The following is a 288,358-nucleotide window of genomic DNA, read 5'->3' on the forward strand; positions in this document are numbered from 1 at the left end:
CGGCCAAAAAGGTGTGCGGTACAGCTATACCTACAAGACTCGTAATAGCAGCGGTAGGGAAAAAGAGCCATAACCCTGCTTTTTCACTCGTAACGCACTACTCGTAATCTAGCCGATTGGTGGTTTATTGTAGGCTAAGGGGGTTTTTTTTATTTTGGGTGAGCTTTTTTATTTTGATATGGCTAATAGATTAGGTGTAATTCTTTTTTATTTTATTTTTAATTTTGTTTTCTATTTTTTGTAATATAGTATTTGTAATATAGTATTTTATACTACAGGAGATTGGTCAAGAAACGCGTTACAAAATAAAGCATTATATTCTTTTAAGCAAAGATCGGAAGTTGCCCTTGTTTTTAATCAACGGTATTGGTGATTTGAATAGAGACTGAATACCTCCTGCAGTTGTGCAGATTCGAAGAAGCAGCGGTGATTACCACAAGCAGAACCGGGTCCAGTGTACTAGCCACTGCTAAGTGCTAGCCTGCTGATCTGCACTGGCCATAGTACAGTGCCACTCCATCTGGTAAGCGCATTTCTTAACAGCACACTTTTGCTTGTCAAACAGAATTACGCTATGAGGCGCCCTCTTCTTGTTTATTTCTTCTAACAGCATACTCTACACTCCAGGATAAAGAGGAGCAGCCTTGTTCTCACAATTACCACAAACCTTACCATCTTATGGTTAAAAACATCTATTAACAGAGACTCTATATATATTTTATTCATGAACTGAATGGACTTTATTATATCATATAAATCTATTGTTTAGCACGCCTTTCTTCCCCTTCTGGGATTCTCTTTTTAAAAATAAAAGAACCTAGTTTTGCTTTATTCTGCAAAGCTACTATCTGTAATATTTATAATTCTCCAACTATGATCTTAATAGTCAGCAATCTCGTCTGATATAAACACTACTAGTTTACTAATTATTTTATGCAACCTAAATTCTCTCACACTCCTGTATGAGGAAAGAATACAATCATAACATCATTTAAACTACAAAATCTTTTAAAGGTAAACACATATTTATGGTAAGATAATTCCTTTCATTGACAAACATCTGGAATTACCAAATTCAAATTGCAGGTACCATACCAATTAATAAAAGGGAAAAATACATTTGCTTTCCTAACACAGCTCCAATAAGAGTCATGGTAGGTAGAAAATATACCATCAATATAACTATAATTATGCTACTCCCTAAACAAATATTTCTCTGTAAAATTAATATAACTTTCTAGCTGAGACGTGTCCTCACTATGTTCCATAGGGTGAAGGGTCTAAAATATTCTGATATATTGCAGCATTTTCTTTAAACTATAAAAGTGCAAACATATTTTCTATACTCAGTGGGCCATTCAATAGGTTACAATACTGCAAGGTTTAGAGTTACACTTAACTAGAGGGTTAATTTGTTAAGTACATAAACTACAATGTTGTACAAATAAGGCATACTTTTCTGCAGACAAAGCTATATGACTTCTTAAAACTAATATGATCAACAAAAAAATAACACAAATACAAGAGAATACAAAACAAGCAATATAAGTAAACAAGTTAAAACAATACTCCCCTAATTTAATTGTGTTTTACTCTGTAACAGCATAACAGGTCCTCAATATCAACAGGCAAGGCACAGTCCAAAGAAGGAAAGTCTTTATGTTCTGAAGGCACACATAATAGGAAACAGTCATAGATTATCGAGAGTCCAGTTCTGGGGCTGGTACCAGCATGCAAAGCAAAGAATGAATCCAAAGATAGTTCAGCAACTTTTACTGCAGTATGATGGTTAAAACAAGCTTGACAAACGGTCTTTTATCTTCATTGTTTCTTTCTTTAAAAGGTTTACTTGCATTCAATCTTCAATCTTTTGGAGAGTGCACTATGGAATTTTATCTGTACAGATTTTACCTAAATATGAAAAACTCAAAAATAATTCAGTTAGTGTCTTTAATCTCTGGATACAACTTCATGATCTCCTCCTGCAAATACAAATATTGTGTTAAGAACAAAATAGAAAAATAAAAACCTTTTAGGTTCATTTACTTACTTAAAATAATCACCCAAATCACTTAAAGATACTCAGCAATACTCATCAATACTTCCCCTTTTGTTTGCGTGAAACACCCTATGTGTCACGCAAACACAAGATAACAGCAAACTAAAAGACAATTCATGCACTCTGTAGTATACTATTCTTAACATCAGGCAAAATCAAATACACCTCACTATTCAATATTCCATTCATACAGCACCCTACCACATGCATTCACTAAAAATAAAAACACAATATTCTCTTAGAAAACACTTAAAACCAACTGTCCATGCCACAAAGCAAAACATTAACAGCCGACACAAACTTTTAACAACCAGAATTAACCTGAAATTCAACACATATACTTACATTCACTGAAACACAGCACTCGCGAAACACTACAAATAATTAAAATCCTATATCAACCGTCTATACCCTGGTTCTGCAAATTCTACCATGCACAATACTATGAGATCATACTAATAATGCAATCACTTCAGAAGATCAATAAACTCCAGTTGCATATTTACAAATAAAATCCCTAACCATAAATTTACAAAGGAACACACAAACTGTCATATATCCAGCTCTTCTATTAGTACATCTAAGGTATTATCTGTCCCTTTAAGGTTCTTGTATTAGAATACAGCAACTCCTATTTAAGGAGGGACTCAAGCAATCTCAGGTTGCTTGTTAATTGCAAATGTAGGGTGTATGATTTACTGCTGTGATCGTTACCTTACACCTAATATAACCTCTCTCTAACTTACCTAAACAAACAAACCTATTATCAAAGGGGAAGTTTTAGGAATAAACCTATTGCATTCCTTCTATAGAAAAATACTTGAATCACTCTCTCTCTTATTTTTTCATCCCAAAACAACCTGCCGTAGCAACGAACACTCTCTCACATTATCTGCTGACATCAGCAGACAAGCCGTTTGCAGGACCGGAAGTTGGATAACGCTCCACGCTGTAACACAGCTCCCAGCAGCGCTTCACTGTACACCTCTCACCGGGTCTGAACAGCGTTCCTCTGAACACAACACACTGGGTCTGAATACCGCAGCTTCACTGGCTCAGCCCGAGCGTTCTCCGGATTGACTTCTCACGCAAGTACCTGTTTATTGAAAATCTGTATATGATAAAACAGACTGCCTACAGAGACTGATAAAGTTATAAGGAATTTCTGTATTTATGAACTGCTTACATATCCTTATATCTGTTTAACCTCTGGAGTAGCCTAATATTACATCGCATACTTACTGGCATATTATAAGAACTGGAAACTTTAGCTCATTACTAACCATTCATCTAACAACTACCTCATTCATACTGCTTACTAAGATCTATTTCAATATAAACTAACAAACTGAAACTAATATTGGAATCTTGTATTGAGCTTGTTCATTGAGAGAAAGTTATTAAGCAAACTTATCTATAGTTCAAGTTAGTGAGTCATTTTTGTCCAAGTATATTCTATCCTGAATACCTGTGACAATACACTCACTCATACCTTTAATATCACATATGTTATTCCTAAGAGGTATCAGTTTACATTACCCATTGCAAACTGCATAAATAGGAATAACTACACATATAAACTTACAGTTCTTTTATACAAGCATTAGGGATATTGCACAAACACCTAGGTACCATATTTTGGGAAAAATCAGATAAAAATGGTACAGCCACTGTTCTATATAACCCCTGCTCGCATGCACAGTGCAAATCCACTGTTAAATAAATCATGTGGGGCACAAATAATTTGTGAAAAGCTCTGGAATCCACTCTATACTTTTACATAACCAAGATTTTAATAAGTACACAATTATTTGATTTACCTTTTCTATAATTTGATATTCACCATTTTGCAGCTCTCTAGCTAAATATAACAATGGTATACAACAAAATGAGCTTTCTAAAAGAATAATAATAATTTACACTAATAGATTAAAAGGAAAAATTTCCCCTTTAAATTGTTCTCAATGATTCATCGTCCTTACTTATAATAAAAATGTATACTGACGTCCATTGGATAGCCTAAGCAGACACAGCAAGCATAAAAAAAACACACTCAAAGTGGGGTGCAGGATAGTTAAAGGGACATTTTACCCAAATTAAAAAAAATATCTTTAATTGAAACTGCTGACACAGTTAAACATACTAGTGTTTGGCTTACAATAAACCTCATCTTCTTTCTCTGTAAATAATTCTTTAAAATCTCAGATTTTATATCAGTTTGCCTTTACCCCTTAAAATATTTTCTCTTCTTTCTTTCCCCTTTTCCGCTAGTCTCACAGATCGCAACACAAAGATTGCAGGCAATGGATCAGTTCAGTTTGCATTACAAAGGGAATTGATTTACACTGCATAACTGTCTGCTATCTAAACAGCAGATTTAAAAAAAATATATTTTGCAAACTACTACATTTATGTTTTATCTCCTTTACTTGTTAATACAGTGTTATTGCTGCTCATGAACTTCTTTCACATGAGTGAACTGGTCCTTTAAGTAAAAAAATGACAATTTTCCATTGCTCTGTCTAAGCCCTGAGCTCTGGTTTTACAGACAAATATAAGTTAAGGAACACAATGAGATATGTTTATTATCCAAAATTCAACCCATTGCAATAAACTGTGTTTTGAAAGCCCAAAACCAGCTACTTCATATATACAAATAAACTCGCAAATGCAATTTCTCCTATATTTTATACTATTCAGCTTGTATAACAAGTAATTGAAAATACATTAATATAAAAACAATTTTACAGTGTACTGTCCCTTTTAAGGACTAACCATTTATCATGTAAATTACATATGTATACCCTAGCCATGATTAGGAAACTTGTATTATTTACCATAAAAATTTTACTTCTTTACTGTACCATTACCTGCATATTTAAATGAGAGCCATCATCGCCTAAATAATACCCATTTATATTAAAACTTCTACTGAATTAATTTACTTGCAACAGAAACAGACCCAAATACTTTTAGATAAATTTAATAATATACAGCTTATAACCATATTTTATCTTTTCCACTCCTTGCACAAATCTTGCAAATACAACATACTTGAATCAACCTGTATCTTTTTTCATTTACCAGAACGTGACCGAAAGTCACACAATCATCCGCACATTCACAAATCCCTTAATTAGTTCACTTGCAAAAACAATATATTTATATGCCGGAAAAGGTGGACAGTCTTTATTTACATACAACAAATATCACTTAAAACTAAAAAATGCTATTAATAACACACATAATTAAAAACATACATATGACTTTAAAATAAAGTTACAACAATAACAAGCAAATCATTAGTGTCAGATTTCTTAGCTAAGAATCCCTGAAACACACACACAGCTCTAGCCTGCATCAAACATGAAGGCCAGCTTTCTTTTGCAGCACACAAAAATCATATCAACTCGCATACCTCAAATATTTCACTCCCATCATTTATTCTAAAGCAATTTCAACATACATCAAACTCTTAGTGACACAAAAAAACACATTAACAGTCTCTTTCTTTTCAGGAAAACATATATTTCATAACATACCAAAGACATTTAAGAATACAATAAGATTAACTTTCCACCAAATTTAAAATGTACTTGAAAGTGTATGAATCTGCAAGGAATGGCCATTTTCCCAACAGATTGTGACAAACAAATTTCAAACAAAATAATACATTCTCAGATATTTTGGTTTAGAGTAAATCTTTTACACGTCATACAAGACACAGTGAGAACCGACAGACCAACACTCATTACACAGCACTGCCCCCCCTTTCTCTACTCATAACTCCTCTGAATGTAGGAGAAAACTTCAGCATGCACCGCTTCCTGCCTTGAAACGAAACTGTTAACCCCTTTGTAGACATTAAAAAAATGCAATAACATTCTCCTTTTCTCTATGCATTATTATCAATATTTTGCTATGAGCAGACCCCATTTTTTAACAACACAATAATAGCAGCAAAATAACAGCAACAATGATAAAATGCACAGTCACTTAATATTTTCTAAGCAGAGCACAGCACAATCATATAGCATTAAAAGCAAGCAAGCAAAAAGCACCAAATACCAGTTCAAATCCAGTGATAGGTAACAAAAACTCTACTATAGGAATGTATAGGGAAAACTTCAACACAGATGAGACTCAAACTCACCATAACAAAGCAATGACAACTTACCCGGGGGACTTAAACCTCCCGTCAAATGCATGCTTACATTTTATCTCTTGCACGCTTCACCAGACAGGACTGCACACCTGTCTAAACTAGCACAGGACTGTAAACCTGTCTAGAGGGGGTTATATGCCGGCTTCTTTACTGCAGGAACCCCTTAACCCTTTATCATATATAACCAACACCTATTAACAAAAATACATTTAGGTTCAGATTCACAGAGGGAAAAGTAGAGTAAAAAACACTCATCTACTTACCCAGTGTGAATCCCACAAGCTGACACCAGAAACTGTTGTTGTTTTCAGGGGGGGAGCGTGTCAGTCACGGCTGGGCCTGGACCACACCTTATCAGCTGGAAATGAAGGGGTTATTTGATTTGGATATCCACAAGAACAGACTTCAGACCACGCAGCAATTAGTCTAAAACTATTCTCCTTTATTGAAAGATGAACAACACGTCTTATAGGCAGTCATGACAGCATATAGGGTTAACATGATGACACTTCATGACCGCGTCATATCATACCATATTTCATGAACAAAAGAAGCTTATTGAAATAATTGAGTGAAAGAGTAGCAGTAGCAAAAATACATCTGTGCACATAGCTCAGCCCAAAGCAAGGCCGTTTGGGCCTCTTACCTAGATAACGGACTTCCAGGCACTTTGCCAGGAACATTTGCAAGGCCATGCTAGCTCTAAGAAACTAATAACAAATGCATCTATTCCCACTACAGAATTATTGCTATAATAAATGTTATTCAGACAAGATGGATGTCAAAGACAAAATGGCAGCTAAGAACAAGATGGCGCTGGTCACGCTAACAATTATTCCTAACAGCTGGCTACCTGAGAGAGCATCTAAGTGTATGGCTGGATAATGTTTTACAACCTTTAGTATGACAATTAACATAGGGCGACCAAATTAAAGAGAAAAATAGGACACTTCAATCAACATGAAAAAACACTCAAAACCAAAGGATGAATACTTGGTTTTGTTTGTAGCATCTGAAACCATTTATTTTAAATTTAATAATGGATGAAAATAATAGCTGCCACTATTATCACTGTAATTAAAGGGACAGACTACTTGAACATTTTTATTGTTTTAAAATATAGATATTCCCTTTATTACCCATTCCCCAGTTTTGCATAACCAACACTGTTATATAAATATACTTTTTACCTCTGTGATTACTTTTATCTAAGCCTCTGCAGACTGCCCCCTTATCTCAGTGCATTTGACAGACTTGCATTTTAGCCAATCAGTGCTGACTCATAAATAACTCCACGTGAGTGAGCATAGCGTTTTTCATTTATTTGTATATATATATATATAACAGGAAACAGCACTCTCTGAACTTAAATACAAATAGTTAATTTATTTGGTAACGTTTCGGGGAATGCTCCCCTTCATCAGTCTGATGAAGGGGAGCATTCCCCGAAACGTTACCAAATAAATTAACTATTTGTATTTAAGTCCAGAGAGTGCTGTTTCCTGTTCTATATATTTAACCTACTCTAGCACCCTGGCCCTTGGAGATCTATTTGTGACAGTGCACTTGCCTCAATCTTTATATATATATATATATATATATATATATATATATATATATATATATATATATATATATATATATATATATATAGGAAAAAGTGGGAGGGCCACTCACATGTCTTATCCAAAAATATTTCTTTTTATTTATGTATTTCACAACGTAACAAAGTCGATGTTTCGGCTGTTCAGGATACAAGTGACACTTGTATCCTGAATCATGGCGTTTTCAGCCATTATGTTCTAAATAGTAAGATTGTCTTGAAAAAGGCTGTCTAGAACAGCCAAAACGTTGACTTTGTTATGTTGTGAAATACATAAATAAAAATAAATATTTTGGATAAGACCTTTGAGTGAGTGCCCTCCCACTTATTCCACTGCATATCCTGATTTGAGGAGTCACCTGGGCAATTCATTAATGAAAGGGGAGTGAGTGCATGTCTCTTTTGGATGATATATATATATATATATATATATATATATATATATATATATATATATATATATATTGGTGGTTCAAAGAATATTATTTAATATTTTGAGTGCACCCCGTAATTTTTTATCTATTTTTGCGAGTGCTGGTAATTTTGGACTTTATATATATATATATATATATATATATATACATACATACATACATATACAGCATATATATACAGTATATATATATATTTATATATATATATATATATATATAAACACACATGAACTAGAACTATTTAACTGTGAAAAACTGTCAAATGCACTGAGATAAAAGGCAGCCTTCAAGGACTTAGACGAGAACAAAGCAAATTTGATGATAAAGGTAAATTGGAAAGGTCTAAAAATTTATAAAAAAGGGAATTATAAAGGGAATTAAATTTTAAAAACAGCACAAAGGCAAAATGGCTATAAAACAAGTTAAGTCAATAACTAAGTCTGATTATGTAAAATGTACTGTATGGGATATGAAAAACCTTGTGGACACTTACAGAGGCTGCCCTCAGGGAAATCATTTTAAAAAAGGGCTTTCCCTAATAGTTGTGAGATGCCGCCTGCTATAGGAAGCAATGAAGATCACTGGAAAGGGAAGCTCTGCTGGGGAGAGGATGCAATTTTGCATGCCCTATCCTGTGAAGGATCTCGTACCACTGACAGATCCATTTTAAGGCATCTAACCTGAGAGGCAAGCTTTAGCTATTACCTAAGTTTCTGGGCTTGTAGGAGTCACTAAGACACTTATTAACTAATAGAAAAATAAATGGATACAAAAATAGAGGTGACTGTCAGATAATACACACTAAAAGCAGGGGGATCTGATTTGTATTGGCTGCCATATTTACTTTGTAATGTCTGCCCCTTTTCCCTGCTAAATTCTCTCTCCCCAGCAGAGTTTCCCTTTCCAATGATCTTCATTGCTTGCTATAGCAGACGGCATCTCACAACTATTAGGGAAAGCCCTTTTTTTAACGATTTCCCTGAGGGCAGCATCTGTAAGTGTCCACAAGGTTTTTCATATCCCATACAGTACATTTTACATAATCAGGCTTTAGTCATTGGCTTAACTTGTTTTATAGCCGTTTTGCCTTTGTATTGTTTTTAAGATTTAATTCCCTTTATAATTCCATTTTTTTTATCCATTTTTAGATAATTTAATAATTGCATAAATCCCTGTTTAAATGTTCATTTCCATGTCTAAAAAGGTACGAAAACATATTTCTAACCAAAAATAAAAAATGATATCACAGTTAACAACTATATATACTGTATATATATATATATATATATATATATATATATATATATATATATATATATATATATATATATATATATGTGTGTGTGTGTGTGCCATTAAACCTTATATTATCAGACTTGGATGGTTGATCAACCAGAGAGTCTATTTATAGACTTTTTGACATAACTTCTCCATAGAATAATACAAAAAATATCAATATTATATCTTAAAGGGATAGAAATGGCAAAATTAAACTTGCATGATTCAGATAGAGCATGCAATTTTATGACACTTTTTAAATTAATTTCTATTTTCAAGTGCGCTTCGTTCTCTTGTTATCTCTTGTTGTAAAATAAAACACACATATCCTACACCAGTGGGAGTTGCTGCTAATTGGTGCCTGCACACATTTGTCTCTTGTGATTGGCTAACTAGATGTGTTCAGCTAGCTGCCAGTATTGCAATGCTATTCCTTCAGCAAAGGATAACAAAATAATAAAGCAAATTTGATAACAGAACTAAATTGAAAATTTGTTTAAAATGATATGTTCTATCCACATCATGAAAGAAAAATTTGGGGTTTCCTGTCTCTTTAATTCGTAAATCTATAGTTTTGTTGTATCTGTGTGAAATTATAGCATTATGTTATGTGATTTAACATTTATTATTCCATGGTTTGTGAAAGATTACTAAAATAACAAAAATCATATTAAATGCCTGGCTACTTGATTGTGTTATGTCCGAGAGTTGAACAATCTGTTAAAGAACAGAAATGGCTGTCAGTCAGTGCATAATAGATACACAATGTCCTTTAAGAACTGTAGCATTAAGATTGCAGTATCTACCATAAATTAAGTAGAATATCAAATAAGATCTACAATTCATAACTATGTAATTGTAAATAATTACCAGTTCTATCATTTGTGCATTTAGCAAAACAACAAGCCTTGATTATTTATAGTCAGGCTTTTTTCTTAGATAGTTCATTTTAGCAGAGTGATAATAGGGTTCATGGAGTCACTCTAATTACTCATTTCAGTATCACAAACTGTGTCATCACCACCTGTATCAAATCCAGAGTTCTTATGGGCTCCTTCTACCTCTGGTTCACTTTTTGAGAGTTTCATTACAGTCTTGCACTTTTTGAGGCCTTTGATTAACTTATAGCGCAATTCCTTGCTTCTCAGTGCATAAATGATTGGGTTAACCATAGAGTTGACCAAACAAAGAGTACTACAGAAGGCAAATATAGTCTTGATACTTCTGCTTAGTGAGTAAAGTAGGCTGTGTATCATAATGATGAGTGCAGGAGACCAGCAAACTATAAGGATAATTAGCACCAGAGCCAGAGTTTTAGCCAGTGTGATGTCTATTCTCATGTGGCCTTGTCCTTTTGCAGCTTGCTTGTTATACTTTTCCATATCATTTGCATGACTATGTGCCTTCCATAGGATATGTGCATAAAAGCAGATGATTGAGCTTAGGAGAATCCCCACCAGTGTAATCCATATTGCCAAATATCTGTTGTCAACCAGAGGAAACAATTCTGAACAGACACTGAGAAGGGAGCAACAATTCCAACCCATCAAAGGTAAGTAGGATATAAATATTGTGCTGATCCACATGCCAAATAAAACCAGCACAGCTCTCTTCCTGGTTACTAAAGACTTATATGCTAATGGTTTATGAATACAAATATATCTGTCAAACGCCAAAATCAGCAAGCTACCTAGTGAACCTGTAAATGATGTGGTGACAACACCAAGCTTGAACAAAAAGGCAGTAGGTGACCCGGCTTCATGGAATACATGAAAGTCAACAAAGCTGTAGGAGAATATAAGGCTTGCAAAGAGATCAGCCAGGGCAAGGCTACTGAGAAACAAGTAAGAAGCTTTTCTCCGTAGTCGAGCTGAGGTCCATATCATACACAGAACCAAGATATTCTCCAAGATGCAGAAGGCTCCTGCCCCAATGCAGAGTACAGCTATCAAAACTTTCTGGAATCTGCTGTTCAGGATGAGGTAGCACTGGATGTCTATGACATGAGTGCCACAACTTGTTGTATTCTCTGTTGTGCTAGGGCTGCATTCACTCATTGTTCCAACAAAGATTTGTCCAAAATTCAGAAGTCAGCTTCTCCACTGGAAATAAAAATAGAAATGATATATTTTAAAGGTACAGTCATAGTTACTTAAAATGTTCATGTTATGTTAAAGTTTCATTAAACATTCCTCAATTAACCACCAATTATTAAATCAACTATCGAGCTAATGTGACTCTAAGCACAAAAAAAGAGCCTTACTAAGTTTTTTTTTAAAAGGAATAAGTAGTTGGTCATGAGGTAATCTGTCAGGCACAAGCAACGTGTCCTATTTACCTCATATTCACTTGAATGAAAAACTATCTCTAGCAAGATAAACTTCTACAATTGTTATGTAGTTATATGACATAAGGCTGTGAATAGATCTTACATAATTTAGTAAATTAACTTAAAGGGATATGGGACCCAAAAAAAAATCTTTAATAATTCAAATATAGCATACAATTTAAAAATAAAATAAAAAAAACTTTGCAAATAAATTCTATTATCTAATTTGTTTTATTTGTATCATTTGTTGAAAAGCATACATAGGTATGCTGAGGAGCAGCAATGCATTACTCTGAGCTAGCTGCTGATTGGTGGCTGCACATATATAGATCTTGTCATTGGCTCACTCACAGCCTGATGATCTAAATCTCTCTGCTCAGGCGAGATGATCTAAGAAGGGTTTTCTCTATGGTGAGGTCCCTCAAACATTTTTAGAAACACAAACTTTACCTTTAGAGATGTTAATCTCACTATGAAGGGTTCTGTATGTAAAGGAGAGACTCATATTTTACAATATAAGGCCTTAAAAAATCCCAAAGTGTTTGTGTAATTTCTCTCCATGGTGGCAAGTTTTTTATCATCAGGCCATCAATGTTTTCAGCTAGCTCCTAGTAGTGCATTGCTGCTATTTTAACAAAGGGTACCAAGAGAGTGCAGAAAATGTGATAATAGAAGTAAATTAGAAAGTTGTTTTGAATTCAATGCTCTATCTGAATCGTAAAAAAAATGTGGATTTCATGTTCATTTAATAAAATAAAATAGAAATGAGTTAGACTGAGGTTTTATTTATGCAGTGCAATTATGTGTCTAAGATAGCTGAATTCTCAAAGAGAACTGTTTATTATAAATTAAAATCTGAATGCAGACATAACTCTTTTAAAAAAAAAATATTATTTATTAAGGTAAAGTACAATACAAAATATATATCTTCAATCCAGTCTCACATAAAGTACAATCAGAAGATGATACACTGCAGTGATACATTATAACTAGCTCATGGTCTGCTAGTCAGTGAATCCATCTCAGTCCAATATCTTGCGAGGGCCCTAGCCTGTAGTAGATGGAGTCCATTTAAAGCAAAATATGTGAATAGACTCGAGTATCAGTTCATTATACTAACAATCTTGCAAAACCAGATTTAATAACAAACAGTAGCTATTTATTACAAATATCCCTTATTTAGTAGTGTACTATTCTGGTCTTGAGAGGAATAATATCAATACTACCATTGATATCAGCATTATTACTGTTATTATTGTTAAGGGGTCTAGAGAAGGAGGGGAAAAAAGCAGAAAAAAAAACAAATGAATAACTGGATATCTCTCTTCCATCCCCCCCCCCACCCCAGAAATATATAACACCTGGGAATCTCGTCTGTTCCGTTCCAATTTTAAATTTTCTTATATAATCGATTTGAGAAGTAGTTCATTCTCTTTTTCCCCTGTACCAGTATTTTTGGTAGATGAGTACACCATCTAGTCAATAATATTACAAGCGTTAAAAAATTCTGTTTTTTAGAATAGGTTTCATCCCAAGTTAAGAAAAGTACAGTTTGCATGGTTATGGTAACATTTATTTGCATAGCTTACGGAGCCAAAATTGTATTTTACCCCAGTTGTTCCTTATTTTTGGGCAGTCATAAAGATAGTGATAAAAATCAGGGGCCTCCAATGAACATTTGATACATCTATTGACAACTGTGTGTTTCCAGTATGCTAGTCGTTTAGGAGTAATAAAGTCCTGATGTATCATGCGCATTTGTGATTCCTTAAAGGAGATAGAGTTGGGAACCGCTCTTACTTTTGCTAAGCTACTTTTAATATTGTGAAATTCTAAGTGGTCTAGCCATCCCCTCCATTTATTCAGCACTTTGGGTTGTATAGAGAAGTGTATTCTGTGTAATAAAATGTGATATATATGAGACATTGAGAAATTTCCCATTTTAAAAGATGTATAAGGGATAGAAAAATGGGAAATGTTCCAAAACTGCTGATTAAGGTATCTATTTACTGACGGCTAGATTTAGAGTTTTGTCGGTAACGACCCGAAAAGCTAACGCCGGCTTTTTTCTGGCCGCACCATAAAAATAACTCTGGTATTGAGAGTCCACATAAAGGCTGCGTTAGGCTCCAAAAAAGGAGCGTAGAGCATATTTAACGCAGCTTCAACTCTCGATACCAGAGTTGCTTACGCAAGCGGCCAGCCTCAAAAACGTGCTCGTGCACGATTCCCCCATAGAAAACAATGGGGCTGTTTGAGCTGAAAAAAAACCTAACACCTGCAAAAAAGCTGCGTTCAGCTCCTAACGCAGCCCCATTGTTTGCTATGCGGAAACACTTCCTACGTCTGCACCTAACACTCTAACATGTACCCCGAGTCTAAACACCCCTAACCTTACACTTATTAACCCCTAATCTGCCGCTCCCGCTATCGCTGACCCCTGCATATTATTATTAACCCCTAATCTGCCGCTCCGTAAACCGCCGCTACTTACATTATCCCTATGTACCCCTAATCTGCTGCCCCTAACACCGCCGACCCCTATATTATATTTATTAACCCCTAATCTGCCCCCCACAACGTCGCCTCCACCTGCCTACACTTATTAACCCCTAATCTGCCGAGCGGACCTGAGCGCTACTATAATAAAGTTATTAACCCCTAATCCGCCTCACTAACCCTATAATAAATAGTATTAACCCCTAATCTGCCCTCCCTAACATCGCCGACACCTAACTTCAATTATTAACCCCTAATCTGCCGACTGGAGCTCACCGCTATTCTAATAAATGTATTAACCCCTAAAGCTAAGTCTAACCCTAACCCTAACACCCCCCTAAGTTAAATATAATTTACATCTAACGAAATTAATTATCTCTTATTAAATAAATTATTCCTATTTAAAGCTAAATACTTACCTGTAAAATAAATCCTAATATAGCTACAATATAAATTATAATTATATTATAGCTATTTTAGGATTAATATTTATTTTACAGGCAACTTTGTAATTATTTTAACCATGTACAATAGCTATTAAATAGTTAAGAACTATTTAATAGTTACCTAGTTAAAATAATTACAAAATTACCTGTAAAATAAATCCTAATCTAAGTTACAATTAAACCTAACACTATACTATCATTAAATTAATTAAATAAAATACCTACAATTACCTACAATTAAACCTAACACTACACTATCAATAAATAAATTAAATACAATTCCTACAAATAACTACAATGAAATAAACTAACTAAAGTACAAAAAATAAAAAAGAACTAAGTTACAAAAAATAAAAAAATATTTACAAACATAAGAAAAATATTACAACAATTTTAAACTAATTACACCTACTCTAAGCCCCCTAATAAAATAACAAAGACCCCCAAAATAAAAAATGCCCTACCCTATTCTAAATTACTAAAGTTCAAAGCTCTTTTACCTTACCAGCCCTGAACAGGGCCCTTTGCGGGGCATGCCCCAAGAAGTTCAGCTCTTTCCTGTAAAAAAAAACATACAATACCCCCCCCCAACATTACAACCCACCACCCACACCTGTAAAAAAAAACATACAATACCCCCCCCCAACATTACAACCCACCACCCACATACCCCTAATCTAACCCAAACCCCCCTTAAATAAACCTAACACTAAGCCCCTGAAGATCATCCTACCTTGTCTTCACCTCACCAGGTATCACCGATCCGTTCTGGCTCCAAAATCTTCATCCAACCCAAGCGGGGGCTGGCGATCCATCATCCGGTGGCTGAAGAGGTCCAGAAGAGGCTCCAAAGTCTTCATCCTATCCGGGAAGAAGAGGCGATCCGGACCGGCAACCATCTTGATCCAAGCGGCATCTTCTATCTTCATCCGATGATGACCGGCTCCATCCTGAAGACCTCCACCGCGGACCCATCTTCTTCCGGCGACGTCCAACTGAAGAATGACGGTTCCTTTAAGGGACGTCATCCAAGATGGCGTCCCTCGAATTCCGATTGGTTGATAGGATTCTATCAGCCAATTGGAATTAAGGTAGGAATATTCTGATTGGCTGATGGAATCAGCCAATCAGAATCAAGTTCAATCCGATTGGCTGATCCAATCAGCCAATCAGATTGAGCTCACATTCTATTGGCTGTTCCGATCAGCCAATAGAATGCGAGCTCAATCTGATTGGCTGAATCCTATCAGCCAATCGGAATTCGAGGGACGCCATCTTGGATGACGTCCCTTAAAGGAACCATCATTCTTCAGTTGGACGTCGCCGGAAGAAGATGGGTCCGCGGTGGAGGTCTTCAGGATGGAGCCGGTCGTCATCGGATGAAGATAGAAGATGCCGCTTGGATCAAGATGGTTGCTGGTCCGGATCGCCTCTTCTTCCCGGATAGGATGAAGACTTTGGAGCCTCTTCTGGACCTCTTCAGCTACCGGATGATGGATCACCAGCCCCCGCTTGGGTTGGATGAAGATTTTGGAGCCAGGACGGATCGGTGATACCTGGTGAGGTGAAGACAAGATAGGATGATCTTCAGGGGCTTAGTGTTAGGTTTATTTAAGGGGGGTTTGGGTTAGATTAGGGGTATGTGGGTGGTGGGTTGTAATGTTGGGGGGGGTATTGTATGTGTTTTTTTTTACAGGCAAAAGAGCTGAACTTCTTGGGGCATGCCCCGCAAAGGGCCCTGTTCAGGGCTGGTAAGGTAAAAGAGCTTTGAACTTTAGTAATTTAGAATAGGGTAGTGCATTTTTTATTTTGGGGGTCTTTGTTATTTTATTAGGGGGCTTAGAGTAGGTATAATTAGTTTAAAATTGTTGTAATATTTTTCTTATGTTTGTAAATATTTTTTTATTTTTTGTAACTTAGTACTTTTTTATTTTTTGTACTTTAGTTAGTTTATTTCATTGTAGTTATTTGTAGATATTGTATTTAATTAATGTATTGATAGTGTAGTGTTAGGTTTAATTGTAGGTAATTATAGTTATTTTATTTAATTAATTTAATGATAGTATAGTGTTAGGTTTAATTGTAACTTAGGTTAGGATTTATTTTACAGGTAATTTTGTAATTATATTAACTAGGTAGCTATTAAATAGTTCTTAACTATTTAATAGCTATTGTACCTGGTTAAAATAATTACAAAGTTGCCTGTAAAATAAATATTAATCCTAAAATAGCTACAATGTAATTATAATTTATATTGTAGCTATATTAGGATTTATTTTACAGGTAAGTATTTAGCTTTAAATAGGAATAATTTATTTAATAAGAGTTAATTAATTTCGTTAGATTTAAATTATATTTAACTTAGGGGGGTGTTGGTGTTAGGGTTAGACTTAGCTTTAGGGGTTAATACATTTATTAGAATAGCGGTGAGCTCCGGTCGGTAGATTAGGGGTTAATAATTGAAGTTAGGTGTCGGTGATGTTAGGGAGGGCAGATTAGGGGTTAATAATATTTATTATAGGGTTAGTGAGGCGGATTAGGGGTTAATAACTTTATTATAGTAGCGGTGCGGTCCGCTCGGCAGATTAGGGGTTAATAAGTGTAGGCAGGTGGAGGCGACGTTGAGGGGGGCAGATTAGGGGTTAATAAATATAATATAGGGGTCGGCGGTGTTAGGGGCAGCAGATTAGGGGTACATAGCTATAACGTAGGTGGCGGCGCTTTGCGGTCGGCAGATTAGGGGTTAATAAGTGTAGGTAGCTGGCGGCCACATTGTGGGGGGCAGATTAGTGGTTAATAAATATAATATAGGGGTCGGCGGTGTTAGGGGCAGCAGATTAGGGGTACATAAGGATAACGTAGGTGGCGGTCGGCAGATTAGGGGTTAAAAAAATGTAATCGAGTGGCGGCGATGTGGGGGGACCTCGGTTTAGGGGTACATAGGTAGTTTATGGGTGTTAGTGTACTTTAGAGTACAGTAGTTAAGAGCTTTATAAACCGACGTTAGCCCAGAAAGCTCTTAAATACTGAATTTTTTCCTGCGGCTGGAGTTTTGTCGTTAGATTTCTAACGCTCACTTCAGACACGACTCTAAATACCGGAGTTAGAAAAATCCCATTGAAAAGATAGGATACGCAATTGACGTAAGGGGATCTGCGGTATGGAAAAGTCGCGGCTGAAAAGTGAGCATTAGACCCTTTTTTGAGTGACTCCAAATACCGGAGGTAGCCTAAAACCAGCGTTAGGAGCCTCTAACGCTGGTTTTCACGGCTAACGCCAAACTCTAAATCTAGGCCTCAGGAACCTGAAGATATGCAAAGAAATGTTGTGGAGTGTGATAGTGATTACATACCTCTGAAAAAGTCATTGTTGTATGAGACATATGGTCCACTCAAGGAAATGCATGGTATCAGAACCCGCTGGGAAATCTGTGTTACAAAGGAATATACATCCAAAAATGTACTATCATATGTAAAACCCATCTTAGATTAACTGTGGAAGTTCTATGATGAACAAAGCCTGTTTGATTAGGATGCAGAAGGATGGGCAATATTAGTTTTAATCTATTAGCCAATAATTTCATATATATTTTATAATCATAGTTTAAGAGAGATATTGGGCGATAAGATTCCGGCAAGGAAGGATTCTTGTCAGGTTTTGGAATTAAGGTGATGTGAGTAGCTTTAAAAAGAGGATGAGTGTCTTCAGCTTTACCCAAAGCTAAGGAGGATTTTGTAAGAGCAAGTTCTTATGTGGTTATTTCTGCATTCCAGGTGTTTAAGTCATCTGAAGTAAGTTGAGGCAACTTAAGAGACTCCCAGAAGGAAAAACTAATGTTCTCCGATCCAGGCTGCTGTTTAGTATACAAATGGGTATAATATTTAGCAAAACTGCTTGCAATGTATTCAGCTGAATTGTGATTCTTCCCCTTAAATTTAAGAGATGCCACAAATCTTTTGGAACTGCGTAGATGTGTCAGTGAGGCTAACATACTCACAGTTTTGTTACCATATCTATAATATCTACTATCCGTTTTGATCAAAGCAGCTGCTGATTGATGCTTAATAAAAGCTTCTAGTTCCCCTTTGGCAGAAATATAGTGTTCATAATGAGTTCTCAAAGAGGACTCACAGTAGGTTTGAACGGACAGTCCGGTATTACAACCAGCTGTCCGGTAAAATATGCAGAGAAAAACAGGTCAGGTCTTTGCACTAACATCCACTTCCCTTTGATGCAGTGAAAATGGATATCAGAAAATGCCAACTTGAGCTGTCTGGGGTCAACAGCAGGGAGCTCCAATCTGCCTCCCCTCCCCTTTCAGAGACCTGTTAGAGTTCACAGGTCTCCGGCTGCTGTGGAGGTGGCGCGTCATCTACAGATCACAGAAGAGGAGTCCATGTGGGCGAGTGCTTTTCAGCAGACTTTCCCTACACTCGGACAGAGGAAAGATAACGATCACCTCCATGCCCTGCTTATGTGAGCTGTCCAATATATCCTTTGTGCTCTCACTTTGTCTAAAACAAACTGTTTAACTCCTTCACTGCTTGAGATGGCTATAGCAGATTTACATCCCTCGCTGGCAGTTAAAGGGACAGTTTACTCAAAAATTTTCTCCCCTTTAATTTGTTCCCAATGATCCACTTTACCTGCTGGAGTGTATTAAATTGTTTACAAGTAGCTCCTTTACCCTTATATTGGCATTTGAAATTGTTAATTTAGCATGTAGTATCCCCACCTATTCTGAAAGTTTGTGGCCGCGTGTACCAGCTATAGATGAGCTTTGTAAACACAGCCAGCAGAAGAAATTACACTCCCAGCCGGATATAGCAGAGATAAGGTAATACAATGTAGATTTTCCATTGTTCTCTCAAAGTACTGGTGATTGTTTTAAGGACAGATATAAGATAAAGAAGCAGGTATATGTGCACAATGTGATACAGTAATGAGATCGGATTATACCTACAAGCTCAACCCATTTTATTAGGTTGTGGCTTCAAAACACAAAATCAGAGCTTTAATATACACAAATAAGCCTTAAAAAGCTAATTTTCATACATTTTTTACTCTGCAGTTGGTAAAAAAAGCAATTGTAAACACATTAAGGGAAAAACTATTTTACAGTATACTGTCCCTTTAAAGGGCTTAACAGTGTATTTTATGCCCTGTTTTTTTTTATTGTGTTCACTTTGTTTTATATATATATATATATATATATATATATATATATATGTGTGTGTGTGTGTGTGTGTGTGTGTGTGTGTGAATTAATATCACTTTACTACAACTTTTGATAAGCATTTCTAAAGCATTAAAATAAACCACAATGTGCTGTGTAATAATGCAGAGTATGAACACATTCATAATAAAGAAATCACCTTCTGAGAGTATATATACACTTTTAATGAACATAATACAGTGCATAATGTTGACAAGTTTTCATATACTGGTACTGAAACACTGTTTAAAGGGACACTAAAGTTAAATATATATACTGTATATATTTTTTAAGTTTTAATATTTTTATTGAAGTTGTGAGAAAATGCAACATAAAAGATTTGTCCATAAACAATAATAACATAGAAGTAAAGTATACATTGTTATCCCACAGATGTTACTAAAAAGAACATAGGTTGTGGCTCCATATATTAATTATAATTATTGAGCTAGGAGAGTGGTGGAGCTATAAGCATAGTGTATAGAGCTATGTCTTGTATTTTAAATATTTGTGAAAAGATATTGAAGTCTACAATGTGAGAAAAAAGATAAAGAAGTGATATTGCAGAACATGCTTGATTACCGTGTCATAAAGAGATTTGGACTGAGTAAGGTGGAACTTTTTATATTATATCATATAACAAATGTTCCCCACAATGCCAGAGGAGACACTTTCGGACCTAATTGATCTTATGAAATTAGGACGTGGGGAGGTGACCTTTGTCTTGGCCACTCATGGGCCATAGTATATAGAGGGGGAAGTGGGTTCAGCGGACAGGAGCCGCTCTAAGTAGTAAGGAGAAGGGGAGGAGGGGCGGAGCCTTCCAATATGACAGAGCGAAGCAGTGAGGGAAGTGAGAGGAGGACATGTAGTAGTGATAGAGGGGTGTATATCTCTGAGGGTAGGTATCTGTGGAGAGGTAGAGACACAGCGGGTCATTTACACTAGATCTCCATAATGTGTTATCTGGGCCATAGACTCAATCAGAGCAAGAACATTGCAAGCTATTATATGCTCTAGTAGTATAGATCTCAAGAGTAGAAATCATAAAGTTAGTTATGGTGACGTTTAGAACATGGTGCATATCTACAAAGAGTTCAGTTTAACAAAATCTATAGACACACGCTAAGTCAACACAATGAGTTATAATAGATAGATATCTAGGACCTCCATTTTATATAATAGTCTGCAGTAATTTCCTCAAATGACAGAGGAGGTCTCACTTTGACCTTACAAAGATTACATAATCTAAAGGAGGAGAATTAGCATTTGAAGTGGTCATTCTTGCACCTAGTTACTTATACAAAAGTAGCAACTGATATTGTATATGAGAATAACAATTAATAATGAGAATATATAATACAATGCTATAATTTCTGAAGAGTAAAATATATAAAAATAGAAGAACCAAAGTTGAACCTTAACACAGTGCTTGATGGGGGATATTCAATGTATCTGTGTTTAGTGTGTTGTTAGTCAGCAAGTAATGTCAATCTCTTACTTATATGGATAGATCAAGATAAAAAAAAGCAAACAAGTCTTAAATTCTAATGTAATACCTTGAGTGGAAAACCTTAGGATGAACATATAACACATATTATAGGAACTATTTCAGTATACAGGTAAGCCTGTGGTAATATAATTAACTCAGGGCCATGTGCTGCTGGAGTAAATAATAGCCCAAGTGGTCAAAAGTATGACAGGCAAAAACTACATATTACAATCAATTATGTGAGGAAAAACGCTGATAATGAATGTATCATGGATTTTGACAGTATAATTTACTCACACATTCAGGCCTCTGCATTCTGTGGGCCTATTAAATAAGTAAAAAGAATTTATGTTATAGAAGAGATCCAGTTGGCGTTTTTGATTGGAAGTCACCCTGTAAGACTTAGAGAAGGAGGATATGTATGCTGGGAGCTAATGCCTATTGCATATTAATTCAGCAAATGTAATAACACTACATGTATATAAAGGAGAGCATACTATCTTCTGACAGCTGATACTTAAACATCTGTGGATATTCAGATATATTAGATACCCTCAAAGTTGGAAACATAGCATAATATATCCATCAGGTCTTACTTATTTAACATATTATTATATATGAGAACCTGCAGGTGATATGACTGTCACAGGGCATTGTGTTGAGTAAGGAACAATAACAGAAATAGTTCAGAGAATAGTAGATAACAGGTGCATAATACATAAGAGTATGTGAGGTAGATGGTTATAATATATACTCTGAACTGTGTATTACTGCTTATAAAATTTGCAGTAAGAGGGAATACATGTCAGGGACTAAAGAAGTGATCTCTAAATATATAAAAAGAACCTCTTCTGCAAACTATTAGTACATGTTCAGATATTAAGGTGTAGTAAGAGATAGAAATCATGCAGGGTAACAGTGGAAAAACATTTCTAAAGTGAATCATACAATGTTTAGGATGTAGATAGTCCCGTTATTTCAGATCCTGAGATCATCACCCGGGAGATCAGTTATCTGCAAGTCGGTGTCCTAGAATGGTACAGACACCACTTTAATGATAGTAACAAATTAACCAAACAAGAGATCTAACTATGGATGTAGAGTAAGCTGGGGGAAAGTATCTCTCAGGTCCTATATAGAAAAAACATAATTTATGCTTACCTGATAAATTCCTTTCTTCTGTTGTGTGATCAGTCCACGGGTCATCATTACTTCTGGGATATAACTCCTCCCCAACAGGAAATGCAAGAGGATTCACCCAGCAGAGCTGCATATAGCTCCTCCCCTCTACGTCAGTCCCAGTCATTCGACCAAGAATCAACGAGAAAGGAGTAACCAAGGGTGAAGTGGTGACTGGAGTATAATTTAAAAGATATTTACCTGCCTTAAAACAGGGCGGGCCGTGGACTGATCACACAACAGAAGAAAGGAATTTATCAGGTAAGCATAAATTATGTTTTCTTCTGTTATGTGTGATCAGTCCACGGGTCATCATTACTTCTGGGATACCAATACCAAAGCAAAAGTACACGGATGACGGGAGGGATAGGCAGGCTCATTATATAGAAGGAACCACTGCCTGAAGAACCTTTCTCCCAAAAATAGCCTCCGAAGAAGCAAAAGTGTCAAATTTATAAAATTTGGAAAAAGTATGAAGCGAAGACCAAGTTGCAGCCTTGCAAATCTGTTCAACAGAGGCCTCATTCTTAAAGGCCCAAGTGGAAGCCACAGCTCTAGTGGAGTGAGCTGTAATTCTTTCAGGAGGCTGCTGACCAGCAGTCTCATAGGCTAAACGTATTATGCTACGAAGCCAAAAAGAGAGAGAGGTAGCAGAAGCTTTTTGACCTCTCCTCTGTCCAGAATAAACGACAAACAGGGAAGAAGTTTGGCGAAAATCTTTAGTTGCCTGCAAGTAGAACTTGAGGGCACGAACTACATCCAGATTGTGTAGAAGACGTTCCTTCTTTGAAGAAGGATTTGGACACAAGGATGGAACAACAATCTCTTGATTGATATTCCTGTTAGTGACCACCTTAGGTAAGAACCCAGGTTTAGTACGCAGAACTACCTTGTCTGAGTGAAAAATCAGATAAGGAGAATCACAATGTAAGGCTGATAACTCAGAGACTCTTCGAGCCGAGGAAATAGCCATTAAAAACAGAACTTTCCAAGATAACAATTTTATATCAATGGAATGAAGGGGTTCAAAAGGAACACCCTGTAAAACGTTAAGAACTAAGTTTAAACTCCATGGCGGAGCAACAGCTTTAAACACAGGCTTGATCCTAGCTAAAGCCTGACAAAAAGCCTGGACGTCTGGATTTTCTGACAGACGCCTGTGTAACAAGATGGACAGAGCTGAAATCTGTCCCTTTAATGAACTAGCTGATAAACCCTTTTCTAACCCTTCTTGTAGAAAAGACAATATCCTAGAGATCCTAACCTTACTCCAGGAGTAATGTTGGGATTCGCACCAGTATAGGTATTTACGCCATATTTTATGGTAAATCTTTCTGGTAACAGGCTTCCTAGCCTGTATCAGGGTATCAATAACCGACTCAGAAAAACCACGTTTTGATAAAATCAAACGTTCAATTTCCAAGCAGTCAGCTTCAGAGAAGTTAGATTTTGATGTTTGAATGGACCCTGTATCAGAAGGTCCTGTCTTAGAGGTAGAGACCAAGGCGGACAGGATGACATGTCCACTAGATCTGCATACCAAGTCCTGCGTGGCCATGCAGGCGCTATTAGAATCACTGATGCTCTCTCCTGTTTGATTTTGGCAATCAATCGAGGAAGCAGCGGAAAGGGTGGAAACACATAAGCCATCCCGAAGTTCCAAGGTGCTGTCAAAGCATCTATCAGAACCGCTCCCGGATCCCTGGATCTGGACCCGTAGCGAGGAAGTTTGGCGTTCTGGCGAGACGCCATGAGATCTATCTCTGGTTTGCCCCAACGTCGAAGTATTTGGGCAAAGACCTCCGGATGAAGTTCCCACTCCCCCGGATGAAAAGTCTGGCGACTCAAGAAATCCGCCTCCCAGTTCTCCACTCCCGGGATGTGGATTGCTGACAGGTGGCAAGAGTGAGACTCTGCCCAGCGAATTATCTTTGATACTTCCACCATTGCTAGGGAGCTTCTTGTCCCTCCCTGATGGTTGATGTAAGCTACAGTCGTGATGTTGTCCGACTGAAACCTGATGAACCCCCGAGTTGTTAATTGGGGCCAAGCTAGAAGGGCATTGAGAACTGCTCTCAATTCCAGAATGTTTATTGGAAGGAGACTCTCCTCCTGATTCCATAGTCCCTGAGCCTTCAGAGAATTCCAGACAGCGCCCCAACCTAGTAGGCTGGCGTCTGTTGTTACAATTGTCCAGTCTGGCCTGCTGAATGGCATCCCCCTGGACAGGTGTGGCCGATGAAGCCACCATAGAAGAGAATTTCTGGTCTCTTGATTCAGAGTCAGAGTAGGGGACAAATCTGAGTAATCCCCATTCCACTGACTTAGCATGCATAATTGCAGAGGTCTGAGGTGTAGGCGTGCAAAAGGTACTATGTCCATTGCCGCTACCATTAATCCGATCACCTCCATGCATTGAGCTACTGACGGGTGTTGAATGGAATGAAGGACACGGCATGCATTTTGAAGCTTTGTTAACCTGTCCTCTGTCAGGTAAATCTTCATTTCTACAGAATCTATAAGAGTCCCCAAGAATGGAACTCTTGTGAGAGGAAAAAGAGAACTCTTCTTTTCGTTTACTTTCCATCCATGCGACCTTAGAAATGCCAGAACTAACTCTGTATGAGACTTGGCAGTTTGAAAGCTTGAAGCTTGTATTAGAATGTCGTCTAGGTATGGAGCTACCGAAATCCCTCGCGGTCTTAGTACCGCCAGAAGGGCACCCAGAACCTTTGTGAAGATTCTTGGAGCCGTAGCCAATCCGAATGGAAGAGCTACAAACTGGTAGTGCCTGTCTAAGAAGGCAAACCTTAGATACCGGTGATGATCTTTGTGGATCGGTATGTGAAGGTAAGCATCCTTTAAATCCACTGTGGTCATGTACTGACCCTCTTGGATCATGGGTAAGATTGTCCGAATAGTTTCCATTTTGAACGATGGAACTCTTAGGAATTTGTTTAGAGTCTTTAAATCTAAGATTGGCCTGAAAGTTCCCTCTTTTTTGGGAACCACAAACAGGTTTGAGTAGAACCCTTGTCCTTGTTCCGACCGCGGAACCGGATGGATCACTCCCATTATTAACAGATCTTGTACGCAGCGTAGAAACGCTTCTTTCTTTATCTGGTTTGTTGACAACCTTGACAGATGAAATCTCCCTCTTGGGGGAGATAATTTGAAGTCTAGAAGGTATCCCTGAGATATGATCTCTAGTGCCCAGGGATCCTGAACATCTCTTTCCCAGGCCTGGGCGAAGAGAGAGAGTCTGCCCCCCACTAGATCCGGTCCCGGATCGGGGGCTCTCGGTTCATGCTGTCTTTGGGGCAGCAGCAGGTTTCCTGGCCTGCTTGCTCTTGTTCCAGGACTGGTTAGGCTTCCAGCCTTGCCTGTAACGAGCAACAGCTCCTTCCTGTTTTGGTGCAGTGGAGGTTGATGCTGCTCCTGTTTTGAAGTTCCGAAAGGGACGAAAATTAGACTGTCTAGCCTTAGCTTTGGCTTTGTCTTGAGGTAGGGCGTGGCCCTTACCTCCTGTAATGTCAGCGATAATCTCTTTCAAACCGGGCCCAAATAAAGACTGCCCCTTGAAAGGTATATTAAGTAATTTGGACTTAGAAGTAACATCAGCTGACCAGGATTTTAGCCACAGCGCCCTACGTGCCTGTATGGCGAATCCTGAGTTCTTAGCCGTAAGTTTGGTTAAATGTACTACGGCCTCCGAAATGAAGGAATTAGCTAGTTTAAGGACTCTAAGCCTGTCCGTAATGTCGTCTAGCGTAGATGAACTAAGGTTCTCTTCAAGCGACTCAATCCAAAATGCTGACGCAGCCGTAATCGGCGCGATACATGCAAGGGGTTGTAATATAAAACCTTGTTGAACAAACATTTTCTTAAGGTAACCCTCTAATTTTTTATCCATTGGATCTGAGAAAGCACAGCTATCCTCCACCGGGATAGTGGTACGCTTAGCTAAAGTAGAAACTGCTCCCTCCACCTTGGGGACCGTTTGCCATAAGTCCCGAGTGGTGGCGTCTATTGGAAACATCTTTCTAAATATTGGAGGGGGTGAGAACGGCACACCGGGTCTATCCCACTCCTTAGTAACAATTTCAGTTAGTCTCTTAGGTATAGGAAAAACGTCAGTACTCGCCGGTACCGCAAAGTATTTATCCAACCTACACAGTTTCTCTGGTATTGCAACGGTGTTACAATCGTTGAGAGCTGCTAAGACCTCCCCTAGTAATACACAGAGGTTCTCCAATTTAAATTTAAAATTTGAAATATCTGAGTCCAATCTGTTTGGATCAGAACCGTCACCCACAGAATGAAGCTCTCCGTCCTCATGCTCTGCGAGCTGTGACGCAGTATCAGACATGGCCCTAGCATTGTCAGCGCACTCTGTTCTCACCCCAGAGTGATCACGCTTGCCTCTTAGTTCTGGTAATTTAGACAAAACTTCAGTCATAACAGTAGCCATATCTTGTAATGTTATCTGTAATGGCCGCCCAGATGTACTAGGCGCCAAAATATCACGCACCTCCCGGGCGGGAGATGCAGGTACTGCCGCGTGAGGCGAGTTAGTCGGCATAACTCTCCCCTCGCTGTTTGGTGAAATTTGTTCACATTGTACAGATTGACTTTTATTTAAAGTAGCATCAATACAGTTAGTACATAAATTTCTATTGGGCTCCACCTTGGCATTGGAACAAATGACACAGATATCTTCCTCTGAGTCAGACATGTTTAACACACTAGCAAAAAAACTTACAACTTGGTTATAATCTTTTTTAGCAAAAAACGTACTGTGCCTCAAAGAGGTACTAACGATTAAATGACAGTTGAAATAATGAACTGAAAAAAAAAACAGTTATAGCATCAAACTTTAAAACAACAAAACTTTTAGCAAAGGTTTGTTCCCATTAGTAAAATAACAATAATTAAATTTGACATAAAAAATACAAAGCAACGTTTTTATTCACAGTCACTATAAGAATTCTCACAGCTCTGCTGAGAGAATTTACCTCCCTTCAAAGAAGTTTGAAGACCCCTGAGATCTATCAGAGATGAACCGGATCATGCAGGAAATATAAAAGTAACTGACTGGTATTTTTTGATGCGTAGCAAAGAGCGCCAAAAACGGCCCCTCCCTCTCCCACACAGCAGTGAAGAGAAACGAAACTGTCACAAATAAAAGCAAAAAAAACTGCCAAGTGGAAAATAATGCCCAAATATTTATTCACACAGTACCTCAGCAATGTAAACGATTCTACATTCCAGCAAAAACGTTTAACATGATAAATAGTTATTAAAAAGGATTAGTGACCTTTAACAGAGTAGTTCCGGTGAAATACCATCCCCAGAATACTGAAGTGTATACATACATGTCATTTTAACGGTATGGCAGGATTTTCTCATCAATTCCATTCAGAAAATAAAAACTGCTACATACCTCAATGCAGATTCATCTGCCCGCTGTCCCCTGATCTGAAGCCTTTACCTCCCTCAGATGGCCGAGAACAGCAATATGATCTTAACTACTCCGGTTAAAATCATAGTAAAAAACTCTGACAGATTCTTCCTCAAACTCTGCCAGAGAAGTAATAACACGCTCCGGTGCTATTTTAAAATAACAAACTTTTGATTGAAGTCATAAAAACTAAGTATAATCACCATAGTCCTCTCACACATCCTATCTAGTCGTTGGGTGCAAGAGAATGACTGGGACTGACGTAGAGGGGAGGAGCTATATGCAGCTCTGCTGGGTGAATCCTCTTGCATTTCCTGTTGGGGAGGAGTTATATCCCAGAAGTAATGATGACCCGTGGACTGATCACACATAACAGAAGAAAGATAGGTCTGCAGAGGACCGCGGCCGTCCGGGACTAAAATCGCCTTCAATCTGGGTTATAGAGATATGATTGTCGTAGGACTGTGCAAACAGTCTGAGTGGTTTGTTTGGTTGATCCGGTAGATGTGTGTCCCCAAGCACTTGAGTTGCTTCTTTGTCCATTAGCACCTCCACAATGCTGAAAGAATAATAGATCTCTGCGGCCACCACCGTCTCCTCTTTGTGAGCTTCGGTAGGTTCAGGCTCCCTCCATTGTGCGCTTTGAGAATTCAGGATGCCTTTTGCCAGGGAATAACACCGGGGGCCCCACCGCATTGCCCCGGGAAGCAAAGGCATCAATGTTGGAAGTGTTTGAATCTACAGCAGGGATAGTATCCAACGGTGAGCTGGCTCTGTTTTGTAGTGCGTCTATGCAAGCCGCATGGTGTCGGTCTAAACGGATAGACAGTTCTTCTGAAAGCAGAGTGATGAGCTCCATCTATGTTGTGGCTCTCAATGTGATCTAGTACTCTAGAGTAGGCCTCCTTCTTCCACAGAGCTCGTAACGTCACTTATAACAATTAAGCTTTTTGCGTCGTTTGTTCTTTTACCTTCCGAGTGAATTACGGATCCGGCGCTAACGCGGCTCTATCCCCCAATGTCACTCCTTCTGTGAGTAGTTATTTGTAGGTCTGTGGGATCCTTGGAGCGTATGGAGGTCAGGTTAGAGCTTTAGCACTTTCTGTTCACCGTCTTTGGCATGCCCTCCCTGCAGGATGCGATCTAGCGTTAGGAAGGTGGTAGGAGGATCGTAATCAAGAGAGATCTTACTTAATGTTCCAGTTTATTTTTGTAACTGCCTACTTCCTTGACAACTGTTTTTTAGCTCCTGAATTATATAATATGTGGGAGCTCTGCAGAGTTGCGTCTATTCTCTTTCTTAGTTGGCTCCGTCCCTCAAGTTAAATATTTTAAAACACTGCATGATAATAATATTATTATAATATTATATATATATTCATAAAAGAATCATTTATTAGTTCAATTAAAATCCAGACATAACGTTTCTGCACATTACTGTGCCTTTGTCAAATATTGTCACCTATCACAGAGCTCATTGTGCGCTTGCGCATCACGTCCGTATGTATCCATCAGTTACCTGCGATCATGTTACGCGCCTCACTGCATTGTTTATAGACGTTGCTATGACGTCGGCACTTACGTCATGACGCTTGGTACGTTGGCGCGCCATTTTGACGTCAACGAAGCGTGTTTGATAGTGACACGAGTGCTTAGATGGAGGTAACTATACATGTATATAAGGAGTGTGTTTTTAATTGTTTGTCATTAGTTTTAGGTGCTTTGGTGTACTTGTTATTTTGACATTTGACAAAGGCAATTATGTCTGGATTTTAATTGAACTAATAAATGATTCTTTTATAAAAAAAAGCCCAGTGAGTGCCTGTATCTCTGGATTGTTTGGACATTTTTTCAGCAGTGAACCGTAGTATTATTGCTTGTGGGTAAGATTGTGCTGTCCCTTTTGGACTCTATATACCTGTATATATATATATATACACACACAGAGAGAGAAGCACACTCACAGGAACGAACAACTGGCTCAATACCATTGTTAGCCACAACCATATTCCTCTAAGCACACTGACATAGGAGTCCACGTCTGGTTTCCCCTTTTTCCCATAGGGGGACTAAATACACAGAGGGAGAAGCACACTCACAAGAATGAATAACCGGCTCAATACCATTGTTAGCCTGATCTATTTCAATTTACCACCTGGGTGCAGCTTTTTTTAGCCCAGTAATGCCTTTCACAGAGTAGAACTTTCCTTTAGCATATCAGTCTGATCCCGCCTATTACGGTCAGTCCAGCGCCAGAATACCAGGCAATTTCTCTCTGAACAAGGAACACAGCAACCCCAGACGATCGTTTCGGCCTTCATTAGGCCTTGTTAATGAGGTGTAGCCATAGTCCTCTAAGCACACTGACCAAGGAGCCCATGTTTGGTTTCCCCTTTTTTCCATAGGGAGACAAAATACACAGAGAGAGAAGCACACTCACAGAAACGAACAACAAACAATGGTATTGAGCTGGTTGTTCATTCCTGTGAGTGTGCTTCTCTCTGTATGTATGTAGTCTCCCTAAGGGAAAAAGGGGCAACCAGAAGTGGACTCCTTGCTCAGTGTGCTTAGAGGAATATGGCTACACCTGACTGACGAGACCCAATGAAGGCCGAAACGATCATCTGGGGTAGCTGTGTTCTTTGTTGAGAGAGAGAGGAATTGCCTGGTATTTTGGCGCTGGACTGACCGTAATAGGCGGGATCAGACTGATATACTAAAGGAAAGTTCTACTCTGTGAAAAGCATTACTGGGCTAAAAAGAAGCTGCACCCAGGTGGTAAATCACCAGAGAACAGGCTAACAATAGTATTGAGCCGGTTGTACGTTCTTGTGAGTGTGCTTCTCTCTGTATGTATGTAGTCTCCCTAAGGGAAAAAGGGGCAACCAGACATGGACTCCTTGCTCAGTGTGCTTAGAGGAATATGGCTACACCTCACTGACAAGGCCTAATGAAGGTCGAAACAATCATCTGGGGTTGCTGTGTTCCTTGTTCAGAGAGGAATTTCCTGGTATTTTGGTGCTGGACTGACCGTAATAGGCGGGATCAGACTGATATACTACAGGAAAGTTCTACTCCATAAAAAGCATTACTGGGCTAAAAAGAAGCTGCACCCAGCTGCATTGAGCCAGTTGTTCATTCCTGTGAGTGTGCTTCTCTCTGTATGTGTGTATATATATATATATATATATATATATGCACATATATATATACACACACACATTTATTTGTTGGGTGTCCAGTATTTTTGTGGAGGACACCTGGCAACTCTACCGGCCCCCCACCTCGGTACTAATAAACTAAACCGATTAACCCCTAAACCGCCAGCCCCCCACCTCGGTACTAATATACTAAACCTATTAATCCCTAAACCGCCGGCCCCCCACATCGGTACTAATAAACTAAACATATTAACCCCTAAACCACTGGCCCCCCACATCGGTACTAATAAACTAAACCTATTAACCCCTAAATCACCTGCCCCCCACATCGCAACACACAAAATTAAACTATTAACCCCTAAACCTACACCCCCCTAACTTTAAATAAAATTTGCAATATAACTATCTTTAAATAAATAAAAACTTACCTGTGAAATTAAAAAAAACTAAGTTTAAATTATAAAGTAAACTAACATTACTATTTTAAATAAATGAAAGAAATGAAAAAGAAAAAAACTAACATTACAAAATTATTAAATCCTAACATTACGATTAAAAATAAAAAAAACTAACATTACAAAAAATAATAAACAAAATTATCCAAAATAATAAAAATTACGCCTAATCTAATAGCCCTATTAAAACAAAAAGCCCCCCCCCCCAATAAAAACACCCCCTAACCTAACAATAAACTATTTTGTAGGGCATTGCCCTAAGTTAAACAGCAAATAGTAAAAATGTGTCTGATGTATGCACTGCTCTACGGCTCCTTTCTCAGTAGAATGTATAAGGCTCCGTGGCAAAAGAATGTACAGTGCTATTATATTTCACACTTTTGGTAACAAATTATTTCCAAATGCTGATATTGTAACACTTTGTATAGTATATTTATTCAAGTAGATTAATATCGCACCTGTATCTGCACCAAGCTGTGTTGTAACAAAGTGATAGTTTTTTCAGTGTAGTTAATGCAGTTGTAATATCACTATGATTAACGCACTGTACATATGGCATGCAGTCAATATTCACTCACCCGGTTGTGTCGGTAAATGTGCTTCGCAGGCTGATCCCCGGTTCACGCAGCCTAATCCAAGCTGGGCTCTTAGTGCAATTGGTAAGCACGCCTTGGGAACCTAAGGATTTGCAGGGGTTGCAGCCGCTCCTTCTCAATATAGAAACCAGGTGAGCAAGATTAACGGCCAATATGGCGGATAAGCCAGTTCCGCTTAAAAATTCTCAATATAGACATAGGATTTCACCTCCAACTATGAAATAAATCAGCCGTCCAATGTGCCAAAATAAACGGTATAAAATATAACTTTTATTTGCTCATGCAGGTAAAACAAGTAGTACATGTTTCAATATCACAGCTAGTAAACCAGTTAGCTCTTATTCACCGCTCCAACATGTTTCGTGCCTGAATCGGCACTTTGTCAGGGATAGGGGTTACCTGTGATTGGTGTAATTTAAAAATGTACAACCACCTATCAGAAGTAGCCTAGCTCTATACGTCTATCAGGGCATGTGTCATTCCACACGTCACAAAATTTCTTTCAGCAATATAGGGCTATATTCAGACAGGTGATCATACATACTCTAAAAATTTAACATTTAACTCCTATACAAATCGGTGAATGTAGAAAAAGTCATCTGGAAATAGAGAGTAGCACTGTGTGTAAATTTTAAATTCATTTCATTATTGTTTATATAATTCATGAAATCTTGTAGCTGAAGAATGTATAGTGGGAACAAGGATAAAGAACAAGGGATGGCAGAATAGAGGGTGGAACATGGAAGGCTAAAAACCAAGAGACAACAAAAAATAATAAATAAAAAATAAAAATAAATAGAAAAAATAAAAATTAAAAATTAAAATAAGAAAACAAAATAATAATAAAACAATAAAAAATAAAAATACAGATAAAGACAATAACAAAATAAAAATTATTCACTTATAACTCACTCCACATCCATTAATATTAATATTAACAAGTATCGTTTTGAAAATTAAACTTTATTTATGTACCACCCTGCACCCAATTTTTAAAGTTTTTTATTAAAGTTGCTTACATATGTATATCCTACCCCCTAAGTTAATTCTGAGCCAATAGATATTCTAGCTTTATCAAACAATAAATAACGATCTTATGAGATACCCCTTAGCTTATTACAAACCATATATATCCAACAATAATAATCCAGCGTTTTGCTCCTTATGAATGTAGGTAATAATGAGACAGCTCATACCTTTATAATCTTAGAGCATAACGTATAATCTAAGATGTACATTGCTAATGAATATATAAAAGCTCCTATTTTGCTACAATTTCTGTAAACTGTGCAAATATATTCCAAAATAAATATTTGTTACATGTCTTTTAACACAGCAACGGATTTGTAGCAACATAACAAAGACCTATAGCGGGATTTACTGCCAATAAACAGTGCCGCCAGTGCTACTCTCTATTTCCAGATGACTTTTTCTACATTCACCGATTTGTATAGGAGTTAAATGTTAAATTTTTAGAGTATGTATGATCACCTGTCTGAATATAGCCCTATATTGCTGAAAGAAATTTTGTGACGTGTGGAATGACACATGCCCTGATAGACGTATAGAGCTAGGCTACTTCTGATAGGTGATTGTACATTTTTAAATTACACCAATCACAGGTAACCCCTATCCCTGACGAAGTGCCGATTCAGGCACGAAACATGTTGGAGCGGTGAATAAGAGCTAACTGGTTTACTAGCTGTGATATTGAAACATGTACTACTTGTTTTACCTGCATGAGCAAATAAAAGTTATATTTTATACCGTTTATTTTGGCACATTGGACGGCTGATTTATTTCATCGTTGGAGGTGAAATCCTATGTCTATACTAAGTTAAACAGCTCTTTTACATACAAAAACTGACAAAGTCCCCCCAACAGTAAAACCCCCCACATAACCAACCCCTCAAAATAAAAAACCTGTCTAAAAAAAACCCTAAGCTACCCATTGCCCCTAAAGGGGCATTTGTATGGGCATTGTCCTTAAAAGGGCATTCAGCTCTTTTACTGCCCATCCCTAATCTTAAAAAAAATAATAAAAAAACCCTAAAACTAACCCCAGGAAATCTACACACAGTTCCTGAAATCCGGACATCCATCATCATCCAGGCGGAGAGAAGTCTTCATCCAGGCGGCGACATATTGATCCATTGCAGGGGCATCTTCTATCTTCATCATACTGTGTGTGTGTGTGTGTGTGTATGTATGTATGTATGTATGTATGTATGTATGTATGTATATATATATATATATATATATATATATATATATATATATATATATATATATATACATTGAACATAAGGAGGCACTCTCTGGTCTTTTCAATAAGTGAAGTTTAATGTATCAAGTGTGACATTTCAGGGACACACTCCCCTTCCTCAGAGTGTGACCCGAAACACTGACATAGTGGCTCCCTGACACCCACAAATTAAACACAATATCCCAGAAAGAACAGTGCAAGAGAAAATCAAATTTGTGCCTGCACTTTTCATTTCTACCTGTAGGTGTCACTGTTCCGTTATAGCTCAATGTAAGCAGTTACTGTGTTCCTCTCTGGACTTTTCTCTCCTTCCTGAACTCTAGTGCGGTGCGAGACATAGCAGACCTGATAAAGGTGAGTTGTGCAGACTCCCAAACTTTATATTGTGCAGACTCCTATACTTTATATTGTGCAGACTCCTATACTTTATATTGTGCAGACTCCCATACTGTATATTGTACAGACTCCTATACTTTATATTGTGCAGACTCCCATACTTTATATTGTGCAGACTCCCATACTTTATATTGTGCAGACTTCTATACTTTATGTTGTGCAGACTCCCATACTTTATATTGTGCAGACTCCTATACTTTATATTGTGCAGACTCCCATATTTTATATTGTGCAGACTCACAATATATGCAAAGTAGAAAACCAGATTAGTAAACATTCTTATATAAGTATAAACTACAATATGAATTGCAATATGAATTGCAACTGCAGATATGATGAACTGAGCCAGCTCACATTAACCCTCTCTAAATGCTGGGGCAAACCTGTCAATATAAAAGCACGGCATATACACACAATGATCATTTTTATCCCACAGTACACATATATAGAAGAATGGCTTGTTTTCAACTATGAATGTATTTGAAAATGTCAGAGGATCCGACACATTATGTTTTATTGTTCTGTAGAGGTAAGTCTATTGAGATTCGATCTGTAACAATGTTCTTTATTGTTTGGGGAATAGACCGGGTATTCATAGGAATTTGATAGATAGCCCAGGGGGGGGGGGGGGGTTGTTTCCTTAATAATGAGTCGCTGCTCTAGGCCTTCTACCGATCCGTGGCACCAGTGTCATTAAAACAACAAGGAAGAGCTAAAATATGGCTGCACTGAGTGGAGTAATATTAATCTGAAAGAATATGATGTTGATGCTGTTGCTAAGATACAATAATAGGCGGATTATAGGGTAATCCTCTGGAGCTCTTAGGAAATGTGTCCTGTTAAGAATGCTGCACGGACACACACCCGTAACTGTGCTTTATAATGTTTTTTTATGTTTTTGTTCTTTTTGTCGAGCATAACGATTAACCAGAGCTCTGAGGTTGCGCTAACCCGACGTGTGTTAAATTCAATTGCGCTCAAGTGAACGCGTTTACTTAAAACTTGTAATATGCGCGCCACTTCCATCGTGTGCAAACACCTGCAATAAACCCGATATCGCTCACAGGCAACTGCTAGCATTGCACTCGTAATCTAGTCCTAAGTATTTCGTAACGCCAATGGAAACTACATACGTTAAAGAGTAGATTATTCTGGTTACAGAATAGTGATTAGTGTTTGATAATCTTAGTGAGTTATACTTAAACACATTGGCCTCTAGTTATGAAGGTCTGGCGGACCTGATCTGACACTGCGGATCAGGTCCGCCAGACCTCGCTGAATACGGCGAGCAATACGCTCGCCGTATTCAGCATTGCACCAGCAGCTCACAAGAGCTGCTGGTGCAACGCTGCCCCCTGCAGACTCACGGCCAATAGGCTGCCAGCAGGGGGGTGTCAATCAACCCGATCGTACTAGATCGGGTTGTATTGTGGCCATGTCTGTCCGCCTGCTCAGAGCAATCGTACAGGTTATGGAGCAGCGGTCTTTGTGACCGCTGCTTCATAACTGCTGTTTCTGGCGAGCCTGCAGGCTCGCCAGAAAGATGGGGCATCAAGCTCTATACGGAGCTTGATACATATGCCCCATTCTGTAAACATGTGCCACTTTTAAGTAGCTGCAAGAACACTAAGGGCCAGATTACAAGTGGAGAACTAAATATAGCTTTCATAAAAGCAATATTTGCGATCCACTTTGTAATACTAGCGCAGGTGAATATGCGCTGGTATTATAAGTTGACAGCTGGGCAGCATTGCACTCACGAGAGTGCGCTTCCATAGGCTTCTATGGAAGCCTTGTTCTGATGCCATCAGAGACGGCATTAGAACTTCAGCGCAGTGAAGGGGGTAAGAAGTGCAGTGATGGCAGCATGTTTAAATATATATTTATATGATTATATTATATACATACATATTTATGTGTTAATATGTGTATTTGTGTATATACACATATTAACACATAAATATATATGTATATAAGCATATACATATATATTTACGGGAACACACAGTTCCCATAGACCGCAATGTAAAGGCACTTTACAGTGCCATTTTTTTTTTTCTTACACCCCACTCCCACCAACTTTAACCCCAAAATAATGCTTAGTGCAGTAATTTTATTAAAAAATAAAGATTCTGCCATCATTTTTTTATATATATAAAATACACTACACTGTATTTTGGGGCCAATTGTGGCAGATTTATAAAATTAACTAGAGATCTGATCTCTGGTTAATTTTATAAGTGCCAATTGCTACCGCAAGCTCGCAGTAGCAATAAGCAGCTACTTGTAATGGCTGATTAATTATTGCACGTCCAACAAACAGACAAATCGCAAAGAGCAGTGGTTATGCCAGAAATACAGCTATACATTTAACAATGATTAACCACTTTCTTTCAGTCAAACGTAGAGCAATGATTAACTTCTTTATGGCATTAATAAAAGACTATGAGCTAAATTACAAGTGGTTTAGGTTTTTGTGATTATTTGCGCGCTGGTAAAATTGCACTCATATTACAAGTTGAGGGCAATTGCGTGAGCACAATTGCGATATATGCTAGAATGATTACCGCGATCACAGAGCTGTGGTTAACTGTTTCACAAAAATAAAAAGTGTCACAAGACACATCAAAAATACATTACAAAGCACAGTTACACTCATAATAACACACAGGGCTGCCATCATGGGGTGACAGGGGTGACTCCTGTCAGGGGCCCAATGGGCCAGAGGGGCCCCATGAGGCAAAAACTAAAAAAAATAATATATTTTTTTAAAAAAAAAATTGGCAGCCACCAGTGGGTACTACAGCAGAGTGCTAATTGAGCATGGGAAATGTTATTACAAGGAGTAAAAAGTATTAGCATTTGAGAGGATTTCTGAGTGTGCACTAAACCACTATGCACAGTGTGAGACAGACTTGGCACTTTGTTTGCACAGTGTGTACCTGAGTCAGACAGCAGATCACTTTCATTTGCAGAGGAGGTAGGACTTACTTAGCAAATGTTTTTTATTTCTTTGTGCAATTTCGGATTGTAACTTCAGTGTTGTAGTAGTTGTATGGTGGGGCCAGGGGTCCATAAAAACACTTTTTTTTTAGCAGCAGTGTATTTATGATTATTTGACAATGCAGAAATGTTTCCTCCTCAATACACAAATGGTAGGTGCCCTTTTGGCAGATATGCATTATATATATATATATTACATTCCGGTTTACTGCCCCTTTATGCAAGGACTTTCCAGAAGCAAGGAGGCATTTTATCTAAGATTTTTACATCTGCATAAAATGTTATACTCTCAGACTAAGATTTCTCAGTGTTTGAAATGAGACAGGTTAACTTAAAACAGTTCAGTTTACACTACAGCTGGTTTAATTTTGAAATACATACAAACAATCCTGCATTTAACCAGATCTAATGGTATGAGTACCACAGCTTATGGTTCTACCAAGACCATATAGAGTACAGCATTATCAAAATCCATAAGTACAGCTGACAGATGGGAACATTTGTACACTATATTTGAAGTGGTGCTCTTGGTTGGGGAAAATGGGGAAAAAAACAAACAAACATGTCAACCTTTTAAAAGTACTTTTCTTTATCTAGTCATCTACCCAGATCACTAATGTACAATTTTGAATTCACAGAATTATTTTTGTTTGCACATTTACAAATATGATTCTTTAAAAAGTGATCTCTTAATTTCTGCAATTTTTTTTTTATTATGCATGTCACACACTGTTGAAACATAAATGTTTCCTCCTGTGAGTGTTTCTGTGGGTGTCTGTGTTTATGTCTTTGTGCTTTTGCTTGTGTCTCTATGATTGTGTATGTAATTTTTTTTCTGTGGGTCTCTCTGTGAGGGTGGGTGTGTATGTCTTTGTGCATTTTCTGTGGATGTCTGTGAGGGTGTGTGCATATGTCTTTGAGCTTTTTCTATGGGTGTCTCTGTGAGGATGTGTGTATGTTTGTCTATGTGTATTTTCTCTGGATGCCTCTGTGATGGTTGGTGTGTATGTCTGTTTTCTGTGGATGTCTCTGTGAGTGTGTGTGTGTGTATGTATGTATGTATGTCTGTGTTTTCTGTGGATGTCTCTATGTGGGTGTGTGTTTTCTGTAGGTGTCTCTGTGAGGGTGTGTGTATGTCTTTGTGTGTTTTCTGTGGATGTCTCAGTGAGGGTGTGTGTATGTAGGTCTTTCTGTGTTTTCTGTGGGTGTCTCTGTCGGTGTTTCCTTGGGTGTATTTGCAAGTTTGAGTTTGTGTGTGTGTCCATTGTCTGTTCCTTTTTAGGACATTTTGACCTTACTACTGATTATTCACATCTTTCGACAGACTTTGAGACTAACAAGACTTTTCCGGAAGTCACCTATCCACCATTTAACCTTTAAATTATTGTTTAGGCAGTTCAGGGCCCTTCCTTTCAGCCACTGCATGCTGTTGTCATCTTCCTTTACAAAAAGATAATCAGAACACCCTATTTTGTTTTCTAAATCTCCTTTTTTACAAAACTGTAGTTTACCTCATTACTTGTCAGGTCAATGTAAACAAGTGCTGAGTGTCTGTTTGGGTTTCTGTTTCTGAGTGTGTTTCTTTGCGTGTCTGCTAGAGTGTCTATATATGAATCCTTATGTGTGAGCGTTTCAGTGTATGAGTGTGTCTGTGTGTATGTTACTACCTTTACATCATTTCCAAGTTTAAATAGACACTCAAGAATAAAGTGCATATACGTTTTAGTCACTTGGTCAAAAATTGCACATTTCAAAGGAGGGGGGGGCCTGATCAATGGTTAATTCAGGGACCCCAAAATTTCTAGTGGCGGCCCTGATAACACTATCTAATTAAAATGATTCCAAAAAAATATTGCACACAAAAGTTATAAGGGCTCAAAAATTTGAGATGTCAGGTGTTAGAAAAAAAAAAAGACAGGTAAAGGAATCTACAAATTTATATGTATATATATATATACATGTAAACGCATAAATACATATTTAGACATATATATATATAAGTGTATTGGAGCCCTTTGCCATTAAGTAGAAGAAAGCATGTAAAAGCATATGTATGCAATATTCATATTTTCATGTCGGGCTTGTGCATATTATAATATGTGATCGGTATGAGCATATAAAATATGTGATCGTATTTGTGCATGAGTCGGGTTGACTTCTATTGGGGAATAGGTTATTGTTTGCACAACAGTTTTATCATATGTATTATGTTATCACTACTATACTTCTGTTTTAACCAGAGGAAAATAAAATATTTGATTTGGAGAAGTTGTGTTGAGTTTGTCTTTTGTTCTCCTTTACTTAGATATATCATTTTATAATTCCAATGAATATTCACCAATAAAACTGCTGAAGGGACATGAAACCCCATTTTTTATGATTCAGATAGAGAATACAATTTTTAAAAAGTTCCCAATTTACTTCTTTTATCAAATTTGCTTCATTCTCGTGTTATTCCTTGTTGAAGAGATATCTCGATAGGTAGTGTGCACATGTATGGAGCACCACATGACAGGAAATAGTGCTGCCATCTAGTGTTCTTGCTAATGTATAACATTCTTGCAAAACTACTGCCATAAAGTACTACAGAAACGTGCACACTCCTGAGATTACCTTCCTGCTTTTTAAAAAAGAATAACAAGAAAACAAAAAAATAACAGAAGTAAATTGGAAAGTTGTTTAATATTGTATGTTCTATCTGAATCATGAAAGAAAAATGTTGGGTTTTACGTCCCTTTAATAATTTGAGCATAATTCCTTGTGGGAAGCATCACATTCTCCAGTTCCTAAACTGTATGCACAAAGTTAGACGTCATTATAAAGCATCACAACATTAGAGGGATTTAAACATAACAGAGATGTGATATATTATTGTTATTAACCCCTTAATGACCGAGGACGTGCAGGGTACGTCCTCAAAAAAAAGGCAGTTAACGCCTGAGGACGTACCCTGCACGTCCTCGGTGTGGAAAGCAGCTGGAAGCGATCCTGCTCGCTTCCAGCTGCTTTCCGGTTATTGCAGTGATGCCTCGATATGGAGGCATCCTGCAATAACCTCACATGGCCATCCGATGCAGAGAGAGCCACTCTGTGGCCCTCTCTGCACCGGACATCGATGGCCGGTATCGTTGGTGGGTGGGAGCCGAATTGGGAGGCGGGTGGGCGGCCATCGGTGTGCCGCGTGATGTCACGGGGGGCGGGATCGGGTGGCGGGCGGGCGCGTGCACGGGGCGGGAGCGGGTGGGAACCGCTACACTACGGAAAATCATTTCATAAAACCTGCCTAATCTTGTTTGTGCAAAAGCACAAAAAGCGATCGTGGAGGGGTGGGGGGGTTGGTTTGTGTGTGGGGAAGCTACACTACAGAAAATTTCAACAAATTAAAAAAACAAACCATTTTTTTCTTCTAAACTGGGTACTGGCAGACAGATGGCGCCCATTAAGTTAGAGTGGGAGGGGATAGAGCTGTTTGGGGGGGGGATCAGTGAGGTTGGGGGCTAAGGGGGGATAGTACACAGCAGCATATGTAAATATGCTTAAAAAAAATCATTAAAAAAAAATATATATAGCTTTTATTTTAGTACTGGCAGACTTTCGGCCAGTACTTAAGATGGCGGGGACAATTGTGGGGTGGGGGAGGGAAGAGAGCTGTTTGGGAGGGATCAGGGGGTCTGATGTTTTAGGTGGGAGGCTGAGCTCTACACTAAATCTAATATTAACCCTGCAAGCTCCCTACAAGCTACCTAATTAACCCCTTCACTGCTAGCCATAATACACGTGTGATGCGCAGCGGCATTTAGCGGCCTTCTAAATACCAAAAAGCAACGCCAAAGCCATATATGTCTGCTATTTCTGAACAAAGGGGATCCCAGAGAAGCATTTACAACCATTTGTGCCATAACTGCACAAGCTGTTTGTAAATGATTTCAGTGAGAAACCTAAAATTGTGAAAAATTTTACGTTTTTTTTAATTTGATCGCATTTGGCGGTGAAATGGTGGCATGAAATATACCAAAATGGGCCTAGATCAATACTTGGGGTTGTCTACTACACTACACTAAAGCTAAAATTAACCCTACAAGCTCCCTACATGCTCCCTAATTAACCCCTTCACTGCTGGGCATAATACACGTGTGGTGCGCAGTGGCATTTAGTGGCATTCTAATTACCAAAAAGCAACACCAAAGCCATATAAGTCTGCTATTTCTGAACAAAGGGGATCACAGAGAAGAATTTACAACCATTTGTGCCATAATTGCACAAACTATTTGTAAATAATTTCAGTGAGAAACCTAAAGTTTGTGAAAAAAATTGTGAAAAAGTGAACGATTTTTTTTATTTGATCGCATTTGGCGGTGAAATGGTGGCATGAAATATACCAAAATTGGCCTAGATCAATACTTTGGGTTGTCTACTAAAAAAAAATATATACATGTCAATGGATATTCAGGGATTCCTGAAAGATATTAGTGTTCTAATGTAACTAGCGCTAATTTTGAAAAAAAAAGTGGTTTGCAAATAGCAAAGTGCTACTTGTATTTATGGCCCTATAACTTACAAAAAAAGCAAAGAAGATGTAAACATTGGGTATTTCTAAACTCAGGACAAAATTTAGAAACTATTTAGCATAGGTGTTTTTTGGTGGTTGTAGATGTGTAACAGATTTTGGGGGTCAAAGTTAAAAAAAGTGTTTTTTTTTCAATTTTTCCTCATATTTTATAATTTTTTTATAGTAAATTATAAGATATGATGAAAATAATGGTATCTTTTGAAAGTCCATTTAATGGCGAGAAAAACGGTATATAATATGTGTGGGTACAGTAAATGAGTAAGAGGAAAATTACAGCTAAACACAAACACCGCAAAAATGTAAAAATAGCCTTGGTCCCAAACGGACAGAAAATGGAAAAGTGCTGCGGTCATTAAGGGGTTAAAGGGACACTGAACCCAAATTTTGTCTTTCGTGATTCAGATAGAGCATGCAATTTTAAGCAACTTTCTAATTTACTCCTATTATCAAATTGTCTTCATTCTCTTGGTATCTTTATTTGAAAGGCAAGAATGTAAGTTTAGATGCCGGCCCATTTCTGGTGAACAACCTGGGTTGTTCTAGCTGATTAGTGGATTCATTTAACCGACCAATAAACAAGTGCTTTCCATGGTTCTGAACCAAAAAAATAACTTAGATGCAAATAAAGATAGCAAGAGAACGAAGAAAAATTGATAATAGGAGTAAAATAGAAAGTTGCTTAAAATTGCATGCTCTATCTGAATAACAAAACAAAAAAAATTGGGTTCAGTGTCCCTTTAACATTTTGTAGGATATCTACAATTTAAAGATATTTTCTAAAAGTTTGTGGTTTGATGGAAATAAATGACAAATTAATAGTTTGTTTAAATAAAGATACACAGTGAAAATTGTGTTTATAAAATACAAACGGCATAAAGTACAGGGGAAAAAGATTTCACTCTAAATGCTACTAAGCCACAGGTATCGTGCACAAACAAATATGCCTATTAAAACATAACTAGAATTCATAGCCAATTTCTAATATTATCATTACCTAAAGGATAACACCACAAGTATAAAGTAGTAGCCATTGTAACTTTTGTTCAGAATATATATTCTATAAATTGAACATACCTCGTTTTACTGTCAATCTTCTCATTAGCTCTCGAATCTTGTAATTGTTTTCTACAAGAAAATGTTCAGTTAGGTATTTTCTTTGATCCTTTATCTTCTGTGTCTCAGTCTTCCTGAGATGAATAATCACAAATTGTGAGTAACAGGTGAAGAAACCCTATGCTATCAAATAACCAGACTCAACAGGAAGTAGGATTTCCTGAGCTTTTATACAAAATAAAAACAACCACAAGCGTCATGGTAATGTATTATTATTAATGCAATGTGTAATTTCTTAAGTAGACATGTGCACAGGCAAACATTTCATTTCATCCAAAAGATTTTGTTCAGATTTTTCATTTGATTTGGATAATCAGAATTTTGGACATGGCACTGTTCAGTTCATCAGAATATTCGGGAAATAGTTTAATTCGTTCAATTGCATTACGGCCAATGAGAAGCCCAAAAAATATTAATTTTAACCACATTAAAATTGCACTAGTATGAATGCCAACAATTAAATGATTCAATTCTAATTCTGACACGGGAATATAGAAGAACTAAAACAATTTTTACAAAGAGATTATTACAGTAATATCAAGTAATCATTCACTACCTTTTTCCAGCACCCTATTGTCTCCCCTTCTAACCTTTTGAACTCACTAACAGTAAACTACCCATATTCCTCTCTTTGCCACACACCTGCTCCATAACAAGTTTGTAGTTAATAGTTATCCTTGGAGACTCAAGTGAAGGGCAGGAATATGAGAGACAGCAGCAGAGCTACTGAACTAGGCTTCTGAGGTACATAAACCTCACAAATACACTAAAGAAGTTCCTAGATTCCCTTGGACACAGCGATTAGCAAATCCCTAAAATTCCTGGGATTAACAGATGTTGACCACCCCAAAGCAGAATGGGCAGGAGAGGCTGCAGTATCAGGCAACAAAGTTACTGACCTAGGTAGGCCTCTGGTACACAAACCTCAAAAATACAACTTCAAGGAAGAAGAACAAACAATAGAGTCCCTTTGACACAGCCGCCAGCAGTTCCCTAAGGATTTGGCATTGACGGATGATGACCGCTACAGGGCAGGAAAGGCAGGAAAAGGAGAGGGAGCAACAGGCAGCAAAGTTACTGAACTAGTCCTCTGATAATAATAGTATACAAACCTCAAAAATACACCTCCAAGGGAGGAGGACAAAAACATGCCTAGAGTCCCTTGGACGCACAGGCCAGCAGTTCCCTAAGGATTTGGCATTGATGAAAGATAATTACCACCAAAGATTAAGGGCAGGACCAGGAGACGCAGCAGCAGGCATCACAGTTACTAAATTAGGCCTCTGATAATTATATTACAGAAAATTCAAAAATACATTTCCAAGGAAGTAGGGCAAAGACGTGCCTAGAGTCCATTGGATACAGTGTCTAGCAGTTCCCTAATGACTTGGCATTGGCTGATGACAACCACAGAGCAGGGAGGGCAGGAGCAGCAGCAGGCAGCAGAATTACATTATATAGTACAACTCCAAGGAAGGCAAACATACATGTGCCTAGAGAGTCCCTTGAACACAGCAGCTAGCAGGTCATTAAGGATTTGACAGTGACCGGTGACCACCACAGAGAAGGAATGAAAGGAGGAGCAGCAGAAGGCAGCAGAGTTTCTGAAGTTGACCTCTGGATTATACACCAACCCCATAAATACACCTCTAAGGAAGAAGATGACAAGTGGAGTGAAAGTAGTATGAGTAAAAGGAAATAAAGTTCTCACATTTGAAGTTATCCTTGTACGCTCATTTCAGAGATCTGTTTACAAAGACTTTTTGAAATTCCTTTAACGTGAGCAATCTCACGTAGGATCTCTCAGAAGCACAACTTAAACAGAAGGGAGAGATCTACTTTGAAAATAATGCTTCGGTGAAGGGAGGGAACTTTAAAAACATGTGGTGTGCAATCTGTATCAGTACTGCAGTGTCCACAGTCTTGTCTGCTCATTTTTCCTAACTTATGTGTACTCCACATATTTATCTGACTTCCATGCCAGCCTCCAGCCAAGACATTGGTATGGCCTGAAACAAATGGAAGAATCCAAGACCATGTGAACAAAGATATGTGCCAAAACTCTGTTGCACTGCACCTACATATTCCCTAAGGATTTGTCATTGACTGCTGACCACCACAGAGCAGGCACTGCAGGAGGTAGCAGCATTTCTGAAGTAGGCCTCTAGATTTTAGTTCACCAACCCCATAAATACACCTTCATGGAAGGTGAACAAAGACATGCCAAAACTTGGAAGCCTTAAACCATCCTCATTATCTATCCAGTATTCACAATCAAAACTATTTACATTTGGATGTTTCTGTTTTATCAAGTTGGTCCCTATTCCTTGGTTTGCTTGTACCAAACTGCATTTCAGTTAAACACAAAATATAACATTGCAGTGCAGGAGGATTCCAGACCACCTCCAACGCAGTGTAAAAGACAGTCAGCTTCTTAGACAGCAACTGGAGAAAGCAGGGCTTCCCCAGCACTGTCCTAAGTAAGACTTAGTGGAAATCGTCTTTGCAGCTGGCGGAATGTTGGAGCAGCAGAGGGTTATTCATGCTATTTTTTTTATCACTAAAAGCTTGCATCCATAGGTAAAATGGTTTGAAAAGGGTAATTCTATTATCATGAATATAAAATTAAGGTAAGTAGCTGATCATGTGTGTTTTTTTAAGGCAGATTTGTATTTAGTTATCACTCAAGAGGAAAGTACTTAGCAGACTTAGAACCCTGTCATGAAATTATAAAAGATAAATGCAAATGTACAGGGAGCAGTGAGGAACTTATTTTTGGGACATGTATTCAAGCTGTCTACTGATCATAGACCCTTAACAAATTTACTACCTACAATTGGACTTGGTCAAGCAGGAAACCACATTGCTAGATAGTCAGCTAGAATACTCTCTTTAACGTATGAGTACAGACCACAAACTAAAAAATGTGACAGATGGTTGCCTGTCTCCCTTTTGCTTTTGCCATCACCAGATACTAAACGGGGGGATGATGTAGAAGTTGTTTTACTTCTTACAAACACTCTCACTGCAGTAACACAAGAACAATTTTAAGCTTCCTGTTTAGCTTGTTCAATTCAACAAGAATTATAGGGATTTCTATTGAATAGATGGCACAGCACTTAAGTTCTAAAAGACTTGATACAGCATTGTTGCCTTATTTGCTTGATGAACTTCTCTTACAAAATGGTTGTGCTGTGAGGCACACGCTGGCTACGTTTGCCAAAAGAATTACAGCCTACATTCATAGGTGTTGCTCTTGATACCCTACTAGTGGAGGTGGCAATTGGCAAGTGGGTAGTGGGTGACACTGATGTACTAACTGGCTGCTCTACAACTGGAGATGATTGTGGCTACGGAGAGAATCAATGTAGGTAGAGAATACTAGCTTAAAACCGGGGATGAACTTGTGTTGCTGCCCACAATGCATAGCCTTTGTAGTGGAATCTCTTCCACTATCTCATCAGGCTCATAATCAAATTAATACTGGTTAAGAGTAAAGGACGGCTATAGCAGGCATGCTGGGAGTCCGAATAATATATCCTCATCTGCCAAAACAGGGAAATCTGCTCAATAATTATCTCTTTTTTCCTGACTGCTTTGCACAATGGGATCATCTACTAATCCTGCAACATCTGTCATGCTGCTGCTGAGAGACAACCTTCTTATTCTGCTAAACCCACCTGGCGGAACTGGCAGTAGTAGAACTGATGGTGGCACTGGAGTGAACACTGGTGCAGGTGGTTCTGGGAGTAAACTAAAGAAGTGACATGTACACAGAGGCTGCTTGATAATGTAGGTCCCCCTCCCAATCATACTAGTAGGCTTGGTGCGAAACAATGTTAATCCTGCTACTACTAGGTCTGGTACTGGTGGGCCCTGCATATATTCTACATGAGATTGTCTGCTACAGCAGATGCTGCAGATCATCCTGCTGTTGCTGCTCCTCTAAATATTTGAGCCAGAGCAGCAGACAATAGCCTTGAAAATTACAGGAATTATTGCAGCAGGACTATATATTAGCTATATGCATGCAGTGTGTACAATAGCCAGTCACTGAGAAATCATTGTTATTGTTATTATATATTTTACACCCTTATGAAAAAGAACTGTACTAAAGTGCAAGGCAACAAAGCTAGATAACAAAGCAAAGCCTATAGAGCAAACTGCCAGGAGCCCACGGTACCCCACTGTAAGCCAGATTACAAGTGGAGCGGTATTTAACACTCCCGCTCGTATTACAAGTTTAAAGTAAACTGTTTTTGCATTAACGTATTCCCCCATAGAAGTCAATGGAGCAAAAAAAGTGGAAAACACCCTACTCACACGCAAATCCCGATCGCATATTCTCAAGTGCGCTAACCCCACATGAAAATATGAATATTTCACATTCCAATGTTCTTCACATAGCTGAATATGTTCTATTTATTCATAAATAGATATTTCTATATACAGTATATCTGATGGTATTTTGGTACAATATATATATCTATAACTATATATGTACATGATTATATATAGGCATAGATATATACAGATATATATAGAAATAGCTATTTAAAAATACATAGAATATATTCTGCTATGTGCAAAACATTGGAATGTCAATTATTTACAGTAAATACACACTATAACACTTTATTAAATATGAATATTGCATACATATGATTTTACATGTTGTCATCTACTTAAAGGGACAGTCTACACCAGAATTTTTATTCTTTTAAAAGATAGATAATCCCTTTATTACCCATTCCCCAGTTTTGCATAACCAACACAGTTATAATAATATCCTTTTAACCTCTGTGATTATCTTGTATCTAAGCCTCTGCAAACTGCCCCTTTATTTCAGTTCTTTTGACAGACTTGCAGTCTAGCCAATCAGTGCCTGCTCCCAGATAACTACACGTGCACGAGCACAGTGTTATCTATATGAAATATGTGAGCTAACACCATCTAGTGGTGAAAAACTGTTAAAATGCATTCTGAAAAGAGGTGACCTTCAAGGTCTAAGAAATTAGCATATGAACCTCCTAGGTTAAGCTTTCAACTAAGAATACCAAGAGAACAAAGCAAAATTGGTGATAAAAGTAAATTGGAAAATTGTTTAAAATTACATGCTCTATCTGAATCACGAAAGTTTATTTTGGCCTAGACTGTCCCTTTAACTGCAAAGGGCTCCAATGCACATACATAGCACATATATATGTATATATATATATATATATATATATATATATATATATATATATATACATGTGTATTTATGTGTTAATATGCGTATATATGTCTGTAAATAAATATATCCACATATAATTACATATGTACACATATATATATATATACACACACATAAATATACATATTTAGACATGTATGTATCTCAATGTTAAAGCCTTTTGCCTGCCTTTGTTTTCTATCATATCTTTGAGCCCTTATAACTTTTTTGTGCAATATTTTATCAAAATAATAAATCAGGTAGTGTTATTATGAGTGTAACTGTACTTTTGAATGCATTTTTGATGTTGTTTGTGACATTTTTTTGTTTTGCAAAACAGTTAACCAGAGCTTTGAGGAAATGCTAACCTGAAGCAATCGCATTTACTTTCAACTCGTAACACACGTGATAAAACCCTTAAAGCACATTAACTTCAATTGTGCTCAAGCTATCGCGTTTTAAGTGTTAAAACCGACGCACGCAAACACCCGCAATAAACTCCTTTTCACTTGCGTGTAACTGTTAGCGCTCCACTCATATTCTGGCCTTGTGATAACAAATATTATTTCAATCATATGAGGGGTATTACTAATATATGATATATATATAAACATATTATATATATATATATATATATATATACACACACACACACACATTACATAGAGCTAGACAACAAAGCAGAGCCTATAGAGCAAACTGCCAGGAGCTTGTGGTGCCCCCACTGCTGTAACAAATATTATTTCTATTATATGAGGGTACTACTAATATAGGTATATAGATAGTAGGGATGTGCATTCAACGTGTATTACAACGAATTGCTGAATATGGCTGCCGCCAGTGGAATTAGGCTCTTTTTTCTGGTACTGGATTTCTTTGTGTGAAAGTGCAACACACATAGATCTGTGAAAAGTCAGATCCTTGTGTGTAGCACTTTCCCAAGATGAAATATCTGAATGTCGATGCCGGCAGCAATATTCAGCATTCGTTGCAACACGAAAACAACAAATGCACATCCCTAAAAGATAGTAAACTACTAACAGTATAGTCAACAAGTACGCACTGTGTGCAATAAGCCAACCACTGAGAAATTGTATGGGGTACTACCAATATATGTATATGTAGTAAGTATATTACTAAGAGTATAGTGAACAGACATGCCAGCCACTGAGAAATTATTGTTATAGTATATTTTACACCCAAATAATAGTTACACTATTACAGTGCTAGCAAAACCTATAGAACAAAGTGCCAGGAGCCCACGGTGCCCCCACTGCAATAAAATAAAAAAATCAATTGTATGAGCTGTACTGATATTTATAATATATATCTAATAATATAATTTATCTAATATAATATTTACTAACTAATTATAGTACAGGTGGCCCTCGGTTTACAACGGTTCAATTTGCACCGTTTCAGAATAACAACCTTTTTTTCCCAGTCATGTGACTGCTATTGAAAAGCATTGAGAAGCAGTGCATTGATTAAAATAGCCAGTAGGTGGAGCTGTCCACTTGTGTTGCATCAAAGATATGCAAGCCAAGCAAGCTGAAATTAATCAGTTTAACCAGACCTGAGCTATCGAGCAGCTTGGAAAGGAACAAAATCGTCCTGTCTATAAATCAGTCCAGATTGGAATGCATAGAAAGAACTGTTTGCAGAAAATTGCAAGTAAAGTCTGTGTTGTGTGATTATTTTATTAGGTTTATAATGCTGTTTAGCAAATGTTTTTGTTCATTTAACTTAGTTTAATTATATATTCTGTGTTGTGTGATTATTTTATTAGGTTTATAATGCTGTTTAGCATTTAAAGTCTTCAGTTTAAAGCTTTAAAAATAATGTATTATGTGTTACTTATGCCAATTTTGAGAGGGGCCTGGAACCTAACTCCCTCACTTCCCATTGACTTACATTATAAACTGGGTTTCAATTTACAACGGTTTCGATTTACAACCATTCCTTCTGGAACCTAACCCTGGCGTAAACTGAGGGCTACCTGTATAGTATAGTAGGCAGGTAATAGGCATGCACTGTGCGCAATAGACAGTCACTAAAAATTATTATTATTATAGATTTATTTATAAAACAAAAATTGAAAGCTATAATGCTAGGTGACTAAGTCTTTATATGAAACCTAAAGGCAGGGCTCAGGCATTAACATTCCTAACAGTCCTGCAATGCAATGCTCCCAGTGCAACATCATAATACAATGCTACAACTCTTCACAGCACTAAACAATTCTAGACAAATACATACCTGCTCCACAAAGAAAAATAATGCATTACTGTGCATTCTGAACAAAAAAGTTTTTTTCCCCAAAAAACAACAACAAAATAGCACACACAATGAGAAATAGCTAACAGAGGCAGACACAACTTCACTGTCCGTCCAAAAGCTGAAATGAAAGTGACTATAGATTGGACAGGGGAAGTAGTACAAATTAATTGTCAGACCCCTGTACATCACTGCAAACAAATGAGCTGATTAGACAAAGGATCTTAGCCCCCCCCCCCTTTTCTCTGTTTTCTGCCCTTTTTTTAGCAGGTATGCTATCATGGAATATACTTGTGTTTCAACAAAGGCTACTGAAATAAAGTAAATTAACTAATAATAATTGGTAAATATAGTAAAATAAGTTTGCAATTTATTTTCATTATTTATTTTGCCCCTTTTCCTATAATTTAGGTCTGAAAATTGTGGGCTTTCTAGTTCTAAAAACTTGAAGTACACAATGCAGGCTTCAAAAGCCTAACCTTGCCATATATCAACCTCCTTATTAGCCTCATAATCATTTATGAGAAGAGGAGCTTTGGATCTTTGAACATGCCAAGAAAATGTGAGTGTGTTAACATGAAAATGTTGTATTACAAAACTGTGAATAGTTTATATGGCTATGTTGTGAATATGGGATTGAAGCTCTCTAACACTACCATGATTGAAATATGGGGGTCCATTTATCAAGCTCCGAATGGAGCTTGAGGGCCCGTGTTTATGGTGAGCCTGCAGGCTCACCAGAAACACCAGTTATGAAGCAGCGGTCTGAGCAGGCGGACAGACATCGCCGGAATTCAACCCAATCGAGTACGATCGGGTTGATTGACACCCCCCTGCTGGCGGCCGATTGGCCGGGAGTCTACAGGAGGCGGCGTTGCACCAGCAGCTCACAAGAGCTGCTGGTGCAATGCTGAATCCGGAGAGCGTATTGCTCTCCACATTCAGCGATGTCTATCAGACCTGATCAGCACATTCGGATCAGGTCCAACAGACATTTCATAAATAGGCCTAATGGATTGCATTGATTTTATTTAATGTGTACGTGGAACATTGTTTGTTTTGGTACAAAAAAAAAATCAAGGCATTGAGATACAGCTGCAAAAATGAATCCATAGCTATGGACATCTACAGAAATGTTGAGGTGGCACCATGCATTATAATGCCAACGTGTGCAGCAGAAGGGTTGCAGTAGAGAGTGGGTGCTTATACTTATAAGTAGCAAACCTAAAAAAAACAACAACTAAGTTTAGCTTTCAACTAAGAATACCAAGAGAACAAAGCAAATTTGAGAATAAAAGTGAATTGGAACGTTGATTAAAATTGCATACAATGGGGGCTATCTATCAAGCTCCGAATGGAGCTTGATGCCCCGTGTTTCTGGCGAGCCTGCAGGCTCCATAACCTGTCCGTCTGCTCTGAGCAGGCGGACAGACATCGCCGGAAATCAACCCGATCGAGTACGATCGGGTTGATTGACACCCCCCTGCTGGCGGCCCATTGGCCGCGAGTCTGCAGGGGGCGACGTTACACCAGCAGCTCTTGTGAGCAGCTCTTGTGAGCTGCTGGTGCAATGCTGAATATGGCGAGCGTATTGCTCGCCGTATTCAGCGAGGTCTGGCGGACCTGATCCGCACTGTCGGATCAGGTCCGTCAGACTTTCTTAAATAGGGGCCCCTATCTGAAAGTTTAATTTTGACTTGACTGCCCCTTTAATTTACAGAGGGTATTTTCAGGAGGAGCTTGGTGAACAGAGTTATTGATAAACAATTCATTTTTGTTTACAATGTCCCTTTAAAATGAAAATACAATTTAAGTCTTTGTTGCTTGTATTTAATTAATATGTGACACATAACTTCTCATATTATATATGTATATACCATGTATGTGTGTTTATATATATATATATACAGGTATATATATACTTATATATATGTGTGTGTGTGTGTGTATATATATATATATATATATACAGGTATATATATACTTATATATATGTGTGTGTGTGTGTGTGTATATATATATATATATATATATATATATATATATAAATACATTTTTTTTATTTTTTTTTATTCAAGAGGTCAATCATACCCCTAATGGTTGTTCTATAGCTCTAATTTGCAGGAAATCTATAGCATTTTGCTTTATATTAGTGCTTCAAAGAGGTTGAATCTTGGCAATTCAATAAACATACCTAGAAAATGGGGGGGGGGGTGATACAGAGGGTTGTCTGTTAATGTTATCTATTATAATAGTTCATGTGTTTTGTGCAGATAGCGGTTTTCCACTAGGTAAGATGTAAATGTCTTAATGTTTGCAGGCAAAAAAAACTGCTACGCAACATATTCAAGCATTTCATGTATTTTCAGATTATATGACTGAGGCACTTCACTAATTTTGAGAAAGGAGGTTGTGCTTAACTAGCAATGAGGAGGGTGTTGTGAGCTGGGGGAGATTGGCAGAATATACTGCAATATGTAGGAGACACTTCCTGTATACAAGGTTTTGTTTTGTTTTTTTACTTTCTATAATTTCAGTGGGATTTTTACCCTCCTGCCACATGGCTCTAGACCATTTTAATGGGCACTGGGAATGCAGAGGTTAAAACTATGTTGCTTGCCAGGACTCCCCCCTTCTCAGTTCCTCATAGATATTTTCCTTCATTTTGCATAAATTGCCTATACCCTGTGTGTGGTAAAAAAAAAAATAAGCTGCTGGGGACTTACCTCTCTGGCAAAGTTGCCAACAGTCCCGAATCTCCCGGGAAAATCCTGGGATTTTGCTTTTTGTCTCAAGACTTTATTGTCCCAAGAATTGTCACTGGGACTTGGCTGTGTGGCAACTATGCACTGGCTACAGCTCTGAGTAATACCTCAAGCTTTTCCCAGCCCCTACATCCCCCGGACCCCTCTAGTGTCATAGCCCTTGCAGAACTTCCGACTGCCACTGCAGCGTTACCCATTGATCGGCAGCATAAGAGTGACAAACAGATGTGCACACCTCTTTTCTATTTCCCCCGAAGCTTAGGGTGTACTAGAAGATTGCATAACTTACCAGAAGATGACAAAATCACTAATGTCATATTGCTACCACAATGTTATCCATACGTGTAGTATACACTCACGGCTAGATTTGCGTTATGAGTGAAAAAGCAGCGTTATGGCTCTTTTTCACTACTGCTGCTATTACGAGTCTTGTAGGTATAGCTGTACCGCACACTTTTTTGACTGTCACGCAATGTAACTACCGCACTTTTTAAAAAGTCCTTTTTCAATGGAACTTCCACAGCGCCGGTATTACGAGTTTCCCTGTCCAGCCAAAAAGTGAGCGGTACAGCCCATAACTACAAGATCCGTACCGTAAACTGAAAGTCAGTAGTTATGGGTTTTACGCTACAAAGCTGTAACATAAAACTCATAACTAAAGTTCTACAAAGTACACTAACAACCATAAACTACCTATTAACCCCTAAACCGAGGCCCTCCCGCATCGCAAACACTAAAATAAAATTATTAACCCCTAATCTGCCGCTCCGGACAAAGCCACCACTATAATAAACATATTAACCCCTAAACTGCTGTACTCCCGCATCGTAAACACTAGTTAAATATTAAAGTTATTAACCCCTAAACCTCTGACCTCCCACATCACTAACACTAAATAAATATATTAACCCCTAAGTCTAACCCTAACCCTAACACCCCTAACTTTAATATAATTAAAATAAATCTAAATAAAACCTACTAATCACCTAGATTACGAGTTTTGCGTTAGAGGCTGTGCGGTGCTAACGAGCAGTTTTCCCTCACCGCTCACTTACCTACAGCACTGGTATTACAGGTTTTTACAAACCCGTCGTTAAAAGACAAGAAGTGAGCGTTGAGCAAAATTTTGATCATTACCGCACTCCAATACCAGCGCTGCTTAAGTCAGCGGTGAGCTGGTGTAACGTGCTCGCTGAAAAAAAGCACCTGCCAAAAAGCAGCGTAAAACTCAGTAACGCAGCCCCATTGATTCCTATGGGGAAATAAAATTTATGTTTACACCTAACACCCTAACATGAACCCCGAGTCTAAACACCCCAAATCTTACAGTTATTAACCCCTAATCTGCCGCCCCCGACATTGCTGCCACCTGCATTATATTATTAATCCCTAATCTGCCGCTCCGGACACCGCCACCACCTACATTATACTTATGAACCCCTAATCTACTGCCCCCAACATCGCCAACACCTACATTATATTTATTAACCCCTAATCTGCCGCCCCCAAAGTCGCCGCCACCTACCTACACTTATTAACCCCTAATCTGCCGCCCCCAACGTCGCCGCCACTATACTAAAGTTTTTAACCCCTAAACCTAAGGCTAACCCTAACCCTAACACTCCCTAACTTAAATATAATTTAAATAAATCTAAATAAAATTCCTATCATTAACTAAATTATTCTTATTCAAAACTAAATACTTACCTGTAAAATAAACCCTAAGCTAGCTACAATATAACTAATAGTTACATTGTATCTAGCTTAGGGTTTATTTTTATTTTACAGGCAAGTTTGTATTTATTTTAACTAGGTAGAATAGTTACTAAATAGTTATTAACTATTTAATAACTACCTAGCTAAAATATATACAAAAGTACCTGTAAAATAAAACCCAACCTAAGTTACACTAACACCTAACACTACACTATAATTAAATAAATTACCTAAATTAAATACAATTAAATAAATTACATACAATTACTTAAAGGGACACTCAAGTCAAAATTAAACTTCATGATTCAGATACAGCATGCCATTTTAAACAACTTTCCAATTTACTTCCATTAACAAAAATGTGCACAGTCTTTTTATATTTACACTTTTTGAGTCACCAACTCCTACTGAGCATGTGCAAGAATTCACAGCATATACGTATATGCATTTGTGATTGGCTGATGGCTGTCACATGGTACAGAGGGCGTGGAAATAGACATAACTTTGCAATTTATTTAACAAAAATCTACTACTCATTTAAAGTTCAGACTAAGTGCTATTGCATTGTCTTCTTATCATGCATTTGTTGCTTATGCAAATCTACTGTATTAATGGGTCCTTTAAATTAAATTAGCTATAGTACAAAAAAAAACACTAAATTACAGAAAATAATAAACAAATTACAGATTTTTAAACTAATTACACCTAATCTAATAGCCCTATCAAAATAAAAAAGAGCCCCCAAAATAAAAAAAACCCTAGCCTAAACTAAACTACCAATAGCCCTTAAAAGGGCCTTTTGCGGGGCATTGCCCCAAAGTAATCAGCTCTTTTACCTGTAAAAAAAAATACAAACAACCCCCCCAACAGTAAAACCCACTACCCACACAACCAACCCCCCAAATAAAAACCTATCTAAAAAAACCTAAGCTCCCCATTGCCCTGAAAAGGGCATTTGAATGGGCATTGCCCTTAAAAGGGCAGTTAGCAATTTTGCCGCCCAAAGTCCCTAACCTAAAAATAAAACCCACCCAATAAACCCTTAAAAAAAACCTTACACTAACCCCCTCAAGATCACAGAATGAAGGTACCTTTAAGTGACATCATCCAAGATGGAGTCCCTTAGATTCCGATTGGCTGATAGAAATCAGCCAAACGGAATTAAGGTAGAAAAAATCCTATTGGCTGATGCAATCAACCAATAGGATTGAAGTTCAATCCATTTGGCTGATCCAATCAGCCAATAGGATTGAGCTTGCATTCTTTTGGCTGTTCCAATCAGCCAATAGAATGCGAGCTCAATCCTATTGGCTGATTGGGGGGTTGGTTGTGTGGGTGGTGGGTTTTACTGTTGGGGGGTTGTTTGTATTTTTTTTTACAGGTAAAAGAGCTGATTACTTTGGGGCAATGCCCCGCAAAAGGCCATTTTAAGGGCTATTGGTAGTTTAGTTTAGGCTAGGGTTTTTTTTTATTTTGGGGGGGCTTTTTTTATTTTAATAGGGCTATTAGATTAGGTGTAATTAGTTTAAATTTCTGTAATTTGTTTATTATTTTCTGTAATTTAGTGTTTGTTTTTTTGTACTTTAGCTAATTTAATTTAATTTAGGTAATTGTATGTAATTTATTTAATTTAGTTAATTTATTTAATTATAGTGTAGTGTTAGGTGTAATTGTAACTTAGGTTAGGTTTTATTTTACAGGTAATTTTGTAGTTATTTTAGCTAGGTAGTTATTAAATAGTTAATAACTATTTAGTAACTATTCTACCTAGTTTAAATAAATACAAACTTGCCTGTAAAATAAAAATAAATCCTAAGCAAGCTACAATGTAACTATTAGTTATATTGTAGCTAGCTTAGGGTTTATTTTACAGGTAAGTATTTAGTTTTAAATAGGAATAACTAGATTTCTTTTAGACTTAGGGTTAGACTTAGATTTAGGGGTTAATAACTTTAATATAGTGGCGGCGACGTTGAGGGCGGCAGATTATGGGTTAATAAATATAGGTAGGTGGCGGCGATGTTAGGGACGGCAGATTAGGGGTTAATAATATTTAACTAGTGTTTGCGAGGCGGGAGTGCAGCGGTTTAGGGGTTAATATATTTATTATAGTGGCGGCGATGTCCGGTTCGGCAGATTAGGGGTTTAAAATTTTCTTTTAGTGTTTGCAATGTGGGAGGGCCTCGGTTTAGGGGTTAATAGGAAGTTTATGGGTGTTAGTGTACTTTTTAGCACTTTAGTTAAGAGTTTTATGCTACGGCGTTGTAGTGTAAAACTCTTAACTACTGACTTTAAAATGCGGTACCAGTCTTGACAGGAGAGGGTCTACCACTCACTTTTTGGTAGCCTTGTAATACCGGCGCTATGCAAGTCCCAGTGAAAAAAGAGGATACGCAATTCACGTAAGTGGATTTGCATTATTTCCAAGTCTGGCCAAAAAAGTGAGCGGTACACCTGTACTTGCAAGATTCTTAATACCAGCGGGCGTTAAAAAGCAGCGTTAGGACCGGCTAAACCTGCTTTTTAAACATAACACAAAACTCGTAATCTAGCCGAATATTACCTAAATAATACCTATTTAAGACTAAATACTTACTTGTAAAATAAACCCTAAGCTAGCTACAATATAACTAATAGTTATATTGGCCTCTATTTATCAAGATCTGGTGGACCTGATCCGACAGTGTGGATCAGGTCCGCCAGACCTCGCTGAATAGGGAGAGCAATACGCTCTTCGTATTAAGCATTGCACCAGCAGCTCACAAGAGCTGCTGGTGCAACGCCGCCCCCTGCAGACTCGCGGCGGGTTGATTTCCGGCGATGTTTGTCCACCTGCTCAGAGCAGGCGGACAGGTTATGGAGCAGCGGTCTTTGTGATGACTCGCCAGAAACACGGGGCAACAAGCTCCTTTTGGAGTTTGATAGATAGGCCCCACTGTATTTAGCTTAGGTTTTATTTTTATTTCACAGCTAAGTTTGTATTTATTTTAACTAGGTAGAATAGTTAGTAAATAGTTATTAACTATTTACTAGCTACCTAGTTTAAATAAATACAAATTTACCTGTAAAATAAAACCTAACCTAAGTTACACTAACACCTAACATTACACTAAAATTAAATAAATGACATTAATTAAATAAAATTAACCAAATTACAAAAAAAAAAAAACACTAAATTACACAAAATAAAAAAGAAATGATCAAATATTTAAACTAATTACACCTAATCTAATAGCCCTATCAAAATAAAAAAGCCCCCCCCCCCCCCAAAATAAAAAACCTCTAGCCTACACTAAACTGCCAATAGCCCTGAAAAGGGCCTTTTGCAGGACATTGCCCCAAAGAAATCAGCTCTTTTACCTGTTAAAAGAAATACAAACAACCCCCCAACAGTAAAACCCACCATCCACACAACCAACCCAGCCCTGAAAAGGACATTTGGTTGGGCATTGCCCTTAAAAGGGCATTTAGCTCTTTTACATTGCCCAAAGTCCCTAATCTAAAAATAAAACCCACCCAATAAACCATTAATAATACCCCCGAAGATCCACTTACAGTTTTTGAAGACCGGACATCCATCCTAAACGAAGCCGGGAGAAGTCTTCATCCAAGAAGCAAGAAGTCGTCCTCCAGGCAGGCAGAAGTCTTCATCCAGATGGCATCTTCTGTCTCCATCCTTCCGATGCGTAGCGGCTCCATTTTCAAGACATCCGGCGCAGAGCATCCTCTTCTTTTGAATCCTCTTGAAGAATGAAGGTTCCTTTAAATGACGTCATCCAAGATGGCGTCCCTTGAATTCCGATTGGCTGATAGATTTCTATCAGCCAATCGGAATTAAAGGGTAAAAAATTCTATTGGCTGATGCATTCAGTCAATAGGATTGAGCTTCAATCCTATTGGCTGATCCAATCAGCCAATAGGATTGAGCTTGCATTCTATTGGCTGACTGAAACAGTAATTTTATGATGCCTTAAAAATACAAACGTAAGTTTGAAAACTATTTACCCCATAAAAGTAGTAGTTGTGTATAATAACTTTACATAAGCAGATCTGTGTGTGTCCATTGGCCTCTGGTGGTCTCTTCTGTAATATGTATATAACATACGCAGGTTACACAGTAAATATAGAATTGTGCATTAAAAGAGCCACACACTGTACCGTGTCCCTGGCTCCCTAAGGAGGCATGTGCTCTTTTCTGGTTCCTGGGCACCGTTGCCTCTATTATTTTATTACGTTATGGACCCACGATTACTAGGAAGTTTTCAGGCAGCCAGTGGCATAAGGGGCGAGCCCGAACAGGTGCAGTGTAAGTAAACCTTAATGTAAAGGGATTGTAAAAAATAAGGCTGTATTTATGGGGCTACTGTGCAATAAGGGAGCAAAGGCTCTTTCATAGGAGTAGCAAAAACTGCACTTTTTCTAGCTATTTGTTCTACCTCCTTCTGTTGCCCCCTTGTACTCTTTACCCCTCTGTTCCCTCTTTCCTATGTTCCCTCTCCTCCCCTTCTGTTCTATCACCCCCATCTGTACTCCCTCCTCTGTTATCTCCCCCTCTCTTTCCCCCCACTGTTTATCCAACCCTCTGTTATCTCTCCAACCCTCTGTTATCTCTCTCCTCTCTGTTATCTCTCCCCCCTCTGTTGTTATCTCTCCCCCCTCTGTTATCACTCCCCCCTCTGTTATCTCTCCAACCCTCTGTTATCTCTCCAACCCTCTGTTATCTCTCCCCCCTCTGTTATCTCTCCCCCCTCTGTTATCTCTCCAACCCACTGTTATCTCTCCAACCCTCTGTTATCTCTCCAACCCTCTGTTATCTCTCCAACCCTCTGTTATCTCTCCAACCCTCTGTTATCTCTCCCCCCCTCTGTTATCTCTCCCCCCTCTGTTATCTCACCCCCTCTGTTATCTCACCCCCTTCTGTTATCTCACCCCCCTCTGTTATCTCTCCCCCCTCTGTTATCTCTCCAACCCTCTGTTATCTCTCCAACCCTCTGTTATCCCTCCTCCCTCTGTTATCTCTCCAACCCTCTGTTATCTCCCCCCTCTGTTATCTCCTCCCCCTCTGTCACCCCCCCTCTGTTAGCTCTCCCTCCCTTTCTCTGTAATCTTTCCTTCCCTACCTCTGTAATCTTTTTCTCCCTCCCTCTGGAGTATAGAGTGCAAGCTAATGCCTTAACGGAATGATTACAACACAGGGGCTATCAAAAAGGCCCTTCCTACAATTGCAGAATTAAGTAGTGAGAATGGAAAGGCAGAGCCTGTTCACAGGGAAGAACAGATTCAAGACATCTCCTAATATGGATGATACACTGATATTTTCCACCCAGTACAGTAGAAAATACCATAAGATTTGCAACATAATACAGAAATATTTACCACTTCTTTATGCAGATGTACAACTTAAAAGTATTACAAAAAAGGCATTAAAGGGTCAGTATACACCAATTTTCATATAACTGCATGTAATAGTACTACTACTATAAAGAATAATATGCACAGATACTGATATAAAAATTCAATGTAAAACCATTAAAAAATATATAAACACAGCGCTAAGCCTAAAAGTTACAACCTGCCACTCCCTGACCACTTTCCTAAAAGTGGACACAGTGTAAACGATAAAACAAGAAAATAAGGCCTAGATTTAGAGTTTGGCGGTAGCCGTGAAAACCAGCGTTAGAGGCTCCTAACGCTGGTTTTAGGCTACCGCCGGTATTTGGAGTCAGTCAGGAAAGGGTCTAACGCTCACTATTCAGCCGAGACTTTTCCATACCGCAGATCCCCTTACGTCAATTGCGTATCCTATCTTTTCAATGGGATCTTTCTAACTCCGGTATTTAGAGTCGTGGCTGAAGTGAGCGTTAGAAATCTAACGACAAAACTCCAGCCGCAGAAAAAAGTCAGTAGTTAAGAGCTTTCTGGGCTAACGCCGGTTTATAAAGCTCTTAACTACTGTGCTCTAAAGTACACTAACACCCATAAACTACCTATGTACCCCTAAACCGAGGTCCCCCCACATCGCCGCCACTTGATTCAATTTTTTTAACCCCTAATCTGCCGACCGCCACCTACGTTATACTTATGTACCCCTAATCTGCTGCCCCTAACACCGCCGACCCCTATATTATATTTATTAACCCCTAATCTGCCGCCCCCGCTATCGCTGACCCCTGCATATTATTATTAACCCCTAATCTGCCGTCGGCACGCCGCCACCAGCTACATTATAGCTATGTACCCCTAATCTGCTGCCCCTAACACCGCCGACCCCTATATTATATTTATTAACCCCTAATCTGCCCCCCTCAACGTCGCCTCCACCTGCCTACACTTATTAACCCCTAATCTGCCGAGCGGATCTCACCGCTACTATAATAAAGTTATTAACCCCTAATCCGCCTCACTCCCGCCTCAATAACCCTATAATAAATAGTATTAACCCCTAATCTGCCCTCCCTAACATCGCCGACACCTAACTTCAATTATTAACCCCTAATCTGCCGACCGAATCTCGCCGCTATTCTAATAAATGGATTAACCCCTAAAGCTAAGTCTAACCCTAACACTAACACCCCCCTAAGTTAAATATAATTTTTATCTAACAAAATAAATTAAGTCTTATTAAATAAATTATTCCTATTTAAAGCTAAATACTTACCTGTAAAATAAATCCTAATATAGCTACAATATAAATTATAATTATATCTTAGCTATTTTAGGATTTATATTTATTTTACAGGTAACTTTGTATTTATTTTAACCAGGTACAATAGCTATTAAATAGTTAAGAACTATTTAATAGCTAAAATAGTTAAAATAATTACAAAATTACCTGTAAAATAAATCCTAACCTAAGTTACAATTAAACCTAACACTACACTATCAATAAATTAATTAAATAAAATACCTACAATTACCTACAATTAAACCTAACACTACACTATCAATAAATTAATTAAATACAATATCTACAAATAAATACAATGAAATAAACTAACTAAAGTACAAAAAATAAAAAAGAACTAAGTTACAAAAAAATAAAAAAATATTTACAAACATCAGAAAAATATTACAACAATTTTAAACTAATTACACCTACTCTAAGCCCCCTAATAAAATAACAAAGACCCCCAAAATAAAAAAATGCCCTACCCTATTCTAAATTACTAAAGTTTAAAGCTCTTTTACCTTACCAGCCCTGAACAGGGCCCTTTGCGGGGCATGCCCCAAAGAATTCAGCTCTTTTGCCTGTAAAAAAAACACATACAATACCCCCCCCCAACATTACAACCCACCACCCACATACCCCTAATCTAACCCAAACCCCCCTTAAATAAACCTAACACTAAGCCCCTGAAGATCTTCCTACCTTATCTTCACCATGCCAGGTATCACCGATCAGATTAGGGGTACATAGGGATAATGTAAGTAGCGGCAGATTAGGGGTTAAAAAAAATATGCAGGGGTCAGCGATAGCGGGGGCGGCAGATTAGGGGTTAATAAGTGTAAGGTCAGGGGTGTTTAGACTCGGGGTACATGTTAGAGTGTTAGGTGCAGACGTAGGAAGTGTTTCCCCATAGCAAACAATGGGGCTGCGTTAGGAGCTGAACGCGGCTTTTTTGCAGGTGTTAGGTTTTTTTTCAGCTCAAACAGCCCCATTGTTTTCTATGGGGGAATCGTGCACGAGCACGTTTTTGAAGCTGGCCGCGTCCGTAAGCAACTCTGGTATCGAGAGTTGAAGTTGCGTTAAATATGCTCTACGCTCCTTTTTTGGAGCCTAACGCAGCCATTCTGTGAACTCTCAATACCAGAGTTATTTAAAAGGTGCGGCCAGAAAAAAGCCAGCGTTAGCTACGCGGGTCGTTACCGCCAAAACTCTAAATCTAGCCGTAAGAGAGGGTGCTAAAAAGCTGGAAGTAACAAACACATTTATTCTGTGGACATCTAGTCAAATACCTATAGTAATAATAATAGAGGATAAAGAAATCCTCATATGGAAATAGCTAAACAGATAATATAAAAAATAATATAAAAAAACAAGGAACGTCTCCCTAAAAACCCATACAAATGTAGTACAATATAATTGCTAAAATAAACGATGCTTGCAAATAAATGCAATAAATTTACTATATACCACCTTATAAAAATTCTATTAAAAAATTATATTGTATACTGCACTGGTAACGGAGATGGTAGAACAATGTTCTTAGCTTCAGATATGAGAGTCCGTGTCTTTGACACAATTTTGACAATACAATACAGGGAGTGCAGAATTATTAGGCAAGTTGTATTTTTGAGGATTAATTTTAATATTGAACAACAACCATGTTCTCAATGAACCCAAAAAACTCATTAATATCAAAGCTGAATAGTTTTGGAAGTAGTTTTTAGTTTGTTTTTAGTTATAGCTATTTTAGGGGGATATCTGTGTGTGCAGGTGACTATGACTGTGCATAATTATTAGGCAACTTAACAAAAAACAAATATATATACCCATTTCAATTATTTATTTTTACCAGTGAAACCAATATAACATCTCAACATTCACAAATATACATTTCTGACATTCAAAAACAAAACAAAAACAAATCAGTGACCAACATAGCCACCTTTCTTTGCAAGGACACTCAAAAGCCTGCCATCCATGGATTCTGTCAGTGTTTTGATCTGTTCACCATCAACATTGCGTGCAGCAGCAACCACAGCCTCCCAGACACTGTTCAGAGAGGTGTACTGTTTTCCCTCCTTGTAAATCTCACATTTGATGATGGACCACAGGTTCTCAATGGGGTTCAGATCAGGTGAACAAGGAGGCCATGTCATTAGATTTTCTTCTTTTATACCCTTTCTTGCCAGCCACGCTGTGGAGTACTTGGACGCGTGTGATGGAGCATTGTCCTGCATGAAAATCATGTTTTTCTTGAAGGATGCAGACTTCTTCCTGTACCACTGCTTGAAGAAGGTGTCTTCCAGAAACTGGCAGTAGGACTGGGAGTTGAGCTTGACTCCATCCTCAACCCGAAAAGGCCCCACAAGCTCATCTTTGATGATACCAGCCCAAACCAGTACTCCACCTCCACCTTGCTGGCGTCTGAGTCGGACTGGAGCTCTCTGCCCTTTACCAATCCAGCCACGGGCCCATCCATCTGGCCCATCAAGACTCACTCTCATTTCATCAGTCCATAAAACCTTAGAAAAATCAGTCTTGAGATATTTCTTGGCCCAGTCTTGACGTTTCAGCTTGTGTGTCTTGTTCAGTGGTGGTCGTCTTTCAGCCTTTCTTACCTTGGCCATGTCTCTGAGTATTGCACACCTTGTGCTTTTGGGCACTCCAGTGATGTTGCAGCTCTGAAATATGGCCAAACTGGTGGCAAGTGGCATCTTGGCAGCTGCACGCTTGACTTTTCTCAGTTCATTGGCAGTTATTTTGCGCCTTGGTTTTTCCACACGCTTCTTAAGACCCTGTTGACTATTTTGAATGAAACGCTTGATTGTTCGATGATCATGCTTCAGAAGCTTTGCAATTTTAAGAGTGCTGCATCCCTCTGCAAGATATCTCACTATTTTTTACTTTTCTGAGCCTGTCAAGTCCTTCTTTTGACCCATTTTGCCAAAGGAAAGGAAGTTTCCTAATAATTATGCACACCTGATATAGGGTGTTGATGTCATTAGACCACACCCCTTCTCATTACAGAGATGCACATCACCTAATATGCTTAATTGGTAGTAGGCTTTCGAGCCTATACAGCTTGGAGTAAGACAACATGCATAAAGAGGATGATGTGGTCAAAATACTCATTTGCCTAATAATTCTGCACTCCCTGTAGTCACCAAAGTGTTACTGTGGCCACATAGTAACAGTGATAAACTGTGTAAGAATGTGTCAATTCCTCCTAATAGTAATAAGTTACTCAGGCAATATGATCATGTCCTTTAAGACAAATTGTAAACAGCCCACGTGATCAGGTTTCTCTCAGAGTCTGCACCTGCTGTAATAGAAAACAATGCTCGTCTTCAGGGGACAATAGGAGCAGTCTCACTCACCCCTCTTCTTACAAAGTGATGGCTTCTGTTTCTAAATTGAGACTCACAGTTCTGGTGCGTGGAGCCTGCCAAAAAGGATCCGGTAATTGCAGTGTTCGTATCCAAAGTTGTAATGTTCTTATCCAAAGTGTGTGACACCCCGCACTTAGCGTGTATCACGCGTGGGTTACTAAGTACCTAGTAAAGTAAAAGATAGTATACTTGCAGGACAAACAGCTTAGCTTCAACACGTTTCACCTGTGTTACCAGGCTTTTTTTCTGGCATGTGTATGTATGCATACCCAGTACTAGTCACCCCGTTCATCTCCTCAGCTTAAACATAGTATAGTTCAGTTTGTTAACACTGGAACAGTGGTTCTCCAGTAGTTTTTGAGTAACACATAATCAATACATATGTGATACTTATTGTTAATTTTATTTATTTTTATCTCTCTGGTTAGATTTTATTTTTAATTTCATTATTTCTCTTACTTTTTTATTTTATGCTATCCAGTATTTGACTTACCCTTATGTTTTGCCCTTTTAAAATCGACATTGTTACTATAGTATCTAAGTAAGTACTGTAACAATGATTATATAATTGTTAACAAACAATCGTGTATAAGGTATAATTATTGTTGGAGGATCCTTTTTAAGGGCCTCACTGGGGGACAGCTGTGATCTCTGATGAAGAACAACTGAGCATGCGCGAAAGTATGTGCATGCGCGAAAGTATGTGAATTATGAAAATGATATTTTTGTTGGTAAAGCAATGACAATGTGACCAGACTTTCTACTAAAGTAAAATGGATCTTCCAACACAAGCAGTGGCAATAGCCGAGTGGCTGTTTGTCGTGCAGGGTCGAATAAACAGGGTTCCATAAACCCCCCCCCCCCTTTTGTGATAGAAAATCCCACGCATGCTTGTGTTGGAAGATCCATTTAACTTTAGTAGAAAGTCTGGTCACGTTGTCATTGCTTTACCAACAAAAATATAATTTTCATAATTCACATATATTGTTGAATAAACAGCGTTCCATAAACCCCCCCCCCCCATTTGTGATAGAAAATCCCACGCATGCGCTACAGAAAGGCTTCTAAATTTCACAAGTCTAAATAGTTTCACAGTGACGTATGCGGCCAGGTATGTGATGATGCTGGCACGCCTGCGCATTAGGGGCAAAATGTCTACAACAGCTGATGTAACGTCACAGGAAGTGACATGGTTCGTTCTTTTCAAAAGTTTGGTCCCTTAACAGAACACCGGATTCATTTCACCTTTTACACTTTGAAACCTCACAGCTATCTATACAGCACAACATCTGAACACATTAACCCCTGTTTTTGGCTACTTTGACTACCCATAACCCCCCATGGGTAGGAGGGAGTGGCTACCAGCAGCAAATGATACGTGGAGACCCAGTAGGATACCAGAGGTACTACCTGACCCGAACGGTTACTGACGGAACAGCATGTGACACACAGCGGCCCGACGACTTGGGGAGGTTGACTGCCACTTCATCACTGGACCCAGAAGACTTCATACACCACTCTAAGGTTAGCCACTCAAGCCCATTTGAGACCAAACTATCAACGTAATACATTAACAGGTTGGGGTTTGTTACGTATAGAAGCTGCACCAAGTTTGAGACTGATGCTTTTTCCCGTTACCTGCTTTCCCAATGGACAGAACTTTGGCCATTCATACACTTTATAACACCATTATTTGGGACATTTCTTTTCACCTTACTACTCTGGTGATACTAGGGGATGGACAATATTTGGCTACAAACAAACAATTTTCCCAGGCACCAAATCTCTTTTAAAAAGACCTTTATTTTCTTAGGCAGGGTCCTCAAGTACAAACAAACCAACAATGTTTAAAACCTGCAATAGGTTCCTAGACATGACTAAGAACCTATTGCATTTTTGAATAGTTGTTGGTTTGTTTGTTCTTGAGGACCCTGCCTAAGAAAATAAAGGTCTTTTAAAAAGAGATTTGGTGGCTGGAAAAATGTTTGTTCATTGTACAGTGGAGACCTAGCTAGTCTCTTTCCTTGCCCCACTCTGGAGAGTGCGCTGTCTTCCCCCGTGGACATAATTTGGCTATGCCAGAGACTATACGAACTTAATCATATATGACACTATGGGGGCAATTTATCAAGTGTCGGGTGGACATGATCTGCTGTATCATTGCACAAGCATTTCGTGTGAAATGCTTGTGCAATGCCGTCCTCTGCACATTCGCGGCCAATCAGCCGCTAGCAGGGGGTGTTAATCATCCCGATCATATCTGATATATGATTGCTATCCGCCACCTCAGAGGTGGCGGATGAATTAAGGAGCAGTGGTCTTGAGACCGCTGCTTCTTAAAGGGACAGTAAACCTTAAAAATAATGTTATATAATTCTGCACATAGTGCAGAATTATATAACATTATTTAGGTGCTATAGCTATAAATGACTTTTTTACCTTTTAATTTGTTAAAAATATGGCGCTTTTACAGACCAGCTCTCTGCTCTCTGCTGAGCGGGTCTGTTATATTTAGTCAGCGCATCGGGCCAGCTGTATAGTCACAGCCCGGCCCGACCGCGCCATAAGACTAAGTGCAGCTCGCTCCTGTCTGAAAGCTCACACGGAAATTGCTGCATTTGCAGCATGGTAAATCGGCCCCATTATCTGATATTATACTCAATATGAGTTATTAGGTTTCTTATTACTGTTTAGATTTATAGGATTGCCATTTTTTCCAGTTGTGCAATAAGGAAAACAACAGTTTTATCTTACTAATAGTTTTTACTAGGGTCATAACTACAGTGGTCTCAGGGTCTCCACTGCTACAGGGCACGTCATTTTAGGGGATTCGCCCGCTGCTCCTCAAGCAGAATTGGATTTCAGAGCAGCTTGTTTCCCAGGCTGCAGATTTTCTAATCACCATTCAAGGCCACTAAAATAGTGATGACTAAAAAATAACTAAGAAAAAGAAAGAAAGCTCTAAACAGAAAGCAGGCTGTTTTCTGTGGTGTTTTTATTAATGATGTAGTGTTTGTTTGGGGGGTTTTTTGTGCATCAAATCCCTTCTGTGTATGTGTGTGTGCATGTTTTTGTTTGTGTGTATGTGTGTGAGCGCATGTCTTTGTGTGTATGTGTGTGTGCATGTTTTTGTTTGTGTGTATGTGTGTGAGCGCATGTCTTTGTGTGTATGTGTGTGTGCATGTTTTTGTTTGTGTGTATGTGTGTGAGCGCATGTCTTTGTGTGTATGTGTGTGTGCATGTTTTTGTTTGTGTGTATGTGTGTGAGCGCATGTCTTTGTGTGTATGTGTGTGTGCATGTTTTTGTTTGTGTGTATGTGTGTGAGCGCATGTCTGTTTGTGTGTGTGAATATATGTGTATGTATGTGATATATGTCTACATGTGTCTGTGTGTGTGTTTGTGTATATACTGTCTTCCATCAGGCTAACAGGAAGTAATAAAAAAAGCTGCATGGGTGAGAAAAGAGTTTCTCAGCTCAGTCTAGTCATGCTGCAATGTGAACTTCCAGGGAGTCCTGTTGGTTCCTGTTTAATTTAATATGTGCTGTTAGGATGGCCGTGCTGTATATTAGTAAGGCTTACAGCTATGGTGTTCTCCTCCTCCCTAAGGTCAAAGTTAAGTAGGATGGTGAAGTGTTTATGGAAGCCGAATTAAAGAAATAAAAAACAATCTGCAATATAGTGCACCCCCTGCCTCTGCACTCTACAGCAACCTGTTTCTCCTTCACTGAGCCTTAGATGTCCATGTCTATAGCATAGTGTTGAAGTAATTCCCCTCTTCCTTCTAGTTGTGTTGAAATCTTGTTTTGAATGCATTCCAGTGCTGATTTGTTTGCACTTGTGCAACAGTTCTCCTTCAGAAACCTGCAGTGAAATCTAAGTTCCAAAATGGTGGCACACATAACTAGAAGCAGGTGCATAAAGTCTTTAGTGTTCCTTTAAATACTTTGGCCAAAAAATGGTACTAAAAATTCACCTTTTCATAAAAGTTTGGAGATAGTGTGCAGGCTATTGTTTTTTTTTTTTTTCTCGTTTGTAAAGTATGACTGAATTCTGTCCTTGCTACAGCTCATCAAAATTCCAATTTGCAGCTGAATCAGTAATAACGTTTACTAGAAACATTTTTGCTAATGGAAGTATATTGCAAAATTCTTCTATTTCAAACTGAAATGCATTTATTATCATTTCAGTTTTGACCTTTCTATCCCGTTATTCCCTTAACCACTGAGCCATTTCCACCCCTTTGCTTAGTAGCTTTAGAGTTTTTAGGTGCTACTCTTTAGATGGTCCTACTGAAGGCCACTTTTCACTGAGAAACACACACATATTATATACTATGCGTAAAACAGAGCCAGCAGATACGAACTATACCATTATTTTTTGTATATATCATGGGAGAACTCATGTCACATGTGAGAACATTAAGTTGTCTAGAATCCCCGGCACTATCTCATCAATGTATACAGATGTTGTATGAGGCTGACTTTACCCGTTTCCTTTTTTGGTGCGCCCATAAACGGGGGAATTTCCCCATTTATGGGTGCACATTAAATTGGCGCTCCACTTGTAATCTAGCCCATAGTATATAATATATATATATACTATATATGTATATATATATATATATATATATATATATATAAATATATATATACTATGGGGCCTATTTATTATGTGTCTGTCCGACATGATCCGATCAGCGGATCATGTCTGACAGACATAGCTGAATGTGGAGAGCAATACGCTCTCCGCATTCAGCATTGCACCAGCAGCTCTTGTGAACTGCTGGTGCAACGCCACCCCCTGCAGATTCGCGGCCAATCCTGTCACAGGAGGAACCAGAGAGACTTCATACTTACAAAGCTTCTGCTAAATGAACAAGTCTTACCTTCACGGAAGTAGTTCTTTTTTCAAAGTCCACAACAATCTGTATCCTGCATACTGCCAACAGCACAGTGTTTGTTTTCTGGATGCAAACCAACCTGAGATCTGAGAACAACCCATACCCTGATACGGAATTAGTATCCAGTTAGCTGACTACTGCAAGTGTCAGCCTGCCTATCTGCACTGAATTAAGTGCCATCAAAAATTGTTATATTCTTTATCTTCCTTTGCACATCACATACAGATTTCACTATGAGGCGCCCATTTTCTTTTTAATCTAGATCATCGAGGTGAAGAGAGATCATTCCCCCAAGTGGAGCTGCCTCATATTTTCCAGAATTGGATTCTTATTTTTTTAACTTTGGCTTCACAAATATGGACACCATTTACTAAGGTTATTTAACCATTAACATTACAGGGAGTGCAGAATTATTAGGCAAGTTGTATTTTTGAGGATTAATTTTATTATTGAACAACAACCATGTTCTCAATGAACCAAAAAAACTAATTAATATCAAAGCTGAATAGTTTTGGAAGTAGTTTTTAGTTTGTTTTTAGTTATAGCTATTTTAGGGGGATATCTGTGTGTGCAGGTGACTATTACTGTGCATAATTATTAGGCAACTTAACAAAAAACAAATTTATACCCATTTCAATTATTTATTTTTACCAGTGAAACCAATATAACATCTCAACATTCACAAATATACATTTCTGACATTCAAAAACAAAACAAAAACAAATCAGTGACCAATATAGCCACCTTTCTTTGCAAGGACACTCAAAAGCCTGCCATCCATGGATTCTGTCAGTGTTTTGATCTGTTCACCATCAACATTGTGTGCAGCAGCAACCACAGCCTCCCAGACACTGTTCAGAGAGGTGTACTGTTTTCCCTCCTTGTAAATCTCACATTTGATGATGGACCACAGGTTCTCAATGGGGTTCAGATCAGGTGAACAAGGAGGCCATGTCATTAGATTTTCTTCTTTTATACCCTTTCTTGCCAGCCACGCTGTGGAGTACTTGGACGCGTGTGATGGAGCATTGTCCTGCATGAAAATCATGTTTTTCTTGAAGGATGCAGACTTCTTCCTGTACCACTGCTTGAAGAAGGTGTCTTCCAGAAACTGGCAGTAGGACTGGGAGTTGAGCTTGACTCCATCCTCAACCCGAAAAGGCCCCACAAGCTCATCTTTGATGATACCAGCCCAAACCAGTACTCCACCTCCACCTTGCTGGCGTCTGAGTCGGACTGGAGCTCTCTGCCATTTACCAATCCAGCCACGGGCCCATCCATCTGGCCCATCAAGACTCACTCTCATTTCATCAGTCCATAAAACCTTAGAAAAATCAGTCTTGAGATATTTCTTGGCCTAGTCTTGACGTTTCAGCTTGTGTGTCTTGTTCAGTGGTGGTCGTCTTTCAGCCTTTCTTACCTTGGCCATGTCTCTGAGTATTGCACACCTTGTGCTTTTGGGCACTCCAGTGATGTTGCAGCTCTGAAATATGGCCAAACTGGTGGCAAGTGGCATCTTGGCAGCTGCACGCTTGACTTTTCTCAGTTCATGGGCAGTTATTTTGCGCCTTGGTTTTTCCACACGCTTTTTGCGACCCTGTTGACTATTTTGAATGAAACGCTTGATTGTTCGATGATCACGCTTCAGAAGCTTTGCAATTTTAAGAGTGCTGCATCCCTCTGCAAGATATCTCACTATTTTTGACTTTTCTGAGCCTGTCAAGTCCTTCTTTTGACCCATTTTGCCAAAGGAAAGGAAGTTGCCTAATAATTATGCACACCTGATATAGGGTGTTGATGTCATTAGACCACACCCCTTCTCATTACAGAGATGCACATCACCTAATATGCTTAATTGGTAGTAGGCTTTCAAGCCTATATAGCTTGGAGTAAGATAACATGCATAAAGAGGATGATGTGGTCAAAATACTCATTTGCCTAATAATTCTGCACTCCCTGTAGTCACTAGCCAATATTTATTTACCTTATAAATTATTTAAAAATATGTATTGATTATTTTAATAATTTTTCACTCACCATGCATACACTTTTTGTTGTTTTTATATTCTCACCATTCATAATTTTTTGAGAGTTCACTCACCATTCATATACTTTTTTGTTTTTTATATTATCACAATTTTTTACCTTTTTTTTTATATCATCACATTTTTTGGTATATTTTACATTTATCAGTGCGCCACCTTCCTAGGTGTTTATCACTTAGTATTTGCATTACTAGTATACTAGATAATCCCTTTATTACCCATTCCCCAGTTTTGCATAACCAACATTGTTATATTAATATACTTTTTACCTCTGTGATTACCTTGTATCTAAGCCTCTGCAGACTGATCCCTTATGTCAGTTAATTTGACAGACTTGCATTTTAGCCCATCAGTGCCCTCTCATAAGTAACTTCACAGGAATGAGCCCAATTTTATCTATATGGCACACATAAACGAACGCCCTCTAGCTGGGAAAAAACTGTCACATTAATTCAGATAAGAAGCAGCCTATAAGAGCTTAGAAATTAGCATATGAGCCTACCTAGGTTTACTTTCAATTAAGAATACCAAGCATTCAAAGCAAATTTGATTAAAAAAGTAAATTGGAACGTTTCTTTAAAATTACATGCCCTATCTGAATCATGAAAGTTTAATTTTGTCTAGACTGTCCCTTTAAATGATATATATTTTATTTAAAAGTGTATATATTAGTGTAATTGTTAATTTAATATGTTTTAGATGTGTTTTGTGAAAAATTCAACCCTTACAGTTTACTTCAGGTCTTAAGTCGAACTAAATATTCTAGAGCAGTTTCGGATTTCACTCGAGCACAACCAAAAACTTTAAACTTTTAATATGAGCGCTATTTAGCGCATTTGTGAGATCTGTTGAAAGTATAGGTCACTTTAGAGCGATGTCGGCCGCCCTAATCCTTCTCTGGTAAATGGCATTGTATTATCAAGTTGCAAGCTAATGTTAGCACGTTACACACTACCATCAGTGTGCCACTTATAAACTAGCCCATATTGTGGATGACGACCATATGTCATAATAACGTTAAAAAGGGTTAAGAGACATAGCAGTGAAAAAATATATATTTTCTAATTCTTTAGAGAATCTCATTTTTCAACTGTTTGTTGTGGAACTCTGTGTCTAAAGGGACAGTAAACATCTTATAATTACAACCCCAATTCTGAAAAAGTTGGGACAGTATGGAAAATGCAAAAAACAAACAAAAATAGTTATTTGAAATTTCACTTCTCCCTGTACTATATTGAAAACACATTATTAACACAATATTTTATGTTTTACTTTGTGATTTTAATGTATTTTTGAAAATATACACCCATTTTAAAAAATCTTTTTTACTAATGTGTAACATCACCTTTTCTTTTAATACCACTTATTAAGCATTTGGACACTGAAGACACCAGTTGATTAAGTTTAGCAAACAGAATTTTTCCACATTCATTCATTATGCATGTCTTCAGCTGCACGGGGCCTTCGTTGCCTAATTTTGCACTTCATAATGCGCCACACATTCTTAATCGGAGACAGGTCAGGACTGCAGGCAGGTCATGCTAGCACTTGCACTCTCTGCTTACGCAACCATCCGATTGTAATCCGGGCAGAATATGGTCTGGCGTTGTCCTGCTGCAAAATGCAGGGATGTCCCTGGAAAAGATGACGTCTGGATAGCAGAATATGTTACTCCAAAATGTATACATATATTTCTGCATTAATGGTGCCCTCACAAATGTTCAAGTTACCCATGCTATGGGCACTGACACACTCCCATACCATGACAGGCACTTGCTTTTGGACCTGACGCTGATAACAGCTTGGATGGTCCTTTTCCTCTTTAGCCTGGAGAACACTGTTTGGAATGTTGACTCGTCGGACCACAAAACACGATTCCACTGTGGTACTGTCCATCTCAGATGAGACCGAGCACAGAGAAGTCGGCGGCGCTTCTGGATAGTGTTGATGTATGGCTTTTGCTTTGCATAGTAAAGCTTTAACTTGCATCTGTGGATGCAGCGGCGAATGGTATTGACTGACAAAGGTTTACTAAAGTATTCCCGAGCCCATGTCAGGATATCCATTACAGACTCATGACAGTTTTTTAAACAGTGAGGTCTGAGGGATCGGGATCGTGTATTCTGAAGTGGTTTTCGGCTTTGCCCTTTAACCACCGAGATTTGATTGGATTCCTTGAATCTTTGAATCATATTGTGCATAGTAAAAGGTGAAATGCCCAAAATCCTACCGATTTGTGCTGTTCTCAAACAATGTTCCCTCTAATTTTTTTTCTTTGTGTGCAATTATTTTTTTCTGTGTGCGGACTTGATACTGTGTACTCGGTAGTAAGTAACTCCACGGGCGTGACCACAATCTTATCTATATGGCACACATGAACTAATGCCCCCTAGCTGTGAGAAACCATCAGATGCATTGAGATAAAAGGCAGCCTTTAAGGGTTTAGAAATCAGTTTATCAGAATATTTGGGTTTATCTTTCAACAAAGAATACCAAGAAAACAAAGCTAATTTGATGATAAAAGTAAATTGGTAAGTTGTTAAAAAACTACATGCCCTATCTGATTCTGAACCATGAAAGTCTAATTTGGATTAGGCTGTCCCTTTAAACCTTGTCCACCTGAGCCAACCTAGATTTAATCTTTAGCAAAGGATTCCAAAAGAACAAAGCACAATTTGATAATAGGAGGTAATTGTAACGAATTGCATTCTTAATCTGAATCACAAAAGTTCAATTCTCTTTCACACACACAGTGGCCTAACAAATGGATTTAAAATCTGTTTCTAAAGATCCGATACAAAGACACACATACATACTGTACATATATATCTTGCTTAAAATTATATAATATATATATATATATATAAAATATATATAATATATATATCATATATATATATCAATATATATATATATATATATATATATATATATACTCTCCAAAAAGCAGGCAGCTCACTGGTCTTTGCAGTAAAACTAGAATTTATTACATCAGTTTAAAAAACAAACGTTTCGGCACTGCATTGTGCCTTTGTCAATGTTACACAACAAAAAGTACAAGGACAGAGTGCACCCAAGCACCCAGGATCAGTGGGTGCTTGGGTGCACTCTGTCCTTGTACTTTTTGTTGTGTAACATTGACAAAGGCACAATGCAGTGCCGAAACGTTTGTTTTTTAAACTGATGTAATAAATTCTAGTTTTACTGCAAAGACCAGTGAGCTGCCTGCTTTTTGGAGAGTATAGTTATGGTATTAGCAGTGCACTGTGGCATTATTTAAAGTATGATTGTGCAATCCTATCCATGACATTGTATATATATATATATATATATATATATATATATATATATATATAATATATCATATCTATATCATATGTGTATATATATATTACACTTTCAGGTTTCATTCTTGATGGACTGCTTTACTATTGCAGCACTTTACATACTGAGTATTTGCTGCAGGACTATACAGTGGTGACAATCTGACCATTGCATACCTTTATAGGAACTACATACTGACCAGTCCACTATAATATATATGTGTATGTAAGTAAAAAGGAAGTCCTCCTGACAGAAGAGCTTAAAGCAAAATAAGACCATTTATTCCACCAATTATAAAATAGGTCAGTAAAATACAGCAAAGGCAACTGAAATGGCTATGATGGGAGGCTGGTGGGGAGGCTGTGGGGGCACATATATATATATATATATATATATATATATATATATATATATATATATATATAGTTATCTTCCATCATTGAAGCGCTTCATTTTTATTTCTAGATTAAAAACATTTTGAACATTGTATATCAATTGTGAAATAAATATATAGGAACATCTAACAAACTGCACAGCATAACATTTTTGAATTAGGAACCTGTCACTAAAAAAAATATTCTTTTGTTCAAGAATGTGTTTCACCTCATAATATGAGGTGAAACACATTCTTGAACAAAATAATATTTTTTTAGTAGTATTAAAAAACGAACTTGTTATGAAGAGGCACCATAACTCACCTCACAATTTGACACAATTTGACAGCTGGTGTCAGAAAGCACTAAGCCGTGGTAGGTGCACTAATATGAGCCTGTCATTCACCATGGGGATTGACATTGAATTAATATAGCTCTGATACTACGGAGAGATAAACAAGGCACTACTCCAATTAAAGAAGAGTCATTACAGAGCACAGTATGTGAGATGATCGGACAGCACTGCAAAGTTTTATCTCTCTAGAATAGAATATAGCATAGAGTGAGAGACTATAATTTAATTCAACGGATCCCATGAGATGCTTAACACAGATGCCCCATGCAACACATCACAGTATATCGCAAAACCAATAAGAGTAATACATAAATAACAGCGTACTCGCATACAATGTCATATATTGTATCACACACAAAGTCACAAAACTGAGAGTGCAGTCATATTTAACAGAATTAAACAGAAGACGTTGTGACATAAGTTTTGCACAAGAAAACACACATCAGCTTGTTAGCCAAACACACGGTTACACTATTAGATTGTGTTGATTCACTCACAGTTCTCTTGCAGAGTTTCCAGCCGCTCTGATCTTTGCTGTACGATAACAATTTCTCAGCTGCAGACCTGGCTAACTCTGTATACTCCATCACTGCGCAGGTATCTCAGGGCAGAAGGAATTAGAAATAACAATAACCCTCACAGATGTGCACAGCCAGAGGCAGAACTTTTTTTCACTTTCTGCGATGAGATTTTTTTAATGAATATTTTTCTGCAAGTAATTTTGAAATGAAATTCGATTTTAAATTAGGCAGGTGCACTAATGCACCAACTATATTGCAATGTGTTGATTAACTGGAGAGTAAAGCAGTTTTAAAAGTTTTATAATATATTGCATTGCAAATTAGCTGCAGAAAAAAATAAAATTGTGTTATGTTTTTAAAATGTCTCAATTTTTTTTCTTTGCTTTAGGTCTAACATTACATAATTAGAAGGTTAAATGTAATAAAAAGGTGCATTGCTCGCATTAACTTCTTAAATTCGCGACTAAGAGCTTTGCAAACCATGAAGGACTAGGAGACGAGGTTAAATAAATACATACAAATAATATACAATATATATATATATATATATATATATATACACACACACACTTTATATATATATATATATATATATATATATATATACATATATATATATATATATATATATATATATATATATATATATACATATATACATGTGTGTGTGTGTGTAACTAATGCAGGGACATGGCAGATTTTATAATTTTACTACTAAAAATTGCCATGTTATGTGCCTGCATCATTTGCTGCATTAAAAATATGGCATGTGTCTGCAGGAATATGATTTTTTTTTTTTTTTTTTTACAAATAAAAGGAATAGGCTTTCTATCATCTTAGACACTTAGAACCTAGTTTATGGCTTCATTTATTAATATACACCAGTAATTCACACCAAAGGTCATCTGCTAGGGTAATATAAAGTAATAAAATAAATTAGGGCTGATGTTCCTAATAATTTGTGAAAACAGTTTAAATCTGTGCTCCATAAGAAGCTCCTAAATGAACAAACAAAAGTTTGTTATATGGTAAATGTTAGATACAGAAACACTTGTAAGTAATCTTGTTAAGTTTACAGTTATTGGGGTATGACAAACATATATAAATAATTATTTCACAAAAGGAAAACTGAACTGAAAACCACTGCTGTCAATATGTGACCGATGTATAATGTGTTACACACACTAGTCACTAAACAGTACAAGCGGCATCACATTTTCAAAAAGCAAGTTTTTAACATTTGTAGCCTTTCTTAAAGACTGACATAACAGCAAAAAAATCCCCTCTCCAGTCTCCACACGGTAACAAACATCTCATAGAAGCTCAATATAACCCTTAGCCTCACCGTTCATTCAATGGACACTGTTTATTTATAGCGAGGGCTGTTAAGCTGTAAATCAAGCCTCGGCAGGCTTGTAGGAAGTAGTCACTCTGATATTCCCTCCCGCACTGGAAAGGCTAAGCAGTACGGTGGTGCCGCGTGAGTGGAGCAGCCCTCCTACACAGCTACTAAACAAAAACAAAGGATGTTAACCCCATGGCTTCCAAAATAGCTGCAGTGTATTACACAGAAATACATTGCAGCAATCTTTGTTAGCCATAGGATGGGGGTTAAAGGGGTAAGCAGTGCAGCCACTGTGATCAGATATGCACTGTGAGTCACGCAGAGGTAAGGAGGAGGAACTGACACTCAGTTGTTGTAAAGTAATTTCACAGCGCGCCGCGCAAAGAGGAAAGCTCAGCTCTATGCTCTGCACCTGTAATGTTAGGGCTCAATCTTTCTGCAGACAGGCTGCATTTTCTGCGATGATATCGCAGATCGCAGTATGTTCTGCCTGCCCTCCAGTATTATTAAACGTGATGTCACCGACTGAGAGAAGCACATAAGTAGAGTGGAGACAGTCACAGCAGGAGTCAGTGTCTTAGCCTCCGGTGTTGCGCGGCCTGATGTGCTGGCTGCACTACACCGAGAGGGAAGGTGCGCGGCCGCCCTACCGCGCACCTTAAAGGGAACAGTGTTCTCAAAGTATTGGCTTATTTGCTGACGCATCTGTTGGCAGATTGGCAAGCCTCGACCCATTCTTGCTCTTGAAGGACTGGTCCTTTTTTGGCGGCTCCTTATATACTATGATTACACAATTACCTCACCTGTTTCACATCACCTTCTTATTTCAACTTGTAACATCGCTATTAGTCCTAAATTGCCCCTGTCCCAAGTTTTTTGGAAGGTGTTGCAGTCATCAAATTTTTTAAATGCGTGTATATTTTAATAAAATATATTAAAATCACAAAGTAAAACATCAAATAATGTGTTAATAATGTGTTTTCAATATTGTACAGGGTGAATTGGATTTTCAAATTACTCTTTTTCTTTTTTCTTTTTGAATTTTCCATACTGTCCCAACTTTTTCGGAATTGGGGTTGTACATGACAAGTCTAACAATTCAGAATCTTAACACAAATTGACATGTTTGCAGTAATTGTTTTTCATAGACAAACTTCACCCAACATTTGTCTCATTTGGGGAGAGACAATCTGGTTTTTAACTGACAAGTCTAGTAGCCATGATCATTATGTTAGTATAAAGTGCATTGTTTTGCTGTTCTTTTCTTTTAAACCTAATTAAGGGAAAATATTACCAGAGTTACCCTTGAGAAGTATGCAGTTTGCATTTTCAGTTCAGAGAAATAGAAAAGCTACAATTTTCTGAGCTACATTACATGAAAAAGAGACAAAATAAATAATAAAATAATATTGCATACTTTGCATAACTAATTACAATGTGTTTACTGTCTCTTTAACTCCCATAAATGGGTAAAACAAATATAAAGTCCCACTCAGGAGCTGTAAAGAACTGCTACCGAGTAGAAAACCACCAATGAGCAAATTGGCAGCGGAGGTCGTACAGTCCTGCCAGTCATGGGTTCTGTTCTGCTTGGGGACTGCAAGTGAGTAGTGGCATGTAGGTATTTTCCTCTACAATGTGCCTACCGCAAACTCTTAAATTGCCAAGTGTGCCCTTGGAGTCAAACAGGTTGAGGATAGCTGATCCAATTAATTTTGCCTATTTTGGTCTTTTTGGAGCATGCAGATGTTACTATGTCTTTGTTTTTAAGCAAACCAACTGTATTATTATGAAGAAATATATTTTAGCAATGTAATATAAGGAAAGGAAGTTCTCACAAAAAGTGATGAAAGTTTGTGGTTCATTTTAGTAAAAAAATAGGTGCAATTTTTTAAAACATTTTTGAGAGTAATATTTTTATATACGGAAGCTACTCAGGAAATGAGGGTGATGGGTAAAGACTAAGCAAATTAGGTAATTACGTGGCAACAGACTTAGTGCTAGTGTTTAAGTACCCAATCAAACATTAGAAAGCATCAAACTTCTGAAGTTAAACTCCTCACCAAAATGTATATTATCACACTTTCTGGGCTAACGCCGGTTCATAAAGCTCTTAACTACTGTGCTCTAAAGTACACTAACACCCATAAACTACCTATGTACCCCTAAACCGAGGCCCCCCCCACATCGCCGCCACTCGATTTAATTTTTTTAACCCCTAATCTGCCGACCGCCACCTACGTTATCCTTATGTACCCCTAATCTGCTGCCCCTAACACCGCCGACCCCTATATTATATTTATTAACCCCTAACCTGCCCCCCACAACGTCGCAGCCAGCTACCTACAATAATTAACCCCTAATCTGCCGACCGCAAAGAGCCGCCACCTACATTATAGCTATGTACCCCTAATCTGCTGCCCCTAACACCGCCGACCCCTATATTATATTTATTAACCCCTAATCTGCCCCCCTCAACGTCGCCTCCACCTGCCTACACTTATTAACCCCTAATCTGCCTAGCGGACCTGAGCGCTACTATAATAAAGTTATTAACCCCTAATCCGCCTCACTAACCCTATAATAAATAGTATTAACCCCTAATCTGCCCTCCCTAACATCGCCGACACCTAACTTCAATTATTAACCCCTAATCTGCCGACTGGAGCTCACCGCTATTCTAATAAATGTATTAACCCCTAAAGCTAAGTCTAACCCTAACACTAACACCCCCCTAAATTAAATATAATTTTAATCTAACGAAATAAATTAAATCTTATTTAATAAATTATTCCTATTTAAAGATAAATACCTGTAAAATAAACCCTAATATAGCTACAATATAAATTATATTTATATTATAGCTATTTTAGGATTAATATTTATTTTACAGGTAACTTTGTAATTATTTTAACCAGGTACAATAGCTATTAAATAGTTAAGAACTATTTAATAGCTAAAATAGTTAAAATAATTAAAAATTTACCTGTAAAATAAATCCTAACCTAAGTTACAATTAAACCTAACACTACACTATCAATAAATTAATTAAATACAATTCCTACAAATAAATACAATGAATTAAACTAACTAAAGTACAAAAAATAAAAAAGAACTAAGTTACAAAAAATAAAAAAATATTTACAAACATTAGAAATATATTACAACAATTTTAAACTAATTACACCTACTCTAAGCCCCCTAATAAAATAACAAAGCCCCCCAAAATAAAAAAAATGCCCTACCCTATTCTAAATTACTAAAGTTCAAAGCTCTTTTACCTTACCAGCCCTGAACAGGGCCCTTTGCGGGGCATGCCCCAAGAAGTTCAGCTCTTTTGCCTTTAAAAAAAAACATACAATACCCCCCCCCAACATTACAACCCACCACCCACATACCCCTAATCTAACCCAAACCCCCCTTAAATAAACCTAACACTAAGCCCCTGAAGATCTCCCTACCTTGAGTCGTCTTCACCCAGCCGAGCCAAATTCTTCATCCAAGCGGAGCAAGAAGAGGTCCTCCATCCGGTAGAAGTCTTCATCCAAGCGGGGCAGAAGAGGTCTTCCATCCGATTGAAGTCTTCATCCAAGAGACATCTTCTATCGTCATCCATCCGGAGTGGAGCGGCAGCATCCTGAAGACCTCCGACGCGGAACATCCATCCTGGCCGACGACTGAACGACGAATGACGGTTCCTTTAAATGACATCATCCAAGATGGCGTCCCTCGAATTCCGATTGGCTGATAGGATTCTATCAGCCAATCAGAATTAAGGTAGGAATATTCTGATTGGCTGATGGAATCAGCCAATCAGAATCAAGTTCAATCCGATTGGCTGATCCAATCAGCCAATCAGATTGAGCTCGCATTCTATTGGCTGTTCCGATCAGCCAATAGAATGCAAGCTCAATCTGATTGGCTGATTCAATCAGCCAATCAGATTTTTCCTACCTTAATTCCGATTGGCTGATAGAATCCTATCAGCCAATCGGAATTCGAGGGACGCCATCTTGGATGACGTCATTTAAAGAGCTGAACTTCTTGGGGCATGCCCCGCAAAGGGCTGGTAAGGTAAAAGAGCTTTGAACTTTAGTAATTTAGAATAGGGTAGGGCATTTTTTTATTTTGGGGGGCTTTGTTATTTTATTAGGGGGCTTAGAGTAGGTGTAATTAGTTTAAAATTGTTGTAATATATTTCTAATGTTTGTAAATATTTTTTTATTTTTTGTAACTTAGTTCTTTTTTATTTTTTGTACTTTAGTTAGTTTAATTCATTGTATTTATTTGTAGGAATTGTATTTAATTTATTTATTGATAGTGGTGTGTTAGGTTTAATTGTAGATAATTATAGGTATTTTATTTAATTAATTTATTGATAGTGTAGTGTTAGGTTTAATTGTAACTTAGGTTAGGATTTATTTTACAGGTAAATGTTTAATTATTTTAACTATTTTAGCTATTAAATAGTTCTTAACTATTTAATAGCTATTGTACCTGGTTAAAATAATTACAAAGTTACCTGTAAAATAAATATTAATCCTAAAATAGCTATAATATAATTATAATTTATATTGTAGCTATATTAGGATTTATTTTACATGTAAGTATTTATCTTTAAATAGGAATAATTTATTTAATAAGAGTTAATTAATTTCGTTAGATTAAAATTATATTTAATTTAGGGGGGTGTTAGTGTTAGGGTTAGACTTAGCTTTAGGGGTTAATACATTTATTAGAATAGCGGTGAGCTCCAGTCGGCAGATTAGGGGTTAATAATTGAAGTTAGGTGTCGGCGATGTTAGGGAGGGCAGATTAGGGGTTAATACTATTTATTATAGGGTTAGTGAGGCGGATTAGGGGTTAATAACTTTATTATAGTAGCGCTCAGGTCCGGTCGGCAGATTAGGGGTTAATAAGTGTAGGCAGGTACAATATAGGGGTCGGCGGTGTTAGGGGCAGCAGATTAGGGGTACATAGGGATAATGTAAGTAGCGGCGGTTTACGGAGCGGCAGATTAGGGGTTAATAATAATATGCAGGGGTCAGCGATAGCGGGGGCGGCAGATTAGGGTTTAATAAGTGTAAGGCTAGGGGTACATGTTAGAGTGTTAGGTGCAGACGTAGGAAGTGTTTCCCCATAGCAAACAATGGGGCTGCGTTAGGAGCTGAACGCGGCTTTTTTGCAGGTGTTAGGTTTTTTTCAGCTCAAACAGCCCCATTGTTTCCTATGGGGGAATCGTGCACAAGCACGTTTTTGAGGCTGGCCGCGTCCATAAGCAACTCTGGTATCGAGAGTTGCAGTGGCGTTAAATATGCTGTACGCTCCTTTTTTGGAGCCTAACGCAGCCATTCTGTGGACTCTCAATACCAGAGTTATTTTAAAGGTGCGGCCAGAAAAAAGCCAGTGTTAGCTACGCGGGTCCTTACCGTCAAAACTCTAAATCTAGCCGTATATTAATAAATTATATGGGTTATGTGTAGGTATAATCATATTTTTTTATCATTTAATTAGAAAATGAACACTGTCAATGTATTTTTGACATTTAATATTCTAGGTTTTTATTTAAAAACAAATGTCTGTAGTTTGTGTATAGTATAGGTGTGTATAGTGTTTGTGTATGGATGCAATTTATGTGTGTAGTTTGTATATAGTGTGTGTGTGTGTAGTGTTCTTTATTCTAACAGAAAAACTTTTATACAAGTAAAAAAATGTATTATAATCCTCAGATTTATTTTTATTAAGACACATTTGTAGCAATACTAAGTGATATTTACATTTTCTTACCTGGGAAAAAGACTTGATTGCTTTATAGACTATCTCTGTTACAGAACGGCTTAGTGGTTGCTCCTATTACCTAATTTCCCCCCCCCCCCCCCTCACAAAAAGGGGAGGTCGGAGCTCCTGCAGATATTATCATACGATGACTGTTCCCTCCTCATTTTCTAAAATGGAGGTTTACCACTCTGATTTTTAAATATGTCATCTGCCACCCATGAGCAACAAAAGTCCAATTACAGCTCAGTGAGGGCTTGCTGCATTACTTTCTCTGTGTTAATTAAGTTTCTCTGTTTAAGTATAGAGTTATAGAACCAAGGGAGTTTTAAATTGTTTGTTGTCTATGGTGCACAGTTTAAATCTTATACGTAACTATTATCTATTTATCTAAAAACATCGCATTTCTCAGCCTCTATATGGTTGTTTCCTCAACCTGAGGAAACAGCTCTATAGAGGCTGAGAAATGTGTTGTTTTTAATAAAGAAATTGTTTTTATTATATACACTTGCTGCTATGTGGATTTTATCACCCTATTCCTGGGAACTTAGAGTATAACCAGTTTGGCAGTGGGGTGCAGTCTGCTAGGTGGCTGTAAAGTCCTAGTCTGCCTGTATTGCACTTGGAAGTGCTTTCCATCTTGTAAGTGCAACTGAATCTTACAACTCTGCCTTATTAGACTGTACTGGGCCATGGTGGCTTGCTTTTCATCCCTATATAGGTGCTGGTGGTGACCTTTCTGGAACCTTCTCGCTCTGGACCACAGTTTGTTTCATTCAGTGAGCTGGACTACTGCAAAGTTCCAGCCTGTCTCAAAAGCACCATTGGGTGCCTCATGTTAGTGAGTAATTATTTGTCTTATTTTTATTATCATCTGGTTCGGTGGTACTAGGCCATTGTGGCACATCTGTTTGCTTCCTTTTTCAGATCATCGTTCACCAGAATCCAACCATCCTGTGCTGCCTCTATTTTGGATTTTATGGACTTTTGTTTGTTTTGCATTAGTTTTTTTTATATATATTGTGTATACCTGATTGTTGTAGTATTGGTTATGAAGCGCCCCTATGGGAGATTTTGCACTGATGCAATTTTCTCATTTTTCATCAAGGATGAATATAAATCTTTTATAGTTTTAAGATAAAGCTTTTAAGTAAGAATGTGTGAGAATCTCACTCAGTGTACGGTTTGCCTTATTTTTGCATCACTGGAGCAGCCACTTCAGGGATTATATGTTTGTGACAAGTGTGAGCATATTGTCTTTTTAGAAGCTTGTATTAAAGTTCTGGAGGAACGAATTGCAACACTGCGTGAAATTCAGACACTGGAAAGGGATATGACTGAGCAGGCTGTTCATGGTTCTAGCAGTAGGAATGGAGAGGATTCAGATGGGGAGACTCCAGGATGCAGCTGGGTCTCAGTTAGAAAGGGAAGTAAAAGTAATCGGAAGTGATAGGCCAGTTCTGAGCTGGTACACCCCAACAGATTTGTCAGATTGAGTAAAGATGTTGGGGATATTAGTTCAGGGTTGGCAATGACAGAGAGAGCTGTACTACCTAGTATAGTGAACAGTCCTTCAGTCATGGAAGAGGAGCATACTATAGTGAGCAGTCCTTCAGTCATGAAAGCGGGCATACTATAGTTAACAGTCCTTCAGTCATGGAAGAGGGGCCTGAGGCAGATGTTGGTTGTAGGAAACGCTATTATTAGGAAGGTTGATAGGGTAATTTTTCATCCAGATCACTTAAATAGAACAGTTTGCTGTCTTACAGTGGCTCATGTTAGGCATATTTTGGAGCATATTGATAGATTGTTAGAGGGATCTGGGTCTGATCCTGCAGTCATGGTGCATATGGACACTAATGAAGGAATCAGCGGGAGATGGAGTGTACTAAAAAATGACTTCAGGGAGTAAGGTAGCAAGCTTAAAGCAAGGACCTCCAATGTAATATTTTCAGAGATATTACCAGTGCCGTGTGCTAACCCAGTAAGGCAGAAGAAGCTAAGATCAGTTAATTCCTGGTTAAAAACATGGTGTCAAAATGAGGGGTTTGACTTTTTAGAGCACTGGGCTGACTTTTCACTTGGGTACAATTTGTAAAGGATGGTTTGCACCTGAATGACATGGGTGAAGGTGTGTTGGGGGAAAGGATGGTAGTACGCTTAGACAATCTTTTAAAATAGGAAAAGGTAGGGAGGATTAGTCCAAGCATAAAATAACAAATGTGAACATGTCACACCTAGAATATCTCAAGGAAGAGAGGAAAGAAGGGTACACTTAGGAAGTGTCACATTAGAAAGTTTAGAGGAAAGCACACCAAGTAGTAGCAGAAAGCGCAGGAAAATTAAATGTATGCCAGCAAATGCTAGAAGCATGATGGGTAAAATGCGGAAGCTGGAGCTTTTAGTTGCAGAAGAGGACTATGATATTTTTATCAGTATAACTGAAACTTGGTGGGATGATTCACATAACTGGGCAGTTAACTTAGAGGGTTATACTTTATTTAGGAGGGACAGTAGTAATAAAAGGAGTAGAGGAATTTGCATGTATATTAAACCTGACATTAAACCTAGAATAAGGGAAGATATTTATGATGATACAGGTGATAATGTAGAGACTCTGTGGGTTGAAATAAGGATAGGGGGAAACATTCTAAACAAATATTGCTAGGAACATGCTATAAGCCCCCAAACATTAGTGACATGAAGGAAACTCAACTACTAATGCAAATAGGAAAGTCTGCTAATAATAACAGTGCTGTAATTATGGGAGATTTTTACTACCCAACATAAACTGGGCCAATGAAACTAGTAATACACCTAAGGGCGATTGATTTTTAAATGTTTTTTAGGGATAACTTCTTGTCAGAATTAATAGAGGAGCCAACTAGAAATAAAGCTATATTGGATTTAGTGCTATCAAATGATACAGATATAATATCAAACATTGAAGTCAAAGAATATTTGGGTAACAGTTATCATAACATGGTCACATTTGAAATAATTTTCAATAAGCAGTGTCTTAAGGGTTCAACTAAGACTTTTAATTTTAAGAAAGCAAAATTCAATGATTTAAGGAAATCGTTAAATAACATAAATTGGGACAAAGTATTCTTTAATAAAGACACAGAGGGTAAATGGATAACATTTAAAACTTTGTTAAATAAATATACATATCAACACATACCACATAGTTATAAAAATAAAATAAATAATTCAAAGCCAATGTGATGAAATAAAAATGTGTTAGGAGACATTAGGAAAAAACTTAGGGCATTTAAATTATTCAAAGAAAATAGTACAGACTCAGCATACCAAATATATAAGGAATGTAACAAAGCATGCAAAAAAAAAGCAATCAAATCAGCCAAATTTGAAAATGAAAGATTAATTGCAAAGGATTCTAACCCAGTCGAACCCTATGGTTTTTAAGTACATAAATGGCTAAAAATCTAAGAAGGACAAAATAGGTACATTAAAATATGGGGAGTGTAGCATGATTAACAGTGACAGGGAGAAGGCTGAGGTACACATGGTGGTCTTCACTTTAGCTATACCAATAGGCCAGGTGAGAAACGTGGCGGCGGTGTTGGGATCCTGCTCTCCACCTCCTGCACTTATCAGTACCTACCTCCAATCCCATCTCTCTCCTTCTCCTCTTTTTAAATCCACTGTATTCACCTGTTCTCCCCCCTCTCCCTCAAAGTGGCAGTCATCTATCGCCATCATGGACCAACCTCCCAATTCCTTGACAACTTTGCCACCTGGCTTCCTAACTTTCTCTCTACAAATATACCAACCCTAATTCTTGGGAACTTCAACATTCCCATTGACAAGCCGTCTGCCCCTGCTGCCTCTAAACTTCTTTCACTCACATCCTCCTTCGGTCTCTCACAATCCACCCTATTCCCTACTCATCGGGATGGACACTACATCGACCTGGTATTTTCCTACCTCTGTTCTATATCTTACCTCACCTGTCGCCCTTTTCCCATTTCAGACCATCACCTGGTCACCTATAACATTAATGCAACAGCTAAACCCACTTCTCCATCCCGCCCCGCACCTGTAGAAATCTACATGCTGTGGATCTGCTCCAATTTTCAAAAATCATTCAAGATCTCCTCCCTTACACTTCCACTATAATCTGCCCTGTTCTTACTACAGCCCACTATAACAAAACTCTCTCCTCTGCACTAGACACACTTGCCCCTCCCCGACTCCGCAAAATATCACGCTGTCAGTTGCAGCCCTGGCACTCTCAGCAAACACGCTATTTGCAAAAATGCTCTCGTACTGCTAAGCGTGTCTGGAGGAAAACTCACTCTGAACCTGATTTCATACACTATGGCATCTATTTATCAAGCCGTCAACCGCAAATACGCTGGAATTGTGCAGCATATTTGTGACAAGCCTGATTCCCCTTAGTTATCAAACCCTACAGACCAGCAAAAGTAGAATTTTTTGACATAACATACGATCAGTCCGACACAGATCGATGAGTACGTCATTACAGATGTTACGAATGCAAATTCGGCACAATCTGACTACTTTTGCTAGTTAAAAGAAGAGCAGGCAGGTGACAGCAAATATTGTTACAATTTATTGTGGAGGTAAAAAGGAAGGCAACGTTTCGGGATCAGTCTCCCTTATTCATGCCATACCTGCTACAAAGACATGTGCACCGCTAAAAAATTCGGTTCGTTTTCGGTTCGGATCGATTCGGACTTTTAGAATTTCGTTTCGGATCGAATCTGATTCGGCAAAATTTGAATAAATTCGTTTCGGATTTATTCGGATTCGGCTGAATTCGGTTCTATTCCGTTCCGAAATTCGGTATGTTTTTACTACACTAACACCCATTTAGTACACTAAGTCACTAACACCCATAAACTACCTATGAACCACTAAACCGAGGCCCCCCCACATCGCAAACCCTATAATAACATTATTTAACCCCTAATCTGCCGATCGGATATCGCCGCCGCCTACATTATAGCTATTAACCCCTAATCTGCTGTCCCTAACACCGCCGACCCGTACATTATAGTTATTAACCCCTAATCTGCCCCCCCCAACGTCGCCGCAATCTAACTATAAGTATTAACCCCTAATCTGCCGACCCGATATCGCCGCCGCCTACATTATAGCTATTAACCCCTAATCTGCTGTCCCTAACACCGCCGACCCCTACATTATAGTTATTAACCCCTAATCTGCCTCCCCCAACGTCGCCGCAATCTAACTATAAGTATTAACCCCTAATCTGCCGACCCGATATCGCCGCCGCCTACATTATAGCTATTAACCCCTAATCTGCTGTCCCTAACACCGCCGACCCCTACATTATAGTTATTAACCCCTAATCTGCCTCCCCCCAACGTCGCCGCAATCTAACTACAAGTATTAACCCCTAATCTGCCGACCCGATATCGCCGCCGCCTACATTATAGCTATTAACCCCTAACCTGCTGTCCCTAACACCGCCGACCCCTACATTATAGTTATTAACCCCTAATCTGCCTCCCCCCAACGTCGCCGCAATCTAACTACAAGTATTAACCCCTAATCTGCCGACCGCAAATCGCCGCCACTATAATAAATGTATTAACCCCTAAACCGCCGCACTCCCGCCTCGCAAACACTATAATACATTTTATTAACCCCTAATCTGCCCTCCCTAACATCGCCGCCACCTACCTACAATTATTAACCCCTAATCTCCCGCCCCCATCGTCGCCGCTACTATAATAAGGTTATTAACCCCTAAACCTAAGTCTAACCCTAACCCTAACACCCCCTAACTTAAATATAATTTAAATAAAACGAAATAAGTTTACTATAGTTAAATAAATGAATCCTATTTAAAACTAAAGACTTACCTGTAAAATAAACCCTAAGATAGCTGCAATATAACTAATAGTTACATTGTAGCTATCTTAGCATTTATATTTATTTTACAGGCAACTTTGTATTTATTTTAACTAGGTACAATAGTTATTAAATAGTTAATAACTATTTAATAACTACCTAGCTAAAATAAATACAAATTTACCTGTAAAATAAATCCTAACCTAAGTTACACTAACACCTAACACTACACTATCATTAAATTAACTAAATAAATGAATCCTATTTAAAACAAAATACTTACCTGTAAAATAAACCCTAATATAGCTGCAATATAACTAATAGTTACATTGTAGCTATTTTAGCATTTATATTTATTTTACAGGCAACTTTGTATTTATTTTAACTAGGTACAAAAGCTATTAAATAGTTATTGACTAATTAATAGCTACCTAGTTAAAATAATTACAAAATTACCTGTAAAATAAATCCTAACCTAAGTTACAATTAAACCTAATTAACTACAAGTACCTACAATTATCTACAATTAAATAAACTAAAGTACAAAACCCCCCCACTAAATTACAAAAAAAAAAAAACACTAAATTACAAAAAATAAAAAAATATTACAAGAATTTTAAACTAATTACACCTAATCTAAGCCCCCTAATAAAATAACAAAGCCCCCCAAAATAAAAAAAATGCCCTACCCTATACTAAATTACAAAAGTTAACAGCTATATTACCTTACCAGCCCTGAACAGGGCCCTTTGCGGGGCATGCCCCAAAGAAAACAGCTCTTTTGCCTGTAAAAAAAAAAACACAATCCCCCCCCCACATTACAACCCACCACCCACATACCCCTACTCTAACCCAAACCCCCCTTAAATAAACCTAACACTACCCCCCTGAAGATCTCCCTACCTTGAGTCGTGTTCACCCAGCCGGGCCAAAGTCTTCATCCGATGGGGCAGAAGAGGACATCCAGACCGGCAGAAGTCTTCATCCAAGCGGGGCAAGAAGAGGTCTTCCATCCATCATACAAGTACCAAAATACAAACAAACACTAAATTACAAAAAATAATAAAATATTACAATAATTTTAAACTAATTACACCTAATCTAAGCCCCCTACTAGCTATTAATATAGCTTCAATATAACTAATAGTTACATTGTAGCTATTTTAGGATTTATATTTATTTTACAGGCAACTTTGTATTTATTTTAACTAGGTACAATAGCTATTAAATAGTTAATAACTATTTAATAACTACCTAGCTAAAATAAATACAAATTTACCTGTAAAATAAATCATAACCTAAGTTACAATTACACCTAACACTACACTATCATTAAATTAACTAAATAAATGAATCCTATATAAAACTAAAGACTTACCTGTAAAATAAACCCTAATATAGCTGCAATATAACTAATAGTTACATTGTAGCTATTTTAGCATTTATATTTATTGTACAGGCAACTTTGTATTTATTTTAACTAGGTACAATAGCTATTAAATAGATATTTACTGTTTAATAGCTACCTAGTTAAAATAATTACAAAATTACCTGTAAAATAAATCCTAACCTAAGTTACAATTAAACCTAACACTACACTATCATTAAATAAATTAACTACAAGTACCTACAATTAAATACAATTAAAAAACTAAACTAAAGTACAACCCCCCCCCCCACTAAATTACAAAAAATAAAAAAATATTACAAGAATTTTAAACTAATTACACCTAATCTAAGCCCCCTAATAAAATAACAAAGCCCCCCAAAATAAAAAAAATGCCCTACCCTATACTAAATTACAAAAGTTAACAGCTCTATTACCTTACCAGCCCTGAACAGGGCCTTTTGCGGGGCATGCCCCAAAGAAAACAGCTCTTTTGCCTGTAAAAAAAAACACAACCCCCCCCCCACATTACAACCCACCACCCACATACCCCTACTCTAACCCAAACCCCCCTTAAATAAACCTAACACTACCCCCCTGAAGATCTCCCTACCTTGAGTCGTGTTCACCCAGCCGGGCCGAAGTCTTCATCCGATGGGGCAGAAGAGGACATCCAGACTGGCAGAAGTCTTCATCCAAGCGGGGCAAGAAGAGATCTTCCATCCATCAGAAAAGTACAAAAAAACAAACAAACACTAAATTAGCAAAAATAATAAAATATTGCAATAATTTTAAACTAATTACACCTAATCTAAGCCCCCTACTAGCTATTAATATAGCTACAATATAACTAATAGTTACATTGTAGCTATTTTAGGATTTATATTTATTTTACAGGCAACTTTGTATTTATTTTAACTAGGTACAATAGCTATTAAATAGTTAATAACTACCTAGCTAAAATAAATACAAATTTACCTGTAAAATAAACCCTAACCTAAGTTACAATTACACCTAACACTACACTGTCATTAAATTAACTAAATAAATTAATCCTATATAAAACTAAATACTTACCTGTAAAATAAACTCTAATATAGCTACAATATAACTAATAGTTACATTGTAGCTATTTTAGCATTTATATTTATTTTACAGGCAACTTTGTATTTATTTTAACTAGGTACAAAAGCTATTAAATAGTTATTGACTAATTAATAGCTACCTAGTTAAAATAATTACAAAATTACCTGTAAAATAAAATAACCTAAGTTACTATTAAACCTAACTCTACACTATCATTAAATAAATTAACTACAAGTACCTACAATTAAATACAATGAAATAAACTAAACTAAAGTACAAAAAAAACAAACACTAAATTACAAAAAATAAAAAAAATTACAAGAATTTTAAACTAATTACACCTAATCTAAGCCCCCTAATAAAATAACAAAGCCCCCCAAAATAAAAAAATGCCCTACCCTATACTAAATTACAAAAGTAATCAGCTCTATTACCTTACCAGCCCTGAACAGGGCCTTTTGCGGGGGCATGCCCCATAGAAAACAGCTCTTTTGCCTGTAAAAAAAAACACAATACCCCCCCCCCCACATTACAACCCACCACCCACATACCCCTACTCTAACCCAAACCCCCCTTAAATAAACCTAACACTACCCCCCTGAAGATCTCTCTACCGTGTCTTCACCCAGCGGGCCGAAGTCTTCATCCGATCGGGCAGAAGAGGACATCCAGACCGGCAGAAGTCTTCATCCAAGCGGGGCAAGAAGAGGTCTTCCATCCATCAGAAGTCTTGATCCAGGCGGCATCTTCTCTGTTCATCCATCCGGAGCGGAGCGGCAGCATCCTGAAGACATCCCACGCAGAGCATCCTCTTCTTTCTTGATCCGACGACTAGGTGACTGTACCTTTAAGTGACGTCATCCAAGATGGCGTCCCTTGAATTCCGATTGGCTGATAGGATTCTATCAGCCAATCGGAATTAAGGTATGAAAAATCTGATTGGCTGATTCAATCAGCCAATCAGATTCAAGTTCAATCCGATTGGCTGATCCAATCAGCCAATCAGATTGAGCTCGCATTCTATTGGCTGATCGGAACAGCCAATAGAATGCGAGGTCAATCTGATTGGCTGATTCCATCAGCCAATCGGATTGAACTTGAATCTGATTGGCTGATTAAATCAGCCAATCAGATTTTTCCTACCTTAATTCCGATTGGCTGATAGAATCCTATCAGCCAATCGGAATTCAAGGGACGCCATCTTGGATGACGTCACTTAAAGGTACAGTCACCTAGTCGTCGGATCAAGAAAGAAGAGGATGCTCTGCGTGGGATGTCTTCAGGATGCTGCCGCTCCGCTCCGGATGGATGAACAGAGAAGATGCCGCCTGGATCAAGACTTCTGATGGATGGAAGACCTCTTCTTGCCCCGCTTGGATGAAGACTTCTGCCGGTCTGGATGTCCTCTTCTGCCCGATCGGATGAAGACTTCGGCCCGCTGGGTGAAGATACGGTAGAGAGATCTTCAGGGGGGTAGTGTTAGGTTTATTTAAGGGGGGTTTGGGTTAGAGTAGGGGTATGTGGGTGGTGGGTTGTAATGTGGGGGGGGGGGTATTGTGTTTTTTTTTACAGGCAAAAGAGCTGTTTTCTATGGGGCATGCCCCGCAAAAGGCCCTGTTCAGGGCTGGTAAGGTAATAGAGCTGATTACTTTTGTAATTTAGTATAGGGTAGGGCATTTTTTTATTTTGGGGGCTTTGTTATTTTATTAGGGGGCTTAGATTAGGTGTAATTAGTTTAAAATTCTTGTAATATTTTTTTATTTTTTGTAATTTAGTGTTTGTTTTTTTTGTACTTTAGTTTAGTTTATTTCATTGTATTTAATTGTAGGTACTTGTAGTTAATTTATTTAATGATAGTGTAGAGTTAGGTTTAATAGTAACTTAGGTTAGGATTTATTTTACAGGTAATTTTGTAATTATTTTAACTAGGTAGCTATTAAACAGTAAATATCTATTTAATAGCTATTGTACCTAGTTAAAATAAATACAAAGTTGCCTGTAAAATAAATATAAATGCTAAAATAGCTACAATATAACCATTAGTTAAATTGTAGCTATATTAGGGTTTATTTTACAGGTAAGTATTTAGTTTTATATAGGATTAATTTATTTAGTTAATTTAATGATAGTGTAGTGTTAGGTGTAATTGTAACTTAGGTTAGGGTTTATTTTACAGGTAAATTTGTATTTATTTTAGCTAGGTAGTTATTAACTATTTAATAGCTATTGTACCTAGTTAAAATAAATACAAAGTTGCCTGTAAAATAAATATAAATCCTAAAATAGCTACAATGTAACTATTAGTTATATTGTAGCTATATTAATAGCTAGTAGGGGGCTTAGATTAGGTGTAATTAGTTTAAAATTATTGTAATATTTTATTATTTTTGCTAATTTAGTGTTTGTTTGTTTTTTTGTACTTTTCTGATGGATGGAAGACCTCTTCTTGCCCCGCTTGGATGAAGACTTCTGCCAGTCTGGATGTCCTCTTCTGCCCCATCGGATGAAGACTTCGGCCCGGCTGGGTGAACACGACTCAAGGTAGGGAGATCTTCAGGGGGGTAGTGTTAGGTTTATTTAAGGGGGGTTTGGGTTAGAGTAGGGGTATGTGGGTGGTGGGTTGTAATGTGGGGGGAGGGATTGTGTTTTTTTTTTACAGGCAAAAGAGCTGTTTTCTTTGGGGCATGCCCCGCAAAGGGCCCTGTTCAGGGCTGGTAAGGTAATAGAGCTGTTAACTTTTGTAATTTAGTATAGGTTAGGGCATTTTTTTTATTTTGGGGGGCTTTGTTATTTTATTAGGGGGCTTAGATTAGGTGTAATTAGTTTAAAATTCTTGTAATATTTTTTTATTTTTTGTAATTTAGTGGGGGGGGGTTTGTACTTTAGTTTAGTTTTTTTAATTGCATTTAATTGTAGGTACTTGTAGTTAATTTATTTAATGATAGTGTAGTGTTAGGTTTAATTGTAACTTAGGTTAGGATTTATTTTACAGGTAATTTTGTAATTATTTTAACTAGGTAGCTATTAAATAGTCAATATCTATTTAATAGCTATTGAACCTAGTTAAAATGAATACAAAGTTGCCTGTACAATAAATATAAATGCTAAAATAGCTACAATGTAACTATTAGTTATATTGCAGCTATATTAGGGTTTATTTTACAGGTAAGTCTTTAGTTTTATATAGGATTCATTTATTTAGTTAATTTAATGATAGTGTAGTGTTAGGTGTAATTGTAACTTAGGTTATGATTTATTTTACAGGTAAATTTGTATTTATTTTAGCTAGGTAGTTATTAAATAGTTATTAACTATTTAATAACTATTGTACCTAGTTAAAATAAATACAAAGTTGCCTGTAAAATACATATAAATCCTAAAATAGCTACAATGTAACTATTAGTTATATTGAAGCTATATTAATAGCTAGTAGGGGGCTTAGATTAGGTGTAATTAGTTTAAAATTATTGTAATATTTTATTATTTTTTGTAATTTAGTGTTTGTTTGTATTTTGGTACTTGTATGATGGATGGAAGACCTCTTCTTGCCCCACTTGGATGAAGACTTCTGCCGGTCTGGATGTCCTCTTCTGCCCCATCGGATGAAGACTTCGGCCCGGCTGGGTGAACACGACTCAAGGTAGGGAGATCTTCAGGGGGGTAGTGTTAGGTTTATTTAAGGGGGGTTTGGGTTAGAGTAGGGGTATGTGGGTGGTGGGTTGTAATGTGGGGGGGGGATTGTGTTTTTTTTTTACAGGCAAAAGAGCTGTTTTCTTTGGGGCATGCCCCGCAAAGGGCCCTGTTCAGGGCTGGTAAGGTAATAGAGCTGTTAACTTTTGTAATTTAGTATAGGGTAGGGCATTTTTTTTATTTTGGGGGGCTTTGTTATTTTATTAGGGGGCTTAGATTAGGTGTAATTAGTTTAAAATTCTTGTAATATTTTTTTATTTTTTGTAATTTAGTGTTTGTTTTTTTTTGTAATTTAGTGGGGGGGTTTTGTACTTTAGTTTATTTAATTGTAGATAATTGTAGGTACTTGTAGTTAATTAGGTTTAATTGTAACTTAGGTTAGGATTTATTTTACAGGTAATTTTGTAATTATTTTAACTAGGTAGCTATTAATTAGTCAATAACTATGTAATAGCTATTGTACCTAGTTAAAATAAATACAAAGTTGTCTGTAAAATAAATATAAATGCTAAAATAGCTACAATGTAACTATTAGTTATATTGCAGCTATATTAGGGTTTATTTTACAGGTAAGTATTTTGTTTTAAATAGGATTCATTTATTTAGTTAATTTAATGATAGTGTAGTGTTAGGTGTTAGTGTAACTTAGGTTAGGATTTATTTTACAGGTAAATTTGTATTTATTTTAGCTAGGTAGTTATTAAATAGTTATTAACTATTTAATAACTATTGTACCTAGTTAAAATAAATACAAAGTTGCCTGTAAAATAAATATAAATGCTAAGATAGCTACAATGTAACTATTAGTTATATTGCAGCTATATTAGGGTTTATTTTACAGGTAAGTATTTAGTTTTAAATAGGATTCATTTATTTAACTATAGTAAACTTATTTCGTTTTATTTAAATTATATTTAAGTTAGGGGGTGTTAGGGTTAGGGTTAGACTTAGGTTTAGGGGTTAATAACCTTATTATAGTAGCGGCGACGATGGGGGCGGGAGATTAGGGGTTAATAATTGTAGGTAGGTGGCGGCGATGTTAGGGAGGGCAGATTAGGGGTTAATAAAATGTATTATAGTGTTTGCGAGGCGGGAGTGCGGCGGTTTAGGGGTTAATACATTTATTATAGTGGCGGCGATTTGCGGTCGGCAGATTAGGGGTTAATACTTGTAGTTAGATTGCGGCGACGTTGGGGGGAGGCAGATTAGGGGTTAATAACTATAATGTAGGGGTCGGCGGTGTTAGGGACAGCAGATTAGGGGTTAATAGCTATAATGTAGGCGGCGGCGATATCGGGTCGGCAGATTAGGGGTTAATACTTATAGTTAGATTGCGGCGACGTTGGGGGAGGCAGATTAGGGGTTAATAACTATAATGTAGGGGTCGGCGGTGTTAGGGACAGCAGATTAGGGGTTAATAGCTATAATGTAGGCGGCGGTGATATCGGGTCGGCAGATTAGGGGTTAATACTTGTAGTTAGATTGCGGCGACATTGGGGGGGGGCAGATTAGGGGTTAATAACTATAATGTAGGGGTCGGCGGTGTTAGGGACAGCAGATTAGGGGTTAATAGCTATAATGTAGGCGGCGGCGATATCGGGTCGGCAGATTAGGGGTTAATACTTATAGTTAGATTGCGGCGACGTTGGGGGAGGCAGATTAGGGGTTAATAACTATAATGTAGGGGTCGGCGGTGTTAGGGACAGCAGATTAGTGGTTAATAGCTATAATGTAGGTGGCGGCGATATTCGGTAGGCAAATTAGGGGTTAATAAAATAATGCAGGTGTCAGCGATAGCGGGGGCGGCAGATTAGGGGTTAATAAGTGTCAGATTAGGGGTGTTTAGAGACTCAGGGTACATGTTAGGGTGTTAGGTGCAGACTTAGTGTTTCCCCATAGGAAACAATGGGGCTGCGGTGTTAGGTTTTTTTTCAGCCGAAACTCCCATTGTTTCCTATGGGGAAATGCCGAATTTTACCGAGCTAATTCGGATTTATTCGGAGATACGGCAGCTATTTCGGATTCATTCGGTAGATTCGGAAGTATTTTAATTCGGAAATCCGAATCGATCCGAATCTCCGAATTTACCGAATTTACCGAATTTCCGAATTAATCCGAAACGAACCGCACATGTCTAGGGTACAAACCATCAAGTGACTTATATACATGTATACCACTAGGTGGCGCGCAAGTGTAATTAACCCATTCCTATTTTACACATTAACTTATTCATTAATTTAACTCACAATTGTACATTTCTTATTATGTATACATAGCAGAAGAATAACTATTTTATAATTAATTCAAATTCTAAATTTTAAACCATCATTAAATTTATCATAGAAAAACATCATTTTATAGATTAAATTTTTCATCACAACAATATTTATCACAGAAATACAGTGAGGTCCCAGTCCCTATTTAACCCCTTGGGTTTTAGACATTCTAATTCATATATCCAATATGCTTCTTTCTGTTTTAACAGAACTTCTCTATCTCCTCCTCTACGTGGAATATCAATGTTATCAATTATTTGAAATTTCAACTGACTTATAGAGTGGTTAGCTTTCACAAAGTGGGCTGCCCCCCTAGCAGCCCACTTTGTGAAAGCTAACCACTCTATAAGTCAGTTGAAATTTATTAAATTAATTTTTAGCCACTCTCTGGTCTCCCATAACTTATACCTTAGCCTCCTTAGGGTAGGCGCCTGGGTTCTCTTACTTTCTTACAATATTCTTTTCTGGGTAACAGCTAGGAGTCACCCGCCCCCAGGCTCAAAGGTTCTTATCAGGCGCTTAGGCCAACCTATAGAGTTAATAAATATAATGTAGGTGGCGGGGGGGTAGGGGGGCAGATTTGGGGTTAATAACTTTATGTAGGTGGCCGGCGGTGTAGGGGGGGCAGAGTAGGGGTTAATAAGTATAATGTAAGTGGCAGTGGGCTCCAGGAGCAGCAGTTTAGGGGTTAAACACTTTATTTAGTTGCGGCGGGGTCTGACGGTTTAGGAGTTAATACATTTATTAGAGTTGCGGCGGGGTCCGGGAGCGGCGGTATAGGGGGTAAACAGTATAGTATAGTGTGGGTGTTTAGTGACAGGGTATCAATAAAGCTGTGAATTTAAAAGTCGAAGAACAGCGAGATCGATGACTGTTAGTTAACAACAGTCCGCTGCTCATCTCCCCGTACTTGGTGCACGGCTTTCTGACAGCTTTTTTGGTAATTTTGGAGAACGTATTCAGGTCCGCAGCAGCGATGTTAGGCGATCTTAGGCGAGCGTATTGGTGCCTTCGAATGCAAGTAAGTTGACGGCTTGATAAATAGATGCCTATAGGTTTATTCTTCATTCATACACTTCTGCCCTTCACTTAGCCAAGCAAACCTACTTCTCTTCTCTCATATCTACTCTTTCCTCAAACTCTTCTCCACCTTTAACTCTCTCCTCTACCTACCTGCTCCATCCCCCCGTCTGTCTTTAGTGCTGAAGACCTATCAGACTACTTTTTAAAGAAAACACATACTATCCGAAGCAACATCCCAACACCAACCTGCAATATTCCAACAACAGGCCCAGTTACTCCCTCTGCCACTCTCTGTATTTTCTATCCAGCCACTGAGAATAAAGTTTCTTCCTTACTATCTTACTCACGCCTCACTACCTGCCCGCTCGACCCTATCCCTTCCCATCTAATACCCTTACTCCTGCTCTTACTCGCATCTTCAAACTATCTCTCTCTACCGGCTCATTCCCATCTTCTTTCAAACACTCCAATACTCAAAAAACCCTCCCTCAACCCTAATTCTCCTGAAAGCTAACGCCCCATATCACTGCTTCCACTAACATCAAAACTCCTTGAAAAACTAGTTTGCAATCGCTTAACCCACTTCCTGTCCACCAACTCCTTGCTTGTAATCTGGATTCCACCCCAAACACTCAACTGAGACTGCCCTTACCAAGGTTACTAACGATCTTCTCTCTGCTAAAAATATTGGACACTACTCTATACTCATCTTACTTGACCTCTCAGCTGCCTTCGACACAGTTGACCACCCCCTCCTCCTACAGACCCTTAGCTCTTTTGGCCTCTGTGACACTGCTCTTTCCTGGATTCACTCCTATCTTTCTCACAGGTCTTTTTCTGTGTCATTTGCCGGTGACTCCTCCTCTCTAATGCCTCTGTCTGTTGGAGTACCTCAAGGATCTGTTCTGGGTCCTCTACTTTTCTCCATTTATACTTCTTCACTGTGTTAACTTATCAACAGTTATGGCTTCAAATATCACCTCTGTGCTGATGACACCCAGATCTACTTCTCCACCCCTGCTCTCTCTCCCTCTGTCCTTTCTCATGTCAGCGACTTCTTATTTGGTATTTCTTCCTGGATGGCCTCTCACTACCTAAAGATTAACATGTCCAAGACTGAGCTCCTTCTTATCCCCCTTTAAGCTCTACGCCGACTTCTGATTTCTATATCCCTGTTGACGGCATCACCATTTCCCAACTGCCCCAAGTCTGCTGCCTCGGAGTTACACTCAACTCAAATCTATCCTTCGTCCCCCACATCCAATCACTTTCTACATCCTGCCGCAACCATCTATGCAATATTTCAAAGCTTCACCCTTTTCTAAACACTAAAACCACAAAGCAAATAGTCCACTCCCTTTTTATTTCCCGACTTGACTACTGCAATAAGCTACTTACTGGTCTTCCTCTTTCCCACCTCTCCCCCCTTCAATCCATCCTAAATGCCTCTGCCAGGCTAATCCATCTTTCCCGTCACTCTGTATCTGCTGCACCTCTCTGCGAGTCCGTTCATTGGCTCCCCATTCACAGCAGAATTAAATTCAAAATTATCACCCTTGCATACAAAGCTCTCACCAACGCCGCTCCCCTCTACCTATCCTCTCTAATAAACAAGTATACTCCAGCCCGCCCACTAAGATCCAACAATGACTTGCTCCTTGCATCCGCGACTATCACCTCTTCTCATGCTAGACTGTAGAACTTCTGTCATGCAGCACCTACCCTCTGGAACACTCTCCCTCGTGCTGTCAGGCTTTGGCCTAATCTTTCTTCCTTTAAATGCTCCCTGAATACTTTTCTGTTCAGAGAAGCCTACCACCCAACTCAATAATAAATTACTTCACTTACCTAACAACATTTCCCTCATCTAACTTTTCATTAACATATTTCTCAATCTTTCAGTCCTCACCTCCTGTTTCTCAACCTCCTACCCTTCTAGATTGTAAGTTCCCATGGGAATAGGGCCCTCCATTCCTCCTGTATGTATTTGTAAATTTTGTCCTGTCTCTGACAAGTCTTGTATTGTTTTATTTAAATGAATTGTATCCATGGACAACGCTGCAGAATATGTTGGCGCTTCATAAATAAAGTATAATAATAATAATCTGGGGTTTGATCCTTCCTGTTTCATACTGTTAATTTTATTCCAATCTATAGCTTAGGTAAACGTCTCTGCAATACACTTCTATGTGTGTGTATGACACAATTTAGTCTCATCCCTCTCATCAGCTATAGCATCCCAAGCAGTAACACGCCTGTTTCAGTTCCACAATTATAGAGTGCCCTGTTATAAGCTATAATGATTTGTACTTTTTCTGAGGGAGTAAATACAGACTCAAATAACTACCACATGACTGGGGGGGGTGCAAGAAGAGCATACTATTCAATGCTGCTTCTGTAATCCCTGTGGGTCTTTGGCCACAGAGGGGAATGAACTTTGCATTGACATTATATCTTGTGGTGTCCAGGAAATCTAAATTCTATGGATTGCTCCACTTGCATCTGGTGCCACTATCACTTTCCCCCTCTAAATCAGCCTCTGAATAATCGCTGACGCCAGTAAGAGCCTTTGTGAATGTATTCACAAGGGCTTTGGGTGTCACAAACCCAGCTAACCTACTAGAGACTTCTCTATGTCTGTTGGATCAGCGCGGCACCGGAGTTGCTGTTGGGGCGGTGGTCATTACTGCTTGTGCTTGCTCTATGGGAGCTTGTGGTGATAGGGCAGGGTATAGGGCATGGGGTGGTACTATTTCTTGCTCCAGTACTGGGTCTTGCTCACTATAAAGCGGTGGACTATTTTTGTCTTTCCCTTTCATTTCTCCCTTACTCAGCAACAGGAGGTTATAAGTGGGATCCTGTAGTTTTGCCTTTTCCCCTTCTATCTGTTTTCAGAAATTATCCTCTAATCAGATTTTCAGAAAGGCAAACTGACTTTTTCAGCTTCTACACACCATTTCAGATAGGCATTTTATTCAGGGAGCTTGGGCTTATTCTTTCTCTAGGTGTTAAGCAGTCTGTCCTACAATGTGTGTAAATAATATAAATTCCATGTACACTTAGGTGGCCAGTGGTGTGTCTTAGGCTCTGTTAATTTCACCGATTTGTCATTATAGGAATTAGTGGATGGGCCATAATGTCCCTCCATATAGGCTGCAGGGGACCCTGAAGGCCACTTGGCTCCCTCCTCTGTTGCGGGACCAGCCTTAGCAGATTTTTGTCCCATGTTAATTGTCACTATAGTTTTATGGACCAGAAGACCTCATATCTTCAGCTAGCAACTGTTATATCAGTAATTACTAATACATATACAGTGACTCTTCCTTTGTGTTTTCCTTAGGATGTCAACCAGGTCACAATTTAAGTAAAGGGTTTCGCCTCAGTCTCTATCCCAACTTCTCTCCCAAGCCCCCCGTGGGCTATTTGAGACTGAGGACCCAGTACCACTCTCACTTGCCTGTGGACTGACCACCTCCTGGTCACACAAATTAGTCACAAGAGTTAAATTATTTTAATAATTAAATTTACAATAAAACTATAAAATCAGTGAAATCACAATAAAATCAATATCAAATCAAAAAGTCAATAAACAAAACCTCTAGGAATCATTTCACCCAGAATGTTCAAGCATATTCCCCTTTCCTAGAGACACTCAACCAATTAAGCTAAAGCCATTAAAGGTGGCTTATCTGTTATGACCAGTCTTTGTTGAGTGTCCCCAGGGTCCAGTGATGTCTGCCTGAAGAGGATTCCAAGATATTGCGATTCCTGACGAACGCACCAAAACTGTTGTTGTTTTCCCTGACACAAATATCCACAGACAAAGAATACACCAGGTTCTTTGTTAAGATTGTGTTTATTGATCACATACCAAATTGCTCAATATGGGAAAATTATGTAGACAGCAAATTCTGAAGCTGGGCAGTCCAGCATTCAGTTTTAACAGAGTACAACAGGTTACGTAATCAACGTGTGCCCACCAGTAATATTTGACTTAAAGATTCCTTCATCTGGTTACTAAGCTAATAGCTATTATAATACATTTTATTCTATACTTGTAACAGTTTAAAAGAATAAGGAACAATTCAGTGAGTTAATTTCCAGTGGAGGCTCCTACATTGGGACGGAATGGGCAGCGCCCCCGATAGAAATTTTGGGCAAAAAATAAAAATAAAATACCATTCAGGTAGATTACAAGTTAAGCGCACTATAGGGAATTTAACGAACGCAACAAAAGTTGCGTTATTTAACACTCTATAGTGCAGCCATTACAGGTTTTGATACGGCCGCCTTGTGCGTGCGATATGGTTGCGTTGAGCTCCATACTGCACAAAATACAAGCACTGTTTTGACGTGCTCGTGCACGCTTTCCCCATAGACATCAATGGGGAGAGCGGGTCAGAAAAAAACCTAACACCTGCGATCGCGGAATGAAGAGCTCCGTAATGCAGCCCTATTGATGTCTATGGCGAAAATAAAGTAACGATTAAACCTAACACCCTACCATAAAAACCACGTCTAAACATGAACCCTGAGTCTAAACACCCCTAATCTTACTATACTAAAGTTATTAACCCCTAAACCTCACTACCACTAAATAAACCTATTAACCGCTAAACCGCCAGACCCCCACATTGCAACAACCTAAATTAAACTATATTAACCCCTAAACCTAACCCTAACACCCTCTAACTTTAAGATATTTAAAATAGAGCTAAATTAAAGTTACAATTATTAACTTAATAATACCTATTTAAAACTAAATACAAACTTACCTGTGAAATAAGACCTAAGCTAGCTACAATATAACTAATAGTAATTTTAGTGTTTTTTTATTTTTTGTAATGGTATGTTTTAGTGTATGGCAGCTTAGGTTTTATTTCACAGGTAAGTTTGTATTTATTTTAATTAGGTAGACTAGTTAGTAAATAGTTATTAACTATTTAATAACTACCTAGTTAAAATAAAACCTAAGCTGCCATACACTAAAACATACCATTACAAAAACTAAAAAACACTAAAATTTAAAAAAAAAAAAAAACTACCATTACAAAAAATAACAAACAATATGATCCAAAATAATAAAAATTATTCCTATTCTAAAACCCCAAAATAAAAAAACACCCCAAAATAAAAAACCCTAATCTATAATAAACTACCAAGGGCCCTTAAAAGGGCCTTTTTGTGGGCCCTTAAAAGGGCCTTTTGTAGGGCATTACCCTAAAGATAACAGCTCTTTTCCTACAAAAGAAAAACAAACACCCCCTAACAGTATACAAACCCCCACCCCCCAAACCCACAAAATAAAAATCAAGTCAAACCTAATCTACCCATTGCCATGAAAAGGGCATTTGTATGGGCATTGCCCTTAAAAGGGCATTCAGCTCTTTTGCTGTCCATAAAAAATAAAAAATGGCTATTCTAAAAAAATAAAAACAGTCCAAAACGAAAAAAAAAATGTTTACACAAAATAACAAACGAATTATCAAAAATAATAAAAATATTCCTATTCTAACAACCATTTTAAAAAAAAAAAAAACACCCCAAAATGAAAGAATGAATCTATAATAAACTACCAATAGCCCTTAAAAGAGCCTTTTGTAGGGCATTGCCCTAAATTAAACAGCTGTTTTACGTTTAAAAAAATGTAAAGACCCCCTAACATTACAAACCCCCACCCCCCAACCCACAAAATAAAAAAGCTATCTAAAAAAAAAACTAAGCTACCCATTGCCCTGAAAAGGGCATATGTATGGGCATTGCCCATAAAAGGGCATTTAGCTCTTTTGCATTGCCCTGAAAAGGGCATTTAGTTCTTTTACGAAAAGCCCAAACCCCAATAAAAATATTACTATTTTGAATAAGTAACTTATATTTTCAAAGGGTTAATGACCATTGGGCCACTGATTTCACTATGAATATATACAGGCTAGATCACCCTCCATGACATGCAATTGTTTTTAGCCTGGCCCAATGGTGTTTTGGGCACAGAAATTGATGCCAACCCTGGCATAGGTGCTCTAATTCCCATTTTGTAATAAGTAACTGATATTTTCAAAGGGTTAATGACCATTGGGCCACTGATTGTATATATGTATAATATATCTAGGGTAGATCCCCCTCCATGGCATGCAATTGTTTTTAGCCTGGCCCTGTGGTGTTTTGGGCACAGCAATTGATGCCAACCCTGGCATAGGTGCTACAATTCCCATTTTTGAATAAGTAACTGTTATTTTCAAAGGGTTAATAACGATTGGGCCACTGATTTCACTATGAATATATACATAAATTGATGCCAACACTGGCATTTTTGCTGTGATTACCATTTTTTAATAAGTAACTGATATTGTCAAAGGTTAATGACCATTGGGCCACTGATTTTACTGTTAATATATGTAGGATAGATCCTCATCCATGACATGCAATTGTTTTTAGCCTGGCCCAATGGTGTTTTGGGCACAGAAATTGATGCCAACCCTGGCATAGGTGCTCTTATTCTTATTCTTATTTTTTAATAAGTAACTGGTATATTCAAAGGGTTAATGACCATTGGGCCACTGATTTCACTATGAATATATACAGGGTAGATCCCCCTCCGTGACATGCAATTGTTTTTAACCTGGCCGTTTTGTTAATCGGTCCCCATATCTGAGCAGCCACATCTCTTAAAAGGACCCCTTACTGGAAAAAGAGGGTCTATCATTTCAGATTAGGGCTTTTATGTCCCTCTAGGATGAAGGTTATTAAACAGACAAGGCATCAGTTGTCCTCCTATGATATGGATAATCACCATGAGAAATAATGAACACTTCCCCGAATGACTACCATTGAGTTTGCTATGAAACTCTAGGAAGGCTACTATACAGCTCAGAGCTCTAAAGTAAAACACCATTGGGCCAGGCTAAAAACAAATGCATGTCATGGAGGTGGATCTACCCTACATATATGAACAGTAAAATCAGTGGCCCAATGGTCATTAACCCTTTGGAAATATCAGTGTCAGGATTTTATTCATTCAACCACTATACCTTTAAATTTCGTCATCACTTTGACCTCATCATTAGTTCTCCTCCTTTAAAAGCCGACCCAACCTTTAATCAGTGCTTAGTATTTTCTGAAGTGGTTTTAGTAACTGCTCTGGCCCTGAGCTTCAATTAAAACTTTACAAGGTTTTAAGTTAAAGGGACACTGAACCCAATTTTTTTCTATTGTGATTCAGATAGAGCATGCAATTTTAAGCAGCTTTCTAATTTACTCCTATTATCAAATTCTTTTCATTCTCTTGGTATCTTTATTTGAAATGCAAGAATGTAAGTTTAGATGCCAGCCCATTTTTGGTGAACACACTGTGTTGTTCTTGGTGATTAAATTCACCCACCGCCACCAATAAACAAGTGCTTTCCATGGTTCTGAACCAAAAAATAGCTTAGATGCCTTCTTTTTAAAAAAAAAAAAAAAGCAAGAGAACGAAGAAAAATTGATAATAGGAGTAAATTAGAAAGTTGCTTAAAATTGCATGCTCTATCTGAATCATAAAATAAAAAATTTGGGTTCAGTGTTCCTTTAAGCTGATTATCTGCTCAGGTTCTTCAACAAACTATCAACTTTGAAAAAATCTCTGAACATTCCTGTACTTGCTGCAATACTACTTTGTAACAACTCATTTGGATACATAAGGTAACGAGTGAATCCGCTCAGACAAGCTGCACCTGTTTCTGCAAAGAAGACTCAGCCGCAAGCCTATTCACTCACAACTAAGTAACCAAGTTAAGTATAAGTTTGTTACTGGACTTACCAAGCTTTAGCCGTTGCAATATAACTTAACTATAAGAACTGCTGTAAGAATTTCTTGTTTTATTTTTGTGACATCACTGAAGCTGTTAGCTGAACAGAACGACTTCGCTCTGCTTGTCTCCTCCCCCAACCATCATCCGGTAGCTACCGCATCGCAGAGTTTGGAAGAATCACGATAGAGGTAAAACATCCACTTGCAAGTTGAAAACAGGATTGTCCACAAAATTAAAGGTACATAGCCTTCTTATGGAATACTGTGTTTTTGACTACAGCTGGGTTTCCATAAAGGGGATAACAACAGATACTGAAGTAAAATAATATATAAGAGAAGTCACAGCTAAAAATAGAAGCTGTGATAAAGAATGACAAGGCAGCACACAAATTGCATAAATAACAAGTGGTTTATTTGCTAAACCTACATATGTCAAAAACAAAATTACCCCAAACCCATTGTGTAGGTAAAAAGGAGTGACATATATAAACCAGGCCTGGTTGTACCTATTATCTAGCACAAAACCGTGTAACTACGGTTCTAATAAACAATTATATTGTAACAAATCATGTCAAAATATTCCGCTTGCTACAAACGAACATGTGAAAGATAAATTGTTGCAACAATTATTCCAATAAGACACAGATTACTAAATGTCCATAAGTATCAGAGCACTTAGTGTGAATCACACGCTCTGTATATGAAATTGTTACAAAGAAGCAGTTCCAGCGTACTGATTGGAAAAACAACTTGATTACTGAGCAAGCAGCCTCACCACATTCACGGTACAAAGTTCCAGTGTATCATCCAAAACCAGCTTATATAGTTACCACTTGATCCACTTCAAACCTTGCATATACCACATGCCGGATCCCTGGTAATTCTCCAAACAAAGTGGTTTGTATAAAGGCTCCTATGCGGTTAATGCCTCCTTGTATTCACAGGACCGGAACTTCAATTCAAGACTGCTGTATGCTTGTCAGTTGTTAGAACCACATCAGAGTAACTCGGTGTGCTTACAACCAGCTGCCAGGAAATTAGCACTCCACTTCAAACAGTTGCCGCTTCACGAACGTCAGCATGACGCGTTTCGCCCCTACCCTTTAGTGGGCTGACTTTAGGGCTTCATCGCATGCTTGTGTGTGGTAATGACACCACTTATATAGCTCAATGGCTAATTTAAATATTTAATTGATGACGGTTTTAACACCGTGCTGCAACCATATACAAAGTTAGACAACAGCTTTTATTTGCACATACATCATATTTGTGAATAATTACATGTTATGCAATATATTTGGGTATCTTTTTCATTCCGGGATGGCAAAAATAAAAAACCACACAAATGTTCAAAAATTGCAATTTTCACATCTCCCAACTTTTCTTATATTTTGGGCAAGACTAATGACTACTATATATGCAACTGGATTAATATAGAGATAGAAATACCAAGGGTTACTATTTGTCCCCTACAAAGAAAGTGTTCTACAGAAAACATGAGAAATCAATTTTTTCATTAAAGCCATTTGGAGCCAGTGTATTTAAACGATAAATCCATCGGGATTCATTCCTTAATAGCATATTATCAACATCACCCCCACGGCGGTGCTGTTTTATATGCTGAATGCCAGTCACTTTCATAATAGTAAAATCAGAATTATGATATAATTCAAAGTGTCTGTCCTGATCTTTGTTCTTAATGTCATCCCTATGCTCTCTGACTCGATCTTTCAGGTCACGTTTAGTTTTTCCTATATAAAATAGGGGACATGAACAGTGCAGGAGGTAAATGACACCTGTAGTGTTACAGGTGATCGATTGTTTTATATTATATTGTCTACCTGTTGAGGTTTCAAATTTGCATGTTTTTTGTATGAACCTGCAATACACACAATGCCCACAAGGGCTACAGCCTTGCCATTTTCCTCTTGCACTTAACCAATTGGTTGTTGGTTTTCTTATGTATTCACTTCTGACAATCTTATCTTTGAGACTATCAGCTCTATGTGCTGTCAACAAAGGGAAGTCTCCTACATAATCTCTCAGTTCAATGTCAATAGTCAGCATGTGCCAATATTTTTTCATTATATCTCTAAGTTTGCCCCAGTGTGAATTAAACTTAGTTATAAGGCGTACCTTATCTCCATTACTTTTAACTGCATTCTGTCTATAGAGCAGATCATTTCTTGTACTGTTCCTAGCCCTAGCCCAGGCCCTTTTGACCTGTCTCTTAGAATATCCTCTTTCAAGGAACCTTAAAGACATCTCTTTAGCCTGTAGTTCAAATTCCTCTAAATTGGAACAATTCCTTCTCAACCGAAGGAATTGGCCAACTGGAATGCCAGTTTTTAAGCATTCAGGATGATGACTAGTAGCATGTAGAAGACTATTGGTGGCCGTTGATTTACGATAAACCTTAGTGGTTAGGTGTCTACCTTCTTTTCTTATTGATAAATCTAGGAATGTTGCTTCCTCTTTACTCATTTCACATGTAAGAAAGATATTATACCCATTGTCAGTATTGTTTATTATAACCATAGTTACACGGTTTTGTGCTAGATAATAGGTACAACCAGGCCTGGTTTATATATGTCACTCCTTTATACCTACACAATGGGTTTGGGGTAATTTTGTTTTTGACATATGTAGGTTTAGCAAATAAACCACTTGTTATTTATGCAATTTGTGTGCTGCCTTGTCATTCTTTATCACAGCTTCTATTTTTAGCTGTGACTTCTCTTATATATTATTTTAATAATTATATTATGACTGCTAGGACCATATTTGTACATGTTTGTAACCAAGATAGAGTGCACACATTAACTCATTTGTAAATTTGGATATATGCAGCTTATTATATGCTGCTTCAGTTGAGCACCTATCTTTGATTGCAAACCAAGTGGAGTTTAATTATATTTTGCTTTCCTCCATATTGTTAAGAACATTGCTATAATTTTTATTCTGGGGTGGCAATATGGCATTTAAAATTACAGATGAAAGATGGCAAAGTGATGTGAGTGAAGCTTTTAAAGCCACAATTATCATTGATGAGCAAAACATTGATGAAAAAAGTGAGGATGTGTTTACAGCATTTAAATTATATAAAGCCAAAGCCATTAAAGAATTGAAACTTAAATGGGAGATTGCTAGCCTTGAGAACTATGTTAGAAAAAAACTAATACCAAGAGGTCTAAGGATTAAACTGGACCCTGGCATTAGTTTAAGGGGACCTAACGCCGATAATGAATTTATTGCAAAATGGAATGCAATTCTAACTAAGTGTACAATCAAACTGATGGAATTAATGATATCAGAGGATAAAATTAAGTTAGAAGAAAGTAAGATGGAGGTTGAAAAGGCATATGTAGCTGTAAATATTTTTTCTGTAGATCCAGCTTTTGAAAAACTAAATAAAAAAATTCAAAGGAACTTGGATAAATTACAAAATGAAGTGAAATTTAGAAAGAGAAAAAAATTAATGAGAGATCAGGATGATGAGAGGAAAAATAAGATCTATATCTACAGAAATAGTAATAACAGCAGGAACTCATATGACTCAGGGACTGACAACTCAGATAATGAGCAAAATGAAATTGTGGCTTGCTCCTCATTAGAACTACCCCCTTTAGGTGGAAAACAAGGAGGGGGGGTAGGCGAAAGAGAGGGAGGTGGACGCTCTTCAAACAGGAGAAGAGGTGGTGGGAGATACAGGAACAACAGAGGCACACGGATGCTAACCAGAAATCAGAAGGTGTGACCTCTATTCTGGGTTCACATCTTTCTGGGGGTGTAGATACCCTCAGAGTTGTTAACCTATCTTCCGTTCCCCTTTCCCTCACACAAATGTCAATGCTAAGTAAAGGGTTGTCTAAGTAAAGGGTTGTCTTTCTGTCCATCGGCACATCTGAAATCCACACAGAAATCCAGAGGCAGCTATCTAACACTACACAGCTCCTCATTAGAACTACCCCCTTTAGGTGGAAAACAAGGAGGGGGGGGTAGGCGAAAGAGAGGGAGGTGGACGCTCTTCAAACAGGAGAAGAGGTGGTGGGAGATACAGGAACAACAGAGGCACACGGATGCTAACCAGAAATCAGAAGGTGTGACCTCTATTCTGGGTTCACATCTTTCTGGGGGTGTAGATACCCTCAGAGTTGTTAACCTATCTTCCGTTCCCCTTTCCCTCACACAAATGTCAATGCTAAGTAAAGGGTTGTCTTTCTGTCCATCGGCACATCTGGACAAATTTGAATTCATAAAAGATCTTAACTTGTTTACTAGAAAGTTGGTACTTAAAAAAGTTATGAATAGGAGAATTGGTCCGGATGTGCCTCTGGACAGTAGTGACAAACTGGACGATTTACTGTCACTTTTAGAGGATCAAAATGAAGATGTTGACAAAATTCAACACCCTAAAAAATCCAATTTTAGACCAACTTCTAAGTATATGCCTCCACTCTCAACAGCTCCAGAGATTCAAAACTTTGTAAGATGCGTTGAAAGAGAGATTGGGGAATTACAAGGTTGTGAAGTTGTTCAGGATAATTTGAGTATAAATGATGAAGGTCTCTTAAGGAATTACTCAACAGTAAGGGACTCATTTTTAAATCATCCGATAAGGGTGGTAACCTGGTGGTCATGAATGATCATGACTATGTGACAGAAATCCAGAGGCAGCTATCTAACACTACACAGTATGAATTAACAGACAGAGTTGCATTGGACACATCTTGTAATTAACTTTTGTTTATTCTTAATGATGCATTGAGAGATGGGCTAATAACAACCAAAGAACATGCATTCATGTTCAAAAAGTTTCCAATTGTGCCAACCTTTTACTGCATCCCTAAGCTGCACAAAAGTATGAGCAAACCGCCGGGACGACCGATTATCTCGGGATTAGGGGGGCCAATGGAAGGGGCGAGTAAATACATAGACTACTTTATGAGACCCTTCCTAAGTTCATTGCCCTCCTATGTCCAAGATACTTCGGATGTCCTTAGGAAATTGGATGGCATTGACGTTGATGAAGATACATGGTTGGTGACCCTTGATGTCGAGTCGCTATACTCCTCGATCCCCCATCCTGTAGGGATCAGAGCGACTAGATTTTTTCTTGAACAAAGAGGACATGATTTTCAGAAACACACTGATTTTGTAATTTCTTTGTTACACTTAATACTAAACAATAACATATTCCAATTTGATGGAAAATATTACAGACAGCTCCAAGGCACGGCCATGAGTGCTACATGTGCCCCCACCTATGCCTGTTTACATCTAGGCTTATGGGAGGCACAGGAAGTTTTTTCGTGTTTTAATCCCTGGTGGAGGCACATGTGGCACTCTGGCTCCGCTATGTGGATGATATTCTACTCCTATGGAGGGGTAGTAAAGAACTATTAGAAAATTTCTTGAGTATTTTAAACACTGACAATGGGTATAATATCTTTCTTACATGTGAAATGAGTAAAGAGGAAGCAACATTCCTAGATTTATCAATAAGAAAAGAAGGTAGACACCTAACCACTAAGGTTTATCGTAAATCAACGGCCACCAATAGTCTTCTACATGCTACTAGTCATCATCCTGAATGCTTAAAAACTGGCATTCCAGTTGGCCAATTCCTTCGGTTGAGAAGGAATTGTTCCAATTTAGAGGAATTTGAACTACAGGCTAAAGAGATGTCTTTAAGGTTCCTTGAAAGAGGATATTCTAAGAGACAGGTCAAAAGGGCCTGGGCTAGGGCTAGGAACAGTACAAGAAATGATCTGCTCTATAGACGGAATGCAGTTAAAAGTAATGGAGATAAGGTATGCCTTATAACTAAGTTTAATTCACACTGGGGCAAACTTAGAGATATAATGAAAAAATATTTTTTTTATGTAGGAGACTTCCCTTTGTTGACAGCACATAGAGCTGATAGTCTCAAAGATAAGCTTGTCAGAAGTGAATACATAAGAAAACCAACAACCAATTGGTTAAGTGCAAGAGGAAAATGGCAAGGCTGTAGCCCTTGTGGGCATTGTGTGTATTGCAGGTTCATACAAAAAACATGCAAATTTGAAACCTCAACAGGTAGACAATATAATATAAAACAATCGATCACCTGTAACACTACAGGTGTCATTTACCTCCTGCACTGTTCATGTCCCCTATTTTATATAGGAAAAACTAAACGTGACCTGAAAGATCGAGTCAGAGAGCATAGGGATGACATTAAGAACAAAGATCAGGATAGTCCGGTGGCCAGACACTTTGAATTATATCATAATTCTGATTTTACTATTATGAAAGTGACTGGCATTCAGCATATAAAACAGCACCGCCGTGGGGGTGATGTTGATAATATGCTATTAAGGAATGAATCCCAATGGATTTATCGTTTAAATACACTGGCTCCAAATGGCCTTAATGAAAAAATTGATTTCTCATGTTTTCTGTAGAACACTTTCTTTGTAGGGGACAAATAGTAACCCTTGGTATTTCTATCTCTATATTAATAAAGTTGCATATATAGTAGTCATTAGTCTTGCCCAAAATATAAGAAAAGTTGGGAGATGTGAAAATTGCAATTTTTGAACATTTGTGTGGTTTTTTATTTTTGCCATCCCGGAATGAAAAAGATACCCAAATATATTGCATAACATGTAATTATTCACAAATATGATGTATGTGCAAATAAAAGCTGTTGTCTAACTTTGTATATGGTTGCAGCATGGTGTTAAAACCGTCATCAATTAAATATTTAAATTAGCCATTGAGCTATATAAGTGGTGTCATTACCACACACAAGCATCCGATGAAGCCCTAAAGTCAGCCCACTAAAGGGGAGGGGCGAAACGCGTCATGCTGACGTTCGTGAAGCGGCAACTGTTTGAAGTGGAGTGCTAATTTCCTGGCAGCTGGTTCTAAGCGCACCGAGTTACTCTGATGTTGTGAGGTCTGGAAATAAATTGCCTTGTGAAAAGGTATAAGGACCACAACTGCAGACTTACTAGTGAGTGCTTGTATCACCTTGTAAAACAGGCTATTAATTTGCATAGACTGTATGTATAAAAGGTGAAAAATAATTTTAAATTAAATTACTCTTAGTTATAAAGATTATCTCCAAAAGCAAAATCAACATAGGAGAGTTAATTAGGAACATAGAGTTCATATATAACATTGGATACAGGGTTGCAGTTCATGCATCAGAGTGTAGATTATTGTATGCGAAAGACTCCCAATGCAGCACAGGAAGTGAAGAGATGAGACAAGGAGCTGTGTCTGCAGACAGCAATAGAGTGGAGCTGTGTTCAGGAAGGTGGGAGGAGTGGAACACTTGAGTGACAGCGGCAGACGCTGCGAATGAAACAGAATACTTGTAGAGTAACAGGCTGTACAAACTTAACGTAAATCTTATAGAAGATTGTAGTACAGACCTGGGTAAGTAATCCTTTATAGGAGAGACTCTAGGAATGGTAAGCTGGGTGTTGCAGTGAGGCTTTATGATCCGCTGCAGCAGAGCAGAAAACACAGCAGGTCACTTGCAAAAGACTGCCATAAAAAGATACGTTAGAGTTGTAAACGTTGACAAAAGTTCATCAAAGAAATCCATAGAGATGGGAATGCTGTAGTGGATCCTTGGAGATTTTGTAAAAGATTTGAAATGCAAAACTTGGCTTGAATGAGAACACAATAGCGCAGGTATGCAGAGTTGCAGGTAGCTGCTACAAGTGCAATAACTAAGCACCTGTTTGCAGTCAGGTGATGCCTTAAATACAGACAAGAAGAGAACAGGTGATAAGGAGAGCTGGAAAAGGTGAACTGGAATCCTTACATACGCCCCCCATCAAGGAAGCCGATCCTCGGCTTGATGCTTCGGACGTTGAGGGTAACGTCTATGAAATCTGGAAAGAAGATGAGGAGCATCAATGTGAGTATAGGGTTCCCAGGTGTCATCATCAGGGGTGAAACCTTTCCAGCGAACAAGATATTGCAATTGCCCATTACAGATTCTAGAATCAAGAAGATCCTGGATTTCAAAGGAATCAGAGTCCAATGGTGAGGCCGCAGGAGGCAGGATACTGCTGGTAGGAGTTGAATCAGTGGCCGGTTTCAACAATGACACATGAAAGGTCGAATGTATAGGCAAGGGGAGGGAAGTTCCAAGGTAACTGCATTCTGGTTAACAACTCGGGTAATAAGGAATGGACCAATGTATAAACCGGAAAGTTTCTTAGAAGGAACTGGTATTTTAATGTTTTTGGTGGAGAGCCAAACCCTATCTCCAACCACATAAGTGGGAGCGGGTCTTCTGCGTAAGTCGTAGTACTTTTTCTGTGAAGCTTGAGCGGTTTGTATATTCTTTTTTAGGAAATGGAAATTCTCCGCTATGGTTTGCAAGAGGTCATCAACCTGGCTCACAATCTTGTATCGTGAAGTTGGGGTGAAATGCATAATTTGCAAAAAATGGTGACAAGTTAGTGGAACTGTGGTTGGAATTGTTGTAAGCAAACTCAGCCATGTATAGGTAGTGTGCCCAGTTGGTTTGGTGGTATGAGCAGTAACAGCGGACATACTGCTCAAGCCATTGGTTCAGTTTCTCAGTTTGCCCATTAGTTTGTGGATGAAAAGCCGTACTTAGGCGATCGTCAATTTGAAGATGTTGGGAAAGATGTTTCCAAAATTTAGAAGTGAACTGAGTACCCCGGTCAGTTGTTATAATAGTTGGAAGACCGTGGTACCTAACAACAGAACTCAGAAACAGTTCAGCTGTTTCACTGGAGGTTGGTAATTTATGAAATGGAATGAAAATCGCCATTTTAGTCAGAATGTCTGTGACAACTAGAATGGTAGTTCCACTAGGAAGTCCATTCCGATATGAAGCCAAGGTCTGTTGGGTATTTCAATAGGTAAAAGGTGACTGTAAGGTTTGTTCCTTTCTTTTTTAGAAGTAATACAGATGGTGCAGTCTTGTATATTGGATTTAACTGTAGAAACCATATCTGGCCACCAATATAAACGGTCAAGAAGGGATTTAGTTTTCTTTATACCAGGATGTCCAATAAGAGGAGGATTATGGTGTTGTCTTATTACATCATTCCTATGATCTTTTGGTATATATAGTTTCTCACCATGGAAGTACAAGTTATCCGGGTGGATAAGTTGTTGGAAAGGAATCTCTGTGTCGAAGAGAAGAGAATGTTGTACCTGTGATTCAAAAGAGGGTAGGAGACCAATGAATCTTTCAGCTGGGATAATTGAGGTAGGCTCTTGGGTGTTAATTGGTCTTGGATCCCTTCTGGAAAGCGCATCAGCCTTACCATTCCTAGATCCAGGTCTGTAAATGATTTGGTAATTGAACCTGCTGAAATATAAACTCCAGCGAACTTGTCTGCCTGAAAGTGTTTTGTTTTTTTGTAAAAATTCAAGATTGCGATGATCGGTATATATGAGAATAGGAAGAGACGTGCCCTCTAGCAAATGTCTCCAGTTCTCGAAAGCCCTCTTGATGGCAAGTAACTCCTTTTCACCGATAGAGTAGTTCATCTCTGCAGAAGAGAGTATCTTTGAGTAGAAAGCCAGGGGATGAAGTGGTTTTTGAAGGTCATTTCGTTGTGATAAAACTGCACCAACAGCATAGTCCGAAGAATCCACCTCAAGAGTGAACTGCAGAGAAGGATCAGGAAACTGCAGAATACTAGCGGAGGTGAAAGAATCCTTGAGTGATTGAAAAGCTTTAGTTGTGGCATCGTTCCAATGGAAAGGAACACAAACACTAGTGAGTGAGGTTAAAGGCTTAACTTTATGAGAGAAATTCCTAATAAATTTCCTGTAATAATTGCTGAATCCAAGGAAGCGTTGCAGATCTTTCCTATTTGTGGGTTGAGGCCAGGATTTGACGGATTCAACTTTATTATCTTGCATTTGTATGCCCTGGGGTCCAATGGTATAACCCAGAAAATCAATTTCAGTGGTATGAAAGACACATTTCTCCAACTTTGCATAAAGTCGATGAACTTGAAGACGGGAGAGTATCCAGCTGACATGTTTTATGTGTTCTTCAAGGTTATTGGAATAGATCAAAATGTCGTCCAGGTACACTATAACACAAACATCAAGTAGATTGTGGAAGATATTGTTCACAAAGAACTGGAAGGTAGCAGGCGCATTGGTGAGTCCGAATGGCATGACCAGGTATTCAAAAAGGCCGTACCGAGTTCTAAAAGCGGTCAGCCACTCATCGCCTTTCCTTATCCTGACAAGATTATAAGCTCCTCTCAAGTCCAGTTTAGTAAATACTTTAGCATGCTGAAGCCTTTCAATTAATTCCGGTATAAGTGGCAACGGATAGCGGTTTTGATCGTTATTTTGTTTAGTTCTCTGAAGTCGATAATGGGGCGTAGAGAGTTATCCTTATTCCTAACGAAGAAAAACCCAGAAGCAGCTGAAGAAACAGAGGGACGAATAAAACCCTTTTTTAAGTTGTCATCCAGATAGCACTTAAGATGATCCAATTCTGGTTGTGAAAGTGGGTAGAGATGACCAAACGGTGGGGAGGTGCCTGGTTTTAGATCAATGGGGCAGTCATTGGAGCGATGAGGCGGGAGAGTTTCCGCTTCTTTTTTACTGAAGACATCAGAAAACTTCAAATAAACACTTGGAATATGTGTGGTTTCTGACAGGTGTAGTAAGGAACGGTGTTGGTAACAGGTCTGCTTGCAGTAGGATGAGTTAAAATCGAGTTGTAGGGAGTTCCAAGTGATATCTGGTTCATGTAGCTGCAACAAGCATATTCCTAAAACAATGGGAAACAGAGGCGAAGTAATAACATCAAAGGTGATGTATTCTTGGTGTAAACCAACAGTAGTTACCAGAATGGGAATAGTGTGGTGAGTGATAGGACCAGAAGATATTTCAGAACCATCAACAACTTTAATAGAGATAGGAGATAGTTTTCTGCTTAGAGGTATTTTATTACTCATTACAAGGGAAGCATCAATATAATTGCCTTGAGCTCCAGTGTCAATTATTGCCTCTGTCTTCATATGCCTGTTGTCCCACTGCAATGAGAGAGGTAACATACAATGAGCTGGCTGATCATGCACAATTAAGGAAGTCAGAGAAGAATGAGACTTACTGTTTTTATTCTTGTGCAGGGAGGTGCACTCACGGATTGAGTGAGAAGAGGAGCCACAGTACATACATAAGCCTCTAGACTTTCTTCTGAATCTCTCTTCAGAAGAGAGGGGTCCTCTGAAGACAATAATCTCCATAGGCTCAGGGTTGGTTGAAGTTGAGGGATGAGATGTATGTGTCGGCATGACAGGTCTTCTATGAGTGGTATCACTGTAATGTCGTTCTGACTTTCTTTCTCTCAGCCGCCGATCAATCTGCATTGACAGTCTAATGAGACCTTCCAAAGACTCAGGGAGCTCAGTGTGGGCAAGTTCGTCTTTCACTAGATCGGACAGGCCTAAGCAAAATTGATTTTTCAATGCTATGGTGTTCCATTGGCTGTCGGTAGCATACTGTTTAAAGTCCGTTATGTAAGATTCAACAGGGCGGTTGCCTTGTTCAAGTTTCCTAAGCTTGGTCTCAGCTGTGAGCTGGACATTTGAATCAGAATACAGCTCATCCATAACAGCCAAAAAAGATTGCAGTGAAGAGAGAATCGGACTATTAGTTTCGAAGAGGGTATCAGCCCAAACACGGGGTTCCCCTCGTAGGTAGGAATTCATAGTCAGTACTTTCACTCTGTCATTAGGGTAGGTCAGAGGTTTTAAATCGAATGTTAAAAGGCAAGCATTTCTGTATTGACGATAGAATGCTCGGTCCCCATTAAAGGGATCTGGAGGGGAGATACGTGGTTCAAGTGTTGAATCAGTAGGCTGTGACTTAGGGGATGATATCTCCTTCATAGCTTTCTTTAGACTGTCGTTTTCAGCCTTTAACTCCCTCAAACCTTGAGTGAGTTCATCCACTCTATGAGATAGGTTATACACTATGTTAGGCAGGTCTGCTGGATCCATAGTGGCTTAGTTATTCTGTGAGGTCTGGAAATAAATTGCCTTGTGAAAAGGTATAAGGACCACAACTGCAGACTTACTAGTGAGTGCTTGTATCACCTTGTAAAACAGGCTATTAATTTGCATAGACTGTATGTATAAAAGGTGAAAAATAATTTTAAATTAAATTACTCTTAGTTATAAAGATTATCTCCAAAAGCAAAATCAACATAGGAGAGTTAATCAGGAACATAGAGTTCATATATAACATTGGATACAGGGTTGCAGTTCATGCATCAGACTGTAGATTATTGTATGCGAAAGACTCCCAATGCAGCACAGGAAGTGAAGAGATGAGACAAGGAGCCACAAATGAAACAGAATACTTGTAGAGTAACAGGCTGTACAAACAATAAAAATCTTATAGAAGATTGTAGTACAGACCTGGGTAAGTCATCCTTTATAGGAGAGACTCTAGGAATGGTAAGCTGGGTGTTGCAGTGAGGCTTTATGATTCGCTGCAGCAGAGCAGAAAACACAGCAGGTCACTTGCAAAAGACTGCCATAAAAAGATACGTTAGAGTTGTAAACGTTGACAAAAGTTCATCAAAGAAATCCACAGAGATGGGAATGCTGTAGTGGATCCTTGGAGATTTTGTAAAAGATTTGAAATGCAAAACTTGGCTTGAATGAGAACACAATAGCGCAGGTATGCAGAGTTGCAGGTAGCTGCTACAAGTGCAATAACTAAGCACCTGTTTGCAGTCAGGTGATGCCTTAAATACAGGCAAGAAGAGAACAGGTGATAAGGAGAGCTGGAAAAGGTGAACTGGAATCCTTACAGATGTGGTTCTAACAACTGACAAGCATACAGCAGTCTTGAATTGAAGTTCCGGTCCTGTGAATACAAGGAGGCATTAACCGCATAGGAGCCTTTATACAAACCGCTTTGTTTGGAGAATTACCAGGGATCCGGCATGTGGTATATGCAAGGTTTGAAGTGGATCAAGTGGTAACTATATAAGCTGGTTTTGGATGATACACTGGAACTTTGTACCGCAAATGTGGTGAGGCTGCTTGCTCAGTAATCAAGTTGTTTTTCCAATCAGTACGCTGGAACTGCTTCTTTGTAACAATTTCATATACAGAGCGTGTGATTCACACTAAGTGCTCTGATACTTATGGACATTTGGTAATCTGTGTCTTATTGGAATAATTGTTGCAACAATTTATCTATCACATGTTCGTTTGTAGCAAGCGGAATATTTTGACATGATTTGTTACAATATAATTGTTTATTGGAACCGTAGTTACACGGTTTTGTGCTAGATAATAGGTACAACCAGGCCTGGTTTATATATGTCACTCCTTTTTACCTACACAATGGGTTTGGGGTAATTTTGTTTTTGACATATGTAGGTTTAGCAAATAAACCACTTGTTATTTATGCAATTTGTGTGCTGCCTTGTCATTCTTTATCACAGCTTCTACTTTTAGCTGTGACTTCTCTTATATATTATTTTAATAATTATATTATGACTGCTAGCACCATATTTGTACATGTTTGTAACCAAGATAGAGTGCACACATTAACTCATTTGTAGATACTGAAGTAAAGTTAATAGAAGTAAACTACCTGTAATACGAAATACATTTATTGGGAATTTAGTGACTGATCAAATCAAAGGAATCTGGGTCATTCTAAAACTCTGATATACAGTAACTAGTCTGCAGCAAACAACCAAAAATGAATTATACATTTCGTTGAAGGAACAATATCTATACATTTAATTGCAGTAAGATTTATATAAAATTGAAACTGCACTATTTACACTATCCTGAAAAGGGATTTTCTGAATAAAGAGAATCCTTCACTATATTAACAGATATTCATTCACTCATAGTGAATATCTCAACAAAAGTGAAACAAACAATATTTAAACTTTAACTGTGAACAATATCACAAAACAAAGAAGCCTCCTAGTGTGATACAGTTGATGTAAAATGGACTAAATAAATGCCAAATAGATACTCACAAGTGGAGCAGCACCAAATTGTGCTAAATAGGGTAGACTGGGAACTTGCAGTGTCCCAGCTCACTGTCACAGCGTTAATACCGGTGTCCCCGGTGTCCTCAGTGTCCTCAGTAGATAAAATAGGCACAGACTCTCAGAAGAAGTATAAAAATCCACAATTTAATGGTATATAAAATTCAGATGTCAACCATATGACTCTGACATTAAAAATACAGAATGCAACGCGTTTCTCAGACTGCTGTCTGTTTCATCAGGCTTCTATTCACATAATGAGAGTTCTGGCTTAAATATAACAAATAACCAATCCCTATCATCTATTAGCTGACACACCTCTCAGGTGTATGGGTGCTTAATTAATCCCATTCAAGGTACTGGGGGTGTAGTCAGCCTATTTCTAAAATTTTGACATCATGTCAAACTCTGATACACAATCGTTACAAGTACATAAATACATAGCATTCAATCACAACTTTAAAAATACCTAAATGGGAGTGTCATGTCAACACAATATAATTTATGTATAACCCATCATAAATACTTCTGTTTAGATCCCAATTATATTCTTATGTTAGTCCTAAAATATCCTATTGTTGTGGACTATTGTGCATATGTCCAATCACATTTTATTGCATTTTGATTGTGAAATTCACTACCCGTCCATTGTTGCTGGAATTTAAGGGTACCAAATATCAATATAAATTAACTTGCTGTTTGGTCCCTGTTGTGTTATGTAATGATGTGAGAAAATTTCCTTACCAATGAGTTCATTAATATACTCCTTATTAAAACAAGTAATGGGCATATCCAATTTTTATGGATTTATAAGTTACAGTGTATAAATTTTAATGCTTCAGGCTATGTCCATTGTTATATATTTAAAACTTGTAACAGGATTTCATTAATCCTGTGATAACCTGTGCTTGTAAATGTAATTTTTAGTTAACAATGCATATCTTTGCAAATAAACTTTGTTTATAGCATGCTTGTCTCAATAAAAGCTGCTATGTAAATGTTATTTTGCATATTAACATTGCTATAAAATGTTTGATTAAAAACTATACCAACAGTAAGAAATACATTCTTTCAGAAAGACACTTATAACTTACTATAAATGAAAGATATCTTTTAAATCTTTCATATACAACTCCTATACATAAAGGAGTATAACCTTACATATATATCATGTTTATAAAGGATGAATATAAATCTTTCATATGCTTATCCTGCAATATTCAAATATATGTTTTAATAAAGTTCTTTTACAATATATAAGATTTATAACTATGTTTAGTGGAATTAAAACAGTAACAAATGATGTTATATGATTTTCTGTACTGAAACTAAAATGGAGGATTGTTTAACTTTGTATTAGAAAATCCTAAGATGGATGCTCATTGCAATAATTACAAGTGCGTATGTCTAAACTCTTGTATAACAGATTTTCAAGGCCACGTTGTTGACATACAAAACTGTTGATCGGAAAAGCTAGACAAGTTTTGTTGATGTTATAATGATGCTAAAAATACATATAAAAAGAAAACAATAAATGATGACGTCATCCAAATAAAAAACTATAAATACACCTTGTTGTAAACATGAGGCAGGTGACACTGACAGGATATTATAGAGCATCTCTAAGGATAAGATTTGGTTGCAAAGAAGTCATTTCGAGTGGTATGTAAACAATTGTTATTGAAAGCAAGTTTAACTGATAGTCTTTTAACTCTGTGTGTATTTTGGATTTAAATGAATTTAATTTTATATTACTTCTGTAAGCTGATTTTTCTGTATAATAAAAATTTATTTTTAAACAATTGTTATCTTCTCAAATACCATTTCTTATCATTGTACTCAGAAACTTTCTTTGTAAGAAATGAGACCTATTTCATTGGTATAATATTAAAGGTCAGTGCTTGGAATTCATATTTCAATATAACTGTGCTTTAAGACCTTATAATTGAATAAGGTGTGAACCACTACAATTGGTGGAAAAATGCTGAGGTAAAACGATTGTTAACCAAGTTACTAACTAACCGCCCAAAACAGTGGTATCCCCTGTTAACTTATGTACAAGTTAGTTTAAATAATATACCTTCTGTTATTTCTGGGAAAACACCTTATGAATTGTTATATGGTATACCTATGAATACAATGTTTAATACTGAGTACCTTTCTGCACAGGGAGATTAGAGCAATTATCTATTTTACCAAGAAAATACGTGATTGTTTTGCACAACCTGCTTTTACACCTAACCTTTTATGAGCTTGGACACCACAGGTTGGTCAGTTTGTCCAGGAAAGAGTTCAAGCAGCGAAACCTTTATGGTCAAGATGGAAACCTCCTATAAAAGTAAAACATGTCATTAACCTAAGGACTTTGGTTATAGAAGACAAACAAGGCAAAGACAGAATGTCAGCATTGATAACTTAAAACTGCTTCTAAATTTGAGTTAGAAGATGGACAAACCCCTCTGACTTACTCTCAGTGGGTGACTCTGAATGAAGCAAACCAGATAAATAATCAATTTCAAATGATGCCATTTTCTTCAAATCCAGAGACACCTTTTTTATTATGAGGTTGAAGTAGGTGATCAAATAAATGAAGTAGATTCATTTGATACACCAACATCGATTTTCATACATCTACATCACATATATACAGTAATATATGTAATGCAGATGTATGAAAATAAAATATTGCATAGAACAAATCTCCAGTAAAAAGTATTTCCAGCATGAGTTATTTAGTCTATTTTCTTCACGGAGTCTCTCTGCTCTCTCTTCCCCCTCGGCCCCTCCCTCTCCAGACCGGAGCTTGTCAGACTCAGAGAAGAGAATGATTTACATTTATAACCCTGCCGAGTGCTATGTACAGTCACACACATTAGGAATTCAATTCAGTGGTAACGTTTGAAAAAGTAAGCTTTGTTTGCATACAAAAACATAATAATAAAATCTTTTTTTCCTGTAACAGATTTATAACATAAACTGCAGGACAGGCTCTGTCTGCATAACATTGAGTGCTGCTGCTGCTGTGTTTTTCATCTGCACAAGTCACATGACTGCTGTGACCCAGTGTAACGTGCGTTCTAACATGGCACCTTACATGGGAGAATAATGCACCCGATTAGCATTCATCTTCAAATCGATTTTTTTCAACACTTTAGGGGTAAGGTGAACAAATAAACTAGACAGTAGTGATTACTTGATTTTAATTCATAATAAAACATACTTTTTAATGATTTTTATCAGGTGTTTAGTGTCCCTTTAAGGAATCAAGGACATATTTTTGTTTTTAACCTAAAGACATTGATAAGGGATTCCTACATTATGTAGGCATACCTGAGTTTTGGTGCGTGACAAAACATCACATTATTAACAAAAATTATGTAATATATTCCCTGTTTCAGAAATGTCTCGCAGAATAGCCTTACAATATCCAGTAAATGTAGTAATTGCAAGTATGAAACTATGAATGGATGTAAATATATCAGTTGATGACATACCATGTAAATATGCTAAATGTTATAAGCAAAATGTGGCAGATAAGACTTATGATGAAGCTGTTTGGGGAACAAATAATACATTTGATAATGTAACATATATTACAATAGAGAATATAATTCCAGATTATTGTAATACAGAAGAAAAAACAAATAAAAGGCAGTTAATGTCTAATGCTGAAGTTCAGGTATTGAAAGGGCATTTATTAAGTGAATGCAGTATTAAGTTGTCAGTGAATTTTCAGATATTAGATGATGAAGATTTAAAGAGAGGGGTTAATGATTTTAAGAGATGACATGGTACTCTACTGACTGCAGCTATGTCAGATTTTACAATGGTAGATGAGAGAAATGAGAGCAAATAACAATACTTAATTTTTTAACAGCTATGAGATTAATTTTGGCAAGAAGGGACACATTGATATTACACTGTTAAATGTTACAGAAATTTCTACACAATTAAGTCTAACGGTAAAACAAACAGAAATTATGCTGCGATATTTAAAAATCAATGATTTATAATATAAGTGGATTGAAGCATAGAATAACAAATAACCCAGAAGATTGGTGTATGGGAAATATATATATTATGAGATGATAATACCTTTATTATTTATTATTATCGGTTATTTGTAGAGCGCCAACAGATTCCGCAGCGCTATAATACCTGGAAATGTATACACAACAAATTGGGAGATTGTTAATTTTGGACATTTAATTAATTCTCCTGATCATATGGCATTGTTAACAAATTCAACAACCATATCAATATGTTTCACAGTATTGTGATAGCTGGGAATATATTGAAACAGAAAACTGTATTGATCTAGGATATTTAGTATGTGAAAATGTCTACAAACGAAAACCAAGTGGTGTTGATTAAACAAGACTCTGATTGTACTGTTAAAGTTACACCTGTAAAATCACCATACACTCGCATAGAACCAATTCCTAATGGGTCATATGTTGTGATTACTGTCAAAATGATTGTAATATCCCAATGTTGAAAGCTACAATGGTAACAGTTAATGAATCTGTGAGTGTTATAATACAATTTTAACACCACCTGTGACTAAGAATATACATGCTAGGTCACATTTAACAATGCAGGTACCCCATATTACATTTGCAAATTCCATACATGACAGCATTCTGGGCTCATTTACATAACATGCAAGTGAGATTAGGGCTCCTCCCATGAAAGCAATTGAGAATTTGGTTAAAAGGGCACATGCAGACCTCTTAAGAATTGACTTGCATGAAGGGGACTTTCCTACCTGGATTAGAACTTTAGGTAAATCATTGATTCAATAATGCCAGCATTGGGTAATGTTATTTCAAAAATTGGAGAAGGTTTTAGCAACAGTGGGGGAATGGTATCTTTGGAGACATACTGGGAATATGAACCTATGTATTAAAGCCATAGTATTGTGTATCATTTTATTTAGGATTTTGTCCTTTCTTCCTAGGAGAAAATCTAAGTAAAGAATATAAGCAATTATTTGTCAACCCTGTTTTCTTTGAATGAAATACCAGAAGAGAAACGGCAAGCTTATTATCATGTTATGCTATAATTCATATATGTTATATGTATATATTTTGTAAGCTATAATTTATATGCCCAATAACATCTGTAGAAGTAAAGATTTATTATTTTTATTATAAAGTATTTTTATTGTAAATATAACCAGTATAAACTTATTGGCTAGAAACATTTATAATCCTTCTTTATTTTCAATTGAAGAAAACCTGTGGATTACATAGAAACATAGGAAACAATAGATATTGACGGCAGATAAGAGGCCATAGGCCCAGCTAGTCTGCCCAACCTTACCTAACAGTATAAACTTATCTAGTTCGTAGGATAGCCCTATGCTTGTCCCATGCATTTTTAAAGTCCCCCACACGTGTTTGTTGCTACTACCGTCTTGAGGAAGTTTATTCCATAAATCAATCACTCTTTCTGTAAAGAAGGTGCTTCCTCAAATTACTCCTGAATCTACTACCCTTTAGCTTGAGCTCATGACCCCTTGTTCTTGAATTTTCCATTTTATGTAAAATACCCACAGCCTCAGTTTTACTAAACCCTTTAATGTACTTGAAAGTTGCTATCATATCACCTCTTTCCTTCTCTCCTCTTAGCTATACATATTTAGGTCATTGAGCCTATCCTGGTAAGTTTTATTTTTAGACCATGTACCTTATTTTGGTAGCCCATCCTTTCCACAGATTCAAGTTTGTTAAATATCCTTCTGAAGATATGGCCTCCAGAACTGCACACAATACTCAAGATGAGGCCTACCACTAATGATCTATAAAGTGGCATAAGAAACCTTACTATTTCTGCTGCAAATACCTCTACCAATACATCCAAGCATTCTGCTAGCCTTACTCGCTGCATTACTACATTGTTTACTAAGTTTTAAATCATCTGAAATTAATAATTCCCAAGGTCCTGGAACCTCGTCTGTAACAGTCAGTAAAGTGTCATTGAGTCTTGTAATTAACATTTGGATTTTCTTTCCCTAAATGCAATTATTTTACACTGTGCTGTGTTAAACTTTAGATCCCAGTCGTTTGTCCAATCCTCCAATTGTTGTATATCACTTCTCATTTTGTCTACCCCCCCCTGGGAGCATCCACTCTGTTGCAAATTTTTGTATCATCTGCAAAGAGACATACTTTCTCCCTGTAGCCCTTGCTGATATCGCAGATAAATATGTTAAACAAAACAGGCCCCAGAACTGACCCCTGAGGAACCACCACTAGTAAACAGCCCCCTCTGCTGAATGAACTCCATTTACTAAGACACTTTGTTTTCTGTCCTTAAGCCAGCAATTCCACCCAGTTCACAATTTTTGAATCTAGACCAAGGAGATATAGTTTGTGAATAAGTTTATTGTGTGGGACGGTGTCAAATGCTTTGCTGAAATCTAGATATGCTACATCAACTGCTCCTCCCTTGTCTAATACTTTTGTTACATAATCAAAGAAGTCAATTAGATTAGTCTGACATGATCTCCCTGAAGTAAAACCATGCTGATTTTGGTCCTCTAAATTGTTTGTCTTTATGTAAGTCATAATTCTTTCTTTTAAGAGGCTTTCCATTAATTTCCCTACTACTGAAGTTAAACTAACTGGCCTGTAGTTGCCAGATTCTTCTCTACTGCCCTTTTTATGAAGAGGTATTACATTTGCTATTCTCCAATCATCTGGGACAGCTCCTGTTAATAGTGACTGATTAAACAGATCAGTTAATGGGACAGTTAGCACTGATCGAAGTTCTTTTAAAACCCTTGGATGAATATTATCAGGACCCACTGCCTTTGTAACATTTATTTTTGATAATGCTAACAAAACCTCATCCTCTGTAAAAAGATTACTGTTAAGCTTGTTTCTATTTTGCGTAGCATCCCTTAATTTATCCCTTACAATTTATTATCAACCTTTTTATTTTATTTTTAAGTTTTTTTGCAAGCTTTTTAACTTAAAAGCTGCTTGACTTAAAAAACCTTGGATTACAAATTGTTATCAGCGTCTCTGCATTAAAGCAGAATCAAGAATGAGGAATGTGCAAACTTCTTGTTTTTTGTTTCTTTTCCTCATTGTTAAAGAAAGTAATAAATTTACTCCTACGACACACATTTTTATGAGGATATTTCTCCAAGCAAGAAATACCAAGCTAACTGGACATCTATAACTCATCCACTCATGAATCATACACCAATTAACCAGTTTCTATCAAATGGGTATTTTGGAGAATTTATTTACGACGTATTCCTAACTGGCAAGTCATCTTCCAATGAGGAGGATTTAACCTTTGTTACCTTGGGATTTACAGTTATTTAACGTTACAATCTTGTAACTTATAAAATAAATACTAATATGCTTCAACAAAGCTTTATGAAGATTTTTATTTGTATGAATCCTTCATATACTTACATTGGCTGGGATCCAACTGTTTTTCTTTCTGGCGCAGGAGTAAAACGTTTCTGTTTAACTAACAGTTTGCTTCAAACTTCTCATAATGGATTACAAACAAAATCCTGATTCTCCAATCCAGAGAAAAATTTGCTTCAAGACTCCCATAACGGAATTTTCTTTCTAACTTGATGCTTCTTGGATAATTCTTATTGTACTTTTCCATGCTTAGTACAGAATACAAATTGGATCACAAATTTGCTTGCTACAACTAATTGATAATTACGACTTTATCCTATTACTAACTGATATGCAAGCTTCAGATCATAGCCCATGATCATGGATAAAATTTATGACGCAGCACCCGGATGTACACTTGTGATGCGTGAAGAGCTGAGAACGTTCTAATCTTTTCCTCAAGAATGTATTGGAGGGGCTGTAAAAGGATTTCATTAACCCTGTGATAACCTGTGCTTGTAAATGTAAATTTTAGTTAACAATTGTTATGTCTCAATTTAAAGACCTTGTTAATAAGATTCTTTAACTTGATATAAAATAAAGGTAGTGTTGCTCTATTATGATCTAAGCAGATAATAAAGATTTAAATTAACTGCATAGGCAAAGTGAGCTAATTATTATAAAATCTTATTACAGACCATAGAGAGAAGTTCAGATTGGAGTATGAATCTGAATAGGTAGATTGCAGTTCAGTATAACATATACTAATATCAGAAACCAGAGTCAAAGTTTAAAGTATTCCACTTCCTGTCTTCACGCACACACACACTCACTCTAAAATATATACAGATCCCAGTCAAAACACTCAATCCAAATAATGCAGTATAAGTAAGGCGAGTCTTTCAGTAAGGGTTTATAGCAGGCTGAGATATGATACTGAGTTTGGTAACTGGTACTGGTGTTTTAGAGATTATGAAAGTTCAAGGCAGTTCCGGTCTTTATGAAATAAGTAAGCGTATTGACAAAGGTAAGTACGACAAGCATAAATATATATTCCCAGTTGTTAACTTGTATTGTATACGATACCCAGTAACATTGAAGAGGAGCCCTGAGAGATCACAGCCGTTTGCGGTCAGAAGCTGTGTGTGTGCGGCTTAGTTCCGGGACGCGGAGAAAGAAGATCCGGCTGCGTAGTAATTTAGGTTCGATAAAGAGTTCAGAAAGAACTGTAGTTGTATCCAGAAAATCCTGTGAGTAACAAGTTAAGAACTTGTCAAGGTATGACCTGAAGGGATAGAAATAAAATACTAACATGTGTTAGCAACCAAGTCACTTCAATTTTCAGGCAAGGACTCATTGTAAAAGCAGCCTTATAAAGGGAGGAGAATGAGCTGGGAGGGGATAGCTCTTAAAGGGATATCACAACAATGCATAACTTTGCAAATAAACTTTGTTTATAGCATGCTTGTCTCAATAAAAGCTGCTATGTAAATGTTAGCTTGCATATTAACATTGCTATAAAATGTTTGATTAAAAACTATACCAACAGTAAGAAATACATTCTTTCAGAAAGACACTTATAACTTACTATAAATGAAAGATATCTTTTAAATCTTTCATATATCAAATATATGTTTTAATAAAGTTCTTTTACAATATATAAGATTTATAACTATGTTTAGTGGAATTAAAACAGTAACAAATGATGTTATATGATTTTCTGTACTGAAACTAAAATGGAGGATTGTTTAACTTTGTATTAGAAAATCCTAAGATGGATGCTCATTGCAATAATTACAAGTGCGTATGTCTAAACTCTTGTATAACAGATTTTCAAGGCCACGTTGTTGACATACAAAACTGATGATCGGAAAAGCTAGACAAGTTTTGTTGATGTTATAATGATGCTAAAAATACATATAAAAAGAAAACAATAAATGATGACGTCATCCAAATAAAAAACTATAAATACACCTTGTTGTAAACATGAGGCAGGTGACTCTGACAGGATATTATAGAGCATCTCTAAGGATAAGATTTGGTTGCAAAGAAGTCATTTTGAGTGGTATGTAAACAATTGTTATTGAAAGCATGTTTAACTGATAGTCTTTTAACTCTGTGTGTATTTTGGATTTAAATGAATTTAATTTTATATTACTTCTGTAAGCTGATTTTTCTGTATAATAAAAATTTATTTTTAAACAATGTTATCTTCTCAAATACCATTTCTTATCATTGTACTCAGAAACTTTCTTTGTAAGAAATGAGACCTATTTCATTGGTATAATATTAAAGGTCAGTGCTTGGAATTCATATTTCAATATAACTGTGCTTTAAGACCTTATAAGTGAATTAGGTGTGAACCACTACAAACTGGATATTGGTAAAGATTGACAATTTAAATACCTTGATGTTCTATGAGCGGTTTTAATAATGCCAGCTCCGGGTTGTCTCTAATAGCAAACGGAAGGGAATTCCGTATACGTCACATGTATGTACTTGTAACGATTGTGTATCAGAGTTTGACATGATGTCAAAGTTTTAGAAATAGGCTGACTACATCCCCAGTAGCCTTGACCAGGCTAAAAACAATTGCATGCGATGGAGGGGGATCTACCCTGTATATATTCATAGTGAAATCAGTGGCCCAATGGTTATTAACCCTTTGAAAATATCAGTTGCTTATTCAAAAATAAGAATTAGAGCACCTATGCCAGGGTTGGCATCAATTTCTGTGCCCAAAACACCATTGGGCCAGGCTAAAAACAATTGCATGTCATGGAGTGAGATCTACCATGTATATATTCATATATAAAGTAAAAAATAACGGCACCACTTTGATAATATTGTAATCACAGAAAAATATTGCAATGAGTTGTATCAAATATTCATACCAAAGAGCGTTACAGTGTCGCCACAAATACTTTCATAAATATATCAAATATTACTCAGTATCAATTGTAATATTTGATATATGTATATATTCATAGTGAAATCAGTGGCCCAATGGTTATTAACCCTTTGAAAATAGTTACTTATTCAAAAATGAGAATGAGAGCACCTATGCCAGGGTTGGCATACATTTCTGTGCCCGAAACAACATTGGGCCAGGCTAAAAACAAATGCATGTCATGGAGGGGGATATACCCTGTATATATTCATATTGAAATCAGTGGCCCAATGGTCATTAACCCTTTGAAAATATCAGTTACTTATTCAAAAATGAGAATTAAGAGCACCTATGCCAGGGTTGGCATCAATTTCTGTGCCCAAAACACCATTGGGCCAGGCTAAAAACAAATGCATGTCATGGAGGGGGATATACCCTGTATATATTCGTAGTGAAATCAGTGACCCAATGGTCATTAACCCTTTGAAAATATCAGTTGCTTATAGTAATATTTGTATTGGTGCCAACGTATGCCCTTTTTTTCCAGTTTGTATATCCAATTTTTGTATAAAAGGGATTCCACCTCTGTGTAACTACATTATATGAATCATATTGTTATTTAAATAAAACATATATTTTTATTTTAAAGTCAATTTATAGCAGTCAGACAAAAAATTTGAATAAGAAACCAACTTCCATGAATAAGAAACAGATTTTCACGAATAAGAAACAGCTTGAATAAGAAACCAACTTCCTTGACGTCTGATAGTGTAATAATGTATAGGGGCAGGAGCCAGGTACAGAAAGACTGCGCTGGCCATGGGGGACTTACAACCAGGGAAAGCAGCAAGCAGGCAGGGACTAGGAGGGTAGAGGCTTAGGCTGCCGGTCTGAGAGTCCCTAGTTCCTGTAATGGACTTACACACTGTGCTGCACTGACACCTGAGCTGACTGTGACACAGTCACTAAGAACTTAGAAGACTATAACTATAAGTTCTATAAGACTATAAGTGAAATTTGCGGTACTCAGGGTGACCGGGTGGGAGGAGGTGCTCTTGCTTTACCAGCTGAGTTGAAAGTTCACCCACCGGCATCCTCCTTGACTGAGTCAGCATTGGCAATAATCTAGTTCAGGAGCTGACTGTGTTGCTGTGTAGCAGTGAGCCAGGTAAGAACTAGTACAGCAGCCAGTTTTGTTTATATTTCTCACTGTGTTGTTTGGTATTTAGCAGGAGCTGCTGCACTCTCTCCCCCTGTTCCCTTCTGTTCATTGTATTGGCTGCTTGAATGACTTAGCAGGAAAGGAAGCACCTTATCTGTAGCAGTTTTGTTCTCCCCAGAACACAGCACTTACAGGTCAGCAGTGACACTGGGCTGACATACCAAAAATGCATTTTATCATTTATCCTAGTTGCAGGCACACAATGCTAAGCACAGTTGATACAATGCCTGAAACCAAATAACAGACGGCGGTAGTGTTGGGGTGTCCCTCTTTACAATTTGGAAATGTTGGGAGGTATGGTCAGGGCCGGTGCAAGGATTTTTTTCTACACAGGCGAAGGTGCATTTTGACACCCCCACCCCCAATCCCCACCACAACACCATAAAATCCCCCCCGACAATACCACCAACCTCCCTGACCTCCTCCAGACCACCCCCATGCCAAATACATTTTTATTACTGTATTAGCCACCATATACTTATATTAGCCACCATATGTGTGTATATTAGCTAAGCTGACATATATGAGTAGTAGTAAGTATTAGCTTATATATATATATATATATATATATATAGTATGTCCTGAGTCCACAAAACATTGTACAATAGAATACAAAAACAATATTAATACATAATATATGCAAAATTTAACATAGAACAGGAAGGAAATATATAATCAACCATGACAGGTGCATTCTGTTTTGAGATATGTAGAGAGGGATCTCTTAAAGGATTTTAGGCTTGGGGAAGGTTTGAAAGTGTGCGGGAGGTCGTTCCATAATTGTGGTGCTCTGTAGGAAAAGGAGGATCGAACTGCTTTCTTTTTGTATGGAGGCAGATTAAATAATGTGCTGGTACTGGAACGGAGGTTATAGGCGGTGGGAACAGCCGGGGAGAGCATTCTGCTCAGATAGGGTGGGAGCTTCCCAGAAAAGCTCTTAAACACAAGGCTGGAAAGATGGAGGGTATGTCTGGATTCCAGTGACAGACAGTTTAGTTCTTTTAGCATGTCACAGTGGTGGGTTCTGTAGTTACATTGTAGCACAAAGCAGCAGAACAAGTTATACAAATTTTATTAAGTTGAGTTTGTGGTGCAGGTGCATATACTACATCCCCATAATCAATTATTGGCATCAGCATTTGCTGTACAATACTTTCCTTTACTGTAGGGCTTAGGCAGGATTTTTTTCTGTACAGGGCACCTAGTTTTGGATAGAGTTTAGATGCAGATTTTTCTATTTGGAAGCCAAAAGATAGATTGGGGTCTAACAACATACCCAAGTATTTGAAAGAGTGGACTGTGGTCAGTGTGCAATTTGATTTTGTTTTGATGCGTAGATGGGAATTTTGTAGTTTGTGTAATTTAGATACCGTTCCAAAGATCATTGTGACAGTTTTGTCAGTGTTTATGAAGAGTTTGTTTTTTGAGATCCACTTTTCTAACTTCTGTGAACTGGTCTTGGAGCACTGCCTCAAGCTGCGGTACATCGGATTTGCTTGCATAGATTACTGTGTCGTCTGCGTACAGGTGTACAGTTGAGGATTTGCAGACATTTGGCAGATCATTTATAAATAATGTGAATAGTAGGGGGCCAAGAATGGAACCTTGGGGGACACCACACGTGACTGGGAGAGGGAGGGAGTCGCTGTCAGAAATAATGGAGACATATTGTGATCGATCCGATACATATGATCGAAACCAGGTTAGCGGACGATCACCAATACCTGAGGTTTTTAGTTTGAGCAGTAGCATGTCGTGGTCTACTGTATCAAAGGCCTTTGCAAAATCAAGGGAAATTGCTCCAGTTAGGTCTCCTTGTTCCATGCCAGTTTGGATGTCGTTACAAACTTTTAGGAGGGCAGTTGTAGTGGAGTGATTCGGGTGAAAACCTGATTGATCAGGGGTCAGATAGTTAGATTGTTGGTAATACTCACATAGTTGTGTATGGATGCATTTTTCTAAGATTTTTGACAATACTGGGAGCAATGATATAATAACCAAGGTTAACTCACCACTTTTATAGATGGGCACTACTCTTGCAGTCTTCCAAAGTTTGGGTCTGTATCCAGACACCAAGGATTCGTTAATTAAGGTTGTGACAGGTTTAGCAATTGCCGGCACACTGAGCTTCAACAGCATTGTGGGATTTGATCAGGTCCAGACTGGTTTTTCATTTTTAGATTATTAAGGTGTTTTTTAATGACATTGATGGGTACAGGTCTAAAATTGAACTTCTCTATATTGGGTCTTTGCAGATTTAGTGGGGCCTGATCCACATTTATAGTTTCAGGATGTGTGACATTTATTAGTTTGTCAATCAGGGTGGTAGAGCATCTGACAAAATAATTGTTAAAGGCATTTGCTACTTCTAAGGGAAGTTGCAGGGTTTGGTTGTCCACTTTGACAGTGGAGGGTTGGGAGTGGATTGGGGGAGTGTGTGAGTTATTTATGAATTTCCAAAACTTTCTAGGGTTTGATATGTTATTGTTCAGATTTTCACAGAAATATTGGGCCTTGGCCAATTTTGTTTGTTTAGTGCATATATTTCGCCATTGTCTATATACACAGTGATCGTTCATAGAGCCAGTATGCTTGGACTTTGATCACAATGAATCCCGAAACTGGTACATTTGAATGAGGTCAGCTGTGATCCAATTCATATGCGCTCCTTTTACTCTCACCTTACGCAGCGAGGCATGCAAATTCCAAACTTGTAGGAGTTCGAACTGAAAGAATTCAACTGGAATTAGGTTTAATCTTTGTCAGGGGAGGTTCTTAATGTCATTTAGAAATGAATGAAGATTCAATTTTTTGAAGGACCTGGTGATTTTAACCTTGGAAGAGGATTTAGTAGCCTTTATTTTGCGCACGCAGTACACTAAGCAGTGGTCACCTGCCTCCTGGATTCATTCTGGAGAAGTGGAGAGAATCCAATCAAGCAGGGTGTGGTTATGGCTTTTAATGTTTATGCGAGTTTGAGAGGAAATTAATTGCGTTAGCTTGAAAGTCTTAAACGGTGAGCAAGAACTATTGTTTTTAGGATTCAGCCAATCAATATTAAAATCTCCAAAGGCCAAAATTTCACTTTTTGGGTTTTGAGCTATGGTTTCACTAAGGAGATGGGCTATGTCAGAAAGAGAATGCACAGGGGAGCTAGGTGGGCGGTAGATTCCTGCAACAATGATTGATTTATTGCACGTGATCTCAATTGTGCCAGAAAGGAAATTGAAGGTGGCAGGAGAGCTAAATTTTTGTAAGGGGGTGCAGAGGCGTAACTAGAAACACCAGGGCCCAGGTGCAAGAATCTAAGAAGGGCCCCCCCACCACCCCTCCCCCCTCCAAAAAAGGTGAATTTAATACTTTTTTTTTACATTTAACACAGAAAAAAATGTGAATCAGATTACATGTCTGCAAAAGGAGGTACCCTGTGCCCACAGTCTGTGAGACGGTCTGACCCCCTATTACTGTATATATATAGTGACACTATTTAACCCCCCAGTACTGTATATAGTAAGTTAGTGACACAGACTGTAATCTGCCGGTGAGATGGCTGGCCTGACCCTACCTGCCCAGTACTTTATAAAGTGACCACAGCAGTCAGTGACATGGTCCACCCCCCCATACTGTATATAGTGGTACTGAATAGTGACACTGTTTACCCCCTGCCCCCCCATGCTGTAGTAACAAGGTCTGTAATTTGCTGGTTCCACAAACATACACAAACACACATACACACACATACATGCATAAATACACACACAGTCACATACATAAACACACACACATAAACACCAATGGGTAAAACAGAAATACTAACCCCTGTAGTCATGTCACACTCGCATGATATCAGTGCAGGCAGTGGTAGGTCAACATTTTTTATTTAATTTTTTTTTTATAAAAATGTATTTATTTTTTTTATTTTTTATTTTTATTATTATTATTTTTTTTGCTGGGCCCCCACCCTCAGGGGCCCAGTCACACCTGCGACCTCTGCACCCCCTGTAGTTTCGCCCCTGAGGGGGTGTACTTTATGCTCCTTGTGAGTGTGTCCTCAATAAGTCAATACAAGGTGTTTATGTGGTGTAAGGTGAAGGGATATCCGGTAAACACTGGGCTCAATCCCTTAATAAACCCTGTAAAAGATATATGACAGTGCAATAATGCTAACAAATAAACAAGTTGATAAGAAAAGTGCTCACCAATTTCTGCCAATGCGTTTCGGCCCTACTCTGGGCCTTTTTCAAGACTATAGATAGTCTTGTAAAAGGCCCAGAGTAGGGCCGAAACGCGTTGGCAGAAATTGGTGGGCACTTTTCTTATCAACTTGTTTATTTGTTAGCATTATTGCACTATGTCATATTTCTTTTACAGGTTTTATTAAGGGATTGAGCCCAGTGTTTACCGGATATCCCTTCACCTTACACCACATAAACACCTTGTATTGACTTATTGAGGACACAATCACAAGGAGGATTAATTAACAGATACAAGTTTTTTTCTAAATTGGGTTATTTTATTCACAAATTTTTCCATGTTTCACCTGCTTTTTCTTTTTCTTTTTGATCACTTATTTTGATCACTGTTTTTTGATCACTGTTACTACGATTTGATTTTTATGGATTTCTAATATTTTTTTACAACAAATTTGATTTTTTATTATTATTTTTTCTCACTGACTCTTTGGACACTTCACATTGTTCTCAGGAATTACCATTTCCCCAACCAGATGAACTATTAGCCATTATATTGTTTTTTTATTTTATTGTACCATGGATCCATGATTTTAACATAGTCTGTCATTTATTAAATTTGTGTTAACCCTGTTTAAGCAAATAGAGCCTTTTTTTCTATTATGTACTTCACAGAGTGACTTTTCATATCTATCATTTACCATATATTCATGATTCAAGGTTTTTTTTTTACTCAGCTATATTTTGTTTACTTTATTTCCTCGGCCTCTGTTAGGCGCTCCTAGGTTTTTTAACATAGCAATTACTCATATCTAAGGGCTAGCTAGGTACCCTTTTACCCAGGAGCCAGTAGGAACATTGTTTGAGCGCTGTGAGATATAACATTAGCATTACAAGGATCTAAATAAATAACTGTTATTTTCTAAAAGCTGCAAACTTGCTAACAATATAGCATTTAAAATCAGTAATGTTTAAAAGGAATAAATATTTTGGTTAAATAAGCCATCCTATTCGATTTACCGAAGTCTCTAAATTAATTAAAATTATTTTAAATGAAGGGTCAGGGTAAAGATTATTTAATTGCCATTTGATATTTAAAAGTATGGGAATTATTTTGTTTTACTTTAGCAACAGGAAACCAGTAATTAGTGTCACAAAATAACATATTGCTTGCCTTAACCCCTTAACGATCGAGGACTTGCATGGTACGTCCTAAAAAAAATCAGTTAACGACCACGTACCCTGCACGTCCTCGGTCTGGAAAGCAGCTGGAAGCGATCCTGCTCGCTTCCAGCTGCTTTCCGGTTATTGCAGTGATGCCTAGATATCGAGGCATCCTGCAATAACCTTTTATAGCCATCCGGTGCAGATAGAGCCACTCTGTGGCCCTCTCTGCACCGGACATCGGCGGCTATATCCGTTGGTGGATGGGAGCAGGTGTGGGAGGCGGGTGGCGGCCATCGATGGCCCTGGTGATATGGAGGGGGGCGGGATCGTGGGCGGGGATGGCCAGGGGCGCGCACGGACACGCGCGTGCACGGGAGGGCAGGGGCAGATGCGTGCACGGTGAGGGAGCGGGTGGGAACCGCTACACTACAGAAACATATATATTCAAAGTGTGAAAAAGTGGGGGATATAAGTGCATAAAAAACATCAGTCAGGGGGTGGGGTTGGTCTGTGGGGGAAGCTACACTACACTACACTACACTACACTACACTACAGAAAAAGCACAAAAAAAATAAAAATAAACATTTTTTTTGCCAACTGGGTACTGGCAGACAGCCCCCAATAAGGCAGAGGGGGAGGGTTAGAGAGCTGTTTTGGGGGGATCAGGGAGGTTGGGGGCTAAGAGGGATCCTACACAGTAGCATATGTAAATATGCTAAACAAAATATTTTTTTAAAAAAAACTTTTATTTTAGTACTGGCAGACTTTCTGCCAGTACTTAAGATGGCGGGTACAACTGTGGGGTGGGGGAGGGAAGGGAGCTGTTTGGGAGGGATCAGGGGGTGGGATGTGTCAGGTGGGAGGCTGATCTCTACACTAAAGCTAAAATTAACCCTGCAAGCTCCCTACAAACTACCTAATTAACCCACTTCACTGCTAGCCATAATACATGTGTGATGCACAGCAGCATTTAGTGGCCTTCTAATTACCATAAAGCAACGCCAAAGTCATATAAGTCTGCTATTTCTGAACAAAGGGGATCCCAGAGAAGCATTTACAACCATTTGTGCCATAATTGCACAAGCTGTTTGTAAATAATTTCAGTGAGAAACCTAAAATTGTGAAAAATTTAGCGTTTTTTTTAATTTGATCGTATTTGGCGGTGAAATGGTGGCATGAAATATACCAAAATGGGCCTAAATCAATACTTGGGGTTGTCTAATACACTACACTAAAGCTAAAATTAACCCTAGAAGCTCCCTACATGCTCCCTAATTAACCCCTTCACTGCTGGGCATAATACATGTGTGGTGCGCAGTGGCATTTAGCAGCCTTCTAATTACCAAAAAGCAAAGCCAAAGCCATATATGTCTGCTATTTATGAACAAAGGGGATCCCAGAGAAGCATTTACAGCCATTTATGCTATAATTGCATAAGTTGCTTGTAAATAATTTCATTGAGAAACCTAAAGTTTGTGAAAAAAATTGGGAAAAAGTGAACAATTATTTTTATTTGATCGCATTTGGCGGTGAAATGGTGGCATGAAATATACCAAACAGGGCCTAGATCAATACTTTGGGATGTCTTCTAAAAAAAAATATATACATGGCAATGGATATTCAGGGATTCCTGAAAGATATTAGTGTTCCAATGTAACTAGCACTAATTTTGAAAAAAAATTGGTTTGGAAATAGCAAAGTGCTACTTGTATTTATGGCCCTATAACTTGCAAAAAAAGCAAAGAACATGTAAACATTGGGTATTTCTAAACTCAGGACAAAATTTAGAAACTATTTAGCATGGGTGTTTTTTGGTGGTTGTAGATGTGTAACAGATTTTGGGGGTCAAATTTAGAAAAAGTGTGTTTTTTTCCATTTTTTCCTCATATTTTATACAAATTTTTATAGTAAATTATAAGATATAATGAAAATAATGGTATCTTTTGAAAGTCCATTTAATGGCGAGAAAAACGGTATATAATATGTGTGGGTACAGTAAATGAGTAAGAGGAAAATTACAGCTAAACACAAACACCGCAAAAATGTAAAAATAGCCTTGGTCCCAAACAGACAGAAAATGGAAAAGTGCTGTGGTCATTAAGGGGATATACAGACTCACTGTGTGCTAAATGTAACCTGATCTGCAGACTGAAGCTTAATCACAGCAGTGTGCTGTTACTATGTGACAGCCAGACAGCAGCACCATGCAGGAGAGTAGGGGAGAGGATGTTAAAGAGAGCCGTGTTTTTTTTGTTTTGTTTTGTTTTTTGTACCAGAAACAGAGAAGCCAACATTTGAGAGGGAGTGATTTACCTTAGAGCAGACCAAACTTTTTTTTTTGTAACTACAGATAGATACAGCTGTGTAGTTCTCCTCATCTAAGCTAGCTGGGCGCTGTCCCTGCATACTTCACTCATTCGCCTAGATTTAGAGTTCTGCGTTAGCCGTCAAAACCAGCGTTAGGGGCTCCTAACGCTGGTTTTGGCCGCCCGCTGGTATTTAGAGTCAGTCAGGAAAGGGTCTAACGCTCACTTTGCAGCCGCGACTTTTCCATACCGCAGATCCCCCTACGCCAATTGCGTAGCCTATCTTTTCAATGGGATCTTTCTAACGCCGGTATTTAGAGTCTTGGCTGAAGTGAGCGTTAGAAATCTAACGACAAGACTCCAGCCGCAGCAAAAAGCCAGGAGTTAAGAGCTTTCTGGGCTAACGCCGGTTCATAAAGCTCTTAACTACTGTGCTCTAAAGTACACTAACACCCATAAACTACCTATGTACACCTAAACCGAGGTCCCCCCACATCGCCGCCACTCTATTTAATTTTTTTAACCCCTAATCTGCCGACCGCACACCGCCGCAACCTACCTTATCCCTATGTACCCCTAATCTGCTGCCCCTAACACCGCCAACCCCTATATTTATTAACCCCTAATCTGCCGCCCCCAACGTCGCCGCCCCCTACCTACAATTATTAACCCCTAATCTGCCGACCGGACCTCACCGCTACTATAATAAAGTTATTAACCCCTAATCCGCCTCACTCCCACCACAATAACCCTATAATAAATAGTATTAACCCCTAATCTGCCCTCCCTAACATCACCGACACCTAACTTCAAGTATTAACCCCTAATCTGCCGACCGGACCTCACCGCTACTCTAATAAATTTATTAACCCCTAAAGCTAAGTCTAACCCTAACATTAACACCCCCCTAAGTTAAATATAATTTTTATCTAACAAATAAATTAACTCTTATTAAATAAATTATTCCTATTTAAAGCTAAATACTTACCTGTAAAATAAACTCTAATATAGCTACAATATAAATTATAATTATATTGTAGCTATTTTAGGATTAATATTTATTTTACAGGTAACTTTGTATTTATTTTAACCAGGTACAATAGCTATTAAATAGTTAATAACTATTTAATAGCTACCTAGTTAAAATAATTACAAAATTACCTGTAAAATAAATCCTAACCTAAGTTACAATTAAACCTAACACTACACTATCAATAAATTAATTAAATAAAATACCTACAAATAACTACAATTATCTACAATTAAACCTAACACTACACTATCAATAAATTAATTACATACAAATACCTACAAATAAATACAATTAAATAAACTAACTAAAGTACAAAAAATAAAAAAGAACTAAGTTACAAAAAATAAAAAAATAATTTACAAACATTATAAAAATATTACAACAATTTTAAACTAATTACACCTACTCTAAGCCCCCTAATAAAATAACAAAGCCCCCCAAAATAAAAAAATGCCCTACCCTATTCTAAAATAAAAATAGAAAAGCTCTTTTACCTTACCAGCCCTTAAAAGGGCCTTTTGCGGGGCATGCCCCAAAGAATTCTGCTCTTTTGCCTGTAAAAAAAAACCATACAATACCCCCCTAACATTACAACCCACCACCCACATACCCCTAATCTAACCCAAACCCCCCTTAAATAAACCTAACACTAAGCCCCTGAAGATCTCCCTACCTTATCTTCACCACGCCGGGTATCACCAATCCGTCCAGAAGAGGCTCCGAAATCCAAGCCCAAGCGGGGGCTGAAGAGGTCCATCATCGGGCTGAAGAGGTCCATCATCGGGCTGAAGAGGTCCATCATCCAGCTGAAGTCTTGATCCAAACGGGGGCTGAAGAGATTTAAGGGACGTCATCCAAGATGGCGTTCCTTGAATTCCGAATGGCTGATAGGATTCTATCAGCCAATCGGAATTAAGGTAGGAAAATTCTGATTGGCTGATGTAATCAGCCAATCAGATTCAAGTTCAATCCGATTGGCTGATCCAATCAGCCAATCAGATTGAGCTTGCATTCTATTGGCTAATCGGAACAGCCAATAGAATGCGAGCTCAATCTGATTGGCTGATTGGATCCCCCGCTTGGATCAAGACTTCAGCCGGATGATGGATCTCTTCAGCCCCCGCTTGGATCAAGACTTCAGCCGGATGATGGACCTCTTCAGCCCGATGATGGACCTCTTCAGCCCCCGCTTGGGCTTGGATTTCGGAGCCTCTTCTGGATGGATCGTGATACCCGGCATGGTGAAGATAAGGTAGGGAAATCTTCAGGGGCTTAGTGTTAGGTTTATTTAAGGGGGTTTTGGGTTAGATTAGGGGTATGTGGGTGGTGGTTTGTAATGTTGGGGGGGGTATTGTATGGGTTTTTTTACAGGCAAAAGAGCAGAATTCTTTGGGGCATGCCCCGCAAAAGGCCCTTTTAAGGGCTGGTAAGGTAAAAGAGCTTTTCTATTTTTATTTTAGAATAGGGTAGGGCATTTTTTTATTTTGGGGAGCTTTGTTATTTTATTAGGGGGCTTAGAGTAGGTGTAATTAGCTTAAATTGTTGTAATATTTTTATAATGTTTGTAAATTATTTTTTTATTTTTTGTACTTTAGTTAGTTTATTTAATTGTATTTATTTGTAGGTATTTGTATGTAATTAATTTATTGATAGTGTAGTGTTAGGTTTAATTGTAGATAATTGTAGGTATTTTATTTAATTAATTTATTGATAGTGTAGTGTTAGGTTTAATTGTAACTTAGGTTAGGATTTATTTTACAGGTAATTTTGTAATTATTTTAACTAGGTAGCTATTAAATAGTTATTAACTATTTAATAGCTATTGTACCTGGTTAAAATAAATACAAAGTTACCTGTAAAATAAATATTAATCCTAAAATAGCTACAATATAATTATTATTTATATTGTAGCTATATTATGGTTTATTTTACAGGTAAGTATTTAGCTTTAAATAGGAATAATTTATTTAATAAGAGTTAATTTATTTCGTTAGATTTAAATAATATTTAATTTAGGGGGGTGTTAGTGTTAGGGTTAGACTTAGCTTTAGGGGTTAATAAATTTATTAGAGTAGCGGTGAGGTCCGGTCGGCAGATTAGGGGTTAATACTTGAAGTTAGGTGTCGGTGATGTTAGGGAGGGCAGATTAGGGGTTAATACTATTTATTATAGGGTTATTGAGGCAGGAGTGAGGCGGATTAGGGGTTAATAACTTTATTATAGTAGCGGTGAGGTCCGGTCGGCAGATTAGGGGTTAATAATTGTAGGTAGGGGGCGGCGACTTTGGGGGCGGCAGATTAGGGGTTAATAAATATAATATAGGGGTCGGCGGTGTTAGGGGCAGCAGATTAGGGGTACATAGGGATAACGTAGGTTGCGGCGGTGTATGTAGCGGCAGATTAGGGGTTAATAATAATATGCAGGGGTCAGCGATAGTGGGGACGGCAGATTAGGGGTTAATAAGTGTAAGGTTAGGGGTGTTTAGACTCGGGGTACATGTTAGGGTGTTAGGTGCAGACTTAGGAAGTAGATTCAATGTTTTCTTACAGCGCTGAAAGTTTGGACCTATAGCTCCTGTCTATAGTGGGTCCCCAGGTGCCCACTTTTAGAAAATCTGTGTAAAAAACGTGGTTTAGAAAGGAGCGCCAAATCTTGGCGAGGTCTGGTGCAGTATAGGTTTGAAAGTATGGTATTCTGTCTGATAAATTGTATAGCGCTATAGCTCAGCTACAATTATGGTAGTTGTGCTGTATAGATGTGTAGGTTTTGATATCTAGATATAAGATCTGAGAGTAGCACAGTTGATACATAAAAGCATTTAATACATATTAAACATATAAAACAAGGGTGTCGTTTAAAATATGTTCTAACAGAACGGCAAAAAATAATGTATAAAAACACATAGACACATAAATATCTATAAAAATCTATAAAAACATGCGTGTTTTGCTTTTTAGCTGTATGTATAAATCTAAAGATAATAAACAATAAATCTGAAAATAATATACAATAAAAATATATTTGAAAACAATAATGTCCAATAATCCCTTCTCAAGGTTTAAGAGATATATAAAAAAGTTAAATAGTGTCCGAGAATCCCTTCTCAGAGTAAAGAGATATAAGTAGATTTTCACATGTGTATCCAAAAAATAAACCGTCCAAATTTGAGTGTTATCCAAAAACGTGGTATGAATGGATAGTGCAAATCCAGCAGATTCAAAAGTTCTATTAAAAAAGCTTTGTAAAAAACATTTCAAAAAAACATTTGAAAAACATCAAAATAAAAGTAGATAAAGTCTATCAAAATATGGTGACAAATGATAATCCGTGAAGTCAATCAAAAATAGTGATAAAAATAAATCCAAAAAAGATGTAAAATATCCAAAAAATAAAAAACAAAAAATAAATGATTAGTATGTGCACAAACTAGTGAGATTGATCCCAAAAAAGGGGCTTATGTGGAGGGGTTATGTTTCCATGTAGAAAAAAATATTTGCTGTATAAAATACAAGATAAGGGATATAAAAGTAAGCAAAAAATACAAAAATATAAATAAAAATAATCCTAGGGAATCTTCAAACCCTGAAAATAAAAGATAATAACAATAGTGTAATACTGTATTATAATTCAACAATCAAGGAATAAATAGCTCACCATAGCTCTGTCAACGCGTTTTGGCCCACAAGAGAGGCCTTTATCAAGACTATAGTTTTGATAAAGGCCTCTCTTGTGGGCCGAAACGCGTTGACAGAGCTATGGTGAGTTATTTTTATCACTATTTTTGATTGACTTCACAGATTATCATTTGTCACCATATTTTGATAGACTTTATCTACTTTTATTTTGATGTTTTTCAAATGTTTTTTTGAAATGTTTTTTACAAAGCTTTTTTAATAGAACTTTTGAATCTGCTGGATTTGCACTATCCATTCATACCACGTTTTTGGATAACACTCAAATTTGGACGGTTTATTTTTTGGATACACATGTGAAAATCTACTTATATCTCTTTACTCTGAGAAGGGATTCTCGGACACTATTTAACTTTTTTATATATCTCTTAAACCTTGAGAAGGGATTATTGGACATTATTGTTTTCAAATATATTTTTATTGTATATTATTTTCAGATTTATTGTTTATTATCTTTAGATTTATACATACAGCTAAAAAGCAAAACACGCGTGTTTTTATAGATTTTTATAGATATTTATGTGTCTATGTGTTTTTATACATTATTTTTTGCCGTTCTGTTAGAACATATTTTAAACGACACCCTTGTTTTATATGTTTAATATGTATTAAATGCTTTTATGTATCAACTGTGCTACTCTCAGATCTTATATCTAGATATCAAAACCTACACATCTATACAGCACAACTACCATAATTGTAGCTGAGCTATAGCGCTATACAATTTATCAGACAGAATACCATACTTTCAAACCTATACTGCACCAGACCTCGCCAAGATTTGGCGCTCCTTTCTAAACCACGTTTTTTACGCAGACTTAGGAAGTGTTTCCCCATAGGAAACAATGGGGCTGCGTTAGGAGCTGAACGTTGCTTTTTTGCAGGTGTTAGATTTTTTTCAAGCTCAAACGGCCCCATTGTTTCCTATGGGGGAGTCGTGCACAAGCACGTTTTTGAAGCTGGCCGCGTCCGTAAGCACCGCTGGTATTTAGAGTTGCAGTGGCGGTAAATAATGCTATACGCTCCCTTTTTGGAGCCTAACGCAGCCCTTCTGTGAACTCTAAATACCAGCGGTATTTAAAAGGTGCGGGGGGAAAAAAACATGCATAGCTAACGCACCCCTTTGGCCGCAGAACTCTAAATCTAGCGGATTGTTTTTATTCTCACCATCAAACATCCTCTTTCCACAATCTGCTACCACTATCGATCCTGTCACACCAAGTAATAAAAATCCTGTGTGAGCCTAAACTCTGCAGTACCCGCCGCTAACACTGTCATGAAGGCATGTTTATTGCCCCGCATCCAGCTGCTTAGTTCCTGAGCCCACTCCAATGATGACTATTCTAGTTTAAATATAAAAATATAAACATTGCCGACTTACTTGACAAACATTTTAAGGTCTTGGAGGCTTCATTCCCTTCCAAGGTAACCAATAACCCTTGTACCTTAAATACCTTCTATATTCTTATAACCACAGGGACACAGGTCACATCTTTAATTAAATTTTGCCATTTCTGGTTTAGAATTGGCGAGCAAAATTCAGCCATATCATAAACTTTACCATCAACATAAACAATGCACCAGCATTAACCAACATGAATTTGGGTCCCACGTATCGGGGCGGACCATGAACCCCCCGTGGCAGGGCAGGAGGGGGAAGCAGAACCTGAGGCATAGCCTGTCCAATAGATAGACCACTGGATCACCCCTCTGGGCTGAGTATGCCACAGGATCCTCCCATCCCCTCTCTGACCTGCTAATGTGCCGGACCCAAACTTCCCCGACACAAAAGAGACTCTCTTTCAGCCACCTAACCCCATCCTTTGTGACCTTTCCTTACCTTTACAAATTCTTGTAACATCATCCTGATGTCGAGCAGGAATTGGTCGTTTCCTTCATCAGTAAGGTGCACCCCGTCCTGATGAAAAAACTCCTCCCTTTTTGCCACGATCAGTGGGTGCTCTATCACTAGTTCCCTCATTGTCTTTGCTGCTATCTGATTTACTTTCCTCCTCGATCTATACCCTGCTTTACAAGTATCTGAATTCCTCCAATACATTCTTGATATGATATTAGATCAGGCTATTCTCATCGACGGCCATGCTACCCTCAACCACTTCATAACCTCCTTGATTTTCTCCTCTAATTCCATTAGCGGATACGCCCTTATTTCATTCCCCCCAAATGTATAACTAGGACGTCCGGACAACCCCATCTTTGTCTTGCCTGTTGTATTGTGGGCAAAAGCTCATCCCACCTCATGCCTCTCTTTCCTATCCACCTAATGCTAGCCTCTTTATGTGAAAAGCCTAGATGCACTTGCTCCGATACTGCCGCTCTTGCTTGAACCCAAAACACGTAGGAATGACCTACGATCCAAACCCTTAAAGCTCTTCCTGAAATAAAAACAATTCAAACCATTATCAATAAGTAAAACACTGCACCACTCAACCTTACAAACCATATATAACTTTTTTATTTTATATATATATATATATATATATATATAACTTAATTTCCCTTTTTTAACCTAATGTAAGATTTATACGCTGCCGATTTCGACCGACCTAACTTCTTAATTTGTTCACTTGAACACCCTTTGTCCGCTGACGTAGTCGCAGCACCTATTCTAAATGAACGCGGAGCAAAGTATGACTTCCCCCACCCTAGCTTTGACACTACCATCTGCAACACTCTTCTGAACTGAAAAATTGTCACCTCGGTTCTATTCTTATGTCTCAAAAATGTGCGACCCTTACCCCTGGGTACTACCACGAATTCCTTCATGTATGCCACCGGGCATAATACACCTTATGTTGCCCTTATATTTATTCATGACCCTTTACTGTCCACATTTGTTTGATCTCCTAATTAAACCAGCATTGCCTCCTCACCCACTCTTACGTCCCCTACTTCCAAACCACCTTTTCCTTCCCTCCTATTCTTGGGCAAGAGCTCCCCTATCCTCATATCCCAGTGAAAAGCCATGATAAAAGCAGTCTTAAAAATTAATGCCTCGTCGTGGTTAAAACAAACTTCTAACAATGCTTCTACCATCCTCTATAACCTATCCTCTGTTATGGGTTCTCTTTTATCCGCATTTTTCATTTCCTCTCTACCCCATGCCTTTGCTATTTTCCTTACTATAAACCTCTTTGACCAATCCACTTCTCCAAACAATTGTGCAAAATAAGATACCCCTGCTAGCACTGTACCCAATTGCCCTTTTTTGAGACCTTGATTCTTTAGAGCCATTAACCACTCTAAAAACCTCCCTTGCTCTCCTGTCACTACCTCCTGTCTGAACTCGCACCACTGCCCCCAATGTTTCTTGTACGTTGCCCATGTCCAAGGCACCAAGGATTTCTCCACCAGTTCTTTGATTCCATCTATTCGTTGCCAATCTGCCAAAGAATGATAGGGCAGCATTCACCTTCCTGTCTAGCATTTGGGGCAAGAGCCCTAAACCTATTCCATTTAAAACGAGACAACAAATCGGCAATTACATTTCTATACCTTGGTTTATGCTTGGCCTTAAAACAGATGTTATGCCTTAAACACTTTAACACAGAATACCTTAGGTATCTTATCACAGGTAAAGAAGATGCCGATAACAGATTGATCACATCCACCACCCCTTTGTTGTCAGACCAGCAAATTATCCTTCTATTAGCCAACAGCTCACCCCAGAGTTCTATTGCAACCACTATTGGGATCAACTCTAATAGCACTCAGTTCTTAACCCAATCCATCTCTTTCCATTTTACTGGCCATTTTCCCGAGCACCATCATCTACCAAAGACACCACCTCCCATATTCTCACGCCATTAAAATTCCCAAACATTAAGGTCCTCCCTCATCTCCTCTGATATCCTGATAATATGCTCCGGTTTTTTAGCCCCTCTGGTGCCCAACTGCAAATGTCTTTTAAAAATCCTGACCTTGCATGCGAAATTTAATACTCCCAACAGCTTCTGCATTTCCTTCAGGGTTACCTTCCTCCTCTTAACTATTCCTGCTATTAGCAGCCTCACTTTCTCATCCTTGTCAGGAGGGAGCTCACACTGTTCTTTCACTGAGTCTATGATAATGTCAGAGTTTTTCCCTGTTGTGTTTGCCATGTGCTGCTGGCAGCCATTTTACTCACCTCTCTTCCTGACTTGGTGCATTGTGGGGGATACTGCTCACTTCCTGCACTTCCTTTTATGGCCAGACTGTTGTGCATCATCCATGTGAGACAGGATGCAGTCTCAGAATTGTGATGTCATCATTTATTATTTAAAGGGCCTCTGTTCAGTATGCTTTGCCTTTGCATTGTCTAAGACCTGTTTGTGAGAGTTCCTGTGTATTACCTGGTTGCCTGACGTGGTTCCTGATCCCTGGCCTGTTCCTGACTCTGCTGTTCTCCTTGTTCCTGACTCGTCTAACTACCAGCTCTGGGTTTGACTCCTGGCTTGTTATTTGACTTGTGGACATTTTATAATTTTTTGCTATTAATAAAGGTGTGATTATTTTTGCATTTCTCGTGTCAGTATGATTCCTGGCACCCTGACATTACGCAAAGGCCATGAATCCTGATGCTGCTAATTATCCATCTTTACCTGCCATCATTTCCAGGATGGATGAACAGGATCACCGCTTGGATCAATTTGCACTAGCCCTGCAAACCCTGCTGATTCGCACTGCATATTTGGACCAAAGTGTCCCGCATGTTATGGCTGCTCCTGTTTCCGCTGCTGCACCTTTGCCTACCAGGAGCATGTCCGGTTCTGCACCCCTACCTCAGCGATATGGAGGCAATCCTATTCAGTGCAAAGGGTTTTTGAACCAGGTGGGAATTTACTTTGAGATGTTACCTCAGGCATTTCCCTCTGACAGAGCTAAAGTGGGATTTCTCATCTCGTTACTCTCTGACACAGCTCTTGCCTGGGCTAATCCCTTGTGGGAGACCAATAAACCTGTGATTTCAAATTACCCTGAATTTGTGGCCTCCTTTCGAAGGGTATTTGATGTTCCGGCTCGCTCCTCCTCTGCTGCTAAACGACTCATGTCCATTCAGCAAGGTACAAGATCTGTTGCTCAGTATGCTATTGAGTTCCGTACGCTTGTCGCAGAGGTAGGTTGGAACAATGAAGCCCTTGTTGCCGCCTTCTTTCATGGGCTCTCTGATGCGATTAAAAACTAAGTTGCTGCCAGAGATTTACCAGAGGATCTCGAGGCATTGGTGTCTTTTTTGATCCTAATTGACATCAGACTCAGAGAGAGGCCCTCTTTCAAGGAGCGCTTGCGGAAGCCTCCTGTTCCGTTGTCTCCTACATGTTCGTTCCCACCCATGCCTCCCTCTCCTCCCATGCCTCCTGGTCCCGAGTCACCAGGTACTGCTGAGCCGATGCAGTTGGGATTCACGCGTCTCTCTGCGGCAGAGAGGGCCTTTAGGAGGAGGGAGGGGCTCTACCTCTATTGTGGGTTACAGGGCCACCTTTTGAAGTCTTGTGCTACACGGCCGAGAAACGCTCACACCTAAGGTCCTGTCGGGGGCAGACCTTGGGTGGTTTATCCTTGTCCCCGGAACCGCTTAAGAAGAAACCTTTGGTCACGGTTGTCCTTACCTGGGTGGACTCCTCCATAGTCAATCAGGCTCTTGATGACTCCGGTGCTGCTGGCTATTTCATTGACAGTGCTTTTGTTTTAAAGCACTTCATTCCTGTTTTGCCTCGGTCCATTACGCTTGCTATTGAGGCTATTGATGACAGGCCCCTTCAGCCTGCACTCGTTACTCACGAAACTGCTCCGTTGTCCATGGCTTTTGGGGCTCTCCATTTTGAAACCCTCCAGTTCCAGGTGATAAACTCTCCGCATTTTTCAGTTGTTCTGGGTTATCCCTGGCTCCAAAAGCACAATCCCAGTCTCGACTGGCGCAGGTCCGAAATTTTGTTGTGGTCCCCGCAATGTATTTCCACTTGTCTTCGGAAACCAGTTAAAGTCTTGTGCACTTTTTCGGTATCTCAATTGCCAGAGGAGTACCGAGAGTTCTGAGACGTGTTTGACAAGGTGCGTGCTGGTACGTTGCCTCCTCACCGGTTTTACGATTGTGCCATAGACCTGCAACCCGGAGCCATTCCTCCTCGGGGCCGGGTGTACCCTCTGTCTGTTGCAGAGAATTGTGCTATGGAGGAGTATGTTGCTGATGCACTGTCGCGGGGGATCATCCGCAAATCCTGCTCTCCTGCAGGGGCTGGCTTCTTCTTTGTGAAGAAAAAGGGTGGCAAGTTAAGACCATGTATCGATTATAGGGGTCTTAATCGTCTTACCATTAAGAATGCTTACCCTATTCCGCTCATTACGGAACTCTTTGACTGCCTCAAGGGAGCTACGGTCTTTACTAAACTTGATTTGAGAGGAGCGTACAATCTCGTTAGGATTAAGGAGGGTCACGAATGGAAAACAGCATTTAACACCAGGAGCGGTCATTATGAGTATCTTGTAATGCCCTTTGGCCTATGTAATGCTCCTGCTGTTTATCAGGAATTTATTAATGATGTCCTTGAGATATGTTGCAACAGTGTGTTGTGGTGTACTTAGACGACATCCTTATACACTCACCCACACTTGAGGCTCATCGTTCTGATGTTACACGGGTTCTTCAGAGACTACGTGAGAACGGCCTGTTTTGTAAACTTGAGAAATGTGAGTTCCATCAGACTCAAGTAACCTTCCTAGGTTATGTTATCTCCGTTGCAGGGTTCTCCATGGATCCTGACAAGTTATCTGCAGTTCTGCAGTGGCCTCACCCAGTTGGTCTTCGGTCTATTCAATTTTTTTGGGGGTTCGCCAATTACTATAGAAAGTTTATTAAAAACTTTTCTTCCTTGGTCAAACCTCATCACAGACTGACCCGTTAAAGAGAATGATCCACTCCATTGGTCACCTCACTGCCATTGAGGCCTTTGATAGTCTTAAGAATGTCCTTTGCCTGCCGCTCCATGTTCTGGCTCATCCTAACCCTGTCCTGCCTCTTACGTTCTTGTGGTTGATGCGTCTGAGACAGGAGTAGGTGCCCTCTTGTCTCAACGTCCTACGCCTGATGGTTCCTTGCATCCATGTGGTTTCTTCTCTAAGACATTGTCTCAGCAGAGTGCACTTATGAAATTGGTGACAGGGAATTACTGGCCATATTTTGGCACTCAAGGAATGGAGGCATCTTCTCGAGGGTACTAGTGTGCCAGTGCTCATTTTTACTGACCACAAGAATTTAACTTATCTATCTGAAGCAAACGTTTGTCGCCCCGACAGGCCAGAAGATGGGCGCTATTTTTGTCTCGATTTAATTATGTGGTCTACTACCTGCATGGTAGTTAGAATGTAGGGCTGTGAGCCCTCTTTCGACCCCAATTTTCGCCTACTGTCCAAGGAGGATCGTCTGTACCTACTCCTGTTATAACTCCTGACCCATATTTTTGCTACAATACGTACTAATTTGACTTCTCCCCTTGGGGGAGGAGATCCTGGCTGCACAACCAATGCACCGCCTGAGAAACCTAGTGGTAAGTGTTTTGTATCCTGAGAATCTTCGAACTAAACTTTTGCACACTTACCACTATCCTAAAGCCGAGGTTACCCAGGCAAGAACCAAATGATTTGGTCTGTCACTGTCACTCGACAATTCTGGTGGCCAGGTCTTCATTCTGATGTTACTGGGTATGTTGCCTCATGCTCAGCTTTGTGCACAGAAAAGACTCCTCGACGTTCTTTCCTGTGGGTCTTCTTCAACCTATTGCTAATGGTGAGCGTCCTCCGGGACACTTCTTTCATGGACTTCATTGTCGAGCTCCCTGTTTCCAATGGCAATACTGTTATCCTTATGGTGGTTGACCGTTTTTCTAAAATGTCACATTGCATTCCCTTGATGAAGCTGCCCTACCGCTCAGAAGCTTGCTTAATTTTGCCCGGGAGGTCTTCCATTTACATGGGTTACCCAAGGAGATAGTGTCGGACTGGGGTAGCCAGTTTGTCTCCAGATTTTGGTGTCCTTTTGTGCTCAAATGGGGATCCAGCTTTCCTTCTCCTCAGCATATCACCCTCAATCCAATGGGGCTGCGGACTGGTTAATCAAGCTCTGGAACAGTTCCTCCGTTGCTATGTCTCAGATCACACAATAATTGGTCCTGAACTGTTACCTTGGGCAGAGTTTGCCTCATAATAGTGCTATTAATGTTTCCTCCAAGTTATCCCCGTTCATGGCGAATTATGGGTTTCAACCATCCTTGTTGCTCAGATTCATTCATGTCTCAGGGTATTCACGCTCTTGGAGGAGCATCCTCCGGCAACTCCGTTCCACGTGGGTGCAGATTCAGGATTGCCTTCATCATTCTATGCAGCGCCAAAAGTTCCAGGCTGATCGTAGGCGTCTGCCCGCACCTTCCTACCAGGTTGGTGAGAGAGTTTGGCTGTCCTCCCGCAACTTGAACCTTCATGTGCCTTCCAATAAATTGGCTCCCCGTTATGTTGGTCCTTTTCGAATACTCCGACGGGTTAATCCTGTGGCCTACGCTCTTGACCTTCCTCCTGCTATGCGCATCTCCAATGTTTTTCATGTCTCCCTCTTGAAACCGTTGGCTTGTAATCGGTTTACCACTGTGCTGCCTCGTCCCCATCCTATATTTGTTGATAACCATGAGGAGTATGAGGTCAGCAGCATTATTGACTCTCGTATGTCCAGGGGCCGTGTACAGTATTTGGTTCACTGTAGGGGCTACGGTCCGGAGGAGCGTTCTTGGGTTGCCTCCTCTGATGTTCATGCTCCCACCCTCCTCCGTGCCTTCCATGCCCGTTTCCCCAATAAGCCTTTTGTCCTCCCGCGGGGGAGGGGGTCGTTGAGGGAGGGTACTGTCAGGGTTTTTCCATGTGCTGCTGGCAGCCATTTTTACTCACCTCTCTTCCTGACTTGGTGCATTAGTGGGGATGCTGCTCACTTCCTGCACTTCCTTTTATGGCCAGACTGTTGTGCATCATCCATGTGAGACAGAATGCAGTCTCAGAATTGTGATGTCATTATTTAAAGGGCCTTTGTTCAGTATGCTTTGCCTTTGCGTTGTCTAAAACCTGTTTGTGAGAGTTCCTGTGTATTACCTGGCTGCCTGACGTGGTTCCTGATCCCTGGCTTGTTCCTGACTCTGCTGTTCTCCTTGTTCCTGATTCCGGGCTCGTCTGACTATTCGCTTTGGCTCCTGACTCGGCTCGTCTGACTACCAGCTCTGGTTTTGACTCCTGGCTTGTTATTTGACTTGTGGACATTTTATAATTTTTTGCTATTAATAAAGGTGTGATTATTTTTGCACTTCTAGTCTGATTCCTGGCACCCTGACAGATAATTCCCAAGAATGTTAGCCTAACACTAGGACCTTCTGTTTTCTCTTTTGCAACCGGTAGCTCTTCCAACATCCCTATTAAACCCTCCTTCATTTGCTTGCAGGTCCCAGACCCCGCCTTTCCTGCCACCATAAAGTTGTCCAAATAATGGATTACCGACTCCTTCCTTTGCCTTACTACTAGAAGCCAATGCAAAAATGAGCTAAATTTTTCAAAGATCAAACAAAAAATAGAACAGCCCATTGGCAAGCACTTGTCAACATAGTAGAGACCCCCAAATTTACACCCCATTAATTTAAAACTCACAGAGTTCAATGGTAACAACCTAAACGCTGACTCGATATCTATCTTTGCCATCACGGCCCCTTTTCCAGCCTCTCTAACCAGCTTCACTGCACTATTGAATGATTGATATTGGACCGTGGCCTCCTATTTATCAATTGCATCATTCACTGATCTACCCTTTGGGTAAGATAAATGATGAATCATTCAATATTTCCCCACTTCCTTCTTGGGGACCACCCCTAATGAAGAAACAACTTTGTCAGCAAATGGCTTTAACAAGAAAGGGACCCGCCATCCTACTCAAGGCTATCTCTTTTTCCAATTTTTCTTTCGAATTTCTCAGGAATTTCTGCTGCCGATTTTAAATTCCTAGCTTTAACTGCCCCAATTACCTCCCCTTTCACCGGTACTATGAAACCGTTATTTAGCCCTTCAATCAGTAACTCTCTATCATCATCATTAGGGTACCCCTGCAATTCCTTAGTCACTCTATATATTTTAAGCGGTGTTGCTGTTAGCGCCCACTGCCTGTCCCCCTCCTGTGCTTCCTTGGTTCTGAAATTCCTCCCCAACCCGTTATTGCCATTATTCTTTCTGTAATCTACCCCTGCATGGCCTGCTCCACATTATCTGCAGACGTGCTTGAATTTGCATGCGCTCCCTCTGTCACACCTTTTATCTTTATACGCCCAGTATTCTTTTGCTTCAGGCTTACTGTTCTTGGTAAAACTCGTACTCTTGCTACCCTGATTATCTGCCACTTAGTCTGGTATACATATCTAAGATTTTTACACCAAACTCCTTTCTCCCTTTATCCCTCAGTTGTAGGTTGCCCTTTCTAAATTCTGCATCGTAATCCTTCCATGCAAACCCCCTGTATGTGGTGTAGCATTCTGCAATTAAATGAATGTATCTCAACATTCCCTTTACCTTCTCTGGGTTAGCTGTAATAAAGCATTCAACATAACTTAGCACGCCCTTAACCCATTCTGTAAATGATTGCTTAATCTTTGTTCCTTTTAATTCATCCCCTCTAGATTTCAAGGCTACTCCTTCCCTAGTAATTTCAAAAACATCCACATACTATTTCCTTTTTGAGCCCTAAGAATCACTTTTGCTTTTAAATGCGTTTGTTAATGGTAACAATAGCGTTCCAGTTACTTCATCATGAGCGTTAAATTCCCCTTCCCCATTACCCCCCATATCTATAATAACCTCCCCACGATCATCCCCCCTGCCTTGTTTGGCATAAATTTTCCTCACTATCTTCAAAAATTTCTTGTTACACTCCCCTTTAGTTTTCTCGTCAGAATCTAATTCCTATGAACTATCCGATATACAGCTATTTCTACCCACAATTCTCTTACCTTGCTTTGATGCTTGACACCGTCCTGCTTTTGATGCTGATTGACCCGGTTTGTCCAGTGATCCAACCTCTGTCCCCTGTTTGTGCTGTGCTGCATTTGGCTCTGTTGCTCCATCCTCTGCAGCTCCTCTCACCCTGCCTGGGACTGCCGTCACTGCCATATGATCCTCCTGTGCCATAGTGACACCCCCTTATCCCTCTACAAACACATTAAAATACTGTTATTTGGTGCCTCCCCCCCCCCTTTGTATGACCTGGATACCCCCCTCCTTCTGCCCCACAGACACAGACTCCCCCTTTTTGCCACCACAGCGCCACTTAAACTACCTCCTGCCTCCACTTCCTTATCTACATGCTCCATCAGCATATACATGTTTTCTTCCTTATCCCTAATCACCCTAGACGTATCACCCTTCTCCCCCACTGCCCTAGCCCTTTTCACAGGCCTGCTAACTTCTGCTGCGCCCCTCTCATATATTTCCGTGTATTCCGGTTCTCTGTACCTATCCCTACCAAGATCCCTATAGCCTGCTTCCTCTCTATCCCTCCATGACCCCTGTCCCCTTTCCCTCCTCCCCTCACCAAGCCAGCGACTCAGACCACCAGGCTCACAGTGTTCCCTGTCTACCTCCTTCTCCTTGCATCCACAATGACATCATCAAATCTCACTTGAGAAGATGGAGGCCAGATGCGGCCCATCCCATCCGCCATATTGGGCTCTACCCATACTAACTCCTCACCCAGCTGCAACCTAACCCTCTCCATCTGACCAGGGGGAATTACCGGACTAGGTGAGTGTGCCATAGAAGCAGGCCTAGATTAAAATAAACAGGCAAAGAAAGAGGTACGCTTGCTCACTGTGGGAATGCTGGAAATCATAAATTTATTTGAAGACCAAACAGATACAGGTATTATTAAAATAATACAGGGGACCCTATGCTACTACCAGCGTCCAGATCGGATACCCCATCTCCACCCACTACCAAAATGTTACCTGGAGCCTGGCCTTCTATAGCGGGGGACCCAACTAAGGAAAAACTACTTACCACCACATCTTGCCTGGGACAGCAGCTGCCGCAGGAGCCTCAACAACTGGGTGATCAGTTACCAGGACTCCCTGCAAGGATTGGGGACCCTTCCTAGTTTTCTCAAGCCGCTTGAGTTTCCTTTGTGCTTGCAATGCCCTTGTCTTCCAGACCATCTCACCATCATCCAAGAATTGTTTGGGAATTTTCCTGTTCCTGGAAGCCATCTTCAACTTTCGCAGCTGCTATGATACATCCTGCAAAACAAAAAAAGGTTAGTCTGACCACTTCCTGTCAGTCCCTTCTATAAGTACACTTTACATTAAGCTCCTCCCACATGCCCACCTCCAATAGCCACACAGGTAGCAAACTCCTTTGTCCATGCCCAAACTAGCTTCCCCCACAGCACCTACAACTTAATCCTTTATATTCCAGAAGCCCATCCCTTATGACGCTCCGTTCGTATTCACTCACTACACTTGTTCGATGATGGAGCCTTTGCTGCATATGTTCATGAAAAAAGCAGCTGTTAAACTGGGAGTCCTGCTATCCTGTATCGTCTTCACACGTTACTTCAAAACCTTCAGCTCTCTTCATATCTGCCCTTTCTTTTTAGTAAAAGCCTGTGTGCTGTAGCACTCACTGAACTGTGCACAGGCTTTTAGAGAGAGGATAGGGCAGGAAGGAGTAAATGTAAAACTATAAATAAATGTTGTACACCAGTTCAAGGCCTGCAGCAGCACCATTCAGTCACTGTGCTTGCTTTCAGCACACCTGCCCCCCCCCCCTTCTCCGGACGCCCATGGATGCCATTCATATGCTGAGTCTAATTTTGGACAAGGAGAAAAAAAATACAGCAATTAACTGTTATTCTACAGATAGTTGGCTGGACCAATGTTACATGCAGAGAGGCAACATATTCACATAACAGAAGTTTTTAAGCAAGACAGAAAAACAAGACATTTAGACACAGATAAAGCATAAGCAAAAATATCAACTGTGGCCTATCTGACTAAAAATCCCCTTAAAAATAATGGCAGCGATCTCCATTATTTTACAAGACATATACCTGTGTATATATATATATATATATATATATATATATATATATATATATACATATACCTATATGTAATGATAGATAGATAGATAGATAGATAGATAGATAGATAGATAGATAGATAGATAGATATTAAACTAAAATACCACTTTTTTTGCTCTATTGACTCCTATATGGGAATACGTTATTGTTAATTTTTAACTGTGTGGAAATATTTATGCTTTATGTGCACTTTTAAGATCAATGAATTCATAAACTTTGATACTTGTTTATAATGAAATAGTGCTGAATTCCCTATCTGTCTTTGATGAAATCTAGTTGTTTGTTTTTTTGTTGCACCACAAAAAGTAAATAAATTAATCAACCTGGAGGTATAATCAATCATTTGAAATATATCTATAAAGGCAAAGTATTGTAGTTTTGGACCAGTCAACAATGTGACAGTTTGTAATGGCACTGAGGGAAGATTATAAATGGCTTTTATTTTAGTCTGAAGCAGCCAGAGACTTATTCATGATATCAATCACTAATTGGAGTGTCAAGGCTGAAGACTGCAGATTGTACTTTCAAATTGCCATCATCGTTAATGTTATCTAGTGTTATATACTAATCAGGTAAAACATGCCTTGCTGAATTGGTGGGATGAATGAATGCCAGTGGCTTAGGTTGAATCCTGATAAAAGTCATGTGTTGGACGTTGACGTTGTTATTGAATAACTAGACTTTATCAAAGTCAGCAACTTGCCAATATCCCAGTATGTTTAGCAAGCTTTTGGTTATGGCTATCTTTAGAAAATAAGCTCCCAATTTATACAGCATACGTCTTATACCCCTAATTTATATCTTGGTGCTGAAAACTTCATGACACTAAATACAGATAAAGTATAACAATAATGTCACTTTAGCCTCAATCACAATTTATAGGGAGCCATGCTTTCAGCTGTTTCTCGGCCTGCAAGGGCTACTTTTCAATTTGGCACAATCACTATAGTGCAATTTTGTCTCTTTCTCGCACTCAGAGTCATAAATGGGTTTTGGGACTCTCAAAAAGAGCCCTATTTATGGAGTCAAAAACTACTTGTCAAATACCATACATTTTCAGCTCACTTTCCCACTACTTTTTCAGCATCTATAGGCACTTCATAAGTCCTCAGAAGGGCTTTTTGGCCACCAGTTAGACTTTTTCACGGCTATTTCCAAACAGTCTTTTACATAGCACCTATGTTAAACTCTCTAAAATGGCCACTGGAGACATTCTAGAGGTTTGTTAATATACATGGTATTGATTCATTTGAGCTTCATTCATCCCTATTGGAGAGGATGTATACAGTTAACAGGGTAAACATATAGGCACATATACATATTTTAATGTGATGACTACGTGATATTATGTACAGCTATAGGGATCTACAGGAAAACTCACTTCATGACACCTACATCCACCCACAAATGGCTTAATTTTATATTTTATATGTGAATGAAAGGATTGTTTTTAAACAAGATTTTTTCTTGTGTTTGTTAAAGGCCTGGTTCCATTTTGTTGTGAACTGTACACAAAATGGCGACAGTAAGTTTATACGTAAAACACTTAAAATATATATTTTTTACAGAATTTTCACTTCTTTAAAACTGTAAAATCTTGACCCAGCTTCATTACTGCTTAGTATCTTTCTAAGAGATCCTTAAATGAGATTGCACAGTCGTGGCTCATTCATGACATCTATTATTGAACTCACGGTCACAAATGCTAGTTCCAGACCTCTTTGTTATTGGCCCAGACTACACATTTTTCAGAAAAAGAAATTATAGCTAAGCATATAAAAAAATACAGTTAATAAACCGTATACCGCATCCTCTCAGTTTCATAATGACTGCATAACCCACAGCAGTGTCTGTTAGTATATCTCAGAAGCAGATTTCTACAATTTACCTAACACAGATGCTTATCACATGCAGTCAGCCTAATTTATAGGTGCTGATTACATTTCCTTTAAGTAACCACATTTTCTTGAGCACTGATCAGTGCACTGATTTATACAAAACAAAATCTAACACTCTTAACTTATTTTGAATTAAATATAAGGTGTCATCAGATTCAGCTAACTGAGGTTTGGCATTAAGATTAATCTGATTTTGGGGATATAAAAAAGGCATTATAATGGTTTGGTGGAGATCAATAGGCAAGATTAGACAACAGACAAGAAATATCAAGGCTAAATGCAATAGCTTGAGGGAGATTTCATTGTTGAGGCAACAAGATGAGAACGAAGGAAGACAGATATCTGTATAAAAATGCAAAATGTCACAGTCTTATTCAAAACTAACGGCTAGATTACGAGTTTTGCGTTATGCGAGTGAAAAAGCCTCATAACGCTGCTTTTTCACTACCGCTGCTATTACGAGTTTTGCAGCTATAGCTGTACCGCACACTTTTTTGACCGTTAACGCAAAGTAACTACGCGCCTTTCAAAAGTCCTTTTTCAATGGGACTTCCATAGTGCCGGTATTATGAGTTTTGCCTGGGAGGCCACAGCCAATAGAATGCAAGCTCAATCCTATTGGCTGATTGGATCAGCCAATAGGATTGAAGCTCAATCCTATTGGCTGATGCATCAGCCAATAGGATATTTTCACCTTTAATTCCGATTGGCTGATAGAATTCTATCAGCCAATCGGAATTCAAGGGACGCCATCTTGGATGACGTCCCTTAAAAGAACCTTCATTCTTCCTTAGCCGTCAACAGAAGAGGATGCTCCGTGCCGGATGTCTTGAAGATGGAGCCACTCCGCGTCGGAAGGATGAAGATAGAAGATTCCATCTGGATGAAGACTTATGCCCGCCTGGAGGACCACTTCTTGCCGCTTGGATGAAGACTTCTCCCGGCTTCGTTGAGGACTTCTGCCCGCTTGGATGAAGACTTCTCCCGGCTTGATGAGGATGGATGTCCGGTCTTCAGAAACTGTAAGTGGATCTTCTGGGGTTAGTGTTAGGTTTTGTTAAGGGTTTATTGGGTGGGATTTATTTTTAGATTAGGGTTTGGGCAAAGAAAAAGAGATAAATGCCCTTTTAAGGGCAATGCCCATCCAAATACCCTTTTCAGGTCAATGGGGAGCTTAGTTTTTTTTAAATAAGATTTTATTTGGGGGGTTTGGTTGTGTGGGTGGTGGGTTTTACTGTTGTGGGGTTGTTTGTATTTTTTTTTACAGGTAAAAGAGCTGATTTCTTTGGGGCAATGCCCCGCAAAAGGCTATTAAGGGCTATTGGCAGTTTAGTTTAGACTAGGGTTTTTTTTATTTTGGGGGGGCTTTTTTATTTTGATAGGGCTATTAGATTAGGTGTAATTAGTTTAAATATTTGATAATTTCTTTTTTATTTTGTGTAATTTAGTTAATTGTATTTAATTAATGTAATTGATTTAATTGTAGTGTAATGTTAGGTGTTAGTGTAAGACAGGTTAGGTTTTATTTTACAGGTAAATTTGTATTTATTTTAACTAGGTAGCTAGTAAATAGTTAATAACTATTTACTAACTAGTCTACCTAGTTAAAATAAATACAAACTTAGCTGTGAAATAAAAATAAAACCTAAGATAGCTACAATATAACTATTAGTTACCTGTAAAATAAAACCTAACCTAGCTACAATATAACTAATAATCATATTGTAGCTAGGTTAGGTTTTATTTTACAGGTAACTATCGGCTAGATTACGAGTTTTGCGTTAAGAGGGGTGCGGTGCTAACTTGCACGTTATTGTCACCGCTCACTTACCTACAGCGCTGGTATTACAGGTTTTCCTAAACCCGGCATTATTAGGCAAGAAGTGAGCATAGAGCAAAATTGTGCTCCATATCGCACTCCAATACCAGCGCTGCTTAAGTCAGCGGTGAGCTGGTTGTACGTGCTAGTGCACGATTTCCCCATAGACATCAATGGGGAGAGCCGGCTGAAAAAAAGCCTAACACCTGCAATAAAGCAGCATAAAGCTCCGTAACGCAGCCCCATTGATTCCTATGGGGAAACTAAATTTATGTTTACACCTAACACCCTAACATGAACCCCGAGTCTAAAAACCCCATATCTTACACTTATTAACCCCTAATCTGCTGCTCCGGACATCGCTGACACCTTCATTATACTTATTAACCCCTAATCTGCTGCCACCAACATCGCCGACACCTACATTATATTTATTAACCCCTAATCTCCCGCCCCCAATGTCGCCTCAACCTACCTACACTTATTAACTCCTAATCTGCTGCTCCAGACATCGCCGCCACTATAATAAACATATTAACCCCTAAACCGCCGAACTTCCGCATCGCAAACACTAGTTAAATATTATTAACCCTTAATCTGCCGCCCCTAACATCGCCGTCACCTACCTACATTTATTAACCCCTAATCTGCCGGCCCCAACGTCGCCGCCACTCTACTAAATTTATTAACCCCTAAACCTAAGTCTAACCCTAACCCTAACACCCCCTAACTTAAATATAATTCAAATAAATCTAAATAAAAATTCCTATCATTACCTAAATAATTCCTATTTAAAACTAAATACTTACCTGTAAAATAAACCCTAAGCTAGCTACAATATAACTAATAGTTACATTGTAGCTAGCTTAGGGTTTATTTTTATTTTACAGGCAAGTTTGTATTTATTTTAACTAGGTAGACTAGTTAGTAAATAGTTATTAACTATTTACTATCTACCTAGCTAAAATAAATTCAAATTTACCTGTAAAATAAAACCTAACCTGAGATACACTAACACCTAACATTACACAACAATTAAATAAATTACATAAATTTAATACAATTACCTAAATTACAAAAAAAAAACAGACACTAAATTACACAAAGTAAAAAACAAATTATCAGATATTTAAACTAATTACACCAAATCTAATAGCCCTATCAAAATAACCCCCCCCAAAAAAAAAAAAAAACCTAGCCTAAACTAAACTACCAATAGCCCTTAAAAGGGCCTTTTGAGGGGAATTGCCCCAAAGAAATTAGCTCTTTTACCTGTAAAAAAGTACAAACAACCCCCCAACAGTAAAACCCACCACCCACACAACCAACCCCCCAAATAAAATCCTAACTAAAAAACCTAAGCTCCTCATTGCCCTGAAAAAGGCATTTGGATGGGCATTGCCCTTAAAAGGGCATTTAGCTCTTTTTCAGCCCAAACCCTAATCTAAAACTAAAACCCACCCAATAAACCCTTAAAAAACCTAACACTAACCCCTGAAGATCCACTTACAGTTTTGAAGAGCCAACATCCATCCTCAACGAAGCCGGGAGAAGTCCTCAGCGAAGCGGCAAGAAGTCCTCAACGAAGCCGGGAGAAGTCTTCATCCAAGCCGGCAGAAGTGGTCCTCCAGACAGGCAGAAGTCTTCATCCAGACGGCATCTTCTATCTTCATCCGCATCTTCTATCTTCATCCATCCGGCGTGAAGCGGCTCCATCTTCAAGACATCCGGCGCGGAGCATCCTCTTCTTTCGACGTCTTCTTCCCGAATGAATGTTCCTTTAAATGACGTCATCCAAGATGGCGTCCCTTGAATTCCGATTGGCTGATAGAATTCTATCAGCCAATCGGAATTAAAGGTGAAAAAATCCCTATTGGCTGATGCAATCAGCCAATAGGATTGAGCTTCAATCCTATTGGCTGATCCAATCAGCCAATAGGAATGAGCTTGCATTCTATTGGCTGTTCCAATAAGGATTTTTTCACCTTTAATTCGTATTGGCTGATAGAATTCTATCAGCCAATCGCAATTCAAGGGATGCCATCTTGGATGACGTCATTTAAAGGAACCTTCATTCGTCTTTAGTCATTGGAAGAAGCGGATGCTCCGTGCCGGATGTCTTGAAGATGGAGCCGCTCCGCGCCGGATGGATCAAGATAGAAGATGCCGTCTGGATGAAGACTTCTGCCTGTCTGGAGAACCACTTCTGCCGGCTTTGATGAAGACTTCTCTCGGCTTCGTTGAGGATTTCTTGTTGCTTTGCTGAGGACTTCTCCCGGCTTTGTTGAGGATGGATGTCGGCTCTTCAAAACTGTAAGTGGATCTTCAGGGGTTAGTGTTAGGTTTTTTTAAGGATTTATTGGGTGGGTTTTAGTTTTAGATTAGGGTTTAGGCAGCAATAGAGCTAAATGCCTTTTCAGAGCAATGGGGAGATTAGGTTTTTTAGTTAGAATTTTATTTGGGGGGTTGTTTGTGTGGGTGGTGGGTTTTACTGTTGGGGGGGTTGTTTGTATTTTTTTTTTACAGGTAAAACAGCTGATTTCTTTGGATCAATGCCCTGCAAAAGGCCCTTTTAAGGGCTATTGGTAGTTTATTGTAGGCTAGTGTTTTTTTTTTATTTTGGGGGGGCTTTTTTATTTTGATAGGGCTATTAGATTAGGTGTAACTAGTTTAAATATCTGATAATGTCTTTTTTTATTTTGTGTAATTTTTTTTGTAATTTAGGTAATTGTATTTAATTTAGGTAATTTATTTAATTGTAGTGTAAGGTTAGGTGTTAGTGTAACTCAGGTTAGGTTTTATTTTACAGGTAAATTTGTATTTATTTTAGCTAGGTAGTAAATAGTTAATAACTATTTAGCCACTATTCTACCTAGTTAAAATAAATACAAACTTGCCTGTAAAATAAAAATAAACCCTAAGGCCTAGATTACGAGTTTTGCGGTAGCTGAAAAAGCAGCGTTAACAGGTGCTAACGCTGCTTTTTTACTACCACTGGTATTACGAGTCAGACTCATAATTTATTTAATTATAGTGTAGTGTTAGGTGTTAGTGTAACTTAGGTTAGGTTTTATTTTACAGGTACTTTTGTATTTATTTTAGCTAGGTAGTTATTAAATAGTTAATAACTATTTAATAACTATTCTATCTAGTTAAATTAAATACAAACTTGATTGTAAAATAAAAATAAATCCTAAAATAGATACAATGTAACTATTAGTTATATTGTAGCTAGCATAGGGTTTATTTTACAGGTAAGTATTTAGTTTCAAATAGGAATTATTTAGTTAATGATAGGAATATTTAGTTAGATTTATTTAAATTATATTTGTTAGGGGGTGTTAGGGTTAGACTTAGGTTTAGGGGTTAATAACTTTAGGCGAAGTTGGGGGCGGCAGATTAGGGGTTAATAAATGTAGGTAGGTGGCAGCGATGTTAGGGACGGCAAATTAGGGGTTAATAATATTTAACTAATGTTTGCAAGGTGGGAGTGCAGCGGTTTAGGGATTAATATGTTTATTATAGTGGTAGCGACGTTGGGGGCGGGAGATTAGGGGTTAATAGATATAATGTAGGTGTCAGCGATGTTGGGGGCAGCAGATTAGGGGTTAATAAGTGTAAGATTAGGGGTGTTTAGACTCAGGGTTCATGTTAGGGTGTTAGGTGTAAACATAAAATGTGTTTCCCCATAGGAATCAATGGGGCTGCGTTACTGAGCTAAACGCTGCTTTATTGCAGGTGTTAGACTTTTTTTCAGCCGGCTCTCCCTGTTGATTCCTATGGGGAAATCGTGCACAAGCACGTTACACCAGCTCACCGCTGACTTAAGCAGCGCTGGTATTGAAGTGAGATTTGGAGCAAAATTTTGCTCTACGCTCACTTTTTGTCTTTTAACGCCGGGTTTGTAAAAACTCGTAATACCAGCGCTGCAGGAAAGTGAGCGGTGAGAATAACGTGCAAGTTAGCACTGCACCCCTGTTACCGCAAAACTTGTAATCTAGGCGTAAGATAGCTACAATGTAACTATTAGTTATATTGTAGCTAGCTTAGGGTTTATTATACAGGTAAGTATTTAGTTTTAAATAGGAATTATTTAGGTAATGATAGGAATTTTTATTTAGATTTATTTTAATTATATTTAAGTTAGGGGGTGTTAGGGTTAGGATTAATAACTTTAGTATAGTGGCGGCGATGTTGGGGGCGGCAGATTAGGGGTTAATAACTGTAATGTAGGTTGCGGCGATGTTAGGGGCGGCAGATTAGGGGTTTATAAATTTTATTTTAGTGTTTGCGATGCGGGAGGGCCTCAGTTTAGGGGTTAATAGGTAGTTTATGGGTGTTAGTTTACTTTTTAACACTTTAGTTATGAGTTTTATGCTACGGCTTTGTAGAGTTAAAACTCATAACTACTGATTTAAGAATGCGTTACGAATCTTGCGGGATAGGCTGTACCGCTCACTTTTTGGCCTAAAAAAAAAAGCTTGTAATACCGACGCTATGGAAGTCCCATTGAAAAAAGACATTACGCATATTGGGTAAGTTAATTTGCGGTATGGCCAAAAAAGTGTGCGGGACAGCTGTACCTACAAGACTTTTTTACTCATAAAGCAAAACTCGTAATCTAGCCGTAAGTAATTAGTTTTAAATAGGAATTATTTAGGTATTAAGTATTAATTATAGGTGTAGTGTTAGGTGTTGGTGTAACTTAGGTTAGGTTTTATTTTACAGGTACTTTTGTATTTATTTTAGCTAGGTAGTTATTAAATAGTTAATAACTATTTAATAACTATTCTATCTAGTTAAATTAAATACAAACTTGATTGTAAAATAAAAATAAATCCTAAAATAGCTACAATGTAACTATTAGTTATATTGTAGCTAGCATAGGGTTTATTTTACATGTAAGTATTTAGTTTCAAATAGGAATTATTTAGTTAATGATAGGAATATTTAGTTAGATTTATTTAAATTATATTTGTTAGGGGGTGTTAGGGTTAGACTTAGGTTTAGGGGTTAATAACTTTAATATAGTGGAGGCGACGTTGGGGGCGGCAGATTAGGGGTTAATAAATGTAGGTAGGTGGCGGCGATGTTAGGGACGGCAGATTAGGGGTTAATAATATTTAACTAATGTTTGCAAGGCGGGAGTGCAGCGGTTTAGGGGTTAATATGTTTATTATAGTGGTGGCGACATTGGGGGCGGCAGATTAGGGGTTAATAAATATAATGTAGGTGTCAGCGATGTTGGGGGCAGCAGATTAGGGGTTAATAAATATAATGTAGGTGTCAGCTATATTGGGAGCGGCAGATTAGGAGTTAATAAGTGTAAGATTAGGGGTGTTTAGACTCAGGGTTCATGTTAGGGTGTTAGGTGTAGGAATCAATGGGGCTGCGTTACTGAGCTAAACGCTGCTTTATTGCAGGTGTTAGACTTTTTTTCAGCCGGCTCTCCCTGTTGATTCCTATGGGGAAATCGTGCACAAGCACGTTACACCAGCTCACCGCTGACTTAAGCAGCGCTGGTATTGAAGTGAGATTTGGAGCAAAATTTTACTCTACGCTCACTTTTTGTCTTTTAACGCTGGGTTTGTAAAAACTTGTAATACCAGCGCTGCAGGAAAGTGAGCGGTGAGAATAACGTGCAAGTTAGCACCGCACCCCTGTTACCGTAAAACTTGTAATCTAGGTGTAAGATAGCTACAATGTAACTATTAGTTATATTGTAGCTAGCTTAGGGTTTATTATACAGGTAAGTATTTAGTTTTAAATAGGAATTATTTAGGTAATCATAGGAATTTTTATTTAGATTTATTTTAATTATATTTAAGTTAGGGGGTGTTAGGGTTAGGGTTAGACTTAGGTTTAGGGGTTAATAACTTTAGTATAATGGCGGCGACGTTGGGGGCGGCAGATTAGGGGTTAATAACTGTAATGTAGGTTGTGGCGATGTTAGGGGCGGCAGATTAGGGGTTTATACATTTTATTTTAGTGTTTGAGATGCGGGAGGGCCTCAGTTTAGGGGTTAATAGGTAGTTTATGGGTGTTAGTTTACTTTTTAACACTTTAGTTATGAGTTTTATGCTACGGCTTTGTAGCGTTAAAACTCATAACTACTGATTTAAGAATGCGTTACCAATCTTGCGGGATAGGCTGTACCGCTCACTTTTTGGCCTAAAAAAAAAGCTTGTAATACCGACGCTATGGAAGTCCCATTGAAAAAAGACTTTACGCAAATTGGGTAAGTTAATTTGCGGTATGGCCAAAAAAGTGTGCGGGACAGCTGTACCTACAAGACTTTTTTATTCATAACGCAAAACTTGTAATCTAGCCGTAAGTATTTAGTTTTAAATAGGAATTATTTAGGTATTAATTGTAATTTTTATTTAGATTTATTTTCATTATGTTAAAGTTAGTGGTGTTAGGGTTAGGGTTACGTTAGGGTTAGGTTTAGGGGTTAATAACTTTAGTATAGTGGCGGCGACGTTAGGGGCGGCAGATTAGGGGTTAATAAGTGTAGGCAGGTAGCGACGACATTGGGGGCGGCAGATTAGGGGTTAATAAGTGTAATGTAGGTAGCAACGACATTGGGGGCAGCAGATTAGGGGTTAATAAGTGTAGGTAGGTGGTGGCAACATTGGGGCGGCAGATTAGGGGTTAATAAGTGTAATGTAGGTGTCGGAGATGTCAGGGCAGCAGATTAGGGGTGTTGAAACTCAGGGTTTATGTTACGGTGTTGGGTGTAAACATAACTTTTCTTTCCCCATAGGAATCAATGGGGCTGCGTTACAGAGCTTTACACTCCTTATTGCAAGGTGTTAGGCTTTTTTTTAGCCAGCTCTCCCTATTTATGTCTATGGGGAAATCATGCACGAGCACGTAAAACCAGCTCAAAGCAGCGCTGGTATTTGTGTGCGGTACAAACAACCCCCCCAACAGTAAAACCCACCACCCACACAAACAACCTCCCAAATAAAATACTATCTAAAAAAACCTAAGCTCCTCATTGCCCTGAAAAGGGCATTTGGATGGGCATTGCCCTTTAAAGGGATGAAGTCCTCAACGAAACCGGGAGAAGTCTTCATCCAAGCCGGGCGAAATGGTCCTCCAGACGGGCAGAAGTCTTCATCCAGACGGCCTCTTCTATATTCATGCATCTGGAGCGGAGCAGGTCCATCTTCAAGACATCCAATGCGGAGCATCCTCTTCATCCGGCGACTAAAGATGAATGAAGGTACCTTTCAGTGACGTAATTTAAGATGGCGTCCCTTAGATTCCGATTGGCTGATAGAATTTTATCAGCCAATCGGAATTAAGGTAGAAAAAATCCTATTGGCTGATGCAATCAGCCAATAAGATTGAAGTTCAATCCTATTGGCTGATCCAATCAGCCAATAGGATTGAGCTTGCATTCTATTGGCTATTCCAATCAGCAACGCCCATCCAAATGCCCTTTTCAGGGCAATGGGGAGCTTAGGTTTTTTTAGATAGTATTTTATTTGGGGGGTTGTTTGTGTGGGTGGTGGGTTTTACTGTTGGGGGGTGTTTGTATTTTTTTTCCAGGTAAAAGAGCTGATTACTTTGGGGCAATGCCCCGCAAAAGGCCCTTTTAAGGGCTATTGGTAGTTTAGTTTAGGCTTGGGGTTTTTGTTATTTTGGGGGGGGGGCTTTTTTATTTTGATTGGGCTATTAGATTAGGTGTAATTAGTTTAAATATCTGTAATTTGTTTTTTATTTTCTGTAATTTAGTGGGGGGTTTTGTACTTTAGCTAATTTAATTTAATTGATTTAATTGTTGTTAATTTAGTTAATTTATTTAATTATAGTGTAGTGTTAGGTGTTAGTGTAACTTAGGTTAGGTTTTATTTTACAGGTACTTTTGTATTTATTTTAGCTAGGTAGTTATTAAATAGTTAATAACTATTTAATAACTATTCTATCTAGTTAAAATAAATACAAACTTGATTGTAAAATAAAAATAAACCCTAAGCTAGATACAATGTAACTATTAGTTATATTGTAGCTAGCATAGGGTTTATTTTACAGGTAAGTATTTAGTTTCAAATAGGAATTATTTAGTTAATGATAGGAATATTTAGTTAGATTTATTTAAATTATATTTGTTAGGGGGTGTTAGGGTTAGACTTAGGTTTTGGGGTTAATAACTTTAATATAGTGGAGACAACTTTAGGGGCGGCAGATTAGGGGTTAATAAATGTAGGTAGGTGGCGGCGATGTTAGGGACGGCAGATTAGGGGTTAATAATATTTAACTAATGTTTGCAAGGTGGGAGTGCGGCGTTTTAGGGGTTAATATGTTTATTATAGTGTCCGCGACGTTGGGGGCGGCAGATTAGGGGTTAATAGATATAATGTAGGTGTCAGCGATGTTGGGGGCAGCAGATTAGGGGTTAATAAGTGTAAGATTAGGGGTGTTTAGACTCAGGGTTCATGTTAGGGTGTTAGGTGTAAACATAAAATGTGTTTCCCCATAGGAATCAATGGGGCTGCGTTACTGAGCTAAACGCTGCTTTATTGCAGGTGTTAGACTTTTTTTCAGCCGGCTCTCCCTGTTGATTCCTATGGGGAAATCGTGCACAAGCACGTTACACCAGCTCACCGCTGACTTAAGCAGCGCTGGTATTGAAGTGAGATTTGGAGCAAAATTTTGCTCTACGCTCACTTTTTGTCTTTTAACGCCGGGTTTGTAAAAACTCGTAATACCAGCGCTGCAGGAAAGTGAGCGGTGAGAATAACGTGCAAGTTAGCACTGCACCCCTGTTACCGCAAAACTTGTAATCTAGGCGTAAGATAGCTACAATGTAACTATTAGTTATATTGTAGCTAGCTTAGGGTTTATTATACAGGTAAGTATTTAGTTTTAAATAGGAATTATTTAGGTAATGATAGGAATTTTTATTTAGATTTATTTTAATTATATTTAAGTTAGGGGGTGTTAGGGTTAGGGTTAATAACTTTAGTATAGTGGCGGCGACGTTGGGGGCGGCAGATTAGGGGTTAATAACTGTAATGTAGGTTGCGGTGATGTTAGGGGCGGCAGATTAGGGGTTTATAAATTTTATTTTAGTGTTTGCGATGCGGGAGGGCCTCAGTTTAGGGGTTAATAGGTAGTTTATGGGTGTTAGTTTACTTTTTAACACTTTAGTTATGAGTTTTATGCTACGGCTTTGTAGCGTTAAAACTCATAACTATTGATTTAAGAATGCGTTACGAATCTTGCGGGATAGGCTGTACCGCTCACTTTTTGGCCTAAAAAAAAAAAGCTTGTAATACCGACGCTATGGAAGTCCCATTGAAAAAAGACTTTACGCAAATTGGGTAAGTTAATTTGCGGTATGGCCAAAAAAGTGTGCGGGACAGCTGTACCTACAAGACTTTTTTACTCATAAAGCAAAACTCGTAATCTAGCCGTAAGTAATTAGTTTTAAATAGGAATTATTTAGGTATTAAGTATTAATTATAGGTGTAGTGTTAGGTGTTGGTGTAACTTAGGTTAGGTTTTATTTTACAGGTACTTTTGTATTTATTTTAGCTAGGTAGTTATTAAATAGTTAATAACTATTTAATAACTATTCTATCTAGTTAAATTAAATACAAACTTGATTGTAAAATAAAAATAAATCCTAAAATAGCTACAATGTAACTATTAGTTATATTGTAGCTAGCATAGGGTTTATTTTACATGTAAGTATTTAGTTTCAAATAGGAATTATTTAGTTAATGATAGGAATATTTAGTTAGATTTATTTAAATTATATTTGTTAGGGGGTGTTAGGGTTAGACTTAGGTTTAGGGGTTAATAACTTTAATATAGTGGAGGCGACGTTGGGGGCGGCAGATTAGGGGTTAATAAATGTAGGTAGGTGGCGGCGATGTTAGGGACGGCAGATTAGGGGTTAATAATATTTAACTAATGTTTGCAAGGCGGGAGTGCAGCGGTTTAGGGGTTAATATGTTTATTATAGTGGTGGCGACGTTGGGGGCGGCAGATTAGGGGTTAATAAATATAATGTAGGTGTCAGCGATGTTGGGGGCAGCAGATTAGGGGTTAATAAATATAATGTAGGTGTCAGCGATGTTGGGAGCGGCAGATTAGGAGTTAATAAGTGTAAGATTAGGGGTGTTTAGACTCAGGGTTCATGTTAGGGTGTTAGGTGTAGGAATCAATGGGGCTGCGTTACTGAGCTAAACGCTGCTTTATTGCAGGTGTTAGACTTTTTTTCAGCCGGCTCTCCCTGTTGATTCCTATGGGGAAATCGTGCACAAGCACGTTACACCAGCTCACCGCTGACTTAAGCAGCGCTGGTATTGAAGTGAGATTTGGAGCAAAATTTTACTCTACGCTCACTTTTTGTCTTTTAACGCTGGGTTTGTAAAAACTTGTAATACCAGCGCTGCAGGAAAGTGAGCGGTGAGAATAACGTGCAAGTTAGCACTGCACCCCTGTTACCGCAAAACTTGTAATCTAGGTGTAAGATAGCTACAATGTAACTATTAGTTATATTGTAGCTAGCTTAGGGTTTATTATACAGGTAAGTATTTAGTTTTAAATAGGAATTATTTAGGTAATCATAGGAATTTTTATTTAGATTTATTTTAATTATATTTAAGTTAGGGGGTGTTAGGGTTAGGGTTAGACTTAGGTTTAGGGGTTAATAACTTTAGTATAATGGCGGCGACGTTGGGGGCGGCAGATTAGGGGTTAATAACTGTAATGTAGGTTGTGGCGATGTTAGGGGCGGCAGATTAGGGGTTTATACGTTTTATTTTAGTGTTTGAGATGCGGGAGGGCCTCAGTTTAGGGGTTAATAGGTAGTTTATGGGTGTTAGTTTACTTTTTAACACTTTAGTTATGAGTTTTATGCTACGGCTTTGTAGCGTTAAAACTCATAACTACTGATTTAAGAATGCGTTACCAATCTTGCGGGATAGGCTGTACCGCTCACTTTTTGGCCTAAAAAAAAAGCTTGTAATACCGACGCTATGGAAGTCCCATTGAAAAAAGACTTTACGCAAATTGGGTAAGTTAATTTGCGGTATGGCCAAAAAAGTGTGCGGGACAGCTGTACCTACAAGACTTTTTTACTCATAACGCAAAACTCGTATTCTAGCCGTAAGTAATTAGTTTTAAATAGGAATTATTTAGATATTAATTGTAATTTTTATTTAGATTTATTTTCATTATGTTAAAGTTAGTGGTGTTAGGGTTAGGGTTACGTTAGGGTTAGGTTTAGGGGTTAATAACTTTAGTATAGTGGCGGCGACGTTAGGGGCGGCAGATTAGGGGTTAATAAGTGTAGGTAGGTAGCGACGACATTGGGGGCGGCAGATTAGGGGTTAATAAGTGTAATGTAGGTAGCAACGACATTGGGGGCAGCAGATTAGGGGTTAATAAGTGTAGGTAGGTGGTGGCAACATTGGGGCGGCAGATTAGGGGTTAATAAGTGTAATGTAGGTGTCGGAGATGTCAGGGGCAGCAGATTAGGGGTGTTGAAACTCAGGGTTTATGTTACGGTGTTGGGTGTAAACATAACTTTTCTTTCCCCATAGGAATCAATGGGGCTGCGTTACAGAGCTTTACACTCCTTATTGCAAGGTGTTAGGCTTTTTTTTAGCCAGCTCTCCCTATTTATGTCTATGGGGAAATCATGCACGAGCACGTAAAACCAGCTCAAAGCAGCGCTGGTATTTGTGTGCGGTACAAACAACCCCCCCAACAGTAAAACCCACCACCCACACAAACAACCTCCCAAATAAAATACTATCTAAAAAAACCTAAGCTCCTCATTGCCCTGAAAAGGGCATTTGGATGGGCATTGCCCTTTAAAGGGATGAAGTCCTCAACGAAGCCGGGAGAAGTCTTCATCCAAGCCGGGCGAAATGGTCCTCCAGACGGGCAGAAGTCTTCATCCAGACGGCCTCTTCTATCTTCATGCATCTGGAGCGGAGCAGGTCCATCTTCAAGACATCCAATGCGGAGCATCCTCTTCATCCGGCGACTAAAGATGAATGAAGGTACCTTTCAGTGACGTAATTTAAGATGGCGTCCCTTAGATTCCGATTGGCTGATAGAATTTTATCAGCCAATTGGAATTAAGGTAGAAAAAATCCTATTGGCTGATGCAATCAGCCAATAAGATTGAAGTTCAATCCTATTGGCTGATCCAATCAGCCAATAGGATTGAGCTTGCATTCTATTGGCTATTCCAATCAGCAACGCCCATCCAAATGCCCTTTTCAGGGCAATGGGGAGCTTAGGTTTTTTTAGATAGTATTTTATTTGGGGGGTTGTTTGTGTGGGTGGTGGGTTTTACTGTTGGGGGTTGTTTGTATTTTTTTTCCAGGTAAAAGAACTGATTACTTTGGGGCAATGCCCCGCAAAAGGCCCTTTTAAGGGCTATTGGTAGTTTAGTTTAGGCTTGGGGTTTTTGTTATTTGGGGGGGGGGGGCTTTTTTATTTTGATTGGGCTATTAGATTAGGTGTAATTAGTTTAAATATCTGTAATTTGTTTTTTATTTTCTGTAATTTAGTGGGGGTTTTTGTACTTTAGCTAATTTAATTTAATTGATTTAATTGTTGTTAATTTAGTTAATTTATTTAATTATAGTGTAGTGTTAGGTGTTAGTGTAACTTAGGTTAGGTTTTATTTTACAGGTACTTTTGTATTTATTTTAGCTAGGTAGTTATTAAATAGTTAATAACTATTTAATAACTATTCTATCTAGTTAAAATAAATACAAACTTGATTGTAAAATAAAAATAAACCCTAAGCTAGATACAATGTAACTATTAGTTATATTGTAGCTAGCATAGGGTTTATTTTACAGGTAAGTATTTAGTTTCAAATAGGAATTATTTAGTTAATGATAGGAATATTTAGTTAGATTTATTTAAATTATATTTGTTAGGGGGTGTTAGGGTTAGACTTAGGTTTTGGGGTTAATAACTTTAATATAGTGGAGACAACTTTAGGGGCGGCAGATTAGGGGTTAATAAATGTAGGTAGGTGGCGGCGATGTTAGGGACGGCAGATTAGGGGTTAATAATATTTAACTAATGTTTGCAAGGCGGGAGTGCGGCGTTTTAGGGGTTAATATGTTTATTATAGTGTCCGCGACGTTGGGGGCGGCAGATTAGGGGTTAATAAATATAATGTAGGTGTCAGCGATGGTGGGGCGGCAGATTAGGGGTTAATAAGTGTAAGATTAGAGGTGTTTAGACTCAGGGTTCATGTTGGGGTGTTAGGTGTAAACATAAAATGTGTTTCCCCATAGGAATCAATGGGACTGCGTTACTGAGCTAAATGCTGCTTTATTGCAGGTGTTAGACTTTTTTTCAGCCGGCTCTCCCTGTTGATTCCTATGGGGAAATTGTGCACGAGCATGTTACACCAGCTCACCGCTGACTTAAGCAGCACTGGCATTGAAGTGAGATTTGGAGCAAAATTGTGCTCTACGCTCACTTTTTGTCTTTTAACGCCGGGTTTGTAAAAACTCGTAATACCAGCACTGCAGAAAAGTGAGCGGTGAGAATAACGTGCAAGTTAGCACCGCACCCCTGTTACCGCAAAACTTGTAATCTAGGTGTAAGATAGCTACAATGTAACTATTAGTTATATTGTAGCTAGGTTAGGGTTTATTTTATAGGTAAGTATTTAGTTTTAAATAGGAATTATTTAGGTAATGATAGGAATTTTTATTTAGATTTATTTTAATTATATTTAAGTTAGGGGGTGTTAGGGTTAGGGTTAGACTTAGGTTTAGGGGTTAATAACTTTAGTATAGTGGCGGCGATGTTGGGGGCAGCAGATTAGGGGTTAATAACTGTAATGTAGGTTGCGGCGATGTTAGGGGCGGCAGATTAGGGGTTTATAAATTTTATTTTAGTGTTTGCGATGCGGGAGGGCCTCAGTTTAGGGGTTAATAGGTAGTTTATGGGTGTTAGTTTACTTTTTAACACTTTAGTTGTGAGTTTTATGCTACGGCTTTGTAGTGTTAAAACTCATAACTACTGATTTAAGAATGTGTTACGAATCTTGCGGGATAGGCTGTACTGCTCACTTTTTGGCCTAAAAAAAAAAAGCTTGTAATACCGACGCTATGGAAGTCCCATTGAAAAAAGACTTTACGCAAATTGGGTAAGTTAATTTGCGGTATGGCCAAAAAAGTGTGCGGGACAGCTGTACCTACAAGACTTTTTACTTATAACGCAAAACTCGTAATCTAGCCGTAAATATTACGTTTTAAATAGGAATTATTTAGGTATTAATTGTTATTTTAATTTAGATTTATTTTCATTATGTTAAATTTAATGGTGTTAGGGTTAGGGTTACTTTAGGGTTAGGTTTAGGGGTTAATAACTTTAGTATAGTGGCGAGCTTGATGCCCCGTCTTTCTGGCGAGCCTGCGAGCCTGGCGAGTACGATCGGGTTGATTGACACCCCCTTGCTGGCGGCCCATTGGCCGCGAGTGTGCAGGGGGCGGCGTTGCACCAGCAGCTCTTGTAAGCTGCTGGTGCAATGCTGAATATGGCGAGCGTATCGCTCGCCGTATTCAGCGAGGTCTGGCGGACCTTATCCGCACTGTCAGATCAGGTCTGCCAGACTTTGATAAATTGGAGCCTATGAATCCAGCAAGAGTTGGGATAAACAACTAGTAATTACGCTGCTGAGTAAATGCTGATGCATTAAATTATTGGAACTTCTACGCATTTACATACATTGTGCTCTATATTTATGTACATTGTTCTAGAAGATACAAAGTATCATATATGAAAACACATTTTATAAACAATTTTAAGAACATAATTTTTGATAAAGATCTATATTGAGTGTAAGCATTACCAAACCAATTAACTAAGGGTTAATTTATGTCGCACTTTTAACATTCTGAATGTAGAACAGCTGCTAGTAGTTTATTTATGACACCGGTGTTGTTAAATTTTTAACGCAGATGATATAAAATAATCAGTTGTTTTAAAATACTTACGGCTAGATTTAGAGTTTTGTCGGTAACGACCCGCGTAGCTAACGCTGGCTTTTTTCTGGCCGCACCTTTTAAATAACTCTGGTATTGAGAGTCCACAGAATGGCTGCGTTAGGCTCCAAAAAAGGAGCGTACAGCATATTTAACGCCACTGCAACTCTCGATACCAGAGTTGCTTACGGACGCGGCCAGCCTCAAAAACGTGCTCGTGCACGATTCCCCCATAGGAAACAATGGGGCTGTTTGAGCTGAAAAAAACCTAACACCTGCAAAAAAGCCGCGTTCAGCTCCTAACGCAGCCCCATTGTTTGCTATGGGGAAACACTTCCTACGTCTGCACCTAACACTCTAACATGTACCCCGAGTCTAAACACCCCTAACCTTACACTTATTAACCCCTATTCTGCCGCCCCCGCTATCGCTGACCCCTGCATATTATTATTAATATTAGACTTAGCTTTAGGGGTTAATACATTTATTAGAATAGCGGTGAGCTCCAGTCGGCAGATTAGGGGTTAATGTTTGAAGTTAGGTGTCGGCGATGTTAGGGAGGGCAGATTAGGGGTTAATACTATTTATTATAGGGTTATTGAGGCGGGAGTGAGGCGGATTAGGGGTTAATAACTTTATTATAGTAGCAGTGCGGTCCACTCGGCAGATTAGGGGTTAATAAGTGTAGGCAGGTGGAGGCGACGTTGAGGGGGGCAGATTAGGGGTTAATAAATATAATATAGGGGTCGGCGGTGTTAGGGGCAGCAGATTAGGGGTACATAAGTATAACGTAGGTGGCGGTCGGCAGATTAGGGGTTAATTATTGTAGGTAGCTGGCGGCGACGTTGTGGGGGGCAGGTTAGGGGTTAATAAATATAATATAGGGGTCGGCGGTGTTAGGGGCAGCAGATTAGGGGTACATAAGTATAACGTAGGTGGCGGTCGGCAGATTAGGGGTTAAAAAAAATTTAATCGAGTGGCGGCGATGTGGGGGGACCTCGGTTTAGGGGTACATAGGTAGTTTATGGGTGTTAGTGTACTTTAGAGCACAGTAGTTAAGAGCTTTATAAACCGGCGTTAGCCCAGAAAGCTCTTAACTACTGACTTTTTTCTGCGACTGGAGTGTTGTCGTTAGATTTCTAACGCTCACTTCAGACACGACTCTAAATACCGGAGTTAGAAAGATCCCATTGAAAAGATAGGATACGCAATTGACGTAAGGGGATCTGCTGTATGGAAAAGTCGCGGCTGAAAAGTGAGCGTTAGACCCTTTCCTGACTGACTCCAAATACCGGCGGTAGCCTAAAACCAGCGTTAGGAGCCTCTATCGCTGGTTTTCACGGCTACCGCCAAACTCCAAATCTAGGCCTTAGACTGTAAAGATCATTTTTATTTTTATATGTGCAGTTTGCTTTAATTTTGTTCTGTGAAATAAATTATTGATATAATTCCGAATTGAATTTTAAACTCTCTTGCCTAGGGAATTGATTAATTTGGGTTTAATACTCTTCCTTATATTTTTAAACGTTCTCTACCTTAAACAGACTGCCTTTGGCGCCTCCCACATCTTTTTTCATTTTCAGCTTCAATTATTGCATTATTGTTTCCACATAAAAATGTTTTTAACCCCAGCAAAAGAAAGTCCATGGTGCCGATTTATTAAAAGTCAGACGGACATAATCCGCTGTAGTGATCATGTCCGCCCGACATCGCTGAATGCCGACAGCATACGCTTTTGGCATTTAACATTGCACAAGCAGTTCTTGTGAACTGCTTGTGCAATGCCGCCCCCTGCTGATTCACGGCCACTAGCAGGGGGTGTCATTAAACCCAATTGTATGTGAACGGGCCGATTGCTGTACCCTGCTTCAGAGGTGGCGTACGAGTTAAGGAGCAGCGGTCTTAAGACTGCTGCTTCTTAACTCCTGTTTCCGGCAAGCCCGAAGGCTCGCGCCGAAACAGCTGCATTGGGGCCGATTCGGGCAATGGTAAATCGGCCCCCATGAGTGATCATTATGAGCATGAGTTATCATTATGTTAACCCCTGGCATATGTATTGCACAAACATTTATCTCATGATGCAAATACAGGCAAACTGCCTTTGGAGGTTGAGAAACGGGATGATGAAGCCAACATCTTGTTAATTCAAAGGACTGCCCTAAAGTTATTCAATTAAAAGAAAAACTGATTTGCCAACAAAACTTTAGCATAGATATCACAGCTGTACTCTGACTAGGATGGGAAACAATTATAGAGAAGCAAGGTTCCTTTTGAAATCCTGCCCCTGACAGAGACATCAGTATAAAAAAATACAATGACTGATTAGAGCCCAAAACATCAGTGTTTTAATATGTTAGAGCATCTTATTATTGCACTATAGCTTGTATATAACTGTATGTTTAAACCCTGCAAATGGACTAAACATATCATTTAAGTCAGCTCACGAGCAGCAATGCACTACTGGGAGCTAGCTGAACACATTTGGTGAGCCAATGACAAGAAACAAATATATGTAGAGTCATGGACTCTTGCCAATTACATGAAAGAAATAATGATGTGTTACATAAACAATGAAGTGTATGGGTGATATAGTGTATTTGCATACATAATGTAATGTAAACTATCTTCTAAACATATAATATATATAAAGTGTATATATATATATATATATATATATATATATATATATATATATATATATGTGACACATAGGAGGTAGTGTATTTCTCCTTAAAAATATGATAGTGATGATGTTCATGAAAGACATAATGATAGTGAAGAAGAGTGTATACTACAGCTAATTGCTCACTCTATATATCAATTATACCTATCATACACTCACCGGCCACTTTATTAGTTACACCTGTTCAATTGCTTGGTAAAACAAATTGCTAATCAGCCAATCACATGGCAGCAACTCAATGCATTTAGGCATCTAGACGTGGTGAAGACGACTTGCTGAAGTTCAAACCAAGCATCAGAATGGGGAAGAAACATAAATTATGCTTACCTGATAATTTCATTTTCTTCTGAAGGGAAGAGTCCACAGCTGCATTCATTACTTTTGGGAAATACTAAACCTGGCCACCAGGAGGAGGCAAAGACACCCCAACCAAAGGTTTAAATACCTCCCCCACTTCCCTCATCCCCCAGTCACTCTGCCAAGGGAACAAGGAACAGTAGGAGAAATATCAAGGTGAAAAAAGGTGCCAGAAGAACAAAGAAATTACAGCTGCCTCATATAGAAAAAAACACGGGTGGGAGCTGTGGACTCTTCCCTTCAGAAGAAAATGAAATTATCAGGTAAGCATCATTTATGTTTTTCTTCTTAAAAGGGAAAGAGTCCACAGCTGCATTTATTACTTTTGGGAAAACAATACCCAAGCTAGAGGACACTGAATGCAAACAACGGGTGGGTACAAAAGGCGGCCCCTTCGAAAGGCACCACAGCCTGAATTACTCAACACCCTAAAGTTTAAGTACAAACGACACGGAAGAAAATCCGAGCACATGTAATTGCACATTAGATACACCGCCGGCAAAGTGAACTAAAAAAACATTCAGACCTAGAGTCCGTCAAGCCCAAACAACCCCTGAGGTGTCCGCCCCATGGGTCACGACTCCCAAGAAGGTACCCGGCCAAAGACAAGGACTGCATCTGCCCCCCCAAAGGGGAAAACAGAGTCCAGGAAAAATCCAAAGGAATTTTTCCCATTTAACACCTATAGAACAACCCATGGTTGTATTACAATAGCAACGCCCAGGAAGAAAGACTCCCTAAAAACACAAGGACCGAAGAAAAAGGATCCATACACAGGGAAACATGTCCTAAAAACGATTCGAGGAGCACCCTCCTATCCCGGATCCTGTACCATACCCTAACGTACTCCAGGAAAACCATGAGTCCCCTGTTGCCTCATAACATATCTAGACCAGCAGACTAGACAGGCAGAGACAGCAGAAACAGGATAACTATCCCAGCAGCTAGAAAAGAGCTCTCCAAAAGAATCTCAAACCGCCTGAACAGGAACTCTCAATGACCAGCTTCCAGGAGGAAGGCTGACTCACCATTGCTAACCCAAACCACCTAAAGGCGCTTCAAAACTTGTTAGCATAACAGACAAGAGCAATAAGCTGTAGCTGTGAACACCATCACAGTGCAAATAGCTGTAGATGGTTCCAATTGCAAACCTTCCAAGGGCTTACAGCCCTCCGAATAGCAGGCTCCAAGGAGCGCCCCCTCCCGGCACCAAACACCAGCAGAAAAAAGGAGGACATCCAAAGTCCACCGACAAAGGAGAGGACCAACACTAAGAAAACGGTCATCACTGCATAGAGTAACCGATCCCCAACCTTCCCTCCAGGATAATGGTCCCAGACAAAAGGCTAGTCAAAGACAGAAGACAAAAGTCCCAGACTTCTGGAAGAGAAAGGAAGGATCAACGAGGAACAAAATCCCCGGTTAGACTGCTGCTACAAACGGCATGTTATCGTGAGTCAGGATAAACATTGTGCTCAGGTACGAGACCCCCTACACGCTGTCTTCGTCAAAAAAAGGAAAACTTCCCAAGGGAAGAAGGCCCTCAGACCCTCAGCATCCATGTATCAGAGCCAACGCATAGCAGAAGCCCCAAAAGGTGCAACCGTCAGCCTCCTGCTGCAGGAACGGAGGAACCAGACACTACATCGCAGCTCCCCCTCAAGGATCCTGAACGCAAGAAGGCAAAAAAATCCTGCAAGGCAAGAACCAAGGACCCACAGGATGCCACAATTATTAGGTTAACTCCGAACCCGGAGAACCCAACTCCCACTCTAGAAGAGAAGGGAATGAACACAACAGAAAAACACAATACCATAGAGGCGAGACCCCTTGGCCATATCGCCAACCCAGTTGAAAGAAACCTGGAGTCTAGAGGAACATCCTACATGCACCAGAAGACCAGTAGGGACCCGTCAGAAAGACCTAAAGCCTAAGCCACAGTCCGATAGGCATCTCTCATAGAGCCCCAGCCCCTACAATAGAGGCCTGTGGGACCACAAACATCTAGTGTGAACCGACCGTTTACCCCCATCCAAGGAGAGACATGGACCAAGACCAGGGTCCTCTACAAGGAGTCAATTGAAAGATCCAACTTCCAGAGGGTCCATAAACTGCCTCCAACAAGGAGGAGCGCACCTCAAAAGTCCATAGACTTGGCGATCTAACAATAGCCTCAAATCTAAGAGCCCCAAAGAACTCCTGAACGGTCTAAGATACAGCACCCAGTGCATATGGATTGCAAGAAAATCTCGTAGGCAAGCGGTAACACATGTTACACACACTGGCAGGGTAGCGATCAACACCCGAAGGTGAATGATAACCCTGGGCCTTGCTCGCCATCCCAGAGAGTTAAACGTAAGGCACTGCCAATGAAGTCCCTAACGGGCATCGAGGAGAAAAGGTCAACAACCTGACCACAGAAGGGCGGCCACTTGAACCCGACCTCAACTCTACACTGACAAGCCCCAAGGCTAGAGTTGCAATGAGGACACAAGATACCCAAATGTCAAAGACCGTGGTCAGACCAAGGGTATAAAGTGGAATAGACAACAGTCAGAGATCCTTGAAGGATCTGTCTTCCAAAGAAACTACTTTAAACAGGCAATGCTGGAGCCGTAACCCTACACAGAAGGCAGGGAACCCCTGCACACCCCCTCTTAGAGTAACACAACTCGAGTAGAGGAAGAAAAACATGCCAGCGCATCCAGACCAGATGAACCACCCAAGGCGGGAAGGAATGAGACTCGCCACTGCAAGAAAATGCGTAATAGGTTAAAGAATCAAAGTACAGAAGAACTTCGAGTGAAACTCAATCGGTAATCACTCGGCACACCAGACCACAAAGGTCACACACATCTCCCAACTTCCAAAGAATGGAAAAAACGGTTCTGAGTCTCCAGGGACCAGAGGAACCATGATGCCATCTGCAAAAACAAACAGATCCGTATCCCAGGCGAGTAGCTCGAACCAACCAACCTTAGATTGGCACTCACAACCCTCCGTCCGGAGGGGTTGCATATAAACAGGCCTCATACTTCAGTAGGATCTGAGCCCAGAGTCCATAGAATAGGCCAAGTGACATTCAGAATCCAACAGGATTTAATCAGCATTACGAAGGTGACATGAACCCTGGTAACAACCGAAAAAGCATCTGACCAGTACCAGCCTGGTATGAGGACACTCCTGAACTGCTCAAGGTCTAAGAAAATTCATCCCGAAGGATTGATAAATTAACTAGAAAACATAATTCTAATATTCAACAAGTGCGCAACTTCTGAAGAAGGCCAACGCTTCCCCAGAAGGCTGAACTGAATCGGGCGATCCCACGCTCGACGGGCCTTGGTTAACAGAACACGGACAGTATCTTAGAAATACTTCACTTGGGAGATGTAAATGAGTCAACGCCATAGAAATGGCCATGCGGAACCATGCTGTAACCTCTGGAGGAAACGGGCCAGCCTCCGGAGAAGACATCTGCGTAGCCGGGAAAGGGTCTGGGGCACGCACCTCACGGGTCATGGAAACCTCGGAGGCGGATGGCTCAACGCACTCTAAGCTCCCTGACTCGAGAGAAGAGAGTACTCTAGAACAGCAATCGGAACATAACTGATAGGCATTGATTACCCGGGCCATTTCATATTCATCACAAGATGCATTCTCCGTATAGGAGGCATCCGTGTCTTGCATATTGGAATCCTCCTTAATTTTAGGATTACAAAAATGACAAAAAAACTTACTGGCACATCTTGACACCTCCAATGGCTGGGGCACTCACCACCTCTTGTGAACCAGACAACCCACGAGCTAGACTCTCTTGGTCGCACACAGTCAGCATACGGAAGTGAAAAAAAACAACGTAACCACACCCATCATGAGGTGAACCGTGCCAGTCACAAAAAGGGCACGCAATCCTGAGAGATTGGGTCATTAAAAGAAGGCTGTTATCTTCCGTAAAGGCAGTGAGCCTAGATATAGCTACACATTTGCAGATAGAGCCATATAGCAAACATGATTAAAGTCCCCCCTCTGTTCAATAACCCCCCTCAGGAGATATTAACCCATGATTCCTTATTACGATAAAAGGAGTCCTATTGGAACCCTACCTTGTTTCATCAACAATACATTCACATATTGAAATAAAATCAAACGATCTTACCGGAATCTACACCATGGAACAGGAACACAGCCCTTCAAGTGTGACAGATAGCAGCCTCGCTTCTGACATTGACTTGAGTGAAGAAAGGTAGGCAGTGAAACTCGTCAACGCTGATTACCAAGGAGCTATTAATATGAGTCGGGATGGGTTTGCAGGAAAACTTTCCCTGCATCTCCGGACTCTAAACTTTCATCTATGCTCTCACTGAGAGGCTGACAGGATTACTAAAAACTCCAGTCCCATTGCAAAGAGTACTACGCTCCATAAGAGACTATATCAAACTTCTGACACTTCTCTGCCTACCTCCTGTGATGAAAGGCAAAGAATGACTGGGGGATGAGGGAAGTGGGGGAGGTATTTAAGCCTTTGGCTGGGGTGTCTTTGCCTAGTCCTGGTGGCCAGGTTCAGTATTTCCCAAAAGTAATTAATGCAGCTGTGGACTCTTCCCTTTTAAGAAGAAAAAGGGGATTTAAGCGACTTTGAACATGGAATGGTTGTTGGTGCCAGACAGGCTGGTCTGAGTATTTAAAAAATTGCTGATTTACTGGGATTTTCACTCACAACATTCCTCTAGGGTTTACAGAGAATGGTCCGAAAAAATATACAGTGAGCGGTAGTTGTGTGGATGAAAATTTTGATGTCAGAGGAGAATAGGCAGACTGGTTTGAGATGATAGAAAGGCAACAGTAACTCAAAAACCCCTCTTGTTACAACCAAGGTATGCAGAATACCATCTCTGAATGCACAACACGTCGAACCTTGAAGCAGATGGGCTACAGCAGCAGAAGACCACACCGGGTACCACTCCTGTCAGCTAAGAACAGGAAATTGAGGCTACAATTTGCACAGGCTCACCAAAATTGGACAATAGAGGATTGGAAAAAGGTCGCCTGGTCTAATGAGTCTCGATTTCAGCTGAGACATTCAGATGGTAGTACCAAAAACCCTATTATATATGTGTCCATAGTTAATATGTGTATAATATCTATGACCATGTTACTGATGCTACAACTCAATACATTATCATATTGCTATATGGTGATACTTCAATCTAGAGAAATACCAAAAAAGAACCTCCAGATTATAGAGGAACCCACTTAGCATCTACATAGGATAAACTACTAGAGTCTAGTGTACAAATAGTTATTTTATAGTATCTGATTACTAGAACTATAATACAATTAATATTAAATACAGTTGTCTATACTAAGTTCATCAGCAAAAAGCTGCTGAATGGATCACTGCTGCTGAATGGATCACTTCGTTAAAAAGAACTGAAAATATATACAGTATATATATATATATATATCCAAAAGGTCTCTCTCTGTCTTAAGGGGGGAATACCCTCTAATAGGGTGATTTTAATGCGACATAGTGTTCCTGTGTATGATTTCTCGATACACTATGTTTCAGAAACCTATTTGTTATGTTTCTAAGGTCTTCACTGCATCTGAAACGCACCTTGTGTGTGGTACATCCTAAATATTGGAGGCCACATTCGCAAGTCAAAACTTAAATAACAAACATGGAATTACAAGATATCTGTCCCTTGATATTTATCAGTTCTCCAGTGGTATTCACTGTAATGGTGGTTGATCTATGATCAATATACTTACACATCATCCACCTCTTGTGTCCACATTTATAAGCTCCTGCTGGAACTGGAAACTTGTGTGACCCTTCTTATAGTCTTCCTCTTAGATATTTCTACCTTACTAGGTGCTAACTTTTGTTTGAGAGTTTGGGCTCTTCTAAAGATCAAATGTGGTTGATCTGACAAAGGCTTTTTTAACACTGGATCTTTCAATAAAATGGGCCAATGCTTCTTTAGAACCTTTTTAATTGCTCTGTAATTCAAATTGTACTGGGTTACAATAGGGATTGACAACACTTTTTTTTAGTACTTTCCCTTCTCAATTTTATTATTATTTTTTATAGATTGCAAGATAAGGGGTCTGTCCATTATCCTTGCTCTCTCACAACTCTCTCTAATAAGAGAGGAAGGGTATCCTTTCTCTTTAAATCTATCCTCTAGTATTTTTAATTGTATATTGAATGTCTCAATAGACCTACAATTTCTTCTTCTCCTACAGAATTGGCTGAAGGGAATATTAAGCTTCCCGCTTTTTAGATGATTACTTGAGAAATGTAAGAAATTGTTGCTGTCTACTGATAAGAAATTGTTGCTGTCTACTGATTTAAAGAAGGTCGATGTACATAAGTGTCCATTGGGTTCTCAAGCTAATATCACATCTAAACATTTGATTTGGGCCTCTTGTATATTTGATTTGAACTTGATGCCCATCTGGTTCTGGTTGAGATTAGAATATCCATCAGGTGTCTTATAGCACTATAGTGTGCTGTAAACAAATGTGAGTACCCTGTATCAGAGTCATCATATTGTTTTCCATCTATTGACTGATAAACACATGCGGCGCCTCTTCTCCTTTTTTTGTATATGTATGATTCAGATAGAGCAGGCAATTTTAAGCGACTTTCTAATTTACTTCTATTATCAATTTTCTTCCTTCTCTTGGTATCTTTATATAGGTAAGGACCGGAGCCCCGATATTAAGTGAAAACCACCTTAAAGTGAAACAAGGTTGTTTTTGCTTTTTTTTAACTTGCCAGTGTGTTTAAAAACTTTAAATTAGTTGTGCTATAGCTCTAAGTTTAGTTTAACGCTAACACAGTACAGTATTCAATAAAAACTGTACAGTACCTATAAAACAGTGACAATTACTGTAGTAAACCTCAGCGAAGAGCTGTAAAGCGGGGTATAACTGTCTGTATATATAAAATGCTGAGCACTAGCCCTTTAAAGGGATATGAAACCCAAAAATGTATTTTGTGTTTCAGACAGAGCACAACATTTTTTTAAAAGTTTCCAATTTACTTCTATTATCAAATTTGCTCGGTTCCCATGGTATTCTTTGTTGAAAAGATACCTAAGTAGGCATCTGCAGCATTACATGGCAGGAAATAGTGCTGCCATCTAATGCATTTGCAAATGGATAACATTTTAATGCAAAACTGCTGCCATATAGTGATCCAGGCATGGGCTAGCTCCTAAGCATACATCCATGCTTTTCAACAAAAGATACCAAGAGAACGAAAAATGAATAACAGAAGTAGATTAGAAAGTTGTTTAAAATGACATGTTCTATCTGAATCATGAAAGAAATATTGCATTGATGCATGTAATAGTGAAGGCTATCTCTTTATACTAGAGCCACTATGACATAAACTGACAGTATCCTATAACTACAGCCCTCACCCACAATCAGTCCTAAAAGCAGGTGCACAGGTGTATATGCATTTTAAGGTTCATAGAACTGTATTGAGTTACCCCTCATCACTCTATTACTTATAACCATTGTTATCGCTACCACCCAGCACAAATCTGACATTTTGGGGCCAATTTACTATGCAGCATATGCTGCAGTTTCCACGCAAGCCTTCGGGAAACAAGAGTTAAGAAGCAGTGGTCTTAAGATCGCTGCTCCTTAACTCCTCCGCCACCTCTGAGGCGGAGGACAGCAATCATCCTAATTGGATACGTTCAGGATGAATGACACCCCATGCTAGCGACCGATTGGCCGTGAATGTGCAGGGGCAGCATTGCACAGACATTCATGTGCGCCCACACATTCATAAATTGGCCCCTTAATCTGAGCAAAAGTAATAACTTTTTTATCCAGCATTCTGAGTATTACTTGCAGAATTCAGCAGTATCTTGAAGAGATATTTATTATTGGTGTATAATGAACAAAAGAATATGGAGTCTCATTCAAGTAAGATGTATCTAGTCCCAATACACTAGATTGAGGTGATTACACAGTCACACTATACATAAATAATTATGTTGCTAAACTGGATCATTCATACAAATCAGTAATAAGAGCACTTATGCTTGATCAATACATTTGTTAGAAATCTTTACCTTTTCCAGTTCCCATGTGAAGCTGCTAATCAGACGGGAGCCCCATCTTAACCAGTCCACATGTGGTGGTGCTGCTGCTGCCCCGGGAGCCCCTAGCTCCCTGTGTTTAACTCTGGGCAAGAGCTCCTTTCTCCCCCTCTGATTTAAAAGCATCCTGCTGCATGGCATTCTGGGACTTATAGTTCCCAGCTGTGCAGACTAAATTTCTGGTGCGGCTAGCTGTGACTGCTAGTGGAGTAGAGAGGGGGCCCCAAACCAGGGTGCCATGGCCTAACTTTAAGGCACTAAGGTTGCCCTCCCCCATACCGGAGTTCCCCCTTTCACCCCTGATGGCAGCCATGACCACATCCATATCTCAATTTTAAAGGAACTTTAAGCATCCAATCCATCTGTTTATTTTAGGACTGGCAAGGGAATGTGGAGTTAGCATGTGCAAGCACTTTTTTTTCCCTTCTCAGTTCAAGGATGTTTACTATGAAATCTCTTGAGAACGTAGTGCAATTCTGTGAGCTTATGATGAAAAGCAAAGCAAAGTGTGACCCTATCACTAATGACACTGATTCACTTAACACTTTCACTATGCAGATGAAGGTAGGAAGAAGATCTGAAGAATTATTACTCACAGAGCTTACTTGGGTGAGCAGAGGTATATGCAATTAAACACAGTTGCGTCAGGGATAAATGAGAATATAAGGGACAGTCAACACCAGAATTTTTGTTGTTTAAAAAGATAGATAATCCCTTTATTACCCATTCCCCAGTTTTGCATAACCAACACTGTTATATTAATACACTTTTTACCTCTGTGATTAACTTGTATCTAAGCATTTTCTGACAACCCCCTGATCATATGACATTTTATTTATTATCTATTGACTTTTTAGCCAATAAGTGCAGTGTCTGCCACAAGTCACGGGCGTGATCACAATGTTATCTATATGGCTTACATGAACTAGCTCTTCCCTGTTGTGAAAAGCAAATAAAAAAACATGTGCTAAGAGGCGGCCTTCAAGGACTTCGAAATTATCATATGAGCCTTCCTAGGTTTAGCTTTCAACTAAGAATACAAGAGAACAAAGCAAAATTGGTGATTAAAGTAAATTGGAAAGTTGTTTAAAATTACATGCCCTATTTGAAACATGAAAGTTTTTTTTTTACTTGACTGTTCCTTTAAAGGGACATTAAACACTTTGAGATTGTAATATAAAATGATAAATTGTATATATAAAACAACTCTGCAATACACTTTCATTATTTATTTTGTCCTCTTTGCCTGTAATTCCATTCTGAAATTGTGAGCTTTTCAGTTCCTGTTAGAAATGGAAGTGCAGAACACTGTTAAATCCAGCACAACCATTGGCTGCACACTCTGGTGACCTATTTATAACGGTTCCTAATTGGCCACAGCAGAGAAGGTAACACAAGTTACAACATGGCAGCTCCCAGTGTTTTATAGACACCAAAACTTTAGACTTATTTTGTCACTTTTTAAACAACTAATGAAACTTTAAAAAATACATCTATATGTTAGTCATGGACTAATCTTTTCTTTGAATGCATCATTCTATCTAGCATGTATTTAGTGTTTAATGTCCCTTTAAGCTGAGGGTCATGTACCTTTAATTACAAAACAATCAACAAGCAATAATCGTCTTCACTGCATCATCATCATTCCTTTCATAGGGCTCAAAGTGTGTATATAAAAAGCCTTTTTCTGTAACTGGACTTCTATATTTACTAATTGACCTTAATCTTGAAAAAAAACAATTGATGATAGTGATAAAGAAGTTGTCTATCTGTGAGATAGAAAGTTGCTTAAAGGGACAGTAAAGTCAAAATTAAACTTTCATGATTCGGATAGGGCATGCAATTATAAACAACTTTCCAATTTACTTTTATCATCAAATTTGCTTTGTTCCCTTGGTGGTATTTTTGAAAAGCTAAACCTAGCTAGGCTCAAACTGATTTCTAAACCGTTGAAAACCGCCTCTTAGTTCAGAGTATTTTGAAAGTTTTTCACAGTTAGACAGTGTTAGTTCATGTGTGTCATATAGATAACATTGTGCTCACTCCCGTGAAGTTATTTAGGAGTCTTCACTGATTGACTACACTGCTTGTCTGTCAAAAGCACTTAGATAAGGAGGCTGTCTGCAGAGGCTTAGATATAAGGTAATCACAGAGGTAAAAAGTATATTAATATAACTGTGTTGGTTATGCAAAAACGGGGAATGGGTAATAAAGGGATTATCTATCTTTTTAAATAAGATTTTTTTTTGGTGTATACTGTCCCTTTAAAAACAAGTACAGCTATTGCAATATAACTTGTGAAACATCGCCACCTAGTGATAAAATTCTAGATACATTTTACAGATCAGCAAATAGTAAAGTAAAGCAATACACTGCAATAAACTGAAACTAATTTAAAGAAAAGCTGGTTTAACTGTTTAGTTACGAATGAGGGTTGCAATATACTGTTATGCTACATGTTGCTGTCATATTTGGCAAAAAAGTGGATAACCTTTTATATACAGGGAGAGTACAATAAATTGTGAGCACCTAACACTACATGAGGACTAGTATTGTTATAATCCAAATTAAAAGGTCTAAGAAGGGCTCTTCATACACCTCACACAGAAGACCTGAAAGTGAGCAAATACAGCCAACTCATTTGTAGTTTATGTGGAAAAAGACAAATCAAATGAAGCACATAAGTAGGTAGTATGTGGGCCAGATTACAAGTAGGGCGTTATTTTGCACTCCCACTTGTGCGCTAACTGCACGTCAGGTTGAGCTCATATTACAAGTTGAAAGTAAAAAGCTACTGCTCGCATGCTAACCTGATGCGTGCAAAAAGCAGAAGTTAGAATATCGCGTTTGCGTTAACATATTCCTCCATAGAAGTTAATAGAGCAAGAAAGGTGGGGAAAACACCATACTCGCACGCAAATCCGACCACATATTCACAAGTGCACTCACCCGACATTAAAATATGAATATTTCCCATTCCAATGTTCTATTTATTCATAAATACATATTTCTACATATATATATTTCATCACATATCTACATATATCTGATGGTATTTTGGTACAATTTATATCTATACCTATATATATATATATATATATATATATATATATATATATATATATATATATATATATAAGACAGCTCTCTCTCAGGAGTGGACTGACAAGTCGGCCTTTGTCCGAGGGCCCTACTTCTTAGGAGCCCCATGCATCATACTGAAGCAGTATTTTTTTTTTTTTTTAAATCTATTAAAATGTATTAACATTCTTTTTTTTTTTTTTGATGGGGGGGCAAGGGGGCCCTCTCATAAGTGTGGCCAGTGGTGGTGGTGGAGTTGAGGGACTCGAGTGTGACTTAGTGCGTGAACTTTAAGCGTCAAGACTAAAGCGTGTGACTTTCTTGGAGAAGGAAGGAGCCGGTAAGTAAGCGACAAGTCCTGGCACTGGCAGACTGTCATGTGTTTAATCTGAATGTTCCTGTCTCTTTAAGGGAAGTCTATAAATTCCCATCATGCTCATGGCTCATTGCCAATAGTTCTAAGTTTGAGTAGCTAAACGTGCTCTAACTGAAACCTCCATAACTTCAAGCTTGGCTCTACAGTTCATTAACTGTTATTCATATCTACTACCATTGTTTATTGCTGGATATTAGTGTTTACTACCGGAGCTTTCAAGCCTTACATAGTAATTTTGAGGACAAACAACAACCAGCAATTCAAGACTTCCTATCAAGTGATCATTTAATGTTTGGGACAATATCACTATCTACAGCCGACCTGGTGTGTTATATTGCTGGACTTTCTTTTACAAACACCACCAGAGAACCACTTACCATCGCTAATTGATCCGGTTCCTACATCAGCGTGATAGAGAGCATTGTGAGCTCTCCCCTCTACCTAGCCTGTCAGCAATTCCACGGACATCATTGGCTGAGGCTCACACACCCTAGTTGTGACGTCACGAACGCTCCGCTGTGTACTCCGTCTCAAACTCCATTGCAGCTCAAGGTACAGCACTTATAAGTTATTCCTGCACAAGTACTGCTGTCCAGTTAATGTATATGAAGGATGCTTATTACTACAAATCAAATATACATCTGCTAAATAACGTTATTAACTGAGTTGCATGCATATACTCTCTCATATAAAAAAGGACACTTAAAACAATCAACTGTGTATACACTCTCTCCTGTAACCAACTAATCAGGAGATATATACCATATATCTTTTCCTCTCATTCTTTCTGAAAGGTTAATTCTGCAGTTGTGATCCAACAAACCTTACAGCTCTTTTCAGAATAAAGCTCACAGCAACTTCCAAATTGCAGCTACCTTAAACAGACCAAAGTCCTGCCCTGCAATATGTGGACCGTGTGTGTATAAGACTGGAATCCGGTCAACATATTAATGATCACCTGGCTGCTCAGCTCCACCCACACGCCGTGCACACACAATTTTAACAGCGCATTTAGAGAGAGGCGGCAGCTGCGGGACTGCAGTAGCATATCAGACAGTGTGGCCACATGTGGTGAAAGAGGAATGAGTCAGGTGAGGCGATGATGACTGAGGTTAGTGAAGGAGCCGGTGTAGTGTCGAAATCTGCGACCCTATACGAAAAACATATACACATTTAGATACATAGCAAATGAACATGGATACAGTTCTATCTCTAGGTCTGGTAACTGATATCAATCATTCAGGGGCCAATGTTCTGTTCTACTTACTGGTAGTTTTAGAGATGCAGAATTATGTTTTAACAATTAGAGTTCCTGTAAATGATCAGGAATCTATCCAACTTAAGCAGACTGCAGTACTTTACTAATTACTGTCTTACACTATCGTAACAACTTGAAGTTTACTAGTTCAATCAAACAATGATGGGATCTTTGCAAATTGCTGTTTGCCTCTGACAGCCGGTGTAGTGTCGAAATCTGCGACCCAACGGAATGTGCGACCGTGACGTCACCACATTCCTGAGCGCATGTGACTGGTTGCAAAATCAGACGTAACAGCTGTCTGTCATCGGATTTTGTAACCACAGTTGGCGCATGCGACCAACGGTCACAGATTTCAACACTACATTGGAGTGTATATAAAATATAAACATAGCCATCAATCCTAGCACTTGTAGTTCACTTTAACACTTGCAATACAACCAGACCTGTCGCAACGTGTAATATGTTTAAGTATTTACTCCTATATTTAAGTGAATGGAAGCAGCAGTGGTGATGGGGCCCCTTAAGTGCAATGTCCGACTGGTCAGCCAGACCCTAAACCAGCTGTATTGATAGCGGGAGGCTAAAAACAATTGTAGTGTATGTTGTGCTAGGGGGCGTCTCACAATTCGATGGAGGTTAGGGCCATCCGATTTTGAGACCAGGCTATAGAGTATGCGTTAGATGAGCACCTATTAGGGTACTAATAATGAGTTGAACATGCACAATAGCCTGCAAGCAAAATCCGATGGCCAAAACCTCCATCGGATTCTGAGACCCCCCTAGCCCCCCTTGGCAGTTGCAAATTCCGATTGGCCACTCTCATGCTTACACTTGCACCAGTCCGCCAATCACCTGCTACAGAGCAGACACCTCCTTTCCACGTTATGCTCCGCACCTCCTCACATGGACCAACCCACTCCCAGGAACGCTGACTGCTCAGGGGAGGCTTGACACGCATCAGAATATGATGCATAAATCCTAAACCTTGACTAACACTAACAAATAAAAGATGTTTGATGATGCCTATTAGACAAAGTAATATGGTGCAAACATTGTTTAAAATCAGTATAACTAGTGACTTAACCTCTTGATTGTTACAGGCCATTGTGGCTTACTTAACCTCTTGTTTACCCTAGATAAAGAGAGCAAGGGGTTAAATATATGGATTTCTTTTCCAGGACCCACTATATGGGGATTTTCCTTAATCTCACCCTATCTCCCCCTCTAATAAACACACACAGTTCTTTGCTCACCCTATCTCCCCCTCTCTCACACACACACGCAGTCCCTTGCTCATCCTATCTCACCTCTCTCACACACGCGCAGTCGTCGCTTGCTCACCCTATGTCCCCCTCTCACACACATGCAGTCCCTTGCTCACCCTATCTCCCCCTCTCAAACACACGCAGTCCCTTGCTCACCCTATCTCCCCCTCTCACACACACGCAGTCCCTTGCTCACCTTATCTCCCCCACTCACACACGCAGTCCCTTGCTCACCCTATCTCCCCCTCTCACACACACGCAGTCCCTTGCTCACCCTATCTCCCCCTCTCAAACACACGCAGTCCCTTGCCCACCCTATCTCCCCCTCTCACACACACGCAGTCCCTTGCTCACCCTATCTCCCCCTCTCACACACACGCAGTCCCTTGCTCACCTTATCTCCCCCACTCACACACGCAGTCCCTTGCTCACCCTATCTCCCCCTCTCACACACACGCAGTCCCTTGCTCACCCTATCTCCCCCTCTCTCACACACACACAGTCCCTTGCTCACCCTATCTCCCCCTCTCTCACACACACAGTCCCTTGCTCACCCTATCTCCCCCTCTCACACACACGCAGTCCCTTGCTCACCCTATCTCCCCCTCTCTCACACACATCCCCCAGATCACTGTATCTCCCCCTCTCACACAAACAGTAAGTTTTGTGAGTTATCATCAGTTACTTACCTGCATTAGGGTGCCCAGTAGGTCATGTAATGACACGTAGGTGTATTATAGTAACCAGTTGCAAATGTATGTAAGCCTTTAGTCAGGTGGTTATGTATGACCAACTACCTTCATTATGATGGTCACTCACATTTATTATGGTAACTAATGTCAGGGATGACTACTTACCTGCCTTAGGCAATATGTCATATATTGCTTTTACCTACATTATGGTAGGAAACTGACCATGTATGGCAATGTACCTGTATTATAGTAGATAATAGGCCATGCATAACAACTTACCTAAATGATGGTAACCAAGATATCTTGCATGGTAGCATACCCACTTGATGGTAGCCAGTAGGTAAGGTAACCAGTAGGTAACCTGTTAGGCAACTAACAGGTCACCAATAGTCACTAACCTCATTGCAGTATTGATCACATACATTATGTTAGCCAGTAAGTTGTGTATGGCTTACTTACAGAATTGCAATAGCTAATAGTTCAGGTAAGGCCCTTTACATTAATTACGGTAGCCTATATGTCTGGTCACTTACCTGCATTATAGTTGCAAACAAGACAGGTAAGACCTCTTACGTTCACTAGAAGCTAATACGTCATGAATAGATATACACCTTAGGATAGGAACTGGTCATGTATGGCTACATAACTGCATTAATTTAGGTAATGGATCATGTATGGATACTGCATTATTGTGAGCCCCCCTTGGCAGTTGCAAATTCCGATTGGCCACTCTCATGCTTACACTTGTGTGCTACTTATTTATCACATGAACATTAGGTTACTATTTTATACTGCTCTGATGTGTGCTACTTATTTAGCCTAAAGTTAATGGGATAAATAAGTAGTGTGTATTAGTGCCGACAAGCCGCCATTAAAGGGACAGTCTAGTCAAAATGAAACTTTCATGATTCAGATGAACTTTAGGCTAAATAGGTAGCACACATCAGAGCAGACTGCCCGCGTTAAAAGAAATTTTCATACAAAAACATAACTTATGTAAGAACTTATCCTGATAAATTAATTTCTTTCATATTGGCAAGAGTCCATGAGCTAGTGTTGTATGGGATATACAATCCTACCAGGAGGGGCAAAGTTTCACAAACCTCAAAATGCCTATAAATACACCTCTTACCACACCCACAATTCATTTTAACGAATAGCCAAGTAGTGGGTGATAAAGAAAGGAGTAAAAAGCATCAACAAAGGAATTTGGAATTAATTGTGCTTTATACAAAAAATCATAACCTCCATAAAAAGGGTGGGTCTCATGGACTCTTGCCAATATGAAAGAAATGAATTTATCAGATAAGTTCTTACATAACTTATGTTTTCTTTCATGTAATTGGCAAGAGCCCATGAGCTAGTGACGTATGGGATAGAAATACCCAAGATGTGGAACTCCTAGAGAGGGATGGATAAAATAATAACAGACATTTTTCGCTGAAAAAATAAATCCACAACCCAAAATATAAGTTTTATTCTCATAATGAAAAGAAAAAACTCAAACATAAGCAGAGGAATCAAACTGAAACGGCTGCCGGAAGAACTTTTCTACCAAAAACTGCTTCAGAGGAAGCAAATACATCAAAACAGTAGAATTTAGTAAATGTATGCAAAGAAGACCAAGTTGCTGCTTCCAGGAATTCTAAAAGAATGCCAGGAGAATTTATGAGAAGAACACCATGAAATATAAGTCTTCCAAACTCGATAATAAATCTTCCTAGAAACAGATTTACGAGCCTGTAACATAGTATCAATTACTGAATCAGAGAAACCTCTATGACTAAGCACTAGGCGTTCAATTTCCTTACCTTCAAATTTAATGATTTGAGATCCTGATGGAAAAATGGACCTTGAGACAAAAGGTCTGGCCTTAATGGAAGTGGCCAAGGTTGGCAACTGGACATTCAGACAAGATCCGCATACCAAAACCTGTGAGGCCATGCTGGAGCTATCAGCAACACAAACGATTGTTCCATGATGATCTTGGAAATGACTCTTGGAAGAAGAACCAGAGGCAGGAAGATATAAGCAGGTTGATAACACCAAGGAACTGCTAACGCATCCACCGCTTCCGCCTGAGGATCCCTGGACCTGGACAGATACCTGGGTAGTTTCTTGTTTAGATGGGAAGCCATCAGATCCATTTCCGGAAGACCCCACATTTGAACAATCTGAGAAAACACATCTGGATGGAGCGACCACTCCCCCGGATGTAAAGTCTGACGGCTGAGATAATCCGCTTCCCAATTGTCTATACCTGGGATATGAACCGCAGAAATTAGACAAGAGCTGGATTCCGCCCAAGCAAGTATCTGAGATACTTCTTTCACAGCTTGGGGACTGTGAGTGTCACCCTGATGATTGACATATGCCACAGTTGTGATATTGTCTGTCTGAAAACAAATGAATGGTTTTCTCTTTGACAGAGGCCAAACCTCAAGAGCCCTGAAAATAGCACAGAGTTCTAAAATATTGATTGGTAATCTCGCCTCTTGAGATTTCCAAACCCCTTGTGCTGTCAGAGATCCCCAGACAGCTCCCCAACCTGAAAGACTTGCATCTGTTGTGATCACAGTCCAGGTTGGACAAACAAAAGAGGCCCCTTGAACTATATGATAATGATCTAACCACCAAGTCAGGGAGAGTTGAACATTTGGATTTAAGGATATTAATTGTGATATCTTTGTATAATCCCTGCATACAAAGCTGGAGAAGTCTCATATGAAAATGAGCAAAAGGGATTGCGTCCGATGCTGCAGTCATGAGACCTAAAACTCCCATGCACATAGCTACTGAAAAGAATGATTGAGACTGAAGGTTCCGACAGGCTGAAACCAATTGTAATTGTCTCTTGTCTGTTAGAGACAGAGGCATGGACACTGAATCTATCTGGAAACCTAAAAAGGTGACCCTTGTCTGAGGAATCAAAGAACTTTTTAGTAAATTGATCCTCCAACCATGTCTTTGAAGAAACAACAATAGTTGATTCGTGTGAGATTCTGCAGAATGTAAAGACTGAGTTAGTACCAAGATATTGTCCAATTAAGGAAACACCGCAATACCCCGTTCTCTGATTACAGAGAGTAGGGCACCGAGAACCTTTGAAAAGATTCTTGGAGCTGTCGCTAGGCCATATGGAAGAGCGACAAATTGGTTATGCTTGTCTAGAAAAGAGAATCTCAGAAACTGATAGTGATCTGGATGAAATGGAATATGAAAATATGTATCCTGTAAGTCTATTGTGGACATATAATGCCCTTGCTGAACAAAATGCAGAATAGTCCTTATAGTCACCATTTTGAAAGTTGGCACTCTAACATAACGATTCAAAATTTTCAGATCCAGAACTGGCCTGAATGAATTTTCTTTCTTTGGGACAATGAATAGATTTGAATAAAACCCCAGACCCTGTTCCTGAAACGGAACTGGTATGATTACCCCTGAAAGCTCCAGGTCTGAAACACACTTCAGAAAAGCCTGAGCCTTCACTGGATTTGCTGAGATGCGTGAGAGAAAAAAAATCTTCTCACAGGAGGTCTTACTCTGAATCCTATTCGGTACCCTTTAGAGACAATACTCTGAATCCATTGATTTTGGACACAATTTGCCCAAATGTCTTGGAAGAATCTTAATCTGCCCCCTACCAGCTGAGCTGGAATGAGGGACGCACCTTCATGTGGACTTGGGGGCTGGCTTTGGTTTCTTAAATGGTTTGGATTTACTCCAACTTGAAGAAGGTTTCCAATTGGAACCAGATTCTTTGGGGGAAGTATTAGGTTTCTGTTCTTTATTTTGTCGAAAGGAACAAAAACGATTAGAAGCTTTAGATTTACCCTTAGGTCTTTTATCCTAAAGCAAAAAAACTCCCTTCCCTCCAGTGACAGTTGAAATAATCAAATCCAACTGAGAACCAAATAACTTATTACCTTGGAAAGAAAGATATATTAATCTAGACTTAGATACCATGTCAGCATTCCAATATTTGAGCCACAAAGCTCTTCTAGCTAAAATAGCTACAGACATAGATTTAACATCAATTTTGATGATATCAAAAATGGCATCACAGATAAAATGATTAGCATGTTGAAGCAAACGGACAATGCTAGACAAATCAGGATCCATTTCCTAAACATTCCAAACAAAAAGTTGATGCAGCTGCAATATCAGCCATAGAAATGGCAGGCCTGAGAAGATGGCCAGAATATAAATAAGCTTTCCTTAGATAAGATTCAAGTTTCCTATCTAAAGGATCTTTAAAAGATGTACTATCTTCCATAGGAATAGTAGTACGTTTAGCAAGAGTAGAAATAGCCCCATCAACTTTCGGGATCTTTTCCCAAAACTCCAATCTAACTGCTGTCAAAGGATACGATTTTTTAAACCTTGAAGAAGGAATAAAAGAAGTACCAGGCCTATTCCATTCCTTAGAAATCATATCAGAAATAGCATCAGGAACTGGAAAAACCTCTGGAGTAACCACAGGAGGTTTATAAACAGAATTTAAATGTTTACTAGTTTTAATATCAAGAGGACTAGTTTCCTCAATATCCAATGTAATCAACACCTCTTTTAACAAGGAACGAATATACTCCATTTTAAATAAATAAGTAGATTTGTCAGTGTCAATATCTGAGGAAAGATCTTCTGTATCAGATAGATCCTCATCAGAGGAGGATAATTTAGTATGTTGTCGGTCATTTGAAATTTCATCAACTTTATGAGAAGTTTTAAAAGACCTTTTACTTTTGTTAGAAGGCGGGATGGCAGACAAAGCCTTCTGAATTGCGTCAGCAACAAAATCTTTTATAGTCACAGGTATATCATGTACATTAGATGTTGAAGGAACAACAGGCATTGTACTATTACTGATGGACACATTCTCTACATGTAAAAGCTTATCATAACAACTATTACATACCACAGCTGGAGATATAATCTCCACAAATTTACAACAAATGCACTTAGCTTTGGTAGAACTGTTATCAGGCAGCAGGATTCCAATAGTGGTTTCTAAGACAGGATCAGATTGAGACATCTTGAAATTGAAGAGAAAAAACAACATATAAAGCAAAATGATCAATTTCCTTATATGGCAGTTTCAGGAATTGGAAAAAAATGCAAACAGCATAGTCCTCTGACATAGAAAAAGGCAAGAGGCACATAGGAATGGGGTCTTAAATAATGAAATTATTTGGCGGCAAGTATGACGCACAACGTAAACTGAAATTTTTTTGCCGCTAACAACATCTGGAAATGACACACACTCTGTCATTGAAGACGCAACCTGTGCAAGAAACTCGGTGTCAACTAAGATGCTGGAAATGATGAATTTGCGTCATCGGACGTACCTTCGCACCAAAAAGATTCTCGCGCCAAGAATGACGCAATAAACTTTGGCATTTTGCGCCCTCGCAAGCCTAATTTTGCCCGCGAATTTTAATTAATAAAAGGTCAATTGAAAAAAAGACTATACCCCAGGTAAGAAAAATATTTTCCCAAGTATGAAACTGATAGTCTGCAAAAGGAAATATACATAGACCTGACTCATGGCAAATATAAGTACAATACATATATTTAGAACTTTATATTAAAACATAAAGTGCCAAACCATAGCTGAAAGTGTCTTAAATAATAAAAACATACTTACCGAAAGACACCCATCCACATATAGCAGATAGCCAAACCAGTACTGAAACAGTTATTAGTAGAGGTAATGGAAATATGAGATTATATCGTCGATCTGAATAAGGGAGGTAGGAGATGAATCTCTACGACCGATAACAGAGAACCTATGAAATAGATCTCCCGTGAGGAAAACCATTGCATTCAATAGGTGATACTCCCTTCACAACCCTCTGATATTCGCTGTACTCTGAGAGGAATCGGGCTTCAAAATGCTGAGAAGCGCATATCAACGTAGAATCTAAGCACAAACTTACTTCACCACCTCCATAGGAGGCAAAGTTTGTAAAACTAAATTGTGGGTGTGGTGAGGGGTGTATTTATAGGCATTTTGAGGTTTGGGAAACTTTGCCCCTCCTGGTAGGATTGTATATCCCATATGTCACTAGCTCATGGACTCTTGCCAATTACATGAAAGAAAAAACAACTACTCGCTTCAGGAATGTACATTAGACTAACCACGTTTTTGTGGTTTCACCTTGAGGTGGCTATTTGAGTAGGATTTCCACTTGCCGATCCTATATGCCACCCACCCGCCTCCCTGCAGCTGCTCCCACCCACCAATGATCGGCACCATCGCTGGCTGATGCAGAGAGGGCCACAGAAAAGGTATTGCAGTGATGCCTCAATATCAAGGCATCACGGCAATACCTTGAAAGCGGCTGGAAGCGATCAGGATCGCTTCCAATTGCTTTACACCCCTGACGACGTACATCTCTGTGTAAAACAGTTACACACGTATGAAAAATGTATAAAGATTTGTAGGCTGAAGGTTTATACATTGTATCATAACCCCTGAAAAGGAGCCATCTTTATTTGTGCCGCCATTTACTCTCACTAAAAAGGCTACATTCAACTAAGCATTTAATATTGTTGTCCTCTCTGCTCTAAGTCATGAAAGCTTGGTAATGCATGCATATCATATAGGATCTGCAAGAGGAAATCCTACTTAAATAGCCACCTCAAGGTGAAACCACAAAAACGTGGTTAGTCTAATGTACACTCTTGAAGCGAGTTACTATCTCACTCTCTTACATTCTTTTAATCTTAAATACATCTATCTAATAATAACTGAATTAACAAACTTCATCTAGCAATACTTAAAAATCATCAATTTTCCGGTTTAGTTCAGTTATCTATAACTAGACTATTTATCCTAACACTCCTTTTAAATCTGCACTCTCTTAACCATCTTCTACACCTTCTCTCTCTTTTTTTTTATGTTTAAATATTTTTTATTGGGTGTAGCAATTTAACAAAGATGCAAGATAACTTTTAACATCAAAATAATAGTTGAATACAAGTACATTGTATTATAACAGTGACCCAGTAGTTTCTTAGGTAGAGGGAAGGGATGGGGAGGGGAATGGGGAAGGGGAAATGGAAAGGGGAAAGAAATCCTATCACATGTATACCATTTCCAGTCCAATTTGTATCTTTAGGCTTAAGACCTTCGGTATATCTAATAAACACATCACAACCAAACATCATATTTCTCAGTATCCTGTACACATTACTAGACAACATTGTGGAGCAAGCCTTCACAAAAAGGGATTCACCAGAGTGTCAGTTGTGAATATGATTCCTTTGTTCCCATAAGAATAATATGTTGGTTATGAAGTCTTGTTTCCCTGAGTAAGTGTAGTACATTCTTTCAAGAGCTATAATATGGTCTACCTCTAAGACTCATTTAGGGATGGAGGGTATCTCTCGTGTCTTCCATAGTCTAGGGATCAGCCTTTTAGCACATGTCAACATTAACTGAAACAATTTTTTACGGTAGGCACAGGAGATCTGTGGGACATGGTTTAGGAGAATGGAGCATGCATTCAGAGATATGTTAGTGCCCAAAACATGGTTCATGTTCTGTTCTATTTGTGGCCAGAAGTCGGCCAGAGCAGGACAAGACCACCATATGTGGGTCATGGAGCCCACCTCACCACACCTTCTCCAGCAGCTAGAAGAGGCATTGGGGTAAATGACTCGCAAGCGCTAGGGAGTTAAGTACCAACGAGCTAAAATTTTATAATTCACCTCAGCCATAATTAGGGAGGTGGAAGATGTATGAGTAGTACGGAAACTACGCTTCCAATCTTCGTTTAAGTCATTTGGCACTTCCTCATTCCACCTCGCCAAGTTTGTAGGTCGCTGCTCTGGAAAGGAGCCTCTTAGAATATTGTACGTCCTAGACAAATGTGCTTTTTTGATCTTAGGGTTGATACAAAGTTGTTCGAATTGCATCAGTGATCTCTGTATGTCTTATTTAAAGTGGCTGCTATGGATGGCGTGCCTGATTTGGAAATATGCATACCAGTTTTGAAAGGGAGACCCCAACACATAAAGCAAGGTTCTCTCTTTAACTCCAGTTGAGCTTGTGAGTAGATATAATGGAAGGTTCTGTAGTAGTTCGTTTGCATTAGTGTGGGTAAAGAGGTCATGTTGCAAGAATAGATGATTGCCTAGCAACGGGGTCAGAGGGGATACCGAAGTGGATATTCCACTAATATGGTTAATGACATAGTCCCATGTCTCAAGAGTGGCTTTAACATAGCCATTGGAAAGTAAAGTCTGAGGTTGTCAGGGTTTTATCTCTTCTCACACTGTGCCTTTAAGAATGTGAACTCACTACCCCTATTTAAGGCTCCTCCCAACAGAACTCATTGCTTGGTAATTTGTTGCTCAGTGTCAAGCTGCTTCAGAAGAGACCTAGCCGTTTATACAACTTTGTATTTTCAACTTATTGCTCACCCTGAGTTTCTGCCTACTCGAATCAACCTGCAGATTCTCTTTTGTGCCTGAAGTTTTGCTCCGTTTGTTCTCTGAGAGATTTCTCAGTCTCTCTCCTGTATTGAGGTTGTTCCCTGCAGCGTGTGACGTCACGCCCGTCATTCTCCCGCCGCGGTTCTCAGCCAGGCTCTCTGTGATACCGCTGGGACTTGTTGATGTCTGGTAACTGTATTGCTCTGTTCTAACATCATCTCCAATAATACTGCTCTGTATATATTGCATTCTATGAACTGTGTGTATTGCTGCAACCTCATTACACTTACGCTTGCTATATATATTATTTGTGAAACTTTCACTTGCTGGATATTCATATACGCTTCAGATATCAAATATGCACTAAACCTCTTACTGCTACTTACCAAATTGCAAACATATAACTGTGACAAAGATTATTACAACTACCATTATTCATTATCGGACTGCCTAAGCATATTTCAAACTTAACAACAATTAACCTCTATTGTGCTTGAAATGAACTGTTTGCTTTAACTTAAACTGTATCTGTTTCATCAGTTAAACACAGCTTATATTACTCTGATTGAACAACTCTGGAAATTACTACTATTCATTATCAAAGTATGGTTTACATTTATCAAAGTTCTGTGTGAATTTCAGTGTGTTTGCTAAAGCCTGCTGCATCAACTATTTTCACTGCTAGACTGTTTGAATTAAGGCACCTGCACTAATTAACTCTTTCACTACTGCTGAAGTCACATTACTATAAGACTTACTCTCTTATCTGCTACAAGCAGTTATTGTTGCGTGAAGGTTCCGTTTTCACTCAGCTACCCTGCTGTAGTGACCCTCAGATCAATGAGCATATCAGGGTTCCCTTAAGTTAAATCTGTGGGAATCCGAGGTAAGGTGTGAGACTGAGTGGTCCTGCATAAAGCAGTAAGCTGTGATTGTAGTGTTCTCTAAAACAACTAAACATATCCTAACATATTACCAAGCCTTAAAAAAAGAATACTACTAACAGCTAAAATCATGGATGTAAGTGAACTGTCCAGGAGAGTTGGATCTTTAGCTCAGAGTATGGATCACATGATTCAAGGCTTAAGGGATATACAACTAGAGAATCAGAGTATAAAATTTTTTATTAATGATCATCTTGCTAACAAAACTCCTAATGTTGAGTTAACTCCAGAACCCATTGTTAGTCCACCTGAAAAGTTCTCTGGGGATAGAGCTATGTTTAGGGATTTCAGGAATTCCTGCACTCTGCTTTTTACTTTGAAACCTAAGTCATACCCAACTGACAGGATTAGAGTTCTAACTGTAATTTCATTTCTCAGAGGTGAGGCCAGGTCTTGGGCTAATGCTTTTTATGAAAAAAATGATCCTATCCTAAATTCCCTAGAAGATTTTTTTTCTGCTATGTCTCTCTTATATGAAGATCACAATAGAAAAAATACTGCTGAAACTGCCATTAGGTCTCTAAGGCAGGGCAAAAGAATGGTAGAAGACTACATTACTGAATTTAAAAGATGGGCTCCTGACACCCTGTGGAATATTCCTGCTCTACGCTATCAGTTCCGTCTGGGACTCAATGATGCAGTTAAGGATGAGTTGGCAAGGGGTGTGATTCCAGAGGATTTGGATGAATTGATGACTCTCTCTATTGGCATAGATTGTCGACTTAGGGAAAGGAAGTCAGAGAGATCTTATTCAGAGACTACTCCCAGAAGAAACCCCAATTATCATCACTCAACTCCTTCCACAGCATTCACTAGACCCATAGAAGAACCCATGGATGTTGCAGTTATTAGGGGACCCTTGAGACCTGAGGAGAAAGCTAGGCGTAAGCTACTAAACTTATGTCTATACTGTGCTGAAAAGAACCATGCAGTTAAGGACTGTCCCTCTCTGATTCGACAAAAGAAGGGTAAGACTTCATTCAATAACCATACAGTTAATTTGGTTGACAGCATAAAATCTCATCTATCTATTTATGTCTCCTTACAGTGGTCCCATCAGAAGATAAACGTTCAGGCCATAATTGACTCTGGGGCTTCTGGGAATTTTGCTGATAACACTTTTGTTGTTAATAATCACATCCCACTAATAAAGAAGAATGTTGCATTAGCTATTCGTCTGGTTGACGGTTCATTCTTTAGCTCTGGTCCCATAACTCACCACACTATCCCACTCAAAGTGGTTACCCCTTCAGGACACACAGAGCTTATTTGTTTTGATGTTCTTCCATCTTCTGTTTATCCACTAATCCTTGGACTGAATTGGTTAATAAAGCATAATCCCACTATATCGTGGTCCACAGCATCAGTAGTTTTTGATTCAAACCACTGTAAACAATCCTGTTTTGGGGTACACACACTTTGTCATATCACTGAACATAAGTTACCAGAATGTTATAGTGAATTTGCTGATGTTTTTGACAAAAAGGAGGCTTTACCTCCACACAGAGACTATGACTGTCCTATTGATCTTATACCTGGAAGCTCCATACCATATGGACATATATATCCATTGTCACAGCCAGAATTAAATCATTTAAAAGAATATTTAGATGATAACCTGAAAAAAGGCTTTATTAGACCTTCCACCTCTTCTGCAGCTGCAGCAATGTTCTTTGTAAAAAACAAGGATGGCAGTCTTAGACCCATCATCGATTATAGACAGTTGAACAAATGCACAAAAAAGAACAGATACCCCCTGCCCCTCATACCTGAACTTATTGAACGTTTACAAGGTGCCACAGTTTTTACTAAACTTGACCTCAGAGGTGCTTACAATTTGATTAGGATGAGGGCAGGGGATGAATGGTTAACTGCATTTCGTACTAGATACGGTTTGTATGAATACACTGTAATGCCCTTTGGGTTGTGCAATGCCCCAGCGACTTTTCAATGTTTTATAAATGATGTCTTTCATGATTTATTAGATATTTGTATTGTCGTATACTTGGATGACATCTTGGTTTACTCAAATTCTCTACAGGCTCACATTGTACATGTCAAACACGTATTGACACGTTTAAGGGCACACCATCTATATGCTAAGCTTGAAAAATGTATTTTTAATACAAACACCATATCATTCCTTGGTTATTGCATCTCACCAGCTGGAATTTCAATGGAGTCAAGCAAAGTAGAAGCTATCACTAATTGGCCTATTCCACGTAATAAAAAAGATGTTCAAAGATTCCTTGGTTTTGCGAACTTTTATAGAAAGTTCATTAAAGATTTTTCTCTTATTGTCAGACCTCTCACTACGCTAACACGTAAGCAAGTTAAGTTTGTATGGAATCAAGATGCTGATCATTCCTTTAATACTCTAAAAACTAAATTTGTTTCAGCCCCTATTTTACAATTTCCAGATCCCACATGTCAATTTACGCTAGAAGTCGATGCTTCTGAGTTTGCTGTGGGGGCTGTTTTATCTCAAAGACGTTCTGAAAAAGAACCTTTGCATCCTGTCTCCTACTATTCTAGAACTATGAGTTCAGCAGAGATTAATTATGGAATCGGTGATAAGGAACTTCTTGCAATCAAATCAGCTTTGGAGTTTTGGCGACACCTCCTAGAGGGTGCAACATATCCAATCACCATCTATACTGATCACCGAAATTTAGAATATTTAAAATCAAACAAGACCCTTACTGCTCGCCAGGTTCGATGGAGTTTGTTCTTTTCTCGTTTTGATTACGTCATTACTTATAGACCAGGATCCAAAAATATGAAAGCTGATGCTCTTTCTAGAAAAGACCCTCGTCCTACTGATGTGGTTTCTCCTTCATCTATCATACCTCCGGATAGAATTATTTGTTTAACAACTGAGTTTAAAACCATCTTACAAGAACATTTGAAGGATGATTCATCTTTGGGTCATTTGGATGTACTAAAACATTCAGACAACTTATACTACCATGGCACTCTATTATATATACCTCCTTCTCTCAGGAATGAGATACTTACCTCTGCTCACGACTCTTTATTGGCTGGTCATCCTGGAGTTCATAGAACTGCTCATTTGATTAAAAGGAATTACTGGTGGCCAAAGATGAATGATACTATTAAACAGTATATTGATTCCTGTATGGTATGTACAACTAAGAAACATCAGCATAAGAGTCCCTATGGTTACCTTCTCTCTTTACCAGTACCAGACAGACCTTGGGCAGCGATTGCTATGGATTTTATTGTTGATCTACCTTCATCAGCTAATTATAACACCATATTAGTAGTAGTGGACTTATTCTCTAAAATGGCACATTTCCTACCACATAGAGGATTGCCTACATCTTCAGAAACTGCTTCACTTTTTTTGAATCATATTGTAAAACTACATGGTCTGCCTGAAACAATTACCACAGATAGAGGTACGCAATTCACCTCAAGGTTTTGGAATCAACTGTGCTCCTCTCTTAACATTACTAAACGTTTGAGTACCGCTTATCATCCACAAACGAATGGTCAAACTGAAAGAACAAATCAAACATTAGAGCAGTACCTTCGTTGCTACTGCACTCAACAACAAGATAACTGGCATTCTCTACTTGCTACTGCAGAATTTGCCCATAATAATGCCGTAAATTCATCAACTAAAATGACACCATTTTACATCAACTACGGATTTCATCCTTCATACTACCCAAATCGGATCAACAATTCCGACATGCCTATAGTTAATGATCTTGTTAACACCATTGCCACCAATTTCACAACATTGAAAGAAGTTTTACTAGAGGCTCAGGCTGTTCAGAAACACCATTACGATCTACGTAGATCCAAGCCCCCAGCTTACAAGATTGGTGACAAAGTCTGGTTAAGCACTAGACATTTACGCTTACAAGTTCCATCCTAAAAACTCGCTTCTCTATATTTAGGGCCTTATCCAATACAAAAGGTCATCATTGTTAATGCTGTAACACTTAAACTACCAGACTCTCTAAAGATACATCCCACATTCCACGTTTCTCTTTTGAAACCGTACAGTACAATCAGAGACACGACTCAGAATGACCCGGTGGATCCTTCAGTCATTGATGGCATGGAATATGAGATTGAGTCTATCCTAGACTCTCGTTACCATCGTAATCAACTTCAATATCTTGTCAGTTGGAAAGGGTTTGGTCCTGAGGAGGACTCTTGGGAGCCTTCCAATAATGTCTCTGCACCACGTCTTGTTTCCTTGTTTCATCGTAGAAATCCTGATCGTCCTGGTCCTTGATCCGCGGAGCGGCTCCTGGGGGGGGGTGTCCTGTCAGGGTTTTATCTCTTCTCACACTGTGCCTTTAAGAATGTGAACTCACTACCCCTATTTAAGGCTCCTCCCAACAGAACTCATTGCTTGGTAATTTGTTGCTCAGTGTCAAGCTGCTTCAGAAGAGACCTAGCCGTTTATACAACTTTGTATTTTCAACTTATTGCTCACCCTGAGTTTCTGCCTACTCGAATCAACCTGCAGATTCTCTTTTGTGCCTGAAGTTTTGCTCCGTTTGTTCTCTGAGAGATTTCTCAGTCTCTCTCCTGTATTGAGGTTGTTCCCTGCAGCGTGTGACGTCACGCCCGTCATTCTCCCGCCGCGGTTCTCAGCCAGGCTCTCTGTGATACCGCTGGGACTTGTTGCTGTCTGGTAACTGTATTGCTCTGTTCTAACATCATCTCCAATAATACTGCTCTATATATATTGCATTCTATGAACTGTGTGTATTGCTGCAACCTCATTACACTTACGCTTGCTATATATATTATTTGTGAAACTTTCACTTGCTGGATATTCATATACGCTTCAGATATCAAATATGCACTAAACCTCTTACTGCTACTTACCAAATTGCAAACATATAACTGTGACAAAGATTATTACAACTACCATTATTCATTATCGGACTGCCTAAGCATATTTCAAACTTAACAACAATTAACCTCTATTGTGCTTGAAATGAACTGTTTGCTTTAACTTAAACTGTATCTGTTTCATCAGTTAAACACAGCTTATATTACTCTGATTGAACAACTCTGGAAATTACTACTATTCATTATCAAAGTATGGTTTACATTTATCAAAGTTCTGTGTGAATTTCAGTGTGTTTGCTAAAGCCTGCTGCATCAACTATTTTCACTGCTAGACTGTTTGAATTAAGGCACCTGCACTAATTAACTCTTTCACTACTGCTGAAGTCACATTACTATAAGACTTACTCTCTTATCTGCTACAAGCAGTTATTGTTGCGTGAAGGTTCCATTTTCACTCAGCTACCCTGCTGTAGTGACCCTCAGATCAATGAGCATATCAGGGTTCCCTTAAGTTAAATCTGTGGGAATCCGAGGTAAGGTGTGAGACTGAGTGGTCCTGCATAAAGCAGTAAGCTGTAATTGTAGTGTTCTCTAAAACAACTAAACATATCCTAACAGAGGTCTGGTATGTTTCGGTAGCCAGACTATATCTTTCATATTTTTAATTTGGGAAAGGTGGCTCTCTATCTGTACCCATACCTTGTCAGGGGGAGAGTGGTTCCAAGAGAGTATTATCACTAAATGAGCTGCTCTGTAATAATTAGTGAGGTTAGGGATATTACGACCTCTGTCATTCTTGCTAAGGTATAGAGTGTGTTGTGCTATTCTAGGTCTCTTGTAAGCCCAGATGAATGAATTTATCATTCTCTGTTGAGCCCTGAGGTAAGAATTCGGCAGAGCCATCGGGAGAGTCTGAAAGAGGTATAAAAATTTGGGAACTATCATCATTTTGATCGTGCTGATCCTGCCCATCCAGGACAAATGTCCTTGTCTATGCCAGGAGTCTAACAGGCTCTTGACCTTCACTTGAAGCGCTATGAAGTTGTCAGGAAATAGTTTACGAGTGTCTTTCGGAATCACCAAGCCCAGGTATTTGAGTTTATCAGTGACAGTAAATTTCGTAAGTCGCGTTCCATGTTAACGGAAAAGTTTGAGACTTGTTTATAATCCTCAAGTGTCTTGATTAATGCCGGTAATGTCGTCTCTGGGGATTGCAACGTAAGGATTACATCATCCGCAAACAACAGGCATTTCTGAGTAATGGTTCCAAATTCCATGCCCCTAATTTCTGCATTGTGCCTGATCTGTATTGCTAAAATTTCTACTGTAAGGGCAAATAACAGGGGCGACAGGGGGCAACCTTGACGTGTGCCATTGGAGATAGGGAATGATTGGGAGATTGTATTATTTATTTTAATTTTAGCACTTGGGTTACGGTAAAGGGCCTGGATTCTGTTGATGAATGAGTCTGAGAAACCAAATTTCGACAGGGCTTTCCACATAAATTGCCAGTCCACCCTGTCGAAAGCTTTCTCCGCGTCTGTGGAGAGTAAGGCAAGTGGAGTGTGATATTCGTGTGCATGCTGTAGGGAGTGCAGTAATCTAATTGTGTTGTCTTTGGCTTCTCGCCCCCTGATGAAACACACCTGGTCTGGATGGATGATTTTTGGCAAAATATTATTTAATCGGTTTGCAAGGATTTTAGCATAAATCTTCATGTCTATGTTAATAAGTGAAATTGGCCTGTAATTGCCTACTAGGTCTGTTGCTTTATCTGGTTTAGGAATGACAGTAACCAACGCCCCGAGGAGGGATTCTGGGAAAGCTATACCTTGGTCCACGTCAGTGAAGAGTGTGCAAAGTTGTGGGCTTATATGTTCTTGGAGGAGCTGATAGAGTTTTACTGTAAGACCGTCAGGACCTGGGGATTTACCATTGGGTAGTGCTTTTATTGTAGTAATGATTTCTTGTAATGTTATTGGGGTATCTAAAAAAATTTTATCGTCGTCTGCTATAGAAGGAGTATCTATGTTTGCTAAGTATGAATCTATTGTTTGAAACCTTTCAGGAGATGTCGAGGTTCTTAAGTTGTACAATTTTGTATAGTAGGAGATAAAAGAGTTCGCAATCTCGTCATTTTTATTGACTGTCACTCCTGGAGATTGTGTGATAGATCTGATAAAGTTAGCATATCTTTGTTTCTTGAGTGACCTGGCTAGCAGGCGGCCTGCTTTGTTGCTCTCTATGAAAAATTTGGCTTTGGTAGTCAGAGCTCTCATGTGTGCATTCTGTATAAGGAAGTTGTTAAGGGTGTCTCTAGCTACAGTGAGTGTGGCGAGTTTAGTGGGGGACGTTGGGTCTAGTTTATGAATAGATTCCTGTTTAGCTAGATTGTCTTTTAACGAGGTGAACTGGGCTGATCTAAGTTTACGCTGTTTAGCGTTGATCTTTATCAGTATCCCTTGTATAAAACATTTGTATGCCTCCCAATTGTTTGCGGCCGATGTGTCCTCAGGTTTATTAAAGGAGAAGTACTCCCCAGAAAGCTTTTTCAGTTCATCAACGGTTTCCTGATTAGTGAGAATAGAGTCATTTAATCTCCAGTTAAACGTATCCTGAGAGTTTTTATACCAATTGAACTTGGTGATAACCATACTGTGATCTGACCAGGATGTGTGGGATATTTTAGAGTGAATGAGATTTGTCAAGAAAGTCTGGCTACATAGAATATAGTCTAATCTGGAGTAGGAACGCTGTGGGTGGGAGAAGAATGTGTAATCTCTTCTATTTGTATGTGTTACTCTCCAAGTGTCAAATAAACTTATATTTTGGAGAGCTGCACAGTTACTTTTCAAAGAATTGTTACGGAGATAAGACTTTCCAGTGGACGTGTCAATTGAAGGGTTCATAGGGAAATTGAGGTCACCCCCCAGGATTATCGGGCCCTTAGAAATATCTAGCAATATGTTGGCCAGGGACCTAAAAAAAGTAGGGGTGGGTCTGTTCGGTGCATATACATTGGCCAAGGTGACAGGAATCGCATAACACAATCCAACTAGGATTAGAATTCTACCCTCCCTATCAGTATGTTTTAGCAGGAGCTCAAAAGGAATATTATGTTTGATGGAGATGCATACTCCATTCTTCCTATGCGGGCTTGAATTACAAAAATGTTTGTCATAGTATCTTGTAGAAAGTGAGGGTTCAGCGTGCTTTTTGAAATGGGTTTCTTGGAGCATAACTATATCTAAGTTTTTCTTATAGAAATAGTAGTAAGCAATAGATCTTTTTTCTGCTGACAAAAAGCCTTTGACATTTTGGGTTGCTAGCAGTAGTGTACCTTTTCCTCTGTGTGTCGGCATGCCTATGTTGGACTAGCGACTCCTACAAGGAAGGATGGACTGATCTAAGAGGAGCAGATAGGATATCAGGTAAATCAGGTAAGTGGGGAAAGAAAATTAAATAAAAAGGAGGTAAGACGTTGCTATAAGTACTTCAAGCGAGATTATCTAAAATAAATTTTACAGGGTCTGTGACAGTATAATAACCGCTCAGCACCTGATATTTATAGGTGAACTTGGGAGCTTTGATACAAGCCGGGTGTCTAGCCAACTTTAAAATCACAGGAGACCTGGGCCGCCTAGTATTTCTAGATTTGTGATAGGGAAGTCAACGTATAGAGTAGTCAATCTATGTGGTTAGTATACTGGGGTCATTTAGTTGTAGTGCAACATTGATAGCCTCATCTTAAATAGACCTTAGATTACACTGTAACATTAATTACATTATGCATTACACTTAGGGTACATAAATATTGAGAAGTTTATCTCATTACAAACAGAATAACTTTGGTCCAATGCCTGTATAGCTCAAACAGTTACTGAGACTTGTGGTTAACTAAAACAGGAACAAGTAAACACGGCTCGAACAGATCATAACAATGCCTTGAACTAAGAGTGCAATTGTACGGTGCAGCAAAACAAATAATTTAGGAAAGACAATAAGAAGGTATATGTAAACAGCTAACGCCTGCAATACAAAATACATTTTAAATGCAAATATCTGTTAGGCTGGTTATCACTATTCAAATTTAACTAAGACCTTAACAAAAGTCTATAATGTTACCCTCCTGCTGGGATGATGGCGGACTCATCTTCTCCAGAATAGCCCTGAACCTGCAAAAACAAAAGGTTAACTTTGACCTTGTAGTCTCTTTAGAAAGATTGTGTGGAAGACCATAGTTCTTGGGGCCATGCTATAGCACCCTGGTGTTGCTGAAGATGCGAATCAGAACAGATAGGCCTAGATATTCATCTTGGAGTTTCTGTGTCAACGTCTTCAGATGGAGGCAGAGTGGTTTGTCTTCTTTTGTGTTGCAGAGTTGGCAGCTCTGGGCCTTGACGCCTTTGAGATCTAGGGTTGTTTTTCCCACCCGATAGATTCTTAGAGGGCTGCAGAGCACCTTTGTCCGGCAGTGAAATGTTCAGCAGATTGCAGAATTTTCCTTTTTCAGCCATAGAGGTGCATTCAAATTTTTTCCCATTCTTTGTGGTGATTACTGATGTAGGGAATCCCCATCTATAAGGGATATGTAAAGCACGTAAGTGAGTAGTCAGGATTAGAAAGTCTCTTCTCTTTTGGAGGGTTCTTAAAGACAAATCTTGGTAGATCTGGATCCTATGCCCACGAAATGACAATGCTTGTTGTTTCCTAGCAATGTTATATAGTTCTTCCTTTTGCTTGTAATTTTGAAAGTGAACTATAATGTCCCTGGGTGGAGCATCGTCTGAAGGTTTAGGGCGTAGTGCTCTGTGAGCTCTGTCAAGTGGTATTGTCGGACTTTCTTCCACATGTCCCTCCATCATCTCTGCGAAGAGAGCTTGTAAATAATCTTGAAGTTCATTGTTCAGCACAGTCTCAGGGACTCCTCTGAATCGGAGGTTGCCTCGCCTGGAACAATATTCTAAATCGTCTATCTTATCCTCAAGATCTATCACCTGTTGATTCTGCTGAGATTGTCTGGTTGCCAGGTTCGCTATTTTTTGTGACATAACATATTCATGTTCCTCAAGGGAGTCAACTCTGTGCCCAAGGTCATTAATCTCACTCTTTAGATCTGCACACTCATCTTTAATGCAGGATTTAACCTGTTCAATGAGCGCTTCCATAGCCTTGTAGGTAAGCGGAGAGTCCTCACTGTTCGCCTGCCTTGGAGGAGAGGGGCTGCTAGAGTTATCTGTCACTTCACACTGACCCTCCTCGTTATGTAACTGCTGGGCTCCTGGATCTCCTTTATGTGTAGACTGTTCCGTGTGCCTAAAGAAGGTACTAACAGTGCTCTGAGTGTTCTGTGGCTGTTTTTGCATTTTTTCACCCTTTGGAGCCCTCCTTTGGGACATCTTATATATTATGCCCCTAGCAAGGGACTAAGAGAGGTAGTTAGTCACAAGTCCTGTATACAAAATTATTGTGGGTGCTCCCAAGACACAATAACCCCCAGGGAATTTACCCTCACAGGGTGATCTCGGTAAAGGGAATAGGTGGTATGACCTGCTACTATGAAAAGCAGCAGGAAAGGGGAGAGGGTTACGTGCTTCAAAGATCTAGCAAGTGACGCTGTTTAAATAGGTCAGAGTCCTAATACAGAGATCAAAGTCCTAATACAGAGCTGCAGATTCAGTGTCCAGTGTGATTCTTGTTGGCTAATGTAGAAAGATATGTGCAGAGTCATGAGCAGCTGCCTGGGCTATATATCTGTGTTTTTGCCTGTGTTTGCCCTGGACCTGCAGCAATTAAGACTGTTCTGTTTCTCTCATGGTGTTCTCTAGATACGCAGAATCCAAGTGGAAATGGGGTTTTTGTTAAGTGTAGGTGGCTCACAACAGGCTGTTTTAATACTGTTTCATCTTTGTGCTAGACCTGGGAAAGACTGCAGCACTCTTAATTACAATGTGTGCCAACATTAGGGGCTTGTGTGTTAGCGTTTACTCACTCTTAGGGAGCTCCCACGTGGCGGCCGGCTTTTCAAAATGCTCAGCCCTGCATCTCATGTTTTGCGTAGCGTATCCCCTTGGTGAGGCCTCGCATCTCCTATCTCTCTCCACCTGACATAAAGATTGGCCAGTGTCAGTCCGCAGCCCCAGCCCAGCCGCTCGGTGACCAGAGGAAGATGACTGGTGAGTCTAAGCAGGTTAATGTGCGCAAGAGTGTAGGCGCCTTTCCGTGCAGGCCTCAGCCCTGAAAGCTAGCAATGGCGGTAACCTGGGATAAGCTCAAAATCGTTGACGGAGCTTTGTGACCTCTCCTCAAAGCATAAAGAGAGGTCTTGGGAAGAATTTGACAGTTTATACTGGTTTAGGCACCCGGCTTGTTCACGGAGCCTCAGTGTGTTGCGACCATCTTGGTCGGCCGCTCGCTCCGCCCCCCACCTTCTCTCTCTTTATCTCACACTCCTCGCCCTTCCCCACCCCCTTTTTTTTTTCTTTACTCTCTTCCTCGCATCCTCACTCCCCTTCCTTAGCACGCCTTGCCACCACAAAATGACTACCAGCCACACCCGCAGGTTAGAACACTCTCTGACAATGATGACAGTTAATGTCAATGGCCTCAACAGCCCCGGGAAACGCTCCATAACAATCCAGGAACTAACCAAACTCTGCAGTTCCATTGTCTTCATATCAGTGTTAATTTTGGCAGCAAATTTCTATTTAGTCTTAGTTTTAGTCTTTTGACTAAAATTCCATTTTAGTTTTAGTCGTATTTTAGTCATCTGAATTGTTTTAGTTTTAGTCTAGTTTTAGTCGACGGAATCTCCAGTAGATTTTAGTCGACTAAATCTCCAGTAGATTTTAGTCAACTAAAATCTTAGGGGTGTAGTTAAAGTGTAATGCATTATTTAAGCATTTCTCTATAATTTGCAAACTGATTATATACTCCAGAAGTAAACATAACACCTGTTAATATTTATGGTATTAAGGTTTAAACATGCAATACAGACACAGATTTAGCCGTTGTGATATGTAACATCTTTATTAAGCTTAAAATTAAATAAAACCAAGTTTCATAAACAAACAGAAGTGCAACTTTAAAATATAAAAAAAAAACCCTGTAAACTGTATTGGCTGTATTGAACAAATTACCCATAATAAAAACTTTAACAGTTCTCTGTTACTAATTAAAACAAGTGTTAAGTAACTCAACACCACAAAATGTTTCTGCAGCTAGCACAGGCACAGCATAACTTAAACCCATATTTGTGGGTTATGCTTATTTCTATAGGAAGAATCAATTCATTGTTCACAGATTCGAAAACAATTTGGCAACGATATTAGCACTGCTCTAGAACTTCCAAACTCATTATATACTCCTGGAGTAAAGGTTTATTAACCTGTTTCTATTTATGGCATTAAGGTTTGAACATGCAATACAGATTTAACAGATTTACCTGTTGTGGTATATAACATGTCTTTATTTCTCTTAAAATTTAATAAAATTAGGTTTTGTAAAATTTACAAAAAACAGTAATTGGATATGGATTGATTATAACATCTTGCATAAAATGTTTTTGTCAGCAAATTTTGATTTAGTTTTAGTCATAGTCTTTTGACTAAAATGCAATTTTGATTTAGTTTTAGTCATAGTCTTTTGACTAAAATGCCATTTTAGTTTTAGTCGTATTTTAGTCACCAGAATTTCATTAGTTTTATAGTCATTTTAGTCTAGTTTTAGTCGACGAAATTAACACTGCTTCATATAAGAGATACACTTCCAAAAAGGCAATTTCCCTTTCGGAAACAGTAATTTCCCTTTCTCTGGTCCCCCTTTCTAACAAGAGGCCTTAGAGACATATTTTATGGTCAGAGGTACGAGGGGCTAGCTTTGTCTAACAAAACTCCAACAAATTTGGGCCTATGTTAGGTATTTGTCTTTAATAGAAAAATGACCTTGCTGGATAGAAACAAGATCAATTAACCTACCACCTAAGAATATGTTTGCGATGACCTGATAGGCAGCAGGGCAAAAGGCCAGCTTAGTGGGTGATATATGCTTCCTAAATTAAAAGCATTTGGAGTCGTTTTTTTTTTTATATGAGATTTTGTTTTAACACGGGCAGTCTGCTCTGATGTGTGCTACTTATTTAGCCTGAAGTTCATCTGAATTATGAAAGTTTCATTTTGACTAGACAAACATCAAAGCAGTATAAAATAATATATAATAATATATATGTATATAGCACACATCAGAGCAGTATAAAATAATAGCCTAAAGTTCATGTGATAAATAAGTAGCACACATCAGAGCAGTATAAAATAATAGCCTAAAGTTCATGTGATAAATAAGTAGCACACATCAGAGCAGTATAAAATAATAGCCTAAAGTTCATGTGATAAATAAGTAGCACACATCAGAGCAGTATAAAATAATAGCCTAAAGGTCATGTGATAAATAAGTAGCACACATCAGAGCAGTATAAAATAATAGCCTAAAGGTCATGTGATAAATAAGTAGCACACATCAGAGCAGTATACAATAATAGCCTAAAGTTCATGTGATAAATAAGTAGCACACATCAGAGCAGTATAAAATAATAGCCTAAAGTTCATGTGATAAATAAGTAGCACACATCAGAGCAGTATAAAATAATAGCCTAAAGGTCATGTGATAAATAAGTAGCACACATCAGAGCAGTATACAATAATAGCCTAAAGTTCATGTGATAAATAAGTAGCACACATCAGAGCAGTATAAAATAATAGCCTAAAGTTCATGTGATAAATAAGTAGCACACATCAGAGCAGTATAAAATAATAGCCTAAAGTTCATGTGATAAATAAGTAGCACACATCAGAGCAGTATAAAATAATAGCCTAAAGTTCATGTGATAAATAAGTAGCACACATCAGAGCAGTATAAAATAATAGCCTAAAGTTCATGTGATAAATAAGTAGCACACATCAGAGCAGTATAAAATAATAGCCTAAAGTTCATGTGATAAATAAGTAGCACACATCAGAGCAGTATAAAATAATAGCTAAAGTTCATGTGATAAATAAGTAGCACACATCAGAGCAGTATAAAATAATAGCCTAAAGTTCATGTGATAAATAAGTAGCACACATCAGAGCAGTATAAAATAATAGCTAAAGTTCATGTGATAAGTAGTTAAATGTGATGCTTCCTGTCACCGCCCTTACAGTATGTACTTGGGTGATGTTGCCCTTATTGGCTCTGGATTGGCTGTGAATGTGTTTATATCCATCCCTAAGCCCATACAGGGAGTAATCCACAGGACAGTGACGGAGACAGGAATGAGCCATCTTCACATAAGTGTCTTAAAATTTAACTTTCATGATTTACACAGAGGATGCCATTTTGAAGAACTTTCCAATGTACTTTTATTTACAAATGGACTTTGTTCTCTTGGTATGCTATATTAAAGAGAATACCTACATGCACGTGTCCTAAGCACTATAAGGCATCAGTGTTTGTAACAATGTTTTAGAACTGTTTTTCAAACATTGTTAATATAAATATTGTTGCACACAATTCTGACATATAATGCTAAAAATATGTGCTTGCTCCTAAGCCTACAATGCTGCAGCTTGTTCAGGGAAGAGGTGAGAGTTGCTACTAGACCCACAAAAAGTAGGCAGCATGGTGAGAAGAGAAACACACGTGCACTGAATAGGGGCCCTGGGGTTGCTGTAGAAGAGGAGGGTTCCACATGAGTACTACAATATGAGAGGGTCAGAAGATTATTAAGCGGCTGTGAATCTGAGAGGGTAGTTAGGTTGAGCAGGAGGCTGTGTATGATGGAGAGTGACAAATAAGGTGAGCAAAGGGGTCTGTGTGTGAGGGACAGTGGCAGATAGGGCAAAGATGAGGGCTTTGTGTATATTTGAGGGAGAGGGCACAAAGGTTGAGCAGGGGCTGTGTGTCTGAGAGAACAGGAGAGGGGCAGAGAGGATGAGAAGAGGGCTATGTGTGTGAGAGAGCGGGAGAGGGGCAGATAGGGTGAGCAGGGGGCTGTATGTGTGAGGGAGAGGGGCAGATAGGGTAAACAAGGGCTGTCTGTGTAATATCTGTATAGCCATACATAACCTACTGGCTACCATAATGCATAAAAGTGCTCATGCATGATCCAATTGCTACCATAATGCAATTAAGACGCCATATATAACCTACTGGCTACCATAATAGGTATAAAGGTATACATTTGCAGTTAGCTACTATAATGCAGTTAAGAGGTCTTACATGCCATACTGGCTATCCAATGGCTACCATAAAACTACATCTGGCAATAAATGATCTCAGCAACTGGCTCTACTGGCTTCTATAATGCAGGTAAGTGTCCCTAGATTTGCTAATGTAATAAATGTAAGTGACCTCTTGACTTTCTCAGAATGCAGATATGTGGCCATACATAAACTATTTAATACATAATACAATTAAAGGCCATATATGTTCGCTATGAAAATATAGGCGATGAGTGCCAATTCATGACATACTGCATGCAATAATGGAGTATCCATACATGATCCATTACCTAAATTAATGCAGTTAAGTAGCCATACATGACCAGTTCCTATCTTAAGGTGTATATCTATACATGACGTATTAGCTTCTAGTGAACGTAAGAGGTCTTACCTGTCTTGTTTGCAACTATAATGCAGGTAAGTGACCATATAGGCTACCGCAATTAATGTAAAGGGCCTTACCTGAACTATTAGCTATTGCAATTCTGTAAGTAAGCCATACACGACTTACTGGCTAACATAATGTATGTGATCAATACTGTAATGAGGTTAGTGACTATTGGTGACCTGTTAGTTGCACATTAAGTGGCCATACATTACCTACTGGCTACCATCAAGTGGGTATGCTACCATGCAAGATATCTTGGTTACCATCATTTAGGTAAGTTGTTATGCATGGCCTATTATCTACTATAATACAGGTACATTGTCATACATGGTCAGTTTCCTACCATAATGTAGGTAAAAGCAATATATGACAAATTGCCTAAGGCAGGTAAGTAGTCATCCCTAACATTAGGTACCATAATAAATGTGAGTGACCATCATAATGAAGGTAGTTGGTCATACATAACCACCTGACTAAGGGCTTACATACATTTGCAACTGGTTACTATAATACACCTACGTGTCATTACATGACCTACTGAGCACCCTAATGCAGGTAAGTAACTGACGGTAACTCACAAAACTTACTGTTTGTGTGAGAGGGGGAGATACAGTGATCTGGGGGATGTGGGTGTGAGAGAGGGGGAGATACAGTGATCTGGGGGATGTGTGTGTGAGAGAGGGGGAGATAGGGTGAGCAAGGGACTGCGTGTGTGTGAGAGGGGGAGATATGGTGAGTAAGGGACTGCGTGTGTGTGAGAGGGGGAGATAGGGTGAGCAAGGGACTGCGTGTGTGTGAGAGGGGGAGATAGGGTGAGCAAGGGACTGCGTGTGTGTGAGAGGGGGAGATAGGGTGAGCAAGGGACTGCGTGTGTGTGAGAGGGGGAGATAGGGTGAGCAAGGGACTGCGTGTGTCTGAGGGAGAGATAGGGTGAGCAAGGGACTGCATGTGTGTGTGAGAGGGGGAGATAGGCTGAGCAAGGGACTGTGTGTGTGTGAGAGGTGGAGATAGGGTGAGCAAGGGACTGCGTGTGTCTGAGGGAGAGATAGGGTGAGCAAGGGACTGCGTGTGTGTGAGAGGGGGAGATAGGGTGAGCAAGGGACTGCGTGTGTCTGAGGGAGAGATAGGGTGAGCAAGGGACTGCGTGTGTGTGAGAGGGGGAGATAGGGTGAGCAAGGGACTGCGTGTGTCTGAGGGAGAGATAGGGTGAGCAAGGGACTGCATGTGTGTGAGAGGGGGAGATAGGCTGAGCAAGGGACTGCGTGTGTGTGAGAGGGGGAGATAGGGTGAGCAAGGGACTGCATGTGTCTGAGGGAGAGATAGGGTGAACAAGGGACTGCACGTGTGTGAGAGGGGGAGATAGGCTGAGCAAGGGACTGTGTGTGTGTGAGAGGGGGAGATAGGGTGAGCAAGGGACTGCGTGTGTGTGAGAGAGGGGGAGATAGGGTGAGCAAGGGACTGCATGTGTCTGAGGGAGAGATAGGGTGAACAAGGGACTGCATGTGTGTGAGAGGCGGAGATAGGGTGAGCAAGGGACTGCGTCTGTGTGAGAGGGGGAGATAGGGTGAGCAAGGGACTGTGTGTGTCTGAGAGAGGGAGAGATAGGGTGAGAAAGGGACTGTGTGTGTGTGAGAGGGGGAGATAGGCTGAGCAAGGGACTGTGTGTGTGTGAGAGGGGGAGATAGGGTGCGCAAGGGACTGCGTGTGTGTGAGAGGGGGAGATAGGGTGAGCAAGGGACTGTGTGTGTGTGAGAGGGGGAGATAGGGTGAGCAAGGGAGTGCGTGTGTGTGAGAGGGGGAGATAGGGTGAGCAAGGGACTGTGTGTGTGTGAGAGGTAGAGATAGGCTGAGCAAGGGACTGTATGTGTGTGAGAGGGGGAGATAGGGTGCGCAAGAGACTGCATGTGTGTGAGAGAGGGGGAGATAGGGTGAGAAAGGGACTGCGTGTGTGTGAGAGGGGGAGATAGGGTGAGCAAGGGACTGCGTGTGTCTGAGAGAGGGAGAGATAGGGTGAGCAAGGGACTGCATGTGTGTGAGAGTGGGAGATAGGGTGGGCAAGGGACTGCGTATGTGTGAGAGGGGGAGATAGGGTGAGCAAGGGACTGCGTGTGTGTGAGAGGGGGAGATAGGGTGAGCAAGGGACTGCGTGTGTCTGAGAGAGGGAGAGATAGGGTGAGCAAGGGACTGCATGTGTGTGAGAGTGGGAGATAGGGTGGGCAAGGGACTGCGTGTGTGTGAGAGGGGGAAATAGGGTGAGCAAGGGACTGCGTGTGTGAGAGAGGGGGAGATAGGGTGAGCAAGGGACTATGTGTGTGAGAGAGGGGGAGATAGGGTGAGCAAGGGACTGCGTGTGTGAGAGAGGAGGAGATAGGATGAGCAAGGGTCTTTGTGTGTTTATTAGAGGGGTTGTAAGGGTACTGTTCCTTTAAGTGGGGGCTTCGTTCTTTTTCTGCCTCTCCTTATTTAAGCACACCCTTGCCTCCTCCAATTGCTTGGTAATCTGGTGCTACATGTGCTGTGTAACACTTGCTCCTAAGCCAGTATTCCTGAGAAGGAATTTATCTTAAGAATTACAGATTGTAGCTTGACCGCTAAACACTTTAGTTTCTACAGCCTCCTATATTGATACCTTTAAGAAACCGTCACTCTGAACAACTTCTCAGTCTGGTTGTGCTTCTCACAGCTTCAGACGCTCTCACTGACTCACGCCCCCTGACCTGCAGCACGCCTTCCGGTCCTACCAGGGATCAGTGATCTCAGCGTCAAGTGCTGCATAACTCTGCTGAAGGACTCCTCTCTACTCCAGCACCGGTGTCTGTCACAACTGCTCTCCCAACCAGGTACTACCTCCGGATTGTGTATAGGCCGCCATCAGGGGGTGACAGGGTTGACTGCTGTCAGGGGCCCAATGGGCCAGGGGGGCCCCATGGAGGCAAGAACAAAAAAAAACAATTTTTTTTTTTTCATTTTTGGCAGCCACCAGTTGGTACTACAGCAGAGTGCTAATTGAGCATGGGAAATGTTATTACAAGGAGTAAAGTATTAGCATTTGAGAGGATTTCTGAGTGTGCACTAAATCACTATGCACAGTGTGAGACAGACTTGGTACTTTGCTTGTACAGTGTGTGCCTGAGTCAGACGGCAGATCACTTTCATTTGCAGAGAAGGTAGGACTTACTTAACAAATGTTTTTTATTTCTTTGTGCAATTTCAGATTGTAACTTCAATGTGGTTGTATGGTAGGGCCAGAGGTCCATAAAACACATTTTCCTTTAGCAGCAATGCTGTAAAAATTCTATATTTAAAACCATGCAGAAATGTTTCCTCCTCAATACACAAATGGTAGGTGCCCTTTTGGCAGATATATATATATATATATATATATTACATTCCAGTTTACTGCCCCTTTATGCAAGGACTTTCCAGATGCAAGGAGGCATTTTATCATTTATAGTTTTACATCTGCATAAAATGTTATACTCTCAGACTAAGATTGCTCAGTGTTTGAAATGAGACAGGCTAACTTAAAACTGGTCAGTTTACACTACAGCTGACTGAATTTTGAAATACATACCAACAAGCCTAAATCCTGAATTTAACCAGATCTAATGGTATGAGTACCACAGCTTATGGTTCCACCAAGACCATATAGAGTACAGCATTTTCAAAATCCATAAGTACAGCTGACAGATGGGAACATTTGTACACTATATTTGAAGTGGTGCTCTTGGTTGGGGAAAATGGGGAAAAAACAAACAAACATATGTCAACCTTTTAAAAGTACTTTTCTTCATCTAGCAATCTACCCAGATCATTAATGTACAATTTTGAATTCACAGAATTATTTTTGTTTGCACATTTACAAATATGATTCTTTAAAAAGTGATCTCTTAATTGCTGCAATTTTTTTATCATGCGTGTCACACACTGTTGAATTAGGGGTGCAAGGTGCATAAATCTTTACTCCTGAGAGTGTTTCTGTGGGTGTCTGTGTTTATGTCTTTGTGCTTTGGTTTGTGTCTCTATGAGTGTGTATGTATTTTTTTTCTGTGGGTCTCTCTGTGAGGGTGTGTGCATATGTCTTTGATATTTTTCTATGGGTGTCTCTGTGAGGGTGTGTGTATGTTTGTCTTTGTGTATTTTCTCTGGATGCCTCTGTGAGGGTGGGTGTGTATGTCTGTGTTTTCTGTGGATGTCTCTGTGAGGGTGTGTGTTTTCTGTGGGTGTCTCTGTGAGGGTGTGTGTATGTCTTTGTGTGTTTTCTGTGTATTTCTCACTGAGGGTATTTGTATGTGTCTTTGTGTGTTTTATGTGGTTGTCTCTCTGTGTGTGTATGTCTTTGTGTGTTTTCTGTGGGTGTCTCTCTGTGTGTGTGTATGTCTTTATGTTTTCTGAGGCTGTCTATGTTGGTGTTTCCTTGGGTGTATGTGCAAGTTTGTGTCTGTGTGTGTGTGTCCATTGTCTGTTCCTTTTTAGGACATTTTGACCTTACTACTGATTATTCACATCTTTCTACAGACTTTGAGCTAACAAGACCTTTCCGGAAGTCACTAATTCACCAATTAACCTTTAAATTATTGTTTAGGCAGTTCAGGGCCCTTCCTTTCAGCTACTGCATGCTGTTGTCATCATTTAGTTGGCATCTTCCTTTACAAAAAGATAATCAGAACTCCATATTTTGTTTTCTAAATCTCCTTTTTTTTTTTAACAAAATTGTAGTTTACCTCATTACTTGTCAGGTCAATGTAAACAAGTGCTGAGTGTCTGTTTGGGTGTCTGTGTCTGAGTGTCTTTCTTTGCGTGTCTGCTAGAGTGTCTATATGTAAATCCTTATGTGTGAGTGTGTGTGTGTGTTTCAGTGTATGAGTGTGTCTGTGTTTGTGTATGCTACTACCTTTACATCATTTCCAAGTTTAAATAGACACTTAAGAATAAAGTGCATATACGTTTTAGTTACTTGGTAAAAAATTGCACATGTCAAAGGAGGGGGGGGGGGGGGGCCCTGATCAATGGTTAAGTCAGGGGCCCCAAAATTCCTAGTGGCGGCCCTGTTATGTACTATGTTAATGCCTAATAACTTTGTACTGCATTACACAGGCTAACGTGTTGCGCATCTGCCACTAACTGCATATCATTTCATTTAACAGGTTAACCCCTTCCTGTCATATTCTTTGTACTCTGCTTCATACTTGCTTACTAGTATCCTTTGACTAAATGTTTAGAACAATTGTTATTTCTGATTAACACTTTATTGCGCAAGGTCTGTGCTCATTTCACTACTACCTTATCTTAAAGGGACAGTCTAGGCCAAAATAAACTTTCATGATTCAGATAGAGCATGTAATTTTAAACAATTTTCCAATTTACTTTTATCACCAATTTTGCTTTGTTCTCTTGGTATTCTTAGTTGAAAGCTTAACCTAGGAGGTTCATATGCTAATTTCTTAGACCTTGAAGCCCACCTCTTTCAGATTGCATTTTAACAGTTTTTCACCACTAGAGGGTGTTAGTTCACGTATTTCATATAGATAACACTGTGCTCGTGCACGAGAAGTTATCTGGGAGCAGGCACTGATTGGCTAGACTGCAAGTCTGTCAAAAGAACTGAAAAAAGGGGCAGTTTGCAGAGGCTTAGATACAAGATAATCACAGAGTTTAAAAGTATATTAATATAACTGTGTTGGTTATGCAAAACTGGGAAATGGGTAATAAAGGGATTATCTATCTTTTAAAACAATAAAAATTCTGGTGTAGACTGTCCCTTTAATATAAGTGTTATAAGACTATCTGCCATTGTATTGAAACTTATATAAAAGTTTATATTGGTGACAATAGCTGGCTACACACAAAAATATACATATTTACAAAGTCTTAACTCTGCAAAAACAGATCCTAAAACAAAAACATACTCAGCATAACAGGGGGAGAAAGGGTGGGCAAGAGACTGTGTGTGTGATAGAGGGGAAGATAGGGTGAGCAAGGGACTGTGTGTGTTTATTAGAGGGGGAGATAGGGTGAGATTAAGGAAAATCCCCATATATGGGTCCTGGAAATAAATTCATATATTTAACCCCTTGCTCTCTTTATCTAGGGTAAACAAGAGGTTAAGTAATCCACAATGGCCTGTAACAATCAAGAGGTTAAGTCACTAGTTATACTGATTTTAAACAATGTTTGCACCATATTACTTTGTCTAATAGGCATCATCAAACATCTTTAATTTGTTAGTGTTAGTTAAGGTTTAGGATTTATGCATCACATTCTGATGCGTGTCAAGCCTCCCCCTGAGCATTCAGCGTTCCTGGGAGTGGGTTGGTCCCTGTGAGGAGGTGTGGAGCATAACGTGGAAAGGAGGTGTCTGCTCTGTAGCAGGTAATTGGCGGACTGGTGTAAGTGTAAGCATGAGAGTGGCCAATCGGAATTTGCAACCGCCAAGGGGGGGTCTCAGAATCTGATGGAGGTTTTGGCCATCGGATTTTGCTTGCAGGCTATTGTGCATGTTCAGCTCATTATTAGTACCCTAATAGGTGCTCATCTAACGCATGTTCTATAGCCTGGTCTCAAAATTGGATGGCCCTAACCTCCATGGGATTGTGAGATGCCCCCTAGCACAACATACACTACAATTGTTTTTTAGCCTCCCGCTATCAATACAGCGGGCTATGTTTATATTTTATATACACAATGGTGTAGTGTTGAAATCTGTGACCGTTGGTCGCATGCGCGCATTGTGGTTATAAAATCCGATGACAGACAGCTTTTCCGTCTGATTTTGCAACCAGTCACGTGCGCTCAGAAATGTGGTGACGTTACAATCGCACATTCCGTTGGGTCGCAGATTTCGACACTACACCGGCTGTCAGAGTCAAACAGCGATTTGCAAAGATCCCATCATTGTTTGATTGAACTAGTAAACTTCAAGTTGTTACGATAGTGTAAGACAGTAATTAGTAAAGTACTGCTGTCTGCTTAAGTTGGATTGATTCCTGATCATTTACAGGAACTCTAATTGTTAAAACATAATTCTGCATCTCTAAAACTACCAGTAAGTAGAACAGAACATTGGCCCCTGAATGATTGATATCAGTAACCAGACCTAGAGATAGAACTGTATCCATGTTCATTTGCTATGTATCTAAATGTGTATATGTTTTTCGTATGGTTGGGGTCTATACATAGATTTATTTGCCATTTAGTTGTACTGTAAATTGGCCCTCAGCTAATTAGTACTAGTGATCTGACCCAGTGGTAGAACCATATTCATGCCCACTTGTCATGTATCTAATTGTATATATGTTTCTTCTTATGGTTTGGATCTCTTTTTATATATTTGTATATATTTTTTTATATATATATTTCCCTATATATTTTCCTATATAGTTTCTTACATACTCCTCAATGCATATAGCATAGGCAGATCTTGTACATATAACCGTTAGTCCAGTACACTTGACGCATAAACTGTCCTGGCAACATGTATCTATGGAACTATCCCATTTCCTGATCCAGACCAGGGTTCTTCAAACTTTTGTCCCCAAGACCCAGTGTCATGATACCACATATCTTTGCGACCCTATTTTTATACTTTGTTTTAAAATATTACTAACATATATACAAAAAGATAGCTGCAATTTTGCAAAGTGACTAAATGTGTGTGTACTTTACTCTCATGCCACAGACACACTCATGCCACAGACACACCACACACACACTTATGCAACAGACACACCACAAACACTCTCATGCAACAGTCACAAACACCACACACATTTTCATACTACACACACACAAGCCGCGACCAAGTAAACATGGTGTTGCGACCGAGTAATGGGTCCCGACCCTTGGTTTGAAGAACCCTGCTCTAGACTATCTGATATAACTTTTGGATTAACTTCACACTCTAGATGCACGACTCCTTTTCTTATGGGATTGATATTTTTCACATCTTGCAATGACTTTACATCTATACACAGTATATATACTGCTTGCAGCCTTTTCGACTATACCCCCAGCATTGCATTACTTGATATATATTCTTCTGTCTATATCTCCATAACTCATCATTATCCATTATACTGGACTTTGCGTGATCGTTATGGATCCGTACATTATCCATTGGCCCATATGTTTCCCATACTATGATTTCTTACTCACATGCCTAACATCTGTCTATCTTTATAGTTATCTTAGCCCCATGGTGTAATATTAACAGGAGGTGTGTTTCTCTAAACCAATGATGAGCCGGTTGGGGTTTATGCACAACACTGCGATACGCTGGATCCCTAACACCTATTTGGCTAGATACGGCGACGTCTGCACGCCACTACTGACAGCATCATTGAGCTTAGGTGTGCCGCTGACACTTACACATGCCACCTTTGTGTGCCGCATACATACAGCAGCCGGCCCTACAATGGTTTAAACACAGCTATTTACATTATCGGTTCATCTATAGTTTGGGTCTACATTGTTGCTTTTAACATAACTATCATACAGCATGTTATCATATATCTGATGATAATGATTATACGAGATCTGTTTACCAGTTGTCAAAAGTCACAACTATTATGGGATAGGGATCATACTGTCTTTTTCTGTTTCATGTATATTGGACATATATCTGATACTTTTTTCGGTTGTTTTGAGTTACAAGGTATCCACTAATAATATTGGTTGACATTCTATTTGCACTGTGTATATATATGCAACACACCTCATTGTAGGTAACTATATTTCCTCCGGCCGGAGTAACTATTCCCTCCTGACTGAGGAAGCTGATATACCAATTTCCAATAATACAGGCACCTGGAGAATCGCCAAATAATAGACAGAGATAGGTACTTGGCAATTCCGTTTATTTTCAACAAAGACAAAACAGTTATACATTCTGAACCTTTCAGAAACGGGAAGTGATTTTCCCAAATATGGGCATACGACAATTCTTTATAATGTATTATCAGCAGTTTATTATACATAACACCCCTTTTCATTTTAGTAGCAATGTGATTTTGTTAGTAGAACAAATTATGTTGCAATTGCACGTGCACAGAAAACTTTGAAGCTCTTGATATTGAGAAATTACAGAAACAAAAGAATATAATGTATTTTACAATTTAGCAGAAATATTTAACCCCATAATTGCATGCAGTATTACAGTAATATAACAATAAGTAAATAAGGCACATATATAGGGCCTATTGGATATATAGGTATGTATATATATATATATATATATATATATCTTCACTCATGTATTTATCATGTATTATATGTTCTTTGTAACATTGGCTCATTGTCATGGCAACCAGTTTGACTTTTTTTGCAAAGGGGAGGGTCTAATAGGGTATAAATGTTTGCTGTTTACTATGCTACTGTTGGTGTGATGAAGAGGTGTACTCCCCAAAACGTTACTGAATAAAAGGCACTTGTTGCACCTTTTTGTAAGTCCAGAGAGTGCTGTCTTATATTAACTATATTTTATCCACAATTCAGCACTCGGGCAAGTGGAAACAGTTAGTGAGTGCACCGACTCTTACATATGTATGTATGTATGTATATATATATATATATATATATATATATATATATATATATATATATATATATATATATATATATATACAGGGAGTGCAGAATTATTAGGCAAGTTGTATTTTTGAGGATTAATTTTATTATTGAACAACAACCATGTTCTCAATGAACCCAAAAAACTCATTAATATCAAAGCTGAATAGTTTTGGAAGTAGTTTTTAGTTTGTTTTTAGTTATAGCTATTTTAGGGGGATATCTGTGTGTGCAGGTGACTATTACTGTGCATAATTATTAGGCAACTTAACAAAAAACAAATATATACCCATTTCAATTATTTATTTTTACCAGTGAAACCAATATAACATCTCAACATTCACAAATATACATTTCTGACATTCAAAAACAAAACAAAAACAAATCAGTGACCAATATAGCCACCTTTCTTTGCAAGGACACTCAAAAGCCTGCCATCCATGGATTCTGTCAGTGTTTTGATCTGTTCACCATCAAAATTGCGTGCAGCAGCAACCACAGCCTCCCAGACACTGTTCAGAGAAGTGTACTGTTTTCCCTCCTTGTAAATCTCACATTTGATGATGGACCACAGGTTCTCAATGGGGTTCAGATCAGGTGAACAAGGAGGCCATGTCATTAGATTTTCTTCTTTTATACCCTTTCTTGCCAGCCACGCTGTGGAGTACTTGGACGCGTGTGATGGAGCACTGTCCTGCATGAAAATCATGTTTTTCTTGAAGGATGCAGACTTCTTCCTGTACCACTGCTTGAAGAAGGTGTCTTCCAGAAACTGGCAGTAGGACTGGGAGTTGAGCTTGACTCCATCCTCAACCCGAAAAGGCCCCACAAGCTCATCTTTGATGATACCAGCCCAAACCAGTACTCCACCTCCACCTTGCTGGCGTCTGAGTCGGACTGAAGCTCTCTGCCCTTTACCAATCCAGCCACGGGCCCATCCATCTGGCCCATCAAGACTCACTCTCATTTCATCAGTCCATAAAACCTTAGAAAAATCAGTCTTGAGATATTTCTTGGCCCAGTCTTGACGTTTCAGCTTGTGTGTCTTGTTCAGTGGTGGTCGTCTTTCAGCCTTTCTTACCTTGGCCATGTCTCTGAGTATTGCACACCTTGTGCTTTTGGGCACTCCAGTGATGTTGCAGCTCTGAAATATGGCCAAACTGGTGGCAAGTGGCATCTTGGCAGCTGCACGCTTGACTTTTCTCAGTTCATGGGCAGTTATTTTGCGCCTTGGTTTTTCCACACGCTTCTTGCGACCCTGTTGACTATTTTGAATGAAACGCTTGATTGTTCGATGATCACGCTTCAGAAGCTTTGCAATTTTAAGAGTGCTGCATCCCTCTGCAAGATATCTCACTATTTTTGACTTTTCTGAGCCTGTCAAGTCCTTCTTTTGACCCATTTTGCCAAAGGAAAGGAAGTTGCCTAATAATTATGAACACCTGATATAGGGTGTTGATGTCATTAGACCACACCCCTTCTTATTACAGAGATGCACATCACCTAATATGCTTAATTGGTAGTAGGCTTTCGAGCCTATACAGCTTGGAGTAAGACAACATGCATAAAGAGGATGATGTGGTCAAAATACTCATTTGCCTAATAATTCTGCACTCCCTGTATATGTGTGTGTGTGTGTATATCTGTGTATATATACACATGATTATATATAGGTATAGATATATACAGAAATATTTAGTAATATCTATTTATAAATACATAAAACATATTCTGCTATGTGCAGAACATTGGAATATATAATAATTGCAGTAAATACACAGTATAACACTTTATTAAATATAAATATTGCATATACTGTATATGCTATTACATGTTTTCATCTACTTGACTGCAAATTGCTCCAATGCATTTATATGTATGTGTCTATATATGTGTACATATTTATTTATGTGTGTATATATATCTGTAAATACATATATACACATATAAATACATAAATACATATGTACACACATATAAACTTACAGAGCTCTGAGGTCACGCTCTCCCGGATGTGCGTTAAATTCAATTGCACTCAAGCGATCACATTTACTTACAACTTGCACGTGCAAACTGCCCTGATAAACCCAATATCGCTTGCGCATAACTGTTAGCGTGCCACTCGTAATCTAGCCCTATGTCAGGTACAGTATTAGACCTTTATAGAGAGGATGACAAATTTAGGAGCAATCACAAATATAATTTTACGGTCCTACTAAATACCAAAAATAAACAAAAATGACCACAATCACAAATTACTACAGACTACAACAAACTACTAATAACAAATTACTTTAAATGACCACAAACTGTCTTCCTAAACTACCCTAAGCTACTCTAAACTGCCACAAAATGTCTTGGCTATTGCCACATACTATCACCAGAAATTACCACAGACTGCACTGCGACAAACAGCAAAACTAGTGTTTAATACTACAGTATATCCTGATTATTGCAAATTACAATCAAGCTGATAATGCAAGGATGCCCTGCAGGATATTTCCACTATCTAATTGTATAGCAGTAATATTTGTATGGAAATTGTTGTTAAGTATGAGAATTTTAGTTTTTGTTTTTAGAGCATTGATTTAGAAATTGGAAAATTTGGTGACTTTATGTAAGGGCATAAAAATATGTTTAATACAATAGTAAAGTCAGGTGCATAGCTTCAGAGACTAGTGTTGCCCTAGCCTACTGCTAAATCTCCTCTTACAGGTCACTTGTATAACAGATCTGAAAACACTGCAGCCATATAGTGCTCAAGACATGGGCTGAGGAGGAGGAAATTTGCCCCACCCTGCTACTGTCCCTTCAAGTTTAAAAATATATTAAATGGATAGGAAAGTCAAAATTAAAGTTGCATGATTCAGATAGAGCATGTCATTTTAAGCCACTTGAATTCACTTCTATTTTATCCATTGTTGAAAAAGAATATGCACATATTCTACACTAGTAGGAGCTAGCTGCTGATTTGTGCCTGCAAAAATGTGTCTCTTGTGATTGGCTAACTATCTGCCAGTAGTGCAATACTGTTCCTTCAGCAAAGGATAACAAGAGAATGAAGGAACTTGGATAATAGAAGTAAATTGGAAAGTTGTTCGAAATTGTATGTTCTATCCAAATCATGAAAGAAAGTTTTGGGGTTTCCTGTCCCTTTAAACATTCAGTACATTTTATAATCATATTATTGAGGTTATTCCCCACCTCCCTCTAGTCATGGGTGCCATGTGGGTTTGCACATGTGCAGCAACTCTACTTCAGACATCTGCAGTGTAACCTAGGTTCCAAAATGGCAGAGCCTATGATTAGAGGGAGGTGCATGAAGTGTATGCATTGTCTAATCTCCCTTTAAGCACGCTTCTGGCTCACATAGTTAAATCCAGCTCTGTCCACAGAATACCTGGAACTGTTGGGTCAGCGTTTACCCACTAAAATGTATGTTCTGGAATGACCACTAGAGTGCGCATTGAGCTTGCTTCACAAAGTGTGCTTTGTTTAATGCTTACATTTCCCACTGTCACAGCACAAAGAACATCCATTTTTTAGTCAATAATTTTGTTACAATTTTGAATGATTTTTAAACTATGCACTTTTGCAATGTATGTATCTCCTTCCCATACAAAAAACAACTTTCCAATTAACTTTTATTATCTAATTTGCTTCATTCTCTTGTTATACTTTGTTGAAATGCATACCTAGGTAGGCTCAGGAGCTGGGAGCTAGCTACTGACTGGTGGCTGCACAAATATACCATTTATCATTGGCTTAACAATGTGTTCAGCTAGCTCCCAGTAGTGCATGGCTGCTCCTTCAAAACTGGATGCAAAGTCAATGAAGCAAATATGATTATAGATGTAAATTGAAAAATTGTTTAAAATTGTATGTTCTATCTGAATCACGGAAGTAACATGTTGGGTTTCATGTCCCTTTAATAATCTCACAGCCTAGAGACCTTTAGAGAACCAGGCTTTAAGTGATACAAGTGCAATAAAGTTATATAATAATAAAATGCACTGTCACTTTAAAACATGTTTGTGCTTCTATAGCCCTTTAATTATGTAATATCATAGAGAATCTAAAATTGTTTCAGTTGATTTAAAAATGACTTTTACATAAGGGAAATTCCTTCTAAAACAAGGCCAAAGTGCAGAAGTGGGGATAAAATGCCAATGTGGCGCCCCATTTAAAATAGTGTAAGCCCTTAGTCTAGGCTATGTTTCCAACAAAAAATAGCAACTCCATGGCAGCCTTTGCATCCCATGGAAGCATTGTAGAGCAGCTGTCTTGAAACAGTTGTTGTTGTTGTTGAGCCTAGTAGCAAGGAAAATAGAAAGAATTAATTGATGGATGTTAGGGATGAATTGAGAGAAAGTGATCAGAAAATGAGAGGATTGTGAAAAGGAATAAATAACAAAGTTAATTAAGTAAAGCAAACCATTGGAATAAAAAAGCTTTATTTGGACATAAAAATTCAAAAAGTAAATTCCCTTTAAACTAAGAATAAGATGTTTATGTGCAGTAAAACAATTTGCATTTTACTTTTATTATTCTTTTTGCACCTCCCCCCCCCCCCTTCCTGTCAGGAAATTAGTTTCCCAAATCCTGACAACTGGAAGAGCACATGGCAACTTCACAAGTTTAATTGGCTTCAGCAAAGACTGGCTCCTCCAAATAAGGCAAATGGTGAGTGGAATTTGGCTACTGAAAAATATTTGCTTATTGCATTCAAAACATTTTGAAATGTACCCACTAGGTTACTATTATAGCAAGTTCCTTTAAGTAAAGCAGAATGTCTTAGCATGGCACAGAATAACCAGTTATACAGTGTTTCTGTTGCAGCTCATATCTAGTACTGCAATGCAAATGAGGCACGCGGTCACCTTATTTCACCTTTTTTAGTTTCTGTCCAATTTATACATAAATTCCCTCTAACTACCCCAGTGCATTCCAGTTATAGACCATTATTTTTTTTTATTCTCCAGGATAACATTGCCATCTGTACTGGTAGTACACTTGGTTTTATCAGAGTGAGGCTCTCAGTTTCTCTCCTCCCCCGTCCCTTTCACCCCCTCTGTATATAACCTCCGTCACTCTACCAAGTATATAACATTTCATGTTTGTATCTAATAAACCTACTGAATTTCTCACTGTTTTATTTTTGCATGTCTCTGTATAAAAAGCTCTCTCTCTCTTTTTCTCTCTTTCATTCACTTCCAACTATGGATGCCGCCTCAGCCATATTTTCCTGGTCACTTATGAGTTACACATGCTGCAGGGTGTGCAGAAAGGAATAGGTTTCTCTATGTGCACTGTTCATATTCCTCCCTGTGGAGCATGTGTAACTTATAAGTGTCCAGGAAAACATGGCAATCCTAGTAAAGTTCCAATACACCCTCCTTTCCTTCCTAATCTTCCACTTCTCTAACCCTATATTTATATATGCTATGTTCCTACCATTTCTTTCCAGTTCCAGCTCCTCTATTTTATTCCCTGTTTCCATATTTCTTACAATTTCTCACTTTCTCAACCTCCCTCTCTTTCCACCTTTTGCCTCACTCTGTTTCCAGTTCACTACTTCTCTCCTCCTTTACTTCTATGTAATTCCTTCTGCTCAACGGAACCCATCCCCCATAGCAAGTCCCTATCAGTTTACAGTTTGGCAACTTGCGAGAAACTGGAAAGACAAAGGGTTTAAACAGAAACAATGTTAGGAATAAAATGTAATAAGAGGTTGGGCAAATAAGAACAGTCTCTGGATATATTGTGTGGGGGGTGAATGGCTGTTCATAGTCAGTTGTGAACTGAAAAAACAATGAAACTTAAAAATCAAAAGGAAAATGAATAAATAAAGTGTAAATTAAAGGGGCATTATACACCAATTGTAATTTAACTGCATGCAATAGACACTACTATATAATACATACCCCCCAACTGTCCTGATTTTCACGGGATAGTCCCGATTTTAGCGGTCTGTCCCGGGTTGCTAGCCATCTGTCCCGATTTGCCCCATGCATTAAAAAAAATGTAATTCTATTGGGCCCTTACTCAGAAGCAGCTGGCTTTGCTCTCACAGGGTTAGATACCTGTTAGATTCCCTGTGGAAAAGGAATGGTGTGTGGGTTAAGCAGGAGTAAGGAGGCTATATACACTCTCTAACCTACCTCTGGTAGTGATGATGTCTAACCCCTGATGATAATAGTAGCATGTCTTCAGTTTTATACAATGAGCAGTGCTAATACCAGTGTAATGAACAGTGGCAGCCGCAGACTGCCAGCTAATGTGCTTGCCAACCCCATACAATGAATTACAGATACCCATATATGATGTAGTGTGTGTGTCTATCTGTATCCATAACTGTGTGTGTGTATCTGTATGTATAAGTTTATTCTAAGTAGTGTGTGTGTGTGTGTCTGCATGTATAAATGTAAGCTATGTAGTGTGTGTATGTGTATTTGCATGTATAAGTGTATGCTATGTACTGTGTGTGTGCCTGCATGTATAAGTGTATACTATGTAGTATCTGTGTATCTGCATGTATAAGTGTTTGCTGCATGTATAAGTGTATGCTATGTAATGTGTGTGTGTATCTGCATGTATAAGTGTATACTATGTAGTGTCTGGGTATCTGCCTGTATAAGTGTATGCTATGCAGTGTGTGTGTGTATCTGCATGTGTAAGTGTATGCTATGCAGTGTGTGTGTGTATGTATCTGCATGTGTAAGTGTATGCTATGCAGTGTGTGTGTATCTGCATGTGTAAGTGTATGCTATGCAGTGTGTGTGTATCTGCATGTGTAAGTGTATGCTATGCAGTGTGTGTGTATCTGCATGTGTAAGTGTATGCTATGCAGTGTGTGTGTATCTGCATGTGTAAGTGTATGCTATGCAGTGTGTGTGTATCTGCATGTGTAAGTGTATGCTATGCAGTGTGTGTATCTGCATGTGTAAGTGTATGCTATGCAGTGTGTGTGTATCTGCATGTGTAAGTGTATGCTATGCAGTGTGTGTGTATCTGGATGCGTAAGTGTATGCTATGCAGTGTGTGTGTATCTGCATGCGTAAGTGTATGCTATGCAGTGTGTGTGTATCTGCATGCGTAAGTGTATGCTATGCAGTGTGTGTGTATCTGCATGCGTAAGTGTATGCTATGTAGTGTGTGTGTATCTGCATGCGTAAGTGTATGCTATGTAGTGTGTGTGTGTGTGTGTGTGTATCTGCATGTGTAAGTGTATGCTATGCAGTGTGTGTGTATCTGCATGCGTAAGTGTATGCTATGTAGTGTGTGTGTATCTGCATGCGTAAGTGTATGCTATGTAGTGTGTGTGTATCTGCATGCGTAAGTGTATGCTATGTAGTGTGTGTGTATCTGCATGCGTAAGTGTATGCTATGTAGTGTGTGTGTATCTGCATGCGTAAGTGTATGCTATGTAGTGTGTGTGTATCTGCATGCGTAAGTGTATGCTATGTAGTGTGTGTGTATCTGCATGCGTAAGTGTATGCTATGTAGTGTGTGTGTATCTGCATGCGTAAGTGTATGCTATGTAGTGTGTGTGTATCTGCATGCGTAAGTGTATGCTATGTAGTGTGTGTGTGTGTATCTGCATGCGTAAGTGTATGCTATGTAGTGTGTGTGTATCTGCATGTGTAAGTGTATGCTATGTAGTGTGTGTGTATCTGCATGTGTAAGTGTATGCTATGTAGTGTGTGTGTATCTGCATGTGTAAGTGTATGCTATGTAGTGTGTGTGTATCTGCATGTGTAAGTGCATGCTATGTAGTGTGTGTGTATCTGCATGCGTAAGTGTATGCTATGTAGTGTGTGTGTATCTGCATGCGTAAGTGTATGCTATGTAGTGTGTGTGTATCTGCATGCGTAAGTGTATGCTATGTAGTGTGTGTGTATCTGCATGCGTAAGTGTATGCTATGTAGTGTGTGTGTATCTGCATGCGTAAGTGTATGCTATGTAGTGTGTGTGTATCTGCATGCGTAAGTGTATGCTATGTAGTGTGTGTGTATCTGCATGCGTAAGTGTATGCTATGTAGTATGTGTGTATCTGCATGTGTAAGTGTATGCTATATAGTGTGCTACTGTGCTTTTTTGCTGACTTTAAAGGCCAGAATCTAGAATATTAATGGGGAATGCAGAGAGCAGTTTTAAAGAATTTATTATTAAATGTCCAATTAAGATAAAAATATTTAGCAATGTCTTTGCAAAGGCTTATTAAATACATAGCTCACATAGCCATACCAGTGGTTTGAGCTTGTGTTTGATTTGCTGCCTAAGTGTATTAAAATATATTACTTTATTTAGAATTTTATTTATATTACTTTGGTCTTATGATTTTTTTAAGCCCCGTCCACCACATATCAAATTTTTTGCCGGGGGGTCCCTCTTTTGAATTTTGAAATGTTGGGAGGTATGTATAATATACGCAGCTACTGATATACAAATCCATTATAAAACCTTTTAAAATTTTACTTAGAAGCTCCCAATTTAACACTGTTAATGAGATAGGGTTGCCACCCAGCCGGTATTTTACCGACACGGCCGGTATTTTTAAGGTTCAAGTCAATGTAGAAAATAAAGAATAAATATTGAAAGAAAGCCCCTGTCAAAGTGAAACTTCTTCGGATTGTGATGAGTACTAGTTATAAACAAATGAGCATTTAAAATCAGACCTATCAGCTTTGGTTTTTGAGTTCTGCTGTTTAATTATTTATGCAAATTTATGTTAATTAGCATGGCCGGTATTTTCTTCCAAGAAACGTGGCAGCCCTATAATGAGATAACCCTGGGACACTCACAGAAAGGGGCTTATAGCAGAACCTCCCCTGCATATGAGAAGACCCAATATACAAACAGAAGCAGTCTGAAGTCTGTATACATCTAAAACTTTGGGCTTGGTTAGGAGTCTGAAAATCAGCATAATGTTATTTAAAAATAAGCAAAACTATACATTTTTACAAAAATGCATAAATTAAAAGAGAGAAGCACTCAACCTGGGAACAAACAATAGCATAATAGCTTGTTCTATGGTCAGTTACCACCCAAAAAGCAGCCTCTTTTTGTTCATATAAATGGATCATCCAGAAAACATTTATGCAAAGAAAAATCGAGTGTATAATGTCCCTTTAACACTGACAAAATGATTATTAGAACTTCATAAAAATAAAAATGTATTAAGCTGTAAAGAGTTTGATGCCTCTAAATATATATAATGTTATTTTACATTGCAGCATTGTGTGCTTAATAGGATTTTAAACACTTCCTGCTTTTATGTAAAAATTGTGCCTGTCCCACACTCCCTAGGAGGCCAAAAAGGTTATTCAGTAACCTGAAATTCTGCACATAAAAGGAGGAAGAAATCAAAATTAAATGTTCATGACTCAGACAGAGCATGTCTTTTAAATTCACTTCTATTATAAATTATCATTCGTTTTCTTTGGTGTCCTTTGATGAAAAGCATATGTACAAATCAGCAGCAGCAATGTACTACTGGGAGCTAGCTGGTGATTGGTTGCTACACATATTTTTCTATTGTAATTGGCTCACTAGATCTGTTCAGCTAGGTCACAGTAGTGCATTGCAACTCTGAAGCTGACTTTAATATGAGTTGACTCCATTCTTTCCAATACCGTTTATCAGCAGTTTTTTGGCTCCTGGTTTATCTTTTTCAAGTTCTGAGTGATCACAATCTAAGCGATAACAACATTTCCCTAATGGATCAGATCCCAAATCTCTCATTAGATACATGGATGGACCGCAATGGCTTAGGCGATCACAATCATCCTGACCGCGGGTTTTGCACTTTATTTAGCCAACAAAATTGACAGATCAAAGTCAACACACAAAGGTTTTTGATAAAGTGCAAAACTAGACTTTTCAACATGTTTGACATTATCTTGCGTGATAAACTCTGAAACGATCACACACGCCATTTTAGATGTATATATAAATATATAGTCTAGATTCATTAAACCTATATTCAGCACTATTGTATAGCTTCTCAGTAGTGGGCAGCACAGACATTTACATATTTAATTTAATAGACAAATACATGATATCTTTTACAGCTAACAAGATCTGCAGGAAACACAAGAAAATTAAAATCACAACCTCAGAATTGAAGAAATGGTGTTTAGGAATTGTGCTCTTAAAGGACCATTATACACCAAATGTTTCTTTGCATAAATGTTTTGTAGATGATCCATTTATATAGCCCATCTGAGAGTGTTTTTGTAATAATGTATAGTTTTCCTTATTTTTTTAATAACATTGTGCAGATTTTCAGACTCCTAACCAAGCCCCTCAGTGTCAGAAGTAGACACGCTTTTCCAGTCTACTGCTGACTTCTGTTTGTATTATCTGTCTTTTCATATGCAGGGAAGGGGGGAAGAGTCTGCAATTTAGCCACTTTCCCTGGGTGTTCCTGCTTATCTAATCAACAGTGCTAAACTTGGAGCTTCTAAGTAAGTTTTAAAAAGGTTTTATGCTGAATTTTTAGATCAGTGTCTGTGCATATTATTATTTTTAGTAGTGTCTATTACATGCAGTTATATGAAAATTGGTGTATACTGTCCCTTTTAATATCCTTGTTTTTATTCCATACCTGTATTATTGGGATTATATAGTACAGTATTCTAATCTTTAGGAATGGGGTTTCTCTTAGTAATCACATCCTTGTGATCGGGAGGTAAATATTTGCCATTCAATCTTGTTTGTTTAAAACCGCCATCTTATAGTTATAGAAATGTGTCAAAGAGAAACTCTGCTCTGCACAGTGGGTTTTTGAATCATGGTCTGTGCAGTGAGTTCTGCAACTGTGGACTATCTTTAAAACATTGTTATTTAGTGATTTTAAAATTTACAGTGTGAGAACGGTTAAAATCCCAATTTAGAAGACAAGTTAGGGACATTTTCTTCTTATGGAAAATATCTCCCACTGTTCTTGATTTTAGATGAAAATCTCATGAAAACGGAAAAAAAGTTTTTCTTAATGAATTTTGAAAAAAAAAAAAAAAAATCTTTTAACATATCAAAAGTTTAAAAACCATAGGGTCAAGCATGATATTTGCGCTCCACTCATAATACCAGTGAACGCAATTGTGTGCTGGTATTTTAAGTGGCCCTCATGTTTGCATTGCATAGAAGCTTTGCGCTCAATAGAGTGCACTTCCATAAGCTCCAATGGGAGCCTCGTTCTCATGCTTCTTAGATTGTAAACTCTCTAGGTAATGCTTCATTCTCAGTCTGCCTAACTATCCCTGTCTTGTCTTTATTGCTGTACCACAGTCTGCCTAACTATCCCTGTCTTGTCTTTATTGCTGTACCACAGTCTGCCTAACTATCCCTGTCTTGTCTTTATTGCTGTACCACAGTCTGCCTAACTATCCCTGTCTTGTCTTTATTACTGTACCACAGTCTGCCTAACTATCCCTGTCTTGTCTTTATTGCTGTACCACAGTCTGCCTAACTATCCCTGTCTTGTCTTTATTGCTGTACCACAAGTGCTTTGTTGTTTTGTGTCTGTCAGTGTTTGCATTTTTTGCCACCCCAGGTACTTTTCAAATATGCTTGTTTTGAGCATTTCTAAAAGGGACAGTAAACACCATGAGAATTTAATATAAAAGTTTAAGTTGTACATAGTAAAATAATTTTGCAATATACTTTCATTATTTCACATAATTTAGTTCTTAAAGGGACAGTCTAGTCAGAATCTCTTGGTATCTTTATTTGAAAAAGCAAGAATATAAGCATAGGAGCCGTCTCATTTTTGGTTAAGCACCTGGGTAGAACTTTCTGATTGGTGTCTAAATGTAGCCAATCAGCAGGCGCTACCCAGGTGCTGAACCAAACATGGGCCAGCTCCTAAGCTTACATTCAAATAAAGATTCCAAGAGAACGAAGAAAAATTAATAATAGGAGTAAATTAGAAAGTTGCCCAGAAGGGGCCTAATTGTACCTAATTCTAAATGTATGTTATGGTAATAAAAATAACTCAGGTATATGAATCTGCAGTATGTAGGTTATATGTTTGTAATATTTGTTTTATATTATGTATAATCCTGTTTTAATAATATTCACTTTATTACACTTTGGGACTGATGTTTATTTACATCGATTGGGTGCTATAATAATGTTTGCTGAATATGACATGCATATTCCACTTGCGCTTCAAGAATTTGATTGGGTGCAATAGCATGACATTCATTCAACACCTGTGCTCCAAAAATGCAATTGGTTGTAACTGCATTTAAATAAGTGCAGTAAAATAGGGCTTGTTATGCCTGATGAAACAGCTTATTGCTGAGAAACGCGTTGTATGACCTGGGGAAGCAAGTTTGATTCCCCCAGTTTTTTACACTGTTCGATCAGTGTTTTCAAGCCTTATATACTAAGGGAGCTCATCTTTCTAACTGCTGTTTGGTGTGTTTTGAGACTTTGGAGAAGCCCTGGCACATTTGCAGTATCCAGGAGGAGGTGATCTGATAAACCTGTTAATCTTTCAGCCTGCGTCTACCAGCACATAAGGGTGCTATTTGGAAATGTGAGTACCCTTTTTTGGCTCTACCTTCATGACTATTCATTATGGCCTATTGATACACACATGAGGCACCTCTCTTTTGTTTGCCAGATACCTTAGAATTGCTCTACATTATCGTGTAAAGAGGAGCGCAGCCGTCCTGACCCTGTTGATGAACTTTCCCTGTTTTGATAATATTGAGCTTTGAACACTGGGGACTTAAAGGGACATGAAACCAATTTTTTTTTCTTTCATGATTTAGAAAGAGCATGCAATTTTAAACCACTTTCTAATTTACTTCTATTATCTAATTTGCCTTATTCTCTTGATATTCTTTGCTGAAAGGCATATCTATATAGGCTCAGTAGCTTCTGATTGGTGACTGCACATAGATGCCTCGTGTGATTGGCTCACCCATGTGCATTGCTATTTTCTCAACAAAGGATATCTAAAAAATGAAGCAAATTAGATTATAGAAGTAAATTTGAATGTTGTTTAAAATTATATTCTCTACATGAATCATGAAAGAAAAATTTGGGGTTTAGTGTCTCTTTGAAAGGGTGATTGTTGTGTATTTCACATGGATGGTGTTTAACTTGGTTATCTGTTACAGTGCCCCCTATAGATCTTTCTATAGATAGATTTTTGCTGATATCTTATTCTTTAGCAAGACAACAGAATTTTCTTGTAATTACAGAATGTTTATTGTCCCTTTAACATCCTCTAGCTAGATTTCCCTATGTGGATTATTCCTTCTTTGGTTTAGGCCCCTATACTTTTTCTTAGCTAAACTGTAGCAGGTTATCCTGTGGTGAATGCTTTGATATACAAGTCAAGTGAATCTCTGGACTGCCTGGTAATAGAGAGAATTTTGGTCGCTTTTTTATTATGAAGGGTGTATTTTGTCCCAAGCCAACTAGGCTTGTGCCTAGGGCAGCTAATTTTGAGGGTCTGACTATGGGCTAGATTAAGTGTAGCGATAATTATCGCTTGCACGCTAACTGTGTGCAACCTCTGCTTTTTGCAAGCGTCAAATACTGCACGTATTTACAATATTGCATTTGCATTAACGTATTCTCCCATAGACTTCAACTTTCTCAAGTGCGATGACCTGACATGAAATATTAATATTTCACATTCCAATATTCGTCATATTGCAGAATATGTTATATATATATATATATATATGTATGTCTTTTTATAAATACATAGAACATGTTTACCTATATGAAGAACATTGGAATGTGAAATATTTACAGTACATACAGTTAAACACTTTATTAAATATGAATATTGCATAAAAATGATTTTTTTTCAGCTTCTTAACTGCAATAAGCTCCAATTCACTTAGATATATGTGTATATATATATATATATATATATATATATATATATATATATATATATATATATATACATATTTATGTTTTTGTTTTACTATAAATTTACAGTACATATTTCACATTCCAATGTTCTTGACTTACAGAATAATGTCCTTTTTATTCTTAAAAACATATTTCTATATATATGTGTAAATTCCTATACCTGTATATCTATGCCTATAGATACACTCACCGGACACTTTATTAGGTACACCTGTTCAATTGCTTGGTAACACAAATTGCTAATCAGCCAATCACATGGCAGCAACTCAATGCATTTAGGCATTTAGACGTGGTGAATACGACTTGCTGAAGTTCAAACCGAGCATCAGATTGGGAAAGAAAGGGGATTTAAGTGACTTTAAACGTGGCATGGTTGTTGGTGCCAGACGGGCTGTTCTGAGTATTTCAAAAACTTCTGATCTACTGGGATTTCCACACACAACCATCTCTAGGATTTACAGAGAATGGTCCGAAAAAGAAAAAATATCCATTGAGAGGCAGTTGTGTGGACGAAAATGCCTTGTTGATATCAGAGGACAATAATTAAGCATTATTAAGATTTCATTGTGACCCGAAATGTCGCTGTTTTTTTATGGATGTCACCCTTATAAAGAGCATTTGGTTGCCAAGAATACAGAGGTGCTGCATCTTCATTCTTTCTGTGTGGTCAGAGGAGAATGGGAAGACTGGTTTGAGATGATAGAAAGGCAACAGTAACTCAAATAACCACTCGTTACAACCAAGGTATGCTGAATACCATCTCTGAAACCACAAAAAGTTGAACCTTGAAGCAGATGGGCTACAGCAGCAGAAGACCCTACTGGGTGCCACTCCTGTCAGCTAAGAACAGGAAACTGAGGCTACAATTCACACAGGCTCACCAAAATTGGACAATAGAAGATTGAAAAATGTTGTCTGGTCTGATGAGTCTCAATTTCAGCTGCGACATTCAGATGGTAGAGTCAGAATTTGGCATAAACAACATGAAAGCACGGATCCATCCTGTCTTGTATTAAAGGTTCAGGCTGGTGGTGGTGGTGTAATGGTGTGGGGGATATTTTATTGGCAACAAAAAAAAAATAGGAAAAAGTAAGCTCAACTATGATATAATTTTAATATTAGATATACTATCCTATGGGTGAAGTGCAGCCTGGAAAGAAGATTTGCATATAAGTTATGTAGAGAGAAGTGGGTGAACCTAAATAATTTGCATCCAAAAGACCAAGGGTAAAGCACACGTAATATCTATAATAAATTACAGAGACAGTTCAAATACTATGCAAACATTTAAAATTTTATGTCATTATACATAAAGACAAACAGACATACACAAAACATGGGCCCTTCACTAAAGAGAAAAGCTAGCCAGCCTGTATAGTTCATATGGTGCACCATAACATGAGCAGTTCATAAGCAGTTCAGCATAAGAGTGCAAGAAAGCAAAAGTTGGATGTTGGTGGCAGAAAGCACTCAAAGCAGGCACAGACAGAACTCAATTTAAAACCTTCAATTAGGATGACCAAACATGAAGTGTCCATATGAGCACTAGCAGGGTAGACCAACACCACCGGTCAGACCGATGTCGGCAAACAACCAACCGACTCCAATTTTATTGGCACACTTTGGGCCCCTTAGTACCAATTGAGCATCATTTAAACGCCACAGCCTACCTGAGTAGTGTTGCTGACCATGTCCATTCCTTTATGACTACAGTGTACCCATCTTCTGATGGCTACTTCCAGCAGAATAATGCACCATGTCACAAAGCTTAAATCATGTCAAACTGGTTTCTTGAACATGACAATGAGTTTACTGTACTCCAATGGCCTCTACAGTCACCAGATCTCAATCTAATAGAGCACCTTCAAGATGTGGTGGAACAGGAGATTCGCATTATGGATGTGCAGCCAACAAATCTGCAGCAAGTGTGTGCTGCTATTATGTCAATATGGACCAAAATCATTGAGGAATGTTTCCAAAACCTTGTTGAATCTATGGCACAAAGAATTAAGGCAGTTCTGAAGGCAAAGGGGGGGGGGGGGGGCAACCCGGTACCTAATAAAGTGGCCGGTGAGTGTATATAGGTATAGAAATGTATTTTACATGAACAGTATCAAATATATATAGAAATATATATTTAATAGTAAAAACTACATTATTTTTTATGTGAATATCATAGGAATGTAAAGTATGCATTTTGAGCCAAATTTCTGCGGTCAGGTTAATTTAGTATTCTTAAGGCATGTTATTGAAATATTACATATAAAATAAATTAATAAAAATGATTAACCGCTCCACTACTGGGACTTTCAGACGTCAAAACTAACTATAATATATATATATATATATGTTAATTTTCTGGTAATTAGAAGGCCGCTAATTGCAGCTATGCACCACACTTCTATTATTCCCGACAGTGAAGGGGTTAATTAAGTAGCTTGTAAGGTTAATTTTAGCTGTAGTGTACAGATTACCCTCCCACCTGACACTTCCCACCCCATGAGCCCTCCAAAACAGCTCTCTTTCCTCCCCCACCCCCACTGGTCACCCCATCTTAACTACTGGCAGAAAGTCTGCCAATATAAAAAATTAAAGGGACCATCAACACTAAAATTCTTATTGTTTAAAAGGTTAGATAACGCCTTTACTATCCATTCCCCAGATTTGCACAACCAACATTGTTATATTAATGTACTTTATAACATTCAAACCTCTAAATCTCTGACTGTTTCTAAGCCACTATAGACACCCTCTTAATCACATGCTTTTTATTTGCTTTTCACAATAGGAGACTGCTAGTTCATGTGGGTCATATAGATAACATTGTGCTCACACCCGTGGGTTGTGCACACAACAGCTAAAATGCAAGTCAATAGATAATAAATAAAAAGTCATGTGATCAGGGGGCTGTCAAAAGATGCTTACATACCAGGTAATCACAGAGGTTAAAAGTATATTAATATAACCATGTTGGTTGTGTAAAACTGGGCAAGGGATAATAAAGGGATTATCTATCTTTTTAAACAATAAAAAAAATTGAGTTGACTGTCCCTTTAAGGCTTTTTCTTTTTTTTTTTTTATTAACATTTTTTTCCCCCCTCTTACCCTCTAACCTCCCTGATCCCTCCCAAACAGCTCTCTACCCCCCCCCCCCCTCTAATTATATCCGCCATCTTAAGTACTGGCAGCTGTCTGCCAGTACCTATAAAACTTTTTTTATTTTTTTTTATTCTTTTCTGTAGTGTAGCTGCCCCATCTCTGTCCTTTTTTTTGTAGCATAGGGCCCTCCCACTTCCTCCCCCCTCTGCTGCTGGGTCACCCACCTGCCTCCCGCCGGCATCAGCAACAATCGTTAGACAATGACACACACAGTGTCACCATCTGTAACGATCAGGCATCTGCCCTCATATGGAACTGGAGCACCGATCACGCTCCGGTTCCATATGCGACAGTTGCCTGGAGCTTCAGGAACTCCAGCTCTCAACTGTAACTTAACAGCCGAGACTGCTGGAGCTTCATGAAGCTTAGACGTGTATATATATATATATATATATATATATATATATATATATATATATAATGTCTTGCAGTACGATAGGCAAAGTATTGCATGACATACATACGTCTTATTGGGTGAAGGGGTTACGAAATAATAAACATACTATAAAATATTCTTAATAATCCATAGAATATATCTAAATATTTTACAGTATGTTATGCACATATGCCTCTTTTAATTGGCTAGCCAGATTTAGCTAGCTCCCTGTAGTGCATTGCTGCTTTTGAGTTGACATTAACTATGAATTTATCCCCTTGCAAGGATTACACACAAAGTTTTATGCAAACAAAAGTGCAAAAATAAATTCTCAAACACATTACACCATTTTCTTTTTTTTTTTTAATTTTATGTGTTGTTTATCTAAGCAAACTTGTATACATATTACATTTATTTGATTTACTTTTGAACAGACACTTTTCTTTCAGCTTGAAATATGTTTCACTTTTCACTCCTTCCCACCTTCTTAATATAATTTCCGAAAAAACAAGCTTCGTACGCATCTTGTATTTGCTACTGGAAATTCCCGAGGACTCTGCCAGCTGTAAAGTTTCCTTTGAGTCATAAAGAGAAGTCACATGATCATTGTTTGGCTTCCAGAAATAGCATGAATCGAAAATTAGGTCACCAGTAGGGGGAGAACCCAAAAGTATGTGTGCGTCAGAGATACAAACAGCAAGTAAAGAAATCAAAAGGGCATATAGATGGCGTTAGAACAAGAAAATAACAACACAAACACTAAAAGTGTTTAGGAAAGTGCTTGTTATCTGGGTGGAAGATGTGTATTTGACAAGTTAAAAGTGAAACTAAATGAAGTTCACTTTCTATACTTTCCTATCAATTTTTTTTTTCATAATCTGCATAAAGTAGTACAGAGTTTAACAGAATTTTTATTTGGCTTTCGAAGAGTAACCAGTGCTGAAAAAAACGCAATAAGGTTTTTACTTGATAAAAAGACGTAATGACTAACTTCTTAATACATGGGGGTCATAGATCAATATTTTAGAAGCCTTAACTCCTAAACAAGCTCTTCTTCATTATACAAATTACATACTGTAAAAAATATACATGTATTTATTCTATAGAATATTTATAGTTTTTTACAGTATGTATAATTTTAATAATGTTTGTTAATTTTATTTAATATTTCAATAACGCACATTAAAGTTAATTCTTCATGTGCGCTAACCCGGCACCACGTTAGAACTAAATCACATAGAAAATATTAAATATATATTTCTATAGGAATAGATATACAGGTATAGGTGTGTGTATGTGTATATATATATATATATATATAATATATAAAATAAAAAATAAATTATGTGAAGAACATTGGAATGTGAACTATTCATAACTGCCATCGGGTTAGCGCATGAGCGATGGGTGTTAGTTTTTTTTCTTCTGCACTCTCCATTGACTTCTATGGGGATAATACATTAAAGTAGTCTCGCGTTATTTGGGTAGCGGGAGTTGAGTAATACACATGCTACCCAACATGCAAAAAGCTTACTTCTAGCAAACTTTACTCTTGAGCGAAAGCGCTAAATAGCACACCACTTGTAATCTGGCCCAGAGTGGGTCTAGCCCGTTATTGAAAAAGAGGCCTACCACATTTTTCTTATATACTTAGAAAAATTGAGTAAATTTATAATATGATCAGCCTTTCTTCAGGCTTTTTAGAAATAAAAAAGCAGTTCTTCGATACCTGGGAACCGTGAATAATGTATACAGAGGCAAACAAAAGGGCTTGATGTGCTCCCATAGGAGGTGATGACAGGGCCCCGTCTTAATGGGTGTCTATTGCTGACATTTATGATGTATTTAACTAATCAGCCTAGAAAACACTTTTTTCTTTCATAATGTACAAGAGGGGAACGTATTTGTTTTTTTTTAATCACATTACTGCTTATACTGACACTTGTGATGGTTTGCTATATCACACTGTCATTTTCTTGAAAACCTAATAAAAATTATGTCAAAAAAAAACAAAAAAAACTTTTTGTATACACTTTGTAGTGGAGCAACCAAGTAAGGGTTATTTTCCACTTAGTAACAATTGGGATTTTGAGAGGTCGGCATATGAAAAAATTACTGTTGGAAGCCATTACGCTTATCAACAGTTTTCGAAAGCTTCATTTTCAATCAGGCTGCCGGGAAAAAAATATACATCCCATAGAAAATAATAGAAGCTGCAAAAAGCTTACATTTACACCCGACTTTCATTGAACACGCAAACAGGTAAAACACTGTCGGAAGCTCTCGATAAGGTCTCAGACATCACAGCATATTGAACAAGTGTAGAAGAGGAAAAATAAGCTGTTTGTGGCTTAGTTCCCATAGAGGGAACAATTCAAGTGCTTCACTTTATAAATATATTGTTATATGTAATAGTTATTGATGGCCCAGGTATGTTCCTGTTGAAATATCAATATGTATTTACATATACAAATATAATCAAGCACATATCTCCATAATTCCAATTAGGCCTATGCCTAGAGCAGCAACAAGTATTACCTATATCAATAAATAAAAATGAGTGAGACTTTCATTCATGAAATCGATAATTTATCCTTATCTTCTTAGATTTTTACATTTTAATCCCGTAACTATAAGTGCCGTTCCTCCGCTTTATATAGCCCTCAGTTGATTGACAGATGACTCATCTGCAATCCACTAATCGTTGTTTCCTCCAGGGCTGTTATGTTTGTGCAAAGGGACTGAACTCCCCGGGGGGGGGGGGAACGATTAGTAGATTGTAGATGAGTCATCTGTCATTTAACTGAGGGCTATGGCGGCCGAAGGAACGTCGCTTATAAGGATATATTAGCGATTTCATGAATGAAAGTCTCGCTCATTTTTTTAACTATATCCTATGACTTGAGCGAGTACACTCAAGTTTACCTTCACTTTAAACGCAATTTTTATACTGTTAGGTAGAGTTACTATTGTACAAAGAAGAAAAAGGGGTAACTCCTCTTGATAAGAATCCAAATTTATTGAACAGGATCAGACAACAGAAACACAACGTTTCGTGGGTCAGTACCCCTTAGTCATATGATCTAAGGGGTACTGACCCTGAAACGTGTTTCTGTTGTCTGATCCTGTTCAATACATTTGGATTCTTATCAAGAGGAGTTACCCCTTTTTTCTTCTTTGTACACTATTATTGGGGAGTGTGGCAGTCACTCTAAGGAGTACCCTTTGCTTTGGGGTTACAGCCGGTGCTGGACTATATTCTTTTTACATAGGTAGAGTTACTATAGCAACCAGCTTGTTAAGGTGCTGTGCTGGGCAGCAAACTCCCTGAGAAATACGAGGGGCTGACTATGGGCTAGATTATCGCTCACGCTCAAAAGCTAACTGCGCATGACATGCATTTTGTGAGAGTCCGATACTGCGCATACTAACAATATTGCGATTGCATTAACGTATTCTCCCTTAGACTTCAATGGAGAGAAAAAAGTTGAAAAATACCTAACGCCCAACTCACGTGCTAACCTGATTGCATTTTCTTGTTAAGGTGCAATTTTTGAGAAATCTGACGATGGATGGAAGCATAAGCACAACATTAATTTACACCTACACGAAAAGACCAACAGCACACACTGCACAGAATATTTAAATGGAAACTTTGTACTAAAATGGAGCAATAAACTACTTTTAGCTGTCAGCAACTTTGGTAGCTTATGGTTCAATTTTTAATGACTCAATGGAAACGAGCCCTAAGAGGGTTAAGGGAGTACTGATCATGTCTGTAGTGTTTGTAAATCCAGGTAATTTAGAAATATATCTGACACAGAGTCCATTTATACAGCAACTAACTCACACACTTTATTTCCTGGTTCCCCACTCTGACAACACTGTTACTGCCCCTGCTTCTTTGCAACAATTATAAATATTTCTAATTAAGAGCACTAACTAGTACGAAAACACTATAATATAACATAACAGCAAACACCATAATGCCCAGTGACCATTTTCACCCAATGTAAATTGTACACAATATGCACAGAATGTTCCAAGTCCACACCTTAGAAATTCCTGGGACAAATTTATATCATGGAACCAGAGGCCAAAACCCAGGACTTTACAAGAAATATCAGGATAGTTGTGCTTGATATCATTAAAGCATGTTTATCTATCATCTGCATGAGCTTGCTGAGGTTTACTGGATCTAGAGAAAATCTGGCAGAGAATATTATACTATATCTATACTATAATTGCGTTTGTAATGTCCATTGCCATCAGCAGTTGCGCACACATCCTCAATGGAATGCTGGCAGCACTAGGCAATTGATGTCATATAATGAAGTTGGATTACAAGTCAGTTTGATTGTTGGATCACATCTTGCTGTAAGTTCTTATAACTTTGAATATCCATAAGTATATTTAAGTAACATAACTTCTACAAACTTAAACCAAAACATAAACAAAAAGGTATACCGGATCTCTGGGTAATTGGTTAGGCGACTATATACTTCTCCATATCCTCATCGATCTACATCTGCTAAGTTTCGGTGAAGCAATGATATTGAGTGGACTTAAGCATATGGGGTGTTTTGGGGTTGAAGGGGAAGGGTGGGGGAAAGGACGAAGGCGAGATAGTGTTCTTAGCCACTTTTAAGGTTTTATTTGTAAATTGGTGTCACACTAGAGTCTTGGGTGGCACTCCGTGGATTGGAGAGCAATTCAGGTTAAATATCCTCCCAGATAAATTTCATATCATGAAGGAATGCTAAATTGTTGGCTTTAAAGTAGCCATATTCTTCCAGTATTAGTGTGTTATCCATGTGTGTGATCCAGCTACTAAGAGTAGGGATGATTTTCAGAGTTTTGCTATTTAGGATCTGGCTGAGTTAAATGTCAATTGAATTAAACTAAGTCTGAGTTTACATGTGCATGGGGGAAGTAGGTTAAGTAGTGCCGTTGTTGGGTCAAGTGCGAATTGTGTGTCTTGTCCTATTGAAATTTTAAATATTGTTTTAAATGATATCCCAGAAAGGCTTCAATTTAGGGCATTCCCACCAGATGTGTATCAGAGTACCTTTTCTCCCACATCCTCTCCAGCAAAGATCTGAAGAGGCTGGGAAGATGCTTTTCAATCTAGCTGTAAGTATTTTTTAAGTCATATTTAAATGAATGAAAAAACATTTACATTTCCTTGCTAAAAACAAACAAACAAAGCACACTAATTCATGGAGAAAAAAACCCCATTAAGCTACTGTACTAAAATATTTTTTTTTAATGACAGACTCAGAGATCTGTTATGCCTATCAGGAGTTGTAATGGTATTTTCACCTTTAGAGAGGACATACCTAAGACGTCATTGGGTGCTGCCTGCCAAATGGCTTCAGGCTTACTAATATATTATACAAAGGTGAACATGTTTACACACGTACAAACACAACTTCAAATAAAGGAGTATACTTCTCCTAATAATATATACCCCAATAGTCAAATGAAATAATACACATTCCAACCACATATCTGCTAATATATGCAGTTCCTAGGGCTTCCAGCTTCCTTCCACATTATACTGGACATCTATAGGGTGATCCTGGGAAATAAGTAGATTGGGTCTTGATCAGATATATACTAGATCCCATGGCCTGCAGTTTCACATTTGATCACAGACCAAATCCTTTCAACTGCAGTCCCTGTGAATTGTATGCCCATCTCAGACCTCCCTTCAAATTGATTACCCTGTCGACTTAATCAACCATATTCACAAATGGAATCAGATCATATCCTGTTGTCTGCAACCCCAGATATGTTATGTGCCCATACTGAACCCTAGATTAGGCCCAATCAGTTTAGTGTTCATTTGTTTATTTAAATTTTTTATTCAGTTTACTGGAAAGACAATTAAAATGACAACTGGAAACCTCTAATAGGTGCAAGCATTACTAATGATATGCAATTTAATCTAAATAGTAAAAAAAAAAAAAAAAAAAAAAAAACATATCTTAAAGGGATATTAAACACTAAGGCCTAGATTTGGAGTTTTGTCGGTAACGACCCGAAAAACTAACGCCGGCTTTTTTCTGGCCGCACCATAAAAATAACTCTGGTATTGAGAGTCCACATAAAGGCTGCGTTAGGCTCCAAAAAAGGAGCGTAGAGCATTTTTAACGCAGCTTCAACTCTCGATACCAGAGTTGCTTACGGACGCGGCCAGCCTCAAAAACGTGCTCGTGCACGATTCCCCCATAGGAAACAATGGGGCTGTTTGAGCTGAAAAAAAACCAAACACCTGCAAAAAAGCCGCGTTCAGCTCCTAACGCAGCCCCATTGTTTGCTATGCGGTAACCCTTCCTACGTCTGCACTTAACACTCTAACATGTACCCCGAGTCTAAACACCCCTAACCTTACACTTATTAACCCCTAATCTGCCGCCCCCGCTATCGCTGACCCCTGCATATTATTATTAACCCCTAATCTGCCGCTCCGTAAACCGCCGCTACTTACATTGTCCCTATGTACCCCTAATCTGCTGCCCTAACATCGCCGACCCCTATATTATATTTATTAACCCCTAATCTGCCCCCTACAACGTCGCCTCCACCTGCCTACACTTATTAACCCCTAATCTGCCGAGCGGACCTGAGCGCTACTATAATAAAGTTATTAACCCCTAATCCGCCTCACTAACCCTATCATAAATAGTATTAACCCCTAATCTGCCCTCCCTAACATCGCCGACACCTAACTTCAAACATTAACCCCTAATCTACCGACTGGAGCTCACCGCTATTCTAATAAATGTATTAACCCCTAAAGCTAAGTCTAACCCTAACACTAACACCCCCCTAAGTTAAATATAATTTAAATCTAACGAAATTAATTAACTCTTATTAAATAAATTATTCCTATTTAAAGCTAAATACTTACCTGTAAAATAAATCCTAATATAGCTACAATATAAATTATAATTATATTATAGCTATTTTAGGATTTATATTTATTTTACAGGTAACTTTGTATTTATTTTAACCAGGTACAATAGCTATTAAATAGTTAAGAACTATTTAATAGCTAAAATAGTTAAAATAATTACAAATTTACCTGTAAAAGAAATCCTAACCTAAGTTACAAATAAACCTAACACTAGACTATCAATAAATTAATTAAATAAACTACCTACAATTACCTACAATTAACCTAACACTACACTATCAATAAATTAATTAAATAAAATTGCTACAAATAAATACAATTAAATAAACTAGCTAAAGTACAAAAAATAAAAAAGAACTAAGTTACAAAAAATAAAAAAATATTTACAAACATAAGAAAAATATTAAAACAATTTTAAACTAATTACACCTACTCTAAGCCCCCTAATAAAATAACAAAGCCCCCCAAAATAAAAAAATGCCCTACCCTATTCTAAATTACTAAAGTTCAAAGCTCTTTTACCTTACCAGCCCTGAACAGGGCCCTTTGCGGGGCATGCCCCAAGAAATACAGCTCTTTTGCCTGTAAAAAAAAACATACAATACCCAAGCCCCCCAACATTACAACCCACCACCCACATACCCCTAATCTAACCCAAACCCCCCTTAAATAAACCTAACACTAAGCCCCTGAAGATCATCCTACCTTGTCTTCACCATACCAGGTTCACCGATTGGTCCAGAAGAGCTCCTCCGATGTCCTGATCCAAGCCCAAGCGGGGGGCTGAAGAGGTCCATGATCCGGCTGAAGTCTTCATCCAAGCGGGGCAGAAGAGGTCTTCCATCCGATTGAAGTCTTCATCCAAGCGGCATCCGGAGCGAAGCGGCAGCATCCTGAAGACCTCCACCGCGGAACATCCATCCTGGCCGACGACTGAACGACGAATGACGGTTCCTTTAAATGACGTCATCCAAGATGGCGTCCCTCGAATTCCGATTGGCTGATAGGATTCTATCAGCCAATCAGAATTAAGGTAGGAATATTCTGATTGGCTGATGGAATCAGCCAATCAGATTGAGCTCGCATTCTATTGGCTGTTCCGATCAGCCAATAGAATGCAAGCTCAATCTGATTGGCTGATTGGATCAGCCAATCGGATTGAACTTGATTCTGATTGGCTGATTCCATCAGCCAATCAGAATATTCCTACCTTAATTCCGATTGGCTGATAGATAGAATCCTATCAGCCAATCGGAATTCGAGGGACGCCATCTTGGATGACGTCATTTAAAGGAACCGTCATTCGTCGTTCAGTCGTCGGCCAGGATGGATGTTCCGCGGTGGAGGTCTTCAGGATGCTGCCGCTTTGCTCCGGATGGATGCCGCTTGGATGAAGACTTCAATCGGATGGAAGACCTCTTCTGCCCCGCTTGGATGAAGACTTCAGCCGGATCATGCACCTCTTCAGCCCCCCGCTTGGGCTTGGATCAGGACATCGGAGGAGCTCTTCTGGACCGATCGGTGAACCTGGTATGGTGAAGACAAGGTAGGATGATCTTCAGGGGCTTAGTGTTAGGTTTATTTAAGGGGGGTTTGGGTTAGATTAGGGGTATGTGGGTGGTGGGTTGTAATGTTGGGGGGGCTTGGGTATTGTATGTTTTTTTTTACAGGCAAAAGAGCTGTATTTCTTGGGGCATGCCCCGCAAAGGGCCCTGTTCAGGGCTGGTAAGGTAAAAGAGCTTTGAACTTTAGTAATTTAGAATAGGGAAGGGCATTTTTTTATTTTGGGGGGCTTTGTTATTTTATTAGGGGGCTTAGAGTAGGTGTAATTAGTTTAAAATTGTTGTAATATTTTTCTTATGTTTGTAAATATTTTTTTATTTTTTGTAACTTAGTTCTTTTTTATTTTTTGTACTTTAGCTAGTTTATTTAATTGTATTTATTTGTAGCAATTGTATTTAATTAATTTATTGATAGTGTAGTGTTAGGTTAATTGTAGGTAATTGTAGGTAGTTTAATTAATTTATTGATAGTCTAGTGTTAGGTTTATTTGTAACTTAGGTTAGGATTTCTTTTACAGGTAAATTTGTAATTATTTTAACTATTTTAGCTATTAAATAGTTCTTAACTATTTAATAGCTATTGTACTTGGTTAAAATAAATACAGTTACCTGTAAAATAAATATAAATCCTAAAATAGCTATAATATAATTATAATTTATATTGTAGCTATATTAGGATTTATTTTACAGGTATTTAGCTTTAAATAGGAATAATTTATTTAATAAGAGTTAATTAATTTCGTTAGATTTAAATTATATTTAACTTAGGGGGGTGTTAGTATTAGGGTTAGACTTAGCTTTAGGGGTTAATACATTTATTAGAATAGCGGCGAGATTCGGTCGGTAGATTAGGGGTTAATAATTGAAGTTAGGTGTTGGCGATGTTAGGGAGGGCAGATTAGGGGTTAATACTATTTATGATAGGGTTAGTGAGGCGGATTAGGGGTTAATAACTTTATTATAGTAGCGCTCAGGTCCGGTCGGCAGATTAGGGGTTAATAAGTGTAGGCAGGTGGAGGCGACGTTGAGGGGGGCAGATTAGGGGTTAATAAATATAATACAGGGGTCGGCGGTGTTAGGGGCAGCAGATTAGGGGTACATAAGTATAACGTAGGTGGCGGTCGGCAGATTATGGGTTAAAAAATTTTTTTAGAGTGTCGGCGATGTGGGGGGACCTCGGTTTAGGGGTACATAGGTAGTTTATGGGTGTTAGTGTACTTTAGAGCACAGTAGTTAAGAGCTTTATAAACCGGCGTTAGCCCAGAAAGCTCTTAACTACTGACTTTTTTCCTGCGGCTGGAGTTTTGTCGTTAGATGTCTAACGCTCACTTCAAAAACGACTCTAAATACCGGAGTTATAAAAATCCCATTGAAAAGATAGGATACGCAATTGACGTAAGGGGATCTGCGGTATGGAAAAGTCGCGGCTGGAAAGTGAGCGTTAGACCCTATTTTGAGTGACTCCAAATACCGGCGGTAGCCTAAAACCAGCGTTAGGAGCCTCTAACGCTGGTTTTCACGGCTACCGCCAAACTCCAAATCTAGGCCTAAGAGTTGAAAAATTTGTCAAAGAGCTAATGGTCCCATGAAATTTCGTAGTAGCCCACATTTTCAACTCCAAATTTTCACAGTGTCATACGTAAACTTGCAATACATTTTTATTACACATTTGTATAAAAAATAAAACACTTTGTGTGTGTGTGTGTGTGTATATATATATATATATATATATATATATATATATAACCAAATCAGTTAGAAAAGAGCTCTACCAAATCAAAAGAGCTAAAGCGGATTACTGGCCGCACCAAAAACAACCCTACAGTATAGTTGGAAATGACATCCTAAACAGGTTTGCTGAACATATACATTTTAATAAAAACATAGCCAAAAAGGTACAGAAAATGTTCTTGTTTTCTGTAAATATTCCTTATTACACAATACACTACTAAATAAAATAAATGTGTGCTTAAAAGTGAGCATCTTGATATGTTCACATAAGTGTCTTTCAGTGTAAAAGTGAAATTATAAGTTCAATGCTGTATATCATTATGTATCAAGTAATTTCCAAAAACTTGGAAATTGTAATATGCTATATTGTATAGTTTAGTTGTATGTTAAATGTATCCAGGTATTTAATTGTAGCCATTGAAATTTACATGCATTATACATTCCCCTTTAAAATCCATGAAGGGGTTGTAACTTTGTATCTGCACCAGTGTTTAAAAGTCTGTTGTGGTGTCTAATCAGACACATCTGATGAAGCCCTGAGTTCAGCCCGGAAAGGGGGAGGGGCGAAACGCGTAATGTTTTGAACAAGACACAGTGTGGAGGACGCCAGCATGGTGGATTTGCTGTGAATCTGGCGATATCAAGTTCGAATATCTGAGCAAGTGAAGAGCTGCATAGGCGGAATACACCGCTGTCACACCACGGATGAGATCCTGTCAGGTAATACCGTAGAGTGTGTGAAGAGAGCGAAGGTAAGCCATGCAGTAATAAGTCTTGCGCTCTGAAATTTTGAAGTTTGGTGTATCATTTGCACATGGGATTAAGTTTTCAACAGTGAAATTACCTCTCTTGGACTCTCATATTATTGTCTCAAATCTGGTACCGGAACAAATACATACCAATGAGATATCAAGGACGGTATTCTGTTTAACTATAACCGGAGCGTGTTCTTAACACTCAAGTGCCCGGTATTAGGGATGGACTTTCTCATGAGTCGGTATTAACCCTGCATATGCTAGCCAACAGATATCAGTAGTGCACTACACTTGCAATTTGTAATTTGATCATTGCCATTTTCTCATCATGTACCTTTTTGGCTATGTTTTTATTAAAATGTATATGTTCAGCAAACCTGTTTAGGATGTCATTTCCAACTATACTGTAGGGTTGTTTTTGGTGCGGCCAGTAATCCGCTTTAGCTCTTTTGATTTGGTAGAGCTCTTTTCTAACTGATTTGGTTATATACATTTAGGATTGCCAGCACAATACGCAATACCCTTAGAATATCTGTGTGCCCCGTACCCCTAGTAACACAATAAATATATATATATATATATATATATATATATATATATCACACACACACATTATAAACTTATTAATAATATAAACTAATTATCTTACCTAAATAGAGACATCAAGCTGAGGCAGGCACACAGTCAGTCAGGGACAGAGACACACACACCTCACACACACAGGGAGGGAAAAGAGAGCAGAGGGAGGGGATTGAGATATAGAGCAAAGAGGGTGGAGGGGGAGGGAGAAACCAAAAGTGGGAGAAGGAGCAATGGGGTAATGGCAGTTTCTGTTTGATTATTTAAATCACAGCTGCATGCTTTGTAAAACAGGCTATGAGTATGGCTACAGCCGAAACGCGTAACCCTTACTGGCATGCAGCGTCCTACATATGTTTAAGATTATTTGGTGTTGGATGTTTTAATGTATTCAATAAAGAATTGAGCCTTTATTGGATGGAGTATGTTTTTCTCCGGTTGAGTCAGCACCTTCTTCCATCCTGTCAGATAATGCACCACTTCTCCCAGAAAATTGTTGCAATTACAAATGTTTAGGCATTCTCATGTTTGTTTCTTTAGTTTGTATTGGTATGACACAAAAAAGTGGAGAAAAAAGTCAAATCTGACACATTCCACGCAAAACTCCAAAAATGGACTGGGCAAAATTATTGGCACCCTCAATTTAATAGTTGGTAGCACACCCCATGGAAAAAATAACTGAAATAAATTGCTTCATGTAACCATCAATGAGTTTCTTACACCTCTCTAATGGAATTTTGGACCACTCTTCTTTTACCAACTGCTTCGGGTCTCTTAGATTGGAGGGGTTCCTTTTCCCAACTGCTGTTTTGAGATCTCTCCACAGGTGCTCTATGGGATTGAGATCTGGACTCATTGCTTGCAAGTTCAGTACTCTCCTGCGATTAGTCTTAAACCATTTCTGGGTGCTTTTTGACATCTGCTTTGGGTCATTGTCCTGCTGTAAGACCCATAACCTCTGATGGAGACCTAACTTTCTGACACTGGGCCCTACATTGCACCACAGAATTCTTTGGTAGTCTTCAGATTTCATAATGCCATGCACACAGTCAAGACATCCAGTGCCTGAAGCAGCAAAGCAACCCCAAAACATCAGTGAACCTCCACTATGTTTGACTGTAGGGACTGTATTCTTTTCTTTAAAAGCCTCATTTCTTTTTCTGAAAACAGTAGAATGGTGGGCTTTACCAAAAAGCTGTAATTTTGTTTAGTCTGTCCACAACACATTCTCCCAAAGGATTTTGGCTTCCTCAGGTAAGTTTTGGCAAACTCCAATCTGGTCTTTCTCTCTCTCTCTCTCTCTGGTCTCTCTCTGGTCTCTCTCTCTCTCTGGTCTCTCTCTCTCTCTCTCTCTCTCTCTCTGGTCTCTCTCTCTCTCTGGTCTCTCTCTCTCTCTCTGGTCTCTCTCTCTCTCTCTCTGGTCTCTCTGGTCTCTCTCTCTCTCTCTCTGGTCTCTCTCTCTCTCTCTCTCTCTGGTCTCTCTCTCTCTCTGGTCTCTATCTCTCTATCTATCTATCTCTCTTTCTCTCTATCTATCTCTCTCTCTATCTCTCTCTCTCTCTCTCTCTCTCTCTCTCTCTCTCTCTCTCTCTCTCTCTCTCTCTCTCTCTCTCTCTCTCTCTCTCTCTCTCTCTCTCTCTCTCTCTCTCTCTCTCTATATATATATATATATATATATATATATATATATATATATATATATATATATATATATATAATCTACTCTTACAAGCACAAATAGAAATTAAGGGACACACTTCCCTTGATATATCTTGTATACAATGAATAATTAGTGCAAATAAACAATCAAATATTCCTAATATAATACCCCAAGATTAAAATTTAATTAAGAAGTGAACCAACGTAATACAAATTCCAATTGCATTTATGCATGTTGGGAAAGTTTAAAAGCTCTACTAAACTTTTTCCTTTCTCAATTTAACCAAACGCAAACTCTGCTAGAGTTGCAAGAAAAATGTTATTGAAGAATAGAATAAAAATATTTACTTTTGAATGTATAGATTTTTCAAGCTCACAAAACAAAATACTTGAACTCTGAACATTACTTTTTTCAGGAAGTAAAAATATAAATTAAATAAATCAATCAATTTGGTTTTGGAAAAGGAAAGTAGTTCACTTAAATATATTTTTGTGCTAAATTTTATTTCAGTTTATACATTAACTTTAATCATCGAAAATTACTGAAATTACTGAAATCTTTTATTTAGAATTTCAAGAGTTTTTTTATAAGCTCAGGCTAAAATCACTACATTTATGCTAAATTTGTTTTTGCAATCAATATTTAAAATATAGTTTTTTTTAATGCAGAATTAATTATTATAAAGTAAACTCTAATGTTAATAAATATTTAGACCTTTTATTGCTGGTTCCTTGTTATGTAGAGAATTGCATCATAAAACAGTGCTATTTCAAAAGTAGATTCATTATGTACCTATAATTAGTATTTATTGGACAAAAATACCACAATTACTTGGTAACTATGGAAGCTATAGATCTGTGGGGGATATTAAACATAATTGTAGCTTCTTTCCATTTACTCAGAGGCTCAATTTATACATAGAAAAGTAGAAATGATGAAAATTGTGTATATTATTGCCACAAAAATATATAATTTAAAAATTACTTTATTGTAGACTATATGAAAAATAATTATTTTATTTGTAAAAAAAAACAAGTTTTGAGTTTATACTTTTTTCTTGTTTTTAAATGTTAAAATATTACTCTTTGAAGGAATAAGTTTACATTTGAAACAAGTTATTTATTGAAATAACTGTAATGCATAAACAAATTCTTCATGGAAAATGTGGGAAATTAATCCCTGTTCAATTAGAATATAATGTATTATTATTTTTTAAAGTCAATGTAAACTTTAATGAATTAAAGGCCAGTATCAAATAATAATCCTCAAAACAGGGGCACTTTAATTCATTAAAGTTCACAAAGATGCTTATTTTTAAAAACACTTACAATTGCTTTATGGTAAATATAACGCAGATCCTTCACCCGCAGCTCCTGCTTTATTTAGCAGATCAATAACTTATCTGGCTTCCTCCAGTCATTGTGTGCCCCCTTTGGGGTCCAGCTCGTGGGGCAACAAAACGATTGGAGGAAGCCAGATTCATCATCATTCTGCTTAAGAAAGCAGGAGCTGCGGGCAGTATTTTAAAAAAACAAAATTTATGCTTACCTGATAAATTTCTTTCTTTTGCGATGTACCGAGTCCACGGATTCATCCTTACATGTGGGATATTGTCCTTCCTGACAGGAAGTAGCAAAGAGAGCACCACAGCAGAGCTGTCTATATAGCTCCCCCCTTAACTCCACCCCCCAGTCATTCGACCAAAGGCCAAGGAAGAAAAGGAGAAACTATAAGGTGCAGAGGTGACTGAAGTTTACATAAAAAATACTATCTGTCTTGAATAGACAGGGCGGGCCGTGGACTCGGTACATCGCAAAAGAAAGAAATTTATCTGGTAAGCATAAATTTTGTTTTCTTTTGCAAGATGTACCGAGTCCACAGATTCATCCTTACTTGTGGGATACCAATACCAAAGCTTTAGGACACGGATGAAGGGAGGGACAAGACAGGAACCTAAATGGAAGGCACCACTGCCTGCAAAACCTTTCTCCCAAAAATAGCCTCCGAAGAAGCAAAAGTATCAAATTTGTAAAATTTGGAAAAGGTATGAAGTGAAGACCAAGTCGCAGCCTTACAAATCTGTTCAACAGAAGCATCATTTTTAAAAGCCCATGTGGAAGCCACCGCTCTAGTGGACTGAGCTGTAATTCTTTCAGGAGGCTGCTGTCCAGCAGTCTCATAAGCCAAACGGATGATGCTTTTCAGCCAAAAGGAAAAAGAGGTAGCCGTAGCCTTTTGACCTCTACGCTTTCCAGCATAGACAACAAACAAAGAAGAAGATTGGCGAAAATCTTTGGTTGCTTGTAAATAAAACTTCAAGGCACGAACCACGTCCAAGTTGTGCAACAGACGTTCCTTCTTGGAAGAAGGATTAGGACACAGGGAAGGAACAACAATTTCCTGATTGATATTCCTGTTAGAAACAAACTTAGGGGGAACCCAGGTTTGGTACGCAAAACCACCTTATCAGCATGGAAAACAAGATAAGGCGAGTCGCATTGTAAAGCAGATAGCTCATAAACTCTTCGAGCTGAAGAAATAGTAACTAGAAACAGAACTTTCCAAGATAGAAGCTTAATATCTATGGAATGCATAGGTTCAAACGGAACGCCCTGAAGAACATTAAGAACTAAATTTAAACTCCATGGCGGAGCAACAGGTTTAAACACAGGCTTGATTCTAACTAAAGCCTGACAGAATGACTGAACGTCTAGAACATCTGCCAGACGCTTATGCAGTAGAATTGATAAAGCTGTCCCTTTAAGAACTAGCTGATAGCCCCTTCTCCAATCCTTCTTGGAGAAAGGACAAAATCCTAGGAATCCTGATCTTACTCCATGAGTAGCCCTTGGATTTGCACCAAAAAAGATATTTATGCCATATCTTATGATAGATTTTCCTCGTGACAGGCTTTCAAGCCTGAATCAAGGTATCTATGACCGAATCAGAGAAACCCCGCTTTGATAAAATCAAGCGTTCAATCTCCAAGCAGTCAGTTGCAGAGAAATTAGATTTGGATGCTTGAACAGACCTTGAATCAGAAGGTCCCGTCGCAGTGGCAGAGTCCATGGTGGTAGACATGACATGTCCACTAGGTCTGCATACCAAGTCCTGTGTGGCCACGCAGGTGCTATCAAAATCACCGAAGCTCTCTCCTGTTTGATTCTTGCAATCAAAAGGGGAAGGAGAGGAAACGGTGGAAACACATAAGCCAGGTTGAACGACCAGGGTACTGCTAGAGCATCTATCAGTACTGCCTGAGGATCCCTGGACCTGGATCCGTAACAAGGAGACGCCATCAGATCCAATTCTGGTGTGCCCCATACCTGAACCAGTTGAGCAAACACCTACGGATGGAGCTCCCACTCCCCCGGATGAAAAGTATGACGACTTAGAAAATCTGCCTCCCAGTTCTCTACCCCTAGGATATAGATCGCTGATAGATGGCAAGAATAAGTCTCTGCCCATCGGATTATCCTGGAAACTTCTATCATCGCCAAGGAACTCCTTGTTCCCCCCTGATGATTGATATAAGCAACAGTCGTGATGTTCGACTGAAACCTGATGAATCTGGCCGAAGCCAGCTGAGGCCACGCCTGAAGAGCATTGAATATCGCTCTTAATTCCAGAATATTTATCGGTAGGAGGGCCTCCTCCTGTGACCACAAACCCTGTGCTTTCAGGGAATTCCAGACTGCACCCCAGCCCAGTAGGCTGGCGTCCGTTGTCACTATGACCCACACTGGCCTGCGGAAACACATTCCCCTGGACAGGTGATCCTGTGACAACCACCAAAGAAGAGAGTCTCTGGTCTCTTGATCCAGATTTATCTGAGGAGATAACTCTGCATAATCCCCATTCCACTGTTTGAGCATGCATAGTTGCAGTGGTCTGAGATGCGAGCGAATGGAACTATGTCCATTGCCGCTACCATAAGTCCGATTACCTCCATACACTGAGCCACTGACGGCCGAGGAATGGAATGAAGAGCTCGGCAGGTGGTTAAAATCTTTGATTTCCTGACCTCCGTCAGAAAAATTTTCATGTCCACCGAATCTATCAGAGTTCCCAGGAATGGAACTCTTGTGAGAGGAATAAGAGAACTCTTTTTCACGTTCACCTTCCACCCATGAGATCTTAGAAAGGCCAACACTAAGTCTGTGTGAGACTTGGCTAGTTGGAAAGTCGACGCTTGAATTAGGATGTCGTCTAGATAAGGCGCCACTGCAATGCCCCGCGGCCTTAGGACCGCCAGCAGGGATCCTAGCACTTTTGTGAAGATTCTTAGCGCCGTGGCCAACCCGAAGGGAAGAGCCACAAACTGGTAATGCGTGTCCAGAAAGGCAAACTTGAGGAACTGGTGATGATCTTTGTGGATAGGAATGTGTAGATACGTATCCTTTAAATCCACGTGTTATATTGACCCTCCTGGATCATTGGTAAAATAGTCCAAATGGTCTCCATCTTGAAGGATGGAACTCTTAGGAATTGGTTTAGGATCTTGAGATCTAGAATTGGTCTGAAGGTTCCCTCTTTTTTGGGAACCACAAACAGATTGGAGTAGAAACCTTGTCCCTGTTCTGCTTTCGGAACTGGGCAGATAACTCCCATGGTAAAAAGGTCTTCTACACAGCGTAAGAACGCCTCTTTTTGTCTGGTTTACAGACAATTGAGAAAGATGGAATCTCCCCCTTGTAGGAGAATCTTTGAAATCTAAAAGGTACCCCGGGTTACAATTTCTACGGCCCAGGAGTCCTGAACGTCTATTGCCCAGGCCTGAACAAAGAGAGAGCGTCTGCCCCCTACTAGATCCGGTCCCAGATCGGGGGCTACCCCTTCATGCTGTCTTAGTGGCAGCAGCAGGCTTTTTGGCCTGTTTACCCTTGTTCCAAGACTGGTTAGGTCTCCAGGTTAGCTTTGATTGAGCAAAGTTCCCCTCTTGCTTTGCCGCAGGGGAAGAGGAAGTGGGACCACCCTTGAAGTTTCAAAAGGAACAAAAATTATTTTGTTTGGTCCTTGTCTTACTTGACTTATCTTGGGGAAGGGCATGACCCTTCCCTCCAGTGATGTCTGAAATGATTTATTTCAGTGTAGGCCCGAATAGGGTCTTACCCTTGAAAGGGATGGTGAAAAGCTTGGATTTAGATGACACATCAGCCGACTAGGACTTAAGCCATAACGCTCTAAAATGGCAAAACCTGAATTCTTTGCCGCTAACTTAGCGAGATGAAAAGCGGCGTCTGTAATAAAAGAATTAGCTAGCTTAAGTGCCTTAATTCTGTCCAGAATATCCTCTAATGGGGTCTCCACCTGAAGAGCCTCTTCTAGAGCCTCAAACCAAAAGGCAGCTGCAGTTGTTACAGGAACAATGCACGCAATAGGTTGAAGAAGAAAACCTTGATGAACAAAAATTTTCTATAGGAGACCCTCTAATTTTTTATCCAAAGGATCAATGAGCACAACTGTCTTCAATAGGTATAGTCAGCTTAGCCAGAGTAGAAATAGCTCCCTCCACCTTAGGGACCGTCTGCCATGAGTCCCTCATGGTGTCAGATATGGGAAACATTTTCTTAAAAACAAGAGGGGGAGCGAACGGAATACCTGGTCTATCCCACTCCTTAGTAACAATGTCCAAAATCCTCTTAGGGACCGGAAAAACATCAGTGTAGACAGGAACCTCTAAATATATGTCCATTTTACACAGAGTAGAAATAGCTCCCTCCACCTTAGGGACCGTCTGCGATGAGTCCCTCATGGTGTCAGATATGGGAAACATTTTCTTAAAAACAGGAGGGGGAGCGAACGGAATACCTGGTCTATCCCACTCCTTAGTAACAATGTCCAAAATCCTCTTAGGGACCGGAAAAACATCAGTGTAGACAGGAACCTCTAAATATATGTCCATTTTACACAATTTCTCTGGAACTACAATAGGGTCACAATCATCCAGAGTTGCTAAAACCTCCCTGAGCAATAAACGGAGGTGTTCTAGCTTAAATTTTAAATGCTGTCATATCTGAATCTGTCTGAGGGAGTAACCTTCCTGTATCAGAAATCTCTCCCTCAGATAGCAAATCCCTCATCCCTACGTCAGAACATTGTGAGGGAGTATCGGATATGGCAACTAAAGCATCAGAAGGCTCAGCATGTGTTCTTAACCCAGAGCTACTGCACTTCCCTTGCAACCCTGGCAGTTTAGATAAAACCTCTGTAAGAGTAGTATTCATAACTGAGGCCATATCTTGCAAGGTGAAAGAATTAGACGCACTAGAAGTACTTGGCGTCGTTTGTGCGGGCGTTACTGGTTGTGACACTTGGGGAGAACTAGATAGCAAAACCTGATTTCCTTCTGTCTGAGAATCATCCATTGCCAAACTCAAAATTTGCTGTCTGCAAGTTATAGACATATCAGTACAAGTGGGACACATTCTAAGAGGGGGTTCCACAATGGCTTCTAAACAAATTGAGCAATGAGTTTCCTCAGACATGTTGAACAGGCTAGTAATGAGACAAGCAAGCTTGGAAAACACTTTATTTAATGAAAAAAACACAATTTTCAAAAACGGTACTGTGCCTTTAAGAGAAAAAAAGGCATACACAAACTGCAAAACAGGTTAAAATAGCTTCAATTTTTCTGAAATTTTAACAGTGTACCTACTAAGCTTTAGGAGGATTGCACCCCAAGTAAATAAGCAATACACCCCCAATTAACAAAACCGGATTAAAAAATGTCTAAAACCGGTTTAAACCCCTATTAGCACCTTGCCACAGCTCTGCTGTGGCCCTACCTGCCCTCAGGGAACGATAAAATGGTGTTAAAGCTTCGATTAGACCCTCAGGATGAATATCAGGACCTCAGGAGAAGTTGCTTGCCAGTACAACTAAATGCGCAACAGAGGCGCAAAAATAGGCCCCGCCCACCACACTCGATGTGGCTGGGGCCTACCCAAATCCAAAAAAACCTTGCCTGAAAGCCATGTGGGTTATAATAACCCCAATATAATGCAAATGTCCCACAATAAAGAACGTTACTCCCAGAACACCCAAACTTTTGTCTTCCAATCTCTCATACAAACTGACGCCTAGATTTAGAGTTCTGCGGCCAAAGGGGTGCGTAGTTAACGCTGGCTTTTTTCTGGCCGCACCTTTTAAATACCGCTGGTATTGAGAGTTCACAGAATGGCTGCGTTAGGCTCCAAAAAAGGAGCGTAGAGCATATTTAACGCAACTTCAACTCTCGATACCAGCGTTGCTTACGGACGCGGCCAGCTTAAAAAACGTGCTCGTGCACGATTCCCCCATAGAAAACAATGGGGCTGTTTGAGCTGAAAAAAAAACTAACACCTGCAAAAAAGCTGCGTTCAGCTCCTAACGCAGCCCCATTGTTTGCTATGGGGAAACACTTCCTACGTCTGCACTTAACACCCTAACATGTACCCCGAGTCTAAACACCCCTAACCTTACACTTATTAACCCCTAATCTGCCGCCCCCGCTATCCCCTGCATATTATTATTAACCCCTAATCTGCCGCTCCATAAACCGCCGCTACTTACATTATCCCTATGTACCCCTAATCTGCTGCCCCTAACACCGCCGACCCCTATATTATATTTATTAACCCCTAATCTGCCCCCCAATTCGTCGCCTTAACCTGCCTACACTTATTAACCCCTAATCTGCCGAGCGGACTGCACCGCTATTATAATAAAGTTATTAACCCCTAATCCGCCTCACTAACCCTATAATAAATAGTATTAACCCCTAATCTGCCCTCCCTAACATCGCCGACACCTAACTTCAAACATTAACCCCTAATCTGCCGACTGGAGCTCACCGCTATTCTAATAAATGTATTAACCCCTAAAGCTAAGTCTAACCCTAACACTAACACCCCCCTAAATTAAATATAATTTAAATCTAACGAAATAAATTAACTCTTATTAAATAAATTATTCCTATTTAAAGCTAAATACTTACCTGTAAAATAAACCCTAATATAGCTACAATATAAATTATAATTATATTATAGCTATTTTAGGATTTATATTTATTTTACAGGTAACTTTGTATTTATTTTAACCAGGTATAATAGCTATTAAATAGTTAAGAACTATTTAATAGCTAAAATAGTTAAAATAATTACAAAATTACCTGTAAAATAAATCCTAACCTAAGTTACAATTAAACCTAACACTACACTATCAATAAATTAATTAAATAAAATACCTACAATTACCTACAATTAAACCTAACACTACACTATCAATACATTAATTAAATACAATATCTACAAATAAATGCAATGTAATAAACTAACTAAAGTACAAAAAATAAAAAAGAACTAAGTTACAAAAGATAAAAAAATATTTACAAACATCAGAAAAATATTACAACAATTTTAAACTAATTATACCTACTCTAAGCCCCCTAATAAAATAACAAAGACCCCCAAAATAAAAAAAATGCCCTACCCTATTCTAAATTACAAAAATTCAAAGCTCTTTTACCTTACCAGCCCTGAACAGGGCCCTTTGCGGGGCATGCCCCAAAAAATTCAGCTCTTTTGCCTGTAAAAAAAACACATACAATACCCCCCCCCAACATTACAACCCACCACCCACATACCCCTAATCTAACCCAAACCCCCCTTAAATAAACCTAACACTAAGCCCCTGAAGATCTTCCTACCTTATCTTCACCATACCAGGTTCACCGATCGGTCCTCGGAAGTGTTGATCCAAGCCCAAGCGGGGGGCTGAAGAGTGACGTCCATCCTCGGGCTGAAGTCTGGATCCAAGCGGCGGCTGAAGAAATCCATCATCGGGCTGAAGTCGGAAGTCCATCATCTGGATGAAGTCTTCTATCAAGCCGCATCTTCAATCTTCTTTCTTCTGGAGCGGAGCAGAGCCATCTTCTTCCAAGCCGACGCGGAACATCCTCTTCTAACGACGCCTACTCGCCGAATGACGGTTCCTTTAAATGACGTCATCCAAGATGGTTTCCCTCGAATTCCGATTGGCTGATAGGATTCTATCAGCCAATCGGAATTAAGGTAGGAATATTCTGATTGGCTGATGGAATCAGCCAATCAGAATCAAGTTCAATCCGATTGGCTGATCCAATCAGCCAATCAGATTGAGCTCGCATTCTATTGGCTGTTCCGATCAGCCAATCGGAATTCGAGGGACGCCATCTTGGATGACGTCATTTAAAGGAACCGTCATTCGGCGAGTAGGTGTCGTCAGAAGAGGATGTTCCGCGTCGGCTTGGAAGAAGATGGCTCCGCTCCAGAAGAAAGAAGATTGAAGATGCGGCTTGATAGAAGACTTCATCCCGATGATGAACTTCCAACTTCAGCCTGATGATGGATTTCTTCAGCCGCCGCTTGGATCCAGACTTCAGCCCGAGGATGGACGTCACTCTTCAGCCCCCCGCTTGGGCTTGGATCAACACTTCCGAGGACCGATCGGTGAACCTGGTATGGTGAAGATAAGGTAGGAAGATCTTCAGGGGCTTAGTGTTAGGTTTATTTAAGGGGGGTTTGGGTTAGATTAGGGGTATGTGGGTGGTGGGTTATAATGTTGGGGGGGTATTGTATGTGTTTTTTTTACAGGCAAAAGAGCTGAATTCTTTGGGGCATGCCCCGCAAAGGGCCCTGTTCAGGGCTGGTAAGGTAAAAGAGCTTTGAACTTTTGTAATTTAGAATAGGGTATGGCATTTTTTTTATTTTGGGGGGCTTTGTTATTTTATTAGGGGGCTTAGAGTAGGTGTAATTAGTTTATTTTTTGTAACTTAGTTCTTTTTTATTTTTTGTACTTTAGTTAGTTTATTTCATTGTAGTTATTTGTAGGTATTGTATTTAATTAATTTATTGATAGTGTAGTGTTAGGTTTAATTGTAACTTAGGTTAGGATTTATTTTACAGGCAATTTTGTAATTATTTTAACTATTTTAGCTATTAAATAGTTCTTAACTATTTAATAGCTATTGTACCTGGTTAAAATAAATACAAAGTTGCCTGTAAAATAAATATTAATCCTAAAATAGCTATAATATAATTATAATTTATATTGTAGCTATATTAGGGTTTATTTTACAGGTAAGTATTTAGATTTAAATAGGAATAATTTATTTAATAAGAGTTAATTTATTTAGTTAGAATAAAATTATATTTAACTTAGGGGGGTGTTAGGGTTAGGGTTAAAATTAGCTTTAGGGGTTAAAAAATTTATTAGTGTGCCTTCCGGGTGGGCGGCGACCCAAGATGGCCACAAGATTGTGAAGCTCTGCAGATTGTCTCAAAAGTTTTGTTTGAAAGTGGCCATTTCTTCAGCCATCCTAATCTCCCTTAGCAAGCAAGTTGTTTGGGAACCTTACGGGATCAGAATTGATATCATCTGGCCCCCGAGAAGTCAGAGAAAGTAGAATATAAGAGGGGAAAGGAGATATGTGCAGCATGCTGTCTTGTGCAGAAACAGCCCGGGAACACAAGATACCGGGCTCACCCCCAGGAGACTACAAGTGTATGGAAATTTTGCTCTCCTTGACGGAACTGTTATTGCCAAAATTTATTAGGCTGGAGGAGGCTGCACAGCATTTGATAGCTGAGATCCGAGCACAGGGACCCGAAGACACTCTGACAAAATGGCGCCGACTAGAAGCTGCTTTACCAGCTAATGATCGAGACAATACACAGGAAAGTTTCTCTCAGCATAGTATTGAAAAAGCAGAGGAACACGAACCTTGCTTAGAAGCAGATATAAAGTCTGGGTCGGGGCTGAATAATCGGATGGCGGATCCCTCTACACCAAATATCCTCAGCTATCATACTGCATGGGCGACTAAAGTAACGACAACTTCTGAAATCGCTATGATGGCTGGGGCAGGTCTGCACGCTGTTGGAACTCAAAACTTGTCTACAGTCTCTCCTACATATCCTACCACAGACCCTTTGGTTAATTCAACACCAAGACATGTGTTTACTAAAGCCTCTGCCGTCACCGCGATGGCACCTATTTCTACTAAGATGTTGAGCTAGGATGGGACCCAGAGCCTGCCTGCCAATACACCCGCAATCTCAGACACAGAGTCACCTGAAACTACCTCTAAGTCGCAGCAGGCTTCTGACTCCCGTTATTCCTCCCACCAGACCCTGAATCGCATAATCTTGCAAAGCATACATCAGCAGCGTAACAACATTTCACCTGGTGGAGTGCGGGCGCTGTCGTCTCATCGGCTGCTTTTCTTTGACACGGGACTGTTTGTGGCAGATGGAGAACTTGAGCTACTGAGGGAGGACAGGCCACAATGCACCCATGGATTAAGGGAACTATTGCTGCTATCGGGTGCTGAACTTACATTGAGACTCAGGAGAGGCATCGGCTGAGGTGTCATGTTGGCAGCAGGACGGAGCTTGCTGCTCTCCGCAGGTTTATGGGCATTCAGAAAAAAGTATAGCTGTCACCTGGTCTGTACTCTAATATACTTTACTCAGCAACCCAACATGGTGACTGTTGTTCTATATGTCCAGTTGCTAGTCAGCAGAGCTCCCAACTTACCCCACCTGACTATGTTGCATGCTGTACATGTGTTATGTGTTTAATTTTATTATTTTTTGTAGTATTATTCTTGCCTCCTAATTAACTATATTATATGTAAATTGACTATGCCTCCTACTGGGGTCTTTAAACAGATTAAGATATTGTCTTGAATTGATATCGCTTTCTTAGGATGACGTCATATATCGGCTCAAGGCTTGTAGGCTCTCATCAGTAACATTTATAAATAAGTACTATTCCCTCAATCTGGCCCTAGTACCAGCCCATGGTTACGTTAGAATGTAGCATGATTTTGCTATACATTCACCATAATGCAGCGTCAAAGAAATGTACAAGTCTTATTGATTACAGCCTCCTAAGGGTGTTTGATTAAGGTCTAACCTACTGAAACATCAGTGATAACTTCTAGCTACTTGGGATGCGCAGTGTCATAGCTCGCCTCTCTACCTGCCCTTTATGGCAGTGGAATGTTGGTCACATGATCGCTGCTCTTGTACACTCATCTTATTCACAGCAGCCATTATAGTACTGACGGTATAAAGCGTGAGTTCAGTCGCTACCACCCCACCCTATACCTATTTATATATTTATTTATGTCTGCAAAATACCTTTATCTATACAGTACCAGCTTTTGGAAATCATATACTCTAGTCTGGTCTGTGATACCAGCAGCACCTCTTGGGGTGTTTCTGGTTATATATCTGTTAGGACAACCTGGCACTGGACTATTATATAGCATCTGGTCTAGGAACAATTCTCGCAGCTGCATCCCTGCAATCACATCACAAGGTGAAATGTATATACTTGACTAACTCAACTCATAGCCCCCATCCTCTCCTCCCCGGTACACCAGGTCGGCATCTCCCAGCCCTAACCCATAACTAACCATTTTATGCTAGATCTCATCTTACGAGAGCTGATCACCAGGTAATATCTTTCTACAGCATGTATATATATAAGACTCATAGACATTTGTAGGATTGTTTTGATTTTTTGGGTGTGTTAGTCTGCTTTAAGCTTCATGGTATTGACCCCAGCGTATTTCATATTGATTAGGATACACATTTTATTATCATCCAATATGTCTCTGAGATTCCGATTATGAAGATATTCCACCTGTTCATTTTGTAGGGTGACTTATATTCCCATGGTTTTGATGTAAGGAGGTGTTGTTGTTTTTTTTTTTTGTTTTTTTTAGTTTAGTTTAGGTTATTATTGTTTAGTTTAGTTTGATATGTTCAACATAAAATCCCCAACAGTGTGTACAAACTTTCTGCAAAAAAGCAATTAATGACCCTGTAATTGAAAGTCAAAGATTCTGTTTCAATACTGCCCTCATGATGTCTGTCTGCCCTGCGCGGCAGTGTGATGTGGAATTTGTATGCTTGTGCGCATTGTTGGATATAAATAAAATTAAAAAAAAAAAAAAAAAATATTAGAGTAGCGGTGAGCTCCGATCGGCAGATTAGGGGTTAATACTTGAAGTTAGGTGTCGGCGATGTTAGGGAGGGCAGATTAGGGGTTAATACTATTTATTATAGGGTTATTGAGGCGGGAGTGAGGCGGATTAGGGGTTAATAAGTGTAGGTAGCTGGCGGCGACGTTGTGGGGGGCAGATTAGGGGTTAATAAATATAATATAGGGGTCGGTGGTGTTAGGGGCAGCAGATTAGGGGTACATAGCTATAATGTAGCTGGCGGCGGCGTGCGGACGGCAGATTAGGGGTTAATAAGTGTAGGTAGCTGGCGGCGACGTTGTGGGGGGCAGATTAGGGGTTAATAAATATAATATAGGGGTCGGCGGTGTTAGGGGCAGCAGATTAGGGGTACATAGGGATAACGTAGTTGGCGGCAGTGTACGGAGCGGAAGATTAGGGGTTAAAAAATATTTATAGAGTGTCGGCGATGTGGGGGGGCCTCGGTTTAGGGGTACATAGGTAGTTTATGGGTGCTTTTGTACTTTAGAGCACAGTAGTTAAGAGCTTTATAAACCGGCGTTGGCCCGGAAAGCTCTTAACTACTGACTTTTTTCTGCGGCTGGAGTTTTGTTGTTAGAATTCTAACGCTCACTTCAGACACGACTCTAAATACCGGAGTTAGAAAGATCCCATTGAAAACATAGGATACGCAATTGACGTAAGGGGATCTGCGGTATGGAAAAGTCGCAGCTGGAAAGTGAGCGTTAGACCCTTTCCTGACTGACTCCAAATACCGGCGGTAGCCTAAAACCAGCGTTAGTAGCCTCTAACGCTGGTTTTGACGGCTACCGCCAAACTCTAAATCTAGGCCTGAGTGCCCAAAAAAATAAACAAAATAAGCCCTTTATGCAAGCTAGTAAAACCTCTTAATCCTAGGATTACTGCTTACCTTTCTGAGTTAACACAGTCTCTGCAGAAAAATGACTGAACATACCTCATTGCTGTATAGCAAGAACCGTTCCTCACACTGAAGTTTTCCTGTACTCCTCAGCTTCTGTGGGAACAGCAGTGGACCTTAGTTACAAATGCTAAGATCATCATCCTCCAGGCAGAAATCTTCATCTATGTCCTGCCTGAGAGTAAATAGTACAACACCGGTACCATTTAAAAATAACAAACAACTTGATTGAAGATAAAATAAAACTAACAGTTTAACACCTCTTCTCTTTACCCTTCCTGCTTAGAGCCAGCAAAGAGAATGACTGGGGGGTGGAGTTAAGGGGTGAGCTACATAGACAGCTCTGCTCTGGTGCTCTCTTTTTGCTACTTCCTGTCAGGAAGGACAATATCCCACAAGTAAGGATGAATCCGTGGAGTCGGTACATCTTGCAAAAGAAATAAGCATCTTTGTAGACTTTAATAAGGGTAAGCGGCCCATCACTGGAGGGGGAGGGACCGCTGCACTACAGAAAAAAAAATTCTTCAGAGCGGCAGGGAAGGGGAAGAAGGGAGGGGGGAGGAGAGAGAGGAGGAATCATACAGTGCCGGTGGGATTAGAGGCTGGGAAAGCGATCTGGGAGGGGGGTAAATGATGTGGGGGCAGCTACACTACAGGAAAAAATTGTGTTTTTTTTTTTTTTTTACTAAATAAAATTGCCAAATTTTGGAGAACTGGAAGATCTAGTTAGAGGGGGGAGGGTTATATAGCTTTTTGGGAGGGATCAGGAAAGTGAGAAGGTAAGGGGGTAACCCTACACTTAAGAAAGTATTAATAATTAAAAATAAAATCTAAAACTGGCAGACTGCCAGTACATAAGATGGGGTGACCATTGGGGGGTGGGGGAGGGAAAAGAGCAGTTTGAGAGGGATCAGGGGGTGTGCAGTGTCAGGTGGGAGGCTGATCTCTACACTAAAGCTAAAATTAACCTTACAAGCTACCTAATTAACCCCTTCGCTGCTGGGAATAATAAAAGTGTGGTGCGCAGCTGCAATTAGCGGCCTTCTTATTACAAAAAAGCAACACCAAAGCCATATATGTCTGCTATTTCAAGGACAAAGGGGATCCCAGAGAAGCTTTTACAACCTTGTGTGCCATGATTGCACAAGCTATTTGTAAATAATTTCAGTGAGAAACCTAAAGTTAACGATTTTTTTTATTTGATCGCATATGGCAGTGAAATGGTGGCATGGAATATACCAAAATGGGCCTAGGTCAATACTTTGGGTTGTCTACTAAACAAAAATATATAGTTTTGATAGGTAAATAAAAAAAACAAGGCTCTATTTCTGTTTAAATGGAGTGATGGCAAAAATGCTAAAAATGCTCTGGTCTTTTGTGGACGTTTTAGTCTAAAATGCCCGGTCCTTAAGGGGTTAAGATTATTATTTGATACTGGCCTTTAATTCATTAAAGCTTACATTCACTTTAAAGGGACAGTCAACACCCGCGGTAACTTAAGGCCATACCATAGATCCGGAATAGAAGATGCAGCTACACCGCATCGATGTTGATGAGCTCTAACGGTATTTGAGTAATCACCGAAAATACATAGGCTTATTCCTTGAAAATATGGCTGCCAAACTCCTCCCCCTCCTCCTTCATCCCCTTCTCTGATGTTTTCAGATGCTAGTTAATTTTTCAAAGGGTGATGGTTCTGTTTTGATAATGCGCATGCGCATTATCTTCTGCATGCTCGCAAATTGACCGAGTATGTCATTGCGATTGGAGGATTCAATTAAAAAGAAGGTTTATACGTAATAGTGGGGGGAGTTTGGTAGCCAAATTTTCAAGGAATGAACCTATGTATTTCCGGTGATTACTCAAATAACGTTAGAGCTCATCAACATCGATGTGGTGTAGCTGCATCTTCTATTCCGGATCTATGGTATGGACTTAAGTTACCGTGGGTGTTGAGATTCCCTTTAAGTACATAAAATTTAATATACAATGCATTCCAGATGTTTTTCATCCTGCAAACAGCAACATGATGGTCAACAAACCTTTGAGTGACTTGTAAACACATGTTAACCTTTTCATTTATCCTTCTGCCACAAAAACAACTACTTGAGATGATGTAAAGTCAAATGTCTAGACTTCTGAGCATCAATCAACCTACCCCTAATAACCATGAAACATTAAAACACATCCCACATTTTAAAATGCTTTAATGAAAAATCAAAATATATTATTATTATTATTATCATTTATTTGGGTACAAAGGTATGGGTATGTATTAGCAGAGACTTGTGGTAAGATACAAATACATAGACTAATTTATATATTATTTTATATTATATATACAGTATATATATATTGGAATTCGGAATAGTTTGGATTTTGGAATATTTGCATGTTTACAAAGGGACAGTTTGGAGAGGGGAAGGAACCAAGTGTAAACAACAATATCTTATGTCATTTAGGTAATGTTTATATGTCATAATACAGCTTATACATGTAAACTAAATATAATTTTATGTAATTTTTAATACTTTTGTATCAGTGGCGTATTTAGGTTATGTGCTGCCCTAGGCACTCAAAATTCTGCTGCCCCCTACCCCCACTCACCCCCCAAGGTTTTAGGCCTTTTTTGAGTAATGTGAATCTTTTTTTTCCATGGAATTTCCAAAGTAAATGTAAGCACTTTGCATACACACACATTTATAAACATACACACACACGGACAAACACATTGCTTTACTATTGCTATACAACTATGTATAGCCACACAAAAAAGTGCTGCCTCATTTCCAATCTGCTGCCCTAGATAAGTGCCTTGTTTGCCTTGGCCAAAATATGCCCCTGTTTTGTATATATAGTTCCATCAGAAAGATCAGACAGTAGTGTATGTAATCAGAAAGGTAATATTTTTAGAACACAAAAAAACAATCAGAGAAGATTGTGACTTAAAGGCAGGTAAAAATAGTAATTTTTGATAATATTACAAATATTAATTAAGGTTTGTATTTAAAAATAGGTTTTGGAATTTATGGATTTGTACCTAATATAAATATATATATATATATATATATATATATATATATATATATATATATATATATATATATATATATATATATATATACAATTACTGTTATTTCATATGCATGATGGGAATATTTCTAGAGAATGTCCATTTAATGCAAGCATTCTAGAAATGCTGCACAGGGCACACTCTCTGAGAGTTGAAAATCGTTAGATAGAAATAAGCCTCTGTTGGTTAAGATCTGGCCTATTTTGGAAGTAGACTGTGCAATCATGAAAAAAGACCTACAATATTCCAGTACAAGGTAATACAGTGTAATTCAGCACCCTTTAGTGATTTCAAAAAGTAACATAATTCCATGGTCCTTAAATAGCTCCCAAAGAACCTGTGACCTTTGTTAAGGACCTTGAACTGATTAATGTATAACTTCTCCCTGCAGTCATACAGTCACTCCAAGCATGGACATCTGCTGAAAATGTTCCAGAAGAATAGGGGTGGGGGCAAAAAATACCCTGAAAATAATAATTAAATAATTAATAGTTAATATAGCCAAATGCTAAGATAGATTAATTGATATATAGAGATAGCACAGAAAGAGAAGCTCTCTACCAGAAACAAACAACAGCTCAGTAGCTTGTTCTATGGCGAGTTACCACCCAGAAGCAGCCTCTTTTAGCCCAATTGTGCTTTTCACAGAGAACTTTCCTGAAATATATCAGTCTGATCCCGCTTATCAAGGACAGTCCAAACCAAAGATACCAGTCAATCCTCCTCTGAACAAGGAACATGACAACCCCAGATGAAAATTCAGCCTTCTTTGGGCTTTGTCAGTGAAGTGCAGCCACAATTCTCTAAGTACATTGGGCAAGGAGTCCACATCTGGTTCCCCCTCATCCTTATGGAGACTTTCCCAGGGTTATATTGCAATTACATACAGAAAGAGAAGCGCTCTACCAGGAACAAACAACAGCTCAGTAGCTTGTTCTATGGCAAGTTACCACCTAGGAGCATTGTCTTTTAGCTTAATTGTGCTTTTCACTGAGAAGAACTTTCTTGAAGTATATCAGTCTGATCCTGCCTAAAAAGGTCAGTTCAGCCCCCAAATACCAGGCAATCCTCCTCTGAACAAGGAACTTGGCAACCCCAGACAATAATTTCGGCCTCTCTTTAGATAGATAGATAGATAGATAGACCGACCGACCTTTGTTAAGGACCTTGAACTGATTAATATATAACTTCTCCCTGCAGCCATACAGTCCCTTCAAGGATAGGCATTTGCTGAAAAATTTCCAGAAGGGGAGGGGCAAAAAAAATACCCTGACAATAAGAATATTAATATAGGCAAATGCTAAGATAGATAGACGGGCAGACAGATAGATGACTGATACATGGATAGATAGATAGATTATATTTAGATAGATAGATAATATATTAATATAGATTGTAGAATAAACTTGCAGAGTGGTTTGTAAAACTTATTTTTTAATAAAGATTGCATAGCTTTCCCTTTAAAGATCTATTTGTTGCTTGTTTTTTGTTTGTTTTTACTTTCTGCTATTTAGATCAGTTTGCGGTTTCTCTCTGTGTTATTGAATCATTTAGTAAGACTGATTCAGTGCGTTATTCCAGCTGACCTAAATTACATCTGGGTCTTTTGTGTCCTTGCTGGAATCCTGCCTGTCTAGAAGTTTAATCAAGCACAAAACAGCCATTGACAGCATGGCAAAGAAAGGGAACAGATGGGCAAGCTTTTCTTCAGACCGTGCAGCTGTTCTGACAACCAAACAGCTTTGGGAACAATTATCACATTGGATGCAAGTTTAGTCCCTACTTGGACAAATCTGTACAAGTAGTAATAAACATATGAAAAAGCTATTCTCTCATAAACATAAGATTTCATTTTTTTTTTATTATTACACATTTAACTAGTATTGCACAAATACCTTTTTATTTAAAGGGACAAGAAAATGTATTATTATTATTATTTATTTTATTATTAATTGGATACAATTCATTTAAATAAAACAATACAAGACTTGTAAGATACAGGACAAAATTTACAAACACATACAGGAGGGATTGAGGGCCCTATTCCCGTGGGAACTTACAATGCAAAATGTAATGTTTAATTGACTGCTTTTTCTCATTATATGTTGTAGGTTCAGGAGAGTGCATGTTTCTTGAGCATTATTTATGCCAAAGTTACAAATGATTTTTTTACATCACTACTGTCATATAGTTCTGAAGATGTCTGCACCCTCATGAACCTACCTAGGTATGCTCTCATTGAAAGGAGTTATGTTTCAAAAAAGGATACAAAATAACTAAACCCTCAAATATTGTAAAAAAATGTGTTTCCATTACTTTTGAAAGGAATTGCAAAAATAATTTTAGGGTAGCATTACAATCCTTTTACAATATGTTTAAATCTGCCCTTATCCCAATGCAGTCCACTATTTCACTAAAGAGATGTTAAACAGTCTTTTTCATAATAAAAAAAATGCACTTTGAAGTGAGTTATACTTAAAGGGACAGTCAAGTCCAAAAACACTTTCATGTTTCAAATAGGGCATGTAATTTTAAACAACTTTCCAATTTACTTTCATCACCAGTTTTGCTTTGTTCTCTTGGTATTCTTAGTTGAAAGCTAAACCTAGGAGGTTCATATGCTAATTTCTTTGACCTTGAAGGCCGCCACTAATCTAACTGCATTTTGATCGTTTTTCACCACTAGAGGGCATTAGTTCACGTGTTTCTAATAGATAACATTTAGCTCATGCATGTGAATTTACCATGGAGACAGCTCTGATTGGCTAAAATGCAAGTCTGTCAAAAGAACTGAAATAAGGGGGCAGTCTGCTGAGGCTTAGATACAAGGTAATTACAGAGGTAAAACCTGTATAATTATAACTGTGTTGGTTATGCAAACCTGGGGAATTGGTAATTTAGGTATTATATATCTTTTAAAACAACGAAAATTCTGGTGTTGACTGTCCCTTTAACAGAAATCATTGTGATATGTTTTTTTCACCATTTTAAAAGAAGTTTACAATTTATTCCTTATTTTAACTTCATTTGTACAGTGTCAATTACTTCCTGTCACAGCCCTACAAGGAGGCTGTGGTCTCTACAGGAAAACTTATCTTGCACAATGTCATAAAACTTCTAGAATAGCATGAGCTGGTTTACTATTTAGATAACGCTATAGAGAGACAGTAAGAGGCCTATTAATCAAGCCGTCAACCGCAAATACACTGGAATTCCGCAGCGTAATTGTGGCGAGCCTGATTAGACTCATTTATCAAAGCCTACAGACCGGCAAAAGTTGAAATTTGTGACTTAAAGTGAATGTAAATTTTCTGATAGTTTGTATTCACTGCTAATTCAGAACCACTTCTTTAGTTAAACCGCCATATATTTTTTTTTGTAAATATTTTTATTTATGTAATATTTTATATTATCACTTAGCTCCGTTTCTGCGAGCCGCTCCTCCCATCCTCTACTTCCTTCTTGTCTAGTCCCTGACGTAAAGAGCGGTCCCGCACACTCTATTACAAGCGTGGAGTACTTAATTTGCGCATGCGTGTCTATGCGCGTCCCTGTAGAGTGCTCAATTTGCGCATGCGTGTCTACATCGTTAGTAGATATGCGCATGCGTTACTGAATGAAGAGGGTATTATTTCTGAAAATTAGTGAGTGTCTGTGTAGCGCATGCGTGCCGTGGATGCGCTTTGGATCCGAATAGTTCTGGGAGTCAAAAAGGCATGCGCAGAAGCATCGCGTGACGTTACAGTAAAGGGGCTGAACGCCACGGGGTGCAACTGCGGATTAGAAGACTGAAATGTCAATCACTTGTGAATTGAGGGATAAAATGGCGGGCGGAGGAATCACGGCTTATAATATTTGGTAAATAGATTGATTTTGTGAATTAGGATGCAATATAAAAAAAAATCATGAATTAAAGTCCTATTTATTTTAGTAGATGCATAATATGACGAAGGGTGATAGTCTTCACTTTACATGCACTTTAACATACGATCCGCCGGTCTCAATCCAACACAGATTGATGCTTATGTCATTACAGATGTTCTGAATACAAATTCGGCACTATCTGACAACTTTTGCAAGTTATCAACTTTCTAACAGGTACGCTCGCCACTATTCCGGCCCAGCGTACCTGGTTTTCAATCCACCACCCTGGAGGCCGCGGATGCCATAGGAATCAATGGGAGTCTGAAAGCAGTGAAAGCTTATGTTCGCTGCTGCCCGATATCCAATTGATTTTTATGCTAGAATAAAAGTTACGTTTACACCAAACACCCCTAATCTGCCGCCCCAACATCTCCGCCACCTAAATAAAGTTATTAACCCCTATCCTACCGCTCCACGACACCACCGTAACTAAATAAATGTATTAACCCCTATACCGCCGCAACTAAATAAAGTTATTAACCCCTATCCCTCCGCTCCCGGACCCCACCGCAACTAAATAAATGTATTAACCCCTGGCCTCCCACATCACTACCACTTACTAAACCTATTAACCCCTAATCCACCAGCCCCCCACATCGCCATAAACTAAATTAAGCTATTAACCCCTAAACCTAACAACCCGCTAACTTTACATTAAATATTAACTCATCCCTATCTTATAATAAATTTAAACTTACCTTTAGAATTAAAATAAACTATATTAAACTATTAATTAACCTACCCTAACTATTATACTAAAATTACATTAAACTACCAATTAAATTAACTATATTACATATTTAAAAACCTAACCCTACTCAAGTTATTTAAATCTACTATTAAGAATAACTAAGTTACAAAAAAATAACAACTAAGTTACACAAAATAAAAAACACTAATAGGGGTTAATAACTTTATTAGAGTTGCGGTGGGCTCCGGGAGCGGAGGGATGGGGGTTAACAACTTTATTAGAGTTGCGGCGGGATAGGGGTTAATAACTTTATTAGAGTTGCGGTGGGCTCCGGGAGCAGCGGGATGGGGGTTAATAACTTTATTTAGTTGCAGCGGGATAGGGGTTAAACATTTTAGTATAGTGGCGGTGTTTAGTGACAGGGTATAAATAAAGTTGGGAAAAAGCCGAATAGCAGCAAGATCGATGATTGTTAGTTAACAACAGTCCGCTGCTCATCGCCCCGTACTTGGTGTGCGGCTTTTTGACAGCTTTTTATATAAATATGGAGAGCGTATTCAGGTCCACGGCCGCGATGTTAGGTGAGCGTATTGGTGCAGACGAATGCAGCAAAGTTGAAAGCTTGATAAATAGGCCTCTAAGTCTCAGAAGAGGAAGAATACAACTGAAGTTCAAAACATGTGAAAACATGACAATTTTGAAGTGCTCACGTATAAGAAAACACTTAAAGGGCCACTGTAAGTAAATATTTTCTATGCCTGTTACTAACTAACTACCCCAAATACACTTTTTATCAATAGCATTTCATTAACATATCTCTACCGTATATCAGAAATCTTGTCTGCAAATTTAATTGTTTTCCAAACCCACTCCGTGGGTATCCTTTGCTCTGTACCAATCCGTTTACAATACCTAGGTTTCAAAATGGCGCTTTAAACACAATTTCATAGGTTTAAGTATTTTGAACACGCAGTGCTGAAAATAGTGGGCAGGACATCATCGGGGAATAAAAGATATAACTTTTATAACGTTATGAAACTTCGTTTTGGAGAAAATATAGGTCAGTAGGTTTTAATTAATGTTTATTAACTTTAATATGTTAGTTGTTTGGCTTAACAATTATAACAGAAAGTAATCCTTTAAGTTGTTTACTGTTTTTATACAATCTGTTTAATTTTATGTTTACTTTGATTTAACATGTTTGTTTTTATTACATGAGCACTGTTTAATATCCCTTTAAGACTGCTTTGTCATGATAAATATGGCCAGTTATCAAAAGGTCGCTGGCATGGACAGAAATTCTACTAAATCCTTGGGGGGGGGGGGGGGTGAGTATTATATTGTAAATGTAGGTGTCTCTCCTTTACATCAGTACTTTGCATTGTAAGATAAACATGTCCCAAGCTAAAATTTGCTTTTTTTTAAAATTCTATGAGTGATCTCACAATCCTAACAAGGCTGCTTATATAATCTAATCAGAGCAGAGAGCTTTAGATGATCAGGCCCATAGTTATATCACTAGACACCCAGCAGGGATACATTGAGTGCATATAGAGGCCATGTTACATTCACCTTACAAGACATCTCTGTTGTCTTGCTATAGAATAACATAGCCACTTCTGAACATCATCTTGTTTGCAGCAATTCATTTTTAATAGCCATATTCCACCCACCAATTGCCTTGTTTTGAGGAGCCAATCAAGGCTTGAGTTAGCAGGCAAGTCTAGCCACAGTCATTATGTTAGTATAAACTGAATTATTTTGTTGTTACTATCTGTTAAAACCAATTAGAGAAAGATGTGTGGCAGGGTTTGCATTGAGAAGTATGCAGTGTGCATGTTCAGCTCTGAGAATTAGTAAAGCCAAAAAATGTCATATCTAAATTACATTAAAAGGGGCCAAAATAATTAATCCTAACCACTGGTCCGACAATCTAGGTTGGTTATTTCTGTGGTCATATGCCCTGAAGAACATTATGGGACAAAATTAAACGCCAATGATTCAGACAGACTATGCCGTTTTAAACGTCTTCCCAATGTACTTCTATTATCAATGTCATTCTCTTGGTATCCTTTGTTAAAGAGTAAAGCTAGGTAGGCTCAGGAGCAGCAATGTACTATTGGGAGCTAGCTGGTGATTGGTGGCTGCACATACAGTGTATAACTCTTGTCAACAGTAGCGTCACTAGGGTTGGTGTCACCTCGTGTGGTAAGTCATGGTGTCACCCCCCCCCCAGAAAGCAGACACACACAAAAACACAGGCAAACACACATGCAAACACTCAGACACACTTAAAAACTCAGATGCACACACAAACACTCGGAAACACACTCAGACACACACACAAAAACACTGAGACACACAAAAACTCAGACACACACATACAAAATATGTAAACTGCACTGCATTAATTATGAAGCTCATGCCTAGAGCTGCTCCCTGGCTCAGCAAAACATCAAATGAAAGATAAACAGAGCACTCTAAAATAAATCACTGAAGAAAAGGTTTAGGCGCGCAAACTATGAAAATTCTGCTCTCTGACTCTGTTCCAAGTCTGTCAGTGCACAGCCCTGTGCCGCATGTCACTGAGCAGTGAGCACAGATAGGCAGGTAGGTTTAGGCTAGCAGCGCAATTTTGCAAGCCCCACGGCACACCCACAACATCCATAGTGAAATTGGGCAGGGGAGGAGCAAAGTACAAACAAGCAAAAGCAGCTGGGAAAACTATTTGTTGAAATTGCAGCACTGGCTCAAGGGGCAAAAAAATTGGGTGTCTACAACTTCCCCAGTCCCACTAATGTTCACAAATGCCAGCCTCTAATAAAATAATCTATGCATCTCAACATTGTATTTTTTTTTTTGGTGTCACCCCCTGGAGGGTGTCAGCCAGGTGCGGCCCGCACCCCCCTAGTGACACCACTGCTTGTCAATGGCTAACCAGATGTGTTCAGCTAGCTCCCAGTGGAGCTTTGCTACTTCTGAGCCTACTCTTTAACAAAGAATACCAAAAGAATAAAGCAAATTAGAAAATAGAATTGAATTAGAAAGTAGTTTACAATTGCATGATCTATCTGAATCATGAAAGTCTAAGAGAAACGGTTGTATCAACAAAAAACAGAGCATTGAAAGTATGTGTTTCATTAAAGGAACATGAAACCCAAATTTTTTCTTTCATGATTCAGATAGAGAATACAATTTTAAACAACTTTCTAATTTACTTCTATTATCTAATTTGTATAATTCTCTTGGTATCATTTGTTGAAGGAGCAGCAATGCACTAATGGTTTCTAACAGAACAAATGGGTGAGCCAATCACAATCTGTATATATATGCAGCTACCAAGCAACAGCTAGATCCTAGGTTATCTGCTGCTTCTGAGCTTACCTAGATAAACCTTTCAGCAAAGGATAACAAGAGAAGGAAGCAAATTAAATAATAGAAGTAAATTGGAAAGATGTTTAAAATTGTATTCTCTATCTGAATCATGAAAGAAATTTTTTGGGTTTCATGTCCCTTTAAGATTTAATCTGATTTGTGTATTCTGAATTTAGAAACAGATCTGATACCAGATAAGAGGCAGAAGGTCCATATTCTACTCTAAAGAGAAATATTATATAATTTAAGATTATGCACATTTTGTATTTCTCATGTATTTTTAAAATTCTTTCCATTATTTGCATGGAAGCTTTGCGCTCAGGAGAGCGTGTGTCCATAAGCTCCAATGGGAGTTAGACACGGCACGAGAACTAGTGCAGCAAAGGGGGTAAGTCGTACAGCGATGGGCAGCAGATTATAAATATATATGTATATAATTATATATACATACATATTTATTGCAAACACACAGTTCTCATAGACCGCAATGTAAAGGCACTTTACACCCGCTCCATTTAACATCTAAAAACCTGCTTAGTACCGTTTTTATTTTTTTAAATGAATTTATTTCCAAAAAGCCACTACACAGGTTTTTTTAGGGGGCAATAGGGGCACATTTAAAAAATTAACCAGAGATCTGAACTCTGGTTAATGTTTTGAGCGCTAATTGCTACCGTGAGCTTGCAGTAGCAATAACCAGCCACTTGTAATGGCTGGTTATTTATTGCACAGCCATAAACTGGCGAATTTGTCCATTTACCGGTGCTAAATAAATTTGAGCTCCATTTGTAATCTGGCCCAATATTGGAAGACGATTCTATGAATCATTAACCCTTTCTGGTACAGATGTGTTTAATCAAAATTACTACCCTCCAACTTTAGGTGATGATCCCTTGTTGTGTTAGTGATCTTTTTGTGAAATGTGCTTTCACCTTTAGATGTATTACAATGATCTGCTGTGTATCAAATGACTCAAAGTGGAGTTTTTCTCCTCATGTTTTTACTTGCCAAACTGGTATGAAAGCTCTATACCAGTTCCTCTGTGCAGCAAGCAGAGATCTATCATGTGCTGACAAGAGTGAAACAGCTGTCTACGTGTGATTCTCTTGCTGTACTCTTCCTATTGTTGAATACTATAAAGCAATCTAGAATACCACTGCAACAGCATGACAGCAGATACTGGAAGCTAAGAAGTGAGAATTTGTGATGGTCATTTGTGCATCATTACCCAAAATACCCTGCTCTGGTGGGAACACTGTTAGTTGAGGTTTTCTGTGGTATCACTATCCTCAGTTGTATTATATCCCTTTGTATACCTGAAGTTTTATATTATATCTCCTGCCTTACTTGTATCCTATTGGCTATAGATTATATCAAAATCACAATTACATCCTTGTAAATGTTTTTTTAATCATGTGCCATATTACTTAGATGGGTTTGTGGCATTTAGACAATGTACAATTAATATTAAGGGGTCCATATTAAGGGGTCCAGTGTGTGCAAATAAATATTTCCCCCACTTTTACACCACCAAGACCAGATTAAACTATTGGCACATGGGAAAATGGATCCATGGATTCACTGCTATCTGTATATCACAGCAGACATTAAGTTTTGTCAGACCAGGCAAAATTTTGCGGATAGTTTATTGTCCAGTTGTGTTGAGCCTGTGCCCACAATATCCATTGTTTTCAAGAACAAGCCCATTTAAATCTGCTGATCCTGCCGAAGAGCAGACCTCTTTATCTTATTTCACTATTTATACACAAAGGCAAGTACTTGGGTACAAAAATGTGGGTGTCACACGAGACCAGCACTCTATACCGTTGTTTAACTGGGATATTTTCAATGAGCAAAACGAATGGTGAAATAAATTGTACTTTATTCACTACAAATAGGCAAACACACAGAAGTACACAAAATACAGAAAGAACACACTAACTTTGGGGCTAGGAGAAAAACTACCCTGTTCTATCAGCTACAGATAGTAGAATCCAGGTGAATACAAATAGTCTTCTTGCACAGTCTTGTTATAGTCCCTTAGAGAGCTCTTGGGCAATTGACCCCTGTATAGTTCAGGCAAATCTTTTTTCCCACGCAAAGTGGTTTTCAAAACTGCCCATCTCTCTTGTAAGCTCACAACACGCCCCCTAGCGATGATCTGAGCAACCAATTGTAACCCAGCACACAGAGAGATATCACTGTTAACAGCTGTCAGTCCCACCCCCTGATCACCTGCTGAGATTGTAGTCACTCAGTCTGGCTAAGGGTGTACAAATGCAGACTTTTGAAGTGCCAGATCTGAGTGTAAAAGATGGACCAGATACCAGTTTTGTCCCTAGAAGATTTACTGCGATGAGTAATTAACTCTCTGCTTTGAAGCAGCCTGCTCAGATATGTAATTCAGTATTTTAAGCAGAGACTTGAAAATCTTTCTTTGTACACTGGCTTGTGACATAATTTGTACAAATAGCGATACACCACTGTTATTGATATACATGCATGAGATGCAGGCCCCAAAACACAGAATAAGAGAAACCATGTGGGCCCTACCCCCCATCACTGAGCCTGGTCATCTACTCTTCTGTCACACCTCCCCTCTAAGATAAGGGCAATGTTACGAATGCCTCATCTGGCGGTTTAACTTGACCGACCCTGCGTGTGGCAACTGGCTTATTAGGGCTGTCCGGAGAGTCCATCTGCATTTCCATGCTCATTGCCTTTTTGTGCTGAATAGAAGCATTAAATTCTTGAAATGCCACACTCAAGCGCAACAATTTACCATTCTCCCCAGACACCCTTTGCAGCTAGCTCAGGGGGTTGTGATCCGTGATCACAGTGAAGGTCCGGCCATACAAATAGGGCTACAGTTTGCGTAGCGCCCACACTATGGCCAGACAATACTTCTCAATAATGGTATAAGCCACTTCTCTGGGTAGAGGTTTCCTGTTCAAATACACCACGGGGTGTTCACTCTCCTCCTCCCCCACCTGGCTGAGCACAGCCCCTATGCCATAGTCCGAGGCATCGGCCTGCACCAAGAATTTCTTGCTGTAGTCCGGGGCGGCTAGAATTGGAGCACTAGCCAACTCGGTCTTCAGCGCCTCAAAGGAGTTTTCACAGGCGCGAGACCAGGCTAACAGATTTATTGCC

At 38.8% G+C, this 288,358-nt stretch overlaps 1 protein-coding gene across 1 annotated transcript; it reads right to left on the minus strand.

The window, feature by feature from the left end:
• Window positions 1-9,909: 9,909 nt before the first annotated feature.
• CNR2 (cannabinoid receptor 2) lies at window positions 9,910-158,135 on the minus strand. Its single transcript, XM_053707172.1, has 5 exons — window positions 157,939-158,135; window positions 157,486-157,721; window positions 156,441-156,638; window positions 123,791-123,878; window positions 9,910-11,641 (listed from the first exon to the last, which is right to left on the minus strand). The coding sequence occupies exon 5, from the start codon at window positions 11,594-11,596 to the stop codon at window positions 10,523-10,525; it is 1,074 nt and encodes a 357-aa protein (XP_053563147.1). The 5' UTR covers window positions 11,597-11,641; window positions 123,791-123,878; window positions 156,441-156,638; window positions 157,486-157,721; window positions 157,939-158,135; the 3' UTR covers window positions 9,910-10,522.
• Window positions 158,136-288,358: the final 130,223 nt, after the last annotated feature.

Source organism: Bombina bombina, chromosome 3 (genome assembly GCF_027579735.1).
Source record: "Bombina bombina isolate aBomBom1 chromosome 3, aBomBom1.pri, whole genome shotgun sequence".
Taxonomy (NCBI): Eukaryota; Metazoa; Chordata; class Amphibia; order Anura; family Bombinatoridae; genus Bombina; species Bombina bombina.

Coding starts and splice junctions, on each gene's coding strand:
- CNR2 (XM_053707172.1), bottom strand. CDS start 11,596: ATGAGTGAATGCAGCCCTAGCACAACAGAGAATACAACAAGTTGTGGC.